General features: G+C 38.8%; 11 protein-coding genes and 2 long non-coding RNA genes across 19 annotated transcripts; 2 read left to right on the forward strand and 11 right to left on the reverse strand.

Moving 5' to 3' along the window:
• The first annotated feature begins 61,794 nt into the window (after positions 1 to 61,794).
• On the forward strand, positions 61,795 to 240,825 carry AstC-R1 (Allatostatin C receptor 1). Of its 5 annotated transcripts, none has more exons than XM_064689040.1 (4): positions 61,795 to 62,172; positions 142,170 to 142,288; positions 225,410 to 226,062; positions 239,143 to 240,825. In XM_064689040.1, the coding sequence occupies exon 4, from the start codon at positions 239,275 to 239,277 to the stop codon at positions 240,757 to 240,759; it is 1,485 nt and encodes a 494-aa protein (XP_064545110.1). In that variant the 5' UTR covers positions 61,795 to 62,172; positions 142,170 to 142,288; positions 225,410 to 226,062; positions 239,143 to 239,274; the 3' UTR covers positions 240,760 to 240,825. The 5 variants fall into 5 exon arrangements, with proteins under 5 accessions (XP_064545110.1, XP_064545113.1, XP_064545111.1 ...); XM_064689041.1 differs by lacking the exon at positions 61,795 to 62,172 and adding an exon at positions 65,669 to 65,686; XM_064689043.1 differs by lacking the exon at positions 142,170 to 142,288.
• Positions 68,934 to 69,641, reverse strand: rpr (reaper). Its single transcript, XM_064689217.1, has one exon. The coding sequence runs from the start codon at positions 69,619 to 69,621 to the stop codon at positions 69,418 to 69,420; it is 204 nt and encodes a 67-aa protein (XP_064545287.1). The 5' UTR covers positions 69,622 to 69,641; the 3' UTR covers positions 68,934 to 69,417.
• On the reverse strand, positions 106,673 to 108,259 carry skl (sickle). The gene has a single exon (XM_064689277.1). It carries the CDS (start codon positions 107,998 to 108,000, stop codon positions 107,638 to 107,640), a length of 363 nt encoding a protein of 120 aa, XP_064545347.1. The 5' UTR covers positions 108,001 to 108,259; the 3' UTR covers positions 106,673 to 107,637.
• Positions 129,687 to 130,611, reverse strand: LOC135433121 (gamma-glutamylcyclotransferase-like). Its single transcript, XM_064689079.1, has 3 exons — positions 130,370 to 130,611; positions 130,179 to 130,315; positions 129,687 to 130,106 (listed from the first exon to the last, which is right to left on the reverse strand). Exons 1-3 carry the CDS (start codon positions 130,472 to 130,474, stop codon positions 129,791 to 129,793), a joined length of 558 nt encoding a protein of 185 aa, XP_064545149.1. The 5' UTR covers positions 130,475 to 130,611; the 3' UTR covers positions 129,687 to 129,790.
• On the reverse strand, positions 132,519 to 133,377 carry LOC135433112 (gamma-glutamylcyclotransferase-like). Its single transcript, XM_064689072.1, has 2 exons — positions 132,997 to 133,377; positions 132,519 to 132,935 (listed from the first exon to the last, which is right to left on the reverse strand). The coding sequence occupies exons 1-2, from the start codon at positions 133,329 to 133,331 to the stop codon at positions 132,617 to 132,619; spliced, it is 654 nt and encodes a 217-aa protein (XP_064545142.1). The 5' UTR covers positions 133,332 to 133,377; the 3' UTR covers positions 132,519 to 132,616.
• Positions 150,358 to 151,947, reverse strand: LOC135433221 (techylectin-5B-like). 3 transcript variants are annotated; one of them, XM_064689214.1, is made up of 4 exons: positions 151,582 to 151,947; positions 151,202 to 151,525; positions 150,603 to 151,132; positions 150,358 to 150,546 (listed from the first exon to the last, which is right to left on the reverse strand). In XM_064689214.1, the coding sequence occupies exons 1-4, from the start codon at positions 151,669 to 151,671 to the stop codon at positions 150,417 to 150,419; spliced, it is 1,074 nt and encodes a 357-aa protein (XP_064545284.1). In that variant the 5' UTR covers positions 151,672 to 151,947; the 3' UTR covers positions 150,358 to 150,416. The 3 variants fall into 3 exon arrangements, with proteins under 3 accessions (XP_064545284.1, XP_064545283.1, XP_064545282.1); XM_064689213.1 differs by having other exon boundaries at positions 150,603 to 151,135; XM_064689212.1 differs by having other exon boundaries at positions 150,603 to 151,525; positions 151,582 to 151,946.
• Positions 151,922 to 153,225, reverse strand: LOC135433222 (angiopoietin-related protein 1-like). Its single transcript, XM_064689216.1, has 3 exons — positions 153,096 to 153,225; positions 152,244 to 153,040; positions 151,922 to 152,185 (listed from the first exon to the last, which is right to left on the reverse strand). Exons 1-3 carry the CDS (start codon positions 153,180 to 153,182, stop codon positions 152,056 to 152,058), a joined length of 1,014 nt encoding a protein of 337 aa, XP_064545286.1. The 5' UTR covers positions 153,183 to 153,225; the 3' UTR covers positions 151,922 to 152,055.
• Positions 159,459 to 161,379, forward strand: LOC135433088 (zinc finger protein OZF-like). Its single transcript, XM_064689045.1, has one exon. It carries the CDS (start codon positions 159,715 to 159,717, stop codon positions 160,945 to 160,947), a length of 1,233 nt encoding a protein of 410 aa, XP_064545115.1. The 5' UTR covers positions 159,459 to 159,714; the 3' UTR covers positions 160,948 to 161,379.
• Positions 164,919 to 178,172, reverse strand: AstC-R2 (Allatostatin C receptor 2). Its single transcript, XM_064689039.1, has 2 exons — positions 177,666 to 178,172; positions 164,919 to 167,592 (listed from the first exon to the last, which is right to left on the reverse strand). The coding sequence occupies exon 2, from the start codon at positions 167,339 to 167,341 to the stop codon at positions 165,680 to 165,682; it is 1,662 nt and encodes a 553-aa protein (XP_064545109.1). The 5' UTR covers positions 167,342 to 167,592; positions 177,666 to 178,172; the 3' UTR covers positions 164,919 to 165,679.
• LOC135433329 (zinc finger protein ZFP2-like) lies at positions 188,169 to 189,461 on the reverse strand. Its single transcript, XM_064689345.1, has one exon. It carries the CDS (start codon positions 189,459 to 189,461, stop codon positions 188,169 to 188,171), a length of 1,293 nt encoding a protein of 430 aa, XP_064545415.1.
• Positions 191,261 to 192,568, reverse strand: LOC135433330 (uncharacterized). The gene is made up of 2 exons (XM_064689346.1): positions 192,199 to 192,568; positions 191,261 to 191,385 (listed from the first exon to the last, which is right to left on the reverse strand). The coding sequence occupies exons 1-2, from the start codon at positions 192,566 to 192,568 to the stop codon at positions 191,261 to 191,263; spliced, it is 495 nt and encodes a 164-aa protein (XP_064545416.1).
• Positions 202,071 to 202,659, reverse strand: LOC135433218 (uncharacterized). The gene is made up of 2 exons (XR_010437038.1): positions 202,399 to 202,659; positions 202,071 to 202,318 (listed from the first exon to the last, which is right to left on the reverse strand). It is a non-coding gene; the product is annotated as an uncharacterized LOC135433218 (long non-coding RNA).
• Positions 203,523 to 204,123, reverse strand: LOC135433217 (uncharacterized). The gene is made up of 2 exons (XR_010437037.1): positions 203,730 to 204,123; positions 203,523 to 203,670 (listed from the first exon to the last, which is right to left on the reverse strand). It is a non-coding gene; the product is annotated as an uncharacterized LOC135433217 (long non-coding RNA).
• Positions 240,826 to 246,438: the final 5,613 nt, after the last annotated feature.

A 246,438-nucleotide genomic window follows, 5' to 3' on the forward strand; every position in this document is an offset into this window, starting at 1 on the left:
TTATGCCATATACGGGAGAAGGACTATATAAAAGTGCACAGCGGGCGACGAAGGGGGGGTGGGCAGCTGTGTGCAAACGGTTTTGCAAAATTTATGCGGCTTTTGTTTTAATAAAAATTTTATCATTGCGCATAAATAGCGAGCTGCAAAAAGTAGCGAAGCATGTGCGCATAAATCTTGAGATGGTAGATGCCACAAGGAAAAACGAATACGAGGCAAAGCAATTATATGCAATTTATGCGGTGGTCACAGCCGCACCACCAAACCACCCACAACCCACTGGCCACACAATCCGCAACCCACAACCCAAACACAAAAACAAATTGAGAGTCCGATGGCGTCGCCTGTTCGAAGCAACTTGTGAAAATTATACGAATTGAATGTCTTAAACCGAAAAAGGCACTCGGTTCCGAGTTGCTGGCTGGCTCGTGCCCGGTTTCTTGCCTTTTTATCAGGTCCAAGCTGCAAATTTATCAGCTGGCATAAAGTTTTCTTTCTTTTCCGTTAGCGACTGCACTTTTGCTGTTTCATTTGGGCCAAAACCGCAGAGCGCCAACAACAAAACCGCACGCCAGAGATACACAGAGATAAGTTTTCTTTTATTGCAGTTTTGGCCCGAAAAGTTTTATTGCGACCAGAAAGGAAATGCTTTTCAAATGCTAACAAAATAAATGCCAAGCGCCCAAAGAAAATTAAGAAGCTGCCAGCGCCGCCTGCAGCCACATTCAACTAAAGAACTTCTCTTGGTATCCAATTGAAGATACGTCTTTGGCACAACTTCTCAACCAAATTAAAATAATAAACTATCTGCTACGAATGCAGCTGCTGTCCCAGAGACAAATCAGCTTGTGTTTACCTAACATATCGAATTCTTTTGTAGTTCTGTGCAAATTTATACGACGAACTAATACATATATATCGTTGGATAATATAAATTCTCTGCATAACATAAGATTTTGCAGAGAACATTGTCATGAAATGCATTAAACGTTAAGTCATTAATATTTACCTCATAAGATAAATGTACATATATTTAAGAGCAAGGTGTAAATCTGTATCTTTTATCAGTCTCTTTTTATACGACCTAGTTTCTCTTTAGATATTGATAGAGATTACACAAAATCAACCAACATATAACAAAAATTGCTATTTTTGCTGTTAATAATATTGAATTAATATTCAAAATAATCTGAGTTGAAAAAGGGTTTGAGCCAAAACGGGTTGAACTTGGAACTCACTTATTATTGACCATGAACCGAATCTTAAGTTAGTTAACTAAGGCATCTTTCCAACAAATTTTGGAGTTTTCTGTGTCAATCGACGAACAGTAAACATATTTTTATTAAAACAAATTAAACTGGCAACTTAAATTAAATTAAACCCAAATCCATAGTTAAATAACGAATTCATCAGACGCCGCTACAAACAAATGGAATTCTTTTGCATATTTTATCGAATTAAATCCCAGCATGAAAACATGTTAATCAGCATCAATATTCAGGTTGCATCTCTATTTCAAATTATACATTTAAATCAGAGTACCTAAGCATACCTGAACATGCACTTTATATATCAGCATATACCTATTGAATAAAAATAAAAAGACAGCATCGACGGAAAGCAACAAAGCAAAGCAAGCCCCTTTCCAAAATGCTCATTCAAATCTACAGGAACTTTTGCCATTTTGCAAAGTGCAATAGCAATGGCAAAAGATACATCAAGTCGTCGTAGACGAACGAAACTTCAGTGCGACCCACACCGTGGCACTCCGCACTTACAGGATACAAAACGCATCTAGAGCCACAGATACAGATACAGAAAGGCAAACAGAAAAGCGTAAACGTGGCAGGAAATGCGGGCTTGCTCATTATTTGCGCTGAGTGCGGCTGAGTCGACGGCTGCGACAACGAGTACTTTGCATAAATTTCAAATCTTACAGCACAACAACAACAAAAATATATAATAGAAGTAAAAGAACCCAAATAGATGACAGAGCACACAAAAGGACATCGATAGCTATACAGCCACAGCTGAAGCTGCAAATGTAATGGAAATTGAAGGGCGGTCCAGGTCGTCCTGCTTCTGCACCTTCGCGCCGTGTCAAGTGCGTCGTCGTGGCGTGGCACGGCGGCGGGGCTGACAGAAACAGAAACAGAAAAAAAATGCAATGATACGGAAAAATTAAAAACATTACGACTGGGAATGGGCACTCAGCCAGTGCCGCTATGAAGCTGCAAAATATTGTGGATACGGAAATCTCAAATAGGCGTCGTCAGAGTTCTAATGACATCCACCGCAGTCGCAGTTCAAGTAGAGGCCGCTCACAATTTATGGTTGCAATTATGCAGCAAACAGTTGTCGTCAGCATCGGCAATAATTGCGCTCGAAATTTGCATAAAAATTTTCATTCTAAGTAGTGGCTAAAGATGCGACAATCAGAAACAGCAACCACCCAACCACCCAGCCGCGCAGCCACCCAACCATGCCGCCAGCAAGTGTTACAAATTGTGAGCATACACACCCACTTTGGCTGTCCTTGGTTTCGATTGACGTGTAATCCTGTCCTTGGCATTTTGCCGGGCGTGGAGCCAAGGACAATGCAGGATAACGCACAAAGATCCAACCGAGGGGTGTCAAAGTCAAGGCGAGCGCAACCCGCACAAAATGTCAGCGCGTGTTGGGACCTCAAGGACAACCGCATTGCTTGCTCTTGCTTTGTGTGTCCAGGATATTGATTTAGTTTTGGTATTGTTCACATTTAATTAGCGGATTGCAAGTGTTTAAATTGAAATTCTAGATGTGTGCGCTGTGGCAAAAAAAAAGAGACTGAATAAGTTGAAATGGTGAATTAAACTTTAGAAGCTCGTTAACTGCTGATTGAATCTGGTTGGGTAATCCATTAGCTATTGGAGGTTATTGCGAATATGTTAATAATAATTATTATTATTATAATTAATAAACATAAACTCATTGACATGATTGGCCTTAGATTATTTGGAATACTTTAGGGTAACTATCACCTTCTGACCTTATTACCAAAAAATCTTTGAAGTTGCTCTCTAAAGAGGATAACTTGTTTATAAAAACTTCGTTAAACAGAATATGTATCCCCATATAAATACCTCTTTTATATATCAACAGATGGTCTAAAGAAGCTGATCATAACCGCGGTTCACATTTTGCTCCATAAAATATGAGACACCGGGAGTTAGGGAAACGTTAGAGCGAGTTATCTGAAACAAGCAGCTAAAAGTTCCCAAAATAAGTAACTCTTATATATCTGAAGGATAATGTAAGCCTCTGTCTCGACATTATCCATCATTCATTGAAGGTAATGTTTTAATAAATAAAAGTATATTCTTTTTATTTCATAACTATAACTACAATCTGTTATCCTGAACAATTCCCGACTCAAACTACCTAGCCATTCATTAAAGAAGATAACAGAAGATAATTTCTTTTGACTTAATTATTATTGAATAAAATTATAAAATAATTTTAATTTTGACTAGAATCTATGTTCCTGCAGAATTTAAGTCTTCATCAACTTAATAAATCATGAAAGTATTCTTTTTTTAATTTTTTTTAAGTTAAAATCTGTTCTTCACGATTCAAGTATTAAAATCTGTAGCAATTTAATAAATACTATTTAAAAATTGTTATTGAATTTATTTCGTATTAATAAATATTTAACAAAACAATTTTCGACTTAGTCTCTAACAATTAAATAAATAAAAAGTGTATTTTAAAATAATTTCCTTTAATTAAAAAGCTATGACTGAAATCTGTCATCCTGTATTTTAATTTATTGAATGAAATCTGGTTTCCTTTCCAACTCCCGACTCAAATTCTCTAGCAATTTAACCCTTTATCATTAAATTATGAATTTTCTTCCATTTCATTAAAGCGCGACCGCAAGCCAGTTGTCATCGTTCTTGTCGTTGGCTTTCTCAATGTTTAAGATGCCATTTAACCTCCGGTTAGAGTTTCAAAGTTCAAACCGAAGACAAAACATTTACTCAGCATCCATCTGGCAGCGAGAATGTCTTTGAGTGCCGAGAAACGCCAATCGCGCACAATTTGTTACAATATAAATGACTTATGTCCGCGACGGGCAGCAGCCGCAGCAGCAGCTGCTGTTGCAACAACTTGGCTCCACAGCCCCCCCACCCCTCTCTCTATCTATCTCCAGCCCGGTTTTTAGCCATAAGCATAATAAATTTTTACGCTTGAGCGTGTAAAGTAAACTGGAAGCCACCCAAACTCAAAATCTGAGCCAAAAACCAAGGCAAACTATAAATTTATAATGCGCGAAAGTAATTTTATGACTTTGCGGTTTTAGCTTTGGTTGCTGGCATAAGCGACTACAACAAACGGCCATAGATACAGATACATTTGTTAAGCATACGCAGTGGGTAGGTGGGTGGAGGGTGGATTTTGTTCGGCGGCATAGTGTGAAGACAAAGCTTACAGATATAGTAAATCAAAGGCGCAAGTTGCAAGTTGTTGGGCCATGTTATCGCAGCAGCCGCTCAGCCAAAATAATAAGCGCCCGACGTCGCCATATTTATTTGATTAACTGCTTTTCGCACTCACACACACACAGCACACACACACGCACACTCACTCCACTGCGTGCAATTATAGATACACATGATTACAAACAATAAATTGTTGTTTTGACACTTGTAATGGCTGCTGTTGCTGCTGCTGCGGCTCTGGCAGCCACTTTCTGGCACAATGTTGCACAGGAAGCAATCTTTAAACTACAGCTGTAAACTGAATCCCACCGCACGAGCACTGGACAATTGGCCCAAGCTAATGCTCATCGCTTATTGTGGCATACGAAATTGTTTTATTGTCGCCACATTACAAAAAATAGAATTCACTTTTTTATTGCAAATTTATTCAAATCATTTGTAATCTCTGCCAGCCTAGCGCTGCCCCCAATCCAACTTCATAGGCCATTAAATTGCGTGTTCTTATTATTATGGCCATTGCTGTTGTAGTACGGGCACTTGCTAAGTGGTCCACAGTGTGTACTTCTTGTATTGGGGGCTATTTCTGTGCTAGCTTTATCAGGTGGGCGGGGCAAATTTGTTTTTTAATAGGTTTGTGTGTGGCTTGCGTTTGGGGCGGTCAACTGTGGCTAAATCATAGCTAAATATATTTTTCATCTTCAAAGTGTGGAAACGTGAAAAGTGGATTTGAAAAATATTAAAATTAATATCTAAATTATACTTGAGATACTAAAAAAAAGAAAGTTAAACCTCTTGTAACAAATATAAAATAAGTTACAAAAAAAAACTATATGAAGCACATCCGTGTTTGGCAACATGGCTACAAAGTAGTTGTAATTTTGACAGTAGCTCACTTAAAAATTATAAAAGAAATAATAGGACAAATTATATGAAAATATATATACAGGCGATCGGATATCTATGCAGATTAACCTTGTCTGTAACGTCAACAAATAAATCAGCTTAAAGAAACATTCGAGATCACATTCGTGCTTGACACGTTAAAGTAGCTCAAAATTGGTAAACTTTCTTTTCTAAGCAAAGCTAATGCTATTAATTATATTTAATAATTAACATAGTTCAAAATAATTATCCCTTTATACAACCACTTATAAAATCCTACTCTTAACTTTACTTAGACTTAGATTCAATCGCTTGCAATCGGTTATCTGCAAAATAAATAGCTTAAACCAAAAGTCCTTCCTCAAACGGTATAATAGAGTCTACTTATGCAAATGGAATTGCTTCAGCAGTTATTTTCTCATGTTCTTTAACACCCTCTGACAGTTTTGCAGGGACTCTTAAATCAGATGAGGCTCGGGTCCACACGTTTAAGAATGCAACTGGGAAACTGCATGCCAAACAAAAGCAACAACAGGAAAAACAACAATAAACAGCAAAAGATTTTTATATTTATTGCCAAGGACTTAGCAGAGTTGTGGGCACCCTGTGCATTGGCAGAGGGAGGGCAGTGCATTAACCCCTTTTCGCTCAAACCCAAGCGTCAGCGCAGCAAAATGACTCATCAAACGAGGGCGAGTTGGCGGAGAGCCGAAGCGGGAAGTAAAATGTAGAACTTGGCATTTTATTATTATGATTATTTGTAGTATTTGCTGCTGCCGCTGCTTCAAGTTGAAAAGAAAAGAAAACTGAAAAGTGCATAAAAATGCAGCTGAAGAGGGTTGCCACCGACTCAGAGTCAGAGTCAGACTCAGACTCCAGCTTCGACTGCGTCTAATGCTCAAATTGTATGCATGGACTTCAGCTGGACTTTTGTTTCTGTTTACCAACTGCCGCGAGCGTAAAATGCACTTTGTGATTAGTCCGAGGGTGCTCTCGACGGTCTTGCTCCTGCGCCAGCTCCTGCTGCTCTCGGCATCCAATGCAAACCCAACCGTTCCCTAGATCCGGACCATTGGCTTTGTTTTCTTGACAGCAGCGTCTTGGCTGCCGTAGAAGAACGAGCACTTCATCATGTTTTAAAGTTCAATAGTCATCATCGAGCACATCAACGTGCCGATCGAGTCGTCGCCCAACCCTTAAATCAAGTGAGCGCTTAATGTTTAATAAATGTGTAATGCATAAGCAAAGTTTTCAGCCCGAAGCGTTTTCCTAGCGCTGCTATTCCTGTTCCTGCTGGTGGTGCTCCACCCTGGCCGTGACTCATAACTTCTTAGCTCATTGCGTACAGTGGAACAAATCGCATTTAAATGTATACCAGTTCAATGTTAATTTGACATGAGGTCTACGTTGCAAAATAAATACAATAAAACAACATCCTTTCTTCTGTAAGTCAGAGCTAAGCTTTGTTGACAAGGAGTTAAATTTAGTTGGCAGATTGTGAACATGTGGTTAAGATGGCAACACCTAATCGAAGCGCTTGTCAAAAAATAATTTAGTAAATTATATGGACGATAAACTATTAATGTAGGTAGATAAACATTTTGTTGACCGTTAACGAAATATTTTAACAAGTTAAGGTAGCTGTTGAATTTGCCAGCAGATAACTTTAAGATTATGTAAACGGTAATATAAATAATTAATATTAATAATATATACTAAAAGATAAATAAATAATGTGGAACATACATAAAGCCGGTATAAGGATGAAATATTTATGCAGGTAGTTAAGTCTTTCGCGTAAATTCAACAAATAAATCAGTTAAAAGGAACGTTAGAGCTCAGATTCGTGACTGACAACAGGTTAAGGTCGCAGTTAATTTTACCAACAGCTGACTTTGAGCGGCATATGAAAAAGACGAACGAATTTCTTATCAATCATCAGAGGTTGTTAAAGTAACAAGTAGTTGAGACCCCTTGTCATTGCTGTGTGATGCCATTCTCGAGGTATTAACCTTTAGTTCCCACTGTGCGCTGTTTAACCCTCCAATCCAGTCGCTCACTTTGGTTGTTTATTGTGTTAAACTCCCTACAGCGCACTTGAGCATATTTGCATGACCCGCTTGTCGACGCTAAGTGTATTGGCATTCCAGGGCCCTAGTCAGAGCCAGAACCGAAAACCCGAAACAGAAGGAGAGTCCCGTGTTTTGGTTCAAGGATAAAGCAATAACAACAACAACAACCAAAAAAAAAATTAAATAAAAAATGTATCGAACCGGGCACACCTGCAAACTTTTGAATGAAAAACACTTGAGGGCTTTACGCGTCTCACAATTTAGGGTGGGCTGCTGCTCCTCAAGTGCGTTTAACAAAAATTGTGAAGTGCGTCGCAGTTTAAGGAGTAGAGAGAGGGGTCGATGGAGGGGTAACTCTCTGCTGGTAGCCACAATTTTCCCATGATACACACACAAATGCAATTTAAAATTGTTTCCCAATATGTTGCCAGAGTTGCCTTTGTCAACGCATTTTGTGTCACATTTAATTGAAATCGCTACCCTCACCTGCTGCAAATGCATCAGAAATCTGTTCGCGTTTTGTATGTCGCTGGCTTTGTTATTGTAAATCATTAAAAGTGCCGTGGAATTTATGTATATACTATGCCCCAACTGTGATAGGGAGCCGGCAAGGCACCCTACAATATCGCTGTGGGAACTTTCTAATGCTTTACCCAGTTTTGGGTTATGTAAACTTTGTCCAATTACTTGAAGTCGCCCCCTCCGCTCTAAGTACTGTGAGAAACACAGTCACAAAACTGCGCAGCGGTGACTCATTTGTATACGATGCACAGTTTATTGATGACTTAACCTCATTTCGAGCGGTCTGCAACACCTGGCGACTAGCACCTGGCACCTGTTTGCTCTCGTACACGTACATGTTAGGTGTGAAAATGGGTAAGCGGAGCTCGATCTCTCTCTCTCTCTCTCACTAGGCCAGGGCTGCGACGGCCTCTGATCGATCGATCGATCGATCGATGATCGTGTCTCCATTGTTTTCTGTACATATTTACCTTTTAAATAAAGGATAAGGCAGCAAATGCGTATTGTGGAGCGTTCGGGGATTCTAATTGATAAATAATGCCATGTGACAGATCAATGGCCTTTGGGCGGGCTCAGGCTAATCCGGATCATGCAAATTGGGAATTTGGGCTTACAAAAATCTTGAATATGTAATTGGAGAGTCAAAAAACAGATATGTAATACTATACGCGGATTAAGAACCTTAGAAAAACGAAACGAAATTCTTTTTACACATTATAATTATATGCGAGAAATATGATCATAAAATTTATGCCTGGTATTTTGTGTATTTTTATCTTATATACATATTCGGCGTTCCCGTTTAGATAACCCAATTTTCACACATATCTCGACAACATGTTGGAACAGGGTGTGAGCACGCGACGTTTATTAATTATGCCAACAAAATGTTATCTGTGCGAGCGTGTGCCCCGAAAAATATATATCTATGCATATATTTTATGAAAATTTTCATGCGATTAATTAGAAAAATATGCAAATTATTTTGAACTGCGGTCACATGGCAAAGGACACGTGTAATTGTTGCTAGTCGACGCGCCGCTTGACAATATGTCAACTGACAACAAACAGCCCTCGTTTAGGGCCGAGGGCGTGCGGCACGGCACACAGTCTAGCTGGTACAGTCTGTCACGTGTTGCACTGGAAGAGCCCAGGAAGCAAAGGAATGAAATGCACGATAAGCGCAACACGAGAAACCACTTGGGAAAGCGGCGTAAAATAGTTGCCGGCGATAAGTTCATTTGATGTTAATTTGGCGGTGGTGGCAGCAGCAGCAGCGGTGGTGGTGCTGGTGGCAGAGTGGTGGGCGCATGGGCCGCATCCTCTTTTCATTCACACGCCGGCCAAAAGGCAAACCACGGCAAGCCAAAACAACAACAAACAAATGCGGATAAGTTTTGTTCTTGTGCGTGTTGCAACAATTAAAAAATTGAGTGCACCCAAAAGGCAGCCAGCGCTGGGTTTAGCATGTAAATTGACACACCACCCTTGCCTGCCACACACACACACACACACACAGAGAGGCACACCGGTGCTCAGCTCTCTGAGTCACGAGACGACCCGCATATGTCACCGTCACCATGTCCAAAAGGACCCTAGACGCAATCTACGGTACGTCCAATGCTGCCGCATGCAGCGTTAATTACTCACTTCAGTCGCGTTTCGGCGTTCGACGTTCTCACGCCCCGTTGTATCTGTATCTGTATCTGTATAGCCGTGTATCTGTATCTGTATCTGTATCTCGATCTGTGATTGCTCTCATGTTTTGCCGCTTCAATGGCTGCGTGCAATTCGACGGTCCTTGACACTGGAAATTTGTCACACTCTCGGCCACGGCTCGAGCGGCGTCTGTTTAATTGTGCGTGCGATGCAAAACTCAACTCAATCTCGGTCTGCTGATGATGTTGTCGCTGCCGTTGTTACTGTCCCCCGATCTTGATGAAATGTCACACAGCCCTAATGCAAGTTAAACTCCATTTAGCCGTAATTTTCGCGCTGCCTCGTTGCTAATTTCTGTGCGAATGCAGCGAATTTCGGCTACAAATATTCGATAGAGCGTGTTTCTGTTTCGAGTTCATGGGAATGACATTGCGTCGAATTAGCTAGAACGCTATCATTTGTCTGCGCTAATGAAAAAGGTCAAGCAGCGTAGAGAATAGATTGGTGTGCAGTCGAAGCAAGTCAAGTCTGTTTTCATCAACGGCTTTGAACCAAACGAAGTTAAGCACGGGGCTCCAATTTGTTATTTACTAAGAACCAGGCCTAAAATTGTATGAAGAACCTGAACCTTCAAGAGCGCAGACATATGGAATAATGTTTGTTTTTAAATTGTTCAAAATCTATTATAATTATACACTTATATACTTAAAGTTATTGATTCTTGTGCAAGTGAAATCCGATATATCTCTATATATAAAACTGTTTGTCCTGACTGACTGACTGACTGACTGACTGACTGACGGACTGACTGATTGGTGATCAACGCACAGCCCAAACCGTAAGAGCTAGGAAGCTGAAATTTTCACTGTAGCTACCTCATGTGATGTAGGTGCACGTTAAGACGGGGTTTCGGGAAATTCCACCCGCAAGTGTGGAAAAATCGCGAAAAACGTTTGTATGTAACTTTTTTGTTTACCATCCGATCGGCCTCAAACTTATTTGCAAAGATCTTTGTTCAAATTCATTTCAGGGGTGTTTCACACTTTTAGGAAAATCCGTTCCTCCTTGGTGGAAATGGAGGTCAAAGATTTGGTGGGTGACGATTCGCGCTCAAATTCATTTCCAGTGATCTATATGAAAAATCATTTGAGACGTGTTTCTCACTTTTCGCAGGATTTAACTACTTCTTCGGGGGGAATGCGATTTAAAGATTTTTTGGAGGGCGTTTTAAGTTGTGTCCGATTTGCTTTAAACTTATTTTTAAAGCTCTTCAAAAGAACTTAATAAGTATGTATTTCAGCGATTTGGAAAATTCCACACGCAACAGTGGTAAATTGGCGGAAAAAGGTTGTATGAAAGTTTTTTGTTTACCATCCGATCGGCCCCAAATTCATGTTTAAATATCTATGTTTAAATTTATTTGAGGGGTGTTTCACACTTTTTGAAAAATCCATTCCTCCTTGGTGGAAATGGAGGTCAAAGATTTGGTGGGTGACGTTTCGCACTCAAATTCATTTCCTGAGATCTATTAGAAAAATCATTTGAGACGTATTTCACACTTTTCGCAGAATTCAAACTTCTTCGTGGGGAATGCGATTTAAAGATTTTTTGTGCGAAGTTTTAAGTTGTGTCCGATTTGCTTCAAACTTATTTTCAAAGCTCGCAATAAGAACTTAATGAATACGTATTTCGACCGATTTGGAAAATTCCACCCGCAACAGTGGTAAATTGGCGGAAAACGGTTGTATGAAAGTTTTTTGTTTACCATCCGATCGGCCCCAAATTCATGTTTAAATATCTATGTTTAAATTTATTTGAGGGGTGTTTCACACTTTTTGAAAAATCCATTCCTCCTTGGTGGAAATGGAGGTCAAAGATTTGGTGGGTGACGTTTCGCGCTCAAATTCATTTGCAGAGGTCTATAAGAAAAATCATTTGAGACGTGTTTCACAGTTTTCGCAGAATCCAAACTTTTTCGGGTGGAATGCGACTCAAAGCTTTTTTGTGCAAAGTTTTAAATTGTGTCCGATTTGCTTCAAACCTATTTTCAAAGCTCTACATAAGAATGTAATGAATGCGTCTTTCAGCGATTTGGGAAATCCCACTCGCAACAGTGGTAAATTGGCGGAAAACGTTTGTATGAAAGTTATTTGTTTACCGTCCGATCAGTTTCAAAATCATTTCAAATTTTTTTGAGAACATTAGATTTTATAACATACGTGCCACGGGCAAGGCCGGGTTATACCCGCTAGTATTATATATATATATGTATATATATGTACATATGAGAAAAAAAAAGTTTTTATAGTAAAATAAATCATGCCAGGATCTCGATTTTTGAAATTTTTAAAATACCAAATTAGATCTTTGATTTAACGCGATGGTTAAATTCGGTTCGAAACGGGGCTTATAGATATGGAGAAATAGGTTCCTGAGCCCAAAACTAATATTGATTCGTAATATTGCGCCGAACGATCGAAAATATTTGGTTCGTGTTTGTTGCGTGGGCACAATTATCCATATTTCCCTTACTTTAAGCTCTTTCAAGCAAATAACGCACGTGTCTCATTTGACGTCACAGTCCTAACCTCAAAACATCACTCATAAGCTGACAAAATTTGCCATAATTGCCATATAGAACATAAACAGTTGAGCACTTGTCAAGAATCTATGTATATTGATATCATACAGCATAAACCCAAATCCAAAAACCAACCCACCCACGCCCGCATTTCCAAACAACTTGCCCTAAAATTGAAAAGAGCACGCAAGGAACGCATCGCCGCTTCAACCGAAGGGAGGGGGCGGCGGCTATAGTTAAACAAATGTTACGATTGTCTGGCAATTACCAAATTATTGTTATGTATAACTGTTCAAGCACATATCTATGGCCATTATAATGTATCTTTGGTGGGCCATATGCGTGCACAGTCCGGACAGGTTATGGCTTTCAGGTGTGCCCATTGGAGAAACCAACCCCTCAATTTATTCGAGCCATAATTCACGGACGCAACTGTACCGTGCTATATATCTAATCAACAGCTATGGCTACATTTAGTCTCGACTGCCCAGCGGGACTGCCTTTTGATTTCTGGCCTCTGGCCGTCGTCCATTCATATTGCATCATTGTCATTAGCCACCCCACGTTAGCCTCTGGGTCAGGGGGCGGTTTGTTGTCGCCTTTAATTGTCGGGCTTCACATTTTTTGGGTAGTTTTTTTTTTTATATACTTATGTAGATTTCTCTGGGCAATGTTGAATTACCACTGATTGTTTTCATTAGCAATCGTAATGAAGTAAATTATGAGCTGTGCAGGACCTCAATTGTCGTTTGCTCTTGTTGTTGTTGGCCCACAATTTTTGTTAATTAGCGTTAATTTGATAACAGTCGCCGAATGTGGGCTGTGACTTAGTTTTTATTGCTATTTGATTGTGTGTGTGCGTGTGTTTTGCAATATGTTAAAAAATCTAAGTCAGAGTCAGTGCAGATACATGTTAAGGCAGAAGGAATTTAACGCCAACAAGATGGAATATCTAGCTGCATACTAATTAAATGAGCTATCTAAGTGGCCCAGCTATTGAGAATACTGAAGAAGGACAGTCTGGATTTCAGTCCTAGGCTAGGGGTTGAATAAAGAACTGTCTAATTCGAAGGACATAGCTGTCAATGCTATTCAAAAAGTTATGTTGATGTCTTGCAACTATATCATAATATATCATAGTATCATAATAATAATAATTGTTATAATATATATAATAATTGCGTGCTTGATTAAGGGTCATCAGCTCGAAGAAATTTAACCAAGTGTATAATGTTATTATGATTGTTACGCATTTTGTATTATTGCTTATAAGATCTTTCTACTGATTAGAAATAAATTTAAAACAGTTTCCGCTAATGAGAATCTATAAATTTAGCTTCGACTGTTTTTCTGTAAAATCCAAGCAGATTTTATAGTCGCAATTGTTTAGTTCCTTCTCATTTTCCATAAATAATACATTTAATGCTTATCAATATACAATGCTACTTTATAGCTATTGCCTACTCCACTCATCACATTATTCAGATCTAGTTGCGATAAACGTATCCTTACACACACACGCAAAGTTGCCCCTCTTTGTGTGGTGTCACAATTGAATACCAAGAAATTAACTGATATTAGCAACATTTTAATTAAACACAAGCTGTAGTTGCGAAAGCATTTTACATAAGTACCCACATGTTGCCACATTGCGGCATGCCCCAGCTCCTTGGGTACAGCTACTGGTACCGCCTTTTGGTATGCTCCTCCCCCCTCCCCCAACCCCTTGGATTGCCTACATAAACTACGCAACTTTAGCGCACTTTTGCCTGAGGGACCGCCAGCCGCCTGTCAAAATCTCATTGCGTGCACTCAATTTGCCTCAGAGCTGCAATTATACATATTTTTAGTTAAAGTGTGTGGCACGTTTTAATGTTTATGGGAGCGGCAGATGTTACCCAATGAATGTATTTACAACTTGCAATTTGTGCATGTGTGAGTGTGTGCGTATTTAAACCCTTCGACTATCCTAGGCAACAAATTTAAATGCGGAAAAATGCAAATAGATGGCACGCAATGCAACATGATAATTTTCCTGGTGGGCGCTGCAATGTGCGGCAGAGGGGCTACGCTGTGGCAGGGGAACTCCTTTTGTTTTTAACACTTTGCCAGCGTTGAACAGGGGTAGGTCCCTGGGTTAAGGAAATGGCAATAGCTACGCACATTTTAGCAGCTGTTGAGGTTTGCGATTGCAACAAAAAAAAAGGTACTCCTCTGCATTTACCCCACACCCCCATCGAACTGCAACCTACTTGTGCAGTTGACAACTGCAACAGCCTCCGCAGGCCGCATGGTCTTGTTTGTTGCATCCTTTGGCCTCTCGGTTCATTGACCGCATTATGTGCCGCAGTGAGCAGTTGCTTGATATCGTCAGGAGAGGGGCAAAATAAAAAAGAAAATAAAACAAGGAAAACAAATCCAAAAGCCACCAAAGAAACTGCGTAAATATGCGTAGAGTGCGTGCTGCACAGAGCCCCTTCAGCTGTGAGTCGCCTTCTCGTTGCTGCCCGTTCCCTTTGTTTGCTTGCCACAGATGCTTTTTGCTTTATTTGCATTTGTGAAAGTTGATTTTCATGATGATGCCAAAGCTGCACTGCATCGGGCCGCGCCCACGTGCTTTTTGATCTTTTCTCTCCAGTTATCCTTTTGCCGAGGAGGTCGAATCCATGAGCAAGTCCTAACGACCTTTGTTTTTAATCGGTAAAGTGCAGCATCTATTTGCGGTATCTTTGAATTTGTGCAGCTTCTTGTGGTTAGGCATTGCGGTAACTTGCACCCTTTTGTGAGGAGCTGAGTGCATAGGGTAGTTATGCTAAAGTGTATTTGTTTGAGGTGCGTTTTATCATGTGCCCGTTAAAGTTAACAATAAGCTTAACATGGGGTCAAACTTGATGGCTTCTCACGTGTGGCGCATACCAGAGCGTCCTGTCAATATTTTAGCTAACAGCTCATCTACTGGCTTAATATGTGACAAAAACAGGGTTGCCACCTCGCAAAATAATTGCATTCGCTTTCAAGCAGGAACTCAAAAAAAAAAGATCCCTAAATTTTAGAAACTTTCCAAAAAATGAAAAGTTTTCTAACTTTGAGGAAATTTTCTTGTGTGAAAAATATTAAAATAAATTTATCTCGTATTTAAAAAAAAATATATATTTTTAAATAAAATTTTAGCTTAAAAAAAATACTCTAAAATATATATTTTTAGAAAATATTTTGTGAAATCAAAAACATTTTCCTTTTTATGGTAAGTTTTGGGAATAATCAGTTTTTGAGTGTGTAATACTACTAAAAGTCAGGGAATTAGAATCTCTAGAAAACTTGACTATATAACTCTTACGATCTTACATATAATCCCTATCTTATCCATTCAATACTGAAATTTATCATATTTTTTTAAGTCTAACTTTTGTACTAACCTCAACAATCTTATTTAGCTTACCCTCAAGTTTCTGTTGCATATCTCTTGCAACTTAATGAAAATGAATTACACTTTTACATTTCGCATGGTTCTTTTTGTTTTGTTATAGTATATCATCAGCATTTATTTACCACTTGATACGCATTCTTAATTGCAAAAGCCGTTGTTGCCCCAAACTCTATTGCTAACCGTTCCTTTACATTAATACCCACTTGCCGGGCTCCTTTTGATGTATGCCTGACACTTGAGGGTGGACACATTTCTAAATTAATTTGGTTTGCTGTTAAATTTGCATAAATTCTCTGTGCTAGGCTCGCCAGTTGCTATTGACAATACAGATAAAATTTTTTATTTTCATCTGCCGCTGTTGCGGTTAAGGGTTAAGCAGGAGGCACTCCTTAACTCCTTAGTTCGCCAAGTGATTGTCATGCCTGCCAGTTGTCAGTTGTCAAGTTGTCCAAGAAGAGGCCACCAGGCCCCGCCTACTCGCTATCATACCATTGCCATCTTCCATCTTGCCCATTAAACACTTTTGTATTAATTGAAGCGTAAAAAGAAAGAAATTCAACGGGTGCCAGGGGCTTGTTTTTCTCCAACTGCATCTCACGCTCTCCTCTCTTTCTCTTTCTCTCACTCTCTTCAATCCTTGTGCCTCTCGCTTGCCTTGCTGCAGTCAATAACCTTTTAATGAGATTTATAACTGTCAGGCTGTGCCTGTCTCTCTGTCGAGGTGTGTGTGTGCGTCCGTGTGAGGTGTGTGCCGGTGAGATTATTGAGGTATTACATTGTGGAAAGCATCTCTCACCCATTCTCCAGCTCCTTCATGCACTGTTTGCGTAGCAGCTTATTGAAATTAACGCTTCGCTCGGCTCGTTTAGTTCAGGCTTAAATAAATTTGCATATACAATAATTTTTTTATTTTTCTCAAAACTCATACTCTCTCTTTCTCTCTCTCTCTCTCTTAGCGAGGTCTGCGGGTCGTTGTTTACGCTGTTCGCCAGGATTAGTGTCATGACTTGGCAGCCTACTGACATTTCGTGTAGCCTGTCTTCATTCATCATCTCGGGCTTATCTAACATGCAGCAGGTAACAAGCTACAAGATCGATTGATATGCTCTGGAACTGCAGATTCTGAGGATCTGTTTTCACACACTTTCGAGCTGGTCATAAGGCAATTACGACGCTGCTATGCAATACACTATCATTAACAGCCAGACCCTAACGCAGTTGTCACCTGTCCCCCCGGGCGAACTAGAGCTTCCTGCCCACAACGAGGAGTACCTAATGACGCGTGACTTGAGTTAGCTGTCTGGAAGTTACCAATATATTTATATACATAACGCTATTGACTTTTTCGCAGTCCTCGTAATCATAGAGCACCGGACATAGTTGGAAGGGGCCTCGGGTTTGGCTTCCTGTGCAATGGCTGTAATTGTCACATTTGATTATGTCAAGATGACTTTATAATTACCGCAATGCCGCACACGTGTGACAGTTTAAGTGCCGGTTGCAACCACATAGAGAACAGAATGCGGCGCGTTATTCGCAAACCGCTGGCCAAAAGTGAAAATTACCGTAATTTGCCATTAATATATATACATATATATGTTGCTCGTTCGAAACATATTGTCCGATTCGCCGGAAATGTCAGACAGCTATGTTTTTTATTACGCTGCCAGAAATCTGTGTGGTGGGCGGAAGAAGGCGGTTCCAGTGGAGAAAAAAATGTATGTAAAAACGTGTGAAAAATGTTGAAGGCTGACATTTGTTGATTATTTCAAACAGAAAGAATCTTTGAAATCCATATACATTTTGAAAGTGTGTTTAAGTACAGAGGTTATGAAGAAAATAGGTTAGAAGAAAATCTATTTATGCTTTATATTTTAATTATTTGTATATATTATTTGTATAAATTTTTTGTGGATATGTAACAGGCAGAAGAAAAGCATCACCGAGTCCATAAAGTATATATATATACATATATATATTCATCTTTTACGAATAGTTCCTCCCTGTTACTCACAAGCAAAATTGCATCGCCTTCGGATTTAATATGAAAATGTACATAATAAGATAAGGTATCTGTAAATTTAAAGCTATATTCGATAAATTCCCGCACTTGTTAGCACTTGGTATTTAATTTAAATTTTGTATGCATTATGAGATGACATTTAAAATGTGTTGTTAATGTGATATATGTCGTCGGTGTTGCCGAAGCTGTTGTTCTCGTCAAACGCGAATCAACAGTATTTAATTATTCATATCGAACATTTTATTACATTTTTAGTAATTTAATGCATGGCGGTTTTTCATTTCCTTTTTTAACTTTTTATTTTAATTTTATGTGTTATTTTCTTAATTTTCTTTTCGTTTGTCACATTTAATTGAATTTATGTATTTTTTTTTTGTCGCTCGCTTTTCGTACAGCATTTTTGCATTAATTTTGATGTTTTTAAATATGTGTACAGGTCTATTTATTTGTATTTTTCCGAAAGACCAGACTGTTTGTGGCTGTTTATTTGGCTGTCCCGCAGCCGCAGGGCAATCCACTGACAAACGCTCAAATTATGCAAAATAATTTTCAACTGTCACGCATATCAGACGCTCCGACGCCCCCGGACAGTTGCTTATCGTGTGGCAACAATCGTGAAATGGCTTTAATTGATTCTAATTTGGTTTCCCGATGGTCTTCCCCTAGTCGTTGCCACCTGTGCGTTTCTCAAGGCGTGCTGCTAATTGGCTCTAACTTCAGCTCCGTGTGTGGCTCAATGCCGGACATCAAAAGCGGGGCGCGAAGTCTTCCAAAGTCCACATAACATAACTCGGTCTGTCACCCCTCCCCCCCATTGCTACGACTATCTGACAGTGTGTTGGACTGTCAAAATATTTTTGTTGCATTTTGGGTGTGTCCTGTGCCCTGTTTGTTGTTTTTGTTTTCATGTTTTGTTAGCAAAGTGCAGTCGGCTAGGAGGATTAGTTGCGATCCGTTTCGTTCCATTCTCTACTGTTTGTTGTTTTTGTCGCAGTTTATGATGCGTACAGAGTTCCACTTTCGGCAGTTCATATTTTGTGGTCTTTCCAACTGACAGTTATGGTGGGAAGCGTTGCAACCGGCTTCACCGAGTAGCCCCCGGGAATTGTGATACCGCACGATATCAAATGGGAGTTTGGTCAGGTTCCTAATTAGTAATGGAACATTGCCCATGCAAAATTATCCTAATGAGCTTAAGTCGCAGCTCTTAGGACTTTGGATGGCCCCAATATTGTCTAGCTCACCGGACTAACATATCCTCCATGCTTTGCCTGCAACTGTACCCAAGTCCAATAAATACCAGCTGTCTATTTTTTTAACCCTCTCCCATGGGCGATATGAATACATAGAAATATTGCCAATCGCAATCGCAATTGTCCAAAATCAATTTTTGCACTGCAAAACTGCAAAACATGACTCGACACTAAATAGAAGTCGCTAGAGAAAAATCATAAATAAAATATGATGCATAAGCAAATACAATGGCTGGGCGGGCGAGAATGCATCTAAAAAACTATGAATATTCATAAACCTATTGAACAACAATAGAAATTGATGATGTGTTGTCAAATCGCAGAGAACGAACAATTTGATTGATGATATTCCAAGGCACGGTATTCATTCGCATTGAAAATGAAAAAAATACGAGGCATTTTTTGGCAAAATTATTTGCTGAGCCGCAGCGAAAAGTGAAAAATATCATATAAGGATATTAAAAATGAAGCGCAACTAAATAGACAAAAAAAAAAAGAAACCAACCATATACAGAAAACAGTCCAGGAGTCATGCATCATAATCAGGTTTGGAGATTGCAGCGGCAACAAAACAAACACCCCCGAAACACATGTGTGGCTACCCCTTTTGGGGTTTAATGTTGCCCACGCAGAGACAGACAGAATGAAAAAAAAAGAAGACTCAAAGTGTGAGTTTGAGGGAGAAAGCGAGGTCCCGGCTGGCAATCAAAGCAAGTCACACAGGAGACAACCACATGAAATATGATCGATGGGCTGACTGACTGGCTACTGTGGCCAGGGTGAGGGTGAGGGTACACTCTGAGCCTTGGTCCTGCTGCGACTGTCCACAAAATGGCACAATTAACGTGGCATATCCTTTCAGCCAAATTGTTGCCCAACAAAAGGATGCCAGGCTACAATTGTTGAACACAGTAAATAAATGTCAATGCCCAATCCCTTAACCCAAACCCCGCTTTTTGTCCATCGTCGATAACATAATGACGTTTCGTATCATTTTTCAAATTGTAAAAAAAAAAAAATATTGTTAAATACGCGTCTATTTTTTCATTCGGAAAACCAAAATTGAAGCTGTTGTGTCAGTTGGTGGTGTCTACTGGGCAAGTCCCTTTGCCAGTTGGTCGTCACAGCAGGACATCGTGCAACATATTCGAGTTTTAATTATGATTTTTTATTGGTTTTCGCGCTTAGTGGCAAGGTGTTTGTTGTTTGTCTTGTTTTGTGCTCGTTCGGGGCGACGCCACTGAAATGGTCAAACAATTGATAAATGATATTTTGATATCGGCTAAAAGCCGGATGTATACAATGCATAGTGATATAGTCTGTGTGTTATCTAACAATGGCTGACAACCCTTGCAACGAGTCTTTAAAATGTTTTAGTGCACCAGTTGAATACTGTAAGCTAATAGCCGAAATCATTCAAGCGGATTATCACAAGTGTTGATCGATTTTCAGTTATATCATTAAAATCGGCTCAATAAAAGCAGGGTAGGGCATTTTTATAGAGTACCCTAAACATAATATTTAACTGACTTTGTAGGCGTTCATTGTCAGCTTAGTTATGTGTTGGGGTATATAAAAAGAGTTATGTGTCTGAAAATATTTAAGAATTATATTATAGCTTAATAATTGATTTTGTAAGTACTGATTCTTGCAGGCAAAGCAAGATGATGAAGCCTTTATTACTCTACACTGATTGTTTAGATATTAAAACTTCTAGAGAATATAATTAAATTAATGCATAACTCTCTGCCACATACAACGCCAAATATGGATTTTAAGTTATTTTGCATTTTGTTTTATAGAACGAAAAAAAACTGTCTATACCATCCCAAATTATTTGATACATATATATATAGATAGATATAGGATTTGTCAAATATATGTCGTTTTTTTTTTTTTATATGTCCACGCAGTAGAGGCTTAAGAAGTTGCTTTTATTATTTTAATTTTATACCCTTTATTAAGCACTGCAAATATATATTTTGATGAGAATTTCAAAATTTGAATAATTCACAAATTATAATAAGCGCTGGAACTGAAAAGTTCTTATTTTCAAGTGAGCACTGTACTTTGTATTTGTTATTAGGCACTTGCATAAGGTTCCACATCAAGTTCCTGTCTTATTGGCTTCATTTCGTTCATTCAAACAAGTGCCTTCTACACACCCACTCACAAATACACACACTCTCTCTATCTAACACACACACATCGCACTCATAAATAGTTAATTACAGAGCATTTCATAAATCACTCAAAGTGAGTCCTGTTTGGATACTGCCTCCAAGTCAAAGCCTTGTCTCTTTTGGCGTTTTTGTTGTTGTGACTCCCAAAAGACAAAATGCCAAAGCAAATTAAATTAAGCGGCAAACTAGTTGCCCGGTCACATACGACACGACTTTGCAGCTTCATTTCAAACAGCAGACAGCAGACGATACGCGTTAGTCAAGTGGGCCAGCCGGGCGGGACGGGGCGGGGCGGGGTGGGGTAGTTGGGGCAACTATCAACACAGTTTATGAATAGTTCAAGATGGAGCAGAGCGTTGGCATTCGCTCATTCGTTTGCCGCCTGCGGTTGCACTTAATTTAATTGACAAATTTTAAAACCACGTCACTTAAGCGATACCCAAACCCAGGGTTGCCAGGGCAGCCGTAGACGCCAGTGCTCGGCTTGTAAATGGATTAATGTTTACTTTGTTTGCCATGGAAGTTACAGGAAATTGCAATTTTTCCACCCAAAAAGTCAGACAACAAGTCAACAGCTTTGCGCACAACTCACAACTCGTTTGGCTAAGTAGAAATCGCCTCGGGTTAATTGAGCGGCAGGCAAAAAAAAAAGAAAAGAACGAAAATATAAAGGCAAGGTGAGTTTGTTGGCTGCTTACATTTCCGCCGGTTATCAGTTTTAGGCTAATGAAAAAGCTCACCCACGTTCCGGTTTGGGTTTTTGGGTCCAGCTCTAGAGAGCAAATAGTAAGCAATGAAAGATAAACAACTAGCATGTGAATGCAGCTCGATTACAGCACCACGAGCTCTGGTATAATGGAGACAGACACTGTATAAATAAGTATTATTGGTAAAGTGTCTGGTCCTTTGACTTTAAGCCACTCGTGTGAGCCTCAAAAATTGTTGTAATCATCAGCTAACAGCTCTATTGATTTTATCAGGCGCATTCCCTCAATTGTGCCTGCTCACATTCACATTCAATTCAATGAAGCGTTCAACTTTAAGTCGCTGCCAGCTAAAACAAAAGACATAATCCAACCCCGAAAGCGAAAACCCCCTGAAACTCAGCGCCGTCGTCGCCCACTCTGATCTTATAAATAAACGTTTAAATCCTCATGAATGCTTACAGTTGGCTTTATTCCGGCAAGTTGTGCGCTTTTGTTTTCCAAATTTCTTTTCGCTCTCGTAGTTGGTCATAATTTTTTAGTGTTATTGCCCCGGAGAAGTGGCGAGGCGGACCTCACTTCAACTTCAACTCCAACTGGATACTGGATACGGGATACTGGATTCGTTGTCGTCGATAAGAGAGAGGTTGCAAGTGCGTTGTAATAGTTGTTGCCACTTCATTCGCTGTACTTTGGATTTCTGTGCTTCGCCTAATGTTTATCATCTTGTTGTACTTTTAGACAAGTCTGCGTAATTATCATTTGAACGCATTTGCCTTAAGTGTCCTTTTTGACATGTTTATAAGATGGCCTCTATATGCTGTATATGCTCTTCTAGATCTCGAAGTCGTTGAGCAATGCTTTGTGTGGAATGTGCAATTATGATGTGTACTGATGATGCTTTTATATCTAAATGGTATTAACAGACTTATGCCTAGCCCAATGCCTAATGATTTGTAGGGAATATACATAAATGCGTGTTGTATTCTTTTAAAAAATCATTTTCATACGTAAATGGTAATCAAATATTGCCACGAAATGTATTACACATAGAAGGAGATGGCTTTGGACCTAGAAAATATATATCTTCCGGAGAGTATAAACAGCAATTCCGATTTAGTCCTATCCGTCTGTCTGTTTTAATCAAAGATATAGTCTTTCAGTCCTAAAGCTATCATCATAAATCAGTGCAAAGGTCGACCTTTTTATTGTCTAGATGTGTCTATTTGTTGCAGGCAACAGATATTTGGGAGTCGGCCGAATCGAAACACTATATCATACAGTACTTTAATCCTTACATATCTAAGCAGCGGTATCAAGTCGGACTACTATATTATATGACACATATAGGAACAATCGGTCGGAAATAAAATCTTCGTATTAAAGCATTTCGTAGCCACATTTCTACAAGGGCGTGTGGAATCCTGTTTTAAGACTTTTTTTTTGCATAGAGGCTTAAGTTAGAAAATAACGAATAGATCTTTGTTTTATATAAGTTCGCTCTGAACTGCAGTTCTCAGCAATCTAGGCTTTTCATTTCTTCTTAAAATTACAAAACAATGGGAAACAGTCTTTTCCAGTTTTAAAACTTTTTAGCATATAGGTTTTAGTGAGAAAATGATAAGCAGACCTTTGTTTAATATTTGTACAACAAATCTCAGATTTACGTTTTTTAAGATTATTTCAACTTCAATATACAATCTTAAGACTTTAATTTATCGCAATTTCTTCAATTTTTCAAGCATTTTTTTGCTAAATTTTTACTAAAATTCACTCTGTGCTACAAATCCCAGTTTTACATTTCTTAAGATATTTGCAGCTTCAAAATTCCAATCTTAAGACGTTCTCACCGTTCCTATACGTTTTTTGTACTTCGCTAAAAATTTGCTATTTTTTCCACGCAATTGGCCAAAGGATAAACGTGCAAAGTTCTGCCAGTTGTGGATCCGGTTGAGGCAAAAATTTTAATGTTTCTGGACTTTGCAATGGTCAACGGCTCGTCATATGCACATAGAGCAGTGAGTCGCCACGACGCAACGCTAATCCTGGGCAGCGTAAAATGTGCCAAGAGATGGTCAGGAAGCGGGCATAAAATATCCTTGTTTATGGTCTGGTTTAGACGATTTTATTGAACAACTTCTCTGCATATAAATCTACAGATTAGCGCGCAGAGAGTGCGTCAGGGAGAGACTCGCCGCAAACAAAGGAAACGTGGTCGTCTCCGAGGCGTTGAATTGCGACTCTGGGGTGAGAAGTGCCATATAATTTTTAACATAATTATTACGTTTGTTTTTCTTCTATGGACGACATGTGAGTGAATCGCAGTGTCTTGAGGCTCTATTGTAAATCAAAAAGTGCGCAGAAACTGAGACATGGGAACGTTGGAACTTCAGTTAGTTGCAGAATGTGGCAAGTTTACGGGCAAGAGTCATCAAAAGTATCTGCGGCCATTAACATGCACATAAACCAGAAGCAGCAGCTATATCTACTGTCGTTCCATTCCATCAGTATAACAATTATTGTTATTATTATTATGTTGTATTATTATTTTTTCATACATACACGAACTACTACGGCAAACGCCGCCCAGTGCGTAAATGTCTATGAAATCATCTTTTTATGGGGCAAAAACAGCATTTGCTACTTCTTACACCCACGCTCCAAGCCGACATAACTATTATGGTTATGGCAATTTGTCTGTAGACATAACGTCGTCGACTCGGCAGAATGGTAACGATGTTGGCACTGCATTACCGAGCGAGGGCTGGGGAGAGTGTGGGTGGATGAGTGTAAAATACTCGTAACAGTTGCCCAACACGCAGCCCATCGATGAATTATTTGCTTTTGCCGTAAAGTTTAGGGGAGCGAGTGAAACAGCCCCCACTTTATGGATATGCTACTACATAGTCCTACAGAGGCATTGGCATGTAAGGCTTAGCGGCAGTTGCTTAGCTGGCCATAAAACATGAAATACGGCCAAACTGGCCAAAGGATTAGCAACGGCCGAGTGATAAATGGGCCCAAGCACAGTATTTGCTTAGGTCTGTGCCTGTTTGTTTCGGACATAAAACCAAGCAAAACATTTACTTTTAATTAAAAGTCAACTGCATTTAGTTACAATCATACAGTGATAGATATGATGGCTGCTCACACTTAGGAATTGCTCTGTTATTTTGTTATGGAAGTAAGATACGTAAGACTCACCCAAAATTACAGCATCAGGGGTTTATGTTTTGAAAGGTGTGTAAGTCCTTGCTCCTTGCAATGAGCTATTTTCTGTAAAAGCAAAGCAAGTATATGCTACACATGAGAAGTTTACAACTTAATCTAAAATTAAAAAGATAATTATGTTATATATACATAATAGTACTATTTTTTTTAAAAAATACTAAATATAATTTTGAGCGTCGCAATACAAATGTTGGACTTTCATGGTGGAAAACACAAAAAATTGTTGCGTCACAGCCAATCAATAAAATATTTTCTCATGCCAAAGAAGCCAAAGTTTCCAGCACATATCCTTTAACCCTAATTTATGCGCCCAAAGTGACAATTGACGAACTCCTTTGGCTCTGCCCTCTCTTACCCCTTTTTTATTTTTGTGGTAATAAAAATATCTAAGCGACGTCTCTTTATTAGCTCTCCTAAGCCCTGCTGCCTTTGTTCTGAGTAAGCTGTGCATAGTGTGTGTGTATTTGGTGTGTGTTCTGTGTGTGTTTGCCAAAAAGGCAACAACTTGTTACATTTGTCATGCGCTAATGTCACATTTGACAGCTGCGCAGTTTTTTGCTACAACTGCGCCTGCGCGCAGGATCTATAAAAGAGCTGAAAAGCAACTTTGTTGTTAATTTGCCGCGCTGTGTGACAATTTGAGTGTGCGTGTGTGTGTGTGTATATGGCTCTACCTTTTTGGTCATTATGAAAATAATTTTGTTTTAGTTTTTATTGGCAGTTTAGCGTAACAAAAGGCAACCTCGAATCGTTGTTGACTCTCCTTTATTGTGCCTCAGTCTGACAATTATTTACACTAATCAGACAGTCTCAGACCCAGGCGCTGTCTCAGTTTCGGTTTCAGTTTCATTTTCAGTCTCAAGGTGCTGCCACAACCCCCTGATCGTTCCAGAATTGTTGCGTCTTTTGTTTGAGTATTGCGTATTTTGACAATGTGCCTACAGTTCGGCATTGTTTCCATTGTTCGCCAGGTACTGGGCCTATAAAATTTGCAACAAAGTCAATTTGGGATTTCATTTTAAGACCAGACCGGACGCAAAATACGTTTTGTTCATTGATTTGATGTGGTTATGGAGGCTGTGCTGGGATTATCTATGGTTTGTTGAGGCCCCTATGTGAAAAAAACATGATCGTTCATTCGATAAACGCAACAGCTATTAAAAGATTACGATGTCTTTGGCTATTTTTTTTAACACTGATTTTAGTGATATGCTCAGCTATCACCTTCTGCTCTGGAAAACATATTATTTGCATGGAATTTTGCTTAAATATTGCCTAGCTGGATATCAATCAATCTATATTAATAGACAGCCCATTAACTTGTAACTTGAACAACAGCGAGAATCTATTAACGGACTCGTGCACACAAAAAATGATGATACATAAGTATAATCGCCCTTGCATAAATAATCAGCTAGATTGTTTGTTGTTTACCCTCTGAATGGCTAAAGTCGCATGGACTCAGCTATCGATTGATTTTCCACGCGGCAGTTTTTCGTCACTTATCACTCAAAATTATGGCAGCAATAAAGCATTTTCCGGTCTGCCTTTCCGCCGAGTTTGCCTTACACTATTTCCCAGCCTGTCAGGCTCGGCACACTTTGCCATTTTTTTGCTGTCACTTTTCCCCTCAATTCCCTGTTTTTTCTTTTTGTTGCGTCGTTTTTTGTGTTTATCAAATTTGATTTGCGGCAATTTCTTTGCCATTTTCCATGTGTGCCATGAACGGACAGCAGCCGCCCCGATTGTTTGCCTTTCCCCCGCCACTCACAAGAGACACTCTCATCTGTTAGTCTTGTCAGCTATGCGGCTAATGTTTAACAATTTATTTAAATGTCAGCAGCTTTTTAGTGCTCGGAACGATAATATTGTTTACTGTAGCCAATATCGAGGAATGAGAAAATATTGCGACAGATGCGCCAAGAACTTTTGGGAATAACTTAAATAGTTTATGGCCTGTTTATTTTTAAATTAATTAAGATTATTAAGAGAAAAAAGCGAGATAGACAGAGAAAAAGTTTTATAAGCAGCCGAAAATCTCAAATTTTAAAATAAATAAAATGTATAGGGAGGTTAATAAATTGAGAAATAAATTAATATGTGCCTATAATCCGAAATTGACTTCATAAAATGCAAAAGAATATTAAAGTTTTTGATTTGTTCTGAGTTAAAGAATTATATTACTTTTTTAATGTAAATTTGCAATATATATCGGGCAGACGAACAGACGGACATATATATACATATTAATATCCTCTACAAGGGTATAAAAAGTCAAAATATGCAAACTGGAATTTTTTAGCCTGTTTTTAAAGCCGACTAATAAAACTTATAGGAGATATCCACTTTCCTATATCTGTCACAATTTTTTTTAAATTTTAATGTTATATTTTCCACACTTAAAGGTCTTCAATTGGCTATCATTCTGATCAATTTAAATCAACCTTTTTTTTTAATATTGCCCCTTATGGCTGCCAATACTTCATTGTATCGCAGTCTCGGCTAATTAATATACAATTTCTGGCTTTTGGGGCGGTCGAATTTGCATAGCCCACAACACAAATGGCCAACTAATTAATATTAAATTCAAGCAAAATTTGAAAATTTAATTTTGCGCTTTCAAACTTTTGCCCTGCCCCTGGCCCTGCCTCTTGCAGCGTATTATGCCGCCAACTATTGACTTTTGACTAGCTGTCGGCTATTGCGGCCTGGCGATGACTGCTGCGGCTTTTGTTAACCCCTAGCGCAAACCCCAATCCACAATGTGGCAGGGCAATTCATAATCATGTCATAAAGCCCCCAAACGGGGCATTCGAAGCTCTCTTGGCCATGGTGAGACGCTTAATTACAAGGGCTTTAATAGCGATTTCAGCGGCTCATTGCCAAACAAAATTTTCAATTGACTACACATTGCTGAATGGAGAGGTGGAGGTGGGGTTGGGAGTAGGCGGGGCTGTATGGCAGACTGCGACAGCTTTGCAACAGATTATTAATTAAGAATTTTACGCGAACTCCACGAAAGCCGCTTAAATTGCTAAAATATTTCGTGGCTCATCAAAATGATTGAAAAATGTTTTTTACGCGTGAATTAAATTTTCGCGGTCGCCCGTCCAAAAAGGGTTGAACCCTCAGTCAGTCCAGCCAGTCATTGATGCCCGATTTTCGTCTGGTTTTGGTTTGATTTTTGTGGCCAGCCACCCTCGAGGGCTGTCACCCACACAACAGACTTCAGGTCGACCCGTCGAGCTTATTAGAATTTTCCGCTTAAATTTCCTTTAGCACTTTGGTTAAAAAGTTATCTTAACTTCTGTTTCGGCGCATTGTTCATGTTTGTTTAGGTTGTACTCCAAGGAATTATGCTGCTGTCTTTTTTCACTCTCTCTCTTTTCTTTTTATTACCTTTGATCCTTTGACGCGCTTTTGTTGTTTTTAGCCATTTTTTTTTTACCTTGTGCTCTCTTTAATTTTGGCTTAATAATTTCGCCAGCAATTTTTTTCCGGCTTTGTTTGTTTTCTTTTCGACAAATGCTGCTGCGCTAAGCTGCCAAAGTGGCGCATTTTCTGTTTTTGTTTTGATTAAAAATTTTCGAGTTTATCTTTGGTAGCGGATTAGTAATGAACTTTTATTCCGCATCGGACTGTTGGCTGTGGGTGTTGAGCGGCTGTTTACTTAGGTCCATATGCAGCACATTTCAATTAAAAAATATTTTTCTGCTTGCTTTGCTCTCAATGGCGTGGAAAGTGTTTCAGCGGAGTAGAAAGAAATTGGTCAAACCCAGACAACAGAGAATTTTGGTGCTACTTTTGACAGGTGTATGTTTGATAGGGATTAAAAATCGCGTGGGAGATCTTAGCTAGTTGCGTTTTGTATGGGATTGCTTTATGATAGACTTCAGGGAATATTGGTGTTACCTTCAAAAAGCGACCGTATATCCTGAGAGAGACTTAAAATCCTTAGGAGACCTTAGACATGTCTTTATTACAGAGGTTTGTTCATTGAGAAGTAGTCCGTTTATCCTGATATCGCATATAGGATTGTCTTGTTATAGACTTCCCTGAATTTTATCTTCCCTATTTTATATCCTGATAGAGACTAAAATTACCTTTAAGGTCCTTAGATATGTCTGTATTACATATGAATGTTTCTTTCAGAAGTAGTTAGTTCATCTTGATAATCCCCAAGAATTCTCTAAAAGCTTTAGATTTGCCTGTTTTACATGGGATTGTTTCAATCAGAAGTAGTCCTCTTATCCTGAATAAAATTCTCAAAGAACTTTAGATATGTCTGTATTACATAGTATTCTCCCAGAATGTCTATGAACATAACCGGGGAAAACTTATAAGCTTACAAGACATGATTCAAAAAATGAGCTGATATGTTATATACTTTATGCACATTCCATCAGAAGGTAGCAAGAAAAAGAACAGCCCAATAGATATTATTGCATTCCAGTATGATTAAGGTCGCTTAGCACCAAAAACATATTTATATAGGTTAATACAAGTTCCCATAACAAACCGATATCAAAATTTACAAATTTCACAAAAATTCCCATTTTGAATGCGCAACTTTAAAGAGTTTCTATAGAAAAAAAATGTCTAATGCCGCTTCATCTAAGCTGCAAGTCCTGCTTCGGTTGCTGTTACCAGACCCTGGCAACCCACTTGAGTACGCATTCGCTTGCGTCTAATGAGTTGTATCAACAGCAAGTGCGAGGCAGTGGTCCTGCCAAGACGCGACTCCTGGCTCAGCCCGGGCCACCGACTGTTCATTAAGCCTGACTGAATGAATTCGCGTAAAAGAAGTTACTTGTGGGCGTTCTTTTTATGCGCCCATCCCCTGGCCTTTGCCGCTGCCTGTTTAGTCTGCTTTCACAGGCAGTCGCTGAGTGCAAAAAAAAAACCAAGTAGAAAAATCCAAACACTTGATCAAATATTTTGCAACTTCATGGAACTCATGAAGCGGACTGGTTCAAGTGCTTGGCTTGCTGCTCATTTGCCAGCCTCGCTGCACATTTTGTAAAACGAATTTGGTTTATAATTAAAACGAAGCCAGCCATCAAATGAATGAGCAACAAAATGGAAATTTCTTTTAGATTTGCACAGCTTCGATTACAAGTTACTGAACCCGTTCGTAGTTGGGGCTCCAGTCAGGCGTGCAAAATGATAAGGAGGGTATGGCTTCGGAGAGTTGTAAAATAAATTTGCTAAAAGCAAGATACGAAATGAGATTTCACTTAATGCTGTGGCACATAAATCAGGCTTAAGTTCTAAACACCTGTAGTGAATATTTAAAAGCCAAACCTTGTTTAATCTTTAACTTTTAGCAAATGAGTCACAATCAATTGTCTGATTAAGTTTCCATACGCAGCTAATTAAATGTTTGAATTTACAGGGCTCTTTCTGCTTTGCCAGACACCTTCGAGTGCTGCAAACAGCTTCTTGGGGTTGGCCCATTAATAAACATTAGAGACATGTGCATAAAAATGTGGGTCAACACATTTGGAAGACATGCGAAAAGCGTTCCCCAAGTTTTGTGTCTCACTTAACTGTGCCAAAAGTGCGTAAACACATGGCATATCCCAATTCTAGTCCCATTCCAGTCTGCATCCGCCCCAGCCCGAACAGCCAGACATAGACAACTCATTTGACTGATGAACTCGTGTTGACATTTCCTTTCCTCCTTGCTGGGCCTCTGGTCCTCTGCCTGCTTTTCAATTCTTTTGACACTGACACATGACACATTTGTTGTAATGTCGACGCCGCTCGGCCATTTGCCAAAATTGTTTTTCAACACAGTTGAGTAAACATTTGGCTGCCTCCTGTCCCGCTCCACAGCTGCGCTGACAGTGCGTAGGGGTTGTGGCAATCACATGTGCAAAGTCGTCACAGAAAAAATTGCATAAAAAACTGTTATATATTGCATGAAAAATGTGCGCCTATTGTGCAGGAAAAATGTACGGCATGCTAGCAAAACATGGGAAAATCCAAGCACGAATATTGGGAAAAAGTTAAATCATTTTTTTGAAACTACGTTCAAAGTCAACATATTAAATGGCTTATTATTTAAAGCTTATTCTGAATAATGTTGACCAAAAAAGAAGTTATCAACAATATATATATACACCTTTCTTTAATAATTTAAACCATTTTACTTCTTAACGTCTTTTTTTATCCCAATTATTAAAAAATATTCCCTTACTACAATTATAAATTTCAATTTATATCAAATAAGAAAATATGCTCTAAATTGAAGTTATAAATAAAAATTAAGTTAAATAATCAAAGTAAGGTCTGCATTGAAGCAATAAATCTCGTATGTATACCAAAAGTAAAAAGAGAATATTAAATACTTTAAATATTTGATAATTAATTTTTTTAAATTTCCCTATTATCAGTTATTATTTATAGTCAAACTAAAATTTAAACTTGTTTTAAAATTTACCTTAAATTATTAATTATTATTAATTTCTTCGAATTTCGTTTAGAAATTTGAATTATATTAATAAGAATATAAACTAATTAAATTAAGAAGTTCTGTTTATTTAAAATTAAAAAGAGAATATAAATATTTTATATTTATATCTATATATGTGTACTTTTTATATTATATTTTTATTTTAAAATATTCACCGCGGGATATGATGTGTCTACCCAAGCATATTTATATAAAAATTCTCTATTACAATTTAATGTATCCAGTTTTTTTGTCCATTACTCAGGGCTTAGAGCCATGGTTAAAGGATATAGCTTCCCGCCCAGATACGTTGCAGCTCATTTGCGGTAATTAAAATTTCATTTGGCCCGCGTTGTTTGCTCAAATTTTATTGACATTAGCGGGCATTTGAACTAATATCAGACGTTTGGCCACTTGGTCGTATCCTTTTACACAGCGCGCCGTGTGCGATCCGTCAAGTCGTAAAAATAAGGGCGAACGGAGTGGGTGGTTGGGGGGCGGGGAAGCGCGAAAATGTCGCCAAAGCAGCGCATAAATAAACCTGCGCCCATATTTTATGAGTGCCCACGCCCCCTTAAGGCGCAGACCGCGCCGCGACCCCGTGCCCCGAACCCGTAGACCGATACGAGTCCCAGCCATAAAAAACTATAAAAACTAAACGTAAATAATTCCATCTGAGCTGGCAAGGAAAGCTAACTTGATACCCCTGGCCCCAAGCCTGATGCCCTGTGTCTTTCTGCGTGCACTAAACATTTTTTTGCCATTAATATTATTTTTTAGCTTTTTGTCCTTTTGTTTTTTCAGTTTTTTTTTTTTTGTTTTGTGCAGAGAACTTTGTCTTTTGCATGTGTTGGCATTTTGCTGCAGCGAAATTCGCGTGACAAACGAGAATTTTATGGCTTCCGTTGACCTGCGCCATATCCTGCGGTTCACTTGCAGCTCGCTATGTGTCCTTCTTTGTGTCCTGCATTTAGCATGGCGGGAAGAGAGAAGAAAACCCAACAGTTGTCATTGCCATTAAAGCTATATGCGCCGAAGTGATTGCACCCGCCTCGCATCACAGTAGGTATCCATTCAGTACTCGTGCCAGTCGGTGCCTGTGCTCCTCCTGGGCACCAAGTTCTTGTTATATTTCTTTTGCTAGCGCCATAAAATGAAGTGTAAATATTTAATGTGCGCTTTCGTGCATGCCATGTGGACTTTTTTTGTTGTTTTGTTTCTAGCTTCTTGGATAAACTACAAGACTTTAAATACTTGATAGAAACTTGAGTCAACTGAAAGAATTGGATATTAAATGCATTCAAGATGATTGCTTTTGAGTTTCTTGATCTATTTTTTTTATTACCCCATGGAAACTCAATAAATATCTACCTATAACCCAGTTTTTGAGTTACTTTTAATGACTTGTTCACTTAGTCAATACTTAAACTAAGTGCTAGATTCTAGAACTGTATTTAATTTAATTTCCACATGAATATTGCTAGTATGCCAATTATATAGCCAGCAATAAGTGGTTTCTGGTTCAAATTAGGTCTCAAGTTCTACAATAAATGTAAATTTCAAAACCCAAAACAGGCAATAATTATTTATTCCAATGGCAGCTTTAGCAATTAAAATGTGTAGTCAAAAGTTGGCAAATTGCGGAAAAAAAGGAAAAATATTTTAGCATTTTTCTTAATTGGCTTTAATTGGCTTAAATTGGCTCTAAAGCTGTGGCACGGGGCACAATGACCAGTTCAGGATACGGGCACGGACACGTAATCTTTTCTATAATTTGTTAAATTTGTCGCGGCAAAAGTTTATTACCCCGCCGTGGCAGACAATGGCAAGTGCATAAATTGGACTGCCTATGGTTTGTCGGTAAAACAAGACGGCTGAGGAGGGCGGGAGTTACGTGCAGAAGGCAACGCAGGACAAATTACGTATTACAAATTGTATAACGTTTGTAGCTAGTTGTTTGGCTTTTAGGTTTTTGGCTTTTGGAGTTTTCTCTACTGTTCGTTTTTGCCCAATTTGTTGTCGTTGCATGCATTCTGGCCATATTTCTACAACAACAAAGCGGGCGGGCGATATGGCGATAAGGGAATTTATAAGCGCCGGCCAGGGCGCCGCCAAGTATGCAATGCATTTTGTGTTAAAGGATTTAAGTTTTTGGGCGTTGTGGGATTTCATTAATTTACGATTTGTATGTTGTTTTGCCTGGGCGCCACAGCGGCTGGGAATTAAATTGGCTTACGATAGAATTAGGCACACGGAATGGGAACCCTCAGTTATCTTGTCAGAGCTGCCAAGTTTTGGTCTCTTAAAGCCCTATTTGAGCTGCCCTTTGTTAGTCGCAGCACATCAAAGCCACAAAAAAAAGGCAGCATTCTCTTTTCCTGTATTTTTTTGTGTTTAATAATAATAAAGAATCGCATCGTGTGTAAGTAAAGTAGAAAAATTTTTGTGCTTAGCTCAGCTCAAACGGAAATTTCACGTTGTGGCAAATTTTGCCAAGGCAGCTGCAAAAATACTTAGGCGGATTTAAGCGCGACAAACAGACCATACAATACAGTAAAAAAAAAACGAAATACTTAGGGTATAAGGCATGCTATGCCGACAATCGAATACCCTTTATGAACATGCCAAGCTTAAGATATTTTTTAAAACTATTAAAAATTTAAAAATTTTATCTTATTTAAAAAAAAGTTTTAAAATTGTTCAATTCATCTTTGGTTTTAAAAGTATATCTATTTTTTAAAAAATATGATATGGAAAATCAAAAATAATTAAAAAAAATTAATAACATATATTTTTAACAGAGAATATTAAAAGTTTTAAAATATAAATAACAAAAAAAAAAATTCAATAAAAATACTTGAAACTAGACAATTCATGAAAGATTCATATATTCAAAATATTTAAGTCTACGTTATTTAAAACTGTATTATTTTAATGAAGCTTAAAAACTGCATAATAATAAGAAGAATTATTAAACAACAACTAAAGAAAAATTTAATATTTCTATTTACAGCAAACCTTAGGTCTTAGCTGTATTCGTTACTTAAGTATTAACATTTCCAATTCCGGTTAGGGTATTGCAAGCGCGACAAAGTCTTTCGCCAGACGCCCGGCAATGCTTCAAAGCAAAGGACGCGATGCAGGGGCAACAATGACGAAGGACCTCCTGCAGTGCGGTCGTCGTGGGCGGGGGGCGATATTGAGGTATGCCGTGGGTGGGCTTAGGTAATACGCATTAGTGGCGCGACTGCATATTACGATATTATTATTATGATACGCTTTATTTTGTGGTTCAATGAGTCGCCGTCGCCGCCGCCGCCTTTCATCGCTATTGTCGTCCGTACGGGTGGTAACTTTGACGGCTTAAAAAATTTGCCTATCGCCGAGACATTGTGCAAATAGCTGTAAAGACGCAGCGCAAACGCTAATTGAAACAAACGGAGCTGGCTAACAAATGTCGCCTATTAGTGGATTCACCTCTATGGCAACCGCAACAACACCAAGCCAGAGTACGGCCCGCATATAACACCCGCCTCTAGCGGGCAACTTAATCTCATAAGTGTACGTTAGTCATGTGTTCTGTTTAGTCCTTGGCCAAATGGCTGGCCATAAATTTAGTGGCTGGCCATTGTTGCGACTCGACGTCTTTGGCTGCAATTTTTCAGCCGCATGTCGAGGCATGTCGACTCCTTCTGGCTGTGCTAGCCATATGTGCTTCATGGTGTTGTAAATTTGCTGCTGCCCTCTCCTTAAACACTTGTTCCTCACTCTGGCTGCGTTGCCAGTCAAAAGGTCAAAATATGTTGCAGCTAGTCGCCATTCTGGCAAGTTTATTAATTGCGCTTGTTTATCGTGCTGTTAAAGCGGCATTCCATCCCACCCAATATGCGACCCGCCTTTGAGTCGTGGCGGTCTTTAGATAATTTAAACTAATTGCGTGACTCGCTGGCATTTCTTCAATTATCCTTTAGACCAAAAGACTTATGATGGCCAGCAAATATTTGACATAATTGCGGGATTAGCGAGAGAGCGCACGATTTTCAATTAGCGCTAAGTAATCGCCACTAATCAAACTGTAGCTTTTCTTTTTGCTTTCCCAACAATTTGGCCACTTAAAATACAGCTGCATTTTTATTCAATTTGCCATCATTTTAGCCAATTGCATGTTGGCCAGCTGCCGTATGAATTTTTTAAGCCCCACGACAAATGTCCAAAGCAATCGCAACACAAATGTTATTGTTCTCAAGGACATGCACCTTTGGGAGAGCTAACAATTTGCATTCCCTGACATTTTTGAAAGCGTATTTTCTAAGTGATTTCTAACACTTAGGAAATTACTTTTGGGTTAAGGAGTTGTACTTGTGAATGTTAAGTTTTAAAAGATAAAAGAGTGGAAAGTAAGGGTCACTAAACCATAATTTGAATCAACAAATTTTGATTTTTCTAGCAATAATTTATTTTGAAATATATATACTTAAGCTGACATTAAATTTCTAAACTAGTTAAGACAAAGAATCAATAAATAATCGATTAATGAATTTTGTTTTCCTTTTCATAGTTTATTATATTATATTATATAAATTGTTTAACATAATCTAAGTTGAAACTAATTTTTTAAACGTAACCAATAAAAATGTGTACTCATATAAATAATTATAATTTATAGTTAAAATAAATATATATCAAAACAAGAAAGTAAGTATATCTTCCCTTCCCCTACACTTTAGACATTTGGGGTTGGCCATGATCTCTTGATAAACAGATAAGTTTTCCATACAAGAATCTACTTTTCAACCGATCATTCCTGTGGCAGCTATATGATATATGTACCGCCTGGAACAGAAGACAGACCTATGATAAGCTTCAAACAGATAGCTTCAAAATTGAGGGACTAGTTCGAATAGAAACAAACAGATGGACGAACGAACAGACGGACATGCTACTATTAACACGTCTATTGTTGCTGAGAAAGAACATATATACATTATGGGGTCAGAGATGTCTCCTTCTCTGCATTACAAATGTTATGACAAAATTATAAACCCCTCTACAAGAATATAAAAATCGGAATGCTCATATTTGTATAGCTGTAGATATATTCTTCCGCTTGTCCAACCCAGCCCATTAGTGGAGACACATAATAAAAGGGATTTAACATTTTCAATCCAAAAGTCAATACACATGCGTACTTTAATAATTTGTGTGCAACACTTGTTACAATTTTTAAGCTAATTTATAAAAGGCTGCTGCTTAAAAAGTGCATATATATAAATATTCGTAATCCGCTTAAAAATTCAATTTTCAGCAGGCTTTTAAAAAAATTGAACAACAAATTTTACACATGAACGCAGTTTTAATCGTTTGATTCGATAAGCGGCGAGCATCGGATAGTTTCTCTGTTTCTTTCTCATGGGGGTTGTAATGACGTTTAAATATTTGCAGAGGACAGTTTTTTTTTTTTTGTCGGGATGCTGAACGCATATGCCAGGACTAAGCTTGTTAATAGCCGGGGGCAGTTGCGGCATGGCTGGTACTGTTAATGTGACATAATTGAAAATCAAAACTAAAGCACTTAACTTTATTCATACGGCGAAATGCACAAAAAGTTGAACATATGTGTGCCGAAAAAATGGGCAACACGTAAATGTGCAGAGGCGCGGCTAAAGACAATGGCTATACCACACGACCCAAATGACAATTTAACTGTCAACCAGTTCCATAGTCGATGACAAGTGCAATCAGCCATAAGGGTGTTGCTTAGAGGAACATGGGGATGTGCTGTGCAAGTGTGAGTTTCAATTAGAAATGCTAGATAACCAGATTGTGCGCTCTACTTTGACATATAGACTGATAGATCGAGCAGCGTTTTTGGTTTTTTGAACTACTTTCCAGCTGTCAAAGTTTCTCAAGTTACCCCAGACCCAAATGTCGTTGTCAACCTTTCCATGCTAATTGCTCATGATCTTTTACAAAATTGCCCATTTGACAGAGCAGACCAGACCGAACCTTGCCCACATTGAGGTATTATATAACTAACTGTGCCTGAGGTGTGCCACCCTTATATTGCGGGCAATTCAATTGCCTAATAGTGTCAACTTTCAAATGATTTGTGTTGGGTTAGCATAAATATTTTCACCGCTCTCTGATTACCGCCACATTATATTGATATAAACACCCCAATTGTTTCCTCTTTTGGGTTGTTGTTCCAATTGCTCTTTTTATTTTTATTTACTTGTGTGCAAAAAGCGTTTTAGAGAAAGAAAAATTGCTTAATTAGTGCTGGTCTCGTATTTCACAGCGACTGCCAAAGGGCGCACCAGAGCAGAGTTTAATGCGGAGGGAGAAAGCACAAGAGGGTAGGCACTGAGGTTGACAGAAAGTTACAGAGTGAAGACTATATTACAATCATTTTAAATATTAACTTAGAATTTAGTCCTAGTCCTATTATTATCCATCCATTGGTAGAAGGCAGACAGGCTACAAGAACAAGATAAAATCAAAGCAGGAAAGCACGCGGGGCTTACTTGAATTCATGAGAATCGCAGAGAGGGGAATTCATTTAAATTTGCTTAGATTTAACAGAATTTGTTGCTTTTCTATTTGTTTATTTAATCCATCAACCTTTAAAGGCCCGGGGACTGCAAATGCCAGAAACATTCATAAGTAAAAGAAAAGCTGCAAGTACAAGTAAAAAGCGCTCACATATGCCCATTTATCATGTCAAATTTGACATTTGTAATTGTAAACTGATACGCCTCGAAGGCATGTCTGGTCTGTTGGGGGGGCTGGGGGTTAACTTTTCTTTTAAACAGCAACATATGCGCACATTTTGAAGGAAAAATCCCCTACATATGAGCTAATACCCAGCCCCTGGCAAATTTTTAGCCAACATTTTTTTTGGTTTCAAAACTGCGCTACTTTAAAATTCAATTAAAAGATACTAAATCATTTTTGGTATTCACATGTGCCACGCCCACAATTGCGTGAAATTTACATTTTCAAATTTCTTCGGTGACGCGTCGCGTGCGTTGCGAAAAGTGCAAAAACCACTTAAATGTCATAAGTGTCGCAATAAATAAAATAATTTCTTTTTTCTTTGCCATAATTTGTTCAACCCTCATACAGGCGCCAGAGGCGGCAGGGCAGGAGAGGCACACGCGACTCGCATTGATGGGAATCTGCCCGAGGCAACATTGCCTTACGTACTATTCCGAAATTATGCAAAAGCTGCGCCCGCATGTTAAGATATGAGAGGGGAGTTGTTTCCAAATAAAATCTTGACCGTTCTCATGAAAATTATATGCTAAATTTAAAAAACAGATCGAGTATATAAATAGAAACTATGCAGAGAGAGGAGAAGATCTTTTTTATCTGTATATACTTAATTTGATTATATAGACAAATAAATTAAAGAGCTTCAGTTTTAGGTGCTTTTGTGCTATAATTATTTGCATACCTAGGGCTATGTCTGACCAATGAAGCACATCAACTGCCCCATGATGATGACTTTTTGGAGGCCCATTCTGTGTGCTGCCTTTTTTCCTGCATACGAACGCTCCATCAGACGTGTGTCGGCGCGCATTTTTGCATGCGCCTGTCAACATTTTAATTAAAAAAGGTTACGGACCCATGACTACGCGCCAGAGCCTGTGCCTGGGCCAAGCCATATGTAAAATTTCGCGCTTTCTTTGCGCGCTGACCATTGTCCCCATTGTGCACAGAGTGCTCGGGTCGAAAGGGTGCCAAAATAATAAACTCGTTTCGCAGTTACAAACAATTTCCTTTTCAATTTTGCTCGGTACGTTGTGGGTTTTTTTTTCTCTCACTCTCTCTCTCTCTCTGTCTCTTTCTCTGTCTCTTTCTCTCTCCTGCTCTCAGGAGGTCATTACGTGTGTGTGTCTCGCATTACGTGAATAGTCGTCTATGGTTGCGTCCATTCGCTGGGTCCATTCATTGTTTGCCATCATTTTAATTTTATTTATTGTGCGACTACCCCAAACACTGAGAGCGTGCCCAATGCTCATGCAAATTAGATGAATTGCTTGGCAGTCCAAAGCTCCTGCAAATATTCTCCCTTCCCCCTCTGCCGATAAGGTTGGCCAGCTTCTTTACCCCTGGCGTGATTTGGCCGAGCTCTTGTAATGACTTGGCCATTGGCTGTTACTGCCATTTCTGCCATATCCCTCAAACTTGGCCTTTTGCATATTTGCGAGCTGGCCACGTCAATGGTTTTGCGGACATTTATTGTTTGAAAGCTATTACCCCTGCCCAACAAGTTGACAGTGGCTGCGACGCGACTCGACACCGTTTTTGATTGTTTTGGGCGACTACCTACCCCGAGACGTGCTCTCTAGCGGACGGGGGCTTTGAAATTTTATGCCTTCACGTTGATTGTTGAAATGTTTAATTGCTTTGTCATTATAGCTGGAAGTTATTGCTACTTGTATGTAAAACACATACGCAGTTATATGTATGAGTGCCACAAGTGCACTGCATAGGGATGCACTTGAGTTCAGGTACAGTTGACGCTTACAAAATTGAGCTGCATACTTAGTATTGACATGAGAATCGTAAAGAAAGGCGATATTTAAATGCGGGAAGTAGCGATAAGGTTGAAAACTTATTGATTTGGTGAGTGAGCCAGCCGAAGTTGAAGAGTTTTGGCGATTGTTTATAAAATGATTTCTTATACAAAGCCTTCCTATTTGATTCTCATTTTAAGTATTTCACATGTAACCATGTAAGTAATTAAGAAGTATAAGAGTTCGGTTGGCAGAAAAAGCGATAGGGCGACTGTGTGGAGAAAATAGTCTTAAATATTGCCTCTCTATTTGCTTTTCATGGACATGTTAAATGTTTAGTATTTCACATTCAAACATTTAAGAGACTTAGCCGAAGTATAAGAACGCAATTAGGAGAAAAATATAAAGAGTGAGTGTGTGATTAAGGTGCTCTTATATGTAGCCTTTCTATTTGATTCTCATCAGCATGTGATTAATCGATTGAGTGGAAGATATATTGATTAACTAATTGAGGAAGCCGAAGTATAAGAGTGCGATTAAAAGAAAGAGGTGGGGCCAATGTGTAGAGAAGGTCTTTTATATATCGCAGTTACGATTGCTTGATTGAGCGAGTGAGCAAGCCGAAGTATAAAAGTGCGATTGACAGAAGAAGGGGTAGGACCAGTGTGTGGAGTTGGTGCTCTTATATATTGCCCTTCTAGTTGATTCTCATGTTAAAGCTTCTTATCAATCAACATTTCCCTCATTACTACTCCTTAGATTCACTTATATATCGCCCTTCTATTTCATTCTCATTCACATTCACATTTTCCCCACTTATTATCCCTAAAAGCAAACCAATTTTCATATGACATTTCCAGTTTCGACCACTGTGCCTAGCCACTGTCTAACCAGTCCAACAAACCAAAATGCGCGCAGTTCGGTTTGACATTTTCATTCATTTGTCTACGCAATGCCAAGCAACGAAAACAATACAAAAAAAAAAAAGTAAAATTCAAATAGACATACCAAAAACAAAAACGAAAAAAATATATCAACCGCTGTCCATCCAAGAATTGTCTCTCCATTCATCCATCCAACCATTTGCCATTGTTCGACGCCTGTGCAGACAGCTGCCTGTTGCCTGTTGGCAGTTGCCTGCTGTTTTTGGCCAACTTGGGTTGTCAATATGGTTTTTCTGGCTACATAAAAAAAAAGACGAAAGCAAATGGCTGCAACTTGGCGGAAATTTTTTCACGCCAACGGCCAGGGACGAGCGCTAAATGAAAGCGCTGGCATTTTAATCAACATTAAGCAAAAATGCTTTTTGCAAACATATCTTGTTTTTTTTTTTGCCCGACAATACATGTGTCCATCAGACTGACTGACTAACTGACTGACTGTCAGTCGTGGGTATTGTCATTAATTTTACCGTATGTGCCTTGGTCATTTATAACGCCAACGCACAGTCGTGGGCAAATTAAAAAGTAGAAATGTGGCTAAAAACCTGTGGCTAAAGTTTTCACATGTTTTCTGCTGTGCACAATTTTCAATTATATGCAGAGAAAATAAATGAGAAGCGAAAAAAAGAAATGTCAAACCCGCAGCGAGAAAACCTCCTGGGACCAAACCTCAACACTTCAAAGTGCGCTCCTTGACGCCTGCCAAGATGGGCACCGCTGCTGTCCAGGGAATTAAGCGGTTGCAGTTGCTCGGGTGCTAATAATTACACACCCCCAAAAAAGTGGGCAGCGTTTATGATTATGAGACGGCGTTGACAAGATTTTCAAATGGTTTTATGGCTGACCCAGCCAAGCTCGCGCTGAACCCGTAAAATATTTCATTAATTTTAATTGGAAATTGCGCCAAGACGCCGCTCGAGCAGATAATTGCTAGAAACCTCTCCACCGGCCTATTCAAATATTAAAAAAAAAAGTCCTGCAAAAGCCAAAGAACAAAACAATGTGCTTCAAGATTAGGGGGCTGAGGCTTTTCGAGGGCAAGCGTCTTGGGCTTTGCTTAATTTGAAACAAATGTCGTAAAATGGTGAAAACATAATTTGATGCCCGACTGATGCGCCAGATTAAACGATGAAAAATACTTGAAATACAAAAAAATAATCATAATTTTTATGGTACTGGCTAAGGTGATTTTTAAATATTTTATAAGGAATTTGTCAAGAAACTGACGAAAATTAAAAAAATGAAATATAATGCGGCAAATACTTAAAAAATGATAAGTCAACGGATAAGAATTATTAGAAAAAATTTGTTAAACTAAATTATTTATATTGCAATTTAATAACTTTGAAATTTAACAAATGGAATCTCTTTGTATTGGCAGGTTTCTCTATATATATATATATTCAATCGATTGCACTTTGAGGTCATCGCTTAAAGCCAGTGACAACAAAATCGCGCTTACTAATCTGTCTATGAGCCCACACCCACAAAGTGTCCAACAACAATTCAATCAAATGGCAGCTACAAGTTCCTAAAACTAATTAAAATGCCATCAACGTGCGTCGCATGTGAAAGCTGTGCCGCCGCCGGGCAATGCGCGAACATGTCCAAATACCATTCAGCTGGAGGCTGGGGGCTGTGGCCCAGCAAGAATTTTGGCAGGGCGTCCGAGACACAGTTGGAGCTGCCATTTACGCGTAATTTGGCGCGCCTAAAAGCATGCTGCGCCCAGCAAAAAAAGGGAACCCAATTGGTTTGGGAGCGCTACGGACCGTTTTAGGCAAGCTTGTCAACGTGGTCGCGAATGCGAATTCAAAACCGCGTGATTTATGCGCTTTTAAAGCACTTAACGGCAAACAAGTCTATGAAGTCCACGTCCAGGCCAGGTCAGGTCAGGTCAGTTTGGGGGCGCCCAAAGCTCCCGGCGAAGGCTTACAATAAATTTGCCGCGAATAAATCTTTCAACTACATAAATCTCACGCGCCAAATTTGAGGCGATTCGCATTTGTTTATTTTTTCTATTCCGTTGACTTTTTTAATGCAATTCGCACAAATCAAAGCGAAATTGCTTTGATTTGAAAGCTTTTTATGCGAAGGCCCGCCCGAAGGCTGGCTGGGGCTGCGGACTTTAAGCTGTGACTGTACCTTGCGGCACTGAGGGTCCGCCAATTAAAAATAATTTCAAGCCAGGCATATGCGCGCATTTTGAAAGCCGCAGCAACCCTGGCAGCGAGGCAAATATCGTAAAATTTTATCATACGCGCACAATAGATTAAAATAAAGTACAAAATTTTCAAATATGTTGCGCGAATCACTTGCAGTTGGAGGGCGCCACATACGAGTGCGCAGCTCGCGGTCTTGCGAAATTTACAATTAACGCTAGAAACAGGCAGGAAAAAGCCAAGTCAAATAAACATAAGTTTTTATGCGTTTGCCAGCTCCGAAGCTTGCGGGGGACTGTGCGGCTAGAGATGGGTGCGTGAAAGCGACACGAGTCGCAAAAGATCTGAACGATTGTTGAGTTTACTTTCGTAATTCACGTTTGCTCACATATCTAAAATGTTTTAAGTTTTATATATTTTTTTTCATGTTCATCCCACTTTATTTCTATATGCTTGATATTTTTGCGTTTGCCCGCTTCCATCTCTAGTTGGTATCATATGCAAAAATGCAGCACATGTGTTAAGTAAATCTTCCGCCGCCTGCCCATAATCATAAACATTTATGGCTGACGCACGCCTGCAGGCAGCAGGACATCCCCCTCAGGACTTGCCGCGTCTCGTCACTTTGACGAGTGCAATCCTTTTATATTTTTTTTTTCTGTTGGTATCACAGCCTGCACATGCAAAGCCACAGGATTAGGCACAACTGTGCCGCGGCAAGCTCTTCTTTTTGGGCTCAATTTGATTGTGACTTGACAAATAATTGTCATTTTGATGTGACGCGGCGACTTAAAATGCTAAGTAATTGTAAATATTGAAAATTTGTTAAGGGTGAATGCGCATTTAACCCTTTATAATGCTCAGACCCTGGCGTAAACTCTGCTCAGAAATGTTGAAATATTTTAAAATTATTTTTGAAGCCGCCAAATTATATTAAGTTGTGAGAACTTACATTTTATGAGGGTCCACGACGGTAAGATATATATTTATATTTAGGATTTTTTTTATAAAAAACTGAAGCATTATAAAATAAATCATAACATGAACTTATGTCGTCTAAGATATTACAACAAGCTCGCCCACAACTCGAGCCCGGATTTTTCCCTCTTCATTACTTTGCCCCGATTTTTTAATATTCCGAAATCTCATTTGTATGTAACATTTGCTATATTCGCTTGACACTCTCTATTCGTCATCCACTTTTTTTTGTAAGCAGTCTGAAATGTCATGTGATTTATGACTCTCATGCTGTGGAAACTATGCCAAAAAGCATTTCCAGCTACGCACTTACCGATTCGACTAATTTAAATTCCGTTCTCTCTTTGCAAATCAGTGTGTGGGCTTGTGGGTTTCTGCGCTTTTGCTTACGCTGAAAACTGTCACAGGCTTTTCGAAAATGTTGTCGTTGGGGTAAATGTTAACAAGCGTTTTACACAATGCTACAAGGCATGTCCTCCACTGCTCCAAAGGACAACAACCGCCCCCCTCAGCACACGGCAGTTGGCTCGCTCGGTTCGCTGACAGCTGCAAAGCCATAAATCAACAAGTTAAGTCAAACGTGGTGCAGCAGCTCTAAGAGCCAACAACAACAAGAAAAAAAAACCCACAGCCGAAATTTTAAATTTTTACCACACATGCAACAATAAGTACAATAATAACAACAGCCACCCACAACAACAACAGCAACAACAACAATGACAAAAAATGGAATTGATTTCAATGTTTAATAAAAAATTCATGAAAATTTGTCAGCCAGCAAAGCTTTAGACTTCTGGTTGGGCTACTGTGGGTCTAGCTTTGGCTTTGGCCCTGGGTCTGGCTCGGGGTCTGGGTCTGCGGCTGCTATTAATCACAGTTTGTTGCACTCGCTGCGCCATAAAGTGATTCATGTGTGGAGCTGAAGGAGTCAGAGATCTGGGATGGGAGCTACAGAGGCTACAGGGTAGTTGTGGCAGGCAGCAACAGCAGCATATGAGCACCAGGCGCATCCTGCCAGGACTATCCTGTCACGCCATTTTCAACTTGTTCTATGATTTATGTTGCATTTTAGACCAATGACAACTTGCGTCTTCTTTTACATTCTGCGCCTGAGTTTGGCCAACAATAAGCACTAATCAGACAGCAGCGTTGTAAATAGCATTGAATTCTCATTAGATACAAAGTTCCCGAACTTTAAAAGGCATCCCCTGTGGGTTTTTCAAATACCAAGCTCTATCGAGATATATCTATATATATATCTGTATGTCCTGACTGATTAAATGACTGACTGACTGATGCACAGCCCAACCCAAAACAAATTTTCACAGTAGTTACATTATCTGATGAAGGTGCACACTAAGACGGAGTTTTAGGCAAATCCACCCGCAAGTGTGGAAAAATTGGGAAAAACGTTTGTGTGAAACTTTTTTTTTACCATTCGATCGACAGAAAATGTTGATTCCAACTTTTGATATCCTATTCGATGGACTTTAAACATGTTTCCAAATAGTCGTGGAGCTATCTTGACGGTCAGATTAAACTTTTTCGCGGCCGGGAATAGGCTGATAAAGTCATATCTTAAATATTAGGCCGGGAATACCCGCTAGTATTAGATATACAAAGCGCTTCATATGTGCTAACTACTCGAAGGGTATTCGACATTGGTTTATATTATATTAATACCCCCGCTCTCCTACATTTTTTCTGCTTTCACATATTTCCAGTTTGGTAATTCATTTGGCTTGCCAAAATTGATTTATCCACGGCTGCCTACATATCGTATATTTATGTATTTTGGCCTGTCCCAATACACAATAATGCAATTGATTTTTTTTTGGTGATAAAAATCAATGTTTTACCAGGAAAAAAAAGGGCAAATAAAAAGGGTTCACTAAACGAGCGGACAGGGGTTGAGCCTCTGCCCCAGCCCTGTGGCCTTTCACTTTCACTTTGGCTCAACCAATACACATTGTTTACACACATGCGGTTGTTTCATATTTCATAAATTTCCCTCATTTTTCTTTCCAGTTTTTTTTTGTGTGTGTGCAAAAATCAAAGCATAGAGTTGTCAAGGCGTAGCGTAAACCCTTTTTACCCCCTGCCCGGGTCAGCGACTCCCCTAACAACACCTCGTGCGTGTTTTTTGTGCGTTTCTCTGCTCTTTTTTTCTTTTAGCAATAAATGGCTCTGGCTGCTCCAGTGCGTCTTATTTATGAAAATTGAGTTATAATTGGTAGTGCATTAAGTCATCGTTGGCCTAGTCTGTTCCCCTGCTCCGCTTCCTGCCACGGTTCCTGCTCCTTTCAATATGACTGTTGCTGCTGTTGACGCATTTCTGCATCAAGAAATACGCAAATTGAATTTATAGGCAGGCGGCGTTTGGAGTGGGGTTTTTGTAGAGTGCTTTGCCTTAAAAGTGCCACTAAATCAAAATCATGTCGCCACACACACACACACACACATGTGAGCACATAAAGGGAAATGCATGCGGCAAGAAGGGGTTAAGATCGTGTGTTTTGCATACGTTTCCACGTGTTTCCGTTTCTGTGCGTGGTTGTGTGCTCTCCATTGGTATATCCTTCCGTTTGCTATGCTCCTGTTTTCTTTTTTTTTTGCATATGTCCTGGCGTCGCACTTCGCTAAGCTTTGTGGAAGAAATGTGCGACGACACTGGCGTTGCTGGCGAGGATTATTGTTCATATGTGGAACTGTTTTGACAGTTTCGCGGTTCGTTAGCCTCTTTTTTTGCAAAGAGTAGTGGGAGGCAGGACCGTAAAATAGATGCATTGATTTACGTTGATTGTAAAGTATTTAACTATCTAGCAATGTATTTCCTTCAGCTTAAATAAGTTTACTTAGCCATAAACAAAACTTCATGCTTCACATTCTTCCTCTTTTGGCCTTGGCTATTGTCCTGTGCTGGATAACACTTAAGTGTGCTCGTCTTCCACTGCTGACCACATGCTCAAATTCAGCGCACAAAAGGCACACAAAATCCGCACGCCTTTTAGCCCCTTTTTCTGTGGCCACTTTAATGTCCCGCCGCTGACGCCGTTATTGGTCACTTTTTTGACCCTTTTTGGTCAGCGGACAACCCTTTCTCGCATATAAATTATATGATTTTTGCATTATTTTGGCGTAATGTGCACATTAATGACACACACACTTGAAATTATGTTGTTAATCGAACGGGTGGTTGCTTCCATTGCAGCCAGTTCCACTTCTTCTGGTCTCCATGGATCAATGCTCCGGTTCGATATTCGGGCAGTTGTTTTGGGCACCAAAATTTATTGCCTCTGTTTTCTTTTTGTGGCCTTTTTATGTTATTTTTGCGTTGCATTTTTATGTGCCCTGTGTTTTATGCCTGGGCAACATTAATTTTCCCGCTTCCATTGACAGACAGTTGACGTTTTTTCGGCAATCCGACGTGAAACAGTTCAATACGGAACACATTAGTGGAATTACATGATCGCTGGCACGTTAAATGATATATGTATTTGCCTCAGAGACCGTTGCTTTCAGTAACCAACTCTTTATTGCAGGCGGAATTCGTTAAAAAGAGTGCAAAGTTGCGATTTAGCTACATATATTTATCATTTTTAATAGTTGGACTGGCAATAAAACAGAGACAGCAGACTTTGCTTATGGCTATTGTACTATGTAATCGAACGTTATCTGATTGCCAAAACATATAACATTAACCAGAGATATTTGCAGGCAGTATATATGTTGGGGCCGGATCGAACTACAGTATCATAAAGCTACCATACGATTGGTCGAAAATAAAGTTCTTGTAAGAACAACTTCTTAAAATGTTGGTTTTAGAATATAAAATATTTTGGGATCTGCAAGTAATTTCTGGGCCCAGAATTAATAACGGGATCCGTTACATATTTCGGGAATATGTGAAAATTTAGTCCAGCTTAATTATCGTAAACTCCTCTTCCGAGATTCCCGTCCGGATTCCATCTCTTGTTCAAACTCGAAAACCTTCAAACTAGCTCATCAGGCAAAATATTCAAGTTTCTAGCTTATATTATAAGATATAATTCATAACTAGCTTACAAAATTTAAAAAAAAATCAGGCAGTATGTTAAACTTCCTTGCTTTATTTTTATCTTATTTCAATCTTTATTCCTGTCTTGATTCCTTTCTTTATGCCCTTTCTACTTCCTCACTTTATTTCTTGCTCTATTTCCATCTTCTTTGATATCCTAAGTAAAATCCCACACTTTAATTTAACTAAAACTTTACTGGGTTAACTGTATTGTAGAGACTAGAATTAAATTGAAGCTGAATTCACTTAAATTCATTGGCATTTAGTCGAGTCGACAAATCAAATCAATGCCGAAAAAAGGTTTTATAACATTATTTGTGCTACGATAAACGAAATAAATCTCCAAGTGTCACTCTGAGGCACACATATGTTACGGGGCGGCGCTGACAGCATTAGGTTAGACGGGGGTTGGGCAAAGTTAAATGAAAGCCCAAGTTAAACAAGAAGCATAACAACAACTGTACCTCAAAGCCAGAGGGGCAGGGGCTTGCCAGCCGTAAAAAGTCTGTAAGATTTACCAAATATTGCACAATGATGGATCATAAATAACTTATGTTTGCACGGCCGAACCAAGCTCGAGTCCGAGTAGAAATAGCCTCCAAATAAAAAAAGAGGACACACAGAGTGACGCAACGCATAAGGTTAATACTCGAAGAAGAGCAGTGAAGCAGCCGCACCCCGCCTTTGGTCATTCCCCTGCCAGTGGGAACGGGACGCCCCGGCCATTAAGCACAAAAGGATGACCCTTGATGCCGTAAAAAAGAACTGACTGGACAATGGTCACTTGATGATGCGGGCGAGTTGTCGCCAGCTCCCAACAAAAAAAAAATCCGATTCTCATATTCGCATATGCGCATATACCCACTGGGAGGATGCAGTTCCTCGTTTTATTTCGCCTGCCTTTTTACTACACAAAATGAACGGAAGCGACTCGTAAAACTAGCGAATTGTGAATTATGTTGCTGACATATAGTCCTGTCACCAGGAGCACTTCGCCCTCGAATGCCAGTCAATAGTTGACAATAAAACCCGAATAGTTCGAGGAGTCGGAGAACTTGGCACATATAAAAAAAAAAGGTATATATATCATGGACATTGGTCAGGCCAACTATTGCTGGGGGACGCTTTGGCGTCTATTGAACTCCTGTTTTGATCAATAAAAGGTGCATTAAACATGGCACAGGGCACTCCAAATAGATGGTTTAAGCACTGGGAAAACATAGTCGTAAATACATTTTATTGTAAATTGTGCGCACAATAAAAACTTTGGACCTTTGGCCTGAGGTGTGACTGTGCCTCGATATTCGGGTCAATTGCAGTAGCAATTTTACAGCTTTAAGTTATCGTTAGTAAATGCCAAACGAAAAGCCATTAAATGCCATTTAAATATTCATTACTGCTAATGTTTGCACGGCCGGTAGGAAAAAGAGAAAAAACACCAAACACAATTAGCCATTAAAGCAACTAACCGCAAACTGAAAATATTCCAGGAAAAGTCAAGAAAAATGTGCTTTTAAAAGTTCAAGCGAAAGGCAAAGACGAAGGCAAAGAAAGGCAAAGGATAAGGCATTGAATATGCACACGCCATAATCACATTAAAACGTAAACGATATGCAAATGGATGCGCTGACAAGGAAGCCAGGACTCGACTCGAAGAGAGTTCTTCATCAAAAATGCGCACATGTAAAAAAGCCAAACGAAAAGAAAACTTTCGACAAAAACTACCAAGGATGCCAAGTTGGTTACGTTACATGCCAAAACTTTCGCCATAGTCCTGCGGCAGGAAGCGGCGGCCTGACAACCTGACTGACTCTCTGCCGTGTTGGCCAACATAATGTGTGCCGAGTGTGTTTTTCTTTCGACGGGTAATCACGTCCTCACTTACAATTGCAATTAGGCTAGAAGTGCCTGATGAAATGCGTGGAAGGCGTGGTCGCTATTTTAATTCAATAAAAGTCAAACGAGGCATTTCCTGTGCCCCTGCCGCCCACCACGCAAAAGCTGCCACCTCTTGCTGCGGTCTGTTGCCTAAAGTCAATTAAAATTGGTAAAAGCTGTTAGCTGCCGCCAGGATATCTCTCGTCTTGTCTTCATCTGCCAAAACTTTTGCCAACTTTAGTTCACTGTGTGCGCCGCACATGTGTGAACGAAGTTCTCGATCCATTGTTGGCCTAATGCAATCAATGGGCATGTGCGTCTAAACTTTAGTCGCCACATGGGCCAGTCAGATTAACAAAGGGTTCGAGTTGAAATTCCATTTGCCAGTGCTTAAAAGGGGTTTGACCAATAAGTTAGGAGTTGAGGAGAACTGTATTCCAGAGAGATTGAGAGACTGCAACGATTGCAGGTTCAATATTTACAAGTTTTTATCTAGTCTTAAGTATTTAAGCGTCGCTCTGACAAGTGAGAAGTCGCTGGTTTAACATTCAGCAGAAATTGCCTATTTTTATATTTGTTTATTGTGGTTTTTCTTATTGTAACCTGTGTGACTTAGGTATTTGTGCGGCGTCGGTCTATCAAGCGAGAAGTCGCTGGTTCAACTTAAGCAGAAATCGCCAACTTTATATTTGTCTATTGTAGCTATATGTGTAGTTGAAAAATAATATGAAGTTAAGGAATAAGTTTATGGAATCATATAGAAGCATATTTGATTTCAATTAGTCTTTCCTGCTCTCCATATAGTTTTACCTAAATGTAATAAATCTAATTACTATAGAAAGATCTATTTTGATCAAAGGCAGAGTCTACAATATCTGTTCTTTAAACTTGTCGAGCTGCCCTCGCACAGTTTCATTTTGCAAATCGCAATCTAAATAAACATTGCATTGCCATTTTGCGTAGCCATTTTCAATTAAATTATCAAAACAAGAGCTACCCCCAAAAAGAACAATGGGCCAACCAAAGGCAACACCTAAGTGCATTTCCAAATCCTGTGCACTGCCAGAGCAGAGTCTGCTGAGGCTCAAGTGGCGACTGGCAGCCGCAAAGCCAAACACCTAAGTCATTGTCATTGTCATCGGCAGGCAGGAGAGTGTTGCTCGGCATTGTTGTGCGACTTAAGACTTGGCAACTTCATTATTCTTGTGGCCAAAATGCGAATGAAGCATTCAGTTTTCTTTTTTGGCCAAATACCGAAATGACTTTTCGATGTGGTTTCATAATAAAACGCAACAACAGCCGACAGACAATTTTCTATGCAAATGACTCGAATGAATTTAATCAACAATTGTTTGTTGTTTCTCCCTCCCTCCCTCCCTCCCTCTCTCTCTCTCTCTCCGCTCCTTGTGCACCTTGTGGCTGTTGTTGTCTCTGCACACTTTGTGTGCATTATTCTAATGAGATTTTCTCTCGAGCGGCAGTTTTTATGGGCAACATTAAATGTGGGACCAAGCCGTGTAGTGGGACGGCGGATCATGTCTGCAATTGTTGCACTTATTTTGATAACAACTTTTCAAATTAAATGCCCAGACTCGAGATTGCCCCCCAAACATTACGCATACGACATGTAACACGCTAGCATAACTAATGGCATTTCGTGTACTTCATACACATGACTTTACTGTGGTAGCATTGCATTTCTGACCGCAGTAAACGTAATTGTCTGTGGTGCCGTGGTCAGCCAATAAAAGCAAACGGTTCTCGAGACCCTTCAAGTAGCCTGGCCACTGGCAGTTAGTTTATCCTGGCCATCAAAATGGTGCACTCATCTCAAGCGCTTGCCCTTCGCATACTCTCCGGCATACAATTTTAAATTTGATGCTGTAAAAAACTGCGTTTTGCAGTAAAAAACAAAAGGCAGCCAATGTCGCGACATGTTGCTGCAACAATGTTGCCAACGTTCGGTGGCAACCCTAAACTCAACTCAACTCTATTCTATTTGATTTGCATATGACAAACGTAGCTAACTGGAAGCTGGTAATATGAATACTTGACTGGGTATCTGGCTATCTGGGCAGCCGGGTTGTTCATTTTGCTGCAAATGACCGGCAATTATGTTGTTGTTCGTGTTGTGTGTGTGTATGTGTGGGGGACTGTGTGTGGGAGTGTGTGCTGCTGATAGCCTTTCAGAGACCATTGTGACGTGTCGTGTCCAGCTTGTTATGTGGCTGGCAGACGTCGACATTGCATTCTTATTGACTGTAGTGCCACTTTGGTTGCAGCTCAAACCAACCAATTTTCAATTGCCCCACCCACTTCCGGCCCCACCGCCCTCTCACACCCAACCAAAAGCATCTCTTGTGCATGTGAACAACATTGTTGGACTGGCTTTTTATTCCTGCATTGGCCATTTGGGTTGTGCTGTGCGGTTGGGTCTGCAAAATTAAATTAAAATGCATTAACAAAGATTCCAAATGGGGGTTCATGCTCATGGTAGATATATACATACATACATGCATAATGGTAGGTAAAATCTTGCGGCTATATCTGGGTCTTTATGAACACCTAGTCTGATTATCTATTTATATATATGTCATAGGATACATGTAAGGCTATTTAAATACAAGAAAATTTTTGGCCACTTATTCTTATCTTCCAGATAACAATCTTGCCTAACCGCTCGGATTAGGCCAGAAGGTGTCTGACAGACATTCCACTTTCATTGACTTGAACATCCAAAACACGGAACTTGAAATTTTAAATGACATCATCAGCAAAGCGAATAATTGATTTTCTGTCCGCTCGAGGCGCTTGGGGAGCAGTCGCCAGGCCCGAAAGCCAAAACAAATTTGTATAAAAAATCAGAGCCGTGGCCCGTGGAAGCCACTGAAGCCTAAACCGAACATCAGATTATAAAGAGAAACCGTGAATTATACACTTGAGTCGCAAACAAGGGTATATTGAGAAAATGCCGCCTGCAGTGTGGGTGTAAAGGAAATCCGCGCAAAAGGACACTAATATAAATAAAATTTCAATTACTCAACAATTAATTTCGTCTTGTGAGCAATCGGCGAAGCGTTAAAAATTCGCCAACACACAGACCACGGACCAAGAACAGGCGCATCCTTGACAGCTAGTCGGGCGTATTTACGCTGGATATTTAAAAGTTATCGCCCAGCGCCAACGGAACTGCCAGCTGTGTCTCGTTTTGGGGCCAAGCTAAGTCCTTGGGCATTTAATTGCTGGAGCGAGAGCATGCGACACACAATTAGATGGCAACGTATTTGTTTTCTGATTATGAAGCGTTAAGCAAAACTGTCAACGTGCAACCGAGAAACGCAATTTATTGAGAAAGTTTCAGGACACCCGCAACTACCACCCGACGACCAGGACCAGCTCCGCATCCTGCCAAGCTAAAAGCTTATCTCTGTGCTTCGTCACTCAACCAAAACGACGACTACGACAGGCGGCAAGAAGTTGATCTTAAGTCTGTGATAGGGTCTCTGTCTGTGGAGTGGAGTGGAGCCATTCCATTCGCTGTCTGGTCGTCACGCACAAAGGACTCCGTCTCAAATTAGCAGAAAAATCTGTTATCCTTTCGTTTGGCTTCGCTTGCGGCGTGTGCTAATGATTTTTCTCTCTGTGGAAACTTTTGCCGAACTTCCCGGCAAGAAAATCCCCATCACCTCCGATTGCCTTACAAATGAAGTGACAGAGCATATTTAAAATTAAACAATTTAATCCGCCGCAGACGAGGAGTCCTTGCCGGCACGTGAAATGTTGACACTGTCGCCAGCTTGTTTTTCCTGCCTGCAAGGAATATGTGCTAATTAGCAAACAGTCAGCCTGCCAAGACGACAGCCACCATATTAGTGTGTGTGTGTGTGTGTGGGTGTCTGTGAGTGTGCCTGGCAAGGATTGTCTTACTCCTGCTGCCATATGTCGACGCCCATTGCTGTTGTGTCTATGTGTCTTGTTAAACAAATAAGTTTGTGCTGCGTTTGTCCTTTGGTTTTCCGTCTGACGTGTCGCCTGCTTTGTCTTATCAGCCGCCTCGTCGTGCCCATTGTCATTTTCCAAGTGGTTGATTGGCACGTAATTTAGTTGAGCTTTTTAGATACACATGGCTGGAGGGCTGCTATATAATAATATTTTTCCTGGTATTTACCTTTAAAATCGAACATAAACTGTCTGTTATTGTAATTGCTGCTGGTGCTGGTTGCTATGTCAGTTACATAGCTGGCAAAAATACTAATTTAATTAGAATGTAATCATCGTTAGCGGTCAACTGACAGTTGGGCATTTTATTTTTACAATGAACTTCCCTTTCCCATGGCGAAACAAAAATATTTCAAAACAAATATGAAAGGTAATATTCGGCACACCGACGCTTAAATGGCCTTGCTTAGGGGTATTTTTCAAATAAAAACATGTGAAATTCTATTCAGTCAATTCGACATATGAACTATCCGCAACATAAAACAAATCTATGCATAGTTTAATCAAAATCCATTTAAAACTATCACAGATCAGGTATATACTACCACACGCATATAATTTGTAGGATTTTTCTATATGTAAAACATTTTGTGACAAAATAAAATTACTCACTGCAAGGGTATAAAAAGGGAAATAAATACCTAACTGTTTAAGAAAAAGAACTAGATTACTCACTCTTTCTCTTCCACTCTCTCTCTCACACACACTCTCACTGTATGTGAATTTAGTACCAACGCGCGCCAAAAATAAAAAGCTCTGCAGCAAAAATTAAACGATTCCGTATTTTACCGATTGTTAAACAAGCCTACAAGTCTAGAGAAAGGGTTGAAGACTAATATACATGGCCGTTTACACGCACTAAGCGCATTTAAAACAATGAAAATAATAAACATCACTTATTTAAAACGCACTTAGATTTATAGACGCACCCGCACAACGAACGACCGATCAAAGACGATGACGCGCACAAACTAAATTGTCTCACACCTACGCTAAGCCGGCATGCACACCAATACAATGACAATTAGCAATGCTCGCCTCTTCGGCAAGTGCTTGATACACACAGCCAAGTAACGGGATCAAAAGCAATATGACCAATCGCTCAAGCACAATGGACATAGAAATTAGCATCCACTATGCTCGCGCTCTCTCTGATGTGACTGCAGCCTACAGTTGAAAGCTAATAAATTATCTTCCACGACATCCACAATGTCCACACACTGGGGAAATGCTCTCCGCAAAAGCGGAGATCAGCGCATTTGTGCAAAAAACAAATTACATTTAAGCAAGTGAATCGATTGCTTAGTACTACGACCTTTAATGCTGATCAATATATATACTACATATGTACATAGATTCGGAGATATTTGCCGTTGTGCGTTATCCATTTCGTGCGAAAATTAGAATACCCTCTGCTAGGGTATTATAATAACGGAAAAAGCAATGACCCAACCGCAACCATGTTGATTACAAGCACTCAGCAGGGCCGACAGCGCCGGACAACAAATAAAACCAAATAAAAGCCAGACCAAAAGCCGTGCCCGTCACCGCCAATATCAATGACCAAAATCGAACGCACAAATAACCGCAATGTAACACATTTGCAAATATGCAAAAAGCCATAAACAAAATAAGCGAAGCGCTTCAAATGGGAACCGGAATAACAGTCCCCTGCCCCGCCGCCCGCCAGTGGGCGCTGTGTCCCTGCGATTGTTTGCCAAAAACATTTAAACCTTTATTTGAAAATTACACATAAACATATTGCAAATGGATGCGCGCAAAGTGAGCCTCCGAGGGGTGACCGCAACAGCCGGTCAATGTCTATACCCTAGCAAAGGGTATTAACACATTGTCCAAATAAGCTGAACAATTTAAATAGTTGTTGATAAATTGTTGGTTTTAATATTTAATGCCAGCATTTAGCCAAGTTAGTAAGTCAACAGCAAGATTGGACTACTTTTAAAGTAATTTTTCAAAGCATCAAAATGGGGTAAAGATAATTTGTATGTTGGTTAAGGTCGTGATTTTTTCGTGACTCGTGATAATCATGACAAAAGCTATGGTAAACACGATACGATTAGCACGATTTACTTAATGCTATTATTATTTAATCATACATTAATTAAAAATTAAATTAATATTATTATTTAGCCCTTGTATTTTCTGAATTGCAAAGCTAGCACATATTTTAAGGGCTAATCTCTATAAACTATTTGTAACTCAAAATTGTTATAAATCCAAGCAAAACTATTAAAATTAAACTATTTAAAATTATAAAAATGGGCAATCTATGCATATTCTATTTATAATTATAAATTATACAAAATTTAAACAATCCTAGTTTATTCGCAAATATCAATTTATAATAAAAAAATTTGTATAAAGACAAGAACATTTTACTTCCACCAAATCTCAATTATTATTAACATTTAATTATTATAAATTCAATTAATTTTTCGTTAACAACAACTCTTTATAAACGTTTTTAAATTATAATTCTGTAAATAACTTAAGCATTCCTTTTAATATAAATTATTATAAATTAAAAAAAAAAATTTTATAAACCATAAACTATTTACATTAGTCCATTTTTATAAATTATGACAAATTTTAGCTTCTCAAAATCTCAATTTACAACAAAATCTCATTAACAACTTTTAACTGTATTAACTATTTATAATTATTGCATTGCTTTCGAAAAGAATTAGTCCTTCATTCCAAACTGTGATTTAGCTTGATTTCATAAACGAAAATTAATTGATTGTAAAAATAAGAAAGATAAAATATCTTATTTTCGAAAATAAATATCTGCCAAGCACAACAATTTTGCAGTTGTGTGAAGATCTCCTCTTTAAAATTAGAAGCTATCCAAAGAAGAACTCATTTATCAACAGATCCCTCCCAAAAAGCTAAGTGTTAAAGAGATTTTTCTCATGTACCTCAGTCGCATTATCAAACTCGTAGATGCTGATCTAAATATCTTCAAAAACAAAACAGTTTTTCGACAGAATATTCCTATGATTTATATGATATAATGTGCCGATTCTTTCGACTTGTAAAGAACCTGCAACAGAAAGACGAACCTATGCAAAGTTTCAAACGGATAGCTTTGAACTGAGACTAGTTTGTATAGAAATCGACAGACGGCTATTCATACTGTTCAAGAATATATATATATACTTTATAGGATCGGAGGCATTATCTTCTATACGTTACACGTATCATGACAAAAATATATAAACTATATACATATAAGGTAGTCATAATTCATGTTTACAATCAATTCTCAACTCCCAACTTTCATATTCTGTAGTACTTCCTTTAAGAAGCGGTTTAATTAATTCGTGTATCGAAAAGTTGTACCATATGAAGAGCATTTAATATTCATTGAATGGAGAATGCATTTAATTCTTGATTTCTGAAGCTGTGTGTGCGAAACATGCGAAACATATTTGCCAATGCATTTGGCAACATCATTAAGTTGAAAATTGTTGTGCCACAAGAGTGCAACGGCCTATGAAGGACCGCAGAGAAGTCGGAGTCGGAGAGGGAGGCGGAATTGGATGAGTCCGATTGCACACGGGGCAAAGGCAATGAATTTTCATGAATGCAGTCAAGTCTATAAAAATTAATGCCATCGCAGTTGGTTGCAGTTGTTGACCGAGCCCGAAAATGAGTGCGTTTTAAATATGAGTTAAAAACTCTGGCAAATGGTTTCGAACAGAACACAAAACGAAACTCCTCACAACATATCCATATGCATTCCCATTAGGTATGGTCCGCGGCTTATCAAATGGTCATTTTTGTTTGCATTTAATTAAAAATCAGACAAAAAGGAAGGACACGTGTCAATGTGTCACCGGGCGGCAGGCGACGGGCGCGATAAATCACGCTTAAAACAAATGCCAAGTAATTTATCAATGTCAACACTCAACGCTTCGACGGGGATAGCAGCACATCTAAGCAGCAAAAAACAAAGCAAAACAAAAAGGTTGAAAGGATTAAAGCCTTAAAACCGTTGCATAATTAAACGAATGCGCCCTGATACATGTTGCCCCACAAACTGTTGCCACACCAGCCTGGGCATTATCAATGTAAATTGTGGCAGCCACGTCTGTTTGCACTTCTCAAGACTTTTGCTTAATTTTCAATTTAATTGTTGCAGGCAGGCTTTGGTCATTTGGTCAGCCACACACACGCACACCCATCTACACACGCTGCCCGTGTTTGCTTGTGTGTGTTTGTAGATGTCTTGTGTTTGTTTTTGGGTTTGGGGCAAAGTTCACTAAATTGCATTTCGGCACGCAATTAGTGGTTCATTTGCTGCGTGGCTGAGCCTCCCACAGAGATAACCTCGCTTGGACTCCAGAGGGATCGGTGGTACCATCGATATTTGTCCGGGCTTGGCTTGTTATTTGCTTTGTGTGCAAACTTAATTTCATCTTATTACGGTGCAGAAATTTTGCAATTTCCGCAAATGCCCAGACCTCGACCTCAGCTGGTCAAGGCGGTAATAGGCACAGGAATTGGCCGCAACTACGTCTTGAGCTGTGTGTCCTTTGCCTTTGAGCGGAAATGGAAAATCCTTGTAAGCAGGCAGAGGTGGCCAGGCTCAAGTGTTTACTTGGAGTCCTAGGACTTGATTATTAGTTTATGTTGCGGCTGTTGCGTTGTTTCACAGAGCGTTCTCCTCAGGTATCTTGAAGATGGTACATCTGAAAATAAATTTAATGCTTTAATTTTTTTGCGAATCACAAATCTGATAATTCTCAATTACCTAATTTATAGCATTTTTAGCGTTTTGCTGAAAAATTGCAGGACACTCCCTAAGTAGCATGTTGCACATTTTCCGTCCTTTTGTTCGGGTTTTGTTTTGTTTTTCATTTTTTTATGAGCATCAAACAGAAAGCAGAGCAGCGCATAAAAAAGCTAATTTAATTAAAAGAAAATGCAATCAAAAACGCCATTCGGTAGCTCGGGCTGTGCATTGTCCTGTGCGTGCCGCCTTGCAATTTTCCTTGACGCAGGACCCTTTTTACGACCGCGAAACAATGACGAAATGCAACAACAGACGAAATGCAGCCCAAGTGCAAGATAGAGACAAAACGAAAAGGAAAAGAGACAAAAATAGGATATGCCATGCGGTTGTTTTCCTTGATGCGATTTTATGCACATTTATCATAATTTCACACGCAGCCCTCGACGAGAGGAGTCACAACAAGGACACTTTTTAGTTCTGGGTTTGGTAGCGCATAAAAAATATAAATTTAAGTGCAGTTCATGCTCAGGGGGCGCGGCAAGGAGCGCAGAAATTGCATTTCGCCTTTTACGACCAATGACATTTATGGCGTTTTCTTAGCCCGCTGCCGCGGCCAAAACGGAAGGGAATGGCAACGGTAATAACCCATTAAAACTATTCGTAAACACACCTACCATAGGTAGAAACTAGAAATCTCATGCTGAGCCAAGGGACTTCGCTATGTAGATCCTGACGGGCAACATGTCAACACATTTCTATTGCGATTTCCTGGGCGCCAACAACAATGTATGAACTGGTTATTAATATTAATGCGGCCCAAACCGTAAGCCATAAACTAGTCGTTAATAATAATAAATGCAGCGAGCAATACAAAAAGCATGAAAACAAACTATATGCGCGACTAAACAATGCTCTGTATTCAGTAAAAATTAATACAAAAATAATGACTATATGGAATTCGTCTGATTTGGAATAACTATTGTACAACACAGCTAATATCAAGAAAGAATAGCATAATTTTCGAACTATTGTTCCTACTGGTGTCATATAACATAGTAGACCGAGTTGTATTGCTTTACAGATATATAAGGCGAATATTAAAGCTCAGAATAGCTGAGTCTGTACAAGATATTTTTCGACTTTTTTATATGGCAAATATGTGATACAATGGGCTGATGTTTGTAAGGATCTTGTTCATATGTAAACAGCGTGGTAAAACTAGTAAATGCCCAGTTTGGTCCAGATATCTTGAGAAACAAATAAGTTCTTCAATCAAGATACATTTGATCCGATTCATTCAGCCTATTTCGACATGACAGACTCGTTTGGATAGGAACAGAGAGAGAGACATAGCTCTTTATAGATACTTTATAGGCTTTCCTTCTATGCGTTGCCCATTGGACATAGTTATAATAGTCTCTGCCAGGGTAAATATATAAACAACAGAAATTCTCCTTCATTTTGAAACAGGAATTTAATGCTCGCCTGTAGTCAGTAAAAGCAATTTCTTTCAACTTACATGCTGGCACAACTGTGTAGATATACCCATTCTGTCCAAGCTTACAGGGTATAATCTGTGGAAAGAAAATGGTAAAAAACAGGAATAAATCCAAGCCGTAAAAATACAAATAATAAAATTACTTTTTATTTACTTTTTGGCCGCTGCTTGCTGGGCTCAAATCTCGGGAGGTATTATCAGACACGTTTTCCGGTAATTGAAGTGTTTGTTGTTACCCTCGCAGCTCTTATTGTTGTTGTTGTTGTTGCTGTTGTTGTCTCTGGCAGCTGCTTCAGCCCGACATCCTGACTCTCATAATTCTACTTGTGACAAATCAACGCCCTCTTGTAGCTAACTTCCTGCTGCTTTCATCTCGTTTACGAGTGTGTGTAGTTTTAGTAGTAGTCCTTGCCGTTGCTTTATCAAAAGTAATTTCGCTTTTATTTCCTTTGACTATTGCCAGCGATTTCCGTTTTTTCCGCCAATAATTTCATCTCATTTCATTCTTTGTCATAAAAATGGCCAACAACAACAAAAATGTTGCAAGTGAAGAAGTTTCTTATCCATGTTGTTGTTGTTGTTTTTGCTGTGCCATTTGATGCATGCAATATGCACAAAGTTTCCTATTTCAATAAAAAATACTATACGGCGAATCGTAGATATAAATCTATAAAAAAAATCGCAGCGTTAATATCGTAAAACTCGTTGGGGGCGAGTAGTTCTTGAATGTTTATATTTATCTGACAACAGCTGGATGGCAACAATCTCGCAAGTATGAATTTCTTATATATAGTTGTAAAGAAATATTCCAATTGATCAAAAATATGGCTTGAATGCCAATTAACTAATTTTTGTAAACACATTTTAACACCAGCTCATTTCTTATAATTTGCTTGCTTTTGTGTGAATGGCAAAAACGATACAACTGTTGCTAAGTTTCCAGTTAATAAGCAGCGGCGCAGAACTGATTAGCAAATAATGTAAAAATAATATTTTTTAAAGTGCCGGTCTTGTGAATTTGGTGTAGAAGCGCAAGATTTGTGTATATTAAAACAAGTGTGCAACGAAATTTATTGAAACAATACATATGTACATGTGCATATATGTTTGTATCCACATATGTATGTATGTATGCATGTATTTACATATGCATGTACAAACATATGTACCTACGTATGTATTAAGTATGTGCAAAAAAAGAAATCTGAACCAATGGCCGAAGTTAAATTGCTCGTATATATATAAAAAAATGTAACAGGCTCAAGTGAGTGAAGTATTAGCTCAATATTTCAAACATGGCGCCTTAAATACATTCTACAGATCGTTCATTATCTTTGGATTCTGATAAAATGATATATAGTTGACAAGTAATATTCCAATTGTCCAAAAAATGGCATAAATTATAATTACAGACTTTCCTACTTACTTTTAAATACCAGCTGTTTCCCTTTGTTATTATTTTTTGTGTGAATGATAAAAGCTGGCACTTGTTTAACAGCTCTGAGGCTACAAATGCAACACTGTGGCATCTTTTACAGTTGACTATATGCTGTAAAGAATTTTTTAACAATTAATATGAACATAAAGTTTCTCTAAAAGTGACGAGCATATACTTATGAAATTGTTGAGATAAATAGTGAATAAAGCAAGTGCACAACGAATGTTTTTAAAATATGATCTGTACACGTTTTGTATGTGAAAAGTGATTTGTTATAGTGGCAATGTAAATACGTATGTATGTATGTGTGCATATATTAAATTGAGTATATACATACATATATATATTCGACTAATGGACGCATTTTCTGGAGAACTGGAAACTTCAAGCAGAAATTAATTCAACAGGCTCTGATCAATAGAAGCTGAATAGAGTGGACGACTTCATAAAATTCAAATTCACCAAGTGAGTGTGGAAACCCAATCAATTCAAAATAATTTCAACAAATAGTGCAAAAAGAATATCCCCCAGCATCTTTGAATCCTAATCCAAACAATGGTGTTCAATTAGCATCTTAATAAACTGCAATTTTCTGCGGTTACTTAGCCTAAAGAAACCCCAACAAAGACCCTTGAAAAGTCTACGTCGTAAACCACAAAACTGTGCGCTACCTGTATTTTTTTCCATCCCATGCCTACGACACAAACGCACACATACATATATCTCGTTTTATTAGCTGACATATTTATGCATATTATTAACATTAAGTTTAATGCACCTTTTACATTTGTTATGTACAAAAGTGAAATTTGCAAGCGTCGTTTTTGGCATTTAGCATTTCGCAACAGGATCAACATAATCAGCGTCCTCATAACCGTCCTCGGAAAGGGACGCGCGCCTCCGTGGCTCATTAATTTTTATACGCGCTACGTGCGTGTGTGCGTGCGTGTGTGTGTGAATGCGTATGTGTTGTGTTATGTTATGTGCCTGGCTTTTGGTTGCAATAAAAACATATTTTATTAGTTGGCGTACAACAGCGCAAAAAGGATGCACACAGTGCGTGGTGCTTGGGCAAGTCCTGCCCGATCTCACCACCATTTGGCCGCTGTCCCTGGGACTGTGATGACTTGCTGTCAGCATAAATTCATTATTTATGGTGCAATCAATGCGACCGAGCGTATGTCAAACACATCAAAAATCAACAGCTCATCAGTCGCTGCCGCAGCCAAAGGCGACTCCCAATTCCAGTGTCAATGCGCCTCGCCCTGCCGTCCCGGAAGTTTGTTTATTTTATAGTTTTAGCCGCCCGTCGATGGCTGCCGCCACGGTGCGAAAATTTGCAAATCCTGCGCAGCTCCGCGGGTTGTCCGGCCGACAGTTGTGGCTCATGTTTGACGTTTGCCTTGACATCGGCCCTGGCAAATTTGAATCTCTTTTATGTGACACCTCATAATGGCTGTTGTTTGTATGTATGTCGACTGTTCATTTGCCAAAATATACCCTTTAAGAAATTAAATGTAGGGTATGTGCCGCCAGTTATTCGGCTGTCCATTGTTTTTTCACCATTGGTCCAAATGCTTTTGATCCCGTAACTTGGGTGTGTATCAAAAGCTAAAGGCGAGCTTTGTGGATGGCGTGAGCGCAAAAGGTTTAATTCTCAGTTGCATTTGTATTAGTGCGAATGCCGGCTTAGTGTAGGTGCCATTGAGGAAATTTAGTTTGTGCGCGTCATCTTCTTTGATCGGTCGTTCATTGTGCATGTGCGTGTGTAAATTGTCAGTTGCGATTAATAAAGCAAATTATATTATTATAATTGTGTTAAACGCGATTAGTGCGTGTAAACTACCATAAATAGTGGTTTTCCAGCCGTTTTCGTCTGTTTTACAATCGGTAAAAGTGGTCATAGTAAATTTTTTCTGAAAAGCTTTTTATTTTCGGCGCACTATTGTTCTTTTAAAGTAGGGAGAGAGAGAGTGGGAGAGCACAAGTATGAAGCTTTTTCTAAACAGTTCAGTGTTTATTTCCCTTTTTATTACCTTGCAGTGGGAAATATATTACATTATAGTATATATAATGTACAATGTGTAAATGTGCAACACATAAAATTACCCTTTAAAGTATATACAATTTGTTTTCGACCGCAGTTTGTTTTTTAAATGTGAGATGTTGTTCAATTACAACAAAAAAAAAATTAAAATGTATATCTGAAGGGGATAAATAGTTTATGGAGGCATTGTTATAATTTTCGTGTAAGACCCTTTATATAGGGTATAAAAACTTCTATCATAGTTTTGCTTATCTATGCGAACTTGCCCTTATTTGCATTTTGGGGGTGTGCCAGTTTTTATTTCTAATTCTGAAATTAACGTATAAATATTTGCCAGACTGCGCCATAATTCACTTTTGGCAACTTTGTGTGATTTGTCCAGTTGAGAGTCTTGACACATGACTTTAATGCCTTAAAGGACTATTATCTGTGATATAATGATATGATACGACGATGTAGCATCATGATTCCGGCCAGGCCAAATAATTAAATGCTCAACTTGGCTGTGCGTGTGCTCATTTAACGCTGCCAGGGCAAATGATGAATGGCCGAGTGCTTCCTATTTCTGGGTTTATCCGTTTTCCACCCTGCAATTAATATGCTCTTAATCAAGAATGGGGCGAGCTGCCGACTGCCTGGCTGGACTGATGTCTTCCATCATCTTTCAGAGCTAACTTGCGTGTTTTGCGCACCTCAATACGTACGGTCCACCCCCCCCGCACGAGTTCCTAATGCGTCATTTTCTTTATCTGTATCAATATCCTGGCGTATGCGGTCACGCATCGTATTGCTCTAGTCATAATTTCCAGGGGGTACTCGTCTATTTGTTGTTATTCCTGTTAAATATTCATGCGAATCTGCGCGTTGTCAGCTTCGTTTTATTTTAATGACATTTCAATAATTAATGTATCTTTCTTTTTTCCCATTTTTTCCATTTCCGTTTTCCTGCCCGATTTCGGTTGCCATTGTCGCCGAAGTGTGCGTGTCCTTTATGTATATATATATTTTTTTTCGACCAGACTTCTTGACTAGCCTGTCGCTCTGGGCCAGATCATCAATCAAAAGGGCATTTTTAAATGTTTCGTTAGGAACTGCTTGTCGCGGCTTATAAATGATGCTGTTATATGGTTTTTTCAGTGGGTTTTTTCTTGCCTTTGATTACTTTTGGGCGTTTTCTGAGCTGATTTTTTAAATGGCAAATGTTCATCAATTTTAATAAGTCAAAATAAGTCAAGAATGCTAATGTTCTAATTGCGTGAAAGTGAGCCCAAATAGAATATGTCAAGTGGTACAGTGCCTGTATATATAAATATACACAAATTTCTCCATGGCTAGTCATCGGAAAAATAATAAGAAAAAGTATATATGTAATTGATCAGTATCAATATCCCCATGTCTGTCTGTTTGTGTCAACGCAAAAGGGTATTTTTATAAAGAGAATTGTGGATGCTAATTTACATATTTGTCCATTTCGCTTACGCGATTGGTCATAATGCCATTGATCCCGTTACTTGTCTGTGTTGCTCAAGCTATTACAAAAGAGGCGAGTTGGTGCGGATGGTGTGAGCGCAAAAGTTCTAATTCTAAGTTGTTATTGTATTAGTGCGAATGCCGACTTAAGAGATTAGGTAGATAATTTATTCTGTGCGCGTCATCTCCTTTGATCGGTCGTTTGCTGTGCGGATTTTCGTGTAGAATCAATTGCGATTAAACCAAGAGAATTACATTATTGTGGCGTGAAAAGCGTTAAGCTCGTGTCATCGTGTATATTAGTCATCAACCCGTTTACGCGCTTGTTACGGTAAAGTCACGGTAAAATATGGAATCGTGTAATATGTGCCGTAAAGCTTTTTATTTTTGGCAAGTGTTTATACTTATTTCGCAGCCAAAGAGAGCGAGAGAGAAAGAGAGACTGAAAGTGGGAGAGAACAAGTGAGTACTTTTAAGCTTTGCTCAAACAATTCGGTACTTATTATTTCCCATTTTATACTTTGTTATATATTATATTTATAATTTGTTATACATAGAGGCACCCGATAAAATACTTTTATTAAATATATATATTATTTATCAGTAAAATAGCTGAGTCGATCCGTAGATACATCCGTTTTGTATGGTTTAATGTAAACGTTGTCATGATATCTTGCGTAATTTAATTTCCTAAATATATGTATATGTGACTATTTTTATTGCATACAAGAAATTGAGATTCAACCACATAAAATATTCTTGACCCTCCATAGTTACTCTTTATCTTAAATAAAAACCAAATTCTAATCGCATTTGCTCTCCAATTATATAAGTTACTTTCCTTCTCTGCACAGCTGTCATAATACCCACAGCATGCAGAACGGGAAAGTGAACATTTTTTTCCAACTGACTAAATCAACACCCTGTTTTCATTGGGTGGCTTTTATTTTTCTGCGCTCAGGACTTAACTCATAATTCGTGTAAAAACATTTCCTCGCCGCTAAGCAGCTCAGCTAATGTCATTAAGCTGCTATTAGTTGTTGACTGATTTGATTTAACTTAATTTTTTGCACAATCCAGAATAAAAGGGACAAGACAAGTAGAAGATGGTAAAAAGAGACTTTTGAATAACCCATACATGAATTTAGAAGTGAAATTTCAAAGTAGATATTCACTGATGATAATGAATTATCGTTAATTTTGTATTTAATATCATTAATAATAAACCCAGAAAAAAAGTGAAGCAATCCCTTGCTTGCTTGCGACTGGCTTAACTGTAGAGCATTCAATAGTCGACTCTACTCGCATCGCTTTTGTCTTTTGCTGGCTGCTTCTGCTCTTTGGAGATTTCTCTTGTTGTTTTAGGGTCGTTTTGGGTCTAAACCAATTTTTTGCTTCATTTTGCAAAGAATGTCCATGGCCTGCGAGCTAATCGAATAATTCGTTTGGGACATACACAACGAAATTGGTCAAAATGTCAGGGAATTATGTGAGGAATCGTTGTAGATAGAAATCTGAAGGTTTTGGCGGCAGCTTTGGTGCACTTCGTGGAAATTTATATCAATAAACCGCGCGTAGGGTTTGTTTTGATGCGAGTTCAGTTAACTTGGCTGGCAGCCATATTAGAAACGCTTTGCCAACTAATTAGCCGCTCAGAAGTTTGGCAAGTTCTTTGGCTGGCAGTTTGTGTTAACTGTTTTTTTGTCTGTGATTTTTACAGCTTTACTTACAAATCGCTCGATGTTGCAAAAGTTTTTTATTGCGTGTGGCCCAACAAGTTGTCGACGGCGAAAACATAATCATAAACTTGTCTCAATTATTCTTAATATGCCACGCCTCTCGCCGGGTGCGCCCCCGCAAATCGCAGTGGAGCATTTAGACGAACTTTTATCTGTTGTACGTTAATTAGTTTTGTTCGGTTGAAGTGCAAAATTTTTGATTTTTTCCCAACGCTTGCAAACTTTTTATTAACTTTTGCGCCAAAAATGTTTGCCAATCAAAATGAATTGAACACACAGGACGCAGGATGCTGCTGCTGCTGCTGCTGCAAGCGCAGGATGCACTGCCTCTGATTGCAGCTGCATAAGTGCAAAAGTTTAATTAAACGGCGGCGGCTGCGCGGTCGGGGGAATCGAGGAAGGCTCCGACTTCAAATGGCGCTTATGATGAGCCCCCTTGGAATTGCCAGCGCTGATTTTCCATAAGTTTTTCCAGCTGCTTTGCACAAAAAAGAAACTACAAAAAAAATAGAAGAAAAATTAACTTAAAAATGCAAATTGTTTTGTTAGCACCTAATTTTTTGACATTATCAAACGGGGGCCAACAGCATCCAAGTTTGCAGCTGAAAATGTTTCTATATTTTTGCATAATTGAATTTGCTTGTATTTTGGCGCTGTGGGACGAGTTTGGTTAACTTGGCAACTCTGCCGCGGGTGTTTGTGCTGCTAGCCAGAAAAGTGGAAAACTTTTATGCTAAAAGTGTATGGGAATTCACAACTACAATGTGATATGAAAAATATGTATGTTGTACATTTGTATACGTTAATTAAATCCAAAAGAAGGGTCTATGTAAAGTCTTGGCTTAATTTTGCACAAAAAGTAAGATAAAGAAATATATATATTTTTCTACCCTGAATCCATTGAAAATGTGTAAAAGGGTATAATTGTTTTGTACAAATATATGTAACAGGGCATCTCCGACCCCATAAATTATATATGTTCTTGATCAGCATCAATAGACGCTAATCAAGCCATGTCAGTCTGACTCTCCGTCCGTCTGACTTTCCCTCCGTCTGATTGCCCGTATGTATTATCGATTTTTGAACCTATAAGACCTGAAGACTTGGAATGTAGGCCCTCCTAGTGCCCGCGCAGATTGTTTTAGATAATCGATAACTCGTCGCGTTTCCAAGAAAACGACAAAATGTTGAGCAAATCGCTAAGTTTTTGTACATGTAGCTTCTTGAATATTATATTCAGATCAAGAATCTGTAATTTTATAGCGACCTCCATCCCTCCCCTCCCCTTTCGGGTAATCCCGACCGGATTATAAAATATAATGCTCGATAAAGTTGTAGTTCCAAATAAACAAAAGCAAAATACTTTTGTGTACAAAAAAATTAGATTAGATCTGATGTTTAAAAATCCTCGAGAATTTTGCGATTTTGCCTAGAGTTGGATTATATCTAATGCTTAAAAATTCTCAATAGTTCTGCGATCTTGTCTAGAGCTCCTCTGCTTGTCAGAACAATTTCAAAACTAATATAAATTTTTATTTGTTCAGCAACATATTGAAAACATATGCAGCTGTATGCAGCCAACTTAAAAGCCGTCGGTACATATAAATTTAATGTGATCGAAAGCCGTCGGCACTTGACGATTCCGCGGATTTCGAGAAATTTCCTTTGTTCCAGGAGATTAAAATTAATTTTACAAGTTGGCATGCCTTCCGTAATACAATAAACGTATGTATGTATATATATACATATATAGAGTATATAGACATCGCTTCATATATGTGGTCCTATTTGATTCTTTGATTTATTTATCTTCCGGTTTGTTCTGATTAATTTATTTCCGATATTGATATATTAATTTTTATGTGGTTTACGTGGGCCGGCGTGCTTTGTGCAAATGCTGAAAATTTTAAGACAGAAAATAAATAATGTTTTTTAAGTATTTGTTTTTTATTTATATTTTTTTTGTTTTTTGTTTTGTGGCATGCCAAAAAATTGATACAACTTTTGGCAAACCTTATAAATATTCTACTGAATTCTGTAGCTTTTACAATATGTTTATCGCTTAAGATCTAAGCAGGACGATTACAAAAGCTTACAAACTAAATACATTTTTCGTTAATTAGATTTAATTATAATATAAATCAAGTATTTCTAAATCGAAAACTCGTTGTTGTTGTCGCTATATCGAAAGAAACAAAACCATTATCACAATCGCTTTGATGAGTAAACTTAGGGGGGCTGCAGAAATTTTGAGTCGATGAAATCGGGGAAAGTTGTTAGCTATATGCCGTCGGCCTGAAGTCCATGGATGAGGCCGATCGCTGGATGTTTCCTTTGTACTATTTGCCTGACTGTGGACTGTTGTTGTAGTTGCAGTTGTAGTTGTAGTTGCAGCTGCAGTTGCAGTTGCAGTTGTAGGTCTATAGTTGTTGTGGTTTACTCAAGATGCGTTTTTCACTGCGATGGTTTGCGCCACTTGCCGCACTTGCGACCCGCACGCTGCAGACACTGGCCGGCCGTGGAGTCCATTAGCTGGCGTATGGTGTTTAGCATTACGGTGGCCATCTGCCATTGGCGTAGGCGCAACAGTTGCTTCTCCTGTTCGCGAGCCTTGCGCAGCATTGCCGCCTGATCTGGTATATAGAAGGCCACAGCCATTGTATTTTTTGTTCTTGTTGTTGTTGTTGCTGTGTTTTTTGCTGCTGCTATCAAGGAAAACTTGTTCTTTGTTTCCAATTGCACAATTGTTTGTAATTAATAATGTCTTTCTTCGCAGATGACTCAAGACTTTCTCTTTGCAGATTCGCGCGAGGCACACAATGAATAAATTAACTACACAAATGCTTTGTTGCTGTTGTTGTTGTTCTTCTTCTTGTTGGCGTTTACGCACACGTCAAAATTGTGTCTGGTTCATTCACTTTGTATTGCTTCGCTGTTGCTGCTGTTATTGCTGCTGCGTCCGCACGCTTCGTTAGCTGACTTCAAACTGGCTGGCGTGAGCGCCATGTGCGCTCTTTTATACGCCGCACGCTCTCGCAGTCGGCGTTCGTTGCCGCTGTCGCCGCCGCTGCTGCTGCTGCTGCTGCGGCTGCGGCTGTTCTTGCTTCTCTTGCTTTGATATTCGGCGCGCTGGAGAGTTGAGTCTGTCCTGCTCTCTGAGCGCTCACTTGACGTTTTGTACGTAGGCCTCAGTTGCTCTCGCTGCTTAAATTTTTTGTTTTGGTATTTTTGTTGACATCGCTTCATTCGTATTTTTTGTGCGCAGCCACCAAAAAAAAAAAAAAATGTTGTTGCCAGGCCGCGTTCCCTCTCTGCGGAGTGGGCATGGGCGTGGGCGGAGCGGCCACCTTGCGCCTGTTGCCAAGTGGGTGTCTCAGTATGTGTGTGTGTGTGTGTGTTGTCAGGTTATGTTCTCGTCACAGGCGTCGCTGTCGCGCCTTTGTTGTAACTGTATGCGGCGAGAAGTACAGTTAGCATATTAATTGTATTAAATCGTCGTCGCATGACAAACATTTTCAGCGCAACGTCTGGAAGGCAAAAAGAGAGCTTGGAGAGAGCCTGTGACACTTGGAGATATGGGCAAGTAGGCAAAGTTGAGGGCCTGAAAAAAAAACCCAGATACATCTGCATTTATGTACATATATATGATTTTCATACTTTCCTTTATATTTTATCAAGTTCACATTTATAACGAGCTGTCAACGAATATGACGAGCCTTTTAGCCATGTCTTTATCAGAACACTCTATAAATGTTTTACAAATGTTTTTCCAGCGCTTCCTACATGCTAGCCGTAGCTATCTATAAGATGCCAGCTAAGTAGTATAAGTAATGAACGCCTGTCATAAATTTTTTGCATACATTTCATTCATTTTAATAATTTTTTTTTGTCAACAATGGGCCCGTCATGTCGCCGCCGCTATAGCTCATCTTTTTGTTCGTAATTCGCATGAATTTTCGTATTCCTTAGAGCGAAACGATCCGAAAATTATAGCATTGCTATATCATTTATTTTGGGATAATCTGCCACAGCCAAACGAACATGATATATAATTGTATGCAATAACATTTCCGAAATTTTTATTAAATATTTGCCCACATTTACACAGAGCTGTTTAATGTATGTATTTTATTCAATACTTTCTTTTATTGCATCTGATATTAAACCAATATTAAACCCCTGCATAAGTATGCGATCGCACCCATTCATTGTATTCATTAAATAAATGCATAGTCGGTATATTCAAAAATAAGTTTAATTATGTTATTAATAAACTTATTCTTGATTTGTTAATAGTTGTATCCATTATCCTTCAAACCACAAACATTTTAGAACAGGGTATATATAATAATTAGTCAACATTTTATATGTGCATCATATTATTCATTCCATTTCCTGCATTAAGCAAGATTTATTTTAATCATTGTATATATTATACAAGTGATTAATCCGAAAATGTTGATAAAAAAATGCCGCAAGAAACTTTCCTTCTGATGAAATTCAGAATTTCCAAATGGTAGCAGTTAGATTGTTCTTAGCTAACCTATCCGCCGAGAACTGGCCAACTTGAGGGCTCTTAACTCCACCCACAATGTTGTCAGTTGGCTCTGACCCACGCACACTAACGCAATCGAACAGAGAATTGTCTACTTGGTAAACTCAGAGCGTTCGTCTCAAGTATCTTTAGAGTCGTTCCACTGTTACACAACTTCCACACTTAGGGGTTGCTCTAGGTCTATTGTTACAAGAACTACTCGCTGAATGTTTAGCTCTGCTCTGGCATTTGCCTTCTCGTTCGCACAAGCGACAAAGTCGCTGCATAGTTTTTTCTTTCCTTCTTGGTTTTCCGGGTTCGCGCCGGCAGCATAAATCTAAAAGGCGTGGCTTATTTCCCTAACGCCGGCAACATTGTCAGCCAGAAAGAAGCCGCAACAACATTTTCTCTTTCGCTTTGGCCCAATGAGCCAACGACTGAAGTTGGGTTCTTGGGTATGCTTCTGTTTCGATGTTTTTTTTCTTGTTTTTTTTTTTTTTTGGCTACTTTACTTTTTGTATTTGCGGGGCGGAGCTTTGTCCGAGACCTTATTTAATGGGCTACCTTTCCGTGGCTGTTATTTTATGAATCATCATTTCTGGGTGGAGTCTATAGATTTTAACCAAATCTATGCTTGATTTTCATAAAATAAAAACACTTCAAACTCCTCGAGCGCGATTATGCCGTCGGTAATTTACGCATTAATTGAACCAATTAGTGAATTGCCTTTTTCAAGATTCTAGATTATATTTAGTGAGATAAGAGTTTCAATTTTTGTATTGCTCAATGAGGCATAAGAAAGGTTATCAAATAAATCCCTTGTTTTCTTAAAGGATTACATGATATTTCTTTTTTGAAATCTTTTCGATCAACTTTCTTTCTGGTCATGCGGGTAATTATTGCAATTTTTATTGAAATTTTACAGCTAATGTTAAGCGACGTGTGTCAACACATTGATTGACAAAAAGAAATCTGGATTTGGGGTTGTTCAGAAAACCCATATACCATTGTTGTCGCTATCAATTTGCATATCTAATTGCATGGAAATATGATTTGCTTACTGTTTCCGAAATCATGAAACTTTTGGTTTTTAGGCGTTGGGTCATGGAAAGTGAATATGTCAAATTAGCTTTTAATTGAGTTTTCAATCTGCATGTCAAATGACCCACATGATCAAAAGTTTGACGCGTGTTGTTCCCCTTTAAAATGGTGTCAATCGAGCAGATTCCCGAAGTTTTCTGCTCACTCATGCACAAAAGTTGCCAGCATTTAATGAAGGCAAGCTGCAGATCAAGCTTTTATATTTCACCAGCTTCTCTGACGTGTCTTTGTCTTTGTTATTAAGCTCTTGACGTAGTCGTTTGGGCCTGCCTCAAAACCTGGGCTTGAAATTACCTGCCAAGCTTCAGATACTCCCCGTCATATGCTAATGAGTAATGCCCACAACTCGACAACTTGCCCGATGTTCCCTCTCATCCATCTCATTTTCTAACTAACTTTCTTGCTCTCAATTTGCATGAGCTAAAACGCGTTCGCTTTGTCACCTCCTGCCCAAAAAATGTAAAAAGTCTCTCAGTTACGCTCTGCTTATCTCTCTGCTTATCTCTCGGCTTGTCTGCCGATCTCTTGGCTTCTCTCTGTTCCACTTCGTGTAATTTGTATTAATTTTTTATGATCTCTACTGGTGGCCCTGGCATATCTCTCCCCCTACCGACCGTCGTCCGTCGACAGATATTTTTATTTGTTTTCCATTTAGAAAGCACCGAAACAAAGACAATTGCTGGGTGATCCGTTGCACATGGGTCATTAACTCGCCGCCGTTTGTAACGCCTGTCATTGAGCGCTGCTTAGGCAGACGATCGTCTACGCGGCGATCGCGGAAGCTTTGCCGTTTCCCAGGCAAACGCAGAGACCAACCAAGCAACCAACCAGACAACCGACCGATGGATGAGTCATCCGCGCAATGCACTTGGCAGTGGATGTGGCTTGGGTAACCTGGTGAAGAGCGGAGGGGTTTGGGGGACCACAACCAAAACGAGACCCATTTAATGTTGTTTAACGACTGTTTGCTGTCTGTGGGGTTTCGTCTCGTCTCGGCTCGTCTCGTCTGGGGTACAACATGTGCATAACTGTGTTCGGATTCGGATTGGACTTGGAATTCGGACGCGGTCCTCAACACATGCACACACTCAACGCAAAAAAACGATACAAGACGGCACGAAAAATGATATGCCGATAAGATTGTTATACAAGCGGTATCCCAAACACAGATGTGAACCTACGTCGAACTCTTGGCCTTTGTTTAATTTATTTGATTGTTCTTTTTGTTTGTCCATCGATGATTTCTGTGTGTGCCTGTGTGCGTGTGTGTGTGTGTGTGTGTGTGTGTGTGTATCTTGTACAAACATGTCAGTGCTATATGCCCGGTTTTTATTTAAGTAATTTTCGCCCCTTTTTCATAGATTTTATGAATAGATAACGCATCTTTCATCTCTTACTATCTGTTGCAGTTGCAGCAGGTCTTCAAGTTCTCTGATTTTTAGGTAGGTGCGTGGTAGGCAACATGCAACGACATGTCCAACTGTCTCTGGAATTGTTCTTGTTGTTTGTGTTTGCTTATGTGATTATTTGTCTATGGTCTTAGTTGCACTAATATTTTCCTCATGGGCAGTAGTCGAATGGCATGAGGTGCGAGTTTCGAAACGAGTGGATTGGCCTGAAGTTAAGTGGAGTGAGAACTGTGCCTGAGCTGGCCTAGGGAATGAGTCATGCTGTTGCGGTTGCAAACGTTGGGAATGCGTGTGGAAATAGGCGGCAATTAGAGTTGATTATGAGTAGGTGCAAGTGCATGGTTAATTTATGGGGCGGATCGTAAACATGTGTCTTGAACATGCGCAAATTCTTAAATTTTAATGGTAGACAATGGTATAATATATAATTAGCTTAAACTGCATTAGTAATCTTGTCATAATAAATATAAATTAAAAAATAATAAAACGTTATGTATTTATAATACAGTACAAACTCTTCTCACTGACACTTCTGTTAGTCGGAAAATTAAAAAATTATTAATCAGGCCAATCCTTTCTGTACGGACAAAAACTACCCGATAGTCCCTATCCGTTTAAGAGAGTTTCCCCTGTATCACCTCATATGTAAACTAGCATAAGTTAGATCAACTCTTTGCGGAAAAAGTTCGAAATTCTCAACTTACATTTGCCAAGTGACTCTAAGTACATTTTTTTTTTGGCAGAGATAACTATTAAAATACGTAGGCCTAGATTTCGCTTCGGTTTGAAAAGAGAATTCGAATGCATATCGATTCGCTTTCGTTTATTTGTTCTTAATTCCGAGTGAATACGAATCGGTTTCAAATCGTTTTTTTTCCTGAATATCAATTGGCAGCTGTTAGCGCAGATTTTTCCATTAATTGTGTCTGTTAATATAAAATTTATTTTTAAAATGTTGTCTTAATACAGCCTCAGTTGAGAATAGGTCAGTTTCAGTTCGATAGTATTGTGATAATATTGTGAAAAGGATTATTCAATAAAATAAATAAAACTCAGATCAGTGAATACTTCAATAGCTTGTCAATATAATCAAGAACGAAATTAAAATATATAATTTGGTTTATTTTGCTAATTAATTTTCATAACGACATCTCGAAATTTAAAACTTTTGAAAACTATTAGTTGCTTGGAATGGGAATAAAGAAAAGCAATCCATTTCGACTCCAAGAAGTTTTATCGGAATCCAAATCTAGAACAGGCCCGATATATGCTTCTTTCTATAATTACGTAAAGGTTTCTTTAATCGGGAATATTGAATTACATGAAACATATGTTTACATATTTATGAAATATACTTTGTATATTTTAAAAAGTATGAAGAATTATGTGACATTTCAGTGAAAAAATAAAGGAATATTCATTAAAGTTTAACTTTGCGTAAGTTAAAATTATTGCGTAAGCAACTATTTTATTTCTATTTGTTTTTCTGCCCTTTTAATGGCCTAACATTACATATGCATTTCAAGTTCTTAGATCTTTTACTTTTAATGGCTACTTAAACATTTGAAACTCATCAAATAGCTTGCGGGTTTTTGCGAAGATATTTTCTACCCCATAGTTGGGCATTTTATGCATTCGAGTCAAAACGCCATGAAATATGCAACACATGGCGCCTCGAATTGTCTTTTATGCGACTGAGTTGTCGCCACCAGCGTCCCGACTTCTTTTTGTATTTTTTTTGCATATTCCTTGGCCCCAGTTTTGGGGTTTTATGTGCTTTCAGTGCCAATGCAAATGGCGCATTAAAAAATTTGCGCAACGCCACGTACGGGAACGTATGGACCTTATCAATGCCCTTATCCGTCAGCTGGTCGTAAAAGACGCGCGACCGTAAAACTAAAGGCAGAAGCATCGAAATCAAAGTATATAAAAACTGGCTAACAGTCTTTACTCACACAGTTGGCCATAAAATAGATAAAACCGAAATTTGAATAGAGCGGCTTTAGCGGGCGGTGCGGCGGGGGCCTGTAATAGTGGGACGCCGCCTTGTCTGGGCGTGTATATTCCCTGTACAGGAAATGGTTACGATACTATCCAACGATTTTTTATAGCCGCACATATGCAAAGGGCCCCAATGCTGGCTCGTAAATATAAATTAAATTATATAATTTATGTAATTTAACATTTAACCCGGCCACGGAAACCATTATCGTAATTTTTCAATTGAATTTCTTTGAGTACTTTTATTTAAATCAATAAGTACTCAAATGTACTCACATGCAATTAATTTGAATTGCTTGGCACAATTGATGATATAGGCTCAATGTTTGTTTTGAATTGCAATTGAAAAGCATTGAATTGAAGGAAAACAAATTTATTTTAGATTTGAGCAACTAAACCATAGCATAAAGCACACTTCTCATAAACATATCCCATTCTATTAAAATTATATGCAAGTATTGACGAATAATATTTGATTGCCTGCGAATGAAATTAATTTTAATTGGTAGCTTTGTCTCCGTTCACGGCATTAAAAATGCTCAACGCCTATTTTGGCCTATAAATTTTCATGGTAATTAAAGCCTGCGCGCATTGCTCGTCCACACCGCTTGCAGCACTCAGCATGGAGGTGATAAAAGTCGCGGACTAATAAAGCGCCAAGTGTTCGGGCCGAGCTTGTCCCTTGAGAGACTTTGACAATAACTCATAAAGGCATTTTAACTGCCCAGCGCTGGCTAATGACCAGGGTCCAGGCCTGGTCGTAGCGGACTTGCTCTGGCACAAATTGCGCGCAATTAGTGCGCAATTTTTGAGCGCTAGATGGCGCACAGCTGTGCTTGCCACACCCACCGCACACAAACACACACGCACACATGATTAGCGCTGAGTGTGTTTTGGCATTGTAATTGCTTTTTGTAATTTATGCCCGCGTCGCTTGCCACAAGAGTTGTCAGCGTTTTGTCTCCATGTGCCGCAGCCCCTTTGCTCTTTCCCCTTTCTCCTAACCTCAACTCCGTCCATATTCATCTGTGCGGTATTTGGCCGATGCTGCTGATGCACTTTGTCCATCATTATGACAGCTGCTTGACGACCGAAAGGGCTCGTAGCCAGGCCGTAGTCTGGCCAGGATGGAGGATTGTCGCTGATTGGGCAATTTTTCTTACCCGGTTGTGGTTAATTTGTTCGCGTTATGAATGCGCTTTGTGACATTTGACATTGGGAAGTGCCGAGCAGTGAGCACAGCTGATGCCGGCAATCAGAGTAGGAGTAGGAGACGCGGCAGGTTCGTCATGGTGATTACGTAGTCTTGTCGCTGCTGTGCTGCTTTGTCAGACCCAAATTGATTTGAATGGGATGTGCATAGAGGGGGTGTGCGAAAGTCGGGCGTGTTTCTCATACACACGCTGCATTACATCAGCAACATCAACAACTTTATTTTACTGAGCTCCAATAGCAGTGCGAGCCTTCCGTATCCTTTAAAAACTCTCGATTCCCAACTGTTTCTCAATTAATTGCCATTTAGTGAACTCGCAACTTCAAATAGACGGAAATCAGAGAACCCGCCGCGACATTGTCGCACAGTCTGTGGAGCACAAAACAAGCAAAAGCCACATCCGACAATGCGCCGTTCCATGCTCCACGCCTCCAGCCTCAATCCCACGCCCAGTCAACATTTTTGTTATAATTATAGCGCCCAACGAGGCGTGAACATATGTCGTCGCCACCCCACCCCCCCCCCAAAAAAAACTGTGCTATTCAACGAGAGCAACGGTCACAGCAGCCACAAAAGTTTTTTCATGTACAGTAGTAACTGACTAAAATAAACTGAGATTTGTTGTGCATGTTCTGCCACAAATGACAAAATCTCTCTCTAGCATGTACATTTTTTGCATGCTGTTTCAATGACAGCCAAATATGACGGTTTACTGGGTCATTTCAGTCAATTACCACTGTACCACACATGCCCCACAACCGCTGAGGCATTCTTCGGGACCAAACGCTGTGGCGTATGCAATGGCAAAAGTTGCATTCAAACAGTGAATGTCCTTTTTGTATGAGCGCCTGCGAGTGTTTTTAATGGACACAGTACTACACATCGAAAAGTTAGACTGCTCTACTTGAGTTTTGCTCAACCAGCAGATACCCTGTAACGAGCTTTTAATTCAACATACATACCAGGTCTAGGAAACTATTATAATAAAGACTTTGGGTAAAATGAATATATCTCAATATATCTAATTTATATACAAATTTGGGACTTTTTTTCTTTCCATTTTTGAAAGTCTCTAGATAAGATTAGATTAGCATATATCTACTCTTCTACATTTTTATTTAATCGGACTTCTGTTCTATATGTTATGCTGTATTCTGTATTCTCTGCACTCCATACTTTTCATCTTATATGTACTCTATTCTATACTCTATACTCTTTACTTAACATATAAGTATAGATTCATCACTCTCGACCTGTTGCATACTTTTGCACTCGTGCCGCTTGCTGGCTATTTCCTTATTATACAGGGTACTCAAAAGGTATCCTCTAACCATTTCGCTGGCCACGGCTTTTATGGTTGTATATTTGGTCAACACAACTGCGCCCATGCGTGGGACTTGCGTCGGGGCAGGTTTATTCATGCACAAATTGTTCAAAGTGAATTTTCAGGCTGCATTTGTCAGTTGTCCTCAGTGTCGTTGATTTTTTTTTTAATTTTTCCTGTTTTCAATTTTGTTTTTTAATAATTGTTGCAAATGCGCTTTTACGCTTTTGACTTCAATTTGCCAGGGCCGCTTTTGATATTTCACTTGGGTTTTAGCCCATGTACAAGAATATGTGCATATGTGTATACATTCATGCAGTTGTGTTTTGTTTTTATTGTAATCGCATTAAGTGCGCTTATTTAACGCAAATCTGCCCAGCTCAGTGCCCCAGACCATGCAGCACAGAGATCCTTGCAGCCAAACGCTAATGATGACTAATTTGTTTGCATTGCCTCAGCTTTGGCCAACAGCCGCCGTGTCCTTATCCACATCCCACAGCCCAACCACATGCCCAACCTTTTCAATTCATTTCGCTGTCGTTTTTTTCTCTCTCTTCAGTCGAGTGGGCCACATGTGTGCGGCCACAAGTGTTTGTTCCACAGGACGCAGGCAGCAGTTGCTCAGATCCTGTGCTCTGGGTTTTTGTTATTTTTGCAACATTTAACGCTTATTTGGCTCTTTGCTAAGCTTTCATGGCACGGCTTTGAGTGTTGGCCATGCCGTCTGTTTGTTTTTTTAGGCATTTCAGAAAAGTTCTTCCGTGAGTAGGCGGGCTGGCGTCTCTCTCATCTCTCATCTCGTTTGTGAGTTTGTTGTTTTTAGCTGCAGTGCACAATTAATTCGCAATTAGCATTTTGTTTTCAAATGTTAGACGAATGATTAGGGTGCATAAACAGAAGCCACTAAACAGATGCTGTTTTCAAATAAGGAGGGGCATATGTCATGTCAGTTCTACAGAAATCCAAACTTTGTTCAAAGCCAAATACAGATTCGTATATTCATTTTCATCTAAAAAAACGTCAACTGTTTAATCCGCTTAACTAATTTACTCACCATGGCAAAAGATGCTTTACCTAAGAAGAGAAACCAAAAAAATGGGGGGGCCAATAGAAAAACAACCAATTGGTAAATTAACAAATTATGCAGCGCTCAGGCGGGACAGTTGAATAGCAGGAGGAGAGCCTGGATGAGCAGCAACAACGAGCACTTAATTTAGTTAATGTAAATCGAGCACAATCCAAGTCTCCCGCACAACTGTTTGACATTTGACAGATGAACTCGTAGACTCAGTGACAGGTCAGGCGAAGCGAGGAAGTGGCAGAGGCAAAATAAAGACCAGACTACGTCCAGGTCAAATATACATTCGAATCGCTTTGGCTGCTGATGCGGCATAATTTGTTAGACTCGGCAAGAAAAAAAATAAATGGCAACATCTTTGGATTTAGTTTGTCAGTAAATAGCAGCTGAAGTTGCGGAAAAGCCCGCAGGGTGGTTCCCCCGGCACTTGTCAGTTAATGGACATCGTTTTGTTTGTCGTCCTTAAAGCGCATTAGAGAACTGTAAAGTTTATAAACAAATAAAAATGGGCATTATAACAATAAATAACGGCATTGCAGTTGCGCTCGAAAAATATAAACATCAAAAATAGAGCGAAAAAGAAGAAAAGGTGGAAACAAGTACTTTATTGTAGCTAGTCGAATCTCTAATACGCTTACCATAATATAAACTAAATAAATATTTATGGTTAAAGTATATAGTTTGAAATTTTTGTTTAGATTTTTTAACTCCAACAAGACTTTTATATATATTTAAATTTATTATTATTATAAAATAATTATGCAAAGTATCCGTGATATTTCATTCAAGAGCATCAACGTGTTTGGCCAGCTGTTTGATATGGTTTTCTCTGTGGACCCTCCAGGGCTGTCCTTAGCCTCCTTTGAGATTTACACTTGGCCATGGTCGTATCTTTGCAACTGCGCTCCGGTGATAATAAAAATTTAATGATTTTATTGCTTATGAAGTTGTAATTCATTTTGTGCCAACCCTTCGACAATTATCCTTTTAGATAAACAATTGCGTCCAGACAGAGAGCGTTGCGCATACCCTAAGAAAACAAAATGCCGTCGACTGTCATAAAAACAAATTTCATTGTTTGTTTTCTTTTGCGCGCTTTGGCCATATTTTTATTTAATTTTTTTTTATTTTTATTTTTGTTTTGCTTTTGCCTTTTGTTTTTGCGTTGCGCTGTCGTAAAACGTTTAATTCATTTGTGTGTGCATATTCCCTTTGGAGACGTTGCCATAAAAAAATCGTGTAAAATTATGCAAAAAGGATTAAAAATATCTGCAGGAAGCGCGGCAGTCACAGCTCCAGCTTCTGCCCACAGCAGCTGTGTTTGCCCGATAGCTCGTCATGTTTTAATTACGTCTGATAACAAAAACTATAAGAGTCCTTCGAGTTTTATTGCCCTGCATTTAAAAGGACCAAGTAGCTGATGAGAAGGAGGTAGAGGAGAATGTAGATCTCTCATGGCTCAGCCGATGACCCAGTATTGTAATCTTAAGAAATAAATCGTGTTGTTTTTTTATGACATCATGCCCGTATAGAGGCCAAGGAGCATGGTTCAGGCCAGCATGACACATGACCACGAATTAATCTGAAATCGAAATCAAAATCGCCAAACAACAACATTTCGCACATAATTCAGCACAAACAACAAAAGGCACGCAGTCGATTCGCCGGGGAAGGTAGTCAAAGAAAGTGACAGAAATCTCGAATGCAGTTGGCGGGGTAAAGTGCTGTCAGGCTATCAAAGGGTTCCTCTTGCCAATCAGCGCGAAAATCACGCACCAAGTTGACCAAAAGACGGCCCATTCCTAAGCTGCTCAGCTGCCAGAGCAACTCATGGCCAGATCTGACATATCCACAATTATTTCTAATGACAAGACATATGATGAGTTGCTTCTGAACCCAACAAAAAAGAGGAAAAAAGAAAACCTCTAAGCCAAAACGTATGTCAATTTGTCAATTTCGCATATTTTTGCGGTGCTTTTTTTTTTTTTTTTATCGCAAATGCCGAGCGACGGCTTTTTTATTGATATCGTCCGGGGCAACACGTGTGTTGGCTGAGTATGGGGACTTTTCTCCTGGCCACAACAATGTAATCTGATGCCTGTGTCCGTTTTCACGTGTGTGTCGGTGTGTGTGGACGATGGAATTGCCGTTGGCCTGGCTTTCGCCCGAAAATTGCCAAATCATTATAAACATATATATCCTTTTTCCGTTTCTTTTATTCCATTATTTGCCATGGTTTTGTCAGTTATCCTCTGGGTTATTTGATATTTTACAGTTGATAATAGCCTTTAAAAACTTTTCATATGTGCCTGATCATTATAGTTGAGTGATGTGAAAGCTACGGCAAAGGTTTTGGATTACTGAAAATGAAAGAAATTTGCCAGAAAATACACAACTGTACTGAATAGTTGCGATGCGTGATATGAAATATCAAATGTATATATATAGTTGCTTAAATTTTTTAAATTTTAATGGTTGGTAAATTAAATCAACTACATATTTTCTATAACTGTACTGCAAACAAACTTCGCTTATATGTAAATCATTAGCTGGCCAAAATATTAAGGGTTGAGATTTAATTATGGGAAACAGAATAACCCAAACGAAAAGTCAACAAACACAATGCCCACTTTTGTGTTTTTTATTGTAAGCAGCTACACGTAATTAAGCACTGGTCGTCGAGTCCAGTCCCAGGCCCATCAAGGTGCCTACTGTAAGCGCCTGCATATGCAGTAAGATTTCGAGTAGATGTGTTCCGGTGAGCGCTCATTTAACTCTTTCAGTTTTTATGGTCATTAATATGCTTGATTATTTCCCTTGACGTTGTTGTCGTCAGACTCGTCGCCGCACTCCTGATGAGCCCGACACGTGACCAGCGACGTCGCGTCGGTGCGTCCAGCGCCCGCATAAACATTTTCATCCTGAAGTATCAACTTCCGGTGCGGCCCGTGTGAGCAGCATTCAACATGCACAAACCATAATAAATATCAGCTGCATTGTGTTGAAAAAATATTTAAAAACTGTGGCAAGCGCTTACCTTGCCCCCGAGTTGAGGTCCTCGACTGTGGCGCAACCCCTTCAGGGCAGGCTGGCAAAAGGGTTAAGTAGCAAAGAGGCTGATGCTGAGGCTTTTATTTTTTATTTTTTTGGGGGTTGAGCCACGCCCAGCTCGGCGGCCGCCGCTATTATTAATGCTGATTGACGCCTGTTTTGTAATTTTGTAATTGAAACTGAAGTTGTCAGGATGTTTCGCTGCTTTTTTGACATTATTTCTGCTGCCTTTTTTCTTCTTTTTTTTTTTTGTTGCCCACAATCATTTGTTTGTTATCCTTTGATCTTTTTACTGTCGCGAACAGGAATCGTTGACGTTGTGTATTCTGTTTTTTTTTTGTTTTTAATTTTTCTAATGCAAGCTGACAAATTATGAATCTGTTGCGCATTCGAGTGATGGGTGCGATTTTTCTTGTTGTTTGTCTAGTTTAAGTGTTGCATACTCTAAGAAACTTAAAATTTTTCCATCTGCAGTTTGTCTTTAATGTAAACACCTTGTTTCAACCCTCCAACCGTATCTCAATTATGCTGCCCTCGACCGCAATTACTCATAATATCCCAAAGAAATATGCAAAATTTTGCATATTGCTGGAGTCATCAATTTTGGGCGCAGGCTGCCTGATTGTCGTCTGGTCTAATCTTGGTGCATGTATCATCTGGTCCGCCTGCTTTGGCTCAGCCAAAATGGAGCACTTTAAGTTTCAGCCAAGCGACAAGTCCTCAATTATCAGATTTGCATGACTGATATGCCAAACGGACTGGCTGGCCTCTGCCAGGAGAGGGCAGAGCTTGTAGTTTGGTCTCCTGGCGCAGCATAATATTTCAAATGAAGCGTAGAGCGGAGGACTCATTATCAAAGCACAGCATGTGGTTAGCCCCAAGTAGCGAGGCAAACTTCCGTTCCGTTACTGCAAAGGAGCAGCACATGGCTGCCCAGATGATGATGAAGCAACACTGCAGAATTTCAGTCAATTTCCTCGAAATTGTTTTTTGTTTGTTTGCCACAGACTCAACCGACCTCTGCTCGGCTGGCTTCCCCCGACTCGCTTAGGCTTCCTGTCTGCCCGTCTGTCTGTCTAGCTGCCTCGCTGCCTGCCATCCAAGTTTGGTAGCTTCATGGCATTGTTCGTGGCAGCGTTACAGGCGACAGTGTTAAATGGTTGCAATATGTCATCAGGTTGGCTGCTGGAGTTGCCGTTACTAGATGGCTGCCATGATAGCCCAATCATGGCAACCGGCAGGTCCTGGTAGCGTGTGTCTTTGGGACCCGGTCGGGTGCGGCGCCATTTGTATGAAAAATCGCCAGGATGCTAATACGTTTGACTTCCGTTGACGGATTACCGACTATTTGGTCTGTGCCTGCCCTTCCGACTGGCTCTAACTCTACTTGGGAGTTGTGTCCTCCCTCCCCCCTGCCTTAAAATTGCTGCGTTTCACATTTCATTTGAATATTTTAGCCGAAATCTTTTTTGCTGGTTGTCCTCTTTTTGGTTTTGTGGGTAGCTATCTGATAATTTGCTCGGCTGCTACTCAGTCGAGTTGTCGTTAGCGAAACAAAGCCTCGCCAGCGCATTGATAAGCACAAGGGCCTAACCGAAGCGAGCGGGCTGAGGCAAACACTGAAAAAAATTGACTTGCAGTCGCAGTCACAAAGTCTTTTTCAAAAGAGGCTACTGATGGTGTTTATGATACACATTTAGAAATAAATATATGTTTTTTTAAAAGAAAGATAATTTAATAAATTAAACATGGATTTAAATGCTTGATCTACTTCTTTCTTTTGCATATTTTCTCTCAGTGCATTTCGTACTCGACGCATTGATATGCAAATTTTGCAAATACGTTGGGAGCATTTTTTTTGTTTGTTTCTATTTTGGTTGCCGCCGTGCGACTACCGAGCTTCGAACTTTTTCTATTTTGGCACCGTTTTGATTGCCATGAATGAGTAACGACCGGAAAGCTGTTTTTATGACCAAGTGATAGCGATAGCCCGAATGGCCAAGGTGCGCCAGACGAGAGCTTTGCTAAAAATGGTAGCGAGAGAACTGGGAAACTGAAAAAGTGGGAAACCTGAAGCTACCTTTCTGTTGATAAGCGCGCAAATTGAAAACGGCGTCGGCATTGGAGGCGTTGAAATGACAAGCGACCCGTTGATTTCTCTGGCAATTTCGTTGATGGATTTCGGTTAATGGACCTGGCAAAAATTGCAAAATTACTGAGCTCGGGGTTGACACGTTTGTGTTGCTAAAAATTTAAATAAATTGCTCTCATTTGTAGGCAGGCAGGCAAGCAGGCATACGACAGAGCCAACCATCATCACCATCATCATGATTGGGCTTTGGTATATTTTATTTTGTTTCTAAATTGAAATTGCAGTGCAAACAATTTAAATGGGATTTGCATAAATTTTGTACACACTTGCACTACACTGGTCAAGCCCAAAACTAAATCGGTTTTGTGTGCAGGACAAATCACTTGTAAATTGAATTACTTTGCTAGCAATGTGTGCAACCCTTTTATGGTCACGGCGTTAGACCATGCCATGGCTCACACTCCTTGAAATTGAATTGAATTTCACGCATATGTGCATTTATACAATTTGGCCAATTTTCAATAATAATAACAAAACACGTTGCGTGAAAAACCCGAAATCAACACAAAAGTTGTCATAAAATATGATACATGCAAGAAAACTCACATTACCTATGGGCATGCCATACTAGGAGATATTCTGTAGCCATCAAAACAAACCTAAGATTTTGGGAATCAAGATTTTAAATTGCAAATTTAAAGAACTTCCCGAATCGCATGTCAGACAAATGCCAGAATATTTTGTAAGAATTGAAAATTATATGCCAAACCTTTGACTATTAAAATTTCAAATATTCCAGATTTTAGTTGGGACATAAATTCCTTCGTTATACCTCTAATAGATCTAGGGAGCTATATATTGTCAACATGCAAGAATTTAAAAATATTTCAAACTTATTTTAAACTAAAGTTTACTATATAAGGTGGCAGTACATTTTTAAAAACTCAAATTTATCAGATTTAAGTTTGGATTAAATATTCCTTCCTTATATCTTTGACCTCCCTGCGCGCTGTTCACATATAGGGTGTCAAGAAAAGGGGTTCGAGTTTTCAGGCTTTCCCAGCTTCAACTCAATTATGTCTGGGACACACACATGACTTGACAGACAGCTAGCAGCGCTTGCATTATGTTCGGGGTTTTTTTTTATGATAAGTAGCCGCTGGCTATAAAAATCCTTTGAAATCGTCACACACCCATCCAGAAAGCATCGCACACACATTTTTTTTCGGCTGCTTGTGGCAGACCAATCAACACGCACACAGAGAGAAGCGTTTGGCAAAATCACATTTTCCATCAATTTTCGTACATGATTTGCGCAAAATGTTCATGCGATATCGGAATCGGGTCGGGAAAGGGGAAATTGCGGGCTATAAAAATGCAGCACATCAGAGTCGAAGCCGCTTAAAGCCAACGGCTGTGGCCATGCGGCGATGTTGTTTTTAATACCCGTCACATGTTTTGACGTGGTCAGGCTGATATCTTTTTATTTTTTTACAATTTTATGGTAATGCTGCAAAATGTTTTTATAAAAACATATTTTGTAACAGTTCGCAGTGAGTGTAAAACCGGCAACAGAAAAAGGGATAATAATGCAACGCAACGGTTCGGGTCCAAGCGACTGACAGTCGAGAGGCCCATGCCAAATTTTATTGAAAATCATTTTACTTTGATGTTTTTTTTTTGGGCATTTTGTTACCTTTTTTGTGTGTGTGTGTGTGTGTTAATAAATGCAAATAAAATATGTTTAAATTGCATTATTTAAAAAAAATTGCGTCGTTAATTTATATGCAAATACATTTTTGATAGCTAAAATGTCACTGCAATCCGCCTGCCCGTCCGCCAATCGCTCGCTTGGCCAATTTTTATTTTAATTTTTTATCACTTTTTTCAGGTATTTAAATTTTATTTCATACATATTTTTTTTTTTTTTTTGCGGTCAGCCCACGACGGACCCATTAATTTTGATAGTTGCGCCATGTCATATGAGAGATATCCTTTGATGGACATGCGGGCGGTGTGAGGCGGCGAGCGGGGGGCTTGGGACAGCGGGCTGTGCTTTCAGTTGTCATGACAGCCGCGTTTTTATTAAACATAATTTTATTAGTTGCATTTCATTAATTTGCAGATTGCACGCAATTTAATTTTTATAGTTGGTTGACCTCGTTTCTAATTAAACGCAAATATTTGGATAATTAAATGACAGAAATTAGCAGCGTGAATGGGTCGAGCGATTGCTCAAAAGTGGCATGAGCTCAGATTTCAAGAGTATTAAAGAGAATTTAAATTGACAGTACTTATTTTAAATAGTAAAAGATAACTTATTCGTTATGCGAATTATAAGTAAGGGTCTCTTGTTTGTTGGACTTTAATGTTAAATCTAAGACAAGCTATGGTATATAGTTTATTATGATTCGGTGAGGCATTATTGACTAAATTTCTCGAAGCTTTGAGCTGAGAACCATATTGGGAGCTAGTACATCTATGAAAATGTTCCCATTTCAAGCTACTTTTTCCTCCCCAATTCGGTTATTTTCTGCAATTTAGCAGGCCGCTTAACTACATATTGATGCAGCATTCCGTATTCAGTGCGGTAAAATCTCTTTACTCTCTAATTCACTTTTAATTAACAAAACGCAGGCAGTCAATCCAACCGAAATGCCAAACCAGAAACTTTGTTAGCAATGAAAAGAAATTCAATTAAGCTTATTTGAGCGTTAAAAGCCAATCATGTCAGGTCCTTCCAAAAGCACAATGCCACAGCACAGAACAGAATATAATGCCAGCGATTGGAAAGGACCTTGTCAGAGGGTTTTTGGATGAGGCAGTCAGAGTCATCGCTAAAAGGGCTGGGGCGACAGCTTCACGAAAGGGTTGCTAAAGGTGTCGCTGCCTCAACACATTACAAATGCAGTTGCAGTTGCTGTTGCAGTTGCTGTTGCAGTGGTAATGGTTGTGGCAGTTGCAGCTGCATCTGAAATTCGTGACTTGAAGCGACGTAAGCTACGGGATTTGTGATTGCCAAAGGCGTTTTGCAAAATGTCTTTGCTTTAATTGCACCCCCAAAGTCAGTTTCATATATGTATGTGTATATCTATATAATCGCTTATGTATGTGTAAGTATTTTCCATTGGATGGCGTCACGAGGATGATTTGCATTTTGCATTTGGCAATTTCTGCAACTAGTCCCGTTTTTGCATACCAATTAATTAGATGCGAATGCAATTTTAATTACAGTCGCGCGATGCATTTGGCAAATTGCGAAATGCACTCCGCGCCTCGCTTGTTCGGCATTCCGGCGACAGATACTGGAATTTATGGCTGGACACAGCGGGGATGCGTTGGCTTAGTGGCCGGGCAAAGTGAATTAGGAGGCAACTGTACGCATCCTCCAGTTTTTTGTGTTGTTATTGTTGTCGTTGGTCCGTTTTGGTCGCCTTGATTGATCGCCATCATTCTCATCCTCAGCGCGCCATCGTCATTTACCCATACGTCAGTCAGTCAGTGAGTCGTAAATGTAAGCAAACATGATGGTGGTCACGTGTCGGCCATGTAAGCTCCGAGCAGGACACGTGTTCGGCAACGCCGCCTCTTGTCTTCAACAATTTTTGAAGTGCCCGCCATAAGAAGGGGGTGGGATTTGGGCTTTAGCCCACGGGGAGTGGGTTGAAACGCTCGCCCGTGTCTTCGCTGTGACTTCTTCTTCAGCGGCTGCTGTAGTGTTTTTTCTAGTTGCCGTGTGTCGGCGCTAAGCCCAAAAGTATGATTTGATTTTCGCTTCTTTTTTTTTGCTAAGCACATTAACGCATGTTTTCACTCATCAACGCTTGGCTAAGTGTTTTAGCTTGTGGCGGGAGGCAAATGCGTAGAAGGCGTTATAATAATATTTTGATATGGAGAGTGCCAAATTAATGCTGGGCGTTTAATGAAGCTACTTTTATGAGTCTCTTCTTAATATTTTCGTTAATAAGTATGTCATTGTTATTAGCCGAAATTGAAGCGAAGATAATAAAGTAAAGGTAAAAACAAACAGCATTTAACTCATATGCATCCAATTTATGTATTCCAAAAGAAAATATATATATTTTCTTTCTTTTTAATCTTTCTTAAGCTTCACTCAATCCATTATCAGTCCACAAAAGCCACGCCCGCCATAAACCACTTCGCTTGGCAAACAATAAGCCCATGTTCCGAACACTTCATTGAACCCTTCAGAAACTTTTTCAAATGACTTCATTTTCTAATTTCCAAACGAAATATTGCATACATTTAAATAGAAAACGTGGCAAGGATAACAGCCTAACCCCCCCACGCCGCCTGCTTCCCTCCATCTCTTGCGCATGCATGGCTGATCTTAACTCTTCAAATTCGATTGGCGAGTTCCCAAATTTGAAATACCAAACGGAAGAAAATATGTTGCGTGTGTCAGCGCACGCACAAAAGCCAACAAACAATTGCAAAGCATTTACACGGGCACACGCAACGAGAACAATAAGAATTCGTCAAAAATCAAAATCGAATCAGAGTATGAAAAAAAGAGTATAAAAGTGATGTGCGAGGGGTGTAGCGGGATAGGGTACGTTCTTCTCACATAGTATATACAACTGACTTTCACACCCCGAGGCGTATTAGCCGCGCACGCGTCGCAGTCTAAAAAGCAAAAGTAGAAACAATCACAGCCAAAAGCCTTAGAAATAGTGGCAACAATAACAAACAACAAATTGCCCGAATCTATGGGAGCAGGACGTACGCATGCCAGGACCAAACGACGCGCCTGCCGTCTGTCAGTGTTTGCACAGAAGTTTGCAGCAACAATTATTGCATTTGTTTAACTTTACCCAACACTGCAGGCAATTATTGTTGCTGGCAGTTCTTCTCGTCGTTGTTGTTGTTGTTTTTGTTGTCGCTGACGGCGGCTGGCGGCAAGTTAATTTAAGAAAAACTCCCACAGCCGCCTGAAAGGATTGTGGCAGCGGAATCCTTTGCGTGTGCCGAGTTTTGTTTTAATTGCTTCAAAAATTGCTCATACGCTTCATTGCGCCTTGAAGAAGTCGCGACTGCCAATAGGATATTCGTGGCAGGATGTGCCCAGTTGCTGCCGGCAATCCATATACTCTAGTTGTTGTTGTTCTTGAGGGCTGAGCTTTGTTTTAACAATTGTTGAAGCTGTTTGACAGCCGCAACGTCGGCCACTGTTCAAACATTTCACAACCAGAAAAGTGTAAAGGAAATTCGAGACGGCTTAGTTGAGCCTTGTGGTGGATTTTATTGTTTCATATAGTGCTACCCTTCTTCTTTCCATTTCCCCAAACTACTCACGAGCCATTATACTAATTGTTGGGGCAACAATTCGCAGCGCAAAACCTACCAAGCAGCCAATAAATCATCTGCATATGACCAATTAATCATTTAGTCCACAGACCTACGCATATATTTAACCAAAAACACCTGGTCCTCACCTCAATCCGCAGGCAACTGCGTGCAATGGCTAAGGCAATACCTATTTAAAAATAGTCTTAGAAAGGGTATATGCTCTTTGAAGTTGTGATATCTCTGACACTGAAAGAACTAGCCCTAATCCTCCGTCTGATAGCATCTTTCTAAGGAATTAGGTAAGAGTGAGAGATAGGTATAGCTCTTCCCTTAACTAGTTTCCGAAACAAAATCGTGGTCATCTGCAAATCTTGGGATATTTAATAATAATCCTTAAGTAATCAACAAAATATTCAAAGTCAATTTTCAATAGGTCATCCCTTAAGTAACTTTTTAAACAAGTGTATACAGAATACTCATGGACCGTGTATGATGCATATATCTAAGAGTTTTAGTCCAGTCAGTTCAAGTCCAATAACGTCTCGTTCTCATGTTAATGTGTGTCGCTGTGGGTAAACAAAAAAGTGGCAAAATCCCAAGCGTAAAAGCCGCAAAAACCAAAAATTGGCTACCAAAATCTGGCACAGGACCTGGTTCATGGACCTAATTGATTTATGAGGGTTTTTTTAAAGCCCCAACCAAATTTTGTTTTCTGTTTGTATTGCAACTCTTTTTAGATATTTCGCTGTGCACATGAAATTAAGCTGAAAATTACGCCAAATAAATGATTTACGCAAATAAATTGAAATTTATTGAGTTCAAATGCCAATTCCACATATATGCGAAATGTTTGTAGATACAAGGAATATGCATATATATACATATACACATATATACAGATAATTCCTGAAGCGCTCTCTCGTGTTTTTTAGGCCGCGCGGGCAGCAGCTTGTGATGTGTAAATTTGCATTTTGCATTGCATACTTTTTCGGGGTAGAACATATTGCGGCGGATTTTAATTAAGCGCAAAAGGCAACAACAACAGAAAAAAAGGGTATACGCGCCTGCCCGCACACGTAACAGGATTAATGCACTGTCCTCCTGTCCCAATGTCCGGGTGTCCTGGTGTCCTGGTGTCCCAGCATCTGGCGCAGCGGCGGCTTTCCATTTGATTTGCATTGCATTTAATGAAACATTATTTTCGAATTTGTCTGTTTAATCGTGTGACAATTGGTCAAATGGACCTCTGCAAATAAATCAAAGTCGTTTTGCTACGAACTCTCATTACGTTCGATTATTTGATTTATTTTCCTTTTATGCCCTGTGCCCATTAAAATTGGTAAGCAAAACAAAAAGGGGGAGTTATGCCCTACCTAGCATAAGTTATTTTAATAAGGTCATATAATGTGTTAAAAGAAAATTGTCCAATATCTGCTGCTCAACTATCGTAAGATGTGTTATTCGATACCTTATTACTTTCGATAGTAAAATATAAATTCCTAAGCTTATTAATATCTTTAAAAATTTAAGATTTAAAATATTTAAAATTGTATTTTTCCTTATTAATTAGTTAATTTCTACTTCAACGATTTGTTTATTTATTATTATTTATTTAATTAAAATTTTGATGAACATTAAATAACACACCTTAAAAGCAACAGGGTATTTAATAGTCGTCAACACAAAGTTAACAATATATTCTTGTATTTGTTTTTATTTTTGTCTTTTTTATTTGCAATCAGCTTGTGTTTAATGATTGGTAAGCTTTGCAATTAGGAAATTAGTTTGATTTTTAATTAACATGCGGTTTTGGCAATTCGCTTTGTTTTCATTTTCATTTTGTTTCCCCTTATTGTTGTTGCTGTTGTTGTTTGCAAAAATTTCCACGCAAATCATTTAATGCGTTTTTGTGGTTAGAACTGTTTTTGTTGCCGCTAGCTGCTTTGGTCAGATTTGCATTTAATGAGCTTCTAAATGGATTTTAATTTAATTAATGGACACTTTTTTATATACTTGACTTAAAGTATATTTAGTTTAAATGCTGCGAGCTTTAATAATGTCAATTAAAATAATAAGGTATACGAATGTATATTAAATGTGTGTTGCAATATTTATGAAGTAATTTTTATAATTATTTATTCTTTAGAATACCTTTAAAACCCTTCAACAATATTCACTCAAGCACCCTATTTAGGTTGGTACCCGGTTATAAATATCAACTAATCCTTTTTTTAGACGCCTCTTCTATGGCCACAAATCTATTTAGTGAGCGCATTTAATTAAATCTGCGGCGCATTTAACTCGCTCGCTGCGCAGAAAAAGCCAAAATCTAATTAGCTTTTAGCTCGGCTCGCAGGAACTAATTACCAGAGCGCAGGAGGCGACTTTCATGTTTGATCCTGTACAAATTAACAAATTGTATACGTTTATTAAGAGCAAAGCAAACGGAAAGGACACAAAGCGCAACCATAAAAAAAAATAAAGAAAAAAAACAAAATGAGAAAAAATTGCAAACGTCATCGAAAACGTGCCCCGACCCCGCGTGCCGTGCCCCACGCCTCGTGCTGCACTCAAGTGGCTTTATCAGTGGTAACCGCAGCTCTCTTGGCAGGATACGCCAGCCCGCTACTAATATCCTTTAGAATTTCTTGTTGCTGCTGTTGTTGTTGGTTTCTCTTTATTTTTTTTTTTCTGTTTTCATTTTCGGAAAAAGCAAAACGGCGAATGAAAATTGCATTCAATTGAGCGCATTTATTGTTTGAATTAAGTCATGAGGAAAATTCCATTAGGATGGCAGAGAAACTGCACTCGAGGATACGTTTCAATGGGCGCCCCAAATTGCCTGGGTGGGTGTGTACGCATGCTTGATGGCTGGGCGTGTTGCAGCGCAAGCAGCAGCAGCAACAGCAGCAGCCAGACACATGTGGCGCATTAAGCGAAGGACGTGCAGCTTCGACTTGCCGCCAAGTGGCTCAGCGAAAGCGTTAAATGGGATTTTGTGCAATGTTTGTGTGCAGCCCGAAAAGAGAGAGCGAGCGGCTCAGCTTTTGCGTCTTTTGTTTTAGGTCCCGCACAAATGACTGAGGCGCTGCAATCAGCGGCAAAGCTACCCCTGCCGCGCCCCCTTACAGCTGCCCACCTGTGCAACATGTCCTGGTTATGATTGACAGCTGTGAACGCTGCATTTGAGTCGCATGGAATTGAAAGGCAGCAAAAAATGCAGCATTTTGATTGAGTCCTTTGACTGAAAGAAAACAAATAGAGGCTCAAAACCAACAGGCACATAAAATACCCTATAAAAATGCATGGAAAGCTTGAAAAGTCATGTGAATAAGTAAAATTTTCCTTTAATGACAAAATAAATATGTATCTGATAATTCAACTTAATTTATTAGGCAATAATTGTAAATTATATTTCTGCATTTTTTTATGGTTATTAATTATTGCGATAATCTTTTATCATTCTGTTCGATATGCTACATGTCATACATTCAGCCAATATGCCCATTATGCAAATTTGTTTGACTGCGGGGCATGGAAAAAAAATGTGTGTCCTCACAATGTTGTGATTGGTTTTCCTTGCATGGATTTATTAATTTTTGCAGCAGAGCCTTTGGCCGACTTGTTAATTAGGCATGGAATGGCAAAGACCACAAAGACCAACACATAGAATGAGTATGGGAGATCCTGTAACTGAACCAAAGCACGTCGCCGAGTCCTTTATACAACTTTGCTGCTGACACTTTAATTAATTTCTGAGGCTACCAAAAGCACTCGAAATGCATTTGTACAGCTTGCAGATAGACAGAGAGCAAGGGCACAGATAAAAGACAGTTGCAGTTGGCCAAATTAAAACTGCAAAGCATAAAAGTTAGACCAACAGATACGGCTGGAGTTGGAGAGTGTAAGTCCGGCTCTCTGGACCCAAACCACATTCCACATTGACATTGTTTGCCATACACTTCATTTATTTGGAATTAGAGCGAGCGGCACTGGCAATGCACTCAGCGCCAACGAATTTGAATCCTTTATGAAGCGTGGCACAAACAACACACCCACACACAGACGACGCCCTCAGTACACACATGCTCGTGCATATTATTCCTAGTCCGAAAAGTAGCCTCAACTCCTGCCCGCAACGCTCTCCTGTATGCAACAGACCAAAAACCATTGATTGTCATCGAACAGTGCCGGCCAGGACGAAGGCGTAAGGAAAAAAGCAGCTTGAGCTCCATGTCCTTGCCTGCTTGCCTGTTCAATAGTCAAAGTGTCCAGCTGCAGCTGCCCACATCCTTCCACTGCCTTCCATGCCTTCTGCAGTTGGCAGTCGTCGTCCGTGTCCATTCACTGAGCTTACGTGTTTTTGTACATTTGTTACGCTACACGTAATGCAATGACTGTGCCCGTGGCTGTGTGTCCTGCCTGCATCCTGCTCTAGTAGCTCCAGCTAGTCCATGCCACGTCACGCTACACTTGATAAATCTCTAATGCCACTTTGGGTGCGCCAACCGCATCGTATCGCACCCGCCTCCCACTTGAGTGGCTACCCCAACTTGTTTTGAATTTTGCCAACTCCCCAAACTCTGCCAATGAGCATTTGTGTAATTTCTGTCCCCCGTGTTGTCCACTGAAAGTTCCCAGTTGCCAGTTCGATTATTAAAGTTGGTTTGAGGTTTTGTGCAAATGTTTGGACACTTGTGTGTCCCTCAGGTGTTTTTCGCATGTGGCTATTGATGATACCTTTGCCCAATGCTTAATCAAACTTAATTAGACTATAGTCAATCGATTTTGTGGCTGACATTGAACTAATACAATTAACAGGAAATCTTAAATGCAAGTAGAAATAGTTGGGATTTTCTAGATATAAGTTCTATCTTCTGCATTTCTACCTTTATCGTACATTTGATTTTCAGCAATGCTTGCTATCTCTTGCTCTCTACATTGTACCCAACCTTCTCTAGCTCTAATGAGCTTTTCGCCAGTTGCCTCATTTCATGTCCAGCGACAAAAGCCACTTGAACAAAGCCAGCGACGTTCGCCGCCTAATTCCTTAATTAAAATCGAAGCCTACTCTCTGGCGCCAAATGGCTGTTGAGCGTGGCAAGGGATCAGGGTGCACGGGGGGCGGAAGAGAATCAATGCAAAATCCATTGACTGATTGCAATATTTCACTTTTAAGTCACACACCGCACGCATCCCGCCGGCCACCGACACGGAAACAAACAAATAGACGAACAGGCCAACACGGCGGCTTAATTTGTATGATCAAGTGGACAGGCGGGCGGGCAAATGAATGAATGCTGGCGACGTTTTATTAAAAAGGACACACACACAAACAGGAATACACACCCACCCACCAAGGGAATCTGTGCAACACAGTTGCACTGTGACCAGGTTTCATTTTAAAATGAAATACGCGCCAGAGCACTTGACCAGGCGAGGACCCTGGGCAAGAGCGCACAGCATCTTGTTGTACCAAATGATGCCTCCGCACAATGAGGGACACAGCGGTCAGGAGAGGTTGGTGCTGACTGTAGTCGTTGTCGCTGGCTGTGGCCGAAACTCGTCGCGCTTTGGCATAATAAATTAACAAATTTGTCTGCACTCTCTCGATATTCATGCGGCGCTGACAGGCAACAGGAGCCGCAGCCACCTGTGTCCACATATGGGCAACTGCTGCTGCTGCTGTCCATTTGGCTGCTGCCAATCATGTCGGATTAATAACAACACACATACACACACACACAGACCGGTGCGCTGCTTTATTCATGCCAAGCCAAACAACCCAAACCCAACGAAAACCAACCAAAACCATTCAAGCAAAAGTTGCCACTGACTGTGGCAGCTGCGTCCTCTGGATGTGCTCCTCCTGCTTTTTGTGTTGGTGGCTTCTACTAAATGACGCGTCGCATGTTGCCATTGCCGAGTGCCGCCTGTCAGTGCATTACATGACAGTTCGGACCCACTCTGAGCACCACTCTTATCTGGGTTTTAATTGTAACGGGCACCCAAGTCGAACAGTCGCATGTTTCGAGTGCATTTGCTCGTAGTAAGTCCACTCTTTTTGCCCCCATCTTTTCCTCACTCTCTTTCCCCGCTCAGGCATTTGTGCCCTCTTGGACAATGTCTGTCAATATTTTGCGTATTTCATTGTTGCAGTCAGTTAACGGTGCATTTGTTATTGTTGTTGTTGTTGTGCGAGATTTATGCACGTTTTCCGCAAAATGTGACCAGTACTTCAGCTCCCAATCCCACTCCAATTGCGCTTTATCCAAGCAACCGCAACATGTTGCAGGATGCGCGCTTAACACCCAAATGTAACCCAACGAACAATCGTCCAACCGAGTGACCAACCTGTGGCCATTGTGCACATTCCTCAATGCTTAAATGCCGACCGAGAACACTCCACAAGCACTTGCTCTATAATCTTTACAGATATAAATAGGGCATATGCAATTCGATAAGGTATTTGAAAGGAAGAACATATTTTTAAAAGTTATTTCGTTTGAATATGAATATTTAAGAAAATGAAGTTATTCTGGAAAAATTAAGGTATTATATCGATATATAATACAAGAAAGGTATAACTTTAAGATATAAATCTTTGTACATATGCTATAAAAGTTCAATAATAAAAGTGACGATTTTTGGAGAAATTGCAAATGAAAATGTTCTTTAGGATAAAAGTTAAAGTGTATTATTAAAAGAATAGACGAAGAAAGGACTTAACATAAGGTAGTCTTTTTTAAATATGTTCTATTCCTTGCTCTTTTTGAAAATTATCTTAATAGTTAGTATGTTATTTTCTAAAAAAGCGTATCATATTTGAATAGACGAGATTTCTACGCTGTGTACAAGCGCATTGGCATAATCTATAATATATTAATGTTGGAATTTAGAATTCTGAATTCTTTTCCAGGGCTTATTCATATATTTCCTTTAGAATATAGTAGAGGTATATATAGTATCTTATGCTAATATAAATTTTATGCATTAGATTTTTATTTATATTTATACGAATGTCGGATAGTAAGGTTATAAAAAAGAAAAAAACAATACAGACCATCTTACTTTCATATAAAATTTATGCATTAGCTTATAGATAATATTATTAGAAAGTTAGAGTGAATTCAAAAAGTGACCTGCGAATAGAATAGAATAATATTATAAATGATTCCATATTCATAAAACTTTTATTCCTTTCAGATTATGTATATTCTTTTATTATTTATTTCTTATAGATTCTTTTTTTATTTCATTATTTATTGTTTAGATTATATTTTTAGGGTATCTTATAGCCGTTGTTATCGTTGTAAACCTGTCGTGTTTTGTTTTTAGTTCTTTTTTTAAGCGCTTCCTTATCCGTTCTGTTTGTCCGACAATTTGGTCAGGCGTCAGCTTTGGCACCTGCTGGCCATCGCTTCCTCTACCATCTAAGCCCGAAAATCGTTTAGCTATATTTTTTGGGGCACAGTCTCTGGTATTTGTTCGTAGTACACTTCTCTTTTTTTTATTTTTTGGTTCACATGTCTCGTTGACGCTGTTTAGTTTTTTTTATTGGAATTTAATTTTGGCTTTGAAACTCGTGACATTCTATTTGTGTGCTTTGAAAGCTTTGTTGTTGTATGTGTGTGTTTGTTGTGTGTGTGTGTGTTGGTGTCGAGGCACGAATTTGTTTTGAAATTGAATTAGATTGGCCGAGCGAGCGAACGGCAGCTGATTTGATTGCATTTCCCGGTTGCATGTTCGTTAGACGAGCCAAAGGAATTTTTGTGGCATGCAATTTGATTAACTGCCGCGCGATGCATAAATTATATCAAATTATCCAAATACTCGGCTACAACGGGTCCTGACTAAATACGAAATATGGTTTGTTCCATTATGCATGGTAAAATAGGCCAACAACATATTTATAAACCGATTTTCTGGCCGCCAACTAACTCAATATGTGAAACAACTAATTAGCCTACTTTAGTGGGAAATATGTGCGTACAGAACAGAGAACGGCTCCAAAACTTTAAATGTTACCTTATATTAACTCTTGTTCTTTCTTAAAAGTATAAAGAAAGTAAACTAAAGGATATGGATTATTTTCTACCGTTGCTCGTTCATGCTTTCATGAAATGCTTAAAAATAATCCGTCATGCACCCAACTCAAATAAAACCTAGGACAAATTTTTATTAAACATCAGCTCACAAATCTAATTAGGCAGCCTATTAAATTTTATGTCTGGTATCAAGTTATAAAAACTTTCAACAGAGTAGGCTTAAAAAAATAAAAAAAAAGTATAACGTGACCCATGTCTAGTAAAAAATTATGCTAATTTCTTTAGCTAGCTGACAAATTTTACGACTGCATGGAAAAGAAAAATAAAATTCGCACAAATTTTTACGACATTCTAATAAGCAAATTTGCGATTTTTTGCATAATTAGCCACAGTCTGAGGCGCGTCGAGGCTCGGGGTTTGAGCCTCGTAAAATTTGGCACGTGCAACGAGTGAAAACTTTTGGCAACAGCTGTCACATTGAAGGCAAGTATTTTGTGGCACGCATCGGCAAGCGCTTAGTCATAAATGTCCGATGTGCATAAATATAATTCTAAAGTTAAATGAAATGATTAGTGACGGCTGAGTGCAAATTTTCGCTTTGGCTGCAGGCGCGATAAAAATGCAATAAAATTCGCGGCTGACAATAAAATCGGGAGATGAAAAAAATGTCAGTTCGATTTTTGCAGGGTTGACGAGTTGTTGATTGCCTCCAGCATTGCGAAAGAGCCGGCGGGCGGGTGGGGGGTTGATAATGCTATGCCAACTGTTTTGCATAGAAATTACTGTTACGCATAGTGTACTCTCAATTTGGGTTAAGGGATGCAGGATTACAGGTTGAAAGTTGGCAGCCAGCAGCACCCATCATATCTGAGTACCCGTATGCACATACACACATATATGTATGTAGATATTTTCAACCTTTGGATGCCTTTTGCAACTTGAGCGTTGTCGCATTTTCCACTTTATTAATTCGCCAATTGACAGACTTATTGCAAATTGAAAACAAAAGCGCGAACAACAAGAACCAAAAAGAAAAAAACGTAGCTGGAATCGAAATTCGTTATGCACGCTGCGCCCTGAGCTATGCAATAAAAATCAAGCCCGAAACGAATTTGTGCAATCAGCTGGAAATTATTTACATGTTTATACGAAATTGAAACAACAAACAACACACACACGCACACAGTGTACAACCCGCAGCCGACATATGCATTGTCGTTGTCCTTTGTCCTTGCCGTGTGTACAACTCAATAAAAGGCGCAAATTTACATAGAAACTACGCTGAGGCCGAGGATCCACTCATAAATTCCACAATTAATGATGCAAAAAGTGCGAAAAAAATTTGTGCACAATTTGCATTGTTCGCTGGCCATATAGACATGTTTGTGTGTGCTTTGAGTGTGTGTGTGTGGGTGTGTGTATGCATATGTTTTGGGCATACTTAAACCACGATTCGGATGTCGCTTTTGGCTAGTTGTCGTACAAGTCAAGTGCCGAGCACGAGTTGCTGAGATTTGTAGAAAGGCATGTGAGCAAATATATTTTCCAATCTTAACCCTTTTTTTTCTGTAATTTATATGTTACCCAAACTTTTTTACATTCGGCTTATGGCCTACTGTTGCCATTGTCACTCTTCAAAATTTAGCTAAGGGTTTTATTTCATAATTGTTATATTTATTTTATTATTAAGTGTGTTCCAAATGTCATATATTAATAGTATAATTCTCTGATACTAGATGGCCCTTTTTTGTGTGATTTTAAAGTATACCTCGGTTTTCTTGAACAAGAATAACTATAGAGAATGATTTTAAAGAGCATTAAGAGTTCCTACATTCCTTCGTACCGATAATGCCTTTTGTAGCACGTTGGGAGGGAGCTGTTCGCGCGCTGATTTATGCCGGGACAATATGTGCGCCTGACCAAAGAGGAGAATATTTAGCGGTGCAGGCCAAGGAGCATAACAGGAAGCAGAGCATCAATTCAGGCAATATACGAGCGCTGTGGCCGCCTCCTCCGCACGGTCATGGCCAAAATAATTTGAATGAAAAGTCCATTATGGCTTCCTGTGTGCCGGCAAAGACCGAGCGACGCCAGCGGCGACGATGAACGTCTTTGCCAGGCGCCAGCTTTCACAGTGATTCACGGTGACCGCAGCAGCGGTGGGTGGAAGTGAAGGACTTCTGGCAGGATGTATGCTCTCTGCAATCCTTTAACAACTCTCACAGCTCTGGATATTGCTTAAGTGCACTTTACACATTCTTTTATTGTGCCGCCTTTGGGCACATAAATTCAATTTGACCAAATTGTTTTTTATTTTTATTCTTCCTTTTTTTTTTTTTTATATTTTGCTTGCAATTTATTTATATGCAATTTGCATAAATAATCACTTTTACATGCATGTCCTTCGTCATCCTGGCTGCATATGCAAATGCCTGGCTCATGAAATGCGCATTAAGTTGCTTTAATTGCATTCAATTATGCATCGCTCAGTGGCATGATGCTGGATGGGGTTAAAATCAAAAGCTCTGTGGCTTGTCTGATAAGACTTTAGTATGTCGCCTTGCGCAAAACTTTGGCGCTTCACTTAATTGCAGTCATTAAATTTATGCAGCTTGCCATGTTATCATAACGAGAATGTCACCCGGTGCATGTAATGCCCCAACGCAGTGGCAGCCGTTGCCACGCTGCGTATGCGTTACTTACACACATACACACACACACACTCAACCTATCTCATCCTCTTTATCACTGTGCACACACAATCTCAGTCCACATCACATATCCACAATGCACACTTGAATAATTTCAACGCGGATTATACTAATTAGGCGCGCCAAAAGCCCAGGCCATTGAGCTGGGCCATAGAAGCCCCACAACTAGATCTAAGTCACAAAATACCCTTCTTGATTTGGCCAGTTGCCGGTTTTGTCCGCTTCGTCTGCAAATTTCAAATTCATTATCCGCTTATCACGCCCTCAAAATATATCGTGTCTTAGCTGTGCACAGTGGTCAAACAATCTTTGAAAGATATAATTTAAAGTTTCGGTTACACCTTGATAAAAAGTTAGCTATCGGGTAGATATGCAGCGAATAATGAAGTTGAAGTATATGTACTATAGATTTTCCTTTTGAATAAACTACCTTCCTACCTCTGTGGATTACTTTTCGTCTTGCTTTTATTCGCTTCATCACCTTTAGTTAATCAATTATAAAGATATTTGTAAATATTAGTATTACTATAAAAACCTGAATTTAAACGAAAGATCGAAAAAAAGAAAGAAGAATAGAAAGAGAGATAAGAATTGAAAGACAGAGAAGAATAGAAAGAGAAAGAAAAATAGGAAGACAGAGAAGAATAGGTAAAAAAGCCGAAAGAATAGACAGAGCGAGAAGAAAAGAAAGAGGGATCAGAACAGAAAGAGAGAGGGAAGAATAGAAAGGGAGACTAGAAAAGAAAGATAGAGAAGAATAGAAAGCAAATAAAAGCGAGAGGGTGATAAAGAGAGGGAGACAAATATAGATAAAGAATGTGGGGAAGAGAGAAAGAGCGGAAGCGTCTCCCTTTCAGGCTTGTTTCATATTTCTTTTCACATCTTATTTTTTCCCACTAAAGTCTCACGTATTGCTCTATCATATTCAAAAAACAGTTCTCCTTGGCAGAAACTGTACAGTGTTCTTATATATGCGATGGAGTTGTTGTGTTGTAGTGAGTTTTGGGTTGATTTATCCCATTGCCCGAATGTTGGACCCGTCGTGTCGGCTTAAACAAATCATTTATATGCAGCGTTTGCAATTATTTGCACTTAATTGTGTGTTAAGTGCCCAGCCAGAAATGCCTTCAATGCTGCTGGCCCAGCCACCAGCCATCAGTCACCTCTCCCCGCAGCGCATGCCCCCTCTAGTCGATGTCAGTGCAGCGGAAGCGATGCGCGTTGATTGATATCGCATTCAGGCGTGCTGAAAATTATTTGCATTGATAATTCGCTGATTAATGTTTGCCACCGACGACGATGAGAGTTGGTCAGCCGACGTGTCGCGATTTTGGTTTGCCTCTTGTTGTGTCCTGTTGTGTGTGTGTCTGTGTGTGTGTATGTTGTGTGCAATATTGATGTGCTGGTTGTCGCTCGCCTGTTGGTGGGCTGTTTATTGGATTGGCTGAGGTTTTTGCATTAATGCTGTAAACAATTAAGTGAAGCGTATTAAGTCGGATTTGAGGCCGACTAACTAATTTATGAGCCCAACTCGTACGAGAATGGGCAGCAGTCGCTCAATATGTGAAAATTGCATTCAACTTCCATTACTAAATCCAATTGGCTTTAAAGTTTAAAGTGCTGCCAATATTAAACATGTGAATATGCGAATCTGCAAATAGCAAAAGGCACTTATCAACTTGCTAAACTGCTCGGAATCCATCGAAAATCATTAGAAAAACATCATAAATATTTAAGTAGCTTATTAAAAGCGTTGGCAGACGACGACGTTGACTGTTGGAAATTAAGGAAGCCTTCTAAGCATTAGCAAAACAAACAAGCAACGTTCTCTGAAGGAGGAGTTCCCCTGAGTGCTGGCAAAAAAAGAGAAAAAAATGTACGCAGCTAAATTATTGCGTTTTAATTCATATGCAAAATGTCAGTTGGTTTCGTTTCCTTTAATGTTCTTAAGTAAATAATCAAATATGTTCACTTGAAAGGCAGCTCCGGTGTGGTTGCTTGGCAGCCAAATGCACACGTGAACTTCGTTTGGCAAAACCAAAATCTAATAAAGCTACATTCGCAACAGGATATCAGGATATGCACACATATATATCTGAAGATATACGCACCTCTCATAAATTGTCTGTGCCATAAGAAAGAAATTATTTTTTATTCATGCATTAAATTGTTTTGACTTCCACTGATAATATCAGACTTTTCTTTATGATTATTATGTTTTTTCTTTTTTTTTTTGTTCAGTTGCTTTCTTTGCCTGCCGCATGCTAATCAAATTACACGACGCGTCGTGTGTGCTCTGCCCCCACCCCCCATTTGTTGCTACCCTCGGCAGCTGAATCATTTCTCAGGAGCTGCGTCTGGCACCTTGGCATCAATATTCGTATGCCCCCGTGGTCTCTATTCGTGGCTCGCCTGCAGCGCAGTATCAAAAATAATTTGTTTGACAATAAAAGACGATAAACATTAAAATTATGTGCCAGAGATTTTGGCCCCGGTGAAAGCAGCCAAGTCTGGAAGCCTTAAACATAAAAAAATGCGTTGGCGTTGTCAACGTCCTGCATATCCTTAATATGCCCCATCCTTGGCTCAGTCGCTTTATGTTTATTATTGCCAGAAGCGCTTCTGGGGTTGGTTCGGGGCAGATCTCTAATGATTAGTCCGCTAAACTCACTCGTAAATTTGTCAAATCGCGCAAGTTATGCGAATAACATGGCAAGTTCTTTTAATACCCTGCACCCAACTGGGTAAAGAGGGTATTTATGGAGGTGAGCAAAGGTGTGAAAGAACTGGCAAGAGTAGATGTGATCCTATGGGACATGTTCGTCCAATATTAACTGCAAAATAGAATTGGAATAGTTTCATTCTTACTACGTGGTATTTTCAAGTCCAGCTCTTTTTCTTGTCATTATTTTGTTTTAGATTTTTTTTTTATCTGCTTTGCATTTGGCATTTTCTGAGCTTCCCTTGGGGCAGCTCGGCTGGCCGGCATTTTATTTGATTATTAAATTAGATTTTTGTGTTGAAGGTGCGGTTATCATTTCTAACTTGGCTCTTGCTCGAAGTTTAGCTTTAGTGTGCTTTACTCTTTGGTCCTGCTTGCCGGCTCATTAAATATTTCTACGCAATTTTAGCTAGTTATTTTGCACTTTTGCGAAAACATCAAAAAGCGCGTGAAAAGTTTTGGCTCAGCAGCGGAAAATATATTGCTTGAAAATTGCACTCAACTTATTTTTTTATGTTTATTTTTTGTTTGTGTTATTTTTCATGTGCTTTTTCTCTGTTGCTTTGACAATTGTTTGCGCTAACGAAGTCGCTTTGTTTTTTTTTTGTTGCCTGACTCTCGTTTGTTACAACTTTTCAATTGTTTGGCTTCTGTCATTACCTTTGACACGGCCCTGCCAACTTGCTGTTGCCTTTTGACTGTCGCCGTCTTTTGTTTTTTCCGCGCTTTTGTCTGCCCACGTGGGCGTCTCTTTGATCTGCCGCAGTTGCATTTCTATTAATTGTACTGATGAGGACGTTGCAAGTTGCAACAATAGCAGCTTTACCATGTCCCCGGGCTCTAACTGCGAGTGCGAAGATTTTGTTTGCCTCTGGCCGCATTTGCTTGTTAAATTTAATTGTCATCTCCCAGTATATTTATTTTTTCATATACTTATTGAACTCCTGCCATTATTTCAAGCTCCACAATATTGTTAAAACGAATCAGAGATGACATAGCGATAGATTCATTCGGTAAAAACGTTTTAAAAACAATATTTTTAAAAGCTTGCAGCCAGATGCAATGCAATGCGTATGTATACTCGAAAGGCAAAGGGTTCAGTTTAAGCGTTTTGTACAACACACGCAAACAAACTTCATTTAGCTAGAAACGTCAAAATAGACATTTGACATACATTGAGATGGCTCAAAGTGCATACACGCAGCTCTTAAGAACAATCCTAATCCGAGGAGCAGCACGACTGCAACTTCACCTTGACCCAAATATGTGGCCCTTCTCTGTTTAAAGTGGAAACAAACAAAGGATTTGTCTTGTTGCTCGACCCTAAATCAGGTTCTGCTGCATTGGAAACGTGCTCAGAGTTGCAGTTGCAACATATGCAACAGTTGAAACTGAGGCACGACCTTGAGCTAATTTAACTGCACTTGAGCTTTAGCAGCTGCGGCTGTGGTTGTGTTTCATAGGGTCCTGGAAAAGTTGAATTGCTTAGCTATCGCGAGCTTAAAGTATCGCCCCAAAGTGCAGGCAACAGTAAAAATTGCTTCCACTTAATAAAGCACACTAATGATGACCGCAGGACGAAATGAAATGCACTTGAGCACGTAGCAGGCAGCATGAAACCACTTCACTTCGTTTTGTTTGCAGTATTATATATAATACTTATAGAAAAGGTACTCTAATTTATTTTTAATAATGTTGTTGCGTCAAAGCTTCACTCAAGTATTGCGAATGCCGGCATCTGTAAATATGTTTTCTCCCTCCCCAGCAATCGATTTGCCTTTGCTAGTTGGTCTACTTTCAATTATGTTCGCATTTTTGAGACTTTGATGCTCGAATTATAGACATAGGCTCAATCTAGTTAAACTAGATGATGGTATAAATACAAATATTTGCACAAGCTAAGTAAAAATATGAATTGGCATAAAAGCAGCATAATGCTCGGCGATGAGATACTTGTTCTTATAGAAACAACATGTGATTACTATTGACACTCGAGCCTAGGATAAAACACCCTATGTAATGTTAAAGGTAGAATATGTTTAAAAAAAAATAGAAAAAGTTGGTCATGTAAAAAATCTAAACTGTTTATTTATGGGTCACTTTACCCCCAGCTGGGCACACACAGTGCACACACGCATGCACTTAAGGCCTGGTCCCTGCTTTCACCACTTTCACCCGCCGCATGGAAAAAGGGTTGCCACCCATCATCATCATTATTATCATCATCATCATCGTAGCATATGAGCTCTGGTATCATGTGTGTGCAAATGCAAACACAAGTGCAAAATCTCGGGGGAACATTTGATTGAATTCAGACAGTTAACGGCCTCTAATGCGCATTTCTTGGCTTCGTTTTTGATTTTTTTCCTTTCGGACAGGCCTCTTCGAAGCCATAATCCCCATTGCTTATCTGCGTAAAAATATCAAATTTTTTAAAATCATCTTCGGGGCAGTTGATTTAGCAAATGCTATTTGTTTTTTGCCTGCTATGATTGATATTATTATTGATGCTATTGATTGATGGAGTTTAAAATCTGTTGGGTTTTACGAAATTAAAAAATCGGCTTAGCTTCTCTCCGGCACTCTTGTATTTGCATTGCACACAAAGTAGTTCACAGAAGCGGGACTTTATATTATTATTTTATTTTTCCTCGCTCGTCCTGCCCGAGGGCCTTTTATCAGCCGCCACGCGACATTTTTCCGCATCGATTGTGCGATTTGAGTGAGGTTGGAGCGGGGTATGCCATAGAAGTGGCCATTGTCTGGCGGCCGGCTTTGATCTATGCCATCTACTTATGCTTATGGGTCTATGCAATTTGAATACCGCACTGGAGGTGGCAGACCATTGTCAATGGCATATGAATTACTGTGCGAGTTATTAGCATTGATGACAGAGTTAAGGAACCATGAATTCATTTGAGTACTGCCGGCATAAAGGATACATTTATCACGCAATCTTAACATGATTCGTGACTCGATCTCAACCAATACGATAATATCGTCATAAATGTTTGACTAGCTTGTTTTCCCCTCGAATAAAATACAAGTTGTAATTTCGTTTTAATTAATTTAAGTTTTATTTTGCATATTTATATATAATTATTTTATGCTTAAAATTAAATTACTTTAGGTTATTTTCAACCATTTGGCTGTTTGTTCTGTAAAGATTTCTATTGTTTTCTTGTACTATGTTCATGCTCGTGACACGAAAATGTTTTTGGTTCATTGTTCGAAATAATCGTAGTCTTAGGAATATTGCTTATGATAATGGACCTAGAACTGAAATTGACACACACATACATACATGAACACCAACTTACATTTAACAGCAAAATAATTATACAAAAATATATATGTATTTATAAATATATTTTTTATAATATTTTCATAACTATTTGCTAAGGTAAGAAGCCAACTACCTAAAAGTGAAATCGATGCGATTTGTTTCGTCGTCGTACTTGTAAATAGACACCAAGAGAGTTTTTGTAAAAGTTGGTATTATGAACTTAAACTAATCTAAATACATAATTATTAGTTCTAGTATTAGTAGAAAATTGGACTTAAATTTAGGTTCGTATCTGTATGAAAACTAGCTGCTGCTTGCACTGAGCTGACCATCTTGAAAAAACTTAATTAAACTAAACTAAAGTAGGAAAATATTTATCAATATTAATTTGTGTTAATTTAGCTGCTTAAATAACTTTACCAAAATGAGCACTTATAATATTTTTAGCAAAATTATTTATCACATTTGCGCTTATCCAAACATTTTAATCAGCCTTCACTAGAATTTTCTCCTCAGCGACGGCAAAACTCAGATTAACTTGTCCAGAATTGAAACGTTACTCAAAATTATCAAATTGTTTTTTGTTTTTACTGTTCTTATTTTTTGCGATTTTTGCAAATCGTTCACATAAATTTCTCTCCATTTCTCTCTCCCTAGTTAGTTTAGGGAGCGCTAGTTCTCACCAACGAAAAGTAATCACAAGTTGCGCTTAGGAGCCATCAGCCTCGTGTTGGGGCCTTGAATTTGTAGTTGTTGTTGTCGATTTGTTGTCGGTTGTTTTCGTCAGTTTAGTTTTACTGCGCTTGCGGCTGAATCTGCACGGTGGCTGTCAGTTTGGTGGACTTGCCCGCCTGTTGTTGTTTCTTGTGCTGCAGATAGAATTGCTTGAGCACTTTACACATGGCCAGAGCGAGCATTTTCCAGGCCAGCAACTGCTCCTCCGTGCTAGGTGGCGTCTCAGTTTCGGTGGATGTCGCTTGACTGTTACTTGTTGCTCCCGATGGCGCCTCGTAGTCCACGTGATCGAAGCCTCCATCGCTGGCATAGGCAGGACCATCCACTTGATCGCCGTCGGTAATTTGGCTGGACTCTAAGGTAGTCGCTGCCGCCGCTGATGCTGTCGCGACAGCCTCATCTTCGTAGAAGGGAATGGCCATGGCAATGGATTACGTCAAATTTCACTTGGCTCTACTTTCTGGCACTTCTCAATTTGATCCTGTGCGTGTGCTCTGATTGCTGTAACGCACTCGGGGCGAGCTATCGTTCGACTGACTCGCACGGCGGCATGGCAAGCGTATTTATACCCGGGAAATGCTGCTGACATTCGTGACAGCGGCAGCAACAAGCCGACCAAGGGACGACAACCCACCACCGCAGCCCTAACCCAATACCAGGCGCCCACCCCCCAAAACAGCACACAAACAGAGTGAGAGAGAAAGAGAGAGACTGTGCTCAATTCTCACGTGCACTTCCGTAAGGACACTTTCTCTCTCTTTCACGCTCTCTCCCTCTCTGGTTGCGCTCTCTCCTCTGGCTTCTCAGTGTGCTGTAATGTCAGCTCCTGTTTGACTAGTCGACTGCATCACGTGCTCTGGTTCACACTTGTGGCATGTTACGTTAACGTTATACGTTATGCATTACGTTGCCTCTTACGTACTTCGAACTGTTCCCCAGTCTGGTGCGACTTGCGAGGGGTAGTTGCTCATTCGATATTCGAATATTCGAGCTATGTTTTGACTTTGTTCGAATTTGCTTTTGCTTCTGCTACTCCTCGAGTTTCCTTTGATTTTTTGGTGTCCTTGACCAAATTCCTGGGCTTTGTCTTCTGGATCGACTATGCGAGAACTATGTGAGGTCTGCGCTTAGGTGCTCAATGCTTGCAGGAATTTTTCACACATGCTTTTCTTGTTCTTCGTTGGTCTTGATGTGTGTAAGAAAAGTCGTCTATAGTTTTTTGTGCTTGGCATACTTATGTTTTCTAAAAAGGGAGTCCATACTTATTTCGGCTATGAATTCGTTCGGCAGGATGCTTTATAAGTTTGCAATAATATTTTAATATAAAATCAGGTTAAATACCAATGTTTTTATTCTATAGCTTGACTCCTGAAGACTCCTGCTTCCCCTATTTCTTGCACTTTCAGCAGCTCATTCAATTTTAAATATTTTACATATTTTTACAACCGCAAAACAATCAGGCAGCATTTCCACGCCACATGCCACGAATATTTTATGTTAAAAAGGAGTGTTCGCTTCTTCTGCTTCAGCTTGTTCACAATCTCCACGCTAGTATACACCACACCCTAACCAAATCAATTCCACAAATCAACATAATCAACTTCTCGCCGTAAGACCACACATAATGCACTCGGTGTCGTTTGGTGAATTTTCTTTTCTTTTCTTTTCTTTTCTTGGCCAAAAGAAAATAAGTGCCGTAAAAAATGTAAAAACTTTTTTTTATAGTTGCCGCATAAAAATGTAAAATAAAATGCGGCGAAATGGCTTAAAAACGCTAAAGGTACAACAAAAGAAAATGACTCTGGGTAGATGGCGGGTAAAGGGTCAACAAAGGGCAGCCAGCTGGGCAGGTCCTGATAATGACATCATATGATGAGCTAGCGCCAACCTCAAAATCCAAATCAAAACCCATGATCTAATTTGCTGAACCCTACAAACAGATTTCAGGTGAAGTCCCATTGTCTTTGGCATCTGGTATCACTTACCTGAGGTCCCGGGCATGGGCAATCGGGAGCGAACAAATAGCTGGCGAAAAGGAATGCAGAAATGCTCAAAAGCAAAACAAAGAAGAAATTGTTTTCGCTTAAAAGAACATTCAAATGGAAATGTTCTGCTTGGCTCAACACAAACAACAAGTGCAGGCAAACAAACTGCATTTATTTAGTTAACAAAAAAATGAAAATAAAAAGGAAAAACACACCGAAGGAAAGAATATACCATTTGAGTACCTCGATAGAACGTCAGACATACAGACAATGCATAAAAGTGAAGTGCGCCCGGGCATGTGGATGGTGGGGGGGTTGCAAGAGGAATACAAGTGCAGGCAAACATTTAGTTAAATTGGTCGTACTCGAAATACACTTCAATTAAATTTCATAAATTAGAAATAAATTAGAAACAAGATGAAGAAAAAAACACGCTGCGGGAAGCTTAGTGTTAAGGCTTAAATAACTGAATTTTCTTTTCTTATAATTCTCAAACAGTTTAAGCATAGCGAGAATTGTAAGCTGACGTTTAAACTGTTTGGGAATTGTAAGCAAAATAACGTTAAGCACTCTCAAAGCTAGATTTAACATAAAGTTATATGTATTTCTTTATTGTCTACCTGTTTCACCCACAATCATCTAACGAATATGCCACTTGAGCATACTCTCATGTTTTATAGTGTACATATGGAAAAGAAAAAAGTGTAGCATAAAAAGCAGCGTCGACATCGTCGTCGTCGCCTGGCGCACTTTGTTGCCTTCTGGCTGTCAGATTGATATTAAATTATATACCTTATTATCATTTCGCTGTAGCTGCTGCTGCTGCTGTTGTTGCTCCTCCTGCTTTTCAAATATCGGATGGTAGCAACACATGTGGGCGTGGCACTTGCTAAAGCCATGTTTATTTACAGCTGGCAACAATTGTTGCTACGATGTAAAATGAATGCACTTTGCTGGTTGCCAGGTTCACTCCTCAAGTCAAAGTCAACGGCACACTTCACATGTGGCTGCTGCTGCTCGGTTGCATTTGTTGTGTAAATTGTTGTTATTTTTCAACAACAGTGAAACAAGACACACACACAGACCGACTCATCGACAGACAACAACAGCAGCGCTTCGCCGTCGTAATATGCTTGATGGCTGCGCGCCCAAGTGACATTAAATGGCTACCATTTTGGGTTGAGTTTGCGTTGCAGTTGGTTTTGGATTGGGATTGGGGTTTGGGTTTGGCTTCGGCTTCGGCTTCGGTGCGCCTGGCTGCGCTCATAAAAGTGGCTCAAGTGGCGAGAAGCTTTAAGGCAAAGCTGAAAGCATTTTAAAGCCCTTGCCCTGCTATTGTAGTAGATACACATACACATACACATATATATAAAATATTTATTTTTAGTTATTTACGTTTATGCACTTTTTTATAATGGTTATCAAAATAAATTGAAGTAACGTATCTTCGATACCAAATAAATAGGATTAAAGCTTTGATTATTTTCACAGCAGCGTTTATTTTATTTGTTGTTTGCTTTTATGACCTGCACAGAGTATATTTCACTTGAGTATTCTCTGATTGGCTTTGGATAGGGCTTAAAAGTGGCTCTTGGCAAACTATTAAGCTTTAAAGTCTTTTATTGTAAATAGTTTTTGTTATTTGTATTTTGTTACAGGTTTTCCGCTTACGGCCAGAATTGAAGGGCGGCGAATATACTTTAATTATTTTTTAGCTTAGTCGCAATACCTTGGCAATTCGTGTTCTCTTCAACAAATCCTGATTAGCCCCAAACTCCAAGAACGTGGCGCATTGCTAATCGTCCCCAGCAACCAAACCAAAAATGAGCCCACTAATTAACAAATTGATTTATGGAAATTAAAATGACAAATCTCCAGGGATCTTCATAGACGTATCGGGGTAAAAACTCATATGCAAATTTTGTGCCAAAACAACAACTACAACCCTTCAAAGTTGGCCAAAAAACTTGACTTTGCGGTTCGACTGCGTCCACTAACGAACAAACATCCACCAGAGTACAGAAGGCTAGAGACCTTAAACCATAGACAGACATTTAATTAAGGTGTCTTCATGGCAACAACAACAAGTTGATTCGAGTGGTAAATGAGTCTAATTAATAACGAAGCATTTGCCACATAATTCATGCGAATTGGAAAGCTGATGATGCTTCGCTAAAAAAGTTTGTGGCTTGAGTAATATATTTTAAAGCCGCCTGTCAGTTTGGCCAATTGAGTTACCCAGTTGGCATTCTGGATTTGTATATTGTTTAGTGTATTTTTTACTGGTCACAGTTGGTCAACCTTCTTTTTAGGACTATTTTTCGGATTTTTCTTGTGTAATTTTTTGTTTTGCTAAACTTGATGACTTAAGTCCGGTGTCTGGTCTGAAATTTATGGCCTAGACGATATGTTTTTGGGTTGCGTCGTAATTTATGCAAATTGTTGCCTTTTCTTCGCTCTCACACTACAGCCAATGCAGGCAGTAGCAATTAATTCTGGCAGCCAGTTGTCGTCCTGGCGGCAGTTCAATCATATCCTTAATCCCATAGGTTTTCGTGTGATGTTCGCTATTGTTTTCTTGTGCTTTTGCTTGTTCTTGTTCTTGGTCCCAGACAGGCCATCGAAGTCGGCGTTAGCATACATCATCAAGTTGTCTTTTGTTGTCTTTGGGGTTTCATTATAATCGAATTTGAGCGATAAACTTTACAATGTCCGTTTCCTGGCTCGTAATTTACATGTCCTGCCACTTTTTGGCGTGCCCAAACTAAACTAAATAAACATTTTTGTGCCCAACAGCAACAAAACATCAAAAGCATATAATTTATGGTTCGTTAGGTCAAGGATTCTGGCCAGCAGCAGGACGAGCAGCCTGTCAGCAAGTCAAGCTACAAGCCTTGCTCTTTATCTGACTGATGCTGGCGTTAGTGCTGCCCCCGGGGCCAGGACACTTTTAGCTGTTGCTCCTTGGCTCTTATGCAAATCGCCCCTTACATCATCCTTTCTCACTATCTCCCCCCCAGTAATGTGTCGAAAACTTGCGTATTCATCTTCGTCAGTTCTTAGTGCTTGGCCGTTTTGGTTTCGCTCTGGTATTTACTTGGTACATCTTGGCTTGGATGAGGTGTTGGTTTAGCTATTAAATGGAAATTATACAAAAGCCAGCGCCCAAGGATCAAGCCGGCCAGCAATAACATCCTTTTGATTTGCAAGCAACCGCACACAACCCACATCCAGCAACTGTGGGAAAACTGTGTCCGATCACATGTGAGTCGAGTTGAAATTTATGTGGGCAGCTCTGGGAATACCAGACCATAAAAAAGGGACAGCAAGTTTCAAGAAAGTACGCGATTAGTGAGTGTAAAACTTGAGCTGCGTTGGGGGAGCTGACGGCCAATACAAAAGGCAGCCAAATTTGAATGAATGACCCGACGTTCGCATGAATAGAGGGCTGTTAGCATGGTCAGGGCAGGAGTGGATGTATGTGTGGCATTTCAATGGTGGTCAAATAAGCATAAAAGGCGACAAAAGTGGCACTTGGCCATGTTAAGACTTTTCGCTTACTTTTTTGAAAGGTTCCTTTGAGTGGACCTTAACAACGGGACTTAGTCGGATTGTTGGTTCGAAAGATACTTTAAAATGTTTTGCTACTTGTTACTTAAATGATAAAATGCATTTTGGGGGTTGTTTGTTTACTTGTTTTCAGGGTTTGGTGCTGCCATGTCTAAGTGCCGATTTGGGGCTTGTTCTCTCTGTTCTCAGCCATAGAGTTCAAAAATTTCATATTAAATGTTTTATGACCAGACCAGAGCCACTTTTTGAATTGTTGCCAGTCATCGTGTGTATTTTTATTGTCAGCTCTGCATTTAATTTAAATTATATAACAGAAACACTTTTTATATGCATGCCAGCATTTACTTCTTGCCATTTATCTTATGAGCCGTTTCCAATCTAAGTGAATAGATACTCTCTTTTATAGAGCATAACTAATTCTGTAATACGAATGTCACAGTTTCTTGTGTTAAAACAAGTTTTTAAGTCTATTGCGAAATAAATGTAAATAATGAAACGTTTGTATATTTAATCTTCTTAGAATTTAATAAAATACTGCCTCTAAGCTTGTTAGAGCATTTAATCGTCGTTGTTTGCTGCAACAAATTGCTTTTTTTTCCATTGCCTGCCTATTCAAAGTAAAAAGGCGACATTAAAATTATTTTTTATCGTCATTTTATTTGCAATTTTACTTTTTAATTTTTCTTCCAACGAGGGTTGGCCACATTGCACGATTGCGAATATTGGCTTTGGCAAAAACGTTTCCCATTTTTTTTTTACGATTGAAAAATATTTTAGTTTATTTGTATCTTTTTATTGAACATTGTAAAAAGTATTTTTCTCATTTATCTCTGCTCGTTTAATTTTTAATATGAAACGCGCCAATTTCTAAGAGTTTTTATAAAACGTTTTTTAATATGCCACATAAATTCTGAAGGATTTCGGCATTGAGTGATTGAAATTTATTGGCACAGCGCTTAGCAATCGGAACAAAAATAAGAATAACCTGATGCCAAACATCAAATAAATTCAGTGCTCATAAAATTGTCTACGCCAAATCCATCCAATATATCAAATCAACCTTAGCTGACTGCAGACTGCATCCCCCACATGTGTCTGTGCGTGCGAGTACTAGAGTGGCTGAGGGCGTACATATTTGACTACCAATTATGAGCAATTGCCCGCTAGACAGAGACGACATATTCTTCGAAAAAAAAAACACATGATAATTTATCGCACATGCCTACACGTTGTCTGGCGTGCCACATACGTGAAAACACATATGCATGTGAGCACTCACATTTTCCTGTGTTAGTAGTCGCATATTCATATTCATATTTCATATGCATGGCCTTTATCCCTTTCTGGCTTGGCGATGATTTGCAGCCGCTGCCACTAAATCAAGCATGAAGCATTAGATCACGGTGCTTACTCCTTGGGCTTAAGCCACAGCGTGTTAGGATAATAAATGAATTGTTTATGGACTCGCCAAGTGCGCCAGAGTGTGTGAATGGAGTTGGCAAATCTGTCGAACATATTGCGCCTCCAATAAAGCGGAAGTCAAAGTAGAGCTAACATGTTATTCAAGACATGACTCTATATCTAAGATAACCTTATGTGCTGTTAACAGTGAGAGCCCAATAAAAGAACGAAATAAATTAACTTTAATTTTAACGTAGTCCGTTTTTCTTTATCTAAGTCAAAGTAGAGCTAACGAGTTATTCAAGACATGGTTATATCTAAAATATAAGGAGATAAGTTTATATTGCTGTTAAAATTGGCATTATAACAGAATGAATCATATACAATTTTAATGTTTACATAGTCCGTTTTTCTTTATCTGATAGTTTATTACATTAAAAAGTAAGCCAAAAAAACCCATACTTACAAGTACTCTTCAGTTGACTAACATGACAACACCATAATTAACATAACTCTGTTAACTGTGAAAGCCACATAACTGAATGAGTTAACGTTACATTTAACATAGTCGGTTTTGTGGAATTACTTATCAATTCATCTTTATAAATATAATATTAATTACAATTCAGTTGACTGACTGAGAGATTGACTGATTGACTGGCTGACCATGGGCGACCATGGGCTGTATTGGACCCATGAAAAGCGTGCAATTCATTGGCTTTCAATGGAAATGCTCATGAAATTCAATGCCTGGCCAGTCCCAGGAATCGGAGCTCTCGGCTGTAAATGTCTGTCAATTGTCAGGCGTTTGTTGTTGGTTGTCGGTTGTTTGTTGTTTGCTGTCATTGTTGCTGTTGTTATTGTTGTTGTTGTTGGCCACACGCCGGCAGAGCCCTCAATTAAAATGGGCGCCGGCAAGGAGGTTTAAATAAAAGAAAAGAGTTCAATTGATGGCTGACATATTCCTTTGTGTGGGGCGGTCATGCAAATTGTCGAAATATTTTCAACTGACCAACAATTGAGTGGTGGCCAACCCAAACCAACCCCCCACTAACAGCCGACCACACGTCCCACCTTTCATGTTGTTGTGATTGGTTTTGTCTAATGGAACTCGAGCGTGGCAACAATTTCATTGAATTGGATTTCAATATACGAGAACCTGGCACAAAGGCAAGAGCCGCGTTACTTTTTGATTTTCTCTCTTTTTTTTGCTCCTCACCCTCTCTGCTTCTTTCTGTGGAACACAACACAATTCGTTGGTCATTAAAAGGGACACGTGCATTGAAGCACGTGACTGAGGCCAGGTTCTCGGCATGGAGCTGGACGCGCTTTTGTTTTCACTTGCCGTATAAACTTACCCAAAATATTTCTCGATTCCACGTTTGTTTTGTTTGTTCGCCGGTTGCGGGGAAGTGCTGTTGCGGGGGTGCTGCTTGAGAAATGCGCTTTACAACAGCGAGTGTAAATATTTGAGCCCAACTTGACACAATGCGAAGCATTTTTCGCTTAATTTTTGTACAAATACATTTATTATGTTGCGGCTTGGCCCCGTTCGGGTTCGAGTCCTTTCATTTCCGGCGTGTGACCATCATGTTAATTTGTTATTAATTGTCTGCTCCGCTCTTATGTTTGTTATTTGTAGGCGTTCCTATCAGCCGCTGGCCAGTTGATTTTTGTTTTGATTTCGGTGAGCTGTGACAGTTTTTGGTAATGTGAGCTGTGGCTTTGAATGGCAGCATTTGAACAAAGGCGTGGGATAGTAAATATCCATATTGATTGTGATGGATAAGTCCTTGTAATGATACCTTAACAGTAATATATATTAGAAAGTCACACGCAGGAAATAAATTCTACACACTTCTTCATTCGGTCCTATAGGCGTACTCTTTAACTCAGCTTGTTTCCCACCCGTCGTCTTCAATTTGATGCGGCGCTGTCAGAATTGTTTGAAGCAATTTCCAACATGCAGGCGCATCGAATTTCGACCGACTTGCATAAATTATAAAATTATTCTAAAATTGTGAATGCCTGCAGTTTAATCATCATCAGACACACGACTAGAACGTAATCCTTTTGAGTGCAGATCGAGCGAGAAAGGGTTAACACTCGCTTTTTTGTCTGCCCTGGCGCGGGCGTGAAAAAAGCGCAACAACCACAACACATTGAGGGAGCAGAGTAAGGCGAATCCTTGCCCAGGCCCACTTGCTAACGGCTGCTGCTGTTTTGAAGTGTTGGGCTTCGGCTGCTTTGCCATCAATGTCAGTCATAAATTCATCATGGAAATCTGTTTTGGGTTCGTGCGGTCACGTGACTGTGTTAGATAATGCCTGACTTAAAGTTTATTAATTGCTTAAATTAAAGAGAGATCGCACTAGGGTTGCGCGGGCCATACATTGCCTAAGCTGCAGAGTGTGAATAAGATTGTTGCCACAACAACAGCAGAGGCAACAAAAACTATTACCAATTAAGTTAATTGCGTAATTTTCAATATGCACTAAACGCCGCAGGACATCGCAACAGAGCCAGGTTAAATACAAAACTTGACATACGCGAAGGCTGTACCAAAAGTTTATAGATAAAATAATAACGTATGAAAATTATTTTAAGTGAAGTCCTAATTTCTTTAAAGGGAATCAGCCTTCTAAAGTTAAAAACTTTACGATTTTTTTTTTACAGAACAGTATTTTGTTAGTCTGAATCCCATTTACTTCACACCTTTTTTGCCTCTCTATGCGATTCTCATGAACTCAAGATACGTGTCTTTCTTTTGCTGTTTGAGTGATGTGCGTATTTGTGCTATTTTCATTCAATATACGATATTTATAAGTACATAGAGATATTTAACTGGAACATCCCTCGCGGTTAGCATAACGTAAATTGAACAAATGTGTGTTCGGGTTGCTTATATAAACTCAGCATCATCATGACAATGTCAGGAGCAGCTTAAACAAATATAAATCCTTGTGCTAAACACATGCCAAACTTTTGTTTTGGGTGTAGCGGGGGCCACAGGACAAAGGACATTGCGCAACAAAGCACTCGACTAGCTCGCTTCATGCGCAGACACACAAAAACAAATAATTACAAGTAAAAATCGCTGGCAGGATAATGGCGCATAATGATGAGCAGGATGGCAGCTCACCAGACGCTCCCAGCCGGCAATTAAGCATTTTCAATAAAATTTACACCTGAGCTCATTTTAATTGAGTTGCAGCCAGGGCCACTCGAAACGAAACCAGACGATCCGATCCGATTCAATGTGAGGACATGTCTAGTGCCAGAAATCCACCCGACCCCACCTTGGCAAGTAGAACAGAAAGATAAACTTGTTTTTCTGCTCGACTCCCCATCTAATTGCCCGGGCATGTTGTGAAGTTGAAGTTCTTTGGCTGTTCCTGCTGCTTTCTACTTATTTCAATTGATTCCTGCTTCAATGTAGTGGAATTGATTTGTGGACGAGTGGCCACGCCTCCATCAACAAATTAGTTGCCATAAATAAGAAAAAAATGGCAAATTGCACGAGCCAAGCGGACAAGTGAAATATTTTTCACAATTTGCATAGATTCAAAAAAAGTGTCGAAAGAGAGAGAGGTGGAAATTTGCATATTACCCAAATAATGCTGTGATATTTTTTATCGACTACCCTAAACTTGGAGTGGCATATTGGTTGCTTTAAACTGGTTTGTCTAAAAGGCGGACAGCTGGAAGAATATGTTTCAATAAGTTAAATGGTTGTAAAATAGAAGCCTCAATAATTTCAATAGTTAATAGTTTATGTATTTCCATAGTTTTTCGGTGTACCATAAAACATGGAACGCAGTCATATTTAAGAAGATATTTACACAATTATTTATTACTTATTTTAAAAATCAAATAGACATTTCTCATATTATATAAAAAATCCGTAACTTGAAAATTCTGTTGAATTTAGCTTACATTTTAATAGTTCGCAATTTGTTGTAAACAAAAGATAACAAGTTCTATGCGGCACAAGTAATATGCACTATATACTGAAAGACTGATACAGAGCATTCAATTGTCTTATATTGACAGAATCTTTTGCATTTTTTGTCACTCTTATGACAACGCCAAATTCTTGCCGCAATAAACATAAATTGGCACACGCAGCGCCCTAAACCCTCATGCCACATTCTACCAGCCCTTGGCCAATGCAACCCCGGACCGAACTACTGAAATTGCCAATAATTTTGGGCCCTTGTCGCACTGCCAGCCCGTCTAAAGGATATGGCCCATAAATGTAGCGCATGCAAATTTGCTGCCTGATTTGTTCATTTTGTTTCAATTTTCGCTTTGGCGATTTCTTTTCCTTGTATTTTTTTTTGCTTCTTTACTTGGCAAGGATTCCGCTCACGGGTCGCATTGCATTCCTAAAATAATTGCAATGAAACCTCCTCTGAAACTTGTCGAGGTGGTGGCTATCAGTGGCCCCGGCATCACCCCTGGCGAGTCCTGGCTCGTTCTGGCATGTGTGTGCCGCCTGCCTTTGGTTATGGTAATTTCTTTTATATATTTTTTTTCATTTTCTTTTCTGAGCCTGTCTGTTTGCATTATTAGCATTTGACTCTTGATTGAGTCTAATATTACAGCAAATTGCTGGCAAATTGGAAACGAAAGCGTATTGAAATACCAAATCAAAGAGGAACCTTGCTAAAATGACAATCACATAGCAGAGTACAAACTGATATGCAAATATTCAACTATCTCTACTTAAGCTTATTATTTCGATAATTCTTTAGTGCATCGTTTTTTGCTAGATTGATGTATGGCAAATAGATAAAGACTTTTTATAGTTCTCCAAATGTATGTTATTGCCAAAAGAGTCAATGCGATTTAATTTATAGAGAACTACAAATGATAATAATTGGATATTATTATTTAAAGTTAATCTAAAGGTTTAGCTTATTTATTAATTAATTAAATTATTTTATTTTATTTTATTATTTAAAAAATTTTAGTCTTTTTTTGCTTCAATCTAGTTTAAGCAGCTGCTGCTCATTTTTTATTTTTATCTTTAATTTTTTCCCTTTTTCTAAAGCAATTAAATTATAGCTATTGGACCCAAGAAGCCCCTTGTTTCTGTCAGTCGTTCAATTAAATTCAACGTCGGTTTAATTATATTTTTAACAAATTTTAATAAGGCACCTCAAGGGCTCACGCCACATTTTTAAACAGAACGCTGCAAAAAATTTTGTTAACAACTTCAATTAAATTATCAACTTGCAGCACGACCGCTGGGCGGCATTTAATTACGAATGCGAAAAAAATATATGTATATAAAAAAATTGGCCTGGGCAAAAGTTTTTGGCCGCGCGGGCTTAACTCAATTTAACTGTGAAAACTTTTGCCAGCTCGACGGCTCGTTGGGCCCGCTCCAGGTTGCTGCGTTGTCGCTGGCTACGGCATTAAAAATGCTGGCAACGCTTAACGCGGCTTAATTGTGGTCACAGGTGTCGAGGGCAACATTTTTATCGTTCTGTTCACAGTTTACAAATAAAAAAGTTGGCCCGCTATTATTGGGTGGATTGCACGAATGACGGCGGGGGTTTTTTAGGTTGAATCCTTAACGGGTGGGTTTTGTCTTTGCTTTCAGCTCATTTCGCTTAAGACAATTTTTATGACCTTTACGACGACTGTGTTTGCAGAGCCCATTGAATTGGCTTTGATTTGGCTGCCGTTCGTTGAACATCTTGTAAAAATCTGCAATTTATATTTTGTTTGTTTAAGCCTCGTAAAAACATGGCTTTGGGTAATTTGATAGCTCCCTTTGTTGCGGCAACCCTTTCGGCTATTCGCCAAAAATACAAAAAAAAAATAAACATGGTGCACTTTTGAGCGTTCGCATTTTTTAATTGCTTGAAATTTAATATTTTTTGCTTACCTTATTTAATGCTAATTATTTTCGTATGCGCCAACAACTCGAATTAATTTGCTTTTTACTCTTTTTTTTAATATCGAAAGCCAATTAAAAAATTTAATTTTTGCACTTTTGAAAATAGCTTTTGGCGTTGGTAATCCGATAGCCGCAATTAGCAGGCGAGAACGGCGAGATGAGAGTTTTAAGGCAATAAGCTGATTAGCGAACAGATGATCCTGTTGAAGCTGTCGGCATGGATTATAAATATTAATATGTTGACAATTGAATGATGATATGAGTAGATAATACTGAAAATCTATATAGTCAGTAATCAAGAGTTCTGAATAATATATTCTTTTGAGTATAGAATCTTTGAATGGTGTATCTTTTGGTATAAGTTGATTGTTGGTTGTTCTCTACAGAACTTTCTATCCCCCTAATTAAATCTTGCTTTCAGGATACCTTTGGTAACTCACTGCTTACAGGGGTATAGCTTGCCGCATAGCCTAAAAATATTCCCCACCGGGTCAGTGATATCCCATCCCTAACTCTTTACCCTAACTACTTAATATTCTACATATATATTCTTTACTCTTTTTAAAAACGGTTTCGCCCTGTTTTCCATTTATTATATTATCTAAATTAATATAGCTAATTAAGATTTTTTTTAATTTTATTCTCGACAAAAACCATATTTCTTAGGTATAGACTCTAATAAAAAACTAGCTAACTATAGACTCTAATAACCGACAAAATTACGAAATATTTTATAATAAGGGCAACTAATATACCTCAATCGTGTGGGTGATGCTATTAGAAGTATTTATATTCTGAGTAGGCTTTTAGCTTTAAACTTCTTTTTTTTTTTGTTTGTTTCTTTCGTTTGGTCGCAAATAAATGCTTTTTTTTATTAATTGTTAATAGTCGACAAAACTAGTGTTAAGGAAGGAAAAGAAAGAAGATTAACAAGAAAAACTTTAGGATAAAGTTTTGAGCAATTTAAAAACCACAGTAATAATGGGTACTTATGTTTCCTTTTAAATATGCATATTTTTTATACGAGAAGATCCCCTCCATACCGTCGTCTAACATTGCCCCAAATGAACAATAGCCTAGCAAAGGGTATCTTTCAGTCAAGCACACTTGTCTTATGTGTTCGTTCATGCTAACAAATTGCTATTAAATTTAGAATTTTAGATAATTTAGATCTTGCCTTGCCCGCTACGGCACAGAGCACGAAACATACAGATCTAGCATCCATTAAAACGAAAGGCAAAAAGTATTTTACAAGTTTAAGCAAACCAGAATGATTATAAAAAACAATTTAAGCCGCATCAAATTTTGATAAAGCCAATAAAGGCCAGTGACAAATTTTCAAAGATGTATACCAAACAATATTGTGACTAATATATGTGTAATTAACTTAATCATTTTTAAAAAATCTTTATCTGGCAATTTTAATTACATTTACACCTACCACAATGAGGTCGACCCAGCTCGACAACCCGAACCTCTTCCATTATCGAGAATCACTTGCGAATGCATATAGCTATTTATATTTATGAGCCGAGCTGTAGCCACGTCCAGAGTTCCCTCCGTGTGTGTTTATTATAATTCAATAATGTGCAATGCACTGGCGCTTGCCTTTTTTAATTGCTTTTCAATAACATGACCGGCAGGCGGCAATATGTGGATTGGGCTTGTGGGTGTGGCATGAAGCTGATAAGCCGCAGGATAATCGTGCAGCCAACGTGTTAAAATGTTGAAAAATCCTGTGTGGGCTAAAATATTCACGAAGTGAATTAAAAACTGCACGCTAATGCAATTCGCTTGGACAGCGCTAATTTAAATTTTTGAGTAGCCGCCGCCGCCGTCGTATGTGCAATAAAAGCGCAACTGAGCGACAGCGACGCAGCGCGCATGGTATGCAACAAATTGTTGCATGGCCCGAACGCGCTTGCAACTAATGCGCCTGAGCTACCCTGTCTCTGCCATGTTTCGGACACAACAATGTTGTGTTAATGTTTACACATGTACAGAGAATGCATATGACACGACCACAATGAACAGGAGTCGCCCTCGCACGGCTCGTTGATTTGCCAAAAGCAGACAACATTTACTCCTCCAACAGCTCCTGCTCCAACTCCAGCTCCAGCTGCCCAAAATCCACAGGCATTCAGTGCACAAAGTGCATCAGTTGCGCTGCGTTGCACTTTTGAGTGCAGCCTGTAAATGCAACGACCTGCTGCCTGCCGGGTGTCGATAGCAACCTTAATTAAAATTAACATTTTTTGCACAAAACTTTGCAGCCAGGACCGGCCAGTGATCAGGACACTAGCAGAAGCTGTCTATTTGCCTAGGTCCCTTACATTGTCAGAGCCTGTTTGATTTTAGGCCAGAGTTAACTCAATTTGTTGCTGGCACGGGTACCATGTGGGGTTATTTACCAGCTGCCACACGTATTTCGATTGATTTTGATGATGGTTATTTAATTTGAAGCGTCAAGTGGGCGTTATTGATGCGGCTTAGAGTGCCAGAGAGCATGCCGAGAGTTGTCCAAAGAGTTTGTCAAAATGTTATTTGAGAATTATCTTTTCCATATATAAATTGACTGATAGCTAAAAAGGTAAAATACATTATGTGATATAGGTGAAATGCATGAAGAAGTGGTTTTGGGTAATTCCAAATATATATTTATAAAGCTATATTGAAATTCCACCACTTCGGAAAATTACGGAAAAACGGTTGTATGGAAAGTTTTCGTTTACAATCCGTTCCTTAAACTCATTTTCAAATAACTATAACTTGAGACGTGGAGTTCTATTAAGTACGGATAAGTTTAAATGTTTCACAAGCGGAAAATGGGTGGAAAATGTCTAAAATTTCAAGCAATACATTTGTAACGAGCAAGGCTGGAAAAAATATGATGAGCAATGTAGTCTTTAATTCTTAAAGAGAAATTTCTGTTATTGTTGTAGTCAAAGTCTATTTGATATAAGCAAGGGTATATACAAAAATATAACCTTTGTATTTATATAGCCATGTAGCTGCTCAGCGTACCACTCCACCATTGCCAGTGCATATTTACAGGCAGCTCATATTTCCATTTAGTTTATTTGACTTTTGAAAATGCATTTCCGTTGCACGAGCAGCCCCGGCGGCGCTGCTGGTTGCACGTTGCCTGTGCATGAGTAAATATCAATATTTACACCTTTAATTAAAAACGCTAACAAGGTTATTTAGTAGGTTTCAGGAGCGGGTTGCGGATGAAGCGAGTGAAAATCAGCCAGGAAGTCAGCCGTAGCAGAACAAGCGACGCGTCGTCGCTTCCTCGCCAAAAGCTTTTAAGCGAAAATCCCAAAATGAATATGGAAAATTTATTTTGCGGCTGCTCCTGCGCTTGTTTAACTTGGCCTGGCCCTAATGCCATGCGAGTGGGCGGAGTGTGGGGAATCGAGCAGCTTTTAGTTGGAGCTGGTGTGGGAAACATATATATTATAATGGGTTTTTAGCTACAAAGAGATCAAACGGAATTCTTTTGTGATTTTTACGCCCTTTAATGCATAATAAATCATAATTTCAAATATTGATTCTGCACACAGATTTTGGGTGGAAACCAATTCCAAAATTCCACTATTTTTATTCTATGAACTGAACTTTAAAATTATTTAGTTGTCTAAATGAAACCGAGCCGGAAGCAAAACTGAATCATATTTAAAAAAACAAATGATTTGATTTAAATTAAAAAAGTTTGAGGGAAGTAGCTTTTGTCGCCAACTATTTATATATCTAACTATAAACTTAAAAGTGGAAGTTTCTTTTTTGTATACATAAATGTATCATTTACAAGCAGAGCGAAGCACCGCGTTTGAGTTTATAGATCGTTAGATAGAGTATCTGCAAGTCAAGCACTTTCTATTATCATATTCTTCAGAAAATATAATGTATATAACATCAAATAGAAAGTAACAGAATTATATATTATGTAAATACATAAACCAGAACATCTGAATGTGTAGTACATGCAGTCATTGTTAAAGGTTGTCCCCATGGACCCTTTGTCCATTTGGAGTGCATCTGTGTGTATCTAAAATATTTGTCATAATGCACGTGCCCGGCCGCCCACATTGCAACACCCACTGAGTGGTGACATTAAAATCTGAACGGCGCCGCCTGCTGCATGTCGTTTAATTAAAAAATGCCCCAAAAGCATTTACCCAAACCCCCGACTCCAACTGTGCTGGGATCATCGAGTCCATGCAATTGATGCAATGGACTCATTGATGCAGCATCATTCACGATGTCGTGTGTGCATTTTAATGAAAACGGAAACCAAATAATCAGACGGTGACGGTGACAATCTCTGGCGGGGATCAGGCCGCAATGGTCAAGCAATGGCAAATTAAACAAAGCCAAGGATTTCCATAATAATAATAATAAAAAGTGCAGCTCTCGCGAAGCGTATGAATTTAATGATTTAAACACACGCGCTACCCCTGAGGCAAAATAAAAATATAAAAAAATGCCACGCCTTGTTGACACTGCATGCGTGTCAAGAGAATTTGTCAAAAAATGCAAGTGGCTCAAGGGAAATAACCAAGTGGAATTTCACTGCCCACACCCTGACCCCCGATCCCCGACCCCTGAATCCTGATCAAACCGTTGCAGGGTTGGTGGCCGCGGGGCGTCCTCGTTGCATTTTGCAAAAATTATTGACTTGGGCCTTGCAACGAACGGGCTGTCAAATGCTGGCATGTGGTCAACATTTAAGTGTAATTAATGCCCGCGGCCAGTCGGAAGTTGCATCGCCAACGACGCGCTTCCGCCCGGACCAAAAATGCGCCCAATCTTCGCCAGCTTCAGCCAGCCACACGGTGTCTATTTGGCATATATGAAACGCAAATATTGCGTTTAATTTGATTAGAGCGAGATTCGCTGTAAATGCGCATTGCGCCAGCCGAAGGCGTTGTTTTTGCAGCACTGCAGTTATCTTAAGGCTTGACTGCAGCGGGGATTTTGTGAATTCCACCCACAACCGTGAAAAATGGGAGGAAAATGGTTTTATGATACTTTTTGGTTTACCTTGCGATCGGTTTCAAGCGCATTTTTTAAAGATATGTTCAAAATGTCAGAGAGTGAGAGTCAAGGTAGTATTCGTATATATAGAGTTCCCTCAGGCGGGACAAATTTCGAAAAGTAATGTCAAAATAAACACATGCTAAAGCACAATTAAATATCTTATTCTATGTCCATTGCAGACATTTTCAAATCTTTCATCAGAAAATAATTAAACTTGATGCTATTTTTCCCCAGAGACCTATAACTTCACACTACACACGTCTTTCTAATGGACTTTTGGGTCTATCGAAAAGTGGTTTTTTGCTAATTAATAGTTATGGCCCAGCAAAAGTTTCTCACTTTGAACTGTCAGAAACTACACTATATGCAAATTTCCATCAGGAGTTTTCTTAACATTTCTCGCCGTTTTCTTAGACCGACCCCTCTGAACGCAACGCACATGAATAAAATTGGCCAACGCGTTGTAAATTGAATTTGTTCCACATGGCAGCCAATGCCAACCATTTTAGTTGGCAACTTGCCTTTGCCGCCGCATGTGGCATAATTACAGGCATTGGAACTTACTTCATTTATAGTTTACGCCAAGTCAATTAAACTCATTTGAAATTGTGATGAAAAATTTGCCCCTCTGCTGCGGCTTTTGCAGCCAAACAACTCTTTGTGCGTTTGACAAGTCTCAAGTGTAAAAGCATGTGAAAGAAAATCAAATGAAATGTCGGAAAAGGTTTATACTCATGTAACGGGTATTATCATTCTGCCATGAAATATGTAACGTATAAGAGCAGATATTTCCGAACCGATTTGTGGCTTTTGTTTCGATTCACATACGAAAAATGTTACTTTGTGCACAAAATATTTTTTCGCTTTCATAAAAGCTTGGCAAAACCCGTAAAAAAAAAATAGAGCAGAAAAAACCCATAACATTCATAATGATGACACACTTACCACATAAACCACACACACAAACACACGCACAACAACCACGGACAACCCACAACAAACTACGTGCTGGAAACAGTTGGGGAAATGGTACCCAAAGGGTTGGCCAAAGGCTTGCCAAAGGCACCAAAATGGCCACTAAAATGCACGCTAATGAGTTTCAATTACGGTCTGAACTGTGCGACGGCGAGCGGTACGAAGTACCAGGGTAGGCACTTCTAACCATTTTTTATTGATGGGCGACGACGACGTTTTCAGTCGCTTCTGTTGTCAATTTGCGTAAATTTTTCGCCGCCACTTTGATTGAAACTAAACGATGCCCTGAGAACGTATCCGTTTAGTGGATTGCCTTGGTGGGTGTGGATGGGTGCCGGCGGGTTTGGGGTTTTCGGGCTTGATTTTAATTAAATTCCCGTGCCCACAAAATGGGCCTGATGCTGCTGCAGCTGAGACCAGTGTCAACGTGGCTTCGAACTCGTCACTTGTCGTTTTGATTTGGTTTTTTAACTCGTAAACTTTTATGATTACAAGCGTCGCAAGGTTGCCACTTTGTGTGCGCGTGTGTGTGTGAGTGCTGCCACATGTTACAAAGCGCCCATCTAAATGGTTATGGTGCCGTGCAGTTTAAATAATTAATGTTAGAGTGTAGAGTGGTTGCAGGGCCCATGCCACAATTCCAGTTGCGGCTGCCAACTCTAGAGGGCGCCACCAAATGTAATAAAAATGCCGAGCCAAAAAGTTGCCTGGCCAGTCAAATAAAAAATGCCAGAAACTTGCAGACATTCTCGAATCGACTGCATTTCAATTCCCAAACGATTATAAACTATAGGGCGAGAGTTGCCAGACCGTTTGCAAATTTAATTTATAACTAACACAAAAGAAAAACCGCAACAACAACAACAGCAAGAACTAAGCAGCATGTACAAATGAGCGACTATTGGATGCTCTGGGAAAAGTTTGGTAACAAACAAATATTAAATATTAATATTATAAACAATTATTAAGTTGAACAAGAAAGAACGGCTATCGAAGAATGAATACACTTTAGGCTGGCGGTTTTGCAGATATGTGAGGGGCATAGCAAAGCTGGTAATACAAAATAAACAATGCTTCCTGTAGGACGATATGCTATAGTACACAAGATTTGGTTCATATAAAAGGTTTTATTAATAAATGTTGGGTTTGGAAAAGATATCTTGACAAGAAAAGAAGTTTTCCATGGCAGCTATATGATAAAGTGACCTGATTTTGATACGATTTTTCACATGTATGAGAAGCCTATTGAAACTAAAAAAACCCGAGTTTGGACAATATTTTTTGGTAAAATTATTTTCGACAGATCGTTTCTATGGCAGCTAAATGATATAGTGATCCGTTGTTAATAAGATTTTGCCTTGATACGCAAAAAAGTTTTGTGCGCACCACAGCTTTTCTCAGTGCAAATATACCCTATATTGCATGCAAATTACAGGGCATATAACAACACAACAAGCTAACAAGTGCCACAAAGGCATCCTGCAGCACTTTGGCCAAACTTTTTACTTTGTTAAACACCAGCTCGGAATTGTGCTCGAACTTTTGCAGTTGGACACCTCAGAGTTCAGAACCCTGAGCTGCGCCTGTTGCTGTTGTTATTGCTGCTTGTTGGAGGTTGTAACCGTTGTAATCGTGGGCTGACCCATCTGCATGGAGCTGCCCCCAGTACCAAATTAGCTGCACAGTGTGCACACCAAATTATGTTTATTATTACTTTGGCACGCAATTTGGGCTGAGCTGCTGGTCTAAGCTTCCATTTCCCTCTCGAGCTGCTGTTTTGCACTCCGAACTATGCAGCGCAAAACTTGAAATTTAAATTAATAAGCCAAGGTCCACAATGCACAAACTACATGACGCGGCGCCTCGATGAGCCTCGTTAAGCGTCTGGCCGTCTAGAGTTGGCTACACTTTTGGCCAAGTCCATGAACACAGAAACAGAAACAGTTTGGAGCATCATCGTCTTTGGCTCACACTAAATTGCACTTTAATTGCACTTTAGGAGCGCCAGCCAAAAAGCTAAAAACTTTCCTATCCGTGTCCCCGGGCAAGTTTTCAGTTGTGAAAGACAGTGCTGTGAGACAGGAAATTGGTAATCATCATAAATAAGTGATTAAAATTAATTAAATTCATTTTTTGTTGTTTGTGTTTTTTGACAAAGTTTTTGCTTTTCTCAATAGAGATTGCCCTTGAGAGAAATAAGTGCTCAAAAATAGAAAAGAAAATATATCTCAATTATCGAATGGCATATGTTCGATAAAGAAAGCTGTTCTTATCTAAAATCTAGTGTTATATTCAAAGAGAAGCATCTATTTTAAGTTTTGTCAAGACTCTCCCCTTAGGCGGACACAGCTCTTGGCATCTTGCAAGCCATCGTCATAAATAGGATAAATAATTAAATTAATTTCTCAATAAAGAAAAAAAGTACTCCGAAATTATAAAAGAATATATATCTTATATGAACAATTATCGGATGACATTCGATATGGGAAGCAGCTCTTAATTAGCATCTAGTTTTTTTTACAATGAGCAGCATTTAAATAAAGTTTTAACCAAATCTAGATTTGTCCGACTGACTCCTCTTAGGGGGACTCTTCTCTTTGGCAACTCACAAGCCATATTTTCTCATCTTCCTAAATCAGTAAATGCAATTATTTAAATTCATTCATTCATTCTGTTTTATTTATTTTTTGACAAGACGTTGACTTTTCTCAGTAGGTTCCCCTTTAAAGAAATATAGGAACTTGCTCTTAACCAACAACTAGCTATTTTTATTAAGAGCAGCGTCTTAAATCTTTATTTAGGTACGTCTGAGCCCAGGCACTAGCAGCTCTATGTTGGGTCCGAAATATCTCCTATAAATTAATACCGTAACGGACACTCCTCTTAGACGGACATCCCCTTTGGTCAGACATTTTATTTCAAATCGATCCTGATTTTTGAGCAAATCTCTTAGGTTTTAAGAGCTAGTGTCACAAAATTGAACATAAATAGTATACAGAGATCAAGTATCTTTCATTGTATAGCTATCACCAAGGTTCAGGGTATCTCTTAGTTTTATATTTACAAATATATATGTACAATTATAAACCAGGCTAGCCTTATTGTATACTGTATATACACATGTTCCACATAGCAAGCTGTTCCTAACCAACATCTAGTTCTTCCTGAAAAAGCAGCATCTGGGACAAACAAGGCTCCAAATGTTCTGCACCTTTTCGAAATATCAATTACGCACTCATTTATTTTACTCTTTAAATTTATATACAATGTGAACACACTATCTCATTATAAGGCAACATACACTGTTAGCTGACGAAATGGTCAATATTAGCTGAGCTCTACTTTGGATAGCTCCAATTTTAATTCCATAGCCTCCACATTGTTCCCATTGTGCTGCAGCGCGCGCAGCCACTTGACATAGTCAGCGGGTATGCCCGTCTCCTCGGCACCCTTGACCAGCACCTTGAGATATGTGTGAGAGGGTTGGCGATTGTGGGGTACATCAACGGCAGTCTGTCCGTGCACTATTGTCTCCGGCTGATTGCTGAGATGGTAGGCGCGACAGATGACTTCCTCTTTGGCGGTCAGCGAGTGAACGGGCACACTGATGGGTATATAGATGCCAGCAGAAACACCCTCCTGGCTATGGTGCATGGCATGAGAAATAGTTACGTTATAGTATCGTTCAAAGATTGACCCTGTGCATAGCGCATACTCATCCAAATCCTTCAGATTGCACATATCAATCTCCCAAATTGCGCCAAATACCTGAGCGCCGGTCGTGGGCACAATCGTTGCGGGCGCTCCAAGCCAGCTGTTGGAACCGACGCCATGAAAGTCCAGCCGATAGTTCTACGAGTTCGATATGATTATAATGAATAATCGATTAAATTGCAATGCACTCACCTCCAGTTTGCCCGCTCCGATGCGCCGCGCCGTCGGATTCTGTATGTGGATGCGCCGGGCCAGCATGTTGCTGCCAAAGCCAAAATAATAGAATTTATTGGCCATTTGCCGGCTGAGCGTTGCCAACGCAAAAGCTAGCTGGGGTCGAGATTTGTGTGCCTGTATCTATAAAGAGTTTCGAATGTGTCGAATTATGTGTATGTCAAAAAATTGAATCTACTCTGAATCAATCACATAAAATCCCGATCGATCCCGCTTATTAAAGCCGTATAGTATTATGTTAGTTCGATTTGCTACGTTTTTGCTGAGAGAAAGAAGAGTGAGGCTCGATTGATCCAGATATCTTTTCCATATAAAAACAACTCATTTTGCGACTGAATTCTTCCTTCTTCTTTCTACTTCTTTGTTATCGATAGTTTTTAAGACAGCTGTATGATATAGTGATTCGATCTGACAGATTTTATTTACATAAGCACAGAATGGGACAAATAATATATATAGCTATGCAAACTTTCATGAGAACAAATAAACAACTTGAGTATACATATAAACATATATAATATGGACGGATATGTTTTTTATGCATCGTTTTGAGGTTCGGTTCACTTCGGACTCGAACCGGTTCGGTTCAAAAGCTGCCAAAAAAAAAAAAACAAAAAAAAGGTTGCGGCATCAAAAATTAACGGTTTTTAGAAATCCATTGCATACCCGCCAGGGGCGTCTGGGGCTTTATAGCCGTTTAGCCGTTTGTAGCGGTTAAAATTCAAATTGAAATATCTCGGGTACCATATGTCCGATATCGGAGATATCGTACGGATCCCGACTATCGATTGACACCAAAAAATCTGAATTCTAAGAAATGGCCCAATTTGAGAAAAAATTCTATGTTTTTTGCAAAAATTACGATTTGGCTCAAAATGGCTGTGACCACGAGTCGAACGAGACCAATCGGGGCCGATTTGGCCAGCGATTTAAAATACGCGAAAAAATGCCGTTATAATTTTGAAGATTTTTCGTTTTTTTCCGATAATTCGGCTAAAAAAGGTCCGATTTTGGAAAGTTATGCCTTTTTGAACTCGTACTGGGATCTGGAATCGATCTGCATACCACGTTTTTTGATTTTGTTTGGTAATTTTGAAATTTGATACTCTCCACAAGGTTTTAGAGCCGTTGCAAACTTGGTTTGACAACAACTGATAAACCATTTTGAACTGCTCGCGAGCAGTGTACATCCAAGCAGATTTGTGGTTGTGTTTTTGGCTAAATGTGGATTATGGAACAATTACAATTAATGTGATAAAAAACCAAATTTATTCTTTAAAAAAATGAGACAAAATAGTTTATAAAAGTCATTCACTATTAAAGTCTAGCTACGCATTGTTGTAGACTCCAAATTCATCTAAATTAAATTAAATTATTTTCAACTGCAATTTGAGAAAAGCTTTTTCCACGTCAGAGCTTTTTATCAAACAAACAGCTGACTTTATTTATGAGCGCTAAGTGTGCTATTGTATTTTAAATAAAACTTACGTGCTGCTTGATATTAAGTTGTAAATATCAATAGAATGCGTGTTTTTCAGATACGTTTTTAGTTTTTATTAATAGTTACACATTAACTATACACGTCACTTTAGAAATTGTAATCTTTGTTTACACGTCGTAGCTCGCACAGCTGACAGCATGCTACTGAGCGTGACAATAGGAGAGCAAAACCATTGCCATTGCTTTTAACACCGCACAACAAAATACTTGTACCAAAGTGTCTCCAAATTGTTTATGCGAATATTAAAACTAATAAAATGCAACAAAAAATATATTTTGTTTATAAAATTTAATACCTTTAAAAAAAGTCTTAAATGGCAAGCTAAATATATATATATATAATAAATATATTCTGGTCTTGCTGAGTCTCAAAATAAAAAAAAATTAACAGCTGTTCATCTGTGTAGAAGCTTTAGCTTTAGTTTTTGTAGGTTTGAAAATCTACTACGGTAAAACTTAGCTCTAGCTTTTGACGGTTTGAAAATCGACTAAGAATTGGGAACAGCTGCATTTGAAGAGTTTCGCAGCAGTTTAGTTTTGTCCAGAACACCAAGTATTTTTCAACGGCTGGCTTGAAACTCGGCTAATTTTAAAGAACAGTTGCGCATTAAGTAGCAGAGACTACAACCCATAATAGATTATTTATTTTTGCCACTCTTCGAATCTGTACTTTTATAATTTGGCATCGAATATGTCATTTTTTATTTACAAATCCACGGATTGTACCTGAAGAGCCTGCTCCAGCTTTTTAACCGTTTTGCTATTGTGCTTAATGCTCTTCAAAAATTTGACATACGTCTCCGGAATGCCGCTTTCAATGGCACCTTTGACAAGTACCTGTAGGTACGTTTTAGAGGGCTGTCGATCCTCGGGCACCATACCTGGCGTAATGTCATGCAGATTGTTCTCGGGCTGATGCACTAGTACATAGGCTCTCGCGGGGATCTCAGTGTCCGTGTCATTGCCGTGTAGCTTAACGTTCACTGTGATGGGTCTGTATAGTTGAAGGTGAACACCTTCCTGGCTGTAAAAAAACGTAATAATTCATTCAATAAAATTTCCAGCTGTGTTTCTTGCTCGCTTACTTGTCTATATCCGCCAAGTTAATCACATCTATTTCCCAGAGCGTGCCCCAGATGCGAGCACCCTCCGTCGGCACAATGGTAGCCACAGCCCCGTCCCACCTGTCAAAGGGCAGCGTTGCAAAATCCAAGCGGTAATTCTCAAGTGTTACGGGACCCACGATTTCAGCGGTGGGGTTTTGAATGTGAATCCGTTGGGCCAACATGTTGCTTCCAAAGGCAAAGTAATAGAATCTATCGTTATGCACCTCGGGCAGCGATTGATTCAAGTTTAAACTCGCTCCGCAGCCCGTTCGCGCAGCCGCCAGCGAAAAGACCAACGCAATAAATATATTCATTTCTATGCTTTCAAAAATACGTATTAATGTTTTATTTTGTTGTGGTGATTGTAGACAACCTTCTCAAAGACTACCCAAAACTCAACTGTGCTTTGAAAGAATTTGTTTACTAAGGTGTAAGTTCCGTTCGTTATCTGCGATATTGGGCACACATTTGGGGTATTATAGCTTAGCTGTACGCTTTGAAACCGTTTCGCAAAGCTCGGCAAAGCCTATTATATATATATTGTAGAGTAAAGAGTTTATAATAGATTTTAAGTAAAAAATAATCACACTTAATTCTAATAACTTTTTTGCGTTTAATTTACCAAAATAATGATTGTCATAAACTGCACAAGGCATAAATAAATATGCCAAATAATAGGGTATTATATGAATATAATACTGAAATATAATATTTTCATGAGTTGCGCAGATCACAATTAATTAATATAATCAATATATAGAATAGAACGGAACAAAATGCGTATAATAATTATTCATTCTGAATTCCGCAAAAGATCAGATAACCAGGTCTTTTATATTTTTTGTATTGCGCATTTACTGACAGCCAATGTGCCTGTAAAATATACATGTTTACCGCTCTCAAACGTATTACAAAATACATAATTTGTAAAAAAGGGAATCTCTGCTCAATTATTTATTTCCATGGCGAACGGAAAAGTCAATTTTTTCTATTAATTTTAATGGCCAGCGTTTGGCCTTATTTATTTGCCAATTCTTTCTCAATAATAATTTATAGACATTTGGGTTTATTTTGCAAAGCGAATTGCCCGTTAAATAATTTGTGCTTGCTTTATTTTATTTTGCAATTATTTTGCTATTTATAGATAAATAATATATAACACAAATGCGCCATAAATGTGCTTTAATTATGATGCATTGTGTCTTAATTAGAAATAGATCAAAGATGTCAAATTATGAGCTCTCTAACGGTTAGGATTGTATAAAAATTAACATCTCACATAGCTGTCATTGTATTATTTGCCATGCACAACCCATTCAATGCCAAAGAGCTCTGGTTTATGGAGCGTCAAAGCTATCCGACCATCGACAATTATTTTGACAGCTATTCGGGCTCAGCTGTGCTCCATGCAGCTGGTACAACAAGTGCGCCAAATTGCTGCGACCACAAACAACTTCCCTTCGCAACGCCCCGCCCCGCCCTATTACTTTGTCGCACTGACCCATGTTTGTGCCATGTGCAATAACCAAGCGACCCGCCAATACAAACAAAACATAAATTGTAACGAGCATGTCAAGCGAGACCATTGACGAAGGCGACGTTAACTACCGGCGCGCAGCTGACGTCGACGCTGACGCTGACGCTGGCTCTGACGTCTGCCGACTGCGACGTGCGACGTCATTATATAATTGACTTCATGATGTTTTGCCATCTTGCAGTTTATCACTGGGTTGTCAGTGATAGCCATAATGATAGCGACATGCAGCTGACTGGCTGCCAGTACAAAACGTGGCTAATAATAATGTTGTTGTTGTTGTTATTGTTGCTGTTGTTGTTGTTATTGCCGTTGCCGGAGCTATCAGTTGGCATGTTAAGGGAGCTGGCAAAACATTCATCCATCAATTGAAGTGTCATCCCAGCCGTGAGCAGCTGCTGGGCATGCATGGCGTATGCGTAATTATTTCTAACTTGACCGAACAATATGCGTGTGGGCTTAACAATTGAAATGCATTTAAGCTAACATTTGTGTCCTGACCCTGCCGGCATTCCATGTGAATTAATTATCTTAAGCTCAGCGAACCCTTTTCAAAGCGCGCCCAATTAGAGAGCATTTGTGTGCGTGCAAATTTATGCATTTCTGATTAAGTGAACTGTGCTGAGGAATAAAATTTCAATAATTTGCTCGTTGTACCTTGTAGAAGTGTGTGTTATATGTGGCGTTGATTGCCGGCACTCAACATCAGCACAAGTTTTCCTTTATTCATTCAACTCCTGCCGCTGCCTCAACTTATCAGCATAATTTACAGCATTTTTTTGCGTTAAGCCTGAGAACATATTTTTCTGCTGACTACAAATTTTTGCATGCAAATATTTGTCAGTCAGACACGCGTCAACCTGACGAACTTTTCTTGTGAGAAAAGCTTGGCAGTTGAATTGCCAAAGTTGGCATAAACTCTCATACACACACGCACATACTCACACACACACACGCACACGCACGTACATCCTGCGGCACGCCCCTTGCCTTGGCGCGTTGTCAGCACAAATCAAACATCCCGACTTTATCAAGCCAGCTGAGAACTTTGTTTATATTTGAAATGCTTAAATTGATTACGATACTCTCTCAAGAGTTTACAATTATACGCTATTTACGAAGAAGTCCAACAACTAGCTCATAGCTCATGCTACTTGCAGTCGAATACTAAAATCTATTTTATTTGATAAACTATACAAATCGAACGAGCATATGGCCTATACTAAAATTTAAACTTTTAAGTTTGTTACTTTCGATATCTAACTTTATAAATGAATCGACAACTAATGCTTTGAAAGGGTATCGCGTTGAGGTGTTTGGTTTTTATTTGCCAAAAAACAGAAATTTAATCCGTTTACTTGGCAAATTTCTAGTGGATTGTGGATTTTTGGTTTTTGCGGCTCAATCATGTTAATGGCAGTATCGTGTTAGGCCTTGTTGAAAATGTATCTCATAGATACATTTTATGCTTGCACAGACGCACACACACAAATTTACTTAATCTTTATCTTTCACATAGTAAATCAGATTTAAGGATTTTGAGATTTCTTTTCCCCTTTTTTGTTTTTGTTTTTTACTTACCGAGCTTAAAAAATACTAATTTGTGCAAAAATGCAACTATTTGCATTAAATACACATTATTTTTGTTGCCTGCATTTAAGTAAGCTAATTGGTTCACGCTTTGCTGAATATTTAATTTACCGTTAATTGATTTTAATATTTGTGTGCGGCAAAGCAAATATGATTTATTTTAAATTAATTAAATCATATGTAAATACGCGTGTAACCTTTAAATAATTGCTTAATAAGAAACTCAATTAAAGTTATAAAATATTTATAAAAATCATTTGTATCCAAGGATAACAATTACGAAAACGAATCACCCAACTTTATGCTATGATTGACTGTCAGTATTTTAAACAGCGTGATCAAAGAAGTGGAAGAATGCATACTCAGTGTGTAGTTGCATCTAAAATGTGTCGCATATAATCAATTTTTTGGGTTTGCTTGAGTTTGATGCGTGAAAGTTTTGAAAATGAACGCGACAGGCAGACAGCTGGGCATGAGATACTTTCCGACAAACATCTACCAGAAGCTAAAGTTAAACGAGTATCTGTGTATCTCAAATGGGAAGATGCGCGCAGAAGCGGAAAATCCATTTATCATTCGGCTTCGATGGTTGTGTGAATGTGTGTGTGTGTGTGTGTGTGTGTGTGTGTGTGTGTGTGTGTGTGTGTGTGTGTGTGTGTGTGTGTGTTGGAGGCGACAGGCGAAAAGCTGCCAAAGACACTTGTTAATATTTACATGCTTAAAAACTAGCACTAACAAATGTAGTCAGGTGAGAAGGGGATAAAATCGAACGCCATCGCGACATATTAAAAATTGTTAGACGGTTATTGCCCAGCAGGAGATACATATGTATATAGAATCAATTTGAGCTAACAAAGCATGACAAAAGCATGCTTAGGGAAGGAAACATTTCATGATGTTGCACATTACGGCTAACTGCAAAACGATTGTGAGAATATTGATGAGAATTCGTTAAGATCAGGGCTGCAAATCAAAAAGAAAGCAAAGACAAACTGGTTCAAACCAACAGCCGGTTCGAACTTTGGACGCAGTTCGTGAATTTTAATTTGACATACTTTTAACATTTTAAATAAATAATTCAGTATTTGCTTGTTAGAGTTGTTTCATAGAAAAATATGGATTCGAACTTGGAATGCGTAACTGTACGATTTTAAACCGATTTGCAGCCTTGGTTAAAAATACTTTTGTTTTTCTGGTGATTACCGATTAATTTGAGCAATATTTTCGTACAAAACTCCTGCTGTGACATGCACCCAGATATATACATTTATATACATATGTTTATGTGCGTATTCATCTAAGTGTGTTTATGTAGATTTAAGGATGTATTTCGTGGATGCCTCGCTGCTCGCTTTGTTTGCATTGACTGCCGATGACTGTGATCATTTGTGTGCTCATGTGTGCGTGAAACTCTGCGCAGATAGGAACGACAATGGCAACGGGATGACACAGCCCCGAGGATGGGAATGATGATGGGGTATAGCGTAATATACAGTGTTCTATGACGACAATGTGGGCGGCTTCGTTAGGACATGGCAACATTCGGAGGTATATGAATATTCATGGGATTGGCTTGCAGCAGTCGGCTGCTGCGACTCGGTACAGGCTGTGTCCGTGCAAAGGATTTTGCAATGCTGCTGATACTCAAGTTGTTCAAATTGCATTTAATTGGGTATCGAATGATGTGCAGCAAGTGTACCAGTAAATTCAATCAATTACGTTACAATTGACAACTTAATTGTGCACACTTTTTCATCGGCAGCAAATGCGACTTCTTTTTATAGAAATAAACTCAGCTACAGCAAAGTGGCCCACCAGCATTATGAGCATTATGAGTACTATATTAAAAATGTAGACACAATTTCGAAACACCATAATATTCATTATGCTGCGGTAGTTGGTAAAGTCAACTGTTAAGCCCTCTTTTCCTCCTCTTGTCGCCACCCGCGTTGCAAATTCAGGGACAAGTACAGTGTACACTAGTGCAAACACCCTGAAACTTGTCTGCATAATGGTTACTGCATATGTGCCAGGACTTCGGGCTGCAGTGCAAATATTGCGGCTGCTGCAATGTTAATAAGTCATATAAAAACTTGAGCCAAAATGCAGCGGCTTGTAATTAATTAACAAATGGCTGAACTTGGGAAGCTGCTGCTTACACAAGAGATACCAGAATTTAAATTGTAGAATGTAGTAGATAATTAAAATCGTATGGTGATGTTCCGAATGCTTCATAATGAGAACTTTTGCTTTTAACAAGTTTTCCTATGAGACGATGTCTTACGTTGATTATTTAACATCTTAAGGTTTGTTTGAAATTCAGCGACAATTTTCGTTAATACTTTTTTATACCCTGAAAAAGGGTATAATTATTTTTTGCAAATCTCTGTAACAGGACGCATTTCCGATCCCTTAAAGTATATATATTCTTGATCAGCATCAATATCCGAGTCAATCTTGACATGCTCATCTGTCTGTCTTGCGGTCCGTCCGGCTGCGAAAATAGTATATACAAATCACTTATCATTCTGAAATGCTGGTATGAATTGTTGGTATATCTGTGAGAAATGAGGCAGTGACAAGATTGAGAGGATTTTCGAGTTTGACTCCGGTACAGCGAACTAGCACTGTTCGATGTATTTGGACTAAAGCACTGTTACTTATTGTTTTTTATATATGCTTATAATGTTCGAAAAAGCTACATGATATTGTGGTCCCATCCGACCGGTCCCGACATATGTACTGTCTGTAACAAAGAAACTGATTGAAGGCAATTGAACTGATTATACACGATGTTTAAAAACTTGGTTTCGGTTTTTCAATATGTGTTAATAAGTCCTTTACTCACTGCAAGTCACAACTATAAAAAATGTACTGTTTATTCTTATGATTGACTGAAATTGCAATAAATGGCAAAAGTGGTAGACGTACTCATTATTCCACGTGTCAGGCAGGGGTGCGGGTAACTGCAGCAAAAGTGACTGCAATCTGCAGTCTACAGTCCTGACAAGCAAGTCGACAGCTGTCCTGTTTGCTCCTGTCAGAGCTGAAGCTCATCAAACTTGGTTAAAGTGCCATAAAGTCTCACTGAGAGTCAGCGAACAGACAAGTTGCTTCGCCTACATGAAGAAGTTGTTGGCCTCGTTTATTAAGCACTTGACTCTGACTGTAAAGGCGGTTAATTTTACAAGGATATCAAATGATATGCAGAATATCTTTTAAAGCTATCCTTGAAGTACATTTGTCAAGTGCGTGCTTAATCGAATAGATATGCCTATTGTATCCCTTTGCTTTGTCTTCGGCTCATGTCAGAATTTAGTTTTAGGTATCTGGCTGCTAGATATTTAATAACTTGGCTTTGAATTTCATGCCTGCCTTGTTCTTGTCTAGACCAATTAATAATATTTCGTGTCAAGTGGAATATTAGACAAAAGCGCCGAAAAATCCACAACAATAAACAAATGCCCGAGAATTTGTTTTATGTCAAAAACAATAATAAAATACGTAAAATAAGTTGCCTCGGCTATAAATGCATAGCCGAAGAATTAATACCCTTTCGGATTTATTAAAGAAATCTTAAAAATAGTTTCGATTTTTCATTTCATTCTGGTCTCCTCGCAATTTCAGTTTTATGAAGAAAGTTAAAAAAGAATGAGAAGCTAGAAGTATGGACCATATCGACTTTATCTTTACTCTAAAGCGTAACACATTGCGTTATAAATATATCCTTGCTGATAGCGTATAACACCACAACAACAATAGCTAAGAAGCAACAATGGGCAAATGATTTCAAAAGTGAGGCATTCAAAGCGGCAGAGCTCAAGGCCTTCTGCTTTTTGTCTCGGTACGGTCTGTGCCCTAAACTGAGATTAATACGCTGATTAAGGCGCAGTCAGTGCTGCGTTTTAATTAGTGGGGGGCAAGTAAATTGAGCTGTCAAGAGTGCGAATTAGGCCTTGAGCCGGGTTCAGGCGCCAGCAACTGGGATTGTCTTCATAGTCAGGGTTAGAGGTCAGCTAAAGTGTTCCCAATTGATTTGGGCCCAGTGTTTGCATGGCATTCAAATATTCTAGTAATTAGGGGCGACATGAAATTGCGTGCAATGGCAAACAGTGCGAAACTTCATTGCCAAATAAAATGTTGGTATTATATACGGCTGAACACAACTCAATTAGCCGCCGTGCTCCCCCTTTCCCTCCGCATCTCTCTTTCACTCTGCGTGTCATTGTAAACTTGTTACTACTGTAACGGGCACGCCTATGTCGCCTGTCCATAGCCGCAGGCACTTGGCCAGTCGCGCAATATGCAAGCATTACACGAAACGTTTTTGGCTTAAATTAATTTATCACGTGCCAAAATAAAGCGTCAGGTTTCGCCCAGGTGCCGTAATTAATTGAATTTCAAGTGGCAGCGCCCAAAAGCTGTCTACCAAATGGCAAATCTAATATTTAACAAAATGCCGCAGTGCACATTTCGCCAGAAGATTAAATGTAAATTTTAGTTACGTGTTAATTTTTGGCCAAATATCATGTAAATTTGATGCTCCCACAGTATCCTGCCTTGAAATACGGCTCGTAAACCTGACGTTCTTTCTCAACCTTGAACCCAGGTTATTTGTGCTCTTCTGTTGGAGAGTTTTTTTTTTATATTCTAAACCAACAAAATGTTTATTCTTTGAGCAATTGATTTGTTTTGAGGTTCGGTTCAGTTCGGATTCGAACCGGTTCGATTCAAAACAGGTTTGTCTAATACTTGTAAATCGATATGCCCAATGATATCAAGGTGTTTTCAGCTGCCTTTGGCCAGCATTCGCACAATTTTATCATGGAGAATAGAGTATATTTCTAAAGAAAAGCCAAGCCGCACACACACACACACAATCAACGTATACTTAATGTTGCCCTCTTACCAGCTTCTGAGTAAGAGCAGATCCTTTGGCAGTCAGTCATTAACTGTTCTGCTGGGTAATTATGGCTCGCCACGTAAGTCCATGAGCTGTCAGAGGCATCGTAAGGACAACCGTTGAGGGCCAAACAGTAATGAGAGCAATGAATGTAATGCCCTGTAGAATAATCAGTATTATTATCCTTACATCTAAAGGCGTGGGGAAAGGATTGTAAAACTGGTTGTGTAAAAGTGTCTGCCAAATGGAAAGTTGTCTACATGTCAGCCCGTCCATTCATATCATTCGGAATCAGGCATAAAGCTTAGCTGTTAATTACCCAAATAAAAAAAACATTCCGATATGTTTCTCTCATTCTGGCTTAGTTCGCCTTTCAGCATTTTGTCGGTTGCCATACGATATATCACAAGCCATTTAAAAGTTGAGCAACAATAAAATGTAATGCCTAATTTTAGTAGGCAACTTTTTTAATTGTCCTGCTAGCAGCTAATTTATGCATTAGCGTAAGCTGACAAAAAAAAAAAAAAAAAGGTTGCGGCATACTTTCGGACGCCATTTAATTGCAATTTCCATTCAACATTTGCCATTTGAATAGATGCCCTAGCCCACCTGTCATAAAACGTGCTGCGGATTGTCGAAACGAGGCAACTTTTTCGTAAGCCTCTTTAAATTTAATGAGTTAAATTTGCAGGCCTTCAAGGGTCGAGAGTGCCCAGCGACCATGTCAAAGTTTCAAAGCCGAGACCACAAAAATTGGCTTGTCTGGCAACTGTTGGGGATTTTGAATGGAACACTAAAATCAAAGTATGTGTGTGTGCTACTCTGCGTTCCGAATATCTTTTTCTCCTGACAGTATTTCAAAACAATTCTGCCGTTTGACAATGGCGTACGAATCTTTCCAGGAGCATCGCATGGTATTAGTTTTCTCACATTTCATACAAATGCAAAATGCCGTAAATGTTTTTGCACAAAAATTTGCAGCCAAATTGTGGTTTATCGAAACACACAATCGAGTCTCTCAGTCTGGTTCGTAATTTAATTGGCTTACTTGCAAGCCAACATTCAAACATTTCGGTTTTCATCTACTTTCCACTTGACTATTTATTTTCAATTTATACATTGCAGCATTCAGTTGCAAGCTGTGCTTCAACTGCTCCTCGTCGCCGACTTCTTTACACCCTAAAGCCTCTACACTTCTCACTCATCGCATTGGCGTCAAAAGCGGCTGTATAAATAATGCTTAGGTAAGTGGTTTTTACAGTTTTTATACGCTTGAAAAAAATTTACCAAAAAATTTATTTATTTTTTGTTTCGTATAACATTTCGAACAGAGGTTGGTCGATTCTTTTGAGTATCACTAGTTATGCGAAATTCTTTTTTCCTTATTTGTGGGCATAAAACACACATTTTCTCCTTATCGATAAAATTCCAACGTGGTTTATTTTTGCGATAATATCTATGTTTTTTAAAACATTGTCGGGCTTAGTCTCTTTCATTAATAATTAATGTGTTTTTGATACTCTTCTGTTCTTAAAAAAAGTTTTTTTTTGTAATTTAAAAGTCATGATTGAATAATCATAAGAATACGGTTTTGAGGGAAAGTGTTTGATTTGATGGAATTTTCTTCTTGTAACATTAAAAACTTACGAAATTCTTGCAGTACTGTCCAAATTCCGATTAGACGCTTAGTTTAGGAGTTATGTCCATTGAAAGATTTTTGTTTTTTAATTTTTCCCAATATATTTAGATGCCAATCCAACAATGGGGCAGAAACTATAATTGAAAGGGTCTAAAGAAATATAATTGTAGGAATACTTACGAATATATGGCATTTTGGCAAAGCGTCCATTGTTAAACAAATGTAATGAATTGTGTGCACAAGAAAAGCAAGTAACGACTATAGCAAAATATTTGAATTGTAAAGATGAAGAATTATTTATGGGTTTTATGAACTAATGTTGCCTTTCCAGGGGAAACTAAGTTAAACAGGAGTAAAACAAGCCCAGCCCAGCAAAATGCTTCAAGTCTAACCCATGAACTATTTATTTATTCAATTTTAAGCAGTTTAGCTATGATACACATGGTTATATTTGAATTTGACGACTGGGCATTGTTTTAGGCTGGACAACCATTTTGTACTCCAGTTTGCACTTCAAATGTGTCCGACGCAGGCGAAGGTCTTGCGGCCAATTTCAAGTTGAAGAAATCAAACAATCTGGCTGGCGCCCACAAGTCAGCCGCAGGCATTGAGTTTTCATGCACCATGTTGCTTGAACTTGAGGAAACTGCCAAGTAGTTCAGCAGAGCAGTTGATTTCAGTCTCATATCTATATAGCTTTGTTTTAAGGTGCTAATATAGAGACTGCAGCTCATTTCCTTCAGGTTATTTTGCTTTTAACACTTCAGCACCTTCCGCCACTTGGCCCTCACCTGCAGTACGCTTTTGTATTCAATTACTTTCACGTTCCACCCGTTGGCTCTTGGCCCAGCCTTCAATCAATTTCCATTTGACGTTGCCTGCTGCGCGCGAGTGTGAGGGGCTGGGCGGGCGGGTCGGCTAAGACAGCTGAGAAAAACACGGCCGCTTGCGTGTGGGTGGAGAAACTCATTATGCTGTCACCTTAATTATTATTTTGGCATTTCAAGTTACATTTAATTATGCTAAATATTTTCTTTATTCATTTAAGCGAGGGCGCAATTCATGGGCTCCAGCCTGAACCTAAGTCTGAGCCATGGATATACTAAGAGGCTCTATTGTGGAGCCTTCCGTTGTGATTTCAGCTTAGCTGCCTTTTGTGCTGTCCTCTATTTAGTTGCCAGGTTACGCCCCAGTGGCGCCCAACATACCGCCCGGTTGTCGGCTCACAGCTACTGTTAGCCGTGAGTCTTTACTGCTGCAGTTTTGTATCTCAGCCAACTTACAAGCCAACAGACTGAACAACTGTGCAACTTGCTCACATTTCTTTCTATTTACTTTATGTTGTTGTTGCTTTTGTTGCTGTTGCCATTGTTATTGTTATTGTGCTGGTGTTTACTTAGCGGCTTCTTTTGTGTTCGTTGTGTTAGTTGATTTTGTAACAGGAATCGGCAACATTTTTCTGAGCTGCCTTTTGCTTTGATATTTGGCATTCGTGTTGGTTCTGCAACGACCCCCCAACCAGCCCAGCCAAATAAAAAAACCAACGAACCAACCAGTCAGGAAACCAGCCAGCCAACCAACAAACCAACCCAACTAACCAACGAGGCGTTGCTTTAATTGAGTTCACAATAAACTTTGTAGCTGGTTCGCTTTTGGTCTGTACGATTAAATAAATATTTACACTCGATTTAAATGGACGGACAATTGTGTAACTACATATTTGGGAATTTGTTATTTAAACAGGCGGTTTCATGGGAAGCTGCACTTAATGGGCATTAAAGTTGAATGATCCAAAGTAAAAGTAAATTGATATTAAAATTGTTAAGTACTTGGAGGCATCGTTTCGCCAGATTACAATCTATTGTTGGAATCTAAATCTAATTGCCTATTGCTGATTAAATTACGTAGATAATAATTGGTTTTAAATCATTTACCAAGTTACCCTAAATTTGTGTAAATGAACAACGGCTGCATTCGTGAAACTGGATTATGTTTAAGTTGTTTATTATATTCACAAGGAGCATGGAATTCATAATTTATAACAAAATGTCTAGAATATATATAAGGTTGGGGAAGCATCAATAGCCGAGACGATCTAGCCATGTTTGTCTGTCCATATGTATATGAACGCAAGAATCTCAGAACCTATAAGAGCTGGATACTTAATATTGAAAATAGGTCTTCCTAGTGGCCGAGCAGTATGCGTTTGCAACCAATCTATTAAAATTGATATCGAAATCCTGTTTTTTGTGCAAACCTCTTAGATTATAAGAGCTAGAGTCATCAGATTATACATGTAGCTTCTAGAATAATCTATTTATTTAAAGCCATCGCCATCCTTAGTTTTTTTTTTTTTTTTTCTCTCTCTTTATTAGCTAATTTATTGATACTATACATGAGCATCTTAACCTAGCTTGACTATAATGGGATAAACATACTTAATATTACCTATTAAGTTTTATAATTATTCAATTTATCTGATATTTTTAGTATGATTATTTTTTATTTTTATTTATTTTTCAAATGATAACCCGGTTTGGGAGGTCGATGGGGTGGATTTTACGAAGTCTCCGTCGCTTTCTTCTAAAAAGTCTTCTAGCCAATATATTGGGGTGGGCAGCAAGACGGGCCATGTAGCTGGTGGACTGCTGACGTAGAAGGTCGCCCACCAAGGGGACCTTTAGGTCTCTTGCTAGGGCCCGGTTGCAGATGTACCAGGGAGCCCCAGCACTCAGTCTGAGTACCTTCGCTTGGAAGACACTTATTTTTCTCAAGTGAGATCTTGCTGCCGTGCCGAAAATTTGGCTTGCATAGCGCCAGACTGGGGCCAGGAGGGTTTTATAAAGCAGCACCTTATTGCTCAGAGAAAGCTTGCTGCTTGCCTTAAGGAGCCAAGCCATACTTTCTCAGAGGTACATATATATAAATGTATTATTTAAAGCATGTGTACAAGGTATTTTGCTGTCATTTCTTTCACTTACTCACTTAAATTTGTAGGTTTATGGATAAACTGAAGCACTTCCTGTCTGAATTACAGTTATTTACGTTTGTCTTGGTACTAAACTTAACTACTTTTAAATTAAACATCAAAAGGCTAAGCTCACATAAAAACTACGCCTTAATGTTTGACCCGTATTTCTTGTATTTTTCACGAGATGAGATCATCTCATCTGTTGTTTAGCAAATTAACAGCATTCATCTTCGAACTTTAATCCTAAGAACAAGAGAAAAAACCTACGCCAGTATTTCGTCTATTTCTTCCTCAATTTAAGCTATATTTTATTTTTATGACAGAGCTGATGCAGCGTATCGTTTAAGCTTTTCATCAAATAAAGACTAGGAAATGCCCTCGAATGTTTGAGAAAATGAAGACAGTATTCAGGAAAATTGATTTTAAATTTGCACGCAAATTGTAAATAACTATTGCGTGTTGAGCTCAACTTAATAGAAATTAAAAGCTACTGAGTAATTGCGCTCAAGCATGCGCGTATTCGTTCGGTTCATATGGAAAACATGTCGATAAAGTTACATAGAAGGCAAACAAAAATGTTAACATTATGGTAGCTCAAGCGGAAATATCACTTAGGAGCAACACGACAGCTTCAGCTGTGGCAAACCCTCTCAAAATCGACAAAAAATAAGAATGCTACACCAACTGGGTGACTGACGGACTGGCAGATTGTCGAACTGGCTTAGAAAAAGGCGGAAAGAATGTGTCAATAATGACTAATGGACGAGCCGGAAAGCGTACACCGTGTTGTTGTCCAAGGCCCATTCGTTTATTGTTGGCGTGTTGGCTCCTCTTACGGCTTGTGGATATCGTCTTTTGGCATTTTGTTGTTGTTGTTTATTTTTGCATATTTTCTGTTTTGGGGTGTTTTTTGCTACTCATGATGTGGAAATGATTGGGGCCTATTCTTTATTTTTTTTTTTGTTTGATATACATATGTATAAATCCCATTTGGTTTTCGCTTTTCATTTCAAATTCTGACAAAACTTTTTAGCTCTACTTTGAGCTGCGATTCGCGGCTTATTCGCTGGGATTTCAAATGAGTTTCGCAAATGTTAACACGAAGCAAAAGTTTACTTTTATAACAAATACACACACACACACAGAGTAGCAAAAGTTTTAATTAATTTAAGCTTGTTTAATTAATTTACTTCCAAAACACGAAAAACCGGTGACGCAACATAGTCATAAATCTGGAAATAAAGTGTCAAAAATTTAATCAACCGTTTTTAAATCAAACGCGAAAACGTGCCTAAAACGAGATGAAAGCGAACTCGAGATTTCAACTAGTTGGGCAACAACAATTGCAGAAAGTACTTAAGTTTCCTCGGAATCGCCAATCGATAAATAATTTATAGCACTCAAATGCGCTTCATTATAAAGACTTCTATAATTTGTCTGCACAAAACAAAAATAAAACCTGACCAAGTGAAACCACTTAAATGTCATGAAATTGAAGCTCATTACAAGTACCAAAAGAGAAACTTATGTGGGCAATACTTTTATACCCTTGCAAAGGATATAACCATTTTTTCAAGAAATATTTAAAGCATTCACATAGTTATATTCAACACGTGAAGCAATTGGATATGTACATATAATTGCAGAGTACGTCTAGTCAGATTTTGCCCCAGATTCCAATTAAGCTAAATATAAGCGCGCATGTACTTGCAGTTGGGCACAGGGTATCTGCTAGTATGAAACACTCTTATTTTTTGTATAAAAAACCTCTCAAAGAAAACGCGTTCCACATTTCATGGGGTCTGCGTCAAGTTGCACGAGCGAAATGACAAATCTTTGTGGTTCCGGGCCCGACACAATTATGGTCAGCAAATAAAATGCCCATCAGCTGAGGAGCTCAAGAGCAGAAAGCAAAAGGTATAAAAAGCACACAGGGCCAAATGGAGCCTGCCACATTTGTAGGCCGGTATAAATAACTACGGCCACACAAACAATGGCAAAACAGGAGGAGCACAAAACAAACTCAAATTACACACAGGAGCACTGAAGTGTTGGGTGCCCAAGGGCGCCCCCTCAAAGTAGGCAACCGATGTGCCCCAAATTGTTGTCATTGTTGCGTATACGCCTAGGTGTGCAGCTTTTGTACACTGTGAGTGCGTGCTTGTATGTGTATGTTTGTGTGTGTGTGCATATTTGTGTGTGCGCGCGTGTGGTCTATGTAATTAATGTTTTCCGCTTCTCCTGGTCCTTGATGCTTGCTCCTGCACCGGCTTCTGCTCGTGCCCGTAGAAATTTCAGTCGACCAGCAAACAAGTGTGAGAGCGTAAAGTTTACGCAAACAGGAAATTGTTATCGCTTTGACGCCTTAAAAAAACGTTCAATATAAAAAAAATAAATGCTAGCAGTTGGACTATATGTTACCCTCTACCTAGCTTGGACATAAGCTAAATTAATTTAATGCATGTGTTCTTGTACATGAAATTACACAATAATTTGGCTATTAATTCGATATTTTATTGAACAATAGAGAGAGAGAGAGAGAGAGAGAGGAATAATCTACTTATTGATGGGTTATATACCCTTAACAGCATTAAAACAGGATACAAACAGAGCGAAAGAGAAACGGAAAGTAAGTGTCAGCATGGGCTTGCGGAATATTAAAGAGCTGACCAAATTGGTTCCCTGTGCCAATGGGTCAATGACTCGCTGATGTCCTCTCGTGTCTGTGTGTTTGTATGGGTGTCTGTGTGTGTGTGTGTGGGTAATTAAGATGCTATCGCAATGCGTTGAAGTTACAGGCCAAGATTTTGGTAGCCGTTTGTCTTTTCGGCTTTCATTTGTGGACCAAATGGCTTTAAGTGACGCACTTCGCCTTTAATCAGCTGCAATTTTTATGCTTTCTGCCATTTCTTTCAATCAACTCCATTGACGGCCACTTGGAGCGTACTTTGAGCCATGGCAGCAGGTCCGGGCGCGTCTAATTTACGCCTGCAATTTGTGGAGCGTTTCACGCACTTCACGTAATTGATGACTGCTCGGGCACAGTACAAGTACAATGTGGGCGTATTTGACCATGCCCACTAGCTAGTCAGTAATTTACTTCGTACTCCCGCGCGCCGGCACATCGTTCTGGCCAGCTTCGCAGGGCGCTTTTGTTATTGTTGGACTGTTTTAGGTGCTGCCTAAAAGCATGACTTGAACCATTTATATGACCAGCATATTTTAAGCATGTTTATGCCAGAGAATGCGAGAATGCCAAGAAAATGGAAGGAAGCAAAATAACAGAGCACACAATGAGGAAGAGGAAGACAACCAGTTGTCGGCTTTGTTTACGGAAGTCGACTGACCACTGGGCGCCATCCTCTTTCGTCAGCCCTGATCGATTTGAGGTTGACCTGTCAACGAGTCGAAAACACTCGAGTATATTGATATTTCGCATAGAGCATGTTAGAACGGGAGCAAGAGTTTGCAAATCAGTGATTTAATATTAAACAAACTTTGAGTGTGCTTTATGTGTATTTTTATTACATACATCATAAATTTGTGGACTAACGTTTTATTATTGTAAATATTGTAACCGCACAATATTAGAAAAAAGTCATTTACTTTATATGTGTATACATGTTGATAATATTCTCGTAAAGTTAGTTGGATATGCTTTTGGAGCTGGGCACAGGGTACCTTCTAGTCAAACATGCTCAACGACAAGCCGCGCCTTTCTATCCAACATTTTTCCTCCTTTCTATTTGAATATAAATTTCCTTAATGGGGACAAAATGCTCTGGTATAAAACTATCAAAAAGTTAAAAGGTCAATTATAGCAGCAGCTACAAGTTGTATTTGGCTATTGATTTTCTTTTAATTTCCTTTTGTTGCTTAAGCTGCCTAATAAAATACCTAAGCTGGCTTCAATTTTGATTGTGCTGCTAAAAAGAAATTCGCATGTATCGAATCGAGACTTCGGGTCCAATTACTGCAGCGAAGAGTAAACCTAAACCGAATCGAAAATTTATTGCCTGACTCAACAACTTTGCACTTTTGAGCAATTTGGTACTGAAGCGGATTACAGGCGAGAAAAGGCAGAGCACACTTAATCGAAATAGTTTATAAATTTTGTTGTTTGCATGCTAAAATGCAAAAATTCAACGGGCAAGTTACCACAGAATTTGCAGCATTCATTTTTTCAATACACAAAATTGAGAAAAAGTTTCAATTTGCTCAGCCAAGTATCGAAATGGTGGCAATCAGGCAGCGATGCGATCAAAAAAGCTGAGTGTAGAATAAAACATAAACCACAATAAGTGCTGCCAACGACGGCGACCCTCAGCCCAAACCAAACTAGACACTCCAAAAAGGGGCTAAAAAAAAAAAGACAAATGCTGAAGAACTTTTCAATTTGGCCGCAAAATTTGCGCAATTTCCTGCGAATTTTGGCTTTGAACAGATGGCTAAAGTGAGGGGCAAATGATGGGTTAGCTGCCGAGTGTGTGCTTGAGTTTGCGTGTGTGGGTGTGTGTGTGTGTGTAAGAGCTGCCACCAAACTGAAAAACCAAGTGGCAATGTGGAAATTATGGATTATGCAAAGTTGCTCAACGCTGACGATGCTTTCGTAGTTTCAGTGGCGTCAAGCACCTATTGATCTTTAATGCATGCAAAATGAGTTCTCTAAAGGGAGCGCTTAAAGACATAAGGAAACAAGTATGTTGCTTGCATTTAGTACGTATATTAATAAACGTTAGTTAGGTTTTACCAAAAATTCAACTTAAATGGAAGTATATTTGGGTCGTATCATCATCTGAACCGATTTCAATGCATTGTAACCCTTCCAATTATACCACCAAATACTTTCCTGGTTATTCACTTCGTCATAAAAGTATTTACCATTGAGATTGCTGCAAATATATATCGTATTAGTAATTGAAGCAATCATTTTACGAGATTTAACTACCTGTTGCCATACAAATTGTACCACCAGCCGCTTGAGTACCACTGGGCACAATTGCCAGAGGTCCACCCATCGTGATCCTGGTCGTAGGTAGTAAAACTGTCATACAGATTGTATCTAAGAGCATTGCCAGCATTGCCCGAATATGTGCCCAGGGACTTCAGCATATACTGCTCATCCTCGCTTCCAATTAGAAAGCTATCATAACGGGCGTGTCGTGAAACATTATTAAAATCGACTAGCTGTATATAAAGCTCATAGGGCAGAGACTTGGTCATGTGGTAGAGTATTTCCAGGCCCAAGAAGAACTCCCCAGTCAAGCTGCCGAAGCCTTTGCGATACTCAGACCAGTTTCTATAGAAGTCAACGCTGCCATCGAAACGTCGCTGCACAACTGTCCAGCCGGGTCCGGCTGTTTGACTATCACAAAGAACCGATACCTTACCAAAGCCGGCAACATCTATGTCATGAACGCCCGTTGAGTTCTCGAAGGGTACGCAGTTCATGGCTTGTACTTGGACCAGTTCTTCATGCTGCTGTTTGGCGTTGTAGTTGTGAAGGGAAACAGAACTATTTAAACTGGCTAATTGGTTTTTCAGTACCTTAAGAGCTTCAGTGTTAGCATCTAATTGGAGTTTGATCGACTCGATTTCATTTTTGTCGATGCCACTCTTCTCTTCTAGTGCTGCGATCAGCTTGTCTTTATATTTGCTTTTCTCGTTGTAAATATTCTCAATTTGGTTGAAAATTGATGCATTCATTTCACTGGCTGCCAGCTGCTTTTGTAGTTTCTGAATTTTCTCATCTTTATCTCGAATGGAGACGTCGCAGCTTTCAATCTTATTTTTAGTTTCAATTGCATTGTCCAGCAGAGGCTTTAGCGAATTGAAGCAAAACGAGCTGCATTGATCGTTCGAATTAATCAACTAGAAGAACCAAATATAACTGGATAAACATGTATCGTTAAGCTGACTCTACTCACGTTATCCTCGACACTGTTCGATGTGGCACACACTGTAACTGCTGCCATAAGCAGGAGAAGCTTTAAAATATACACTTCCTTAATGCGCATTATGCCGCTTGCTCTTCACAGTGTGTCTGAAAGTAAATATTGACTTAATCTGAGCATCGACTTAAGTATATAAGACAAATAATTTGCGCGTTCTGTTCTCATGCACTCATCAAATACACTGCTTGCATATAAAATTTAATGTGCTTTTATAAAAGGAGAGATAACTCGAGCTTGTAGGTCGTAGGGGCTTCTCAGTTCAGGCGATAACAGTCGGCGTGCCTATAGAAATATCAGAAACCCATTTACTATATTGTTTTTAATGTGTGCTTTATTGTGTTGCTGACAAAGCAATATAAATGTATTATTTTATTTTAGTTTTTATTTATATTTATTTCAAGTATGCCTACTTTGTAGCAATTTGCTAGTGTATTTTTGCTTTTTTTTTCACACTAATGTATACTTTGGTCTGATTAACATATTCACAGACTTCAACGAGTAGTAGCCCCTCATTGTGTACCACCAAATGCCTTTTACATTTTTCTCTCCGCTTTTAAAGTATCTGCCGTTGAGATTACTATATTAAAGAAAGAAATATAAGTTACTGGTCAATCGGCAAATTCTGTTTGACCCACCTATTTGCATCCCAGTTGTACCACCAGCCACTTTCATAAAAGTTGGCACAGTTGCCTCTCGTCCATCTATCATTGTCATTGTCGTAGGTTGAGAATTTATCATAAAGATTATATTTTAATGAATCGCCAGCATTGCCGCTGTATGCTCCCAGGGACTTCAGCATATATTGCTCCTCTTCGCTGCCAATAAGAAAGGAATCGTATTGTGCGTGGTACATTTGGTTGTTAAAATCAACGAGCTCTATATACAGTTCATGTGGCCGGGATTTAGTCAGGCGGTAAATGTGCTCTAGGCCTAGAAAGAACTCGCCATTGTAGGATCCAAATCCATTGCGATATGCGGTCCAGTCCCTGTAGAAGCTAAGACTGCCATCAAAACGGCGCTGTATAACAATCCAGCCTGCTTCCGCTCCGCGAGCATGGCAAAGAACGTCAAAAGGTGCGATTCCAGGCACATTTATCACTTGAACACTGTCGAATATATCGAGGAGGGAACAACCAGTTGCTTTCTTCTCTTCAAATTTCATTGAGATCAAATTCTTTAGGTAGAGCACAGAGGCATTTAAATTATTTATTTGAGCCTGTAAATGTCCTATGATGGCTGTAAGATCTTCTGTTTTAGCTACCGGAGACTGCATCAGATTCGTTCCGATAATATTCGCCAAAAGACTTTCATTCGCTTTGCCCGCAATATTTATTGTTCTTATGTCTTTATATGTCGCGTTTATTTCCACAGATCCCAGATTCCCTTGTAGGTCGACTATGTGAATGTTTTTACTTTGGATGACATTGTCCAACTGTAAATGGAAATCGTAAATGCTACAAAAGAACTTTTAACACATGTTCGCTCACCTCGTTATCTTCGTTTTTCAATGCTGCACATATCGTGAAATATTCCAAAAGTAGAATATATGCGAAATATTTATGTCTTCGCAGCATTTTCGCTAAAAATGTGAATAACGTGTAGTGCGAATGAATTTGAAGATGGAACTAAACAGAAGCTGTGAATTAACTTTGTATTTTACAGCCCAGTTATTGTTTGTCTAATGTTTTTTTCAGAACTTATCCACTTATCAATGTTAGCTTATCACATGAATACATACTAACCCAAGTTACATCGGTTAAAAGATTGTTTTTGCTTAATTTGATAAGGAATTCCTCTACATTATTATATACTTATATACTTACATATATACTTACTCCTGTAAAGCACTTTATTGTGGCATATTTCGGACAAGTTCAAAGTCGGGTCTAATGAGAGCCATATATATGAGCCATTTCATTTAAGTTATATCATTTATGTTTTAATAAACACTTTTTAGTTTGTGCGAAACTTAATATTATGTTGATAAAAATAAGATAACCGTTTTTATGGCCGGTGAGTAAGAGCCGACAAGAACCTTATACTCGTTTACTCTTCATCTTTGCAATTGAAATCTTACCTACAAACATTCATATTTTCTTAAAAATAAACTTACTTACAAACCTTAAAGCTTTTCTTAAAAATAAACCTTACTTTCTATACTTTTAATTAACTAACTTTCAATAAAATTGCAAGTTTAATATGCATAATAAATTTTTCGAATTTTCGCCCTTAGTCAACACTCACTTTAATATCTATGAAGCGTTTTGCAATCGCTTCATTCGAGAGACTCTCGGCGACCCGTTGGCAATTTGCTGTCCATTTTATTTTGTATTTAAATTAAATTTCAATGTTAATTTTTATTGCTCAATTGTGAAAAGTTCGTGCTCGTGAGTATTCCACCTGATCGTGGTATTTGCCATTAGCCGTTAGCCATAAGCCAATTTGCCTAATTTGCTCTTTTATATAATTTTATTAACATTGTGTGCGCTCTTCCACACACACACACACTAAGTTGCACGCAAAGTTGTTTGGATAGCGAACATACATAGATTGAGTATATGTATGTGTATGTGGACCTCGAGCCATTTGCTAGCATATTGAGGTGCTAATGTATTTATAAAGCGACTTTGTTGTATTTTTAGTTTGAAAATAGAAAATTTAAAATCAAATGAAATTCGCTGGCCAGGCCTTTAATCTGTTCATTTTCAATGCCCGATTTATGAAGTGTGAAGCATTATTTTGATTTTTTTCTCCACATATATAGATATGAGTTTGCATTGGCCGCAATAAATTGGGTCAAAATATATAGAATTAACTGGCTCGCTTTGAAGTCGCAGACTGAACGCGGCCCACATTTGCACCCATTTGATTTTGAAATTCAAATTGGAAATGTGTGGCCGATATAGCGGGGGACGACCAGGCAATATTAGCTTAAAAGGAATTTAATTAGCTGCAATACTGAAAGAAAAGTTTGAGGATAAATCGAGATACACTGTGCTGCACACTTATAAAAGCGCCTCGAGCTGTTTTCATAATTTAACTGACAGCTGAGCTTGCTGCATCAATATGGCAATAAGTTGGCGCTTGTATCCGGTTTCAGCAGTCCGGGGAGTCGCTTCTTGGCGCACGTAGCGACTTTTAAGTGGTTTCTGTGCTTGTGCTTGACCTCAAACTTCAACTTGGCCTCGGTCTGTATGGCGCAGGGGGATTTGCATTTGCAGCTGCATGTGCCGTGAACCATCCTGACCAACCAGACACCGAGGCAAGCCCATTAAAATCCTGAGAGCGCAAAAAGTATATCTGCCGGCCAACCACTTTTCGCATCCTTGCCAGCAGCTGGTTATCCCATTCCACTGTCTGTCCAGGATGCAGCATATGGACAAGTGCATAAGAATGCAGGCAGAGCATCATAATTCCTAGCTCTACTCGTCTTTGCCTTTGGCTCGCCTGCTAATGAAATTCCAAATAATCAATATGCGAGTGCCTGACCTTCAGCGAGAGCCATGGCCAGAACGAGAGCGAGAGCATGTGCAGACAAATACAGACAAACGCACCCGGTATACGTGTGTCTTAACTGGTTGATGGAAAAATGAAAAACATTTGGACCAGGCAATCTGTCCATTGCAATTGCTGTGCCAAAAGAAAATGCCGTGTGAGAACGGCAAACAGCCAGTGCAATTGTGGATATGCCTTGCTTTCTACCCGCATTTTCCAACACTTGCCAAGCACAAACATTTGCGATCAGCTAACCCACATCCCCACACCAAGCCACACAATCACTCCATTACTCACAAATTGAAGTCTATTGCCATAGATTGAACGGAAACGAGTGGCCCAGGGTCAGCAAATGCTTCATGCTAAATACTCTTCCCGAGCATTGGACTTGACTGGTGCTTTAAGAGAATATAGGTTCGTTTGTCCATCAGTTGTATATGCATCAATAAACTAATTAATTTTTTCTGGCAACTGGGAATATGCCATGTTATTGTGTTATATTTTTGTTAAATATCAATTGAATTGCTTTCGTAAGTGTATTTGTACTTCACCGCATCGTTTCTTCCACTTCTTTGCAGCTCAACTGTAAAACTCTGAGAAGTTCTTATACTGCACGCAATGCAGCTCCATTGTTCAGTGAGCAACCAGCGGTCATTTGCTAACAAAGTTTCAGTTTAGTTTTCAGTATATGTTGGAAAATTATTTTTTTGTTGCAATTCTTTGCTTTTTTCCTCGAGAAAAGTACGCGTATGTGTTATACCCTGTACACATAAATGGGGGAAAATTGTGCATATACATACTTACAGAAATCAGTTAAAAGAAGACTTTTTGGTAATGGGCCTCTGGTCCCTTTCTATAAGCCTTTTCAATATAAGAGCCTTAAAAATAGAGACTCGCCAAATAAATATTAATATTAATTCTAAATTCCATATCGGAAAGGCAATAAAACTTTTGGTTTATGGGTTCATATATTCAAACACTAAATGGTATTACCCGGCTTTGCAAGTACCAAATTTCCCTTAAAGTTAAATCGGTCAACTCGTCAGTCCGGACTGTTGCACAGGGATTCTGTGTACAGAGCATCGCCTAGTCGAGCAATTTTCATCACAGCGTTCTTATGTTCGACGTGAAGGAAAGTGTTTGGAATTATCTTTCGACAAGCCAAGCACACTGCCCTGTTAGGTTGTTAGCATCTTGTGAATTTTCAAATTGACATTTACATCAAGCATGAAAATTGTTCCTCTTGTTGACAATTTTCTGCCCTTTTTGCTCTTTGTAGTTTATTGTTTTGTTTTTGTCGCTCACACTTTGCTTCTTTTAAACTTTTGCAAAGGGTATACAAGTTTTGTCGTGTATTGTGTAACGCATCGAAGACATATTTGACTTTATAAAGTTATATATTTTTAATCAGTATCAAAAGACAGATCAAAATAATTATATTGGTCTGTCTGTTTTAATGCAAATCAGTTTTTGAGTTTTAAAGCCGTCGTCATAATATAAGGCATTGTTTCGTTTGTTCGTTGCAGGCATATATATATTTAATACCAGGCACATAGCTCCCATAGAAATAAAGATGAAAAGCTGAGGTTATATCATGAAGAACTTCTTCACTTTTTTTAATAAACTTGTGTACTTCGAATATTACTGCAAATCTTAATTTGCATTTAGCTACAAAGAAAGTAAGGAAACATTTATTCAAAAATAAAAGCAAGGGTATTTAAAAATCAGCTTGGCGAAGTTAGCTGTTCGTTCTTGTTTTTATGTGTTTATTGTCACACTTTCAAATGCAAGTTGTCTAATATCTATATCTGTGTCTCCATCTGTATCTGCATCTGGTACGCACGGTCGAAGATACATTTGCAAGTCAACAGCAGGCGAGTGGAGAGACACATAGAAAGAGATTCAGAGGGAGCGAATTACTGCTGTTGTGGGCATCATAAAAGATAAGCATTAGATAGCTACGAAGGTGATAAACGATAATTTGAATATTATCATTAAATATAAAATTCGCTATCATTATAATATGATTGCGCTTGACATATAATAAATTTGTATGACAATTGTAGAGAATTCTGCTGGCAATCAGCAGCAGCTTGACTTCTACGCATACATTTTGCAGTTTCTTTCTTAAACTTACAATTTAATTTACTGATGAAGAAAAATAAAGTTAAGGCTCCCTTTGCTCGCTTATTGACAAAATGAACATTATGATTTATGTTTAAATCTCGAATGTATCTCCTTCAATGCGTTAAATATGTTCGCAAAACATTCTTATTATTAATAAGAATGACCAGACAAATGTACAGACCTGTAGAATATTTAAATTTTAGGTAACTGAGATCGGTTACGAACAGCTTATGCGACCCTTTTACCTAACACGATTCCTTTAATAAGTAAGAGTTGCTGTACCATACTGGCGCAGGTACTGGTACCTTGGAAATACCTGGGCTTTGAGGAACAATGCATAAATTGGTGGTTGCCAACCACCCTTGCCAGCAGTCTTGAATGTGAAGACCACAAAGTAAGACATGGATAGAGTTTGTCGCGTTTGCATGAGCTCAGCGGAGCTGGTGGATGTATTCGCGGAGGGGAAGCTGTCCGAATGCGAACGCACGCTAGCGGAGATGTTAAATGAATGTTACAAGTACCAAGTGAAACCTGAGGATGAACTTACAAAGAAGATATGCAGGTCTTGTATTTCAGATGTGAGAATAGCTTTTAGATTAAAGCGTAATGCCGAAATTAGCCATAAGCGGCTAAATATGAGTCTACGGGAAACAGATTTGGAAGAATTTATCGATACGTTAGCAGCAGAAGATTGGGAACTCGTGCAGGATTCAATTAAGAAAGAGCTAGATGATACCTCTGAGCTGGAGCACCATGTAGAAAGCATACAAGAAAGTCAAAATATAACTTATAAGAGTACTCACTCGAAGAAGACATTTAAGTGTAAGACTTGCGGGAAGGTGTTCATTAAAAATGCACATTTGATAATACATAATCGTACCCATACCGGCGAACGTCCTTTTAGGTGTCTGAAGTGTCCAAAAAGTTTTGCCCAGGCGTCTTCTCTTAAGACACACCAAACTGTTCACACCGGCGAGCGTAGCTACAAGTGCCCCCACTGCCCAAAGGACTTTTCTAGAAAATATCATCTAAGCCAACATCTTATTAAGCACGGCGGTCAACATATAATTGTAAAGCCAATCCCAAAGCAGTTCAAATGTAACGTTTGCAGTAAAACATTCAAAAGTAATGAGCATTTGATAAGGCATACTCGGTCTCATACCGGCGAGCGTCCTTTTAAGTGTTCGAAATGCTCAAAAGCTTTTACTCAGGAATCTTCTCTTAAGAGACACCAAATTTTTCACACCGGCGAGCGTAGGTACAAGTGTCCCCACTGCCCGAAGGACTTCACCAGAAACCATAACCTAATCAGGCACCTGGGACATCACGCTTCAAAAAAAGAATCCAAAAGCAAATTACCCAATAGGAATAAAGAAGTACAAAATAAAATCAAAAAGTAATAATTATCTATTGTTGAACTAATAAATAAATACAAAATTGTTTGTACATAACTTAACTTGTTATTTTTAATAAATTATTTTCTTATTTAAGCTAGCTAAGCTGGGCAGAAGGCCAGTAAACGACCAAGAATTTGTTTGCCACAGTCAAACATGACGACGTTTTTGTAGGTCAAGGCAGATAATATTGGGGGAAAAGTTTACCACCCGCAACTCTACAAGCTGAGCCTTTGGCATCATGTTCCTTATATATTCGAACAACCTTATCGACATTAAACTACCATATTACATAGAGGAACAATCGTTGGTTACTTTGATTGATATACTCACACAGCTACAGCCGCTCCTCCTGATCGTAACTTCCAATTTTCAATAGATAATGCCTGCTGATGAAATACACATATTTTGAATACAAGTTACATATTCCTGTGCTTCATCGACCGCTTCTAAACCTAAAATGCAATTCTTTTTGCCTTTTCGGCGTTTAACTTTTCTTTTCGCATCATTAATAAATAAGTTTACTTTTGTTTCATCATTCCAGGGAATATGTGCTTATTTCGCTCGTGCATTTGGGCTTGTAGATCAGTACAAATTTTCAACTTGATATTTGCCTTTTCAAGCACAGCAAATACGTGAGCAATTCTAATTGTCTTGGAGGATTTAAACGAGTCGCGTTCAGCTAAATTTTGCCGTCACGAAAATAAGAGGAAAGCTTACAACGGGCAATGCAATATGAGTTCTTGTTTGCTTACAAGAAAATATTAAATATAAACAAAGGCCAAAACTCCCAAAGAAAACTACCGCTTAGACCGAACAAGAACAGTCATTCGTTACATAATATATATCAAAAAAATCATTTTAATCAACAAATTGCAGACCTCTAAATAAAAAAGTAAAAATAAGTTGCGATCAGGTTATGCGACCATTTTACATAGCCCAAGTCCCTCAATAAGTAAGAGTTTTCGTACCACACTGGTGCAGGTAAACTGTACCTTGGAAATACCTGGACTTTGGCGGACAAAGCATAAATTGGCGTTTGCCAACCGCCCTTGCAGCAGTCTTGTATGTGAAGACCACACAGTAAGACATGAATAACGTTTGTCGCGTTTGCATGAGCCCAGTAGACCTGGTTGATATATTCGCGGAGGGGAAGCTGTCTGAATGCGAACTCACCCTAGCGGAGATGTTAAATGAATGTGTCACGCACCCAGTGAAACCTGACGATAAGCTTACAAAGAAGATTTGCGGGTCTTGTATTTCAGACGTGAAAATAGCTTATAGATTAAAGAGCAATGCCGAAGATAGCCATAAGCTACTCAGTATGAGTCTAACGGAAACAGAAGACTTTATCGATATGCTAGCAGCAGAAGATTGGGAGCTCGTCAAGGATATGATTAAACAAGATGTAGATGAAAGCTCTAAGCTGGAGGTACCTATAGAGAATATACAAGAAAATCAAAGTATAACTGAAAAGAATGCAAACTCGAAAAAACCATTAAAATGTAAGACTTGCGGAAGAGCATTTAGCAGAAATACAAGCTTGATAAGACACCATCGTATTCACACTGGTGAGCGTCCGTATGAGTGTCCGAAATGCCCGAAATCTTTTATCCAGGCAAGTGATCGTAAAAGACATGAAATGGTTCATACCGGCAAGCGTATGTTCAAGTGTCCCCACTGCCCAAAGGCCTTTGCTAGAAAATATAATCTAGACATTCATATTAGGACGCACGCTGATCAAAATATAATTAAAAACAAATCCATATCAAGGAAATTAGTTGAGTGTAAAATTTGCGGAAAGACTTTTATAGGAAATGATTACTTAACAAGGCACAATCTTATTCATACCGGCGAACGTCCTTTTAAGTGTCCGAAATGCCCGAAGTCTTTTACCCTGGTATCTAGTCTTAAAACACACCAAACTGTTCACAGCAGCAAGCGTATGTTCAATTGTCCCCACTGCCAAAAGACATTTACGACAAAATATAATCTAAACAATCATCTGTGGAAGCACGGGGATCAAAAAGTAATTGAAAAGAAACCAAAGGAGACAAAGTGCAAGACTTGTGGTAAGACATTCAAAAGAAATGATCAGTTGGTAAGGCACACTCGTATTCACACTGGTGAGCGTCCGTTTAAGTGTCCGAAATGCCCGAAATCGTTTACCCAGGCATCTTCTCTTAAAACACATCAAACTGTTCACCAAACCAAACGTATGTTCAAGTGTTCCCACTGCCCTAAGGACTTTACTACAAAACAAAGCCTAGTCCGGCATCAAAAAAAACACGTTTTAAAAACGAAAAAGCATATAAAAAAGTAAAAATATAATTAAAACCAAAAGGAATTTAACGAAGATATTTAAGTGTACAATTTACGGCTGTGCATTTTATAGAAAAATATAAAAGAAAATTTGGTATGGCACGGTCTTACCAATACCGGCGAACGTCCTTTTAAGTGTCAGTTATGTTCGAAATCTTTTACCCAGAGATATGCTCTCATATCCCAGAGATATGCTCCCACCAAGTTGTTGATACTGGCAACCGTTTGTTCAAGTGTACCCACTGCTCGAAGGACTTTAATGTGAGACATAATTTAGTCAGACATCTGCGCAGACACTCTTAAAGGCAGAAACCAAAATGTAATTGGATAATAATAATGAAAATTAGAGTACAAATAATCCCAAAAAATATGTATTTATATATGTAAAATAATTGTTGAACTACTAATAAATGTATTTTCCCTAAACAGCTAATATATAGTATTCTTTACTATTATCGACACGAATATCTTTTGCATCTTTTCATTTCGCAGCTTAATACAAAAACACAAACAACTGCCCCGATTTAGCTATTTCATATATTACTAGCGGGTATAACCCGGCCTTGCCCGTGGCACGTATATTATAAAATCAATGTTTTCAAAAAGCTTTGAAAATGATTTTGAAACTGATCGGACGGGAATCAAACAACTTTTATGCGAATCGGAAAAAACTTAAAATTCACCAAAAAAAAATCGTTGAAATGCATTTTCCACCGAAGGAGTTTAGACTTTGCGAAAAATGTGAAACACGTCTCAAATGATTTTTCTTATAGATCTTTAGAAATAAATTTGAACACAAAACGTCATCCACCAAATCTTCGCAAATCGGACACAACTAAAAACTTCGCCCAAAAAATTTTTAAATTGCATTCCCCCCGAAGAAGTTTGAATTCTGCGAAAAGTGTGAAACACGTATCAAATGATTTTTCTTATAGATCTCTGGAAATGAATTTGAGCGCGAAACGTCACCCACCAAATCTTTGCCTCCATTTCCACCAAGGAGGAACGGATTTTCCTAAAAGTGTGAAACACCCCTCAAATGAATTTGAGCAAAGATCTTTGAAAATGAGTTTGGGACCGATCGGATGGTAAACAAAAAACTTTCATACAACCGTTTTCCGCCAATTTACCACTGTTGCGGGTGGAATTTCCCGAAACCCCGTCTTAACGTGCACCTACATCACATAAGGTAGCTACAGTGAAAATTTCAGCTTCCTAGCTCTTACGGTTTGGGCTGTGCGTTGATCACCAATCAGTCAGTCAGTCAGGACAAACAGTTTTATATATAGAGATATACATAAATGGAGAGAGCATACTAGAAATTCGACATATATCTCAAAAAAAGTAATCTGAATTTTCGTTCTCATATCAACGAACGTCCTTTTAACTGGCAAAATTTTTTCCATGCATATGCTTTTAAAAGGCAACAAATAGTTCATACCGGTGAGCGGATATTCAGGTGTCCCAAGGGCCCCAATGACTTTACCAATAAACATAATCATTTCTTATTAAATCCAATCTATTTAATCCCGCCTTGATGCTTCAGAATTAGTTTGCCACGAGCCACGGCCGAATGCAACAAAGTTTTGTAGGTCAAGGCAAAAAATGTTGGGGAAAAGTCTACCCCCCGCAGCCCCACGTAAATAAATTAATGTTATCCACGTTAGATAAACAACATGAGTTGACTGAAATATATAAGTTGATGCCCTTTCCCATAACCTGGTCTACAGCTGCGATTAATGACATTTTCCTAGAACTCCTCAGCTTCCAATTAGTTCTCTAATCACTAGCTGTGCCATCACATCACAGACTTGTGTGAAATGAACTACATACCTGGCACATGATTGCGTTTTTCGCAAGGTTTTACATGCCTCAACATGATTTGTAGACAGGTAATCAGACCCGGGTACTGATCATCCTAAAAGGCCTGCTCAACGCAACTGCAGGCCACAAAACTAGGTAGCAATCAATTGTTAGACATGTTGCCAAACATTACAAAGGCCATGAATGCCTGACAGCCGGCTGGGTGTGGGCCAGATAGAGTCAAATTATTAAGGAGCTCTAGAGGGAGCATAATGATTGCATATTGCACTTGGATATGCATTTTTTCGTGTTTGCTTTAGCGGATTTGGCCACATTTTTTCTCAAATATTGTTGTATGTATTTGCCAAATGTTGTTTTTAAATTTCTCAATGCATTAAGCATTTTTATGTTTCATTTATATAATTAAAAAAAATGTATTGTCCCCTTGGCAAATTGATTAGTAATTAAATTGACTTTGAATTTCTAGTGCTTTAATATAAGGAGGTGCCTTCTGAATGTTAATTGTAGTATATCATAGTCACCTGTCTTGATTAAGTTAATACTCTTCTAATCATATGAAACATTTAAGAAAGCAAGTAAGAGTGTAACGTCGACACAGCACGTCCTTATTAAAAATATATATCTATCTATATAACGTCGGAGATGTTTTCTGCCTCTTACACACTTACCGCATTTTCAATAGGATCAGGATATTTAAATAAGAGACACAGTGACAAGCTTAGCTTGATAGCCTTCATAATTACGAAGGAAGTCCCTCTACCGAACTATGGTCTATTTTTATAACGTTCGTAACCATTTTGACAATCTTAGGCATATATTAGAATCAAAAATATTTAATTTCATGAAAGAAATAAACACACCTTAATATTTGAATGTTAAGCAACCTTTTTACCTAACAAAGTAAGGTTCATAAGTAAGGTAAGTCGCAGGTAATGTCTACTCTAAGCTGTTTTATATGCAGTACCTCGAAAATACCTAGGCATCAACGGGCAAAGTATAAATTGGTGATCGTCAACCACTCTTGTAGTAGTCTTGAATCTGAAGTCCACAAAGTAAGACATGGATAAGATTTGTCGCCTTTGCATGAGCTCAGCGGACCTGGTGGATTTATTTGCGGAGGGGAAGTTGTCTGATAAGTCACCCTTGCGGAGATGTTAATTGAACGCGTCAGGAAGTACCAAGGGAAGCCGATGAATAAACTTGCAATGAAGATATGCAGTCCCTGTATTTCATATGTTAAATAACGCTTTAGATTATAAAGCGATGACGAAAATAATCTTGAGCGGTTGAATATAAGTCTAAAGGAAATAGATTTGAAAGAAAAGGATTTGAAACTTTCCAACGATCCGATTAAAATAACCTGATTACCGCACACAATGTGAAAATGCCATTTAGCGTAGTGGAGAAAAAGAGATGTTATGACTATCTGGTAATCAAATACATGGCATCCCGTATAGTTGAGTACAAATTACCTTTCAAAGTAAAAAAATCGACTGATATTTTTTATATCAATATTCTCTATGCATGGCTCTCAATGTTACCAGACTCTATTTCACATTCATTGGCTAATTATACACATCAACATGATTCTCAGTTAATATTGGAACTATTGCCGGATACAGATGAATGGAATGAAGCAACCGACGGTTATTGCCTTAAGGAGGACGATCAATATAAAAAAAAAATGAGAGGAATAAATTAAACCCTGGATTAGAGTTGTGGCAATATATGTGAAATGATACTGCATGATATTAATTGTGCACGAAAAACTTTTAATCTGTTTCCCAACAAACTCGATTTGTGTTTAAAGTTTTATTTATTTTCATATGAACTTAAAATCCACTTTATTTCACAGTATGAAGCAAAAAAAACGTTGCTGCTGCTCAAATGACACTTAATATGTAATTATTTTTTATTCATGCATTATTCCTGTAGTTTTTCTTCTTGAGTAACGATAAGATTTTTTTTTTAAATAATTACATCTATGAGAATGTTAATAAGCTTATTTTACATTCAAAAATACAAATAGTACAGTACATGTAAATTTTTAAATGGCAACACTAAAAATATTATTATTTCATTTTCTTAATTTCTTTTGCTTAGCAGAAAATACGCGATTTTAGTTTTTCATTGTAATTTAATAGCTCATCCAGAGGGATATTTTAACTGTTTTAATATAATTATTAAGGGGTATACAGCGAATTGAAACATTTATTTTAACATCAATTTCAGTTTGAAAAATGTTTATATTATTGATATTGAATTTTAATTAGTATTCATTATGTTTGATAATTGAATGTCTACATACTATAAACTTTTTAATCAATTTAATTTTAAACGCACATTTTTATTTATTTTGTATGCAATATCTTCTTAATCGTCTTCCTTTCTTATTTCATCATCACATTGGGAATTTCATTCGGTAATGTGAAGATTTGTTCAAATACTTGTTTTTTCGTTTTATTTCCAGTGGAATTGTTTATTGAATAATTCCCCTTAAATTGTATTTCGATTTTATATTTTTAAATTATTTTTGGTTACATTCTTTAGACTTTTATGAGTTGTTTACAACTTTCAAACTATCATCAGGGTCTTTCTCTGAATATATCTTTGGCTTAATGCTTCAACCACACTGCGCTCCATATTACTTAAAGATAAAATCTATTCCGTCAATCTTTCGTAAAAGATTTAACTTTCTGTACTCAACCTGCCGGAGTGTGTGAATGTGGAGGATAATATACAACAGAATCTACATATTGTAAAAAATATCAATGTTCTCCTTATAGTAAACATTCTGGTCTACTAATCAGCTCTGCATTCAACTGCAACTCCCCTGGACACACTTCTACGCGCACTCATCTGTGCGCTATAAATACAACCGTCTCGAGCGGCATGCCGGGAGCCCGCTCTTATAAATCCGTATGGAGCACCGGTGGCTTACAGTTGGTCTCGGCGTTGACAACGAGCAGGGCGGCGCCAGTAGTTGGGGTAATTTGGGGTGCCGTATGAGTTATTGCCACGGGCTGTATGGAGGTAACGACGTCTGTGCCAGCCGTGGTTGTCGTTGTAGTTGTGGTCATTTGTGCATTATTGTTCCGGGCATTAGCCAGAGTCCTCTTCTTGGCCTTGCTGTTATTTGCAGTGGCGTTGGGGCCAATCAAGCGCTCCGATTGTCGCCCCTTGCCAAACTTGGGAAAGAAACTGTTTTCCAGCTGCAGCTGGGCATTCACATCCTTTCGTGCCGCACAAGTGCAGGCTTTCATAAAGCTCTTCTTGAAGTTGTCGCTAAGGAAGGCATAGAGTATGGGATTCATCGCCGAGTTTGAGTAGCTGAGGCAGCCGCAGGCCAGAAAAACTGCCAGCTCCAGCCTGGAGGCACAGCCGGGCCTTGAGTTAATCAGTGCCACCTGTGATATCCAATGGGGCAACCAGCACATTATGTATACAGTAATCACGGTCAGCACCAGTTTGGTAACCTTGCGGTGTGAGCGTTTCTTCTCCTTGCTCTTGTGCTTGGGGCCCACCGTATGCAGCTTGCGTATAACCAGGCAGTAGAAGATCATGATGAAGATCAGCGGCGTCACAAAGCCCAGTACCAAAGAGTACAGAATAAACGCAGATTCCGATTGTATATTGAAGGCTTCGGGCCAATTAATGCTGCAGGAGACGTGACCTGGACCAGACTCGAATGTGCTGGCAAACAGAATGACAGGCAGCATTAACAACACCGATGTTGTCCAGGCCACGGCGGAGACGACTTTAGAGACAAACGGGGTCCGGTAGCGGGGCGATGATATCGGATGACATACGGCTATATAACGATCCGCCGACATGATGAGCAAAAATATGGAGGAGGTGAACTGCGTCACCGAGGTGCTCACCAAATAGGCCTTGCACATGTAGTTGCCAAATGGCCAGTTACCCACCTGCATTGTGTAGAGTAAAAATGGAATGCCAATCAGAAAGCACTCGTCCGCTATGGCCAGATTGAGTATATAGATATTGGTGACCGTCTGCATCTTGGAGAAGCGCAACACCACATAGATGACTAGCGTATTGCCAAAGAGACCAACAATGCAGACAAGCGCATAGAGTATCATCGTGATGAGCTCCAGAACAAAGTTGCCGTCTCGGCGGCAACCCTGCATTGGATTGTACGCGCCGCTGCCATTGGGCTGGTCGCCGCCAAAGCCAATCGGCAAAGTTCCATTGAAGCCTGACGGAAATATGAAGCCGTTGCCACCATTTACCAGATTCGCATTCATGTGCTTGTAGTAGTCCGAGAGTTCCAATACGGGACTATAGCCGGCGCTGTTGACGTCAACGTCTATGTCGCCGTCGGCGTTGGCGTCGCTGGGTTTGGTGGAAGTGGGCATAGGCTGTGGTGTTGCTGTTCCATTTGCCAATGTCGACACCGACGTCGACGTCGTTGTCAACTGCTCTGTGGGCGTTATTAAGCTCGTTAGTGTCAGTGCTGTCAGCAAAAATAACAGGACGCCACATCCACCATGGACATGGTCCATGTGGCAGCTGCGGTTAGCGGCACCATTTGGTTTCGAGTAGCCTTTCATGTTTGTTGTGCGGCTTGTTGTTGCTCCCACTGTTACCGCTGGTAATCCTGCTGCTGCTGCTGCTGCTCCTGTTCGTGTTGCTGTTGATATCGTTATGTACGCTTGGCTAATTTTCAATCCCGGGCAACGCTCATTAAGTGATGCCTGCTGCTAAAATTCAAATATTTTGATATGTTTTCCATACTTGATGCGTGGGCTTAAAGTGGAGGTGCACACCGCACAGCTGCCGTCACATAATTTCAGTTTTCAAACTGAAATGAGAGAAGAATGCAAAGCGTATTATTAATTCCATGCTACATTATACTCATGTTACACAACTAATTAGCTTAGATTGATAGCCCACATAATATGTTACTCAATAAAAGCACTAACCATACATCATACTATATATATATGAATATGTATCACTATACAGGGTAGGTGGGGCGGAAAGGCAATTTCTCTTCCTACCCTTGGTCAGTTCTTATAATCCCTTCAATCAGTCCAACGCTTCAATTTTGATAGTTTGCAAAAATTGCTTTTAGATTTGATTCATCATTTTAACTGCAGTTTCTTCTATATAAACACAAAGTTAAGTAATTTATAACTTATCGCAATTTAGACCCTTCATAAAAATCTCTACGCTTTGCGTAAATTAGTGTAGCATCATCTAAACAAAACTCCGCAGACAGAAGGCCAATAAACGACCAAGTTTTTGTTTGGGCCCAGAATTAGTTTGCCACGAGCCACGGCCGAATGCCACAAAGATTTGTAGGTCAAGGCAAAAAAATATGGGGGAATAGTCTACCCCCTGCAGCCCAACAAGCTGGTTAGCTCTAATGAATTAATTGTTGTTATCCACGTTAGATAAACAACATGAGTTGACTGAAATATATGAGTTGATGCCCTTTCCTATACATTTCCCAGATCCCCGAAACAGAAATTCTCTCTCAGCTCAGCTTTCAATTAGTTCTCTAATCCCCTACTGTTCCCTCGCATCACGGCTTTGTGCCAAATCAACTACATACCTGGCACATGATTGCGTTTTCAGCAAGGTTTTACTAGCCTCAACATGATTTGTCGACAGGTAATCAGACCCGGGTACTGATCATCCTAAAAGGCCTGTTCAACGCAGCTGCAGGCCTCAAAACTGGGTAGCAATCAATTGTTAGACATATTGCCAAACATTACAGAGGCCGTAAACGCCTGAGAGTCGGTTGAGTTTGGGCCAGATAGAGTCATTATAAAGGAGCTCTAGAGGGGGCATAATGATTGCATATTGCACTTGGCCATGTACCTTTTATGTGTTTGCTTTGGCTGGTTGTATCACCTACACATTTTTTCTCAAATATTGTCAAAAATATCCTAAGTATAGGTACAAAATTTTGATCAAGAGCAAGTAAAAACTACAGAACGAAAACAATTGTTATATTCCGCATTATGTGTGTGCCAAATTTATTTTTAACTTTCTCTTCTATCACCCTTGGATGAGCTCAAAACTTAGTTGAAAAATGTTTATTTTGATTTTAGTTATCCAATCATTGTGATGGCTTCAATTGTTTGGATCTGGTACTGTGAATCGTGATTTGATTCTATATACACATATCAGCACACTCTGCTTAATTAAAATTGTGTTTTCGATAATATTTTGGAGTAATCGTAAACTAATGCCCCAAGCAGCTTATGTAAACTAATTTAATTGATAAATGTTGGAAAAGTCACTCACACGTCCGCAATGCATTAAGCATTTAGACTCGTAATGCCACAGGGATTTGTTAAAATTATGTATTTTAAATGAATTGATTGGCACCTCAGCGAATCGCATAGTAATTATATGGGTTATGCTTTGAAGTTTTTTGAACTGCATATAATAAATAGTTGATTATCTTTATTAAGATAATAAACTGTAATTCATGGGAATTATACTTAGCAAAAATGCGTTTTTAAACAACATATAAGTCAGGTAAACATCTTTAAACAGCTATTTATGTATATACTATACTAAATAATAAAGTGATTTAAATGTTCCGAAAATATATATGAAGTGTAGCCGTTGTTTATAAACAATTTCGTCATGACTGTAAATCGCTTGTTTGAAAAATGTTTCGCTTGTTTTAATTTGCTCATATTGTACGCCACATTGTGGCCACATTTGAGTAATGTGCGAGTAACATAAACCATTCGAGGCAACGTTAAAGACCAAAAGAACAGCAGGCAAATGAACATGAACATCAAAATCGGAGAAGAAAAAAAAATTAATGGATATGGCTCCAGCTTTGCGGAGCTTGCAGCTGAAGCCTGCTAAACTGTCGGGTAGGACGACTATGACCAGTGCCAGTTGTAGTGGCAGGGCCAGGACTTGGACTTGAACTCGGCAAGTGCCTTGAAGCGCACTTTGTGGGCTCTTTAAATTCAACACGCGCCTTTTGCGGCTCTCGAGTTGGTCTGGCCAAGGCCTTCGTCTAGACACTGATTTCAGTTTGTTCGTGGGCCAAATTAATTTATTGCTTATATGCTGGGCGGAGGCGTGCCTGAGTAGAATTGTGGGCGTGGCACGTCGTTGACGCTAACATTAACCGCTGCTGAAAGCGCGCGTGGCTCATCATCTTTAATGGATATTCATAGAGATAACTTAAAGCGAGTTTTGGTAGCCGTTAAGCAACCCACAACACCACACTCTGCCACAATATATAGAATCGATAAACGTGCAGTTTTGTTGTTTGTGGTTGCCAGCGGCATAAATCAAATTATATAGATAAAAAAAAGAAGTGCGCTCACCTTTGAAAACACATACACACAAGAGACACGCGCCAAAAAAAAAAGTCAAATTGTAAATGGTGTACAAAAATTTGTTATCATCGAAAACATTTCAATACCCTGTAATAAAGTGAATTGATAAAGGCATAATAAAATGTTGTAAGCATATGTAACAAGGAGCATATGACTGATATGTATATAATTCAACCAGCAGTCAAATATTAAAATATTCTTTTGGACTTATTTAAGCTGGTATTACACTGTTAAAAGAGTATTGCGCAATCGGTTGCTCCGCAACGTTCCCATTTGTTTTTTATTTCATTTATTTACAGCCAAACCAAAGCAAATATACTCTGTCTTATTTCGAGAATGCTTTGACCTGTAGGATATGCATACAATTTATTAGAACTTAGGATTTATTGATAATATTTACAAATTTCTAGTACATAGCTTAATATTTGGTAATGCGATACCAAGGAATAAAGATACCAGATAAATATATTCATACATATACTAAGAATCAGCCATAAGCCCTATGTGACCAAATATAAATTGAGTTTTCATACCAGAGTTTCTAACTCTTTCGTGCCCAAATTGGCTGTTAGGGTATTTTGTTATATGAAGAGTATATTTTTTAGTCGATATATTTTAAATCACTTTCGCTTTTGGTGCGCGCCGCTCTTTGTTCAAAATTATACACAAGTGATTTTGTTATTTATTTGTTGTGCAGTTTTTTCGCCGGCAACGTCGCCGACTTCGTACACCTGTGATAACACTTAGTGGTCGGGCGGGGTCCTGGAACTGTCAGCCGGAGGCAAGAGTGGCATACAAAGTAAACAAGGAGCAATTGTGTAGGCTTTTACGAATGAATTCGTAGAGTACGATGGACAAGTGGAGTATGGCAGAATTTCTCTTCCTCTTTTTTTTCGGCAATTTTTGCATACAATTTATACATTTAATTTTTGAAATATCATGCTTGAATCCTGGGACCAGGCAATTATGCCATTCTGAAATTCGAGCTGCGCGAGCATTTAAAAATCTTTAAAGTGAACAGAGACAATTTTCTTTGGTTATTTTTCTTCCTTTTTATTATTTTTTGTTTGCCTTGGGGACTCACTCAAAGAGCAGCAAAAATTCTTGGAAAAATATGAGTTTTAATGTTTTTGGCTATAAAACGACGGCAACTGGGAACTCATAAGGCTATAAAACATGTGCTGGGCCATGGTCCAGAGCCTGAGGCTGGGGTGCCTGCAGTAAATGGACTTTGTTTTGACTAAGTCCTAAGTAGGAGATTGATACTTTTTACCGAGATTTGCATAACAAAGCACCGGGGATCGGCTCTCGAATATTGTACTCGCTTCGAATTTTATTTATGTGCGCCTGACAGCATCAAAATTGGATAATGGAAATTGGATTCTAGCCTAAACGAAAACGACAACGATAAACGAATCCCTACCAATGTACACCAAGTGCCCTAGGACAAAGCGAAACTTTTCGTGCTCGGGCTCTCAGGTACTTGACTTGATTACCACAAGGACAACACGTGTGACACGGCGAAACATAAACACAAACACCTGTTGAGATTCGACCAGCAAAGCAGACAGCGAAAAAGAGAGAGAGAACGCAAGCGAAAGAGGCAGGGAGATTGGGCCAGTTGCCATGTGCTCCTCTTATTAATATTAATGAGCATATGAGGTGGGCAAATGCCAAACGCTGACATCACTGCCAACGTCATTAGGACGTGCGAAAATAAATATTTAATTATTTATAAATCATGACCAGACCAACAACGGTGTCGATATCGATGTTGGCTTCTCCAGCATCCCAATTGTCCGCTTGCTCGCCAACAAATTGCGGGGTATGCGGTACAGATAAATAATATATGACAGATAATTCTGATAAAAATAATTGCTAGAAAACCGCAAATAAAGCAAGGGTTTGGGTTTAATATCATAGAAATGTAAATTTCAACGTATGTATACAAATAGCAAGCTGACCATGGCTAGATCAGATCAAGAATATACAAGATAGTATATACTTTTTTATGATAGCATCATTTTCCTACTGTCTGTTACATTTGCATTCTTATGCTCATTCTTAACTATTTCATGGCTACGAAAAGGCAGCAGCAACTAAGACCTAGGAATAATACACACACACACGCATAAATATAAACTGGTTGTAGGAGATAATAAAATGTTTGAAATGTATGTACATACTTGTCGGCCTTCGCGTTCGAGTTGCTGTAAAAATATGACTCTGTACAGCGCAGTAAAATATTTGACATATATTTATTGTTATGGGTACATGTCCATCCAAGCGGCAACTCGGCCGCTCGTACGACAGAAAAAACAAGATATGATGGCGCGATAAATGGACGATGTCCACATAAATCGTGTCACTAGTGCAAAATATAAAAAAATAAACAAACAAATATTAATAGAGAATGCTCGACTAAAGAATGCCCCATAGACACGTGTGCAAAGAGCCAAAATATTTGAAAATATTGCGCACATATTCTTAAGGGAAGTACTTTTAGTTAAAGATTAACGATTTTTTTATAAAAAACTTTAAATAGAATATAGTCAAAACTCACACACCATGGGTCACAAATTTTATAGGGTATAAAAAAACATAGGAGGGTCAGAATCGTCAAAGCAACGGAAATGGAAACTGTAGCCAACTCCGATATGCAGATCATTGGAAATTGTGACGAAAATATATGACTTTTCAAACATGTGCGTGCCCAAATAACTTGGCCAATTTACGAGCCCTCTTTGGCCAAGTGAAGCTTAAGTAAAACATGAATGCAATAAAAATAATAGGCTGCTTTTTCGTATGACTCATAAATTGGCTATGAAAACATAAGCTAGTTAGCATGCTTTGAGAAACGACTAACATGAGCGGCTATAACAGTATCTTAGGTTAATAAATCAATATGGCAATTTTTATAGATTTTCTGTTGCCTGCCACGTAATAACTTAATCTTGTTACAGATATACTGGCGAATATAGCTAGCGCTGGGTAAGAGTTATGAGTAAGAGTGTCTGAAGTAGCTGTCATTAAGTGGAATCTGTTAATTTTGTCGCCATAGATATTTAAACTTGTTTATGTGCAAGTTTTCTTCTGTCCGACAAACAAGTTTAGTTCGGAAATTCTCCGGATAGAAGTTTTTCTATTTTCGTGCTTCGAACTTACAACTTTTCAATTAGTCAAACGACTTACCAATTAAATTTACTCCGACAACGCTTTTTGCTTCCATTTACCATTTTTTTCATATTCGGTCCTTGCTTCGCTCAAGCTTGAAAATTCCTCTTCCTTGGCCAACTTCCAGACATTTATCTTACTCGACTGTCCGACGGCCTGGGCCGATGACTCTCCATACGGTTATTTGTGTTTGCCGCGCTGGCAATAAAAAGAAAAACCTGGCAGCAAGGTTTGGGGCATGAGGCGAGCTCTACGACAAACTTGTCGTAATTCACTTTGAAAGCAAGTTTTAGCATCGATAAATTTTCTTCGACTCAAGCACTTGTTGCATGCCCCAGACTTGGGCCTGGACTTAAAGAGTGGTTTCACTAGACCCAACTTTGACTTAGAGCCAAGTGTCAATGTAAATCATTCGACGTTCGCATCGATGAACATAACTACATCTTGTTAGATTCTTTCAAGTGAAAACAAATGAGATCGGCTGCCAGGTCGAAGAAAGAATGCGAATTTCAAGTAAAGTAAGAAAACAATCAAATATAAGCCAGAAAGACCGATTAAAATATAAGTGAGTAACTCGCTGTGGCTGCAATATAGAGTTAAAGGTATTTCAGATATGACAGATGAGGAGCACATATATTATATTGCAATTAATCAATGATATATAAGAATGTTTATGATACTTGAAGTTATGAAAGTTCCTTAGAAGAGCAATTCTTACTAATAACATTAGACGGACCTAGAGCTTTTGAATTGCGAATACAATACAATCCTAGAATAGATTACACTGCTGTCAGTTGCTAACAGCTGTCCCACTCTACTCGTCTACTTCTCCTCAGGTCCAATAGTCCTTATAAAAAACCTTTAATTAAATATAATTCTGTCTTACATAGCCGCAATTCAGACGCGTTTTCGGAGAAATTACGACATGTCACGCCCATGACGCAGCAAGTGTTGCCACAACCGTCGCCATAAGTGAAGGAATTGTTGAATGCCACAAAATGTTGCCTCAAAAGCTAATTGAAATGTCGGCATTGGTTGATGTTGATAATGAAGATTTCTCCAATATTTATAGTCACTTATTACTGTTGAGGTTGGCTGCTTCAAAGTAATAGCCAATTTGTGATTGGGTCCAGCTTAAAGCCTTAAAACTCACCAGTCATGGCAAGCTTTTTGGGTTTTCGGTTTCTTCAAGTGCATTGCACTTCAAACAGATGGCAATTATGTAATGAAACTTCCACAGAAACCGACTGGACTGAAGGATTACTGTGCGCACGTATGTTCACAAGTTGGTATGCGGCAAGTGGGCGAATGAAGACGGACTGAACGACTGAGAGACTTTTGTTGGCGAACTGACGATTGCAGGCAGAGCTTTGTTTGTATATCGAATTATGCAATTTGCAGTAGTTCTTGAAAAATGCAAATCACTCAAGAGCCATCTCCACAGCTCGGATATATGACTGAATAATGGTATTTGTAGTCAAGTATACTGTGTGCGCTGTGCGCACACAAAGACATATACATATTAACAGATTTGTGTGTATACAGAATTCTTTTTAAGGATTTATGCTGCCGCGATATTCAGCTTGGGCTGCCTTTTTAAGGCGGCAAATCCGTAAATGGTATCTCTGGATAAGGCGTCAATGGAGGCTCCTTTAAATTATCAAATTACCGTAAAGACAAAAGTTTTCATTTAATTGGGCATCCTTTTTTTCGGCGAGGCTTTGCCGGGCCACTTAACTTTTTCTTTTAACCCATTTTTGACTGCAATTTCAATTAAAATCAACGGGGTTCGGTTTCAAGGGGTTGCCCGGAACATTCGTAACGTGAATAGCCAACTTTTGATAGCCGCGCTGGAAAATTGTTAATCAAATTCAAAGAGCAGTTGCTGAAGTGTATTTTACGGCGAATTGCCAAAGATTTGAATAACGGCAGCAAAAGGTAAATGGAAATGAGCTACTTACGAGCTCTGTGCTCTTTTTTCTCCATCTGCTGCTCACTTTAATTTATATTTTTTTTTTAGCATTTTCATTTCGTTTGAAGTGCAAACTTTGCCGCCGCTCATTTACCGCTTGCCAAAACTAGTTGGCAGACCTGCTCCCATCACGGCGTACAAGTTACGGCCAAGTTGGCCCGGCCATTGGAAATTGTTGCAGTTTTCGAGAGCATTGTGCGCATAAATTAGTTTTTAGTTTCGCCGATTTTCCGTTCATGGCTTTGGTATTAACTGCCTTTATTGAATGGCCTTGCTTAATATTATTATTATTTTTTTTTTAACAGGCTTGCCAACTCTTAACCAAAACTTTCTCTTCATACGCAGCCTTAAGCTGAACTTGTTATTTTCTTCAATTAGTACTTATTAATTTTTTATTTTCTTACCCTTCATTGATCTCCATTCGGAATACAGACTCTAGATAAATAAAGTAATTAGCCTAGCCTAGATTTCTGATGACAATATGTCTTGGTTTTTTTTGTGTGCTTTAATTTATCATAATCTTATAAAAATAAATAAAATGTCACATAAGCCCAGCGACAATAATGTGTATACTCTATAAAAGCAATAGCCACAATCAAAAAATAAAACACATTTTTCTAACATCCAAATAATGAACCCATTGACAAACAAAAATTTGGCAAAATCCGGAGCCAAAGTCTCTATTAAAATTAATGCATAAAACAGAGGCTAACACTATTAGTGTGTGCGTACATGTGTGGGCTTATGTGTATTTGTGTGTGTGTGGGGCGTGTGTTGCTGATAACAATGTCGATTTAATTACATTTTATTGACTTTGCCGCTGCCAACCGAAAGTTTGGTAGGCCGTTGCCTGCACGTCATTATTATAAGCTCTTATCTGACATTAGGCGCACATTATGCCCCGATATACACACAGCTATAGATATCGGGTCGCGTTCATGTTGATGCTCCACATGTTTTTGCAATTCAATTACGTGGCCGCACACACAAGGCCGGCAGGGTAAACCGAGCTGTTCCGATTTTACAAACGGAGCCTATCAAATAGATTGTAATTTATTGCTCGTAATTAAAAAGCCTTTTTCGTTTTAAATTGCTTGTATAACATAGCTTCTGTTGCTTTTTTAGTTGGGCATATCTAACAATATCTTTCGAATATGCTTACAAGACATCGACTTTTGGTAAGAGTATTTAGATTTCCATATAATAATTTATAATTTATTTTGTTTACGCCGTCGCTGTTGCTTTTCATAAGTACGTCATTACTCACACACCACAATAAAATGGACACGCACACACACAGAGAAACTAACCAATACAAACATTGTATAATTACATTTAATTATCAGCATTGACTTTGCGGTTTTGCGTTTAGCAAACCCCAGGCAATTTGTCCGCTTCTCTATTTGACTATTTTAATACTTAGTTCACTTATATCTGCTTCTTCTCCTTCTCTCGCTTGACGTGCTTATTAATTTAACTTGTCTTTTCTGCTTGACGCCCCATTGTGGCTTTGCACCGAGTGGGGGCTGTTCCCTAAGCAATTTGGCAGTGTGCCCCAAAAAGTGTGCAACGTTTTATCAAACAGCCACTGCAGAGGCAACAGCTTCCTTCAGTAGCAGCTGAATGGAATGATTTTTTTACCCTACTCTCAACTTTGACTTTGGACTTTTGACAAATTCAACATACGAGAACTGTCAAAATCCACGCATTGTAGGTTTATGAGTTTGATAGCAGAACAAACGCATTGAAGTCAAGACTTGGCACTGCTGGCGGGCTTTCCTGAGGTATGTAAAAGGCATCGTTTGTTCTTTTGCATAGTTTGTAAGAGTCTAGCTAGGCTTTGTTATGGTATTCGAATTTAATTTAACTTAGCAACATTTTGTTTAGTCAAATTAAAAATGCAGTCTATAGAATTTATAGAAGAAAACTAGATAAATATGAAGTGTACATATTTAAAATCCCTCGGATTATATAAATGCAATCGGCACAAGTAGTTCATAAATTCAATTGTGGGAAAACTATAAATAGTTTAAAACCTCTATTCATAACAATAGTAAATGAAACGAAGAAAATTCGAATGCGATAAAAAATTGTTTATCGCGTAATTATGGAAAAGTAAACAAAGAATGAGAAGAAAGTTTCTTTCTTTACTATCTTAGAATTGGCATTGAATTACAAAGGCAAATAAAGATCCTTGAAGTGTGCACTTGTGTGTGGGGGTTTTTTGTTCTGGAGCTTTTTCCCTTCATAAGCTATATAAATTTCCGGCAGTTTCGTTTTACCGCTTCGCATAAATTTGACACTTTTTTGTTTTGGGTTGGCTAACTGTTTTTTGGGGTTTTGATAAACTCTGCATCTGAGTTCAGGTTCAAGCAGATTTATTGTTCTGTGAAAATAATAAATATTTACCTCTCTCTCTTCCGTGTCTATTGTAATTTTTCTTTTAAATTTTCCTTTTGTGGCCGTACTTGTTGTGTTTATTTAAGTCGCTTATCAGTATAACAAACTTGTTTTCAAAAACATCAAAAAGTAACTTTGTTTAAATGTTATTTAAGCTCATTTTATTAGTTAATTTGAAAAACTTTTTGGCCTTTTGTCGTTTGCGTATGGCTTATTGTTCTATCGTCACTCGACTGTTTATTTGAATTTCACGCTCCAACAAATGGTTAGCTTTTAATTTACCACAATTTCCACGTCATTTGGTTATATTTGCTGTTCTATTTATTCATTTATTATGATTGCACGAACACATAAAACATGATTTTCCACTGATTGTTAGTCGTAACCAAATACACAAACCAACTTTTCCGACTTTGCGCGTTTGCCTTTGGTAATTTGAGGGAAAACGTTTTGCCGAGCGCCGCCTTTGCACACGTGCGCAGCGCTTTGTTGACAGGCAACGACTGAAGCCGTGAAAGAAGCCGCTGGCCCTAACATCATCTGTGTGTGCGCGCTCTGTTGTTGTCACTGTTAATGATCATGATGATGCTAATGATGCTCTGCCAGGCCCACGCCAAACAGCTGTTTGAAATATGTGCGTGTATGTGAGTGTGTATGTTCGATACGCTTGCAGAACAATGACGACGACACGCTGTGTGAGGGAGAGAGATAGAGACAGCAATAGGAACATCGGGCCGCTGTTATGAAGCCGAAGCCGAATCGTTTCGGAGTCGATTTCCAGCACTGTTAATGTTACCTTTAACAGCAGGAATCTATGTGGGTGGCCAGTGGCCTATTGTCGGAACTCTGTTAGTATTATGTTATTGAAATGCTGTGAATTTGGCTTTGATTGAAATTGGAAGTGCGAGTATTTATTAATTAATATTATTATAATTGTTTTTTAATGCCTTTCGCCAATCGCTTTCTGTTACCTCTGATGTTCGCCGCAGTATGCTTTTATGTCTAATGCGCATTTGTTTATAAACAAATTATGCGAATTTGTTTGTTTTTTTTTGCCGCCTTGTTTATGGGCGCAGTGTTTGCATCTTCTGCGAATAGAAAGAAACACACAGCCACAACAAAAGCAATCAAAAGCAATTATTGGTAATAAATCAGCCATCAATTTATGAATGTGTCAATGGATTCTTAAATACATTTGTGACGTCAAAACCGCTAAATACGTTCCGAAGTGCTTCCCAGTGTGCATGCATCGCAGTGTGTGTGGGTGTGAGTGTGTTGATGTGTGTTGATTTTATAAATAATTAGCCATAAGCCATTTGGCAGCGGCTATGCGGCGTATGCTTAATATTTCAATTGGCAATGCAATAATGATCTTGCCAATGATGATAATGATGAGTAGCTGGAAATTCTGATGGCGCAATAGCGAAAATAAATATGTGGCTATTGAATAAAGATTATTTATGAGTCTTCTAAAAATTCAATAAATGTCTGGTATTTACTTGAAAAATATTTCGATTTGATATTATATTTATTTTCTTTTTGAATAGAAAATGGAATCGCATTTAACCCCGGTGTTGCTCTCGCTCGTTGCACCAAATCCTTAATCCGCGTACATTTTTTCATTTCTGTCATATATTTGCGCTAGTAATTCCAACAGACGCACAAATATTTGTGTCAGCCTTCACTGTTTATTAATGCAGTTAATTTTAAAAGCCACTTTGGCTTTTCCTCACCATAAATTTTTTATTTAAGCGCCGTTAACAATTTTAAACGCATTGCGGGCTTGTAGGCTTGAGCCATAAGCAAACGGAAACTGCATTAAAACAGCGGGCAGGCGAAGGCAGGAATTCGCACGCACTTCCTGGGGAGCTCCGTGCAGATAGCTGCCAAGCTTCGCCACAATATATTGTACGTAAATATGCAGAAATACCCTCAGTTTGGATGAAAACACTGCTGAAAAAACAAGTTCAATTTTGTTCCTTAGATAAAACTATTGAGATTTTTGTAAAACGGCAAAACATATAAACTATAGAAGATACAAATTAGGTGTATCAAGAAATTTCAAATCTTTATAACAACAAAAAGGCGTAAGTTGTTGCTGTATAGGGTATTTTGTAAGTCGTACAAGTTGTAATCTTTGCCGCTCGGTCTTCTTTTATTTACAACATTTACAGCATAATAAACATGTACATGTTGTTTGGCTTCGAATACAGTGCGACACGGACACGTTCCAGTGGAAACCACGTCACGGCCTCACCTCTGTCGAATGCTGACAGCAAGCAACCCACCAGAGCAGCCACCAGAGCAGCCACCAAGCTGCGCTCGTCACTTGGCGCCTTAAAAAGGCGTGTGACGTGCGTTGCTCTTAATAAAAAGCAAATTAGCTGAAGCACATTAAGTTGATGCGTTAAAAAGTTGCATCAACAGTATCAACAGCAACAGCAGCCGCAAACTTCTTGCCTGCCACCCACATATTTCGATGCGCGATTTAATAGCTTGTAAGTAAACTGACTGCAGTCAGTGTATGGGTCTGCAGATTGTGGACCATTTTGCGCCAGCTTTAAGCACACCCATTAAATTGCAGAGCCAAATTTTGCTGGAATTACAAAGATGGAAAATGCAGTCATAAATGCTGCCCTACATAGAGTTGAAGGTGTTCCACATGTTTGACATGTGCCAAGCAGTCAAGAGCTGATTGGGCAGTAAAGAGCTTAGCGAGCATTATTAAAATCCAGAGTCAATAATTAATTTAAATTGGCAGTCCTTTTTTTTATGTGCTCGTTAAATTTCGTTGGCTGCCTGCATTGGGTGCTTAAGTCTGGAGTGCAACTTCCTTCCTGTCATTTGCTGGCCATTTGCATTTACGTGTCAAATTTACAATGGCAGCTGTGCCACGCCCTGGTTGCCATCCTGCTCGACTTTTGTCGTCTTTGGGTACGACTTAAGTAAATATATATATAAATTGCTTGGCTCATTAATTCATTTTAAATTACACGTCATTTTGTTTAATGTATGCTGAATGTTAATTACAGGCGGCATATGCCAAATGAAAGCACCCAACACAGCCCCCCCCCTCTCTCTCTCGCTCTTCTTTCCACCCATCGCGCAGTACGAACGACAACTTTGTGCAAAATCAGACGATGAAATGTGTTTTAAATGACTTCCGTCGAAACAATTTTTTGTGAGCCTTTGATTCAGCATTCATCGGCAGCAGGCTGCGCGGCCTTGAGGGCGTGGCATGTTGCATTAACTATGCAAATTTGCGGCCTCATTAAATGTGTTTTAATTATTATTCAAAAATAAAATGCAACAACGTGCTAATTAACATATAATTGCAAGGCATGAACATTAAGGTTAAGCAAATGTTTAATGCGACTTAATTGCTGATATTTACCCACGTCCATCAATGGAATATGCAGAATATACATATCTATGCGCCCGCTTAACTAGAGCTAACTGTGGGCTGTAAGCAGCGAATAAATATTAATATTACAAATAAATTTTAAACTCTTAAGACAGTTATGCTCAACTGGGCAGCAGAGCATCGAATAGTCGGTCAAGCTTTAACGTGCTTTACATATCCATTTTCAGGGATAGTTTTAGTTGTGCAAATTCCATTTGCTGCATCATTCGCCTAGTTGTTTGCTTTATGAGCGAATCTCTGCAAGAAATCACGTAATATATTTGCATATTTATGGCAGAGAGGGTCGAGAGACCAGCCATAACTGTGTAGCTCCAGGACGGCGAGACAAGGCCAGCAGCTATCAAGTGGCGTATAAGCGGCAAATGATACCCGCACGTGTTGGGACTGGGATTGTCTGTGCCGTGGAGCATGCATGAGTGACGAGTGGTTGTCGGGGATGATACCCAACAACTGGATGAGTGACATTATTGACGAGCATTTGTCTAGTTCACTCTGGGGACGTGGTGGCTGCAATTATATCTAGAAATTTCAAGCATTTTGCGCACTTAAATGTTCATTTTTATGGGCAGCAATTGAAAGGCATTCGAGCGAGTTATACCCAACGCCCATCATCTAGCTTTCAGCTCAACCTAAACACTACCCCAATGACCCACATTTGAAAAGCTGTTGCATCACACACACACAAACACACACACATACACGCGCACAGTTCGCATTGCATTAGCGAGTCAGAGCGAGCCAATGTACAATTAACCCAATTGCAAAGTGTTGTCAACATGCCGCAAGAAACGCGGGCATACATTGCGTATACGTAATACATACAAATGTGGGAGACGGGAGCGTAGCGTGTCTATGTAATTGAATGTGTGTAACATTTCCTGCTTTTGTTAAACAATTTCCGCTGGCATGCGTTTTTGCCAGCCAACCAAGCATTAAGTCAGCAGGACGACAGGTCGCTTATTGCCCGCTCCCAGAAGAATTTTGCAGCTGCTGCTGCTGCTGGGTGAGGTCTCGTTCTGGTTTATACTTTGTTAGCCATTTCTTGACTGCCGTACCCTTTGAAGTTTGCGCATCATTTGCATAGCTGCACACACTGAATGAAACGTACCCCGCATCTAAGCCCCGCCGCATCCGCTTTCAATATGTGCATGCTGCTTTGACAGCAGCTGTAATAGAGACGACGACATCGACAGCAGCAACAACATGCTGATGTACGCTCGTGTTGACATTCGTTGTCGCCGCTGATGTCTGACAGGCGACATTCGTGGCATCCAAGGATTGACACAACACCTGCCACGTTGTCCAGGTCAGCGTATCAAGGCACTAAGTACCTGGCAAATTTTTTGACACTGCACGTGCTGGGATCACAATGCCTGGACCCTTAGCAAACGCCCAACTCAAACGGCTGGTTAGGCAGCTTTCAGCCCAAGGACGCGTTTACCGGTTGATAGCAGAGTTTTCAAGCCACCCCGTTAAATTGCCACACGCTGAACAAAGTGCCATGTCGGGCCATTATATTGTAGTTTTAATGTGCCACAAGTGGCAGCCATTTGGCCTACTGCTAATTGCAACAGGTCGTTTCCAAGGGGCAATTATAAAGTTTGCGTGTTCGAGTTAAAACTTTTGGGCTCATAGAAAATTGTTATTCATTGCTTGTATTTACCTCAGGCCTAAGTCACAAACATTCGTTGTTATCATCTTAGCTTGTCTTAGCATTTATAATTTGTGTTGCTAATAGAATATTAAAGCCCAAAGTGGGTTCTAAAGATGTTGTTGGCTGTTTCTTTTTAATTCTTGGCCAAATGACTAACAAAATGTCAGCATTTTTTCCAATGCATTTATATCATGATAAATGGGCTACTCTGATTTAAATGTTATTTAATATCGTAGCGCACACTCCAGCGCTAGGCACAATATACTGAGAAATCGTAGGGCATGGCTGAAAAATCATAAAGTGTGCTTGTAAATGCTTAGCAGACACTCTTGAGCTCAGAAGAGATACGGCTTCAAAGTATTTCCCTAATTTGGGAATCTAATAGCAAAAGCATCATAAAGAATGCAATCGTAAAGCGCCGACAGAGAGAGCGAGAGCTGCATTCAGGCATTAAGTGGCGAGCTGTGGATAGCCTAATTTCAATCGCTCAATGCTGGACCATCATTTAATTTATATGCTTGGCCAACTGCTTTTGACCAGCAACGCGGGATAAATTAAAAAAAAAAAAAAAAAGAAAAATGTACAAAAACCAGCTCGTGGAAATGAAATCAGCGACCATAAAAAGCCACGGCAGCCACAGAACCCTCACATGGCGCGAATTTGTTTGCCCGACTGCCTGCTGTACTGTTTGCACATACCCCTACTTCGCCTACTTCAAGGTCCTTGCCCTTTTATGTGCCTTTTGCAGTGCTCCAACTCGCATTTGTTCAATTGAAAGGGGCAACCAGCCAGATGGTACTGCTGCTCCTGAAGAGCCACAAAACATTCAAAGTAATTGATGTAAAGAGCTCTAAACTCGATTGAGGAGGGTGCCAGCGGAAAGAGGGCATCAAATAACATCCATCTAGTTGATATATTGCCAGCACCAAAAAAGCCAACAACTGAGCATGACAAAAGTGTGATTTGGTTTTGCCTAAATGCACCTTCTCTAAATATTATCCTTATCGACTCCAAATCAAGGGCTCAGCTTAAATGGCTTTAATGTTCTTTAAATCGCAATCGCACACAATGTTTCCCAGATCTCGCATTAAACTGCAATCGCTTTGTTTGTGGTGTCTGAAAAAATTATTTCAGAGATTACAAATCGGTTGTCCGGACACAAACGGAATGGGAATGAGGTAGCTAGGTGCAGAATAACTCTCGTTTCAAGTAAGATACACGAGCTAGTCTGTCTTTATTAAGGTTTATATGTGCACGTTTCAGGAAATGTAACGTTGCAATAAAATATGCTATAACATATTAAAGTTCCATAAAATATTCTGTATTTTCATTAAAGGAAGATACTAAATCCGTTTAATCTAAAAGATAAATGTAAATTTAAATAAACAATTCTTCTAAAACTGCTACCGTGGGTAATTCATAAGCTAAATAGTATATTTTCTTGTAATAAAATGTAGTTATTATTATTTTTATTTTATTATTTTATTGTTTAAATAAATATGAATATTATTAAATTTTTATTTTCTTTTATTATTATTTTATCATTAACAATTTTATACTATTAGCACTAAAGAATATAGCTTGAATCGACTTAACAAAAATTAATTAATTAATTAATTACAAAAATTAATTAAACAGCACAAAGTCTGCCCGATTCCGGCATAGATCCGTGTAAGAATGTTGTGGATATTTTTACGGCAGGCAATTTGTTAAATAATGACAAGCATAAGCTAATTAAATTCTAAAAAATTTGTATCTAAATTAAGATTAAAATATTTGTTACCTTGGTTTCGACTTTGTTATCATACAAACCCTGCACGTGTAAACCCAACCAGCCGTACGTCGAAGTGGCTGCGCGTGCCACCATTTTAAGTTCAAGTGTAAATAAAGCCATAGGAAAAGGGAAAACGTGAGCGCGCGAAAATTGCAATTACAAGTGGTACTACCTAGGCGAGGGTCTTGTCTTATTGTCTGTGTGTGTGTGTGCGTTGATGCCATACCTCTTGCCACCTGCCACCTGCTGGGTAAATCGCAGCGCATTTTTATGAAAGCATTCAAGTGCAAATAATGCGAGCCAGCCATGGAAAGATGGCGAGATGCCGGCACAGGGTCTAATACTATTGCCAGCAATATAATGCGTTTATTGGTCACTTTGTGCATCGACAAATTTAAAAGCAAACTCGATTTTAATACTTTGTTTCCAACTATGAATTTACAGCCATTTTTCGTATTTTGATTCATTTGAAATCACTTTGAATTTGTTTTCCGATTTACTTGAGCGTATCCAATGCAACGAAATTAGAAATAACAATGTGCTCGCAGTTTCTACTCTCAACTCAATTTGCATACAATTTGCTGATATTCCCTACATTGCTGTCCCATTTAATAGCATTGAAAAACAATTTCCAATACCCGAACATATAAATGGGAGAGAGCACTTTTGAATGGAAGGCTCGTTAAATGACATGCATATAAATATCAACAATCGAGTGGCTCCAAAAACAAATGATAAACAATTTTTGTGGTTGAAATAATGAAATCCCATTAACTAGCACAATATAAACATGTATAAACAATATGTTTGCATAGTCATTGCAGCTAAAACTAATTAATATGCATTTGAAAATTTATTATACCCTTACAGAGGGTTTTATAATTATGTCATGCAATGTATAGCAGTTTTCGATGCCATAAAACATATATATTCTAGATCAATCACAATCAAGTCAATATAAACATGTCCTTTGTTTTCTGCCTATATGTATGGAAAAAAGTCTGCCAGTATTAAAGCTAGCTTAATGAAAATCTGCATAAATTCATCTTATTATATTATAAAGCTTCTCAATCAAAATTGTATTTTTTTGGGTTAAGAGTATTATATGTTCGTACACCGACGTTAACTGCTTTCACTTGTTTTTATATATTATAAGCCTAGTCTGATGAATTGTTTAGTTTAATGACTTTAGAGGGGATAAATAAAAAAGTGTGAAGTATTGTTTGTTGTGCAAACGTTGAAGATAATTTGTGAATTTATATTTAGTTGCATTTTTAACAAATCGTGCAAATATTTACGTTGCATAAGCAAATAATTTATAATTGATTGTGGTGTTAAGGCGCATTCTGTGGTAAACCATATTTCAAGCTGCAGCCAATTGCTAAAAGTATGTTCACAAACAGAAAATCGGAAATATCCAAAATCAGAGAGTTTCTCTCATATATATAGTTGAAGATGGTAACTGCACGTTCCTGGCGAGTGCAACGCTCGAGATGTAGCTGCTCCAGCTTCATAAGCAAAGAGTAAGAGATTTTTTAGGAACTGTAATGAGAACTAATACCTAAGCAGTTATTCACCTTCTCCATTCGCCAGCTACGTATACTCTTTGGCCTGCGCAGCAATCTGTACAGCTCATCCAAATACAAACGATTCAAAATCTCACGCTCCATTTCACAGATGTATTTCGCCATCTTTATGATATTCAGCATATTTGACATTAGTAGGCTAAGGGGCACAACAATCAACAGAGAATTCTTTTTTTTAAGCCAGTAATTCGTTAATGCGAAGTGAATCGCTAATAAGATTTCTATGGCAAGTCTCGTAGTGTTAGAGGCATAGCACAATCGTTGCATGCTCCGACGCAAAATCAGTAATTTCTCGAAGTACTTTAAGTACTGGAGTCGCTCTGCACTGCGCCCTTTGTCCGACTGTTCCAAACGTAATGCCAATGATTGCGTGAGGTGCAGATGAAGCAACATTGCCACATCAGTCCATTGAAACAGAATCGTGGCGCGAACAAAGTGAATTGTGAAGAGCCAGTAGCTCCATGGAATTGTGTTCATAACTAATACAAGTAGACACAGCTCACGAAAAAATAGGATTATCCAACAATGCAAAGGAACATGCACCTGACGCCCAAAGAGCTGATGATGTCTTTTGCACAGCAGTATAAAGAGATTCAGCAGATTCTGTAAGCAGCTGTGATGTCGCAGGACTGTCCAACCACTCAGTGCTATTCCAAAATATCTTAAAGCGAACATGGTCTGGATCATGCGATACGACAGACGATAATAGTCAAGTTCCTGATCCGGGCGTTCCCTGTAATAGCACGCGATCCCAACAGCACAAATTGGGTAAATGTAAAACAAATGCCACACTTTTACATAAAAATTCCAAAACTCAGATCTCACAAATTTCTGTTTATCGCGTTGAAAATTAAATTCATTTATAGCGAAAAGTTTGGTTAACCAATGGAGCAGAAACAGATATACTGTTTGGTAGTACATCTTGATAGACACTGAGACATGACAGTCGATTTTATTGACCAATTCCCATCAGCCCATAAAAGTACAACATAAGTATAAAATAATGTGAGCGATAGTCAAAGGGTCACAGTAGGATTACCAGAATATTGACAACATAATAAACATTAACAACCACCCTACAAACATATAACACAAAACAGACCTGGGCACAAAAATTAGTCTTTAGAATTTTGTTTCAATTAGAAATGACCATCAGATGTCACAAAATAGATGTGAACTGTCATTCAAATTAACCTAATATCATTAATCAATCCACAATGCTTTCGCAGCATAGCGATCGACTGGGGGATACCCTAGACCCTTGTGAGTTTTGGAACATTTTGCCTTTGAGGGAAATTGGTTGTCAAACTTAATATAAATAAGCAACGTTGCCATATAATGCAGTCGACTGTTGAATTAACAAGCGAACCATTCGCCGGTTCAACTTTATCAGCAATTGTCAATACTTTTTATTCTCAATAGGAAAAGGTAATAATAATAAAGTAAATGACAATGGCAATCAACAATAATAATTAATTTTTTTCTTTTCTTTTGGTTTTTTTGTCTTAGTTAGTCGATAGATAAGGTACACTGATCACGTGATTAAGGGTTCAAGCCCTGAGAAGACTAAAGTCTTCTGTACTGAATATATATTAATTGTAAAATTGCAATAAACCAAAGTTTTCTTTTGTGCAATTGAGGCGAGACAATTTATGTAAACAAAAATGAAAATGAGCATTAATGAATTTCATACCCAGCCTTTACTTATTTACAACGGGGGCAATGCTGCCGTTGAATGTGTTAGGACCGCCCGTTGGGAAGAACCGGGGTCGAATCTCAGTGAACATGACAGTTTTGTTGTTTACAAATCTGATTTGTAACTAATTGATTGCGTTGGGGATAGAAGTATGGTGAAACATATTTTCCAAATTGACAACTTGATACAATTGGGTTTTCAAAATAATTAATTTGACCCGGCAGTAACGAGTAACGACCATAGATGAGTAGTAAAAAAGTAGTAGCCCAACCGCTAACGGAAAAAGTCGTGTTAAAAGAAGTTAACAATAATATTTTTAAGGTATTTATATAATATATTTATTAGTAATTCAACAACTATTATTAAAACATATAATTTTTATTTTTTGGCTTTATTTTTAATCTTATTGTGTAATTTCTTTTTGGATTCTTCCTTTAAAGCGTGTTTGCGCATATGTCTGATTAAATTATGTTTCCCTGTAAAGTCCTTTGGGCAGTGGGAACACTTGAACAAACGCTCGCCGGTATGAACAATTTGGTGTGTCTTAAGAACATATCTCTGGGTAAAAGATTTCGAACATAGCTGGCACTTAAAAGGACGTTCGCCGGTATGGGTACGGCCGTGCCTTACCAAATTTTCTTTTCTATTAAATGCATAACCACAAATCTTACACTTGAATAGCTTCGTTGAGTTCCCTTTGTCTTGAACTATATTTTGACTTCTTGTGGTGCTCTTGGATTCGTTCTTTGAAACGTGTTTCCTCTGATGATTGGCTAGGCCTTGTTTTGTAGTAAAGTCATTAGGGCAGTGGGGACACTTGAACATACGATCGCCGGTGTGAACAGTTTGGTGTGTTTTAAGAGAAGATGCCTGGGTAAACGATTTCGGGCATTTCGGACACTTAAACGGACGCTCACCAGTGTGAATACGAATGTGCCTTATCAAATGTTCATTTCTTTTGAATGTCTTACCACAAGTCTTGCACTTTGTCTCCTTTGGTTTCTTTTCAATCACATTTTGATCCCCATGCTTCTTAAGATGATCGTGTAGATTATATTTTCTAGTAAAGGCTTTTGGGCAATGCTGACATTTGAACAGATGCCTGCCAGTGTGAATAGTGAAATGTGTCTTAAGTGAAGAAGCCTGAGTAAACGATTTCGAGCATTTTGAACACTTAAAAGGACGCTCGCCAGTATGACTACGATTGTGTCTTATCAAGTTTGAATTTGTTCTGAATGCTTTTCCACAAGTCTTACATTTAAATGACTTCGTCGAGTTTTCACTCTTTTCAGTTGTACTTTGACTTTCTTGTGTGCTCTCTACAGGGCTCTCCAGCTCTGAGCTTTCATCTACCTCTTGTTTAATCATATCCTTGACGAGCTCCCAATCTTCTGCTGCTAGCATATCGATAAAGTCTTCTGTTTCCGTTAGACTCATACTCAGAAGCTTATGGCTATCTTCGGCATTGCGTTTTAATCTGTAAGCTGTTTTCACATCTGAAATACAAGACCCGCAAATCTTCTTTGTAAGTTTATCCTCCGGCTTCACTGGGTGCTTGACGCATTCATTTAACATCTCCGCTAGGGTGAGTTCGCAATCAGACAGTTTCCCCTCCGCGAATAAATCCACCAGGTCCGCTGAGCTCATGCAAACGCGACAAACTCCATCCATGTCTTACTTTGTGGTGTTCACATTCAAGACTGCTGCAAAGGTGGTTGGCAACCAACAATTTATGCGTTGTTCCTTAAAGTCCAGGTAGCTCCGAGGTACCAGTACAGCTTACCTGCGCCAGAGTGGTAGAGCAACTTTTAGTTATGGAGGGAATCGGGTTAGGTAAAAGGGTCACATAACCTGTACCTAACGAGTCTCAGTTGCCTATCAAAATTCTGGATAATTCAAGGGGTTAAAAAACTTACCGAAGGCCAGCAGAGAATTCGCCTCTTCGCTCTCCACAACCTGTATTTGTTATACATGAGTATGAGTATATATTCGAAATATATTCTGACATTCCATAAACAGAACTATGTTTATTTCTTAAATTTTATTTTAACTTTTTATTTTTAAATATTCGTTTTTCGTATTCATAAAAAGATGGTTTTAAAGTTCGCGCTATTAACACACACTTGGATTGCCGTATTTATGCCCTGAAAATGTTCATAAATATCGGATGATAAATACCACGGCAAATCACGGATCACGTGTTATATAATTAACTATTATATAATACAGTGTAAAATATTAACACTTACGCAATATATTTACAATTCCAATGCATTCATTTGAAATTCATAAACAAAACAAATCCCCGTGGCATACATAATGCATTGCGCTACAGCAACTTTTAGTTATGGAGGGAATCGGGTTAGGTAAAAGGGTCACATAACTTGTACCTAACGAACCTCAGTTGCCTAACAAAAAGTCTGGATATTTCAAGGGGTTACAAAACTTACCGAAGGCCAGCAGAGAATTCGCCTCTTCGCTCTCCACAACCTGTAGTTGGTAACATTTTGTATATGCTATCAACCCAAGTTGTATAACATGAGTATACATTAGTCTGAGTATATATTCGAAATATATTCTTACATTCCATACGCAGACCAATTTTTTTAATATTTTAATTTTAATTATTTGTTTTCCGTATAGATAAGAAGTTGGCATTGGTATTAACACACACTTGGAGTGCCGTATTTATGCCCTGAAAATGTTCATAAATATCGGATGATAAATACCACTGCAAATCACGTATCACATGATGATATGTTAAGCAGTTATACATTATATAGTTTACTATTATATAAAACAGTATAAAACATTAACACTTAAGCAATATAATTACTATTCCAATGCCTTTATTTAAAATACATATTAATACAAATCCCTTTGGCATTACGGGTCTAAATGCCGAATGCATTGCGGACGTGTCAGTGACTTTTCCAACATTTATCAATTAAAAGAGTTTACAAAAGCTGCTTGGGTTGGGTATCAGTTTACGTTTACTTCAAAATCTATCTTATCTAAAACACAATTTTAATTTAACATAGTGTGCTGATATGTGTATATACAATCAAATCACTGTTCACAGTACCAGTTCCCAAAAAATAAAAGCCTTCGCAATGATCAGTTAACTAAAATCAATATAAATATGTTTCAACTACGTTTTGAGCTTTACCCAAGGAGATAGATGAGAAAGTTAAAAACAAAATTTGGTATATACATAATATAATAAAACTCGTATGTTCACTTGTACGTAGGGTAGTTAGGTCTAATAAACTATTATTAGAATCTCCAGAGTTGATAAATATTTATAATTGATAAATGTTTAATAATCTTATTAAATTCTTATTTATGAACCAAAATATTTGAGAAATCAGGAGGTGGCTAAACCAGTTAAAGCAAACATACAATATGTACACAGCCAGGCACAATAAAAATATTTAATAATCTCATTCTATGCAACCCATACGTAAACCTTATGTCTGGCGTATCATCATATTTGTGGTTTTGGGCAACATGCTGAGCAATTGATCGGTTAGTTTATGGCAGGCAGCTGCTTTGGACAGGTCTTTTAGGATGATCAGTGCTCGGGTCTGATTACCTGCAAACAAATCTTTACTGGAAACGCAATCATGGGACCATAAGACTGTGCTGTGAGGGCAATTTAACTGATTAGAGAGCTGGTGCAGAATTTCTGTTACACAGTCAAAAAAATAAGAAACTTAGTTATTTGAGATATAAATATTTATTATAAATTCAACAGTTGCTTTGCAAATAATGATTTTTTATTTATTTTTATTGCCTAATTTGATTTTGACTTCTTACGTTGACGCGTGCTTGGGCAGATGCCTGACAAGGCCATGTTTCATGGTAAAATCCTTTGGGCAGTGAGGACACTTGTACATACGCTCGCCAGTATGAACATTTTGGTGTCTCTTAAAAGCAGATGGGTCGGCAAAAGATTTCGGGCATTTCGAACACTTGAAAGGACGTTCGCCGGTATGAGTACGAGTGTGAACAGTCAATTTTGTATTTGTTTTGAATGTCTTCGCGCAAGTTTTACACTTGAATTCCTTTGAGATTGGTATCTCTTTAATTATATGTAGACTTTCTTTTATGCTCTTGGTTTCTTTCAATAAGACGTGTTTGCGCAGATGTTTGACAAGACCTTGTTTTTGCTTGAAGTCCTTCGAGCAGTGGGGACACTTGTATTTACGCTCGCTAGTATGAACAAGTTGGTGTGTCGTAAGACAAGATCGCTGGGTAAAAGATTTCTGGCATATCGGACATTTAAAAGGACGTTCGCCGGTATGCGTACGTATGTGCATTATTAAATGTCCAATTTTATTGAATATTTTTCCGCAAGTATTACAATTGAATGAGTTCTTCGAATTTCTTTTCTTCTTGATTATACTGTGACTTTCTTGTGGGCTCTCTAAATGGACCTCTAATTCCTCCAGCTCTTTTTTAATTGGATCCGGCACGAGTTCCCAATCTTCTGCTTCTAGCGTTTCGATAAATTCTTCCAAATCTGTTTCTTGTAGACTATTATTTAGTCGCTTATGGCTATTTTCGGCATTGCGTTTTAATCTATTAGCTATTTTCACATCTGAAATACAAGACCTGCATATCTTCTTTGTAAGTTTATCCGTCGGCTTCACTTGGTGCTTGACGCACTCATTTAACATCTCCGCTAGGGTGAGTTCGCAATCAGACAGTTTCCCCTCCGCGAATATATCCACCAGGTCTTTTGAGCACATGCAAACGCGACAAACTCTATCCATGTCTTACTTTGTGGTCTTCACATTCAAGACTGCTGCAAGGGTGGTTGGCAACCACTATTTTATTATTGTCCCAGCTATTTCTGTGCAGTTTACCTGTGCCAGTGTGGAACGGCAACTCTTGTGGAGGAAATTGGGCTATGTAAAAGGGTCACATAAGATGTACCTAACTCTGTACCCAGTGTGGCACGGCAACTCTTATGGAGGGAATTGGGTTACTTTACTCTTTAGCCTAACCTCTAGCAATTTTTAAGAGGTCTGCAATTTGTTAATTTATAATAGCAGTACGAAAAATTGTTATTAAATATTTAAGATTATCATATGGTTTAATGGTGCTTGGAGAAATAACTAGTTGGTCGTTCATATTTTAAACTAAAACTAATCAACAGAACTACATTAGAGAAAATAAAATCCAAGATCTTCAGATTGAGTGAACGCCGTACATAGATGTAGTTAAAAATTGAGCCCGAACGTTCCTTCAGGGTGCAACGCTTTAAATGGATCTGTTCCAACTTTAAAAATACAGATAGCAATCTTTTAAAAGTATTTTCAAAAATGTTAATGTACGACAAATCACCTTTTCAAGTCGCCTGTTTCGTCTACGTTTTGGACTTTTCAGCGAGCGCAGTAGCTCATGGAGATGGAACTTATCTAATATCTTGCACTCCATTCCACCGATGCATCTTGCCATATTTACGACATGCAGCATATTCGACAAAAGTATACTACCGATGGCAATTTTAAATGCATAAATATTATCTCCAGTTAAGGTGTAAGTCCAGAAAGCTGCTATGCAGAAGATCATGATGTACATAATCTCCACGATCAGCCTAGCAGTGATGGAGACCCAACAGAATTGTTGCAAATTGTGGTTCAAGTGCAGTAATTGCTCAAAATATACTATGCAAAGTGATCGCTGTAGTTTCCGGACATGAGAGTTCTGCTCGAGTAGATTTAATAAAGTTTAGGTGAATCAACATGCTCACATCGAACAGATAGAACAGAATAAGTACTCTAACAGACGTAAGAAACATGGCACCACGAAACCAAGGACCGCTGGGCGTAAAATATCTGACTAGGTAGATTTCGCGTATTAGATGAAGTGTTAGGCAATACCATGGTACGTACACTCCTCTTCCAAAGAGCAGCCGATGCATTCTCTCAATCCGCAAAAACCGATTTAGCAGCTGGCATAGCTGCCGACGATAATGGATAATGAGCCAGCCCTTAAAGGCTATGCTAGCATATCGTACGGCAATTATGGACATAGTCAATCGTATGACAATGCGTTGAAAACTTAATTCGTTTGTGACGCGTTCTGTGATTAAATACCCAAAAATGAACAAACTAATTGGCCAGATGAAGATTCGGTGTAATATCTTCATATAGCTATGCCAAAAACGGGAGCCAACCATTTTGTTCAGTTCGCGATCATGAGAAAATTCACTGATCGCGAAAACTTTGGTCAATATGCTTAGTAGTCTCAGCAGAACTTTGAGGCAGTACGACATAATGGACACTGACAGCCACAACGCAATGTGAGCTCGGCAAAGCTTCGAATGTGACAGTTTCGACAGCCTTTGGAATCGTAATAACTATACATTCATACATACAGACGGTTCAAAAACTCAATAGACGAAGTGAAAGTCGAAAACGATGTCATAAAATAGATGTGAGCTGTGTAATTCTAATTAGTTTAGGACTGGATGTCATACGAGCTATTTCATTAATCAAGCACACCACTTCATATAGCTAAGTGCGACGACATAATTATTGCCGCTTTTGGTACCCACCCAGCATGTAAGTTGCGTCTATAAAAGTCAACCTAATTTTCGTATTCAATAAAGAAAAAATAGCTAAAGGCCAGAAGTTAAATTCTGTCAATCTTTAAAGACAACTAATCCATGAATAAACTCCTAATATGTTTCCAGTATTTTTTAACCGCACACGATTATACTATATTACGTTCAAGATTAATTTCAATAACAGTCATGTTCTAGCCGTCACCCACTTTCTCATTTTGATCCGAGATATTCTAAAAACTCATTCAATAGCAGAATTGACTATATTGTCACCATTTTGCCATACTTGATAGTAGGGCAATTTACAGCCTAGAGCTCGTATGTATACTTTTATAACTGTTTGTATCAAGTGTTCGCATGCAGATGTGACATTCTTAGATCCGCTTTCTATAACTGAGTACAGGGTATCTTATGGTGATATATATATCAGCTATGAATTGATGTTCGCCCACTCTTAAATTCTGGCTGAAATGCCTGAAGCTGCCTACTCTGCTCATGAACACCCTAGAAATTTGCTTGACAACGAACTCGTCTCATTCATCATTATTGTCGAGAGGGCGAGGTGAAATGCTGCTGCCTATTTTTGGGCTAAATTTACTGCCTCAAGGCGCGTCATGCGTCACAGCCAACACCTGTTTATGCCGTTGCTTACATTTGACTTTCTGGCTTTTCTAGGAACGACAGATCTAATAGACACCCATTCCAGCCAGGCGTATTTGATATATATGTTTATTTTCTTCATCTGCCTTTCGGTGCAGAGGGTTGCATAATTTACCTCCCAATGCCTCCTGGCCATCAACCTTTTAGCAGCATTTTAATTCGCCTAATTTGTGAGGCAGCCTACAATGAAACTTTACGACCCTCCCGCATGCTCCTCTCCAACTACAGTGCAGGGCGTGGCAGCTGAGATACGTGTGCCGGCGGCTGCTGGTTATGTTTGTTTTGTCGGAACGGGCTAGAAATTAATCGTTGCTATTTGCTTTGATTTATGATTGTGAGTTTTGCTCAACAGCTGATGGAGTGTGGCAACCCTGACTGGGTGTGGCCTATTTATGCATTTACTTATGGCTCGCCATATTTTGTACGCATTATTTATAGTTTTGTTTCCAATTTGGCATGCGGTGGCAACAAATGTTCTCGGCTAATAGCCGGGGCCATCTCTTTGTTTTTTTGGCCAGCAGTCGGTCTGCGCCAGTTGAAGGATTGCCGTTTATGATTAAATGCTTATTAGGAAAGCAATTAAATGAAAACCGCGCTCAAAAATGTTTTCCTACTACTTATTTCCCAATGGCTGTTAATTAGGAATGTTGATAAAGTAAATAATACATGATATTGACAATCAAGCTTGAGATTCTATACAAATTCGCAGTTTTTCAATTGCCTTAATAAAAATTCAAATTCGTTGGCTATATTAAAAAATATATATAAATTTTAATGTTGTGTAGGGTTCTCCTAGGGTGCTGTAAAACTGGCTTCTACGTATATCCATAATTTATTATATAATTTATTTTTATGTTTATAAAATGATTCTCTGTTCAGTTTATATCCCAACTACCAGCTTCTGCTCAATAAACCCAAAGACCAGAGGCATTTTAAATAAAAAAAATACATATTTAAAAGGTTCTATTGCCTGCCTGTAAAATCTGGCGCTATAAAATATCCGAGCGCAACATATTTTTCTGCCTTTTCTTACAGCTTTTGACTTTTGTCGTCTCGTGCTCATATATTAGTGTGTTGCATGTAGGCGTGGCGTCGTCACAGCTTGGCACAATTACAGCAATTTATGCGAATTATGTGCGAGACACGTCAGAGCGCATAAAACGGAGCCAATGCTCCCTATCAAGCCCGCCCTCCTCTCGCATCCCGCCCACCACTGACAATTCGCACTGCATGTTAATTTGATTTAGACGCATTGCTGAGTGAACCTTTTCTTTTTGGCCAAGCGGCAGCTGTGTGGCGTTTGCTCATTAAATTTAATTTGGTGACGCTGCCGAGCGGAGTGTTGGGTTAGTAGAAGTGTGTGTGTGTTAGGTCAGGGGGAGGAGGGTGAAGTGTGTGTTGGCAGCAATTTATAAACAAAAGCCAGCGCCGCACAAGCGCCATAAATTGGTCGCTGATATTTCACACATGCTGGCCACATTAGGGTGCTTTCATACATCTCAATATGAGTACATACATATATACATACTATATATATATATATACATATATTTATATTTATATAGTATATATGTACACGCGCACATACATCTGTGTACATTTCAATTCAGCCGAGTGGCGCTAATAAAATGCTTAATTTACCAGCCCAGGCCCCACTCATACTTTTTGGATGTAAGTACGACTATATTTTTAGCATTACCCCGTGCCCTTGGCCAAGACCCAATCGTCTCGTCAGAGCCATAAACCAAATATGCGTACACGTTTTTGTACCCTACATTTTAGCTAAAACGGGAGGTTTTGTGCCAGACGCAAGACTGCTCGTAAATAATATAAACTAACATCTAGTTTGTGTGTATTTTAATTTAAGAATCTACGCCAAGCGAAATTGTATGTTCTATATTAACATTTACAGGGTATATTTAAGCCGTGCATAGTCTCGATAATGACCAGCGTAAACAGCGTCGAACATATGCGATTGCTCTTATTCTGATTGTTGTTGTCGATCAGGTTTATTGTTTGTGGATTTTTATGATATTTTATTGCATTGCAGATTGTGTGTTTGAGTGAGTGTGCCATTGTGTGTGTGTGTGTGTGTGTGTGTCTGTGTGTGCCTTGAGTAGTTAGAAACTCTGCTTTCAATATTCATTTCTAGTATGTGGCGTACTTTTGAGTTTATGTACCATTTCTTGACTGAGTGATTGACTTGTTTGAGTTTACAACAACGCAAATCGACGTGATTTTACGACGTGTATGTAAATATTGGATAAAGAAAAATAACAATTTCTAAAGATGCTTTATAAAATTGCTGCGAATATTTACTGTATTCACATATTGCATGCCTGCATTATTTAAATCATTGTGCAAACATATTTTGTTAAGTTTCAGCAATTACCAATTCAATTGTTTTGCCATTGAAAATTGAAGAAAAACATGAACAAAATAAATAAAGTCTGCTGAATTTATCGAATGCAAATGAAGCTAAGCTTCAATAGTGTACTTTACTTTCAATAGTGTACTTTACTGCTACCAGTTGAGCCAATTGACGTAGACACAAAACGAAATTTATTTTTATGTGCCAACTTTCGAAAGTTGTTAAATTCTACGACTGCAGCTGGCCAATTTATAAACGCTACAAAAGTTGTGAATTCTATACCCATGATTATTAGGCGTACACTATTTAATTTAGTAACTAAGTTAAAATCGAATATCATAAATACAATAATTCCTTTAAATCGCTGTCAAAGTATGCTTCCTTATATTACTCCAAATGTCATTTGGCTGTCATTTTAATAGCCCTGAGCGGCCCATAACAATTTATTTGAAGTTTACTCCCAAATCGAAACGTCTTGAATGGGAAATGGAGCTGACTCCAGGATTTTCGCCGCAGCCATAACCAAAATTACAATGCGCATTTTCGTCATTGGCCCCAGCATAAATTGAAAGAGGGAATAATAACAGATATATTTATTTTTATTTGCAATGAACTTGAGGCCAGGCTAAACTACAGCTGCACACATGCCACATGGCACATGCCACATTTAAGCCGCCATTATATACTGGGCAGAATGGGGCCGGGGTGGTCTGATGTTTTTCCCTTGTCTATTTCCGGTTCGTGCGCCATGATTGTCATCCCTGTCGGCGTCCATGACGCGCTGCTGTTGTGGTTATCTAAACGTTTGTTTTCTTCGCTTTTTGCATTTCAATTTTTCTTTTTTTTTCTTGGCCATGTCTTCAACTTGTCTTTTATTAAGGCCCCGCAACATTGTGACAGTGCATAGTTGAGTTCAATTCTCTCTCTCTCTCTTTCCCTGTCTCTGCCCCTCCCTATTCCCTTTTTGCTCAGGATGTTTTCCATTTGACAGCGCCGTTATGGCCTTTTTATTATGATTTTGTTGATTTCGCTTTTCCGTAGCGGCAAAAAACAGAAAGATAGCAAAAACCAATGGCTTTTAGACGCAAACGAAATACCCTGTAAAATGCTGATATATCATACTTGTAATGTTTCGATATTTATTTTTTGAAAGAGCATAGCATTGTCTTAAATAACTAAAGCTCTTAATTTCAGAAAGAGATGCAATAGTAAATATATACATACATAAATAATTTATATTTTGCAGCGTGTCTACATAGCTAATAGACTCTCAGTAAGGCTATTAAGGAGACCTGTTTTGGACATGTGTGAGAGTTGGGGTGTTCCTTAAAAAACTGCCTTTGTGTATGGCACAGGCAAGGCATTTACAGGAGACGCGTCATTGCCAGCACTTTGGTTAACACTTCAGGCTAAAAGGCAACTTTAATTTGAATATTGCTACGCGATGCGTCGATGCTGTTTACCTTTGCGAGTAACTAAAACGATTCCTACGCACAGGACTCACTGCCATTTGCTGGTCTGTTTGACTGCCCTGCTTCTTGAGTGAGATGAGCTCATTGAGTACAATCAATAAAAATCAACTTAGTTTAAATCAATTTGTTAGCCAAGTCGAACCTTCTTCACCAATTCCGTTGGTCAACCCCTAGCATTGGCACACATCTTAATTTTCTATGTCTTTTTTGTAACAACCCACACAAATAACATACTACAGTTGGATGCTGGGTGAGGTGGTTGTGCATAAGGGGGGGGAGGAGGGCCTGTTAGCTTCAGCCTAAACGCAAAATAATATGCCAAACGGACGGAACCATGGGGTCAGCAAGCAAACTGCAAAAGCCAGCCTCAGTAAACATTTCCGTTTAGTATTTGGTTTAACATTTTTGCAATAGTCGGAACAAATTTAAAGCAATATTCAAGGAAGCAGAAGAGCTACAAAAAAGTTACAGAGCACAGCACAACCCACGGGTGTGAGGTTTTTATTTTTTGGAGAAGGGTCCGCCTGAGACTGGAGCGAGCATATTTAATGAGAACGGGGGTACAGACAATGAATGTTTGTATTTGCTTAGCAACGACCATAAATTTAACTAATGGCAGTCACTTTCGGTACGTACATGTTGTTAATTTTGTATTCGCAGGCAGCCCTCAACTACTGTTCTAATATACCGCATGAAAGTTGTCTCTTTGAATGTGTGTATCTGTGTGTGTTTTTTATAAGTAAAGTTTTGTGTTAGTCGAGAGTTTTGGTAAATAATTAGATTCTTTAAATTTCTCAAATTCGCATGCTGTTCAAAAAGGAATTCTGCATTAAAATTTGTTTAATTTAAAACAAGATTGGCACGAACATTCATTATGGTAACTAATTAAATGTAGTTTTTTTATTTCATCTGGATTGGGGATTAATCTGCTAAGGCCAAGTGCAATGAGTCCTTACTTCGACTCAGAGCCAAAATTAAAACATGTAAAAAGTTTTTCTACTGAAAAAACCATTTCATAAAATGTTGTATTCTTCTTTTTTATCACAACGCGTACCAACAATGAAACCAGCAAAGTACAGACAACAACAGCTTCCAACTTAATTCCCAGCTGCAGGCTGGTTTTGCACAAGAAAAAAAAAACAATTCCATCTGGGCTGAGGATGGCATTCTATGCAAATAGGAGCGACTATAAGTCTATGATATTATATTGTATTATGTTACACCATGAACGAACAATGGCAACGTCCACTCTCAGAGACCATTCGTCCGTTTGTCTATTTTTCTGCCTGCCATCCTGTCAGCCTGTCTGGCTGTGGCATGCATAACGAGATTTTGTCATGATTTTCATACAAGTCGCAATACGTATGAAAACAAATCAAGCAAAGGATGTTTACACACATACAAATACCACACAACAATTGTCCAGCAGCTGAGAGTCGAATATTGCAAAGTTTTTGTTTTTTAAATTGCAAACAAAAACTTTAAGCAGTGCAAGCAATAGATGGAAGAAATGAATTATAAATATTGTGCATATATGCATACAAATAACAATTTTCTAATACTGTCATTCATATTACTTTTTTAGTCTTCTTTTTGGCTCTTGGCTAAAATATCATTTAAGGACCCATGCCAACCATGTCATTTCTTTTAATGTCCAATAAACTAGCTGTCATAACGTTCATCCTATATGTCTACCGCTCATAAGCTCACCTTATAAAGCGCTTGCACTGAGACCATAAAACTTCCATTTCACAGCATTTTGATTAGTCCGGCTTCCATCTGGCCCATTGGGTATATCACATTTTGCCGCTTGTCCAACGCGTCACTGCGCTCGAGTCATCAACTTGTCAGTTTTTGTTGAGACAAACATATTGGCAGTGCGACCTCGGCCAGATCTCAGACGAGGCGACTCGAAACAGTTCTCGAAACGGCCTAGAAGGGGTGCGGCAAAAGCCGAAATAGGAGTTGTGTCTACAGACATGCTAACTATGGCCATAAATCAAATCAAGTGCAACAACAAGTGTAAACTCAAGAAAGCACAGCTAACTTTATAGTGCCGACGATTTAATACCCTATTAAAGCTGTATGCTATGGTCTTCCTTTCAAAAATGATGCTGTTTTACGCTCTGACTTTCTTGTTTCTTTGCTTTTAATTGGTCTAAAATATCATAGATATATATATAGATCACACATTTGTTACTTATTTTCAATATTATTATACAATTTTTAATAAAGTTTTCTGTTATTTTTCTATTTAAATATATAAAACGAATTATTCAATAAAATATGAGTGTAGATTACACATATATAAAAGAACCCAATCAATGAAATGAATGAGTGTGGACAACATATAGAGTATATTACAGGAAAAGTAGGGTAAAAGAAAGCATTATTAACAACGGGACGAGAGCAGACGAGACGAAATCTTAAAGCCGCAATAAAATTCAAAGTTGGAGTAATTGCCTGCAGACTGGCGTTGACTTTACCAGCATAAAAATGCCATAACTCGACAGATAGTTAACCCGTCCAAGACAAAAGACTCGGAGCTCTAATAAATTAACCATTATGCCAAGGCATTTGTTTTTACAGCGCAGACAAAGTTTATGCAAATTGTTGCGTCTGATGATGTGTGATATGTTATGGCGATATATGAAACTGTTCAACACACACTCTCACACACGCACATGTATGATAGATGGCGAATGGCCAAGTGTCATACACAATGGCAATTAACCCAATTCGCTGGCGTTGTTAATGCTGTTTTGATGATGGCTTCATCACGCCCATAGGCGGCAGCCTGCATGCTGCCCCTAATAAGTATGCAACACACGAGCTGCACACACAATTTACACTGCAAATTAATGGGTGGCAATAAGTGCCAGGCAATTGAGGCCAACAAGCAGGTCCTCTCGTGCCAGCTGTTGATACTGGCAGTAGGCAAACTGTTTGTTTGTTTGTTTCTAGCCATCTAATAAATGCATGCAATTAGCTGATTTCGGGACTTGCTGCAAAGCTTTGGGGCACAGTTTGAAGGAATTTGCGTGCTTTGAAAGCCTTGCCCGGAATCCTAAATCTTATTTTTGAATGCAACTCTTCAATCAGAGCTAATTCCAGTTTCTTGACACTCTTTCACTCTCTCAGTGCTGACCGTCTGACCGGCATGTAGACACGCCCACACAGACAACTCCTATATATGCATATACTGTTATATATTTATTTATATATTTTTTATATATATTTATCCGTATCCACATGAGTCGTCAAATTTATAGCCTGAGGCTATTATGGCACCAACAACTGTTGCCCCTATAAATTTTTTGGCAAATTTATCAGAGCGTCGCAGTTGCCGTCGACGTCTCTGCTGCTGTCTCAGTCGCCGCCGGCGTCAACGCCGCATGACGTTCATTATTTTTCAGCAGGCGCTCAACACAACTCATTTTTCTTGGCCCTGTGCAATTTTTGTATGTAGTAACATATAAGAATATAATGAAAAAAGCAGAAAAAAACATTTTGTGTTAAATATTTTACATGTTTTGTTCTCTCGGCAACTTTGATTTGAGAACTCGCCCTGTTTTTCTTCTTGGTCTTCTGCCGGCAGCGCCATTCAAATTGTCAACAGCTTCCCCGGACTTGGCCCAATTGTGTTTTGGGCTTGAGCATTGGTAAGGCAACCGGCCAGAGAATTGTTCTGGTTTGCTTCTGCTCAGTTCGCCTAGCTGTTGTTGTTGTTCTTTTCGTTTTGGTCCCAGATTGTCTGGCATGGCTGCCAGTCAGTCAGCTGTTTCAGTTCTTATGTTTTTTATTCGCAGTGCTTGTATAAAACAGTTTTTGTCTTGATTTCATGTTGAGACATTTACAAATTATGCACCACACCAACGCCTTAAGGTCACTTGTTGTGCCCGTTGTCGTTGCTGTTGTTGCTGACCCAGTCAAATCTATGGCTACAGCAGTTACTCTTGTGGCAAATGTCTGTATCGAGTTCACAGTTCAAATGTCAGGCCAGCAAATTGAGTGACAATGACGCGGTCGACGCCTAACCGACAGACCCAAAGCTGGATGCGGGTCAAAGAGCCCAAAGCGGCTCTTACCTTGAATGTAAAATTATTTCAAATGAGATGTGTGTCCCTGGAGTGTATTGTGGGTCAACTGATATAGCCTATTTAGCATTTGGCAAATTTTAAAGCAGGGACCGTAACGGTTGTAATATAATTTAAGAAAGAGTGCTCTCACCCATTATAATTACAATAAATTGACAAGTATTACACCAGTACTTTAAAATGCCGGGAGAGAGCAAGAGAAAGTGAAATTGAGTAAGACAGTGAGAAAACGCGAGTGAGGTTGAAAAGGAGCGATTCACAAAATATCGCCGTTCTATGCGATTTTCATGAATTTAAGTTACATAGACAGGATTTTACGAGTAGGAGTAAAAAATGTATAACGGATTCAGTAAGAAAGTAGACTAGAGCGAGACAGCACTAACAGTTATTACTAAGGGAAATATTTTAAGCAGGAAGGTATTTCTTGGGTTTGAAATATCCCATTATACAAAGAAGTACATTTCAGTACACATTTTTCCGTTAAAGTAAACTTTCAACTAAAAAAAATGAAGACTAAATTAATGAAAATTTATGCAATAAGAACGTTGTACAATGTTGCCATTTTCTAATAAGAATAGCTTGCGCATTCTTGCCCTTTATTTTATATATTCATGCTTTTGTCATATAAACTTAAGCAGAAATCCCTTGGCTTATGCCGCACTTGGGGTGCCTCTTTCATCTGACATAATGCACTTTAATCAAGCTGTGCTTATTATAAATTAATTTAGTTGGAAGTCAGCCACAGAAACTCGATTAGTTTACCTGGATAGGCTTAACACAGAGCTACCTCAACGGCATCTCTACCATTCCCCTGCCTGGCATTACAAGCCATTCCGTTCATTCGCTATGCACAGGCACCGAGAAACAGCCGGGGGCCTGACTGTCTGATGGGGTCTGAGGAGTGACCGAGTAATGCCTTGTGTTTTTGTGTAACTGCATTTCTGATACTTTGAGTTATTTCATGTACCTTTCTATTTTATTGCATTTGCAGCTAAGACGAAAGCAACGTCAAGCCACGGCCAGTAATGGATCTCGAGTCCTGTTAAGTTTTTTATACCCTCTAAAATTTGATTAAGTGAAAAAAGCCCGAACGAAGTTATGTCATAATGTCAACCGTGATTTTAATTTGATATATTTGGAAAGTATTGAAATTGAAAAAAACAAATTTGTCAGACAAATCAATTTTTAAGAAAAATTGTCAGAGCTATGTCCTCGGTTATGGGATCATACTCTTCATCGAATGATATTTTAGACCCTATTTTATTTGAACATAAGTTTCACGAGAATTTTCCAATGCATGGAGTTAACAGAAAGCACAGGTATTACATGTATATAGTTACAAATATCCAAGAAATAAAAAATAATTTATACATAGCTGAGTACAGGATATATCCTAGTAAGGAACCCTTAACTTAAAACGTTTTATCTGTTATTATTCCATTTGCAATGCAGCGACAGAAAGGCGTCAAAGCGACAAGAATATTAGAAGCTGATGTATTATTTAAAGGATGTTGCTTGAAAATGATACCCCAAGTAAATATTGTATAAAAAATGTTTCATATTTGATATTCAATTGTCTCTTATGCTTTTATGCATATGCCATTTAAAATTTTATCGTCGGACAATCCACAAACAGCAACCAGCACTTAAACATGAAAGAAAGATAAATATTTTCAACTTGTTAAATAATTCATCGAGCGAACCGGCGAAACGCAAATTCTGAGCTGTTGACTTTTTAAATGGCATTCGCTTTGTACGCTATGATACGGGGCTTAAAATTATGGATTCCATTTTATCAGAATCGAAAAAAGCACACATGAATAATATAAAATAAAATCATGTGTAAGGCTTGGATTGGAGTCGATTCGGCTTGATGCTACGGTCGCGCTTGTTGGCCTGTCATAAAGATGACAATTTTTCATACACGAATAAAAGAATACAAATTGTACGCGCACAATTAAAAGTTCATTTTTTTCGGGCTGTTATTGTTTCGCATTGATTTATTTAACAAGTGAGCCGCTCCACGTATGCGGTCACATTTCATATATTTTATATTATTTTCATGTTGAGCAATTGCTGATAGTGACACTTGCAATGTTGGCTGTCGCAACAATTTGTCACGCTTGCTGCATGTCATGCCAACTGGCAGGACAAGCCAAAGTATTCCTTATGCCCTCTGCCTCTGGTCGCATTTAGAACACCATGTTTTAGCCATGTTCCAATGAAATTAATTATACACTCATCTGAGTGACATTCATTGTAAAATCTCATTGTCTGTTATTTTTGCTCGGCTCCCCTCATGCACGCTGTCGTCGACGTCGTCTTCTCGGCTTATGTAAAACAATGTAAATAACGTCACGGGTGATATTTTGATTATGAGACGAAAGCAGGGCATACGCAAACCCGCCCGCTGACCACCCTACCCACGTACAGACAGTCGCCACATCGTTCTAGCTGGTACTCCTACTCACTTATATAAACTTTTACCGGGGTCCTCCCAAAGCAATGCGTAATTATAGCACAGACGCACGAGCGCCACATTCTGCTCCTCTACAGCTTGTACACGTGTCCAGCTGGGGGGGGAAGTTGGGCATTAGACAGCTGACAGCCTGGCAGCTGGATGAAATTTGCGCCAGGTAGATAATGCAAAGGTGTGGATAAGCATAGTGCAAGTATGTCTAATTGTGGCACAACATCTGTGTAATGGCCGAGTGGAAAGTCCTTTCACAGTAACTGGATTGGCGAAGACTATTTAAGAACGCATTGGTGCATCTTGGGCTACTTGGGTTTAATTAGGTATTAATTAAATCCAAGTATAAAAATACATGATTCGTATATATTGTCTACAAAGAGATTAATCATTAGCTCAGAGTCGAGTCCCTTGGCTTATGTCTACAAGCTGTCAATTTGATTGTCGCATCGCACAAACCTCAATAGACCTGGGACCAGAACACCTGATTAGTGCCTTTCAACCCTTTTCAAACAGGGACAGAGACGACAGCCTGTCAAACATGTCTTTGGCTGTGTTGGGCTTTGCTAACACTCCAAACAGTCGAAATCTCAGCTGAGCATATGCAAAATAGATATTCACAAAGTGGCTGGCTGTGGTTGAAATGGATGGGTGTGTGCTTGGATGTTGCAGCCACCTTTGCGCAACGATTTTAATGAATTCTGATAACGTTACCGACTACTAAGTTGGCTGACTGCTCCTTAAGGGAGTGGCTAAGATCTAAGCAAAGCAAAGCAATTAAAATTTCCAATGCTCTGCACACCTGACGCAATGGGCGTGGCCAGGGGATAATCTTCCAACTGTCTTTTGACAACGTCAATAAAAAGCGAGGGACAAAGAGAGAGAGAGAAAACAGAGATAAGTTAATGAAACTGCCGGCAAATTGCAAGCCCATCATCACTTTGAGCGAGACACTATTGACCATTACATGCCACTGCTAAGCGACAGCTGTAATAAACAGGGCTCGGACTTAACATTGAACTGCGCTGTTAACTCACAGTGTACAGCGCTCTGTAGTTCTCTTAATCCGAATATTTCCCACACTGTTACTCTCTGAAGTCGGTTCGGGATTCCAGTTGCTGTTGCTGGAAAAGCCGCCAAAAAATCAGCTGTTCGCTGGCTTTGCGGGCGAATTGGCTTTAACTTTTTCGATTGCCGCATTTGGCATGACAAACAATAACAAATAATCAGCTTCACCTTGACATCCCAAGGGGGTTGGAATTTTAATTGAATTTTATTTATGCCGCAAAATGTCTTTAAATTCCTACGGCGATAAGGATAAGCCGACGCGACATGGCTTATACCCCAACTGAGCCTATAAATTTGTCACTTCCTCCCCCACGTTCCCCACTCGTGTGTTGACTTTAGCCGGCAAATGGTGCGTGTCCAAATCGCATATCGACATCTGACGTGGGCGACGAGTCCACGGGTCGGAGTTAAGTCAAGGCGTTGTTCAACGCTTTGAGCAAATAAAACGAGCAACAAAAGCCCGAAAATAAAACGAAATGAAACAAATGAAAATCGACGATAAATAAATTGCCGGCAAAATGTTTTTATCGTCGTGTAGCCTTTGACACATTTGTTTAATGGCCGCCAAAATAATTCAACTCGAATGCGGCGCCCATGGCGTATGCGCAATTAAAATATTTTGCGTGTGTTATCGCAAACCAACGCCCTTGACAAGTTGCTTGCCCAACATTTGTTGTACATTGTGTTGCTTTTCTTTTCCCCATGCGTCTATAAGCTATTTGACAATTCGTTCATCTGATAATTTCAATATGTTTTAGCGGCATTTTCATATGCCTTAGCGGCACATAAATCTTATGCTAAGCAGAAAAACTTGTGAACAAGTGTATTTCAAGTCTTTTACTCCCAATACCCTGTTTCGATATAAACAGCTTAATGGTCTTCTGACTAAACCAGTGTACAAAGTCAAGAAAGAAAAGCATGTTTAAAATTACATTTTCAAGAATTTCGATTTTCAGCTCACACATGTAAACATTAAAAAATTTATTAAGCAAACTCTTTTACTATTTACAAGCAGAGTTTTCGCCTTTATATGTTTCTTCTTGTGATTCAGACAGGGTATATTCTCGCTGAGAAGCCTTATTTGGATTTTTTCCTTCAGTTTTATTATTCACTGCGTATTGATTTATGACCTGATACTAAAGGGAATTGGCATCTTTTACTTAGCTCAGCTCACTGAATCCTACTTCTACTCCATCTCCAATTGGTCATTTAAAGTGCTACTATAATTCCTACAAATTCATTAGCTCTCTGAACTTTTCAGAAGCCAGACAAAGTTTTGATATTAATTTTTATTGTTTGGCATTGCTGTTTCCGCTTGGTACGTACTATTGCTGTACCCCCTTTGATACCAGTTTGCCTGGCTTTAAAAACGCAAATTAAACGCTTGCGGCTTGCCACAACTGCGTTTCTCTCTCATATATTGGTGGCGCTTAATGCTTCTAGCTCCGGAGTACATTGTTTTTCCATTTGCGCGGCTCGTTTTAATTGCAAACCATGCAAAATGGGCCACGTTATTGTGGGTAAATGTTGGCTCCGGCTGTGATGGGCTTGGGTGGCTTAGCTTAGCTTGGCCTGGTTTGAGTTGGATGGGGTTGGGTTATTGCTGATGTTTCCAGCTTTTTGGCAGCGTAATATCCAATAATTTCGCATTTCCTGCGTTATATTAGCCAGCAATTTGTTGTCTTTGCAAATTTGTACAACATTCAATTGGGGTTGTGGTCAAATATAGTTAATGCTGCATCATCATCAGGTTTTAATGTAAACTACTTAGTAGCGTCTCTATAATATCCAATAAATGAGCTCTGTTGGAATTCCAATGTTTACTTGGAACGCTATATATTCAGTCTTTTGGCATACCTATTAAATTTGCGAGTCCTGACAAGACAAAGGACATTCCGTAGCATGTACACAAAATGCCAATGTAAATGGATCAAAGCGCATAGAAATCGAATAGCAGCAGGGAAGAATAACGAAAACTTATTTTGTGCAGTGAAAAGCGTTTTATTGACAGTCGTTAAAAGCGGCCGCTCGTAATTTAATTTGGAGTGTAATTAATTTTGTTTATTATTTGCCACGAAGCCCTTAGACAGCCTAAACAAACCCCAAGCCTGAACCTTTATGACCTGACCCTGACAACAGCTGCCTGGCAGCTATTGAAAAAAAATGCCTGTATATTTGAAAAGGTCAAATTTCTGTTGAAATTAACTTTTGAAACTGTTTTTCAGTCAAAAGTTTTGTGCTCGAGCTTTTATTTATCTGCAAATATTTTTCTACGGTTTAGGTAAACAAATGAGTTAAGTTTTGTTTAGTTTTTTCGATTTGTTAGTTTTTAAATTATTTTTGAATTTTAGATTTTGATTAAAAAAAACTTATAACAACACAACTATTTTAGACAATTTTAACCCCATGCGTATTAAATTCATCCTAATGGTCTTTAAGTATAATTTTTAAGTGCTCGCTAATAGACTTGTAAACGTGTGGCTTGTGTTTCGGTTAACTCCATTTATAATCCACAAGGCAATTACCAAGAAGTGGCAGACAGTGACGCAAGCACCTCGTGCTACTGGCTGAGGTCCAACTCTGGTTGGACTGTCCTTTGGCCGCACTCTTTAGTTGGTTAACTCCACCTACATTTGTATGAATGTCACGCAAATGCTGTTAGTTCATTTTATTGGACCATTTTCAGCTACACTTCGGATGGCTGCTTGGCAGATTAAGAATCAAGCAATTCAAATGTGACCAGAAATAGCTCAAGTTGATTTAAGCAAATTGAATAGAAAACTCGCAAGCTCAACGAACGCTCTAATTGCCTCAAGAGCCACATGAGAAGTGCGAAGAGAGGCGCAAGAGGCAACATACTTTTACTTTGCATAGATTAAAGCGTATGCTTGTGCGCTTCTTAAAGGATTAGAGTGACATCGTTTTGGTCACGTTGCATGTTGTATCAATGGCTGGCACTTCATTTTAAAGGCAACTGGGAGAATTGGTCCCATCCAGGTTTAGCAGCTCGGTTCACTTTGATTTATGGCCATTAAGTTGGCTGCGATTCAAGGCTGTCGACAGTCGACGGTCAATGGCGACCTTAGCCTCAGCCGCAAGCTAAAAAGATGGATGTGGAAGTATAGGAGCTGGGCGTGGTTGGCTTTGCGGTAGACACAATAGTCTGGGCCGCGTCTTCTAAGCGTCGTTTATCTAATGCTAACTACTCCTTTGGGTGTCTGCCTTGAATTAAAGCATCCTTAACGCCCAATTCAAATGGCACCAAGACTTGCCAGCTGGCCGGCCAGTACTCACACAAAAGGACTTCAACGACGACGACGCGTCGCATAAAAAATTCATTCATAAAGTAGGTTTATCTTTTTCACTTGCTTATCCCTTCGCCATGAAATTTAAGTTAATGGTCCTTTTGGTGGTCGAAAAATTTGTTTAGGGCTCGATGTTTTTTTTTTTTGTTTTTTTGCCATGTTCTATTTTTCAATTTGTGTGCCGCATATCTAAAAGTTTCAAATTGCGTAATTCCTTTTGTTTGGCTTCTCTGTTGCCTAATTGAGTTATAAGAGCTCGGATTTATCAATTTGCAAATGGTCTTTAATCTTTAGAAAAGCGCTAATTGCTTTTTATTGACTTTTATTCGGTATTCGAAAATTGTATTAATGCGTTTCGCTGGCAATCGTGCAAAAACTGCTGTGACACACTTCCTATGTAGTATCTCTTTATACCCTGTATATCTGGAACAAAGATGTATTTCTCAAAGCGAATAATATGTTTGATACAATTGCGCTCACTCCCTATATATTTATTTATCAAATGATTCATTCAATCAAATCGTGAATAGAGAAAGGTCTTTTGTGACTTGCCATTATGTTAAGAGTGGAAGCGTTTTGTCTATTATTAAAATTTGGTTACAATTCATTTGGCTGAATTACTGTGGCTTTCATATGCAAATCCATACAAGATTTCAGTTATTTACTGTTTATATTGCCTATCATTTTCTATGGCTTTCAATTTATCAGCTTTCCTCTCCAAACCTCGTCCAAACCCCACAATTTGAAATTCAATTTAATCGTGCGTTTGATATGAGTTTCAAAATTGCTCGTGTAGGGCACATCAATTGATTGAATTCTGCGTCAGCAGGCTCGATGGGCGGGGGACACGCCTCTGATTGATTGTTGCCAGCTTTACAGAACGACCTTCACAACCATTTTACTATCTTCGTGACAGGCAGGCGTTTACCTGTTCGTTTGCGTTTGCCTGTCACCCTGATTGATGGCCAGCGGTCAGACACGTGCCTTCCACGCACTTGAAGATCATTAAACGAACCGTCCAACAGTTGGCCAGCTTCTCAGCTCAGTTGGCATCATTCTGAGTGTCTTCACGGCTTAGGCCCTGTTAGCCACATTTAACAGTGTCCCAAGTTCACTGAACCGGCAACAAACTGACGAAAAGTCTTCAAAATGTAACAGCCGTCAATTGACACGCTGGCAAAGAGTAAAAGTTGCCAGCCAGGCCAAACTCAAGGTTCATGAGAGAGGCGGAGAGAGTATGGAAAACGGGAAGGGTAAGGCAAAGTCTGGCAACGACATCGTCTGTGTCTGCTAATTAACCACAGGAAACTTGAGCCACACTCGCTTGAAGGGCTTAAACCAGACATAACACAGGTGTGAAATACTCGTATATGGCATTGCCCTTTGGACATGGATCCCTTTGACTTTTACTTCTGAAAGCTTAAAGCCATGTTAACTCCTGCATAACATATAAAATAATTCATAGCATAACATGTTAATCTCTCATGCATATATGTTAAGGCACTTCAGATCTGGACACGGGCGAATATTATACAATTTAATTGAAATTTTACAGTGCATTAATCCAAATGGTCAGCTTAAAGCATTCACGTTTTTTTACAGCTCAACTATTTCATTTGAACGCCAGTTTGGCTCCATGACCCACCTACTCTTCAGGGTCTTCGTCACAGCTGACAACGGTTGGAAATATGCTCGCATTTGGGTTAATTGTAACAGCCTGGCATGAAAAAAAATGCACAAAAATTATTTGAGCGGAAATTAAATTGAAATTGAACGCAATTCAAACAGAAGACGTTGTCTGTCCGTCCCCCCTCTGCCCTATACAGGCCGAGGTAAAAGAAGAGAGCATAGCAATAGGCGTCATTTATGCCTTTATTGCGTATATTAAAATGTTTACACTTGAATGGTTGGCGAATAGGCAACAATAACTCGATTATGATAACAAGGTCGCGTCGCCAAGCAGCCTCATGAAGGTATATCTGTATCTGATGTATATATGTATATATATACTTGGCAACAGCGAGTTTTAGTCAGCCAAGCCAAGCACCATTCTTGTCTACTCATGAAAAAGGATTTTTTAATGTCCTTTTTGACATGTTTGGGCCGCTGTCAGAACGAAGGTAGCGTTAAATTTGTTGAATTAGTATGCAAAGCAAAAGGCAACGTGCGAGCTGCCCAGTCAAAAATCCTCTTTCGAGCGTTGTATCCAAGCACGTACGCGTTCCGAAAGGATTTAGAAATGGTTACACATCTAATTAGGGCCTTAATTCAAGGCAAAACAAAAATCTGAGCACATGCCATCCCGAATAGAGGTACATATTTAAAGATCACTCAAAGTGTTAAGTTGATTTCATAAATGTCTGATTTGAATTTGAGTTCGCTCGGCAATAGCTCGGTATTAAATAAAATGGGTCTGGTAATTGTTTTGTTGCCCTGCAATTTGCTAAGCCCATTAAATTTAATTGTTTAGCCATCAACCAATAATTACGAGTACACAATTCTCTAGTCGACATGAAAAACAACAGCCCCCCTTAAAATGTTGATGTTAATCGAAGTGAATAGCCAAGACAATTAACTCAGCTAGGATAGTCCATCGTCCGTCGTCCTTTGTGTTGCATCGGTCTGCTCGACCGCATAGCTTACTAATTAATCAAAACAATCAGCAACGCATTTTCGTGTCATGTGTGTGTTCACTGTACAGTGGCCAAAGGCCAAGGGACGACCTCGTCTGCGTCTGATCCGCAAACCACTTTAGTAGTTGGCGCCTCGGTTTTCCCTTTAAATATTGCTGGTCTTAGTTCAATGCGCTTGCGGTGGCTCATCCGAGACACTTAAGCTGGCTCCTACTATTCGTTGGCATTCCTTTAAGGATGCCTAGGACGCCCCATATAAAGTTCTAGACGTACCAGCCAACAAAGATGACATATGAAAGACTGAACAAAGCTCATTTCTTGAGTGGTTCTCAGCTCTTAAATGACTGCAAATTGAATTGAAGCTGAAATTACATCTAATTAAAATCTACTCATTGAAATTCGCAGACGAAATATTGGCTAGTAATCAAAAGCACAAGTTGAAAGTCCAAAAGTAATTTTTAATTAAGAGATTGGCTTTATTTGAAGAAAGACAAGAAGATGACCAAAAAGTGCACGATTTACAATTTTTTCTGATAAAAAGGATATGCCATATCAGAGAAGAGGATAGTTATATTCGTTTATAACTTACTGTGAAGGGGCAGGAGAGATTCCCCAACCCGTTGAAACCCAAAAAATTTTTAAATAAATTATTATATATCAAACAGTCAAAATGTTAAATGTATACAATTGCATGGTTTTTTTTTCAATCAAAAAAATCCACGGAATTAAACCAAATATTAAATAACTATTAAAATACTCTCTCAAGTAAAATTCGTTGTGATTTTAAACAAAAATGGACAACAGGAGTAAAGCAGGATTAAATATGTTATCAACGCTTTTTAATTTACTTTTAATATTAAAAATGTGGATTTCGTTTAAATATTAAACTTTTGAGCATTATTTTTCTTTATTAAGTTCCCCAAATGCCTTTATTCTATTTTATTGTGCATATTAAACCCATGCCACATATTTTATCGTTTGTCAGAGTTTCATCCAAATAATTTAATTATTGAAAAACAAATTTCTATTTGCTTAGCGATGCTTCGATTCAGAACCATTTCATGTTCGACATGTAATTGACCCAGGTCCATCAGGCAATGATGCTACATAATAAAAAATCGAAAGCTTTTGCTGCAATTGGTTGTTACTCAAAGAAACAGTCAATTCGTGATTGATCAAAATAAAAAGCCCATACGGTTGCGTGATTTTTTTATGACTAAACACAGATAAAAGCTAAAATATTAACGGCGGAATGATCGACAGGCCATAAAACAAAGTAAAGCCACATACCGAGTGATAAATTGCGATGCACTCAAAAGATGTTGTAGATGGGCTGAGACTACACACAAATTAATAAAGCCAAATTGCGGCTTGTCGAATTTAATTTAGACTCTCAAATCTGAGATTGGGATGCAAGTAAGCCAAAGAAATTTGATTTTAAAAATAACTCGGCGGGACTCCTTTGAAAATCTTTACCTGAACGTTGAGTTGCGCCCCGCTTCGTCGCCGTGTTTTGTATGGGGCTGTCATGACAGCAGAAGCAGCGGCAATGGCAACGACCACGCGCCATATCCTTATGACGTGCAGAGATGTTTTTCACATAATAATAAAAGAAAAGCTGCTTACTATGTATATATATATATATATATATATGTATATATGTATATATGTATGTGCATGCATTTGGGGAGGGTAGATACCTCAGAGTGCCATTCGTTTTGTTGCCTTTGTGTTGTATTCTGTAAAGTATTTGCACATTGTCCTTGATAGGAAGCGGCAAGCAGTTACGTTTATTGAGGTGTTTCTCAAAGCAATTCAACTCTTTGATATGCTACCAAACTTGAAGGAATGTTACCGAATGAGTAAAAATTCGAGGCTTCCCACTGTGCACGCAATAAAGTAGATTCCGCAAGGCACACGCAAAAGTGTTTCTAAACAGACTATGTTTCCAGCTCCTGTCTTTATAAAAAATATAAAAAAAATAAAAATGACACTTAAAATGCTATTCATTCTTTTTATGCAATTGGATTTTACAACAAGTCGATAAAAACGTTTCGAGATACTTTTATTGGCATTATATAATTTTTTTGGTGCTTTTGCGGTTGCTAGTTAGCAGCAATTTTGCGGTTGCATTCATATGAAAAATACACTGCAATAACGTTTTATCGATTGATATTTTTCAACATTCAAAAGTAAAACCAATTAAACAATTCCAACTACACTACTATAAAAATAAAATAAAAAATAAACAAAAACGAAAACGAAAAACAGTTGATTGTAATTTAGTGAACTTTCGTGTAATGTCTATTATACCCTGTACCCACTTAGAATGGTTAAAATGGGTTTGTGTGATTTTGTGAAATGTATGTAAATGGCAGAAGGACACCGTAATGTATATATAAGCTTCTCAGTTACAATAGCTGAGTCGATCTAGCTTTGTCCATCTGTCTGTCCGTATAGCATACAAATGTATAGAATATAATAATAAAAAAAAGTTTTGGTACAATTCTGGCCTAAAAATTTCAAAGAGATCGGACAATCAACACCGAGTCTTATCACAAAAGCATTTCCCATTGTGTGGGGCTAACGTAAGAAGCGCTGCTGCAGCGCCCATGTGTTTATATTTCTGTTTTTTGAATATGTACATGTAGAAGGAAGCTACGTAATTCGGCACGCGATTTAGGGTATCTCCTAGTCAGTCACTGCCAACTAAAGTACTCTTGCTTTTTTTTTTGGTGTTGCATGTTGTGGCCAACCACAAAACGTGGCAAACCGTGTTCAATAAAGTATCTTTAAAGTTGTGGCAATGATTTTTATTGTATGCCTGGTCCGGTGGCCATTAAATTGATAACCTCATGAAAATATGACAAACTCTGTAGGCCAACCAGTTTGCAGCTGCTGGAAAAAAGAGCTAAAATAAACTTCGTTAGTTTGGATATTTCTGCGGAGCATCTATATAATCAATTGTTTTCAATAAATATCAATTTATTTAATAAAGTCCACATTGTCATGCACAGAGACAGTACCTTTACTAAATACTTGTAACATTTCTTTTGCATTAAGTATTTAAGTAAATGAAAAGCGTGTATAGTAACTAGGTTTGTTTCCTTTTGCTGCTATGGTGCCTATGCTGACCAAGGTCTGGCAAGCCGCAGCATTGCAAACAAACAAATATCAAGTTTTTCCATTCTCCAGTTCCTATTTTTTTCCGCCGTGTTTATCCGTAAACATAAACTGCACACAGCTGCAAATATAGATACAGATACAGATACACCTACATGGGCCGAGGTTGCCACGGGCAATATGCGTTTCCTTTTGGTTTAATTGCGCTTGCAACAAGCTGGCAACCCTGGTTGTTGGCTGCTGCTGTCAACGGCATCAACACGTACGGTAAAATTTCTGTTTAATTTCGTTTTCATTTCCGCGCCACGCCGTGCACTGGAGGCCAACTGTTTGGCTAGAACATGTGCCAGGCAGCTATAGAATCGCGTGCGTAGGGCGGGTGGGCAGGGGCTGTGGGGCATGGCACGTTCCAGCAGCCAATCAATTCGACAATTCAAATACATACAACAAGCAGATATCGGCGATAGCAATCCTTAAGCATATATATACACACACGTGCACACACATACATATATGCATGTTTGCATGTGCCTGCCAGAGGGGGGCTTTACCACAGCACCAGGGGGTAGCGGGGGTAGCGGGGGTAGTCGGGGCATAAATTTCATTTATATCCTTTGGCTGTCTCAGCCGCCATCGCCAGAGCTTCCCGGCCGCCATTTATTATTCAACGGAAATGAGCGCAAAAACTGCGCCTCATAGGTACGTGTGTGTTTGTGAGTGTGCGTATTTTATCTACCCACGCACTTCCCCTGTCCCTATCTACATCTTTGTATATCTGCAGCGGTCTGCCTTTATTGTTGCCTGCGGACGCGTATCGCTTATGTTGGGAATTAAAAGAAACTGTTAACTCTTCTGCAGCGAAGCTCTGCGGAAGTCGCAGCGAAATTGCCAACATCCGACAAAAGAAAAGAGGAAGACCAGGATGAACAACAAAATCAACAAACAAGTATTGTAAAGAGTTACACGTGTATACCCAGAGAGAAGCCAATCAAAGGCCCACCTGCACATCTGGGTTCATTGTGGAGCTGAGCTCGTCCTGTTCAGGCATTCGCGCTGCGAGTCAGGCGCTGCTCATTTCCTGAACGCAAAGCGAATGCGATTTGTGAGTTCTTAGGAAAGCATAGACAAAGTTGAACTTATTTTGTAAAATAATAATGGAAAATCGAAAAAGAAAACATGATTTTTCTTTGATATTTATTAAAAGTTGTTTTGTACAGAACGTAATCTATGTACATGATATTGTGTGGAAGTGTAAGGAGACCGAGCGATAACCAAAAAATAAACAAACAGATGCCAAATAGATGTAAGAGATATTTTTTTCAAATCTATATTCACATCGCTTGTCGTCCTCAATAAGTATAAGAAATAAGTAATTAAGAAATCCTATACAGGATTTCTCAATTGATTACACAAAATATTCCAGATAACATTAGTTATTTCAGTTGTGAAAGTGTCTCCGATTTTCTCAACATGCAAGTGACCCATAGATATACAACTGACTTGTTAAAAGCAAACATAAACAACAACTGAGAACAAACTAGCCTGAAGTCAGGTCGCGTTCGAAGTTCTCAATTTTTTCCCCATTTGCGCCGCAACGTATGCAACATTCGGCCTCAAAGGAGCATGCAAATTATTCAGACGCAACTGCAACCGAACCGCCACGCGCACGCACATAAATATATACATCTTATCTTATATATACATCCCACACATATATATATTTATCATACTACATATACTATATGTTGTGAAATCTCTCAGTTTGTTAAAACATATGCAAAACGAGGATTTCAAATTGCCGCATGGCGAATGAGCGAATAAGAACAAAATACGAATGTGAGTTACGAATGGTTTTCAACAGAAATGCAAATTTATCTTTGCCTGTGCCTATACACTTGTAAAGAGCATTCACATTATCTCATGCAATTTGTAACACATTGAAAAATGTGTTTATGTGCTGTAAAAACTAAACAAAATTAACTGGTTCAAACAAGTGTGGGTGGGGTCATAGAAACAATCGGTCGAAAATATAATTTCTTTTTCGAAATAAGTTATACATACTCATCAATTATGTGCATAATATTGCTCCTAAACTATTTGCGAAATCTAATTAAAGTTGGAATACCACATCCCATAGCTCCTTCAGTCGGAAACGTGACTACAAATACAGCCGTATGGATAAGAGCATTTCATCTTAACTTTTTTTTTACTCTTCGCTGATGTCGCCGTCATCATCAGCAGCAGCAGAAACACGAGCTGAAGCATTTGCTTGAAATTCATATTTCGAATGCCATTTTCTTATGACTTATTATATACAGAGGCCGCTGGTGGGTGGTGGGTGGTGCGTGTGGCGGCGGCTTTGTCCGCGTCCCTGGCATTTACCTGCTGTTTGCGAATGCAAATGCTGGACAATATTTCATTTGCATAACGCAATTGCAGAGATTTTTGCAACGTGAGCAACGCATGTGCGCTGCAAATGTGGATTATGAGCAAACGGCAGCACTTAAAACTCTGGTAAAACCGGGGCATCGGGGAATTGGCAAAATCGGAAGCTGTCAACTGAATCAAAGTGTGCACAAACATGACACATTATGTGACGCATATTAGTTGAGTGCCAATGCTCAGGGGGGCCATCGACAGGTAGCAACTATTCAGAACGATCAACAACTGATGTGCCTCTGGGTGATTTCTGGTGTCAAGTTAGTTTCGGATTAGTTTAACTACGCACCGGAGAGCTCAAATGCGCCTCTCAATATACCTACTGGCCCAGAGGCACACTTCCCATTTTGGGTGACGATACACACCCACTTTTATTGCAAATTGAATTTGCTGTGTCACGTCCTCAGCTACTTTGTCAATAATTTTTTGAGTTTCTAAACTGCCGCAGAAAGAACATTTTTGCTGGGAACACTATGTGTGAGTACAGGGTGCTTTAAAATTAAAGACTGGTTTAGGAAACTAAATAGAGTTTGAACAAACTACATTTATTATATCTATAAAAAAAAACGCTTTAAGATAGAGATATCAAAGGTCGCTCCTTTCGCTCGCTTTTCACCAAAATATTTATATTATACCTTCATAGCTTATTTGATTATTAAGTCCGACTATTATATATTTTTTTTAATAAAAACTAATATATAGTCTTAAGTAATCACTTTCAAATAATGTTATAATACATATATTCGGATCAGATTTCGTTTGGAGCACTTTTCAACGCAAATAGGAAACTATTAACAAAAATCATCACGTTCTTACTACCAACCTTATTTGCTATCAGTCCTTTAAATCTATGTCTGTTTAATTGGACTTTCTTTGGAACACCCTGTAAAATGAGTAGGAAGTTTTCACAACTGGGAATATGAGTATTTTTATAGCCATAAAATGCAGCTGCTACTTTTTCGCCTTGGCCAAGCGACTACAAAGAACTTGGATCTATTGTTATTTGTGCCGTTGGTCACTTGGTCGTTGCACTTTGGGGGCGCCAGTTTGGAGCTCGCATGTGTGTGTGTGTGTGTGTGCGTCAGTGTGACCTAGTGAACCCACAAATATGCGACACATGGCTGGCCAAATCGCCATCAGCAGCACTGCTCGCATTGTCCTGCCGTGTCATGCCGTAGCCGCCCGTTTTCTGCACCGTGTGTTCCATGGCGGCCATCATTTGTCAATGTCGTCCACGCCCTGAGCACACGCAACCTCATCGCCATCGCCGTTGCCATCATCGAGTCTCATGCTGCTGCTGCCCCTGCTACTGCTGTGGCATGTTTGTTACGCGTAATTCCTCAGCGACAGCAGGTGTGTTGTTGTTGTTATTATTCTGGTCTGTTGTTGTTGCTGTTCCTATCACTGCTTCCCATGGCAATGCATAAAATGTACACACTTGCAAGCAGGCTGCCACCTGCCTGCGTTTCTGACACCGGGCGTAGCTGCTCTCTGTGGCCAGTGTCTGGTGGCCAAGGCCACATTAGGAGCTTGGAAATTAAATGCAACCCACAGCCCTGATTTTGTTATAATACAGTGCCTGTTACTCTAATTAGAGTCCCTTTGACAACGATCGACTTATGTCCACACAAGCTTTTCATTGAAAGCTACAAATGCTCTGCAATGAATTCTCTGAAAAAAGTATTTAAGAGGCGATTGAAAAAAAAGGTAAACAAAGTGAAAGGCAGCTTATAAAAGATCTCCAATTATGTCCAGGCTATTGCAACAATTTATATATTATAATTTGGTGAGAGCAAAGCCATCATGTTTAGTCTGTCTGTCACGCTGTCATTCTGTCACTTTTGTATGCAAAGTGCCGCAACATGCTAAAGCTCATTAAAAAACTCGTCAAAAAGCAACAACAACAAAATGTACAAAAAACCAACGACGATAAAATAAAATGCGAAGAGTGAAAACGCCATTCTAATTGCACGGAAAAACCACATCCCCCGAAAAACCCGACGTGCGTCGCAGAGCAGGCAAATGAACTCGAAGCCAGGCACAGGGACACTATAAACCGCTCAATTATAATGCCTTGGAGCGGACCAGGCCCACAAAAAGTCGTTATCTGAAATGTTTGCCATGTGTCTGTCGCTTGGAGTGGGTCACTGGGCATTAGGCGGGTCGTGACAGCTACCACAAAGCTGAACGCGTTGCAGTAGCTGGGAGCTAGGTGACCGGGCCACGCTTGGACAAGCATTCGCATTAGGAGCAATTAACAATCTGCTGCCAGGACATAAAATATACAATATTCACAGAGTTCAAGGTTCAATGGAATGCACGGCGTATGCGTGATTTTTAATGGAACTACCCAAAAGTATGCATCGTATATTTATAAAAGCATATTGGCTAATGCTCGCACGAACTAAAGCCAAGCGGCTAACGCTCTTGGGTAGAGCATGGGAACATATGATTAGATATTTCCTTATTTCAAGACCTCAACCATTTCTGAAGTAGTACTGAGAATAAATGGGTTGCAGTGTTTATTCAGAAAATCTACCAAGTCACTTTGAATAGTGCCTACTAAGTAACTTAGCCAGCTCTTAGGCATTCATGTTTATTTTAGAACTAGCACTCATGGAAATCTTGCACAGAACAATTCGTATAGAGAGAGATCTTATAGTTCCCCCTCTGCAGTAATAACAGAATAGTTCAAATGCCAACTTGACACAAAAATATGAAAACCTCTGTTGTCATTCATATGTGTCCCTTAGCCCACTTTCAGCTATAATCTCCCACACGCAGACACAAAGCAAATGAGTTTTTAAGAGCGCGCACGTGGGCCGAGTGGGGTTTAGTTTGGTTGCGGTGGCAACTCTAGTGCAATTGTTGGGTTCAGTGCATCCGCTTGGCTTGGCATTTTTTCATTTCTACTAAAGTTGGCTGGCAATTTATGTCATGCAGGAGTTGTCAGCAGTCGGAGTTGGCATATAACTCGGGTGAGCTAAAGCAGGAGGCAACTTTGAAAAACTTGATAGGTGCAAGTAGTTTTCAGATGTTCATTTGATGTGGTGCCTTGTAGATGATGACCGTGGCTTTTGTTGTTGTTGTTGTTAAGCTCGAAAAGAATACAAAGCAAAGATATGTCTGAGGTTTGTTTAGTTAGTTTTTAAGCGTATCTACAAGAAAAAGTTGTTTGACTCTAGTTGGCTGAGCTTAGCCAACTACAAAAACAACAAAAGTGTCGCAATGTCAAAGTTAAGTACTCAAGCACTCTGAGTGGCATTTAAGTAAATCTTCATTACAATTTCTGTGACTACTACGAAACTAGGCGAACATTAGAGTATAAGCCGCTTAGTCTGCTCAATTTTGGCAATTGTGCCAAATAAGTATCTTGGCGTTTAACTAATAGTCCCCAATTGAGGTGTAGAACTCGTTCCGTATGATATTCTACCTCACAGACTATCTGGAGTCTATTCAAACTTGTCCCTTTAAGACGCCACAAAAGGCCGTACAATGCCACTGTCATTCACGCTCTGTTGGCCGTCAAGAAGCAACAGCGGCGGCAAATGCGAAATAAAATAAATATTGACAAGTGAGTTTTCGTGATTTATGTGGCATGACTCATCGGGCGAAAGTGGAACTGGATGAATTTATATGGCGCGAGCGTTGAGCTGACGCGAGTGCCACGACAATTGCCGGACTTTTGGGCAAACAAGAACTGAATATTTGCACAATGTGGATGACAGCCCACATATACATATCCACAGGCACTTAAATAAAACATCAGCTAACTGCTGGGAGGACAGTCGGGTCAACCATGCCCACCAAAGACCAGGCGACTAGAGGCACGAGCAGTGCAATGAACCAACACCAAAGTAAGCAAAAAGCATGTGCCTGGTAAATGCAAATCGTTTGGCGTGCTATTTGGTAGCCCGGGTGGGCGTGCTTATGGTCAACTGCTTCCCCAACCCGCTGGCACTCTCTATATATTGTCGCATTTCGGTCAACATTCATTTGGCAAAAACAGAAGCATTCACTTGTGCATGTCAATCATTTTTTGACAGCCAACGGCACCGCCGGCACACACATCCATCTCCGCCTCAGAGGCATCTACTCATCTCTCCATCTGCAGCTGCAGCTGCAGCTGCATCTAAACAAGCGACGGGTGACAACCAGACAACGCGTCGCAGATTTGATTGACAAGCTAAGAGACTCTAGAATTTGCTGCGTAGCTTCTTTTAATGCACTTAAATCATTTTCACACATTTTTAATGCAAATATCCATGGCGTTCAATTATTTACATACCTAATTAATATTTATGCAAATTCACATGCAGCATAATTTATAAAATTCATGACTCAATTACAAGCTGTCGCCATAAATTCGTGCAACACACTAAACACTTAGTAAATTTACATGTGTATGTGCAACATCTACTTTTTATGTCTGCCCCAAAAAGTGGGGCCAACCAATTTAATTAATGTACAACGCGTAATTATTTTCGCTCATATATTATGGTCAACATTAATGTTTTTATTTATTATGCATTTTTTTGGCAACATTTATGTGCACTTAAATTTTCATGTAGGCAGAGCAAGATTCGTAAACAAAAAGCTGGCAATAAAAATAATACTACAGACATAACATATATTGCAGGGCCTCACATTAAGATTGAACTAACTATTTAATGCGACCTATTTAGCATAATTTAATTTTGAGCCCTATGTTGTTTACAATGCGACCGATTGTTAATTAACTGTTCGGGAAAAGCAATTTTCAATAACCACAAATACCACTGGCTGAAAAGGGGCGACCTTTTGTTAGCATATGAAAGAGATGTTAATATCATTCGCATGAACACGTAATTTCTGACATTAATAACTTTCCAATTAATTACTTGTTCATGCGAAATGATTCTGGCAATTCGTATTCACGTAGGTTTTTAAGGCGAAACTCAATATATTCAAATATATATTTGCAAATGACTTTAAGTTTAACCCACGCAGGCATAATTCTTGTTAAACTAAATTTACCATAAAACTTGTCGAAAACTTTTGATAACACCAAGACGAGACGAGGCAGGGGAGAGAGAGGGAGCATTCGACTGAAATGCCAAAAAAAAAACTGCCCATATATGTAGGTGTAGACCATAAAGTGCTGAAAAGGCGTTGGCATCCGCCTTGTCTGCATTCTCAGACGTCCTTTCAAACCGCACGTAAACTTTTGTTTAAAATATCAACAACTTTTCGTAGCCAACCAATATTCAATTTTTGCTCTGTTGTTTGGTTCTATTTAAATAATTTGAATAATTCAGCATTTTATGCTTTAAGTACACCCTTTAAAAGTTTTCAATAGGTTCAAAGAGCTCTTTCTTACTTAAGAAATTCATTATAACATTATGACAACTGCATAAACCTAGAAAACTTTGGTTCTTAATTGATAAATGTAAAGTCTACTTGAAAGTGTAGAAAATGGCCTAGAAACAGAGCCTGTTAATTGCGCTAATTAGTGTAACCAGGCTGGGCAACTGACAAATGAGCAGAAAGCCAACAATAATGGTCAATATTGCTTCCACTTTCTCCTCTTTGGCTTCAGTAAATTCAATAAAAGACATTTAGCAAATTTTGAGCATAGCTCAAACGAAAACATTTTTAATTTAATTTGCGGAACCGACAATTCAGAACAGTTGACCAACCAACCAGTTGTGGCCTTAATTTAATTAAAGTTTCTGAATTTAACTGCAACTAGACCAAAACGGGTTGAATTTGAGTTCGAGTCCAGGCCCCAAGCTCCGAGCCCCCAGACCCGAGCCTTAAGAGTCCGTTGTAAACACAATAAACAGCTCAACCGGAGGGCCTGTTGCCAGTGCACTCTAAGCACTTTTCAGTGTCAGCGTTAGAGGATTGCAGGATGCAAGTTCTACGCCCAGCAGTAAAAGAGGCTAGCAGGAATACGAGCAGACAAAGGGTGTCGGAAGTTCAGCCAGAAGGATTAAAAGTTTTGCTCAAAAGGCGAACTAAGGCGTAGTTCAAAGGACAGTTGCCATATTTTCGACGCTATCTCTTCTGGGTGTTGTTTGAATCTCTGGACTTCGCTGTGTTCGCTTTTCTGTTATGGTTTCCTGCTGCCCTAGTCAAACTTTTAGACCAATAGCTAACAAAAAATAATCCCTTTGCTTCGCATGGAAATTATTTTGGTTTGGAAAAAGTTGGGCAAACAAGCTACTAGATAAATGTTATAGGTTCTAAATTACTTTGAAACCAAATTCTAAGAAAACGCCTTCTCTCTAATCTCTACTTTTACACTGAAGCAAATTCTCTAAATTTTAACCTATAAAAGAAGATAATATGTTCAATATCTGAAATTCTATGCAGACTAGTCTGCCCAAACTAGTCAACTATAACTTTATCCAAGATATTAAAACAATAAAACAAAAAACCGGTTTATAGAGAATTTAAGGTAAATCCCAGATATCAATGGAAGTCATTTGGTCGCAATTGAATGCAAGGCCCAATCCTGATTTTTAATTAAAAATTAATATGCTGTAGCAGATATTTAGAATAATTCACCTATTGAATCAGACTAATGAGTCCCACAGCTGAAAGCAACCACATGTAAACCAAATCAGTTTGCATCTAATCAATGTGCAATCAACAAATGTCCTACAAAACTAACAGTTCTGATGCCGGTTAACAGGCCACTGTAAAGTTAACAGCAAAACTGCCAGCGAAAGTGAAAGTTTGCCGGCAATATTACTTATATAGTGAGTATAAGAGAGCAGCAGGTCAAATGGATGACTGCGAAAGAGAGACAGAGAATAACAAGCCATGTGCCATTAATTGTTGGAACACTGAGAATAATCGGCAAGAGCTAAAGACTACCAAAGTAAAAACAAATCTCGTGACCCTTTTATACTAACTAATACAATAAATCATACGACTTGGCTGGTTCTGTGTCCTGCAGTAAGGCCCTTAGATATTGGAGTAGTTTATAATCATATAATTGGAATTTTCTTGTTGCTATATTTTGTATTTCAGTTATATTTCATTTGGCAAGTGAGAAAATCCTATGTGAAATTGCAATGAACTATAAAAAAAATGTCCGTAAATTTAAAAAACATCTAGTTTTCGAATTTTGTTTTTTTTAGTTTCTTATATTTAGAAAAATTATCCTAAAATATGCAAGGGAAAATATTTTGTTTGCTATGGCGATTTTATAAGATTAAGAAAAAGTATTTTGAGTGTAGGAATACTATAGGATCAGCTATTTTCCAAATATTAATAGCTTCTTTAATAATAAATATAATTCTAAGACTTCTTATAGTTGAAATAGAAGCTTCAGGAAATAAATTAAAATAGTTTAGCACTAACGAATATACAACAAGATTTTAAACGCCTTTTAATAATTTGTATTTTTTTCAGATGCACCTAAATTACCCAGTAAACTATTTTTCTCAGTGGAAATGCAGTGCGACTCATGCAAGCAGCAGCAACGAGGAGAAAGAGAAAACGCACGAGCAGATGAACAACACACGAGCATACATCTGGCCAATTTGCCGAGCCAACACGAGGCTGCGCTGTCGGGGCGGCAGCTCTGCAATCGGGGGCGTCACATGCACCACAACAACATTCGCCGGCAACTGCGGCGCGCAGTATGCAAAACAAACCCGAAACGTGCAGTTGGCATTGGCATCGCAGCGACCCGAACTGACCGCAGCGTAAAGCGTAAAGCGGCCCAAAGCAACAGTGCGTAGATTTGCCAAAACTGCGACGGCGACGACGACGACGCTGGCAGCGCTAATATAAATTAGCAGAACGCTGCGAAAATAAACAAACAATTCTGCAGGCAGTCGGACGCAGGCAGCAGCACAAATAATTCAGACAGTGAAAAATAACAGAGAAATTCGGGAAATTCGAGAAATCACAGAAACGTTTGCCAAATATTTTGAGAACCTCAAAACTATCCAACAAAAAAAAAAAGTGCGTGCTGTTTGGGAATTGTTCAGAACGGAGTCCACAGCCCGACACGAAGATGGGCCGTGTGCCAAGGCGGCAACTGGCGTCGCATAATAATGGTAAGCATCAGATACATTTGTATCTTAAGCTAGTAGTACAAGTGGGGGGGAGTGTTGAAGAGCTTGGCCATTGGCCAAACAATAAAAATGCCATTTTGGAAGGGTCCTGTGCATTGGAATTTATCAGATAGCTACAATTTGTACGCATTACAATTTATAACTGTTGAATGCGAGGGTAAAGCACTGCGAATCAGATGATGATGTGGAAACTGCTTGTGACTAGAATATACTAGTAGTAGGAGTAGACTAGAATATACTAGTAGTAGGAATAGAAATATTAGTAGTAGTAGCTGTGTAGTAAGTACAAGTAGCTGATCAAGGCTTTAACAAATACAAAAGGCTCTCTCCATAAAGGATTAAATTTTAAAAATATACTGATTGGGTTTTAAAATAAATTTGGAAATATAAAAATTATATTTCGTTTTATAAAACTAGGTAAATCCTTTCACAATTTTTGCCCCAAAGCAAACAAACATTTGCTTCATCCTGGCATAGTAATGGTAGCTACTCGACATGCTTATCAGCTTATTGAGTTCAGCAAGCCGCACTTGTAAAAAACTAGCCCCATTTACCAAACCGAAGCCACATTCAGCTAGAAAGTCGTTGCACTCCTCTTGACAGACAAACAGACAGACTGAGTGACGCGTTCCCGGCTGATGGTTGCTGGTCGTTGGTTGAGTCAAATGTGGAGCAGCAACATCACCAGCAGCAGCAGCAGTAGAAATAGCAGCAAAAAGGACGACATGGCCCAACGAAGCATTCAGCAGCTGCTACGCATGTAATTTGTCAGACAGATTTCTTTTAACGTCTGCCAAGGCTGCGCGCCCACTCCCATGCCGACAATCGACACCATCACACACGAGGACATTGCAACCAAAATGTTTCCTTCCATCACGACTGACTGGCTGCCATTTGGATATGCTTTTTGAGCCGGGACATACAGGACTTAGGACATGACAAAAGGAACAACAGACATGAACATTTCAGTGCAAATGATGTGATAAAATGTAAGAAACCAATAGTTAAGTGTGGACGACCAACAGATGCCTTATATCCAATTGCTATGCGACACAAGGAAATGGCAAACATTGTATATCCAAACATTTTTAGTGCAATTCGTTTGCTTAATATCTAGAAGAAGAAATTACACTTCAAATATGTTAATGGACAGACAGCCAGAAACTACTCACTTATAGATGCTGATCAAGAACATATCTTTATATGCACAACCTTGTACCTTTACTTAAACAACCCATCGAATCGGTACAGGGTAACAAGTAAATGCGGGCTACAATCGACAGCAGCTCGGGGTAAAAAAACCAAAGACCACACTTCAACGAACCTGAAAGCCAAATTCCAGGGTTCAAATCTGCCTGACAAAGTGCATAGCAAATGCGTATAATTTGATGAAACCGGCGCCTGCCGTAAACCCCTCCCCCCCCCTTCATCCACACTTCCGCATCAGGCAAATAGTCAACGCAAATAAATAAACAAAGTGACAAAATTTCCGTTCTTGTCAAACGAATGCTTACGTTTTAAGATGATGCTGAAAACATTGAACAACCGGGCTAGAAAAATGTTTTCCTAGTTGAGATGGTGTTTAATTTTTTATAGAGTTTCCCAAGTCTTACCAGATTAGAGTCTGGTTCCGCAAATACTGAAACAAGATTTTATTTTACATTCTTTTACTTTTGTAAAAATTATTCCTGAGGAGAAAAATTTAATCCGAAATATGGATCATAGGATCGATAATATATTAATTAATTTTTTCATTTAAAATCTGGATAGAAAAACAATTCCAACATTGGAATACAGGTTACATTCACAATGCAAAACAGTTCCGTTCCCTTTATTATTCCACCTAAGTTTCTTGTGTTTCTTCATGAGCCTAGTCTGCAGATTAATTATAATTTTAACCAGTATATCATGTACTTATATATATTATTTGTCAAATAAGCACTTTGGGTACTCATCACTTATTTAACGGTTGCACCCGCCGACAGTTAATGAGATATTCAAAGCTGCTGCTGAAAACTTTTGAAATTTTGCCCCACTGCAGAAACTTTTGCAATTAATTACAAGGAGACCTTTAAACCGATCTATGAACGGGATTTGTAGGGTACGTTGCACGTGGCAGCGGCAATGATATACTTGAACTATTATGTATTAAAGCTTCGGCATCGGATATAGGGCAATTAGATAAGATAAGCACATTCGAGCTACTGCAATTAGTTGCGACTCGTGAATGAAAATTGCAATGCAGCCAACGCAAGCGCAAATAAGGGCAGCCGGAATCTAGAGGAAGGGAGCAAAGAGGTTTAGCTAAATCATATCCAGCTGTGCATATTGGAATACAGCCGTTAACTTTCAAGGCGAACATTTCAACATGGTCTACTTGTCCGAATTAATGAGTCACGAACCACCCAGACGCCAATAATGTATTAGACGATAGACAAGTAATGAGAAGTAATGAGAATGCAATAGATATTCGGCCCAACTGATTATAAAACCCTCAATAAATGACTTATTCACAGTTGAAAGGGTTCCTTGAAGGGTAGAAGCTGCCATGTGCTAAAGTGGCAACAGAGTGTTTGGAAAAGATGCAAAAACAAAGTAGAATTTTTGCTTTCCTCGCCATCATTGTTTTATATTTTTTAGCATAACCAAACAACGATGGCAAGAAAAGCAAAGAAGCCAAAAATATGTATTAAAAGTGTTGGTAAAAAGCTAACAAAAACCTTTGCCAGACAGAAAAGCGAAGAGCAGAAAATTTTCTAAGATTTTTTCTTCACGTGTGGCACTTAAAATATGATGTTAGAGATTCTTATGCATACGAAACGGAGACTAACTTTATGTAGTTACTTTAAGGAACTTGCTTCAATGATTTTTGAAATTTAATTCCTAATTAAATTATTTCTTAAATTGATTTAAAAAGTATTACAGAATTAATGTTCTTTAGAAGAGTCCTTCTGTAAAAGAACCCAAGTTATCGTAAATTTGTTTTTCTATTTCGTAGTTTGAAATAATATATTCACAGAAAAAATCCAAGTCGAGCACACTGAACTGCTTCCTATTATGATTCTTAGAGTCAGTCACTGGAATGAAGCATTTCAGTGCCAAAGTTCTCTAAAAATGAAATGGAAATAGTTTTACAATATTAAGATCTCTTGTGGTTAATAAGCATGTGGGGAACGTCAACATTTTTAAAACAAATTTCTAAGAATTCTTCAAGTCATGCCAGTGCACAGTGAACATTATGTCCCCCGTTGTTGCACCTGCCTGCACATGCAGAGCCAAACCAACTATGCAGGTTTCTTTTTTTTGTTTCGCCTTCAAACTTGCCACAACTTTTTCATCAAGTTGTCGTCAACCATTTGCACCACCCAACGCTGCAGTTTGCAACTGTATCCAGTTACGATAGAACTCCCAGCCCGTTGCCATGATTAATGTTCAAATTAAACAACGCCAGGCTGACGTTAATGACGACAAAAGCGAAGCAGCGACAACAATAGAGCCAACAAAAAAATATGGAAAAAAAAACGTAGCTGAAAAGCCAGGCAAAGTGCTCGTCACATAACAAAACTGAAAAAAATATTACCATAAACAACAAAGGGTTACATGATGATAATGAATGCCCAACAGTCGGGTGACTCAGTGCCATATTGGGGAATCAAGCCAACCCAATATATTTGTATTAAAACTATCTAAACGTAGTGATTCTTATCACAGCTCTTGCTTGGTAAATTACTATAATTTGTATTTGATACAGTGCTTCAATATATAGCGCCAAATTTAGCTAATCAATCACATGAAATCCTGATCAAATAAATACTCCATTAGTTGTGTCAGTTATTATATAGTTCGATTAGTTTTCATCTGAAATGCGGGCCTAGACCGCATTCCCACTGTACATATGACTCATGCGATCAATTTCGTTCCGCTTCCGATTCGATTTCGCAATTCAATTAGCGACCCAATGACGAAATGAATGATTGTCCATGAAATGGAGGTGACATACAGAGTCCCTCCGTCAACTTAGTCATTATTGATTAGATTTTCTGGAATGAAACCAAAAAAAAAAAGGAAAAGAGTCCAACATCGGTGTGCAGCGCTGATATGATACCAGTTGTGCAGCACTGTTTGTGCTGTCATTAAAAAATATCAATTAATTAATGGCATGATTTAGTGTTAATTGAGCGTCAATACATTATATTATGGATGTATGTGTACAGGCGTCACTCGTAGCCCTCCCTGGGAGCTGCCATCTTTGCCCGCTCTCACTGCACGCTTGACTGCTGCTGTAAAGTAATCAATTTAAATTGGATGTACATCGTATTTTCATTGCTTCTGCTTAAATGAACTCATAAAATAATTGAACAACAAATGGCTACAGGGAGTAGTAGAAGAGGGTATTGAGTGTATTGTCTAGGTTGGTCATGGCTACAAATATTAAAAATACTTCAATGAGCAATGTGAGAAAAAGCAAACAACACAAACAACAAAGCTGAATGCACAAATTGGATAAACAAAAAAGGGGAAAAATTAATGGAAATCGACTACAAAATATCCTTACAAAAATTAAAAATTAGTATGTATTGGATTTAATTCAGTTGATAAAACTCATAATTTGATTAGCTGCCAACTAAAATAGATATTCATGAAACACACAATATACAAAATGATCTAAATATTACATTAAAGTGATATTCAATTGCCTTAAATACATTGGAAATAATTATGGGTAATAAATATATAACTTAGAAGGAAAAATTTCCATTTTCCTGAAGTGGAGTTTATAATCAAACAAAATCAAAGATAGTTGAATGAATTGAAAAAAAAGAAAAGTGTAGCTAATAATTATTTATAAGAAGAATTAACAGTACCTTTTGTTTATTTTCATTATCAGCCACTTGTAACTGTGACATAAACATTGTGCGTCAAATTAAATATTCCCAATTTCGGCCAATCGATTGCTGGGTATACAAACTTGGCCGACTGTCATAATTAAATGAATAAATAACGCCGATGGCTGACTAAGTGCATGAAAGCATTGTTGACCGAGCGCCATTGAGCAACACCAATAACCACGACAACAACAAAAACAACATTAACAACAAGAACAACAACAATGCATATGTTGCCATTATAATTAATGGGCCATTCATGTTGCTAATTGCATTTCTTGCCAAGCGTCAAACGACTTTCGAACTGGACAATTTGCTTTGACTATCGCTTGATTTGATTTCGATTTATTTATATATATTTTTGTTTGATGTTGAGTCAGCTGTAAATATCAACACTGCATAAATTCAAATTGATGAACTGACTGGCTGACAGGCCGACTGAGAGACAGACAGAGAGATAGACAGTCAGGTGGGCATTGGACAACATAAAAGGCGCCACGTGCCGAGCATTTTTCCTGTTTATTCCAGTCCGATAATTACACTTGAAATAATATTTGCAAATAGGTAAATAACATTTCGAAGCAAGTTTCATTGAAACGGAAATCAAAGCAATCTATTTGATAAGACAGCAAAAAGCAAAAGAATACTCAATGCATATGATTCATTTTGCAGATATTTGTATTGAAAAACAAACAAAAATTGCATATCTCAAATAAAGAATTTATTTACAGAAGTTAAAACTTTAGAAACATAATTTAAAAGTTAATGAGCTTATACGTTTACATATAACTAACTAAAATATAAAAGTTACAAAATGTAAATACATTAAAATAGTTGGGAAATGTATGAAAACTTTGTACTGCAAAGTTGCATTAATTTGAAACAATCATAAAACACGTAATACTTTGTGCGCATAACAAAATATTGTACTATCCGAAAAATGCAAAAACCATAAAATCAAAGCCATCGCCACTAAACCTTAAACAAAGCCAACCAAAGAGCTGTCAACTATAACACAATGTTTAAATTCAACAGCATCCAATTAAAACGTGTCTAAATTTTCGCTTTTGTCAAAGTCATAGAAACCAAAATAGGCGAATGACAAAAGCTTTTACATTGTTGCAAACTATGTATGCGTGCTCAACCGCGTGCCACGCCCACCAGTCGTCAATTTAAGGCCAGTGTAACATATGGATTGAATGCGCTTCGCTCAATTATGGAAGATAGTTTCAAAAATGGTGTTAAAATTTTCGAACGGAACTATCGAACCGTGCGCCGTGAACAATAAACATAACCAGCAGACGGGCGGCTATTAGGCCGAGGGCGTGGCAATATATTGCTGCTAATTTATGCAAATTGCGTTATGTGGGGGTCCGACTGGCATTACGCACACGCACACGCACACAAGCACACAACCGTAGAGTGCACCGCGGGGGATGCATTCGTTAAGCTCCTTAAATCGTACCACAAAATTCTAACTTTAACCATGTTGTCCTAGTTGTTGCTGGTGCTAATTATCCTAGAACGGATTAATTTATATGAGAGATGGGATTTGCACTGGGGCAAAATTTGCCTGAAGTAAGAATTCTTAGGAAATAATAAACAAGTTAACAAGAAAATGAGAAGTAAAATTATTTATAGTATTTTTGTCGAGTCTCACTAATCTTTTAATAGACTTTTAGCTCGTAAACTTAACCCGATTCGAAATAAATTTTATTTATTATTAGTTTGCCTCACAGAGTAATTTTGCAAGTGAATTAGTATTCCATAACTTCTGATAACTGACAAATTTAGCAGGTCCATTAAAACCTTGAATATGGCAAAATGTTTCCTGCTCAGCAAAGGATGTTCCGTTAATGTTCCACTGATAAATCACTTGGTACGCTCAGCAGCACCTCTCACAGCCACCTCAGAATAATACGCCATGGAGTAAGAGGCCATAGAACAATGAACAATGCTGGGATATATCGGGCTTAAGCCTGCAGTTGAAACCACTAACCCACAAAGGCAGCAACAATGCCAGCCACATCAAAGGGTGGCCAAAGCTAAATTTGGGTTTCATTTCGTTATCCGACAAAAGGTGCAAATGTGTGCGCAAATGTGTCTGTTAAAAGCCAAAAGCCACTGCCTATGATATATGAGGGTGCGTGGGAGGGTGGGAGTTGAGGTGTAGCTGGGTGAGCACCATAAATAAAATGAGCAGTCCGGCAGAGTAATGGTAAAAACCGCAGGACTCTCACAACTTAGACTTGACTGCAGTCGGTTAACAATGTGTGAAAGTCCTCACATACATAATTGCTCGGGCAGCATGGGTACTAACTAACAATGTCCTCTGCTACTGGGCAGCAGGGAATAAAGGCTCTCTCTGCCCGATTATTGGGATGTCTGTAAAGTAACACGAGGTACAACCGCAACGGGAACAAAACATGCAAGACACCATCTGACTTAAAGCTACCCTTTCAAGTTGGAAACAATATCATACATTTATAGATATATATATAGATATACATAGATAAAGATGTATACTAAAGAGACAACTTTTCAACCGGCGCCAAAATAATTCTATTGAATTTGATTATACATTTTAATTAAACAGAATATCCTGCACATCTAGTAAACTCCAATTTTATATTAATGTGTATATGCATGAATGTATCTTAGTAAATACCTTTAACCCTATTAATATATGTATGTACATATGTATATGTATGTTAATAATGCATGTATGATCTCCAATATAAACGTAAACCAAGTTCGTTTCCCGCTGCGTTTCAAATTAAAAAAAAAAATAACGAAATCTTAAACATTTGCCCCCCTATGCGATTCTCATGAATTTAAGTAACAGCTTCGGACTTGCCTGCTTTGACATTGGTGTTGTGTTGTGTCTAATGAACTTTATTGAATGGAAGTATGTATGTATGCAGGCCCAAATTTACCACCCACTGGGCTGAAAATATATTAAAGTCTGTTTTAAGTTAAAACAGTCGGCCCGTGTTTGTATACAAAAACTCGGAGATGTCTGCATCTATACATTACGCAATTCATGACCAACCCAAAACGCCCTCTGCAAGGATGTAAGCATGACAACTTCAGGTGCAAACACTTTAAGCTTGTAAAATGTAACAATATAATCATTTTTCTCTGGCCAACAACCTATTTGACATTTAAGTCTAAAGAGTTCTAGTATATCAGTAAAACTAAGTTGCGAATTGTATTTTGTTTTTATCAAGAGGCCAGCAGAGTAGCACATCCTAACCAAAGGTGTCCCAAAGATTAAGTGCGGTTAACATTTGGCAAACAGAGAGAAAAGGCGAGCGAGACAGAAGTTGAGACAGGGGGATTCTGAAAGGACGCATTGGCTTTTGTTTATGTTGCACTCTACACTCGGTAGGCCGCACACTCCATAAACATAGCCCACTCCAAGTGCACTTGTCATGCAGCCCAACATGTTGCCTGGGTGTTGTATGTTTTAGGGTGTATGGATGGAGTTGAAGGTCCGCATGCAAATTTGTTAGCCATATTTGCAAACTCTTACTCCTGAGGGTGTGCGTGTGTGTTTGCGTGTATTTGTTGTTGTTGTTTATGTATTGTTGTACTTGTTGTTTATCCAAAAATTTTACGCCTCACTTGCCGCCTCGTCGTGTATTCCGGCCACTAGAAAGCAGCTAAACATTTGCCAAGCTGTTGACTGCCCGGCAATTGCAGCCTGTCTCCTTTCCTCGATTATCCTGCCCAGTCCCCACAATGTCTTTTGAGAGCAATAGAATTTGCCACGCTGTTAAACTTGCTCTGCGGACTGTACTCTAAATTTGTGGCATTATCCGCACGCGTGCAGCAACTTGCAACTTTTTAGTGTGTGCCAATGAAGTCCACCTCCCCCTCACCTAAGCTAAGCCCTCTGCGGCGAGGAGTGAGTAGTTGGTAATGACGAAGTTTTATACAAACTTTTAATTAATTAAGTGCACACTTTTCAGTTTTAAGTTTCTTCGCTGTGGTCCATAAATCAAATCAATCAATTGCGCACTTAGAAGTTAAAACTACTTTTCAATCAAATCATTGTGAAGAGTTCAAATCAGAGAACTTAACAACCATTAAGACCAGCAGAAAATAACAATAGAATACTAAGTAATTCAATTGCTAACGTGTTTAGTTGGAAATAATATTATAGAAGGTATTAAGTTTTATCAATATAGCTTTAAAGTTGCGAAATTATTTTTTTTTTAATTATAGATATCGCCTCTATATAGCTTTAGAAAGAATTAAAAAAAGCAATTCTTGAGCGTATTGATAAAAGACAGATAATTTTCACAAATGTAAAACTCAGTTATTGTGAATAAGGACTAAGATAAACTCGAAACTTATCCTGATATACCTCTTGCGAGACCAAGGAATAACATTTAGTGCTCTTTGCTGTGGCTTATGCGATAGTTTTTCCGCTTTAACAGCTCTGCGCTGCTTTGGTGCATGTTTCCAAGTTAAACTGCTGCTTTATAGCCCTTCGCCACATCATCATGCGCAGCAGCAACATTACCAGCCAGTGTCCAGACACAAGCTGCACCGCATACGACTTTGCCACAGACTAGGAGTTGGTAACGGAGCAAGGGTGACTCTCATAAAGTGCATAAATTTTTAATAAGCGCATCACACAAAATGCGATCAAGGGACCAAGTTTACAACAACAACAACAACGACGTTGACAGCTACGAAGGGAGCTGCAGTTGAACATTCCTGTGGTCTGGCACTGCCTGAGTCAGCACCCAAAAATGGCCACTTGAAGCTGCCTCTCGTCAGCTGGAATCCAAAAGTGCAGCAATGATTGCAGCACATGTTCTATTTGACTGTCAAATGGCAGCCAATGTGCTAAGTGTAGTGGACAGTCCTGCAAATAAGCTTAGACCGTACCCGCACACGCACACGCTCAAGCTCACACAGCCGCACCCTCTTCGTGTGTTCAGCTGAGGGCTGTTGCCATTTGTGCCCGAATTGCGGTTGCAGATAACAGCAACAATTACTGCAACAGCAGCGGGTAACGTTGCCTGCACTTTGCCATTTGATAGCACCATAAAGGCAAAACACCATTCAACAGATACCAATGCGATAGCAGATATACCACAAAACAACGCGGAGACAGGTGTAAAACTAAAGCTGTTAAAACCCTTCAACAAACTGTCAAACCAGTTACAACACACAGCACAGTAGCAATGTGATACGGACGGGAAGGTACATAAGCTGCCCAATTACCTACAGTTGCGAGCATAAAACTCATGACTTAATTCAACGTTCGCTATCGCGATGCTGTCAAACCTAGTTAGTCTATAAACTTGCGACAACAATTTAATTCTATTTTTAATTGTCTGTGGCAAAGCAACATCATGTTCTCCGTCCATAAATTTAAGTATGTTAAAAAAGATTTGGAGTTTTATTTTTTTAAACTATTTATATTATTTTTGTGAAAAAAGCAAAATCGTAAATAAAATCGCATTTTAGTTCTTAACTCTCAGAATTTTATGAATATAAATATATTTCCCTAAACAAACACGCGCAGTTTTTCCACTCTACTCCTGTTTGCAATGAAACTAAAATTATATACATAATTCTATGAAAAGTGATTTTGCATTTCCGTTGAAAATAGTTGAAATATTCTCTTTAAAAACATAATCAAGATTATCCTGCATGTAATACGAAACTAACCTGTTATCATAACTGAATTTGTTGGCAATGCAAATTGAAAATACTTTCGCATAAATACTTAATTTATTAAAAAAAAAAAACAGGAATGTCAAAAATTTTAACATGGTTATTTAATGCACCCCCTTTGAGCGTGCCGTTAATTGATTGCACAACAAAATCCTGCAGCCGCACCCGGAACCGTCAGCTATCGTCAATTGCAGGCGATTTATTGCCCAGAGTGCGCGGCGGTGTCGGCAGCAGTGAAATTTAAAACGCTTTTGAAAAACCGAATATCGAGGCAATTCGTTGGTTGCCTCTTCAATCAGGTTACAAGCAGAACAACATGCATGGCAATTTATTCAGTTTCGATTTAAGTTTTAAATTTAACAATCAAGACTAGAAAATACCCTTTATCAAGCAAATTAAGTGCGTCTCCAGAAGTCTTTAAGATGATGATTGAATGCTTTTCATAAATATAAATACTATATAACATTAGCTTTTACCTAGGTACCTAGAGGAGCATTCAGTAATAACACCCCTTAATAGCCTTTAAACGAGAAAACAGAATACACATATAAAGTTTACATATACATATATTTCCAATTAGTTTCGATACAAAAGGACTCCACACCAAATATGAGGCTGTACATACAGCCTTATGACATACACTGGACACTTTTGCATGGCACAAATTTCTGTATAAATCAATTGTTTAGCTGGCGCTTGATAATATTTTTGTTTAATTTTCTCACTTTCAGTTAGTTGCACTGTGACAAAAGGCAGAGTTGAATTTTCTGTTGCATAACTTAAGGCGACAACGGGTAATCTAAATGTTTGAACTTTCTATAGTGTCTTGTGGCTTGGAATATTTACCCACAACACTTGAAATTGGCTTGCCTGCCAATCCCAAATGCTATTTTAATTTGGCTTAGCCGAACAACAGAAATTAGTTCACATGATATCGACAGCATTGGCCCGAGATAGCTACAATGTTTACGCAATGTGAAATATGCCGCAAATTAATTTGCAAGTCAAAACATGCTCCTCAGACAAAATGTTTGGTTTGTCGCTAATATGCAAGGCAAATTGAGCTGAGTATCGATACTAAAGGCCACTTCAGGTGTGCCAAAACTAAGCAGCTAATATACATATCCATGTATTTGAATATATGAATATATGTTTTATATAGTTTATATTATTGAGAATGCCACGCGCCATGCTGTTTGTCTTAACGCCTGCGATGCAATTTAATCGAAGAATATTTAAAGAAAAAATTTTCAACTCTTATTTGCATATTTGTGCGTTAAGCTTTGTTTGTATGAAAACAATGTGCACAGCAATTACCACATTTTTCATTTACCTTATTGTCCAGTGTTAAATTATGCATTATTCAATTTCCATTTAAATTTAAATTTGATTAAAGAAATCGAATTTCTTAGAAGCCATCAAATAATTTTTCTTCGATTGAACAAAACAAATTGCGTGTTTGTGCTAAGTTAATTGCGCGCAATTTTTGTGCATTTCGCTGGAGGCAAATGATTTATTTATTTTCCCCTGAATTTCAGCAAAAGTTGAAGGCGAGAAATCAAAGCAACGGCAAAGTTGCACTTGAAACTTTTCAAACTGTGAGCGATTGAATTGTGGAATCTGTTGAAGCAGTGCTAGAAGGGATGCCTCAATAGCACATTATTCCGACGCCGAAGTTTGTTATGAAATCAATAATTTGTTAACGAGTTTTGTGCAAGCCATTTTTAGATCAGTTTTTACATTAGTTTACAGATTTCTCAGATCTCTAGAGATTTTTACTTGAAATAGTGATATCATAAAACAAACTAATTAAAAAAATTGAAATACCAAAAACAAAAGTGCATTTATTATTATTTATTCCGTCCCCCTACAGTAGAAATGCTTTAAAATACACTCTATTTAAATATGACCATAATTTTTAATTTACAAGAATATTTATATATTTTGCTTAAAGATTTTATTTTCTCTTCCTATGGTAGCTCGAGTTCTTTTCATTTTTAAATATCAAAATAACCTTCATATATTCAAAACAAAAATGTTGCTTTTAGAGCGTTATTTAAAATTAATATATCTGATGAAGTAATTAATTTAAATTAACTAAACGAGATTCCGGCTTTGACAATTCTATGTTAGTATTGCCTCAGACAAAGACCGCAGTAGCTAACGCTATTTAAAAAGTTGGGCTAATAGTTATCAATGCTATGAATCATAATAATTTTTGCAACACACATCTTTTATGCCATATGCTCAGCTACAGATGCCGATGAGCCCTTAGCTTAATGCAATTAACTAGACTTCCAAAGGAAACTTTCATAATAATGCAAGTCATAAATATAATGGTTTATGTTTAGACTACAATCAATGGCCTTAAAAAATATGCAATATATATAGTATTTAAAATAACAGGCACAATGTGAGGCTTGCACAAATGTTGATTCAATGGAAAATGTCTAACGAGCAATTTACATTTATTTTCCAGGCTAAATAACAAACCGTATGCTGACCATGTTTGCAAGATTGCAAATGACACAACAACAATAAGGATTGAAACCGCAACAAACTATATATACATATGTATTTATGTAGAGAATATTAACTTTTCAGGACAAACATGTGGCTATTGATTGTGGGCCTTCATTTGGTCGGTGGCAGCCCAACGGAGTCACAGCCCGAGTGGCTGTTAACAGGAAACACAAGCACAGCTCCATATAACTATCCCAATGATAGCATCTATAGCACACACTCCAGCGAGTACTTCCCGGCGACGGGCAGCTCCATTCATAGCACGGATCTGCCCACCTATCAGCACTGCATTGCAACACGCAATTCCTTTGCGGATCTGTTCACGGTGGTGCTGTATGGTCTGGTTTGTATTGTGGGCCTGTTCGGCAACACGCTGGTGATATATGTTGTATTGCGCTTCTCCAAAATGCAGACGGTGACCAATATCTATATACTTAATCTTGCCATAGCCGACGAATGCTTTTTAATTGGCATACCGTTTCTGCTCTACACGATGCGCATTTGCAGCTGGCGTTTTGGGGAGCTTATGTGCAAGGCGTACATGGTGAGCACCTCGATAACATCGTTCACATCCTCCATCTTTCTGCTGATCATGTCCGCTGATCGCTATTTAGCTGTATGCCATCCGATATCGTCGCCGCGCTATCGCACCCTACACAATGCCAAGTTGGTGTCGGCGCTGGCATGGAGCACCTCGGCGGTGCTAATGCTGCCTGTGATGCTTTATGCCAGCACAGTGGAGCAGGAGGATGGCATCAACTACTCGTGCAACATAATGTGGCCAGACGCATACAAGAAGCACTCGGGCACCACCTTCATCCTGTATACCTTCTTTCTGGGCTTTGCGACACCCCTGTGCTTCATACTCAGCTTCTATTACTTGGTCATCCGAAAGCTGCGTTCGGTGGGACCCAAGCACACGACCAAGTCCAAGGAGAAGCGTCGCGCCCATCGTAAGGTAACCCGTCTGGTGCTGACCGTCATCACAGTCTACATCTCATGCTGGCTGCCGCATTGGATGTCCCAATTGGCGCTGATTAACTCAAATCCGGCGCAGCGTGATTTATCGCGGCTGGAGATACTCATATTTTTGTTGCTGGGCGCTCTGGTCTATTCAAACTCGGCGGTGAATCCCATACTCTATGCTTTTCTCAGCGAGAACTTTCGCAAGAGCTTCTTCAAGGCCTTCACCTGCATGACCAAGCAGGACATCAATGCCCAGCTGCAGCTCGAGCCCAGCGTGTTCACCAAGCAGGGTAGTCGCCGCCGTGGCGGCTCCAGACGTCTGTTGACAACTAATCCGCAACAGCAGCAGGAGCAACAGCCGCCGCTTCTGTCGCTTCACGTGGGCAACAACAACTCATCGACAACCACGTCATCGACGACAACAGCTGAAAAAACTGGTTCCACAAATGCTCCAAAGTCGTGTAGCTCCAATGGCAAATTGGCAGTGCCCGGCTCCTCCACGGTGCCCGAGGCAGAGAATCTGATAATCTGCCTGAGCGAACAGCACGAGGCGTTTTGCACAACGACGCGGCGTGGATCGAGCCTGGTGCAGCAAACGGATCTTTAAAACTTGTCAATAAGTTTTATTGTGTACTTAATTAAAAGAAAAGCTCTAATTAAACGTATGAAGGTATGTGTGCACTGTGTTAAACTAATGAGCTTAGGCATTTAAATATTTACTAACTTTTTCTACTATATGTGTGTGGTAGAAACTTTCACTTTCTCACAAACAGTATTATAAGAGAATCAATCCCACAAGTAGTCAACCATAAACCCTTAGCTTTTCTTAGTTTTTTAACCACATCTGAAATACTTCAAATATATTTAATACGACGAATTTTCTGCAATAATTTAAGATTAGAACTAAGTTTTAAATTTAAATTCAAGGGGTTTTTCTTTGAAAGGTGCATTAGGCCAAAAGCATATAAATGTAATAGAATTAAGTTTAAATAAATTATTTAAATGTGCTTTTAAGTGTATAAACAAATACTAATTTAAAAATATAAGTATTATTTCAACATATGGAGCCCCGTGGCTGCCCTACCGCTGCAACTCAAGAGATAAAGGACTCCACGTAGCCTGCCGGACAAATATAATGCATTAACAACGTAATCCAATCAGCGCAGTAATGAAATGTTGAGTGCCAGTCACAGTACCACAAGAGATTGGGAACTGAACGTCGAGGGGAGGACAGTAACTGGCGTGAGGTACAGTCGGGCCGGCTCAGCAAAGGAAACGCAACCAAAATGCAGTACAAAGCAAAAATGCACTATATTGCTCTTGGTTACTCTGGCATACCCCGTCTCTACCCCACCCTGTTTGGTCCTAATACGCTGCGTACATGGGTCACGTTTTATATTTCACGGCATTTACAGATTTGTCGCACATTCGCACTGCAGTGCCGGCCATCTGATGTTAGCAGATTTTCCCAACACACGTTTCAGATTGCTCCACAATTGTTTGGCTTAATGGGGCGCTGCTCATTGACTGGTTGTGTACAGTGAAAACTCGCCTAACGGACGCTCATATTATACAGACACCGCTGTGGACAAGATATTTTATTTTAAACAATATTTATTTATTATATTATAAATCTGGCAAACACTCCTCCTAACCCGAAGATGACTGTCCGCCCAAGCGAGTTTTCACTGTAGTTGGTGTGCTGCATAAACGACGTAGTTTCCTTTGTCTAGCCATTTAGTTTGGCCTGGGCTGCCCACAAGCATATCTTATGGTCTGCGGAATATGGTATACAATTACTTTACCTTCAACGTGGCGCAACATTTGGCAAAATCAATTTATCAGTCGTCCCGCCGCAAAAGGAGCTCGTCTTGCGGTCAATCAGCAAAGCGTCAAACGTTCCGCAATGTCAATCACAGGTGTAATTTAATTTAACTGAAACTCACCACAAGTGGATGATGCAGTACATAAATCACAATATTCGTCTTGGAGAAACTAATCAACTAATTAAAAAGAAACACAGCCGCAATGCAGAGAATTCACATCTGAATGTGTTGATTCGAGTGTAAACTGACAAGTAATAGTTAATTAGTTTTCTGGAGACAAAGATTCCCGCACCCCACAGATATATTGTTGTACTCTCACGAGGATGAACTATCGATTTTTGGTCTGTTTTGTGGATCGCTAAGGAAATGTCTGGATATTTAGATCCACATATTTTGAATGCAGATCGATGGTGTGGGCACTTGTGATCCAAACGCGACATGTCCCTCGAAAATGTTCAAGGATAAGGTGGAGCTAGAACTAAATTTTTAAACTGGACAATTTTTTTGCCATAGCTCGGCGATATTCTTCAGGACTACGGAACATGCCTTTTTATACCCTGAACCCATTGAAAATGGGTAAAAAGGGTATAATGTATTTGTGCAAACATATGTAACAGGCAGAAGGAAGCATCTCCGACCCCATATGGTATATATATATTCTTGATCAGCATCAACAGCCGTGTCGATTTAGCCATGTCCGTCTGTCTGTCCGTCCGTCCGTCTGTCCGTATGTATGAACGCAAGGATCTCAGAACCTATAAGAGCTAGAGACATGAAATTTTAGCTGTAGGTCCTCCTAGTCCATGCGCAGATCGAGTTTGTTGCCCCGCTTCCCAGTTATCGATAAAAATCGATATCGAAATCCTGTTTTTTGAGCAATTTTGCTAAATAATAAGAGCTAGAGTCACCAAACTTGACATGTAGCTTCTAGAACAGTATATATATATCAAGTATCTTTAATTTTAAAGCTATCGCCCAAAGCTATAAATCATGTTAGTAAACCAATTTGTATTGCCTAACTTATTAGGCCACAATTTAAATGCAATTGTCATTTACTACTGAAAATTCCATCAAGATCGGTTAAGAAACACGAAAGAAAATGTGTTTTGGCCTGCAAACACGTGCAGCAGCAAGCGCAAATTCCAAGAATTTCCGTATACATGTAACCACACACATTCATGCGCGTCTCCTTTGAATTCTATCAACATCATTGCAATTGCTATTGTACAAGCGGCGGAAAGTAGCGCAGCCAGTTACGATTGCGAACACTGCCGAGGAAACGATTTTTTTTTTTTGGCTGGTGTGGCTGCTGATTAGAGGCGGCAGCAAGTAATGCGGTCAGTTACGAGTTCGATCCCTGCCAAGGGAACTTTTTTTTTTAATTTATTTTTATTACTACTAAAGCAAACGAGCGCGTAGCGCGAGCTGCATTTGTTGTATATACGAATAAGAGGGTTCAGGGTATCCCCTAGTCGGGAGCTCCCGACTAGAACCTCTTACTTGTTAAACTCGCAACAGGCAGGACTATAATTTGGTTTTTAAGGATTTTACTATAAATTGCAGTTCAAGTGTTTGCTAGAGGTTGGTCACAGAAGATTTGCTAAATCTACAAAATCTGTTGGTCCTTCGGAAGGTCCTTCTAAGAGAAGATTCTTATCCACCTGATTATCGCATATAAAAAAAAACGGATGAGAGATCCTTGTATCCTTGCTAGTGTTTAATAATTTGTATTGAGCAGGACCATCAACTGGCAAAAGGATATTAAAATCGTCCTTGTAGATACTGAGATATCATGGATTGTGTGAGTTTCTTCTGTTGTCCTTTGGGAAGCAACTGATAATTTCACATGTCCTGAATTCTAAGATGACCCCATAAAAATCGACTAAATGTCCTTTGAATATGTGCAAGCATGTAGCCGAGTGGGAGCAACCTGCTTATGTGTATATGCTTATACAAAATAAATCCCACTTATCCAAGCACAGCATCCAGTTATTCTCTCAGGGCAAAAGGCAAAGTGCCATCGCATTCAAGAGTCAAAAGTAATAATAAAGAAGCTGAGGTGCAATAGAAAAATAACTTCGAAAGGTGACTAGCTAACAGAAACCCCAGAAACCAAGTTGCACAAGTGAATCCTGACAAATTTGCACTCAAAAAACTTGCGCAGGTGTTAAGCTGCCACAAACCCCGGCTGCCCTCGCACCTGTAAACAAGCCAGCAATACACAAGAGCTCAAAGTGCGGCTTAATCGATTTGGCGATACTTACATTTTCAAAGATTTTCCCCATATTTAAAGTAACATTTATTTTCACTCTACCACCAGGTAGTTGTATGCTTATATTCCAGAGCAGGGTGCGAAATTTGTGTGGAAAAATCTTGCTGCAGACTTTCTGTTGGCGCGCTTAAGCGCATAAATCAATGGCAGCATTGGCAAAAGGCTGGAAGCCAAGTTTCTAAACTTGATTTAATGCCAGTGCAGAGCTTTACCGAATAAAAAACACCGCATGCTTACTTAGGGGTACAGCTTACTATATATATACAGCAAGCTTCGGAATCTAACTTGAAAAACGCCGTCTTAAAAGCATTTGCCTGACTTGAAAGCTATCGATATAAATCAATAAAAATATTTATAACCTTTAAGTTTTAGTTAGGGTTCAATAAACTTGAGGCTCTTTGCGAATATGACAAGAGTTAGCGGCGGATGCTGTTTTTATACCATTGAAATGAGAGAATTTAAGGTGTGCATATTATATATTATGATTTAGTACCAACTCCAAAAGACTTTAAAACCAGATGCTTTTATTTGTAAGGTAACTTGCCGAAATTTGGTTAAGTTTCTAATTCCTTCTTTTTTTCTGTATGATTTCATTAAGTGAACCAAGATAGAGTTGTCCTTTTTTATTAAAGCTTATCAATCAAAATTTGGGTGTGCTTATGTAAATATATTAAACGGATTGCCCTGATGGTTGACTGACTGATTACCGTGTGTTTGAAATGCATATGTATTGTGTGTGTACATGTATACAGTATTTTTCTGCTTCTATGCAATACAGCAACTTATTTTTAAATGTCACCCCTCTATGCGATTCTCACAAATTTAGGTCGTAAAGATTTTCATGCTTTGGTTATAAGTATTTATTTAATAAGCTAAGTTGGCCATCAGCTTTTAAAAAGCTTTTTCTAGGGCGAGACCATGAGATAGGTCTCATTTTATTTTACTTTGTTTCTCCGGCACACACATAAACTAACGAAAATTTTATTTCTATATCGCCACATAAATTTTTTTTTATTGTGTTAAACATATAATATAGTTTAAAACTTATATTTTATATATTATCAGTCACAAATCTTATTTGATTATCTCATGTTAGGTTTTTTCAACAATTGTTCCAATTAACATTTTTAAAATGTTTCCCAAGACTCAACTTTCATTAACACTTAGAATGCAGCAGCATTTGGGTATGTGAATCTGGCAACGCATGATATCTTTATAATGTACTACCAACACACAAATTGAGGGGTAGCTCTCAGTGTCGCGACTCAAACAACAAAAACGAGCAAAATGTGATAAACATCTTTATGCCATGTCGAGTGAGATACAACCAAAACTTGATCCTGCCCCTCGCCAAGTCGCAGCTCAAGTATCCCACGCACGTAGTCAACGCATTTTAATGGAATTTGTACTCTTGTTGGCTTTTCTCTGAATTTCCATGGCAAGAGCGTGAAAATATTTGCATAGCTAAGTCAAAGTGCAAGGAATAACAATAAGAAATTTGCAGGATTGTATTTAAACGAAAAATGGTTGAAGAAAAAGAGTTATACGAACTTAAAAAAGAATAAGAGCTTTAGCTGGAACTTAGGCTGGCCACAACTCAAAGCCTTCAATTGCAACTGCCGGAATTGGTTCGGAAGCACTGTCAAGTTATGAGATCATGACCATAGCTCCGGTTACTAACTAAATGCCAATTTACGCTGCCAGCTGCTGCAGTTGCTCTAAGCGGGTAAGCCTGAGTCGTTTCTGTGGTTGCAATTTTCTATGCAATTACTGCAACGACGACTAACGAAACTTGTGTAATTGATATATGCGGTTGCAAGTGGCAACTTTCTAATGGAGCTGCCTGCCTGCTTGCCAGCAGCATCATCGACTGCACGAAAAGTTGGTCAGTGCCAAGAAGCTGGCAGTGCTGCATAGCGCCGCAAAGTCTGCGGTTTTCGGAAGCGCTTGCTGCCAAAATTGTTGTTACGTGGCTTAAGACTGAAGTCTGACACAATTTTGATTGCCGGCTAATTGCTTTTCAGGTGAGCGCTCAAAAACGCAAGTCAATTATCAGGAGTTCACAGAAACGTCAAATTCGGCGACTTAAACAGAATTTCAATCGAAATTTGATATATCATTAAGCTGGGCGAAGCATGACTGACATATGCCTTCTTTGAGTTAAGCCTTTTTGAGTATTAAGTAGAAT

The sequence above is a fragment of the Drosophila montana genome, unplaced genomic scaffold (genome assembly GCF_035044405.1).
Source record: "Drosophila montana isolate Dmon_TW-CO22-7 unplaced genomic scaffold, ASM3504440v1 contig_3217_1, whole genome shotgun sequence".
Lineage (NCBI taxonomy): Eukaryota > Metazoa > Arthropoda > Insecta > Diptera > Drosophilidae > Drosophila > Drosophila montana.

Bases quoted from the DNA above. Each gene is read 5' to 3' on its own strand.
- rpr (XM_064689217.1), bottom strand. From the start codon at position 69,621: ATGGCTGTGGCCTTCTATATACCAGATCAGGCGGCAATGCTGCGCAAG.
- skl (XM_064689277.1), bottom strand. From the start codon at position 108,000: ATGGCCATTCCCTTCTACGAAGATGAGGCTGTCGCGACAGCATCAGCG.
- LOC135433121 (XM_064689079.1), bottom strand. From the start codon at position 130,474: ATGGCCAATAAATTCTATTATTTTGGCTTTGGCAGCAACATGCTGGCC. The intron at 130,316-130,369 runs GTGAGTGCATTG...TCGAACTCGTAG, and splicing joins TCGGAGCGGGCAAACTGGAG to AACTATCGGCTGGACTTTCA. The intron at 130,107-130,178 runs GTATGCGCTATG...CATGCACCATAG, and splicing joins AATCTGAAGGATTTGGATGA to CCAGGAGGGTGTTTCTGCTG.
- LOC135433112 (XM_064689072.1), bottom strand. From the start codon at position 133,331: ATGAATATATTTATTGCGTTGGTCTTTTCGCTGGCGGCTGCGCGAACG. The intron at 132,936-132,996 runs GTAAGCGAGCAA...GTTTTTTTACAG, and splicing joins AACTTGGCGGATATAGACAA to CCAGGAAGGTGTTCACCTTC.
- LOC135433221 (XM_064689212.1), bottom strand. From the start codon at position 151,671: ATGCGCATTAAGGAAGTGTATATTTTAAAGCTTCTCCTGCTTATGGCA. The intron at 151,526-151,581 runs GTGAGTAGAGTC...TGGTTCTTCTAG, and splicing joins CGAACAGTGTCGAGGATAAC to TTGATTAATTCGAACGATCA. The intron at 150,547-150,602 runs GTAGTTAAATCT...ATATATTTGCAG, and splicing joins TACAATTTGTATGGCAACAG to CAATCTCAATGGTAAATACT.
- LOC135433222 (XM_064689216.1), bottom strand. From the start codon at position 153,182: ATGCTGCGAAGACATAAATATTTCGCATATATTCTACTTTTGGAATAT. The intron at 153,041-153,095 runs GTGAGCGAACAT...TTCCATTTACAG, and splicing joins TGAAAAACGAAGATAACGAG to TTGGACAATGTCATCCAAAG. The intron at 152,186-152,243 runs GTGGGTCAAACA...TCTTTAATATAG, and splicing joins TACAACTGGGATGCAAATAG to TAATCTCAACGGCAGATACT.
- LOC135433088 (XM_064689045.1), top strand. From the start codon at position 159,715: ATGAATAACGTTTGTCGCGTTTGCATGAGCCCAGTAGACCTGGTTGAT.
- AstC-R2 (XM_064689039.1), bottom strand. From the start codon at position 167,341: ATGAAAGGCTACTCGAAACCAAATGGTGCCGCTAACCGCAGCTGCCAC.
- LOC135433329 (XM_064689345.1), bottom strand. From the start codon at position 189,461: ATGGATGGAGTTTGTCGCGTTTGCATGAGCTCAGCGGACCTGGTGGAT.
- LOC135433330 (XM_064689346.1), bottom strand. From the start codon at position 192,568: ATGGATAGAGTTTGTCGCGTTTGCATGTGCTCAAAAGACCTGGTGGAT. The intron at 191,386-192,198 runs GTATAATCAAGA...ATTTGTTTGCAG, and splicing joins GAGCCCACAAGAAAGTCACA to GTAATCAGACCCGAGCACTG.
- AstC-R1 (XM_064689040.1), top strand. From the start codon at position 239,275: ATGTGGCTATTGATTGTGGGCCTTCATTTGGTCGGTGGCAGCCCAACG.